The 283,673-nt window shown below is 45.6% G+C and overlaps 8 protein-coding genes and 3 long non-coding RNA genes across 32 annotated transcripts in view; 6 read left to right on the forward strand and 5 right to left on the reverse strand.

Moving 5' to 3' along the window:
• Window positions 1–8,005: 8,005 nt before the first annotated feature.
• On the reverse strand, window positions 8,006–11,987 carry C8H10orf95 (chromosome 8 C10orf95 homolog). 2 transcript variants are annotated; one of them, XM_036899025.2, is made up of 3 exons: window positions 11,888–11,987; window positions 10,884–11,618; window positions 8,006–10,639 (listed from the first exon to the last, which is right to left on the reverse strand). In XM_036899025.2, exon 2 carries the CDS (start codon window positions 11,562–11,564, stop codon window positions 10,914–10,916), a length of 651 nt encoding a protein of 216 aa, XP_036754920.2. In that variant the 5' UTR covers window positions 11,565–11,618; window positions 11,888–11,987; the 3' UTR covers window positions 8,006–10,639; window positions 10,884–10,913. The 2 variants fall into 2 exon arrangements, with proteins under 2 accessions (XP_036754920.2, XP_036754919.2); XM_036899024.2 differs by having other exon boundaries at window positions 8,006–11,618.
• Window positions 11,147–14,778, forward strand: LOC118919255 (uncharacterized). Its single transcript, XR_008998992.1, has 2 exons — window positions 11,147–12,084; window positions 13,733–14,778. It is a non-coding gene; the product is annotated as an uncharacterized LOC118919255 (long non-coding RNA).
• A 2,516-nt stretch (window positions 14,779–17,294) lies between these two features.
• MFSD13A (major facilitator superfamily domain containing 13A) lies at window positions 17,295–29,657 on the forward strand. The gene is made up of 10 exons (XM_036899021.2): window positions 17,295–17,489; window positions 24,147–24,389; window positions 24,861–24,943; window positions 25,459–25,911; window positions 26,058–26,181; window positions 26,766–26,862; window positions 27,379–27,550; window positions 27,623–27,816; window positions 28,855–29,120; window positions 29,214–29,657. The coding sequence occupies exons 2-9, from the start codon at window positions 24,222–24,224 to the stop codon at window positions 29,115–29,117; spliced, it is 1,554 nt and encodes a 517-aa protein (XP_036754916.2). The 5' UTR covers window positions 17,295–17,489; window positions 24,147–24,221; the 3' UTR covers window positions 29,118–29,120; window positions 29,214–29,657.
• Window positions 29,658–30,873: 1,216 nt separating this feature from the next.
• On the reverse strand, window positions 30,874–46,711 carry ACTR1A (actin related protein 1A). Of its 2 annotated transcripts, none has more exons than XM_036899022.2 (11): window positions 46,566–46,711; window positions 39,062–39,126; window positions 38,083–38,158; window positions 37,220–37,345; window positions 36,329–36,453; window positions 35,104–35,320; window positions 34,292–34,384; window positions 33,566–33,740; window positions 33,404–33,465; window positions 32,832–32,872; window positions 30,874–32,656 (listed from the first exon to the last, which is right to left on the reverse strand). In XM_036899022.2, the coding sequence occupies exons 1-11, from the start codon at window positions 46,611–46,613 to the stop codon at window positions 32,554–32,556; spliced, it is 1,131 nt and encodes a 376-aa protein (XP_036754917.1). In that variant the 5' UTR covers window positions 46,614–46,711; the 3' UTR covers window positions 30,874–32,553. The 2 variants fall into 2 exon arrangements, 1 of the variants encoding a protein (XP_036754917.1); XR_008998993.1 differs by having other exon boundaries at window positions 32,486–32,656; window positions 33,277–33,465.
• Window positions 46,712–48,282: 1,571 nt separating this feature from the next.
• Window positions 48,283–155,012, forward strand: SUFU (SUFU negative regulator of hedgehog signaling). 6 transcript variants are annotated; one of them, XM_036898943.2, is made up of 13 exons: window positions 48,284–48,686; window positions 52,808–52,942; window positions 85,937–86,073; window positions 118,429–118,571; window positions 119,462–119,547; window positions 119,804–119,876; window positions 122,771–122,927; window positions 124,744–124,855; window positions 138,673–138,807; window positions 140,385–140,523; window positions 149,249–149,317; window positions 151,481–151,579; window positions 151,723–155,012. In XM_036898943.2, the coding sequence occupies exons 1-12, from the start codon at window positions 48,505–48,507 to the stop codon at window positions 151,571–151,573; spliced, it is 1,461 nt and encodes a 486-aa protein (XP_036754838.1). In that variant the 5' UTR covers window positions 48,284–48,504; the 3' UTR covers window positions 151,574–151,579; window positions 151,723–155,012. The 6 variants fall into 6 exon arrangements, 5 of the variants coding, with proteins under 5 accessions (XP_036754842.1, XP_036754838.1, XP_036754840.1 ...); XM_036898945.2 differs by having other exon boundaries at window positions 122,774–122,927; XM_036898944.2 differs by lacking the exon at window positions 151,481–151,579.
• An 8,125-nt stretch (window positions 155,013–163,137) lies between these two features.
• TRIM8 (tripartite motif containing 8) lies at window positions 163,138–175,903 on the forward strand. The gene is made up of 6 exons (XM_036898941.2): window positions 163,138–163,783; window positions 172,351–172,446; window positions 172,721–172,954; window positions 173,699–173,730; window positions 173,861–173,976; window positions 174,323–175,903. Exons 1-6 carry the CDS (start codon window positions 163,214–163,216, stop codon window positions 174,928–174,930), a joined length of 1,656 nt encoding a protein of 551 aa, XP_036754836.1. The 5' UTR covers window positions 163,138–163,213; the 3' UTR covers window positions 174,931–175,903.
• A 13,077-nt stretch (window positions 175,904–188,980) lies between these two features.
• ARL3 (ADP ribosylation factor like GTPase 3) lies at window positions 188,981–220,135 on the reverse strand. 4 transcript variants are annotated; one of them, XM_036898449.2, is made up of 8 exons: window positions 219,979–220,135; window positions 213,868–214,011; window positions 210,774–210,890; window positions 199,590–199,640; window positions 197,515–197,700; window positions 191,056–191,176; window positions 189,809–189,899; window positions 189,210–189,259 (listed from the first exon to the last, which is right to left on the reverse strand). In XM_036898449.2, exons 1-7 carry the CDS (start codon window positions 219,979–219,981, stop codon window positions 189,892–189,894), a joined length of 630 nt encoding a protein of 209 aa, XP_036754344.1. In that variant the 5' UTR covers window positions 219,982–220,135; the 3' UTR covers window positions 189,210–189,259; window positions 189,809–189,891. The 4 variants fall into 4 exon arrangements, with proteins under 4 accessions (XP_057362244.1, XP_036754343.1, XP_036754345.1 ...); XM_057506261.1 differs by lacking the exon at window positions 191,056–191,176 and having other exon boundaries at window positions 188,981–189,259; XM_036898448.2 differs by lacking the exon at window positions 189,809–189,899 and having other exon boundaries at window positions 188,981–189,259.
• Window positions 220,136–220,279: 144 nt separating this feature from the next.
• SFXN2 (sideroflexin 2) lies at window positions 220,280–241,944 on the forward strand. 7 transcript variants are annotated; one of them, XM_057506259.1, is made up of 13 exons: window positions 220,341–220,410; window positions 225,364–225,424; window positions 228,987–229,171; window positions 229,342–229,512; window positions 233,779–233,877; window positions 234,638–234,713; window positions 235,022–235,107; window positions 236,368–236,428; window positions 236,813–236,879; window positions 237,527–237,576; window positions 237,906–237,955; window positions 239,879–240,082; window positions 240,735–241,944. In XM_057506259.1, the coding sequence occupies exons 3-13, from the start codon at window positions 229,002–229,004 to the stop codon at window positions 240,832–240,834; spliced, it is 1,134 nt and encodes a 377-aa protein (XP_057362242.1). In that variant the 5' UTR covers window positions 220,341–220,410; window positions 225,364–225,424; window positions 228,987–229,001; the 3' UTR covers window positions 240,835–241,944. The 7 variants fall into 7 exon arrangements, 6 of the variants coding, with proteins under 6 accessions (XP_036754339.2, XP_036754341.2, XP_057362242.1 ...); XR_008998994.1 differs by lacking the exons at window positions 225,364–225,424; window positions 240,735–241,944 and adding an exon at window positions 238,766–238,882 and having other exon boundaries at window positions 220,280–220,410; window positions 239,879–240,010; XM_036898444.2 differs by lacking the exon at window positions 225,364–225,424 and having other exon boundaries at window positions 220,280–220,410.
• Window positions 241,945–247,194: 5,250 nt separating this feature from the next.
• Window positions 247,195–283,673, forward strand: part of WBP1L (WW domain binding protein 1 like) — a 49,296-nt gene continuing 12,817 nt past the window's right edge. Inside the window, exons 1-4 of one of the 6 annotated variants that reach the window (XM_036899038.2) lie at window positions 247,239–247,379; window positions 263,282–263,441; window positions 263,792–263,970; window positions 282,110–282,212. In XM_036899038.2, the coding sequence (XP_036754933.2) occupies window positions 263,938–263,970; window positions 282,110–282,212 (136 nt within the window). In that variant the 5' untranslated portion in view covers window positions 247,239–247,379; window positions 263,282–263,441; window positions 263,792–263,937. Of the gene's footprint in view, window positions 247,380–263,281; window positions 263,442–263,791; window positions 263,971–265,238; window positions 265,429–280,076; window positions 280,743–281,306; window positions 281,370–282,109; window positions 282,213–283,673 lie in introns of those variants that run through there. The other 5 variants (XM_036899041.2, XM_036899036.2, XM_036899042.2 and 2 more) reach the window with 5 other exon arrangements.
• On the reverse strand, window positions 249,358–251,036 carry LOC130684626 (uncharacterized). The gene is made up of 2 exons (XR_008998995.1): window positions 250,616–251,036; window positions 249,358–250,584 (listed from the first exon to the last, which is right to left on the reverse strand). It is a non-coding gene; the product is annotated as an uncharacterized LOC130684626 (long non-coding RNA).
• Window positions 269,946–273,398, reverse strand: LOC118919261 (uncharacterized). Its single transcript, XR_005027429.2, has 2 exons — window positions 270,941–273,398; window positions 269,946–270,549 (listed from the first exon to the last, which is right to left on the reverse strand). It is a non-coding gene; the product is annotated as an uncharacterized LOC118919261 (long non-coding RNA).

Genomic DNA, 283,673 nt, shown 5'->3' on the forward strand with positions numbered 1-283,673 from the left:
CTCATTCAAGCACTGCAGCACTGTCCATAGGTGAACTGACCAACCCCGTAGACTATTGGTGTCCGACTTCAGGCCAGATATCAACAAACCATTGTACCTCTCTATCATGCCTGCCCCAGTAGGATTATATGGTACATGAAATTTCCACTTTATTCCTAATTGCTGCACCCATTCTTGTAATGCATGTCCAGTAAAGTGGGTGCCTTGATCGCTTTCAATTACCTGCGGCCGGCCATAGGCTGCAGAGAGACGCTCCAGGCCCCTCTTGGTGGTTTGCTGATCTGTACAATGTGCAGGAAAAGCAACCAATAGTCCAGTAACCATGTCCACACATGTCATGGCATACCGATATCCTTCTGATATGGGCAGAGGCCCAATATAGTCTATTTGCCACCTGACAAGGGGTATTGGCTCCCTTATTATTGTTCCATGTTGCTGTGGGACTTAGTGTAAGTCCCTCTTAGAGCACACAAGGCACTCCTTCTGGCCTCTGCTGACTTCTTCAAAGGTCAATGGCAAGCCCCACTTATGGGCTACAGCCCACACTGTCTTTTGCCCCACATGCAACAAACACTGGTGTAGCCATTGGGCCACATCAGAGGCAGGCTTTCCTTCCAGCCAGTGCACCTAGGCCATTATGTCTGCTTCATCATCCCTGGGGATGCCAAAGGCAAATGGCCAGTCACATGATATACAGTAACAGTCTTAGTCTGACCAGAGGCCCATAGGTCTTGCCACAGCTCTTGCACCCAAAGGGGCCAGTGAGCAACCATCCAGCTGGCATGATACCATGTCAGTAGCCACAGAGTCAAACCCCAATAGATGGCCCAGCTGTCAGTGCAGACAACTATGGGGGAAGGCTCCTGAGTGATCATGAGCCATACTGCCCGCAACTCAGCCCATTGCTCTTCCCCTCTCCATCCTCCATCCATATTGTCTCAGTCTTAGGATGGAAAGCCACAGCCCTCCACTTCAGGGGCTGCCCATGACTGGAGCCATCTTCATGTATAGGGGCTTTTCTCTTCTGATAAGGAGTCTCGGCTACCAAAGGCTGAAAAGCAAGTTCTTCCTGCTTTCTGCTGGTATAGGTCACTGGCCCCAATAAGAGTTGGAGTTGTCCACTTAAGGGGCTAGTAGAAAGGGCGCTGCAGTGCTGTAAATATGCACCCAATTTGGCAGGTGTAGGTGTCTGTGCCACGCCATTCCGTGGCCTTTGGGTCTAGTCTCGCACCTACCCCATGATGGGATAGGTGGTTATTACCTTGGTCCAAGCTGTTCCAGCAATGGCTCCGTAGCCAGCAAGGCATGACACATAGCAGCCAGTTGCTTCTCTATCAAGGTGTACCAGACCTCTGCTCCTTTCCATACTTGTGACCAGAATCTAGTAGGTTGGCATGTCCATTCAAGCCTCTGCCAAAGACCCCATTCATAACCATCTTCAGTTACATGAACATCTAGTTCACAGGGCCTTGATGATTCCATTACATTCAAGGCCTATACAGCCTTGACTGCCTGCTTGGCAGCAGTAAAAGCAGCTGCACATGTCTCATCCTAGTCCCACCTGATGCCTTTTCTTACCAACTGTTATAAGGGTTTCAGAATTTGTGCCAAGTGTGGGATAAACACTCTCCAGTAGCCCAAAAGACCCAAAAACTCTTGTAATACTGCCACAGTGGTAAGGGTGGGGAAAGCCTGGACCTTGTCTATAACTGCTTCGGGAACAACTTTAGTTTTACCCGACCAGACAACCCCCAAGAATTTCACAGACAAACCGGGTCCCTGAACCTTGGTGATGTTCACAGCCCATCCTTTTTCCTGTAGATGTTGCAACAGCCTAGGAACTGCCCCTTCTAAATCTGAAAGAGAATCAGATGTGAGCAAAGTATCATCAGTGTAGTGATACAACTGCACTGTTTGCAGTTTCTTCCATGTGGCCAAGTCCCGGGCTACAAGTCTGTGACAGATGGTGGGACTGTGGAGATATCCCTGTGGAAGGACAGTGAATGTCCACTGCCGGCCTTCCCACCTGAAGGCAAACTGATTCTGGCTTTTCTGTGTTACGTCAATAGAGAAGAAAGCATTAGCAAGGTCTACTACATAATGATACGCTCCCAGTTCATGGCTGAGGGTGACAGGTCTGCTAGAGAGGGGACAGCTGCATGCAAAGGGGGTGTGACTTTATTCAATTCCCTGTAGTCCACAGTCATACGCCAGGAGCTGTCTGGCTTTCTCACTGGCCACACTGGGGGATTAAAAGGACTATGAGTGGGCTTTATGATGCCCACCCTCTCCAACTCTTGTAGAGTTTCTCCAATTTCCTTGTGCCCCCCAGGCAATTTATATTGCTTAATATTTGTCACCCACCAAGGTACAGGCAGAGCTAAGATGGGTGCTTAGCATGTCCCCTCAGAACTGCCTTTACCACATGTACCCTTAGTCTGAACTCACCTACAGTGGTCTGTAACCACAGGCCTTGCAGGATATCTACCCCCAAAATATATTCAGGGATGGGAGAATGTACATGGTTTACTCCTTTGGGGGTAAACGCCCTATCCCCAATGGGATTTGGGCTTTCTTCACTCTAATTGCCTTACCCCCATAGCCATCTATCACAGCAGGGGTCTCAGGAAAACGCTCAGGGTTGCCATGAATAAGAGAACTTTCAGCTCCTGTATCCACCAGTGCCAGGACATGTTGTACATTCACAGGGGACCAGTGAATTGCTAATTCTACATGTGGCCTCGGTCCCCACCATGTCCCCTAAGGTGGGGACTTTGACCCCCCCCTCAGTCAAACCACGATGCCCAATAGTCCTCCCGTGGGGGTCAGGGCTCAGGCAAATCCTGAGTACTGTCTCCCATGAAGTTTTGCAGGGACACAGGCCGGGCATGAGGCCTTTGACTCTGGTTTCTGTGTCCTGGACCTCAGCAGCTGGAACTGCTGCTCTGGCTTTAATTGGTGCCATAGTTCTAACAATATTTTATTGGGCTGCCTATCGAGTTTTTCTTTCAGTACCCCAGCCTTAATAAAATCAACCCACATCTGGGTCCTCGAGACCTTCACGGGCCCTTTGCACCTCTCCTTTCAGTCATGGACCGTACTTCCCTCTGTGCCCTTATTGTTTCAACCTCCCACAGATCTGCTAAAGTATGAATAGCCTCACTTAATGGGTTGCCCTAGGTCGGGGGCAAGAGTATTCACTAGGGACCCAAAGAGAGATGTGGGAGCTGTATGCAGGACCTGGTTTCTCATTCCTATAGTGAACACCTCCTCATCAGGGCCCTGGGGGTCCATATTATAGATGATGTTTTTCATACCCAATTCCCGCAGTACCTGTTGGAGCTCTGCATGTTTTCTAACTACTGGGAAAATATGGTAGATCACCCTGATTAGGCCCAGCTATCCTGATGGCAGCTGTCAGCCATTCCAGGAGTGTCTGATTCCCTGAGGTGTGACAGGCACTTTGCAACCATTGCCAGTGGGAAGGGTGAGTGATCAGGGAAGCCATTCTATTCATCTCAGTACCCAACACAATAATGTTGTCCACCCCCATATCCCAGAGACATAAAAGCCATGTAGGCAGAGATTCCGATGGCCTCTGCCTATATCAGAGGCTCCTGTCCACCAGCTCATCCTGGGCATAGGGGCAGAGCATGGAGTGCTCCACAACCTGGGGAGGGGGCTGCTCCTCCCCCTGAGAAGCCCATGGTTGTTTCATTTTTATTTTCTTGATTACAGCTGGGTGGGCCTTTAAAACAGATCCGTCAATGGCCCCACCTCCTCCTCTTCTCCCTCGGGGTTCTCCACCATTTCCAGGGCTGAAGGCACCACTCTTTCCTCCCCCTCCCCCATGGCCTCCTGCAACGCGGCTTTTCCTGCCATCAACCCCCTCGCCACTGCTAAGCAATCTTCTAGGAGCGTGACCTGCCTTTTCAGTAACTGTCTCTCTTCTTTAACAGCATCCCATATCCTAACCCTCTCGATAATCCTCTTTCTCCTGTATAACATTTTCCACTGTCTCAATGAAAAGAGATCCTACAATGCCAGCCACTACACAGCCCCCTAAGGACTCCAAGCACACAGAGGGCTATTTCAGCAGCTTCCAGTGTTTCCACCCTTCCCCAGTTCTGGGGAAGGGCCCACTCCTCTAGGAGGTACTTTACCCTAGACCAATTCCCCACTAGGGGTTCCCAAGTTGGAAGCGCCACAGCTGGGGGGATAATAACAGGTGAAGCAGCACCCTCTGCCACTGCATCTGCTGGGGCCTCTCCACCATTCACAGGAGCAGCACTCCCAAAGGTCACACCCATTATAACAGACTGGGTTCAGAAGCACCCTGCTGACTGCCACCAGATGTAAGTCTGGGGAGAGGAAATCCTGGGGCAAAACACCTCTAAAAACCGAAATCAGTCAAAGGGAGAAATAAAGTTTAAAACGTGTTGATTGCTTACAAACTGCAGTCCAGGGCCATCTTTCGCTTCTGCTCCAGCAGAAGCAAAAACTGGCCCTCCCCCTCACCTCTCAGGTATAGATAAGCCATCCTTCACCCAGGTAATTACCCATTGATATGGAGATTAACTTCTCTCCACCCCTGAGGATATGCAAATGTACTAAAGCCAGGTGAGATACTCCAGAAATGTTACAATTTTACCCACATCATCTGACACATCTGAGAATGGGGGGAAATTCACCGAAGACAGCACGGGAGGCAGCATCAAGGCTGAGAGAACTTTGGCCATCTGGCTCTGAGAACTGAATTCCATAGGCTGTGAGCTCTAGCAAATGGCCTAGGGACTCAGTTCTGGTGCCCGGCTGACCACACCATCAATACTGTGGTGGGGAAACTTCTGGCTCAGGCTCATAGTGTCTCAGCCAGGTGTTCCTCCACTGTCCAGGTCTTTCAGTAACTTCAACGTGGGTACTCTTCTGCTCAGGCTTTGATGGCTCCCCCAAACTCCTTACCTTGCCATAGACATCTTCCATAGTATAGCCTCCACACAACTTTTAAGCCTGATGTTTCATTGCTCCCTGGCCATAGCCTGTCCTCTGATGAAACCCTGCTGCTTCCTGCTCTTGCTCTCATACTGATCCCTCTTCAATTCTTGGGATACCTCTTTCCCATCACTATCTGTTGGAATCCTATACATCCTTCAAAGACTCTCTCAGACGTCTCTTCCAAGAAGTCTCAACTCCCCAATGGTGCACCTGATCTCCTGCATATCCTTGACACTTCTTTCCAGTAGGGCTTGATTAATGAGCCCTTGATTCATGTTTAATCCAGTGTTCTGCACATAGTAACTGTTTAAAATATGTTCCTTACGTTTTATAGAATGTGTCTCATGCAGGAGGAGGCAATTTGACCAAGAGATTAAGGCTATTGTCAGATTTCTCAGGTGTATTCTCCATGTGTGACTTTGAGTAACCTTTTTAGGCCTCAGTTTCCTTATCTGTAAAGGGGAATAATAATTATATCCACATCAAGATCTTGCAAAGATTAAGAGTTGTTTTTTTACTAGGCTTTTAGCACAGTGCCTGAACGTAGTAACTTTTCAGTTAAGTGTCTGAGGTTGTTATGACTCTTATTATACTCCCTTAAGTAGAATGTGAGCTGCCCAGTTGGGAGGTAGAATACTGCTTAACACTGATCAGTAAGGGTTTACTGAACAAAGGGCTCCAGATCAGATGACAGGGTTGGGTAAGACTAGGTCAAGGCCAGGAGGAGGAGGCCATCAGGAACAGGGTTTGGGGGCCCAAGCCCTGCTGGGATCTAGGAGCTCTGGATTCCCACCTACTGTGTGACCTTAGGTGAGTCCTCTTCTCTGGCTTTGGTTTTCCAGCATAATGTAAATTGAGGGGGTTGGACCAGGTGAACAGCAAGGTCCCTGGCAGCCCAGATGTTTTGTGAGTTCTAAGCTTCCAAGGGTTAAGTTCAAACAAAAGATTAAATAAAGAAACTTTTAGGCTTCTTGGAGGACTCCCTTACATCCAGAGGGCCTGGAGCAAGCACTGGGGTTTGGAGTATATAAACTGGATGGAGCTGAATGGCAGCACCTCCTTCGAAAAGCCTGTAATCAGGAACCCTCCTCCCTCACTGGAGCTGGGGGATAGGGGTAAACTTGTGTGCAGTCTATGGACATTTCCTGGGCATAAGCAGAAACTTTGGGGAGGAATATCTATGAGTAATGCAGATTCTCAGAGGTGAGAGAAGTTGAGAGAACTTTAAGGGTCTGGCCCAGAGAGGACTGAGGGATAGGGGACACAGAACACACCTTAGTGGGTGTGACCTGTTGTAAGTCTGGGGAGAGGAAACCCCGGGAGCAAAATACCTCTAAAAACCAAAATCAGTCAAAGGGAGAAATAAAGTTTAAAACCTGTTTATTGCTTACTAATTACAGTCCAGGGCCTTCTCTCTCTCCTGCTCCAGCAGAAGCAAAACTGGCCCTCCCCCTCACCTCTCAGGTACAGACAAGCCCTCCATTGCCCAGGTAATTACCCATTGATATGGAGATGAACTTCTTTCCACCCCTGAGGAATGATGCATATGTACTAAAGCATACTTCTTTCCACCTCTGAATGCCTATTGATATGCAGATATACTAAAGCCAGATGAGATATTCTGGAAATATTACAATTTTATCCACACTTGTAAACCTGCCTTGTTTCAGAAAAGGATTTGAGGAGTCTTGCCAGCATGCAGACAATTCTCCAAGCATTAAAACATAAATTTTGTGACAGAGATATGTAGTACACTTTACATGTGTATCCTTTTGGACCCAGAGATTCAATTTACTTACTATGGTTTTTATTTTTAAAAACAAAACTTACAGAAGAGTTGCCAGAATAGTGCAAAGAACTCTTGCTTACTCTTCTACCAGATTCACCAACTGTTAACCTTTTGCCATGTTGCTTTCTCAAATTTATAGCCCTTAATCGAATCTTGCTACTTGTCCCAATAATATCCTTCATAACAACTTTCTTTCTGGTCCAAGATTCAAAACCATATCATGCATTGTATTTAGTTTTCATGTCTCTTTAGTGTCCTTTGACCTGAAATAGTTTCTGCTTTGTTTTGTTTTGTCTTTGATTTTTATGACATTGACATTTTTGAACAATAAAGATTAGTGGGATTGTCTCTCAGTTTAGATTTATCTGATGTTTTCTCATGATTATGCATTGCTGCTGAATTGATGTTGTGTTTTCTCAGTTTAATGTGAGAAAGCACATGATGCTGATTTGCCTCTGTTAAAGAAAAATTTTCAAAACACTTGTTAAAGGTGGTAAGACTTTATTCGTAAGATGGGCCATTGCAGTGGGGTTAAAGTGGTATTCATCAGTTTTCCCTACTCCATTATTAGGTTACTACTTTTTACTTTGTAATTAATAAGTATCTTATTGGAACATACTTTGAAACTATGTAAGTATCTTGTTTCTTATCCAACTTTCACCCATTAGGTTTATTATTAATGAATAATTTTCACCTGAATCAATTATTATTATGATGATTGGGACTGGTAATTTTCTGGTTTCATTATTCCTTCTACTGTAAGTAGGAGCTTTCTTTTCATATTTATTTATTTAATATTAGTTTGGACTTACGGGTCTTTATTTTATTTGGTTGGTTATATAATCTGCTACTGTGATTAATTATTTTGATCCTTAAATTGTCTCTGATTTGGCCAGTGGAAGTCCCTTCAAGCTGGCTCCTTTGTTCTTTTGACATTTTTAAGCAGTCCTTTATTTTCTGACACAAGTTGTTCCAAGCTTGTACAAATCTTGTGCCAAATCTTATGCCTTCCTCACCTTGGCCTTTGAATCAGCCATTTTCCCAGGGGCCTGGCTCCTTTTAGTGGAGAATGGAATTTTGAACCAAAGATCTAGATGGCTAGTAGCTGCACTGGTTGCTACTACAGTATCATTGCTCAGTGATTCAATTTCTAATTCTAAGACTTTTATATGTGAACATATAAAATTTTATATGTGAACGAAGATGCATATTCAAGAACATTTGTTTTCTCATCAACTTCATTACTTCCAAATAAGACCAAGCCGTCATCTTGTTTTGCCTGTTACTTCAAAAGCCTTCTAACTGGCCTCCCTATTTCCACAATGGCTCCTCTACAATCTCTTTTCCACACAGCATCAAGATTTAAGAGAAAATCTGATCACATTCTTCCCTCATTGCCCTCCAAACCCCAAAAATAAAATCCAAAATTCTTAACATGGCTTCAAGGTCCCACAGGATCTGGCTCAGTCCCTAACCTCATTAACTAACACTTTCCCTCTGGCTCATAGGGCAAGGATACTCCAGCCTCTCTCCAGGGTTTTTGTACCTGCTTTTCTCTCCCACGTATTCAAATGGCTTGTAAAGGTCTTTACTTGGTCTTCACCTTAGAGTCACCTCTTCAGAGAAGTCTTCCCTAACCAACCTATTGAAAACAGCACCCCAGCATTTATCACTACCTGACGTTGCATCGCATATTCACCCATTCACATGTTGTCCATCTCTTTCTCTACGTTACACCCCTAAAGTGTGAGGGCGGGGACTTGTTCAGTCTTCTCCTGTAGTCCCAGTGCCTAGAATACTGCCTGACATATTGTGGGCTCTCAATTGCCTGCTGAGTGAAGGAAGATAATTTTCACTCCTTAGGGATGTTGCACCCACATGGCCTCTGCCTGGCTTCTCCCTTACAGTTCTCTTGACAAAGCTAACTTCTTCACATTCTTGGCTTTAGTGTCATTTCCTCTGAGAAGCTTTCCCTGAGCACCTTATTTCAAGTTAAGTTCAGCTACCCCACTCAAATTTTCTATGTCAGCCTTATTCCTGTGGTAAAACGTATAACTTCCCTTTATCTATTTGCCTGTTGCGCCATCCCCAGATCTCCTCATTAAAATGCAAGCTCCCTAAGGGCAGAGCGTGCCAGGGCAGTCTCTTTCACTACTGAATCCCTAGGGCCTAAAACAGTTCCTGGCAAATGACAGGCACTCAAGAAACTTTTTGGATAGAGTTTAATAGCTAAAAATTGGAAAGAATCCAAATGCTGTAGAATATTGGGTGGCTGTTAAAGAAAGAGGTAGGTAGCTCTATATGCATTGCCATGGAATGATGTCTAAGATACACTGAATTTAAAATGCAACAGGCAAAACAGTGAAATTCCTGTTATACAGTTAATAACTATGTACACCGAAAAACAAAAGAAAAATAATAGACTCCAGTGATCATCTCTTAGGAGAAGGATATTAGAAAAGATTTTAACTTCCTATTTTATGTGTTTGTGTATTGCAAACTTTTTTTGTTTTTTAACAAATGCTAACATTTGAGCACTTAGTACATGCCAGGTACTGAAACATTTTGAGTGCAGGATTTTATGGCATTTTCTCAATTACCTTATAGAGACAGGTCTTAATACCACCATCTCCATTTGCATTGAGAACATTGTCTCAGGGACATTAAGTAATTCACCTAAGGTCACATAGCAGACCCATCACATCATACCATCTCCTTATTTTTTTTTAAAAGGAAAAGAAAGTAATATTAAACTGGGGGGTAGCAGTTTAGGTTCAGGCTTTACACAAAAGATGCCAAGCAAATCTGGCTGAACTCCCTAGCAACCAGGGAAAACAGAAAAATATGATCATTTATGAAGTCCTTGGTGCTTCAAAGATAAAAGCGAACCACACAACAGGAGAAACCCATTTTCCAAGTGTTAAGGTTTGAGAGAATTTCTCCAAATACTCATAAATACAGCAGTGTTCAATCAAGTGGTGTACAGCTTCAATAACACACCTGTATACTAAGGTAGCTCTTGGCCAGCTACAGATGGAAGTTCAATGAAAGCAATTCCGCAAGGAGCCAAACTTAAGACAGTCTGGGCATCAGGTCTGGTGAGCTGGCTAGACCCATAGTAGTAAACACTGGATGTGTGGCCTAACCTTCTAGCAAACCTTCTAGAATATTGCAAATTCAGTCTATTAGACACTTTTAGCAAGAATCAGGAGACAAGAAGTGACATTCCTCTTAAATTTCAATCCTTGTAAATTTTCTAGGTATAGGCTGGATTGGTTTTATACTTCCCTTACAGATAAACTGAGGCTCAGAAAACCTCCTTACATGACTAAAAAATGTCAGAGCCAGTCCTCAATTTATGTCTTAGGCATCCCTTCCTCAGCCATAATTACCACCCATGCTTCAGCATAGGAGCTTATGCTATCAGTATCTCTCTGGGGGTCGTGGGCCGCAGGAGTCAGGAGGGTGTGCTCTTGCACACTGGAGGAGCTGGTGAAGAGGGGAGCTCCACACTAGCCACCCCCGCCCCCCAACTTGTACCCCAGGCAGCGAAGTACAGCTCACATTACACAGACGATGACACCCCCACTCACAAACATAAAAGTGATCTCGCAGCATACACTTAACTTTACTCATTTATTTACCTTTGTAAGCTGGGGATAAGTGGGCCCTCAACTTGGGTAGTTCGAGGAGCTTTGCCAAGGACGAGAAGAGGAAAAAGTGAAAGGTGGGGGTCTTACTGCAGGGCATCCTTCTAAGGGGAAGAAGATGGGGAGGAGGAGGAGGAGAAAGAGGTGGGGGTGGGCGGGGAAGGGTCCGGGCCGTTCTTCCACTCCACCCCCAGGCATACCAAGCCTAAGCGGAAGGAAAAAGTAACGGGACAACTACCGAGATGCCCTTGATCCCTTCTCGCTCTGCCCCCCCGCCCCACCCCAGCAGTAACCGGAGAGAAATAGGAAGGTGCACGGGGTGGGCGGCGGGCAATTTTGGTAAAAAAGCAAATCCAGGAGAGAGGTGCACCCAGCGCCGACACACAGCCGAGGTCTCCCTCCACGCGGGCTGGCGGCAGGCGCAGGGGAGGAGGGCCGCACGTGCTCACCCGGGCCGGCCGCCGGGCCCCGCAGCGCCCTCAGCTCAGGCCTGTCCTCTTCTTCCGGCGACCGCGCGCTTCCCGGGTGGGGCTGCTGTCGCCACTGCAGCTGCTGGCGGGAGGGCGGAGCACACGCCTCTTCACGCGGTATTCGGGCTCGAGGACGCGCGGCTCTGCCTGAAGCAGGAACTCGCCGCCGCTGTAGGTGATGCGCACGTTGGTGCGCGGGTACGTGCCGTAGACGCGCCGCAGCTCCCGCAGCACGAAGTCTGGCAGCTCCAGGCGCGGGCCCCGCGCGCGCTCCACGCGGCCCCAGCACAGCTCCGCCTGCAGGCTGCAGCCCTCTAGCCAGGATTCCCAGCTCTGGGCCGCCGCCGTCCCCGCCGCGGGCGACTGCAGCGACGGCCCCAGGTAGCTGGGAGCGGGGAACGGTTGGCTCAGGGCCGTGGCGTGGGCCTGCGGGAAGGCCCACAAGGGCGGCGCGAGCGCTAGGAGCGCGCTCGGGCCGTGGAAGCTGTGATATTCCCGCGGAGCCGCCCACTCGCCCGCGCTTAGGCACAGGGGCCTGCTGCAGAAGTTGTGAGCCTGGATGGGAGGCAGCAGCAGAGGGGCGGGCAGGTAGGTGTAGGTGAGGGCCTGCAGCGGAGGCCAGACGCCCTTCTCGGGTGCCAGGCAACTGTATGAGTACATGGTCTGAAGCTCAGGCGGCGGGCATTTTTACAGGGGCCTGGTCCTGGTCCAGACCTGTGGTGGGGGTGTGTGCGATACACTTCGATCTTATCTCCACCGTCTGTCCCTGGGGCCTGATAACTCGGGGCGCTGGTTCACAGCAGGAGCCCTTACCGCGCATGCGTGCCTCATAGCTTTGGGGAACTAGTCCTAAAACATTCAGCTCCCACCTCTCTTGTCCTAGGGCTGGGCCCTAATCCCAGGCTCCCACCAGGCTTTAAGGACTCAAGGCCTTTTCAAGCCCTCAACCCAGAAATGCTCTTCCCAGGTAACTCCCCACTCACTTGTCTCCTTCAGCCCAGAGGACCTGGTTCCCGGCATTTGGTGCAGCCACAGAGGTCCAGAGCAGGACTCCTCTCTGCCACCGCTTTTTAGTCGAGCTGCTCCCCTCCATACCCTGCGTCAGCCACACCTCCTGGTTTCCAGGCAAAAGGAAACATCCTGAGCTGGCCAGGAGCCAGCCAGCCTGTGTCTACACTAGGTGAGCCTGCTGCTCACCTAGGCAGTGAGTCCTGTGCTCAGGGATGCCCTCACCACAACATCACTGAAGGCATCCCGACACCCCTTCCGATCAAGTTACCAGTTTTCCACACTCCATTTTCTTACCCCCTCCAAATGGGTTGGGTTATTCTAATACTTGAGTAAAGTGCCTGCAGACGAAGCACTAAATCAGGTTGCTTATGAGCATCTTCTGACTTCAAGTTTACATCAACCCTAGGAAGGAGGTACTAATATTTTACACACTTTACATAGCAGAAAGCTGCTTGCCTCAGATTTGGTATGCAACAAATGTATTCTACGACTGGGGCTTCTGTAGTTTAAGTATTTGCTTAAACTCACACAGCTAGTTATGGTAAGGGCAAAATTCAACCCCATGTCTGTCTCAAGCCTCATGTTCTTAGTATTAGCCATATCACCGGTCCATGCTGGGGCTTCATTCATACTATTTCACAGGCCTCCCCTTTAGAATGTTGTATGAGAAATCCTAATAGCCATGTGAAGAACATGGTGATATCATTCTCATTTAATAGATAAGGAACCAGAGGCTCAGAGAAGTTAGGCCACTTTTTTAGGTTCCTACAGTCTGTAACTGGCACAGTGGAATTTGAACCCAGTTCAACTGATGTCAAAGCTCAGAGGCTACTTGGGTGAAGCAAGAAAGATTGCTTCATCCAAATGGAGGTAAGCCCTGTCTGAACTTAAGTCATCTCCTATTCAATTAAAACTGATGGCCTCTCCCCGCTGCTGGGCTGCCTTGCTGTCACACTTTTCCCCCTTGTCTGCCGACTCATGCAGCATCACCGGTAACCCCCACAAATTCTCCTAGTTTCTCAGCATTCCTGAAAACTCAGCTACCCTCTGAGAATATCTCCTATACTCACGCTGGTGATGTCATGTTTCTTTATTCCTGACTGAGCTGCTCTCCCAAGTCTAACTTGGGCCAGTGGCCTAATGAGGACAGCTACCAGGACTGGGGTAGGGTATCTGCCTAACACTCCCTCCCCAACAACTCCCTCTGTCCCCTCTAAGCGCTGGTTCCAGGAGCCTCACCCTCTGTCCACTCTTAAGCGCTGGTTCCAGGACACAGCAGCCTTTGTTAGGGGAGGCCTCCTACCCCCAAGATGTCCACAGCCCAATCCCTGTGAACCTGTGGATATGTTATGCCACATGGCAAAGCGGAATTAAGGTTCCAGATGGTGGGAAGGTGGTTAATTAGCTGTCCTTAAAATGAGATTATCCTGGATTATCTGGTGGATCCAGTGTAATCATAGGGGTCCTTAAACATGGATGAGGAAGGCAGAAGAGTCAGAGTTGGGGAGATGTGAGTATGAGAAAGAGTCAACCAGCCTTTGCTGTCTTTGAAGATGGAAGGGAGTCATGAACCAAGGAATGCAGGCAGCCTCTGCTGGAAAAGGCAAGGAAATGGGTTCTTTCCTAGAGCTTCCAGAAAGGAATGCAGCCCTACCAACAACCTGATTTTAGTGAGACAGACTTCTAACCTCCAGAACTATAAGATAATAAGTTTGTATTGTTTTAAGCTACTAAGTTTGTGGTAATTTGTTACAGCACTAATGGGAAATTAATGTATCTCCCTACTCTTACCTAAAACTGCTGCTCTCCAATCCCAGCACCTGAGGAATGTCCAAGACTACCTACAGACTGACCTCACCTCAGCCTGGAGTTCAATGATGGGCCCTGTGAGAGTGGCCAGTTTCTCTATCTGCTCCTACGTGGAGATCTGGTCTCATCTGGTGGGAGATGGAGAGAGTGTGAGAACAAACTCACATTGGAGCCTGGGAGGGTGAGAAGTTTGTATTTTAATATTCGCCCCTACATGCTTGCTGAAAGCCTGTTGGTTCTGGGGAAGGAGTTTAGAGGCCCAATGAGAAAAATAAGGGTCAAGCTATGAGTTTCTCTGTATTCATTACACCAATTCCAGTAACAGTCAACAGACTTTTTGGGAAGAGCATTTCTGGGTCCTCATCTAAGTAAAGTGGTTCTTGGAAAGTTGGCTCTATTCCATCCTTAAATTGTGGGTGATTTAGGGCTAAGCCAATCAGCACCGACCTTCCTCTGGCCATAGTGATGGGTTTAGGGTAGCCATGTGATTTAATTTGGCCAATGGGGCCAAACCCAGACTTTGTTCACTTGTTTGGTGGAGAAGAGTGTTTTCTTTCTCTGGACAGAAATCTGAAACAATGCAGGCTGAGTGGAGAGAGAAGGCATGGAGCTACAGAAGTGGAGCCAAGGGACAGAAACTGGGTCCTGGTGACATGGTTTGAATCCTGGACTTTAAACTTATGCAAGCCAATAAATTCCTTTTTCTCTTCCAGTTTTACTCAGGTATAGTTGACATGTACCACTACACCATTGTATAAGTTTAAGGTGTACAGCATAATGATTTGTCTTATGTGTTTGTGAAATGACTACCAGAACGAGTTTAGTTAACGTCCATCATTTCAGATACAAAAAAGAAAAAATTTTTTTCCTTGTGATGAGACTTAAGATTTTCTCTTCTAACAACTGTAAAATATACCAGGCAGCATTAACTCTAGTCATTATGTCATACATTACATCCCAATACTTATTTACCTTTTAACTGGAACTTTGTGTCTTGTGGCCACCTTTATGCAAATCTCTCTCCCTTCAATAAATTCTTTTCTTGCTTAATCTAGTTTGAGTGGAGTCTTTTTTTGTTGTTATTACACAAAACCAGTTGTATGTTCTTTATATAAATTTAACTACAGAAGACATAATGAAGTGGCCATTTTCAAAATTACATTACAAAGCACCATCACCCTAAATCTTTAGAAAATTAAATGTTTGGATCATTAGACTATGGGATGGAATCTTCTGTTGCTTGCAACAATACACTCCGATTATTTTTCCTCCAGCATTTTATTATGAAAATTTTCAAAATACAGCAACCGGAGTAATTTTTGATCAGTGAATCCCATGATCAGAGGCTCTCTTGTAGGCAAAGTAGACGGTAGATTGGTGAGAGATGCTGAAAGTTAGTCTTGGAGGAGGTTCTCACATTACCCCAGGAAAACTGACAACCAAAACAGGAGCCAGGATATGGAAAAGAGGGATGGGAGCAGATTCACCTGGACTGTAACCGCCTGGATGGAGAGGGAGGGTATAGAGGTGGGTGCACATGTTTTTGGTTTGGTTACCTGGGTGGGTAGTCAAAGTAATCTTGGAGATAAAACTCATTAGTGGGTGACTGGAAGTTGAGAGAATGGTGAGTTCAGGTGGACATTTGGGGAACTGTCCAGCAGGCAGTGTTATGTTCAGGCTGGAGATGGGAGGTGGGGTAGTGTGATATTAATGAGTTATAAGAAATACATATTTGGTCGTTCATATGACCAAAAAGATATTTCCCAGGTATATTTGGTCTTCATCCATAGTTCCTGAAGACTCTGCAGAGTCTTAAAGGTGAAATGGGTGTCTTATCATGTTAATGAGAGACTTCAAGACAGGCTGGAGGTTGAATCAGCCAATGGCCAATGATTTGGTCGGTCATGACTATGCAACGAAGCCCTCACCAAAAACCACGAACAGCATTTACTCTTCTCTTGGATCCTGCTTCTCTGTCAGAGCAAGCTTCCACTCTTTCCCCAACCTCCAGGAGGATAGAAGTTCCTTTATTTGGGTCTTTGCTCTATGTATCTCTTCATCTGGTTGTTAACTTGTATCCTTTACAGTATCCTTTATTAAACTGGTAAACAGCGGGTGTTTACTTGTGTACTGTGAGTGGCTCTAGCAAATTATTTCGAACCTAAGGAGGAGGTCATGGGAAACTCCAGTATGTAGCCAGGAGGTCAGAAGCACAGGGAACTGCCTGGGGCTTGCAACGGGGGTCTGGAGTGGGGGGTGGAGGGCAGTCTTGTAGGACAGAGCCCTTAATGTGGGGAATCCAGTGCTAATTCCAAGCAGGTACGTCAGAATTGACTTGAATTCTTGGACACCCTGCTGGTGTTTGGGAACCTGGAAACCCTAAAGGAGTAATATTGTTTTACTGCTGCATAACGTGTGTGTGTGTGTGTGTGTGTGTGTGTGTGTGTGTGTATGCACATACAAAAAACGCCAGTAGTCATGAAGGGAAAGACAGTAGGTGAGTAATAGAATAGCTGCTACCCTGGCCCATATCACTATTGGCCTGTATCATCATGACTGCCAATTTGTTAGGTTCCACTTAATAACTTTTGAGGGCAGCAATGTTGTTTCTGAAGTCCCTTTTACCCCATATAGCCAATGGCCTGGCAAGTTTGAATAAATGTAAAGAGTATTGTAAATGGAAACTTGGGGGACTCTCCCCACCACCTTTAGAAAGCCCTGGGCGAAAGTGCCCCAGTGAAGGGAACAGAGGAGTTGTTAGTATAAGGAAAAATGTGGTGGTATCTAGATCAGAGAGGTTGGAAGCCAAGGGAGGGATTTCAAGGAGAGAGTGTGTATCTATCTGTCCCATGGTCCAGGGACTCTTGTTTATTGTGTGAAAGTCGTTGAATCTCTCTTAACCTCAGTTGCCTAATCTGTAAAATGGGGATAATAGCACTTACCTTGTAGGAATGATGTGAGGACTCAACAAAATAATGCATGTAGACTGTTTAACACAGAGCACATACTGAGAGCTCAGTACTCCTTATACTTTATTATTGTTAATAGGAGGTTGGGGGGCATGGTTACTGTCTCAGGACCTGGTTGCTGTGGCCTGAGCCCTGGTATCCACTGCTCAAGCTGGGCCTGTCCACTCTTGAGGGGCTCACAATCCAGCAGCAGGGAGTCCCCAGTGATGCCACCGCCATCTTATCTGCTTCAGCTGTTCATCCAGTCAGAGACTACAAGGCTTGAAGGAAGGTGCTAGCCCTCTTCATTCTCTGACTTGATACTAAGGAAGGATGAAGAAGAGGACGCTCAGAAAAACCTTGTTGATTTATACTAAATGACATTACTCCTTCGTGGAGATGAAAGAAGAGAGGGCGGGGTGAGGAGGTCAGGAATCCAGGCACTGTGCCCCCTTCCACGTGGTCTTTTTAGTCCGTAAGGGCAAGTGCCCATGACAAATATGGCGGTGGCAGCTTCGTGCACGGGCACCTGCCGGGGTGGCTGTCCCGAGAGCCGCGCGGAGCCAATTGCTGGGCGGGGGTGGAGGGAAAAGCTGGCGAAGCCCCCAGCGGCGTGCGCGCAGACGCACTGGCTTGCACCTGGCTCCCGGCGGCCGAAGGAGTAGGCTTCGTCTGCCTCAATTGCTGCGAGGTGCTGGCCCGCGGCCGGGAATCGGGACAGGAGCGGGCCTGACTGGGGGCCACTTAGACAGACTGGAGGGGGACAGGAATACTGTCCGCTCTGGACGTCCTGCGGGCTGCCTGCAGGGTCCCTAAGGTAATCAGGGTCTGGGTGGGAGAATCCTTAGGTTAGGGTGAGAGAGAGAAGCTTGGGGTCAAGGGGCGGGGGTTGAATCCTTGCAGAAGGGTTCCCTGGGGGGCTGGGGTCTGTTTCATTTACACATCAGGCCGTGATCTGTTTCATTAATTTAATGGTTCTTAACCCTCGTGGCCTAGTAGAAACACTTGGGAAGCTTTAGAAGAACTTAGATGCGCGTCCCAATCCCTAGAAATTCCGATTTAATTGGTCAGGGGTGAGGTCTGGGCCTCGGTATTATTGAGCAGCTCCTCAGGTGATTTTAATGTGAAGATGGCTGGAGAACCACTACTTGTTTCAGCGCCAGCTATTGAGTTAAGCGTTCCTGGGTTGATCCAAGACTCCTCAGTGACTTGGGAGGGGCATGGGGTCCTAGGGTAAAGTTGCTAACCCTCCAGTGCTGCGATAATAACCTGGGGAGGTAACGGGAGAAGGCCCCTCCCCCAATAAGGTGAAAGTTCATTTCCAGCCTGAGGAGGAGGATAAGCCCTAGAATTTGGGATGGAGGATGGGTCTCCCCAGGCTGCCCCTCACACCCAGCCCTGCTAGGGCTGGACGCTGTTGTGGGAAGCCGGGCAGGGGTGTGAAGCAGGAAGCAGACAATTCAGAGGTCAGTTGCTTTTTGAGAAAAAGACACACCTAAAATTTACCTATGGTATTATACCTTTCAATTTTATTTGATACTCTTGAGGGCAGACAGAATGGAATTGTTTTCTCCTGTTTCACAGATTAGGAGTAAACTCAAACAGCTAGTTAGTGATAATTCAGACTTGACCCAGGGCTCCTAACTCCAAATTATTATGCTTATTAGTAGCTTTTTCCTTCTGCACTAACTGCTTCTCATACAGTCTCTAGTCCTTCTGAAGGGAATTGGGTGCAACACCCACTCTCCTGATGCCCCTCACTCCAGGGGCCCAGTCTGGTATTCTTGGTTTCCTCCACCAAAAGCATCAGCCTCCCATCCACCAAAGGTTGGTTCAGAAACCAGGGAGTGCAATTGTTTCTGTCTTTTCTAGTTCTTTATTTCCCAGAAGGCTCATGGGGAGAGTTTTTACATGATGAGCCCCAGGGGGCTCCTTCCAAACAGATCTGATTCTGTCACCTCACCACCCCTGTGTGCCTTCCCAACATCCCACTCCTCAGGATAGTCTTGTGGGTGGTTTACAAAACTCTTCCTGATCTGGTGTCTTTCTGCCTCCCTGCTCTGAGTTCACTTCCTGCATTGTATTTGTTTTCCTTAGCACATGGTAAAAGTTTAATAAATGTTACTTTTTGTTATTATCACTATTCCTCTGTGCACCTGTTGCCTTTCTGTACAGGTTTTACTCAGCAGGGCACATCAAGGTTCCCCAGGTTGCCTCTTTCCGACTCCAAAGCCAAACAGAATGCAGAGCTAAGGGGGCACAGCAGGATCTGGTGGTAACACTCCCCCTAAGGCTGTTGCTTTTTAGGCTGGGGATGTCCATATTGGCCTTTTAGGGGCAGATCAATCCAGCAAATATTAATTGAGCACCTCCATCATGGTGAAAGAGCATGGTGGCAGCAGGAAGCAGAAATGGGGAGGTGGAGGGTGGGTTTGATCTGGCCCTGCCCTTAAGGAGCTTAGGGGCTGGAGGAGGGTAGAGAGGCCTTTGGATCCTGATACAGGAGGAGCCAAGGGATCAGAAAAGAGAATACTTGACTAGGTGTACTAGGGAAGGCTAGTGCCCCTGAACTGGGCCTTGAATCAACAAGATTGGTAAGATGGGGTGTGGGGAGTGATGTGAGAAATACTGAGATTTTTTTAGTCAAAAACACCTGTTTTGAATCTTGGATCTTGGCTGCAGCCTCTTAATAGCTATGATTTGGGGTCAGTTATTTAACCTTCAGATCCTTGGTTTCTTCATTATAAAATGACAATGGAAATAGTAACAGGAGTTGTAAAGATTCATGATGGCAGATGTAAGAGCCAGGCATATCCGATACACCTGAGAAAAGGTATGTAGTGACATTTAAGGTATTTTAGGTGGAAGGAACAGCATGAACAAAGGTGTGGAGGCGGCATTTAAAAAAGAATTTGGGCATGGCAGGGTAAACCAGGAAGTGAGAGTTATCAATGTTGGGTGCAGGCAAGACAAATTCAGTCATGGATTTGGCAGAAAGGGACACTGACTGAAACCCTTTGAAGATTACGAAACCAAACTTCAGAGACATGAAAAAGAATAATATAATGGCTACTGATTTTTGAGGGTCTTCTATGTGCCAGGCACTATGCTTGGTGCTTAAAACCCTTTTCATTTTAGTGCCACAGCGATCTAAGAGGTTGGCATTATCACCCCCACTTTGTACATGAGACAGAGGCCCAGGGAGAGGGAGTGGATGGCTCAAGGCCACATGACTGGGACCATTCCAGCAGGGGGGTGGGGACAGGCTGTGGGGGCCTCCATCAGGCTCTCCCACCAGGTGCCAAGGTGGGGGTGGAGTTGGTTGTAGGTCACAGAATATCTCACCCAGGTTATGCAACTAGGCTGGTGTGGGCTCTAAGCTGTTCCTCTCTGGGAGAGGCAGGGCTGTTCTCTGCTGGGGTGGACTAAGGGTGGGGAGGGCCAGTAGGGGAAGGCATTTCCTGGTGGAGGAGCAGAATCCAGAAAAACCACTAGAGTGACCCTGCACACTGCTTTCCCGGGCAGAGGCTTACCTGGACAGACTGCCTCTGGCTCTGCTCTGTGGGGGAGAGTTTTTCTCTGGCACTCCCAATCATGGTATGTCTTCCTGCTCCTTGCAGGCCCTCTTCTGACTTTCCCCTCTTATGCCTGACTTTTCTCTCAAATTCCCTTCCTGCAGGAAGAGGCCAGATTACCACCATATTCCCCTGCTTCTATCCAGATCTGTTATGAGTGAGCCTAAGAAAAAGCCAATTTGTGAACATCTTCCATGTGACAGTGCTCTGGGTTTCCTGGATATTAATTTAATCCTCCCTGCATACTTACAAAGATAGGCATTATTACTTCCTTTCTACAGGTGAGCAAAGTAAGGCTCAGACAGGTTAAGTGACTTGCCTAAGGCTATACCCTTAGTAGGCAGTACAGTTGGCATTTAAAACCAGGCCCTTCTGGGCATTACAATTAGCACACATAATGTAGGGGGGGCACACAGGGAAGGCAGTATAGCACAGAGAAGACAAGTAGTGACTCTATAACGTCTTACTACACTGTGGGGACTTGATAATGGGGGGAATCTAGTAATCACAGTGTTGCTCATGTAATTGTATATTAATGATACCAAAATAAAAAAAAAGAATATGCAAGTTTAAAAGAAAAAAAACAACAACCAGGCCCTTCTGATGGCAAAACTTATACCCTTTTATCTCAGCACCCTTGAGATTTTCTACTGTTGCCCCATTGTGGGGGCAGGGAGCCAGCTGGTGGAGGCTGGGGACTTTGCCCTCAGGATTCACCTACTCCAGCACCCAGAGCAGGTCACTGGACATCTGGGTAGGGGACTGGGAGGCTTTACTCCCTTTGGACAAAGGCTTTGGAGGTGAGGTAGGGTTGTTGAGAAAGGCATTGGAGAAGCAGAGGAAGTGACTTGGGTAAAGGATAGCACAGAGGCATACACTGTGCTTTACAGCCCCCAAGCACTTTTAAATTAATCCTTACCCCATCCTTGTGTGGTGGATATGGCAGGTCTGAGAGGCTCACTGGTGATAATCTTTAGGAGTGCTCACAGCACACACTGCTAGGGCTTCAGAGCCTTAGGAGGGTGGTCCCATGTTGCAGAAACAGGTGTAGAGAGGTTAAGCAAATTGCTCTAGGTCACCCAGATAGAAACAGTGGAGTCAAGACTTCAGAGAACTCCAGTTGTGGCTTCTTTCCACTATGTTACTTTAAAAATGCTGAGGAAACATTTAGGGTGAAGGGGTATGTTCATGATCCCAATTGCGAGTGTTTCACAGGTGCATACACATTCAAACTGATCAGACTGTACACCTCAATTATACCTCAATAAAACCAAAAAAAAAGAAAAGCTGTTTCCATCAAATGTTCCTTCTGGGGCTCAAGGTCCCCAGGGAGAGGCCCTGGGGGGATCACCTGGCCATTCTGCTCTGGGGCAAGATGGGATCACTGAGGCCTAGGAGAAATTCTCACAGACTTAGCCAATGGTTTCAGGTAGTTTTGGCAGCTTTTTTTCCCATTCTGCCACCACCAGGTGTAGAATGGCACCAGGTTGGCATGGGGGTAGAGGGCTGCATGCAGATCTCCTGAGTGCATTTTTCATTCAGCTCCCAATGGGCCTGAGAAAGGTTGCAGTGAGATTCCCTCCTTATTCTCCCCTCAGTGGCTCTTTCTCTACCAGTTAGTCACTCCTACAGCAAGACTGGTGAGGCTCAGTCTGTTCCCTGAGAGGGAGATAGGTGGCAGAGACACAGGCCCCACTGTGGGAAACCCCACAGTCAGGTTGGAGTGCAGGGCAGAGGCACCAGTGGGGGCCCAAGGAGTTGGAGAAGGTCTCTTGGACATAGTGCTGGCTTCTGAAGGACAGGAGGGATGGAGAGGAAGAGATGGGGGGATGCTTCTGGCAGGAGGTACCATCAAGAACAAAGGCCTGGGCAGAGGAGGGGTGGCTTGAAGATCTGAGGGAGGGCAGACTGCAGAACTCCTCGAAGTCTGGGCAGGGAGGGGAAGCCTTGGTGGGTTCTGGGGCAAAGACAAGTCCTGGAGGACACTACTGGTGGTCTGGGGCTGAAGTCAGCTTTCCAGGTCCTGACCCTGATAGGAAACAGAAGTTTTGGCTCTGTGCACACATGTAGATGAGGCTCATGGGCAGGCTTGGGTCACAAGGACTCCAAGAAGAATAGCCCCTAAAGATGTGTACAAGTTTCCTGGGGCTGCTGTAACAAATTGCCATAAACCGCATGGCTTCAAATAACCAAAATTTATTCTCCCACAGGTCTGGAGGATAGAAGTCTGAAATTAAGGCATCACTGGGGTCATGTAATCTCTGGAGGCTCCAGGGAAGAGTACTTCCTTCCTAGCTTCTGGTGGTTGCCTGCAGTCCTCAGCATTCCTTGGCTTGTAGCCGCATCATCCCAATTTCTGCCACCTTCTTCACGTGGTTGTCTTCCCTCTGTATGTCAGTCTTTGTGTTCACATTTCCCTCTCCTTATAAGGACACGAGTCATTAGACTAGGGCTCACCTACTCAGTATGATCTCATCTTAATTGGTCATATCTGCAAAGACTCTATTTCCAAATAGGTCACACTCACAGGTATTGGGGGTTAAACATATCTTTTGGGGGGATACAATTCAATTTTCAATTGGGGGTTTGAGAGAAGGTAGTCCCCATAGCTTCCCTCTGGGGGTTATTTTTCTGAAAAGAGAACAGCTGCTTTGAATCTAAAAAAAAGAGTCAGACTTACAGGGACCAGCACCAGTGTCACCTGGGAGCCTGTTAGAAATGCAGAATCTCAGATTCCTCCCCAGACCTACTGAGTCAAAATCTACATTTCAACAGACTTGAAAGCATGTTATAATTGGAGAACTGCTCTAATAAAAATCTGGCATTAATTTCCCATCTGTGGTCAGTCTAGCCTGCCAGTCTCTGTGCACAGTTTGGCCTGGTTGGAAGCCAGGTACCCACGGAGTCCTTTGTTCTCTTTCTTCATGCAACATGCTCTTGAGGTTCTCTCCCATGTGCTGAGGTCGCCCATGCACTTGCCTTTTCTAGAGAGCATCAGGCTTGCTGAGCCAGTACCTTCGTTGCATTCTTGGGTTGTGTCCAACTTTTTGCTGTTGATAAATGTTGCTGCCATGAACCTCTCTAATGTTCCTTTGGGGTTAGTTTCCTGAGGTGGGATTTCCAGAATCAAAGTGGGTGAGCAGTTGTGGATTCTTACCACATCTTACCACTCCTATACACCTATGGAGCCTGACCTGGCAGCAGGTTTTCCATTCTATGCAAGAGTGCATAGGAACCCGATTTGGGAGGTCAAGGGGAAGAAAAGGCTCTGGAGCCGGACAGGCCAGGGTTCAGATCTGCTGCTTTTTGGCTGTATGACATTGGGAAAATTACTTAACATTTCTGGGCTTGGGATTGCTTCTCCATAACATTGTAATAGTGCTATAAACTGTAGGGATTTTATAAAGGTCATTATGACACCACCATCATGCATTTATTGAGCACTTTCTGTGGAGTACCTCATTTAATCCTCACATTTCCCTGCAGAGTAGGAATGATCATCTTCCTTTTCTCTTTTACAGAGGAGGAAACTGAGGCATGGGTTAAGTAGCTGAGATTTTTATACTGAACGTACATTGTGTGCCCAAGCCCCGAGCAGTCACACCCGGACCGCTGAGGTCGGGTGATGTGAGCACACCGCCTGAGCACACGACCCACTCAACGCTTGTTGGATGTCTGCCCCCGTCCTTCCCACGCCTTTATCAGTTTCTTTGGGTTACTCCCGGGTAGTGGTATCTAGACTAGCATTGTTACAGAAGTACATCCTTGGTGATTCTCCAGCTTTGTTTCTCGTACAAACTTTCTCCCAGTGGAAATGAGTCTTTAAATGACTCAGAGGTCTGGGGTCAGGAACAGAGCTGGCTCTGATCCCTGCAGCTAACTGGCTCCTTCTTCCCCAGGGACAGAGGTGGCCAGACCGCCCATGACCATGAGCACTCCTCAGTGCTCCTGCAGCTGAGGCTGGGCAGGCAGCCATGGGGCTGGGCGGGCCCCCGGCCTGGATGCTGGGCCTGCCTATGGCTGTGGTCTATGGCTCCCTGGCCCTCTTCATCTCTGTCCTGCACAATGTGTTCCTGCTTTACTATGTGGACACCTTTGTCTCAGTGTACAAGATCAACAAGGCTGCCTTCTGGGTCGGAGAGGTAGGCCAGCACTGGGGTGGCCAGCCTGGGTGGGAGCCGGGTGGATTGCTGTGCTGGGTCCCACCCAGTCGGAAGCATGGGATAGGCCAGGCTGCCCACTGAGACTCAGTAAGAAAAGCTGAAGCTGGAGGCTTTGATGACTCTCCTAAGTGGGAATTACACCAGCTATCCTGGCCACTAGCCTATGAGCCATTTTGTTCTATGTATTCACATATGTAATAGATTATAATATATTCACATATATTAATTTATCAGCTGGATGCATTTATAAGCTGGGCCCTGGATGGGTGGGAGTTTGATGGGGGCAGTGGCTGGTGGAGTGGGTTTTAGCAGAGGGACTGGCCTGAGCAAAGGTTTGCAGGCAGGAAAGCTGTGGTCATCTCTGAGGGATGATGAGCAGGCTGGGGTAGGGAGAGCCCTGGAGAGGGGGTTGCCTGGAGCCCACCTGCCCTATCGTCCCTCTGCCCACAGACGGTGTTTCTTCTTTGGAACAGCCTCAACGACCCCCTCTTCGGCTGGCTGAGTGACCGTCAGTTCCTCAGCTCCCAGCCCCGGTTTGTGTCCTAGGGACAGCTCACCCGTGAGCCCTGCCTATGTTTGGGGTGGGGAAATGACTTCAGCTATCATTCAGGCTTCCTCCCTTCCTGAGGCCAGGCAGGCTTTGTCCAGGTTGGAGAGTGGCCCTGATAATTATTGGCTTGCTTGCCTGGAGAGAGATTTACCCCCCTTGGCCTATTGGGCCCTTAGGACTGGGCACCATAAGCAAACACTCAGCTGCTTCTGACGGATTCCATTACCCCATCCCTGCTTGGTCCCATCACTGCCCCCAGCCCTGAGATATGGGTACCCCACCACCCTTTGGTCATTATTCCTGGCATGCTGGCAAGGGAGCCAGAAGAGGGTATACCTTAAGTTGGAGGCTGAGGACTCAGGGCTCAGTGGGACCACCCTGCTGTAAGTCTACATTCTGGGCCTCATCCCTCCTCTGGGGCCTAGGGCCTGGGGCCGGGGGACCTAGAGCCTGCAAGACTGCAAAGGCATCTCCCCATAGCCCTCTTTTCCCTGGCAGGTCGGGTGCTGGGCTCTCCTCAAGGGCTGTGGTGCTGGCACGGGTGCAGGCACTGAGCTGGCATGGGCCGCTGCTGGCACTGGCGTTCCTGGCATTCTGGGTGACCTGGGCCCCAGCTGGCCTGCAATTCCTGCTGTGCCTGTGCCTCTATGATGGCTTCCTGACCCTCGTGGATTTGCACCACCACGCCTTGCTGGCTGACCTGGCCCTCTCAGCCCATGACCGCACCCACCTCAACTTCTACTGCTCCCTCTTCAGTGCGGCTGGCTCCCTCTCTGTTTTTGCCTCTTACGCCTTCTGGAACAAGGAGGACTTCTCTTCCTTCCGTGCTTTCTGTGTGGCCCTGGCCGCTGGCTCTGGGCTGGGCTTTGTGGGGGCCACACAGCTGCTGAGGCGGCAGGTTGAGGCAGTCGGCAGGGAGCCGGAGTGCCCAGCCCTGGCTGTGGATGGCGGGTGAGTGGCCAGCCCCCACCCTCTTCACTCCTGCTGTGCTCTTCCGAGGGTGATTTCAGTGTTGGTGCGGATGGGTGGCTGCCCTGGGGTTGGGAGTGGCTCCAGCTCATCCCCTAGACCATTCTTGACAACCCTCTGCCCTGTAGCATATGTGGAGAGGAGCTGCTTGTGGGTGGCAAGGAGCCAGGCAGCATCACCTTGGGTCAGTACCTGCGGCAGCTGGCACAGCACCGGAACTTCCTGTGGTTCGTGGGCATGGACCTGGTGCAGGTATGGGAGCAGTCCCTCACTCCCTACCCAGGATGGCTGGGGTATGCCTCACTCTAGGGAATAGGCCCCTCAAGCCTGGGAAGTCAGTTCTGGGCTTGTGGGAGGACTGCTGGGTGATTGGATGGCAGGAATACATGTTGTATAGTTAGGAGTCCTGGATTCTAGCACCATCTGAGCTCCTAAGCCCCCGTGTGGTTCTAGGCAGGTCTGTCTCTCAGGGCAGCAGTGTCCTCACTTACAAAGTGAGGATATAAAAAAGACATGTCTTTTTGGGGACTCTGTGACAATCTTTATATGACACCAAGTACCATAGCTAAAACATAGTATATAAGCTAGCAAAATTTAGAAACATTGTTTTTATGTCATTGAGTTTGTTTTACTAAGGTGTTTTGAATTGAAAGGAAAAACTTTCAATTGTTCCAGTGACAATTTTATCATTCCTTCTAACTCAGCAAAATTCAATAAGCAATAGAATTGGGTTTAGGTTTTGTTCTGCACGTTTCTTGTTGAGGGGCATGGGAATACAGGCCACGTGTGCTGTCTCGCTGGGCCCGCAGCTCCTCACTGCCCCTCTTGGTTTGCAGGTGTTTCACTGCCACTTCAACAGCAACTTCTTCCCCCTCTTCCTGGAGCACCTGTTGTCAGACCACATCTCCCTCTCCACAGGCTCCTTCCTGTTGGGTGAGTGGTGGCTCAGGCAGGCTGGAAGGAGAGGGACTTGCACCCCAGAACCCTTAGTCCAGTTGCAGGCACAGCCACCTCTCCAGGCCAGCTGGGTGCAGAGAGCAAAATCTGCTGGGGGGTTGCAGCTCCAGTGCCCTGTTCTGTTTTCCAGTGGAGGAGGAAGGTGGGGCTGCCCTCATGGTGGTCCTCTCAGTGATGGTACCACCCAGAAGTTGTATGGCACAGTGGCTGGGTGCCAGCGAGGATTGCAGTCTGGCAGGCCTGAGTGTGTTTTGACTCTGTGCTTATTCCCTGTGTGGCTTTGGGTGTGTTTATTTAATCTCTTTGGCCTTTTTCTCATCTACAAAGCAGGGATAATGATAATGGTAAATAAAAGGGTGTGGCAGCTCTTAGCACAGAGCCTGGCACATGTTGGTGTTCAATCAGTGTGAACTCTGATTCTGATTGCTAAAATGTGCATAATTGTGGCAACTGTGGCTGTGCCCCCTGATGAGGCCACGCCCCTCTCTCCAGGCATCTCCTATGTCGCTCCCCATCTCAACAACCTCTACTTCCTTTCCCTGTGCCGCCACTGGGGCGTCTACGCGGTGGTGCAGGGGCTGTTCCTGCTCAAGCTGGGCCTGAGCCTGCTCATGCTGTTGGCTGGGCCCGACCACCATGGCCTGCTCTGCCTCTTCATTGCCAGGTACGTCCTGTTCTGCCCCTGCCCCCACCCCTGCCCCATCCCTTCACTCCGGCCTGCTCTCTCTCTACCCAGCAACCGTGTCTTCACTGAGGGTACCTGTAAGCTGCTGACCTTGGTGGTCACTGACCTGGTGGATGAGGACATGGTACTGAACCACCGCAAGCAGGCAGCCTCAGCACTTCTGTTTGGCATGGTGGCCCTGGTGACCAAGCCAGGCCAGACATTTGCCCCCCTGCTGGGCACCTGGCTGCTGTGCTTCTACACAGGTGAGGGCCCAGGATTTGGCATGGGGCTTTCAAGGCTTCAGGGGGCACAGCTTACCCGGTGCACCAGCTGGGCTCTGGGTCCAGGGAGGGAGAGAGAATGGCAACTGGCTGACAGGCTGGGCCACCTTGGCTGCCAGTCCTCCTTTGTTTCTCCCCATGGGGGCAGGGGAGCTGGGTCTCTGGATCTTCTGTTCTTCCAAAGCTTACTCATTCATTCGATATGTGTTGAATATTTTCTCTGCCAGGCGCTGTTTTAAGCACCTCTAGGAAGACAAGAATGAATAAGACAGATAAGGTGTTTACCATCATGGTACCTGTATATTCTAGCCAGGTGGGGGGGGTGAGGTTGGCAGTAACAGCAGGTAGCGATAACTGGAATGGTAAACATAGACAGTGTGACTGAGAAGCGACTTAGTGTGGTCAGGAAGGTCTGTCTGAGGAGGTGACACCAGGCTGCAAACTGAATGTCAAGAATTTGTTCTAGAAAGATCTCAGTGAATCCCAGACAGAAGGAGTGGCAAGTGCAAAGGCCCAAGGGGTCAGGAGTGATTGGAAATTGAGGCTGGAAAAGAGGAGGTGGCTGTAGACCAGGGCAGGGTTTGGATTTTATTCTCGGTGCAAAGAGAAGCTATTGCCGTGTATGTGTGGCTTAAGCAGGGGTGTGACATGGTCTTACGCACGTTTCTTAAACGTCACTCCAACTGCTGTATGGAGGATGGACTGTAGGGAGGCTGTGGCAGAGACGATGGAGGCTTGGAGCCAGTGGTACTGGAGGGCTGGAAAGAAGTATTTCATAGTTGCAGGGAGGGGAAAGATTGGCTTTTGGGAGTGGTGAAGTTAACCCAGGAATCTAGGAGGACTTTGAAGTTATTGGATGGATGGTGGTGCCATTCACTGAGAAGGGAGGTATGGGAGAAGCAAGTTTAGGGGAGGGATCAAGAATTGTGGTTTGAACATGTGCGTGTGACATTTGAGATGTGGCATTGCAGACTTTGGGGACCAGGGCTGATGCTGTTTCTGTGCTCTCACTCGTCCTAGGTCATGATCTCTTCCAGCAGCCCCCACTGGCCCCTGTGGGGAGTGCCCAGCCCTGGCCAGAGCCCCCGGCCCCACCCCCAGCGCAGGCCCCAACACTCCGCCAGGGCTGCTTCTACCTGCTGGTGCTGGTGCCCATCATCTGTGCTCTGCTGCAGCTGTTCACCTGGTCCCAGTTCACGCTGCACGGGAGGCGCCTGCACGCGGTCAAAGCCCAGCGCCAGAACCTGTCACGGGCCCAAACCCTGGACGTTAAGACAGTGTGAAAGGTATGGAAAGGCCACCGTGCTGAGGGCACTGCTTGCTGCCCTGGGAAGAAGCCATTTTTGCCAGCTTGACATCCTGCTCCTCGCCTTCCCAAGGTGCAGTCTGGAGGACAGATGGCAGAGTGGGAGCTTCTGTGGCTGAGCCAGGAGTACCACTGAGGTCTCAGTTCCTGTTTCTCCAACCCAGCTAGGGCAAGGGCTGGGCCATACATGCTCAGGGACCTGCTTCCTCCTATGGGGCAGGAGGAAGAGGATCAGAAAGGGAGGGGTCACATGGGTTGCTGCGTGGCACAGAGGCCTATCCCACTATCTGGGTGGGGCTGGTGCTCTGTGCAGGCTTAGGAACCATTTCACCCAATCAGGGAAAGCTGTGAGTCCCACCTGCCCTCTCCCTCTATCCTTCCAGTGGTTTCTGAGTCCTCTGCTTCAGCTGTGCCTGAGGTAGCATGTCCCCGCTGCTGCAGGGCTCCCCCATCCCCACCCAGCCTCAAAAGATGTTTGTTTCATCAGACTGATTAAAGTCAGTCATTTCTACTCCCATTTCTGAGGTCTGTGTTGTGTGTGGGGTTGGTGGAACAGGAGTCTGCAATAGGAAAAGCACTGAGTTTTTTCCCAGAAATGACTGGGTCGGGAAGGCACTCGCATCAGATTCGCTGGGGTGGTGGGGAGAGCACGTGGACCTGTGGCCGTGTCGGTGCCTGGGAGCAAACTGACCTTCAGGCCTGCAGTCAGGCCGTGGTGCGTTTCCCAGATCCCACTGCTGGACGCGGTGGGCAGGGAAGAGCAGCCGCTTCTGTGCCATTGTTCCTTAGCCTTGGGAGTCCCTGGGGAGCTTTCCAAGATGCTGGTCTGAATTCTCTTCCCCAGGATTCTGAGTCCATGGGACTGGGGTCTGGCCTGGGATGGGTTTTGGAAAGCTGTGTGGTGGGTTATACTGTGCAGCTGGGACTGAGAGCGTTTCCCAGCCTCCACACCTGAGACATCTGAGGCCTGATAGTTCTTGTGGATGTTAGCAGCATCCCTGGTCTGAGCCGACTAGATGCCAGTAGCATTTCCCCTCCTCCCTCCAGTTGTGATAACCAGACGTCACCAGACATTGCCAAATGCATCCTGGGGGTACAAATTTGATCCTGATTGGGAACCTGTACTCTAGGCCAGTGGTTTTCTGAGGGTCTGCACAGTGGCCAAGAATGTAGGCTTTCAGGCTATACTGCTTGGGTTCAAATCCTAGCCAAGAAAGTGGCTCTTTATTTATCCATCTATAAAGTAGGTAACTTTAATACTCACTTTGTAGGGATGCTGGAGGATAAATGGGTTAACATTTTTAAAGTGCCTAGCAATTTTTTCCCAAGTATAAAACGGACAGAATATTAATCAGAGTATCTTGAGTGTGGGCCCCAGGAACTACATTTTAATAAGCTCCAGAGCTTTGTATCCACATGCATGATTTGAGTCTCTGAGTTAGAGGATGTGAAGAGCTGCTCTCCTCAGTTGGGGTGGCATCTCATCCATGGGTTTGAGTGTGTGCACAGGGCTGGGCCCCTCAGTTTCCAAAGCTGGGCTTTGGTCTGAACGCCATCCATCTTCCTTGTATCCACCTAACAGGTTGGGACTTGGGCTAAGCCCCGGCTATTCTGTCTGGGGCAACAGTGCCATCTAGAGGATGGACTAGGTCTAGTCACCATTTCAGATTCAGGGCCCTCAGCTCCTCCCTCTTGCCACCCAGTACCTGCTGCAGACAGAGGCCTAGCTGATGTGTCTATTGGAACAACTTTATTTAAGTACACTGGGCCCCACCAGGCAACATGGTTTGTGTGAGGCTGTGTGGGGATAGGCTTGGGCTAAGAGAAGGGAGGTGAGCTGGTTAAGCACACTGTAGTCTGAGGGTTGCCACACTGCTTTCACACACCTGCTGCTATGGCCCACACCTGGCAGGGCCTTTGGTCATTGGACAGCATGGGAGAGGATACTACCTGGAATCTGGGATTGGGGCAGGTCCTGGTATCACAGGTGAGGGTGCCGGTAAAGATTTGCTAGCCCCCGTTTCCACCATCTGGGCTGAAAAGCTTTTGGGCCACCTTTAGGCCAGCCCAATCCAGGGTAGGTACCTGGCCCCACTGGATGAGAGATGTGCCTGAGACCATCAGATCCTGGTGTTCTAGTCTGTCACCCTCCTTCCCTAACCACACAAGCCCAAAGTCAAGAATGGCAGAAAGGGGTCTTCTTTCCTCTACAACCTAGCCCCCAACCCCGTCAGCTAGAGTGTGAAAAGGCAACTTGGTTACTTGTGGCTCTTGATATCCAGTCGATGGGGGCTGAGTTCCCAACTCCCCTTCTTTGCTAGGGATCTCTGCAAAAGAGAGTCTATCTCCTGTTTCAGAAAATACAACCAGCAACCAGCCTGTTGATTCCAGAGCAGTGAGCAAGTAGAAGAGGGAGAAAGAAAGGGGCCAGTGGGAATGACTACAATAACCTCTGATCCCAGATGGTCCTGAGGCCTATGGATATGGCCAGTTCACAGCAGGGAGTGGCAGGGCCCTGGATACTACGCTAAGCTTAGGTGCTGTAAACATTAGTGTGAACGAGGTGACTGGTGGGCAGGAGACGATGAACTCCTTTCCAAGTCCCCATACTGAACAAACACTTCAATAAATAAAACTGTTTGAAGATGGCATTGTCCAAGGATGGATGAAAAGCAAGTAATAGGGCCTGGGGCCAACCGGCTCCTTAAACTCTCCCAAGACCCTCTGGAATGGAGATAGGGGTGGAGCATTAACTCTGCCACCACTTGGAAGTGGCACTACTGCCCTCCTCCGATGCCCAGTGTGGTGCTGGCCCCCAGGTGCAGCTGATGGCATCCTGCCCTCTCCTGACCCCAGACGTTTAGCAACAGCTCCTAGAGTGCTTTTCTAGCCTCCCAAACCTAAACTGCAACAAAATCAGATGGAACTCTACCCCATCCGCAGTCCTCCATCCATGATCCAGAGGCATCCATAGCAGGATGAGCAAGGGAAGCAGAGGCTGCCTTGGGCCACAGGGCACCCAGGGGGTGGGGTGGGGGTAGCCCAGCTAGGACGGGCAGCAACAAGGTCTCTTGGGGCTTGGGTTTACCTCCCTCTCTGTCTCCCTATGGTAGTAAACATAGTCCCACACGGCCAAAGGCCCAGATGAGGAAGGAGTGGGGCTCTCTGCCAGCACTTTTCCTTGGGCCAGTTAGTGGTCAACCCCAGGCCTCAGGCCTTCGCAATCGTGGGCAGTTCATCGTCCTTTCTGGGCCCTGGAATCCCTGGGTCACACGGCACTCACATATGCGCACACACTCGTCCCCACACACACACTCACACACACAGGCAGTTCCTCGCAAACACTCCGACTTAAGAAAGCGAGTTTTAAAGTGGAGTTAACTTCAGAGAGAGGTAAATATGATGTCCCAACATTAGAAGGTTTTCCTGTGGATGGATCGGGCACCATCTTCCTCGTATTCCTTCTTGGAGACCCACATCTTCTTAAAGGTGTCCAGGGAGGCAAGGATAGAACCCCTGGAGTGGAGAGAATCCAAAGGAACATTGAGAGACATGAGTGGGTATTCGTGGAGTCAGTCAGTCCCCCAGGGGGCCAAACCAGATCAGGCTTTGCTTTAAAGGGATGGGGTGGTGAGGGTAATCAATGCCATTACTTCCTGTTCTGCTCTTACCCCCCAGAAGAGCTACTCACCCAATCCATGTGGAATACAGTCTCTCCTGAGGTGCAGATATCTGCAACAGGGGGTGGAAAGAGGACTTTGAGACTTCCATCTTCCCTCTCCCGTCCAATGCTTGTGTTTATAGCCAATTCTCACCACCCAAGGCAGCGGATGCACTTCACATGACAGGCTTTAAGTTATGTCCCTGTGGGATCCTGTGGTCTCTCTGGCAGGTATTGTAGCCAGCCTGACATTCATTCATCTGGAGAAGCAGGTTTCCAGAGGCCCTATGTACCTATAGCTCTCAGGGAAGTTGGGGCTATCTGGGAGCAAGATTCAGTTCTTTTAAAGTTTTGCAGTTTTCCTTGAAGACAACACATGGGGCCCTGAGCCTAGCACCTCACCACATCTGGGTATTAGAACTTCCCCCCTTTAGTGAAGAGGGAAAGTGAGAATGGATCCTCCCTTCTGGCCGACCTCTGAGTCAGTGTGGAGGCCAGGAGCCATCTGGTGGTGTCTAAGTAGCCTTGGCTCCCGAAAAGCTTGGGTGGAGATGCAGGAGGCCCATTTCCACCCAGCCCAGCCACGACCATGCTGCTCCTACCCGGATCTTCACATCTTTTGGAGCCAGTTTCTTCACTTCACCCAGTAGTCTGTCACCAAAACCTGAATGGGCAAGAAAGGAAAGTATCATCAATTCTCTTGGTGTCTGGGCCCAGCAAGATCTGGAAACTTCCTCGAGAAGGACCCAGCAGCAAAGACCAACCTTTGAAAAGGGTGGAGCCTCCCGAGAGGACAATGTTAGAGAAGAGCGTGCGCCGCAGGTCCATGTCAGACTTCTGAATGGCAAACACCAGCACCTCGTGGATGCCCTCACTCTCCTCACCGATCAGGTCTGGCCTGAACAGCAGCTCAGGTGCCCGGAATCGGGAAGGCCCAATCTGCAGGGTAGAGGGCAAGCTTCAGAGGATGGGACGGGCTGAGATCCCTTTGGGAATGGCAATAGAAGAGACCTGTGTCCCCACCTCTTAGTAACCAGGTGGCTGTGAAGGCCAGGCTTAGGGAACAAACAGGGCCCATGGGAGAGAAGAGAGAGGAAGCTCCTATGTTTAATCCTAGTTCTGGCATTTTCTAGCCAAGAGACCTTTGGCATTAATACATGGATTCATTCACAGAAATTTCTTTCTATTAATGGAGGTCCAGGGAGAGGCAGTACTATACCGTGCCCAAGTGGTTAAGGACAGCACTAACCATCCTCCTTCTTAATCCCATCCTGACCTAGGAAAATGCCTCTGGTGCCTCCTCTCCCCCACATGGGAGAAGCAAAGTCTCTGGCACTGCCTCACTTTGCAGGAGACAGAGCTGCTCAAGAGCCCTGCTCCAGGCAGGGGGTGTAAAAGGACTGCTACATCTGACCCCAGTGTCTCCCCAGGAGTTAGTTCTATGTAGGTGCAGCTGTTGGGGTCCTGAGGGGAGAGGTCCAGCTGCCTACCTCAATGGTGCTGCCATCAGGCAGGTAGTACTGCGCCTTCTCCGTCTCTAGTGTCTCATCCTTCTGGGGGTTTATGGATAGGTAGCAGGCTCTCTGTAGAACCAAGTACAAGTCAGGCAGGCAGGAAATCTGGCACTCGCCTGGTCAAAGTCCCAGGGGAGTGATGTGTTGCTGCAGAAATCTGCCCACTGCAGTGCTTGCCCTACAGGTCAGAAGAGTGCCTGTTCTGGAGCAGAAGCAGGGAGGTCTCTGTTGGCCTTCACCAGGTGACATTTAGGACATGAAATCTCCACCTTCATGGTGGGTAAGCATGGAAACTTGGCTCTCTGGATCTGGTTCTGAGACAACTTAATTTTAGTCCAGGCTCAGGCTTCTTTCTCCTCTTACAACACATACGGTTCTGGGTCCCACCTACCCACCCCAGAGGCTTCTTTAGAGCTACAGGTGGCAGGAGGATTCAGTTTACTTAAAATAAAAATGTATTCTGATGTCTTCAAGGACTAAAAGGACAAATGTAATTTGTACATAAGGTATGAAAAACAATGAACACCAGTCTACCTGTCATCCCGCTTAAGAGATAGAAATGGCCCTCTTTCCCCCACAAGATGGCAGCACCTTGGGAAGGTGAATCTGTCTGTGTGAGGCTCAGCTGAAGACCGCACAGCGGCAGGGAGGTCTGGCTGGGGAGAACAGAGCCTGACCTGAGACCTCCCAGGACAGGAGCTTTGCCTTTCTTCACTCCAGGGCACGGAGGTCCTGGCTGCTTGCTTCCCATTCCCAGCCCATCCCTGGGCCCATGAGGCAGCACTCACTTCTTTTATGGCCTTGACAATTTCAAATTCGGAGGATGAGTGGAAATCGTAGCCCTCCTTACGCAGGTAGAGGCGAAGGAAGCGAGAGACATCTCGGCCAGCAATGTCGATGCGCATGATTGAGTGGGGCATGGCAAAGCCCTCATAAATGGGCACAGCATGGGTGACGCCATCCCCAGAATCCAGCACTACACCTGTGGTCCTGCCTGTGGCATAACTGAAGCAAAGCAGGTGAAGCATCACTAACCCCTGCCTCCTCACTCTGGGAAGAAACTTCTTTTTAGAGTTCAATGTCTGCTAAACTAAAGCTGGGGCCTGTACTTCTCCAGAGCCTTAGACTGGACTGAGTACTATATGAGCATCGAAGCAAGCCTGAAATACCTGAATGAAAGGGGCTGAGCCTCTCTAGTTCCTTCCCTGCTCCCAGAAAAGCAGACCCTCCAATCTCAGGCCATGGCCTGGCCTTCACCTGCTTCAGGGACCCAGCCTCAGGGGCAGTTTTTAACTCTGAACAAGAGGAAAAACTCAAAGATACCTACAAAGGCTAGGCAAACAAAAATAAGAATTATTTTCACTTCCACAAAAAACTAGCTTTTTCCTACATGGCCCTCTATGTCTGTCCTTAGTTTTCTCATTTGGTAGAGACAAGGGTACAGACATACATACAGTTCTGTGATATGTGGGAAAAAAACCCACAGTGCAGGCCCAGTATTACCAGATTGCCCCATTTTTTTAGAGAAGACAAATTTGAGTTTTGCTAGGAAATCTAACAATTTTTAAATGCTGGCTCACAATTTTTTAATGGGGTCAAATGCATCCCACCTGCAAGTAACCAGTGTCCAGTCTCAGCAGTAGACCTACCCTGGTGTCAGGCTGGGAACATGACAGGAATGCAGGGGTGTGAGAACAGGGACCACGGTGGTGTTTTCGTCACGTCCCTATCCCCAGCCTCGCATAGCACCTGGCACAGGTAGGCACTGATTAATATCTGAACACATGGGGGCCTTCAGGAAGAGCTGCAGCAGCATGTGGCCTTCCCCACAGGTGGAGCAGACAGCCTTGGGCACCAAACCCACTGAGAGTCACCTCAATACTCCTTTTGCTGCCATCTTAAACCTTCCCTCGCAGAGGGTGCTCAAGTTGCTCTGAGCCAACCCAAAGGAGAGGCCAAAGGACTATTTCCCCAACCTGGGGGGCCAGGCTAGCCAGCCAGGCTGCTACTCACAGGCTGAGCACAGCTTGCATGGAGATGAAAAGGGCTGGCACATTGAAGGTCTCGAAGAATACCTCAGCAGCTCGTTCCCGGTTTTTCCGCGGGTTTAAAGGTGCCTCTGTCAGGAGCACAGGATGCTGGTGGAAGATGCCCAGGCAGCAATAAGGTGAGGCCAGATTTCCACCCTGCATTAGGACTAGGGCAGAAGCCCCTGCCTGGCTGGTTAGAGAGCCCAGGGGACCTTTGTCAGCCTCCTTCAAAAAAGCAAGCTGGGCCTATCACCTACCCCTGCCCAAGTTCGTTTCTCAGCTTTCCAAATTCATTTCCCCTTTAAAGTCTCATTCTGTTCTTGCCTTCACTCCTCCCTCCCTCCTCTCATCCTCCAAGAGTCCTATGTCTACTGTATATCTCCAAATGTCAGAAGATTTTGCTAAACTCTAAATTTGGGATTATGATAAAAATAAAAAACCTTTTTTTGAAATAGAAAATTAGATTGTAATATAGAATGTACTTTTAAATATAGAAAATATCCTACAAAATAGGCCTAATAGGCCTAGGATGCACCTTCTTTTGTGTTTCTGAGTTGAGAGTTACTTCCTCAGAAGTTACAGGCTCTGAAGTCTGAAAGATGTGAGTTTGAATTCCAGTTCTACCACTTAACTCACTGGGTGAATCCTGGAAACACTACTTGCCTTCTCCCAACTCCTATTTCCTTGTCTGTAAAATGGAGATAGTACTACCTATGTCTCACGGGAATGGTGTGAGGATTACACATGAACATGCCTGAATAGCACATGGCCTGGTGCCTGGCCCACAGAAAAACTCATTCTCGATGCTCTTTGACAAACACACTGTCATCCTCATCCCTGGCTAGGGCTTCTGCCCAGCACACAGGACTCTTACCTCCTCTGAGAAAGTCTGCAGCTGGTCCTTTGAATAGACATATTGCCAAATGCGCTCCATGTCATTCCAGTCTTTAACGATGCCATGCTCCATGGGGTAACGGATGGAGAGCAGCCCTCGGTGTTCCTGGGGATAGAAAGTGGGACTTACAGCAGCGGCCGGGCTCTCAGCTGGGCTGCCCAGTGACCATTCCCCTTTCCAGGACTGGGAGTTCCAACCCTGTAGTGCTAAGAGTGGGCACCCATTCTCCAAGTCTCTAAACTATAAGCTGCAAACTGTTCCTGCTGCCCAATCTACTGGCAAAGCAGAGGGCTTCTGCATTTCCATGGCCCTTGGGTGCCCCTAGGGCAAGTGATAGGAGGCACCCTCCTCATTGCTTGGTCCCAGTACACCATCTCCTGGCTTCCACCTTTGGGCCTCAGCACTTACAGCCAAGAAGGCAACAATGATTCTGTTGTTCTGCTTCTAGAAGCTGCCTGAGGGCTTTGCCAAACTGTGCTAATTAACTCACCCCCAGGGTACCCCAGCCAGGATCTCCCCCTGAATCTCGTTTGCCAAAAAAATAACCAAGGCAGTCTATTTGATTATTGGCAAGGCAGTGACAGAACACAGAAGACAAAAGCCCTGTTTTCTAGACTGTTCTCTGTTTCTCAAAGGGGTTCAGATATTTCCTCTTCAAAACCAGAGGATGCTCCTGGGAGAAATAAACTGACTAGGCTTAGGATGAGAGAACCAAAGGGGACATTTTAAGCGTAAATTGCTCCTTTTACTCATGCGTATGTCCCATTGCCAGGACACTGCCTGTATGGGGCATAATGAAGGTCCTCTGCTGGACCGAGGCCTTCAGTAGGGCTGGGAATTACCTCAGCTTTGGGGCCAATGAAGATGTCACCTTCTAGGGCTCCTGCCATGACACGAACGTGCTTGGGTCTGCCCACACTACAAAAGAGAGAGGATCATCACTTTTCTCTGCTTTACAGAACACACGACAGAATGCAGGAAGGCCATATAAATGCACATACTTAGACACGAAGAAATATACTCAATTCTACTGTGATTATCTTTGATGAGGGAGGAGGTTACAATTGATTTTGATTTTTACTTCTTCCTACTTTTCTGCATCTCACAATCTCTACAATGAACATGTATTATTTTAAATTCTTTGTATTTATATTTTTATTATACTTATAAGATATTAAAACTAATTTTACAGGTTTCAGTACCCTAGTTCTTCTCTTTCTTCAATGTACATGCAGACCAAAAGAGGCAAAGGAACAAGAATTTCTAAATGAATGGTTAGCAAAAAACTTTAGTCTCCTTAGCCCCCTGCCCTGGATTTCTACCAAGTAGACATGTGATGCTATTGTTGTAACACAGCATTCTTCCTTTTTCTATCCCTTTGAGCCCCTTCCCAGGGTGCCCAGGCCTTTGTCCTGCCTACAGTCCCTGCCTTAGTAGGAAAGCACTTAGAAACTCATTCTCATGAAGATAGTAGTTATGTTTTGATGTTAAACCATATCCTGGGTGATGGGATCATTTTAAAAAGAGGACTCCATGAAGAGGCAGTCATCCAAAGTAGTGAGCAACCAATGATAACATTTTTGGCATCAGATAAAATCAGATTTGAAGATGAGGCCTCTTGCCTGTGCCTCTCAAATTTAACCATGTAGACAATTGTTTCATTTGCTTACTCCAAAAGCCAGCTCCTTTCCCTTGCTTGTAGTTTTGAGTACCAAGGCTGACCTGAATGAGAGACCTCTTTTCCATAAAAGCTGAAGGGCTGACACCATAACAAAGCTGACAAGCCTCTTAAGCTTCTGACTAAGCTACAGAATGACTTACTAGTTTGGAAAGCAGTATTTGGGGATCTGATCACCAGCAAAACCAGCTTTAATCACACCGGATCCCTGAGGAGATGGGAGAGAAAAAGAGAAGTCAGAAGTATCACAAAAACGAGAGGCGAAATATATCATGCAATATGTATATGGTTCCATCTTTACTTTTAAAAAGAAAGAGGGATAAAAAATGAGCAGAGGATCTGAACAGACAATTCTCCAAAGAAGAAATTCAGATGGTCAACAGGCACATGAAAAAATGCTCCACATCGCTAATTATCAGGTAAATGCAAATTAAAACCACAATCAGATATCACCTCACACCAGTAAGGACGGCCAACATCCAGAAGACAAGGAACAACAAATGCTGGTGAGGACATAGAGAAAGGGGAACCATCCTATACTGTTGGTAGGAATATAAATTAGTTCAACCATTGTAGAAAGCAATATGGAGGTTCCTCAAAAAACTAATAGAAATACCATTTGACCCAGGAATTCCACTCCTAGGAATTTACCCAAAGAGAACAAGATACCAGATTCAAAAAGACATATGCACCCCTATGTTTATTGCAGCACTGTGTACAATAGCCAAGATGGAAGCAACCTAAGCATCCATCAGTAGATGAATGGATAAAGAAGATGTGGTACATATACACAATGGAATATTATTCAGTCATAAGAAGAAAACAAATTCTACCATTTGCAACAACATGGATGGAGCTAGAAGGTATTATGCTCAGTGAAATAAGCCAGGCAGAGAAAGAAAAGTACCAAATAATTTCATTCACTTGTGGAGTATAACAACAAAGCAAAACTGAAGGAACAAAACAGCAGCCAACTCAGAGACTCCAAGAAGAGACTAGCGATTACCAAAGGGAAGGGGTTGGGGAGGGAGGGCGAAGGGGATTAAAGGGCATTATGATTAACACACATGATGTAGGTGGCCCACGGGGAAGGCAGTACAGTGCAGAGAGGACAAGAAGCGACTCTATAGCATCTTACTACGCTGATGGACAGTGAAAGTCCTCACCATCCCCAGGCCTATTTTCCCCAGTCACATTGCAATGTGATGGTTGGGGGGACTTGATAATATGCGTAAACGTGGTAACCACAATGTTGCTCATGTGAAACCTTCATAAGATTGTATATCAATGATACTTTAATTAAAAAAAAGTTAAAAGAAACAGAAAGGGATCTCATATTTGCCTTTAACATGGCCATTTTGTATAGGGAATGCGTGCCAACGTGAGGGAAATGGGACTGGGGATGGTGAGGGCTTTCACTGTACCCTCAAAGTGTTCTTTATTCTGCATTTTTGACTTTTCTACATTTAACATGTTTTACTTTTGGAATTAAAAATAGTATTAATAAAGAAAAAGAAAAAGAAAACCTGAGGAGAGAAGAAGAAAATACCTAGAAGTACCAAAGCAGCCAAATTCAGGAACATAACCAAGGTGGGAAGAGCGTGTGATTCTTCCTGTTAAACCACCAGGGATGCTTTTAACCTATTTTCCCTGCTCAGGCCTAAACTCTCCCTGCCCTCCAGGCCTCTGTGACAGACACCAGCATGAGCACTGTCTGCTTGAAGCTGACTCCATGGAACACTGTTGTCTGGTTCTCCCTGCAGATGTAGACGGTGTGCTTTGTACAGCTGTGGTGGTGTTTTTGTTTTTTTTAACTAGGCTTTGTTTAACTCATTGGTCTCCTGATGATAAAGAGCAGAGAAACCTGAAGAGCCCTGTCTGAGAAGGGAAGAGAAGAGACCTGACATTAAAATCCTGTTGCTCTGATCCTTGGTATGTTGGGTGGTTGCCCAGAAGAGAAGCTGACGCCTCCCAGCAGCATCTCTGGTACCACACAGGGCCCAACCAAAGCAAACACTGCCATTAGACACAGACACCAGCTCCGAGCAGAACAGATAACGAGGCTCATACTGCTTGCAGATATGCCTTGTTGCCTTTGTAACTCTTCTACCAGCACTACCCTTACCCTTCCACCCTACCGTGGTTTGCGGCTGCATGTGCAATTGGGCCAGGCTTTTTCCTGCTGCCTGTTGACCACTTCTCCTGGGGCGCAGTGTGATATTTCCAGAACCAGAAAGCAAGCAGTAAACACATCAGGAGATGCTTAATAGCTAAGGTTATCTTTGCGCCAGTTTTCCCAGCAACAGCCCGGCTGCCTTTTACTCCTGCTTTTCTATAGGAGGAGGAGGGGTAAGACAGGCCATCCTGGTGCCTGACCCTGGCAAGAGAGGTAGGAAGTAAAAAGTGGTTGAAGGACAGGGAAAGCAGTATGGAGGGAGAGCAGGTCAAGCCAGTTCTCCACCCCTGCCAACAGAAAATGAGAGGAAACAGGAGACAATGTGCAAATTCATTGGCCTGGGCAGAAGAGCAAGGAGCCTGGAAAAGGTGCAGCTGTAAACTAATCCAAAAGACTGGGAAGGAGGGAGAAATATCCCACTGCGAAGCCATGGGTTCTGGGACAGTGGCATGGATGGTGAGAACAGCACTGTGGAACAGAACCCTGGGAACCTGTCTGCACAGCTTCCGATAATTGCTCACTGCTTTCACCTGGGTGTGGTGATGCCAACAGACTAATTGGATCTCCTGGCAGAGGTTGAAAACAAAAAAAGATGATGAGACCTATACTTCAGACTCTGGATATTTTTAAGAGATGACTTTCTTGGATATTTGATTTTGAGTTTACTAGCAAAAGGACTAGAGTCTAACAAGGCATATTAAGATGTTAGGTTCATTTTTTCCTGTCTTTCGCAGCAAGAGTATAACAGACTTAGTTCAAGTTTCATTGCCTTCCTCCTGAAAAATACCCCCCATTAGAATTAATTATCCTTCTCTCTCTCACAAAATCACCATTACCTGTACCCTGGTAGCATGCATTTCCTTCTGTTTTCTATTTGAATTTATGGTTCCATTTTGTAGCACTGGTAGCACAAAGGCAGGGGACATGCCTTTAGTAAGTTTTGGTGCTATGTTATATTAAACAGACAGCTAGCACTTCTCACGGAGGCTTTCCAGTGCTCTCCTTTTTCCAGTTTGCATGCGTCTGATTTGTACTCTAACGTTAGTGTAGCTCTTTTCTGTCTTTGCTTTGCTCTTCACTCAAGACTGGCAGAGCTATGACTGGAAGCTCACCTTGTTCAGAAAGCAAGCCCACTGTTTGCCATTGTGGCAGCTGTTCACTGCAGCCCACACTGTAGGCACACACTCTTCAGCTGCTTGGGCACCACACACATTTTTCAGCCCAAGTTCCACAAGGTCAGAGACTTTATGTACCTGCCACACCTGGCATCTGCAGGATACTCAAACAGATGCTAGCTAATGACTGGCAGATGAAGCCTCAAGTGTGGAACCTGAATGAGCAGCTGGAATGCCAGAAGCCCCAGGCAGAGGTGGTGCAGGAAAGGGGAAGGCAGTGTTGGGAATGAGGCACAACGTGGAACTGGACCCAGCTTGTTCCTGCAGCCCCATGAGTTGGCCTTCCAGGCCAGCAAGTTGGTGAAGAATGGGTAGGGACGGGGGAGGTGGCTGCGCTGCCTCTGTTCTGCTCAAGCCAAACCATGAGAGCATACTATGCATGCTATCAGGGTTAGCATGAAAGGGTTGTATCAATTACTTAAAATAGTATTTGTAACTAGGGACTGTGTACCTGCAAGTGAGCTGCCACTCTCTTTGTTACTTACTTTGGTAAAGCCAAGTAAACAAATGCCTTGCAGAGGCTTCTTGAAATAGTAGCCTCATTAAATATTTGACTTTTGAGGACTCAAGTCTGAAGCCAGCCACCACTGACTGTTTTCTTCTGATGCAAACAAATAGCAAATCCCTCAGCAAGGCTCTCCTGGTACCTAGTACCTGCCTTGTGGCTTTATCCTAAGCACTCCCAATTATTCTTGACATGTAAGGAAGGAGGCTATTTGTTTCCCCTTTTACAAGTGGGAAAAGGATGCTGTGAAGTGGATTCTAGAACACTGGCAGCCCATTTTGGCCCAAAGATGTATTTTGTTTATTCCACAAAATACCTTTTAAAAAAGTTAACTTTATTGAGATAAAATTCACATGTCATATAATTTACCCATTTAAGGTGTATAACTCAATGGTTCTTAGTGTCTTTGCAGAGTTGTACAATTATCACCACAATCTAATTTTACTTTTTCATCATCCCAGAAACTGTACACATTAGCAGTCGCTCTTCATCCCACCCACTGTGCCCAGCCCTAGGCTTCCACTAATCTACTTTCTACCTCTATAGACCACAAACTACTTTTACATTAATTTAAAAGTTAAAAATTGGAGACAGAATATGAAATTTAGTATTTCTGATTTTTCTTGAAGATCAGAAGATACGGTAACATTAGGCCTGCATTTCTGCATGGGAACAACTGGCTGGAAATGAGAAGCAGTTGACCCTTGGGTCAGGCATGCTCACTGGACCTTCCCAATTCCTTTAAAGCTATCCTTTATTTGTAATGCTTTATTTCCTTACAAAAAATCTGAAGCAAATATGGAAAATGTCATCATTTATTAAATTGGGGTGGAAGACTATAGGGGTGCTTATAATATACTTCTCTGAACTTTTCTGTATGTTTAAGGTATCTCATTTTTTAAAAGGGGGGCTGAAGTAGCATAACATTCCTCCCAAACAGTGAAACTTAGCTTACTGATGAACTTAGAACAATCTGAAACTGTTCTTGCATTTAGGCCCACATAAGCACAAAGACAGTTTTAAGACTGACCAGCAGATTCATCTTTTTTAGATATAAGAACAGCATTTAACCTTTAGATCTCAGCAAATATTTGAGCTTCAGAATAACATTACATTCTAATCAAAGTACTGTAGTCTGCAAAATGTGGCCCAAGAACTGCCTTCCTCTAGTATTACTATCTCTAATATGCCTTTGGGAAGAATGACTTATATTTACTTTTTAAAAATACCTGTGGGCACATGTGTCCCCCCAGCCCACATTTTTCTCATTAAATTCTGAGGAATTGGTTTGGTGCCATAATAGGATGAAAGGAATGGTCAACAATTGTCTTAAGACTGGGAAAGGCTGAGAACAGGTAATTTGGTTCTTCCTTCTTTTCCTGGTTTCCTGTTCTCTTTTAATTACATTCTCCTTAGCCCAGAAATAAAATTGTAGCAATATGTTAAACTATGGAGCTGTTAAATCAGCTGGACACACATAGTTCTTATGATACAAAGTTGGCTCAAATCTTTCAAATGATTTTTCCTGTCCATCTTTCATTTTGAAACAAAACAAAATTTTCTGAATGTCGAGCAGCAAGAACTACTAGAGGCCCCCAAATCTAAATAAATGGCAGATACTCAGCAAGACCTAATGGAAAAATTACTTAAGTTTCTCCTACTTCATGTTTTGGCAGAATTATTGACATAATAAGGGAAATGTTTTCCCACAGAAAAACAAGTCAGTTCTTTAAATCTGAAAACTGAAAATGCACACTGCTTTGATGCACTTCAAATACACTACCAAGAAAGAGAAAGGAGAAACCAAAAAGCATTTTAAAGTGACATTAAAGAAAATGGCTGGAGATGGAACTCCTGCCCAACAATTCAAGAAGGAAAGAATCTGGTGGGATGGACAGACTGCTCCTTTTGCATTGCTAATGAAAACAGGAAATTGCTAATTTCAATTTTTTTTTCTTTTTGAAACTAAGAAAAAGGCAAATGAAACACATACAAACTGAGGATAGAAACACTGATCTCTGAAAATCAACATCAAGACAAGGAGTCATTCTCTGAAGTAAGTAACTAGAGGTCCCTATCATTTCTTTAGGGACACTTTTGTTACTGTGATTAATCAGTCATTCATCCACCCACTGAATCAATCCAATGAAAAAACATTTATTGAGCACATAGTGGTGCCAGGCCCCAGGCAGTGTGTGTGTGGAGAAAGGTGGGGAAGGGAGGAGTAATGAAAAATGAAGGAATATCAACTTTTTCCTAGATTTATAGAATCTAGGATTTACTAGAATAGTGAGGGAGGCCAAAAAAAATGAGATGTCTCACTGAGCACAACCTCATGGTTTTTAAGGCAGAAGTCACACCTTTTGAGAGAAATAAGGCTAACAACAACAAAAAAGTACCTTTTCTTGGAAAAAGTGAGGAACTGGGAATCCGATTTCAGTTTGAGTCTTGGCACCTCAACTCATATGCCAGGTGGTTTGAATAGCTGTTTAACATCTCCAAGCCTCACTTTCCTGCATAAACTGGGGATAGAAATTCATATCCACCTACCAGAGCTGCTTAAATTAGATGATGAGAATGAAAGGACCTTGAAACCTGCCTAAGGTCCAAGCTGATCAACAGAATGAATCTGGCAATCAGTTTAGGACAGAGAGAACTGGCAATCTGCCTCAATGGAGTGACCTATTAGGGACATAAAAGTTATCAACCAATCTCGGAGGTACCAATCTTTGAGCGAAAGAGAGAAATGCAGTTGTTTTACAACTGTCCCTCTCCTACAAAACAGGAGTACTTAGATTATTTCCATTGATCACCACTGATGCATTTGCGTGGGGTACTAGACAAGAGAAATAACAGATAAAGCACAGGATTTAGGTCACCTCTACTGTGCGACCTTGAGCTCAATTTTCCTCTTGGTGCTTCAGTTTTCTCATTTGTAAAACGAGGGTCAAATTTCTTGCCTTAACTGCTCAGTTTTTGTAAGGCTACAACTCGAATTAATCCAACTTGAAACCTCCGTAAGCATTAGAGCTCTCGGCTAGTATGTTAGCAGCTAGGCGTTCCGACGAGAACGATAGCTCCCTGCTCGCCTGGTCACTCTCCTTTCTTCGACCTTTATTAAGACTCTAAATTGTAATCGCAGAAATAACTGAAATCGGGCAATTTCTGGCTCCAGGATCTCCGGCTCCACCCAGATAGATACATAACCAAGCCGCCGGCCGACTCTGGACCGAAGGAAACTTAACCCTTTCCACCACCCAGCGGGCCCCAGCCCTTCAGGTCCCACTACCGGGAATTGGCGAAGCCAATCCCTACAGCCCTTGAGTACCAACCCGCCCCTTATAAAGGGGCAACACTATGGCGAACCGGAATAACGACAGGAGCGCGAGCCAATCACTGCAGAGGTCTGCCCTCATCCGGCAAGGCCCAGAGGCGGGGTAGTCGGTCAAAACGGACAGCTGGAACAGCCAATAGGATTATCGGAAACTGGGGAGGGGCGGGCACGGGGCGTTCAAGGAGCGGTTAAGGCCTCTCCAGGCAAGAACCCATGGACCCGGCTCGGACTACAGCCTTTCGCTTTATCCACCCCAAAGTTCTCCAGTCCCTGGTTGCTAGCCGGCCGCCTTGCCTTCGGACTACGGGTGGAGGGAGGACGGAGGCGGCGGCAGCTGCACCCGCCTGATAGGCCGAGCCAGTGACAAAGAGCCGGGCGCCCAGCTTGAAACCGGGGAAACAATCCCTTCGGGAAGAAGAGCATAAGCCCCTTTAGAGATAGAAAACACGCAACTCACATTGTCGATCACAACTGGCTGATTGGCGATCACATCGTAGGACTCCATGGCAGAGGATTCTCTCCTTCCGAGGAAGGAACTGCCAGCCGGGTGTGCTGCTAACGCCACTGACACGCATGCGCAGTCTGGCCACCTGTACTGGGCGGCCAGGGAGTGGCCCTAGTTCCCTTCCTAAGAACTACAACCCCCAGCATGCCTTGCACCGGTGTTAAAACGCTGGGAAGTCGGGAGCGCCCTCTAGTTTAAAAGACTCGGCGCTGCGTTTTGGATGCACAGTGCCCTGGGCTTTGTAGTTTCATAGATAAATAAAAGGGGGACGCAGACTGATGGTTTTATCTCATCAGTGGCTCTGCAGTCCCTTTGAAGGGATTCGCAGTGCATGCTGAAGTAAGTATGCATGAACGCTTGTCTGTAGTTTGGTTTGGATTAGTCAGTAATTCGTGGATGCTTGGATTTTACAGATAAGCTCTGCCATTCCCCATCCCTTCCCCTGGACAATATAAGGTTTGTAATGTTTTTATTTGGGTCCGTTAAACATTAACCATCACACTCTAATAAAGGAAATTTTAAAACAACCACACACATGCACGGGGAAGAACATAATCTCCGAACAAAGGAAGGGAAAAAACGAGTACATTTTTGTTGCTTTTCGCATTGTTTCCTGGCTAGGTGTAAACTTTCCAACAGGCTAGCATTGGGCCGAGGACTGGAATTTGGAATTACTGGTACAGGTGATCATTTGGTCATTAAAACATCGTTTGTGTACTAACTTCAGAAACTGCTCTAGTATCTCTCTACTTTTCACGGGGAGTTAGAATTGACTTTGATGAGTGAGAAAAGGTGAAGAGAGATTGTGTCACTGCTTTGACACAGTGACAATGAGCTTAGAGCATTTTTCTCTAGATTATTTCCTCTACCCATTTGGTTGCAGGGACCCTTTAGTCAATAGCACCGGTAGTCAGGACTCATTCCTGTCTCTTTCTCTTGGAATTTCTTCAAGATCATTCAGTGGAAGACATTACTGAATGAAAAGTTATTGTAAACAGGAAAACAATTCCCAACCTGATGTCTTAGGAATTTAAAAATTCCCCCAGGTACCGAAAGTGAAAGGCAATGCAGAAGGGCAGGCCCATAGCAGATAATAAATATTGTTGTTCCTCAAGGCAACCTGCATACACCTGCCTGAAACAGAACAAAGATTGTCATCCTTACTAAAAGCATTTATTAACCAATTATCAAGTCTTTTAAACAGATCCTAGTTTACCTAACTCTTTTACTTTCTGACAGAACTCCGAAATAGTTATTTCAACATATAACTCCTGAATTTGGCGGTGTTAGTGTTAGTCAATACGGTCAATGGACATTCAAAGACGCTGGGAAACATTCAGATTTAAAAATCTATAACTAATGCCACTCAGACGAATGAATCAGTCCATTGTCATATTTGTGTTTAAATCCTTCTTAGCAGCGTGTCAAACAGAACAGTGACAAGTCCTTTGTCGGCGTATTTCCCAGTGTCTTTGTGGGACCCTAGCACCTCCTGATGCTTCAACATCTGTTATTTAGACCTGGGTTCCTCCTAACACTAGGGGGAGGCCAAGAGCCTTTGGACACCCCAACCCCGGCAGGAGGCGGGACCTATAATAAGTCACGCCTTCCCCACCTGTGACGGACACCTATGCTGGCCAATGGATGCCAGCACAGGGCGCGCCTGCGCCCCGCCCCCTTGAGCGCCCCGCGGCCCCCGAGGAACCCTCTGGCAGTCTCTGCGGTGGCTACGGCCGGGGCCGACGATACGACGCGCGCAGGCGCGGAGCCTAGACCTCGCTGCAGCCCCCATTGCCTCAGGGAGTCGCACCCTCGGAGTACGCCCGCTGGCGCGTCAGTGCTCTCCCTCTCGTCCACCCTCGCGGATTCCCCCAGCGCCCTACGCGCCCGGATGGCGGAGCTGCGGCCTAGCGGCGCCCCCGGCCCTGCCGCGCCCCCGGCCCCTGGCCCTACTGCCCCCCCGGCCTTCGCTTCGCTCTTCCCCCCTGGACTGCACGCTATCTACGGAGAGTGCCGCCGTCTGTACCCTGAGCAGCCCAATCCTCTCCAGGTTACCGCTATCGTCAAGTACTGGTATGCCCTGGGCCGTGGGGAGACGGACAGGGGCGGGCTGGGAAGGGTTAAAGCGCCGGAGGCGAAGTAATTTGCGGAGGAGGAGGGAGAGAACGGTTAAAGCACTTGGTAGGAGGGCTTCCTGCTGCGAGGGAAGTAGTTAAGGCTCAAGTTGAGCTTGGGGACAAAGGGGTTAACGGAGCCTGGGGGTAGCGCAGGGTTAACAAGGGAGGGGAGAATGAAGAGTTAACTGGAATTAGGAGAATAGAATGAATTGTGGGGGGTGTAGGAACAGAAGGGCGAGCGAGCGGAGAGAGGGAACCGCAAACGTGGTGGAAGGAGGGGACTCCTGTTGGGGGTCATTAGTGGGCGAGGGGAAGTCAAGCGGGGGGCGGCTGAAGTGGGACGGGGGAGGCGAGGCGGGGCCTGGGGAGCATATGAGAGAGGACTCTGAAGGAGCGCGGCTGGAGCACCTCCGAGGGCACGGGTAGGGGCGGGTCTGGGGATCCGGGCTCTCCTGTCGTTAGGAGGGGAGCAAGTTGTGAGCGTCATGCTTGTGAAGGGATGAGGAGGAGGCCTTCTGTTGATAACTTCCCCCTGAGCTCAGAGATCGTTTATCAGTGCAGTGCTGTTGCGTTTGGAGTTTTCACAGAGCAACTTTTCCTGATAAATTTTCTGCTTACTGTGCACAGTCCTCTCTTCATGCAGAGCTTCCTCTGTGCGGCTGCTTTGCTTTAAGGACAGCGGTTAAAACAGAGCGTCAGGGAGATGCATGGTTTGTCTCTGGACTGAAGTGAACCACAGTAAATGATGAAGACTTGGTCTTTGTACAATGAGGAAAGAAGTGCAGTGAGATGTTAAGAGAAGCCTCTTGGCCACAACCTTTAGGATTTAGGCAGCAGTTTCTCAGGGAGGTTGAGTAACCCTCAAGGAGCTCTGTTAAGCATGAGGCCTGTTTACCAATGCGCTGCCCTTGGAGTAGGAATGGTCTTTTCTGATTTCCCATTCCTGTTTGCAGTCTGTCTCTTCCTTCAACCTCTGGACAAAACAGGTGCTATGGGGACTCTGGGAAACAACCTGTCTTCATGGTCTTCCTGGATTAAAAGTTGACTGATAAATTGGTTGTCCAGAAAGACAGTCATGCAGGCACTGTATTAGATGATTCCCTTCATTGAGTCCTGAAAGACTGTTGAAGCAGCTGCTTGGGTGTGGCCAATGGAGCGTGAGACCTGAAACGGGTAGTGAATAGAGTTGATGTTTTTACTGGTTACTTCTCCGCAACAACCTCTTTCTTCCTCTGGAGATGGCAAAAGGTAGGCTGTATAGGGCTGAGACCAGCTCCCTGTGTTGATGGGAGGATGTGAAGAGGCTGACAGCATGTAGAATCTGGGGAGCAGCCACCTGCTCCTTAGGGAGAGCCAAGGGGAGCCGCCTAGCCTGCCTCTGTCTGGTAGCTAGGAAGAGGTGTGGCCAGCCATACAGTTCTCTCTAGCAGGCAAACTGTTCTTTGGTTAAGAGGAGTTTTTGAAGAGTCTTTTCTGAGTAAAAAGCAGCTCTTGATAACTTAATCACCCATTCTAATTGTACCTCTATATTTAAATATGTATTGTGATGAACTCCACGGACTGTATTATGAGAAGAGGGGGCCTGGCTCTGCCGTGCTGTTTGTTCAGGCCTCTTTTGAGTGTTAGGGGAAATCTCCACATAGACTTGGGTAACGGATTTTATGTCACCCAAGTGGCCATGAAGGATGGAGTTGTGTGTAAAAGGTACTGAAGCACATGCAAAGGACTAAGACTGGTTCGGGCAACTTTTTTTTTCTTCCTGCTGCAAGCCTGTTAACCAGGCAGGACTTATCTTCAGAGATAGACTGACAGGTAATGACAAATAAAGAGGATTATACAGCACCTTTTGAAATTAGAAATGCTGCCTACATGCAGAAAAATATGAGAACAGCTCAGTGACTGGTTCTTTCTAAGATTTGGAGGAGTGTGCATAATTAAGATCCTGAAATTAATTCATTAATTTCCTTCACATTTAGGATCCCACAGGGCTTCTTTAGTTCTCATAGCAGGATGACTGACCAAGGCTACCTGGGTCTGGCTTTGGCCTAGAGCTCCTGGTATTCCTTTTCTTGTGATGGAAGGTTAGCTTTTTGGCTAGTGAGCCTGGTAAGCAGGGACATTCTGGCTGACAGCTGAGACTTGAGTGGAGCAGGGAGCAGAAGCTGAGAGGCAGCGCCTGTGCCCCAGGGTCACTCCAGTCCTCAACTGCCTAGTGGCGTGAAGTTGGGTGTTCAAGGAATTAAGCTGAGGGATGCTCTGGACCCTTGGATAACATCTTTTAAGTGCAAAATATGATTATTTTCTACATACTCATCTTCTTCCCATCAAGTCTCTGAGTAAGTGGAGCAGAACATTGTGCTTGGGGATGAGGTTAATTTTGTCTGACTCTTGGTCTTTCCCTACAGTTGGAGTTTTAAGTTGAAAAAGCCTCTCTCCTTGATGTAATACCTCCTGGGAGACTTGGCCAGAAAGAGGGCTGCAGTGGTGTGGCAGATGGAGCATCGAGTGGTGGATGCAGTTTTGTTACTTGTTACTGGATGGGCCTAGGCTGTAAGAGGGGCAGGACTGGGCATTTGCAGCAGGAAACTGGAGCAGTTGTGGAACCTGTAGTCACTCCCATCTTTTGGGGAGTTCTGCATCTATGATGGGATCTCCAGGGATAGCTACCCCTTTTCTTTCCTCATTCCCCAGACAAACTTTTCTAAATCCAACTGGTTGTGGAATTAATAAAATGATTTGGTGAAATCAGAGTTAAGGAAAGATGGAGATTTGTCCCTTTCTCTAATCCACTCAGTTGAGATTCTAAGCTATTTGTAGCAACTATCTTAAAAGTTCTATAAATAACTTAGCATTTCCTAGTAGAGAACAGGGATTTCTACAAAGGCAAATAATATCTTGGCAAAAGAGGATGAAACCAGTCCTACTGGTTTTAAATAGTGTTCAAATTGCATGGTACTGGAACCCTTGCTGGGATCACATGTAACTGTCTTTTGTTTGGTTGTTAGTGTTCCTTCAACATACAATCCCAGTTGCAAAGTGTGCTCCATCAGTGCCCCAGGGGCAAAGTTTTTGCAGTCTGTGGAATAGTCAGATGTCTGGGGCAGCAGCGCAAATGCAGAGTGTTCATGGGCTAAATGGAGACTTCCTTCCGCTGATGGTTCCATTTAGTCTGTTTCTCAAGTCTACCAAGTTTCTCTACCCATTCTGAAGAAAAGCAGGGTTTTTTTTTTTTAAAGAGCGCTAATTTCTCCACTAAAGGGAACCCTTACTGAATTAAATCCTGAGTGTGAGGTAATGACTGACACTCTTCCTCAACTGCCTGTCTGCTGGAATTATGGGGGAAGTTTAGTGGGGTCCTCACAGGCCCTAAATCATTTAAAGTTCCAGCTCTACATTTGAGGTGGAGTCTCCTGGGATCATCTTCCAAATGCAAGCACTCACAATGCCCAGCCTCGCTCCTGCTGCAGTTCTGTGCAGAGCTGAGGCAGCCTAAATTTGGCCTTTGTCACTTGCATGATAAAAGACCAGCTTTGGTCTGTGGAGTACCGGCTGGGGTCTGGAGGCACTGGATTTGTTTAGAACAAACTGTAATTAACATAGGGCACAATATAGTCTTTCAGGAATTAGCTGTCTAAGAGGCAGAAGTGTTGCTGAGCCTCTGCTTCCAGGAACAATGCCCATTGGGGATGCTCAGGATGGTCTTTCAATGGAGGCGAATTGATTGGCTGATGCACCTCTTGCCTTGAAGTTTGGCATGTTTACAGGCACCATGGAAGAACGATAATCCCTGCCAATCCCATTTGGAATTGGTAATTTGAAACAGGAGGTAGCAAAAGGGGCAACCACCCATACTGTTTTATTTCTAAAAGAGGTCCTTCCTGTTGGGAATAGGAGAAGGAAGCCTCTCGTGTTTGTGGAACTGGGCAGCCTCCAGCTACCCATCTCTTCATCTTATCCCAGAGAGTTCACCTGAGTTCTTCTGGGATGGAGCCTCTAGGTTTGTCATGCAGAGCTCTTTAGCTTCACATTGTTTGCTTTTAGGCTCACACTGACAATCCTGTGTTTTTTCTTTTGCAGGTTGGGTGGCCCAGACCCTTTGGACTATGTTAGCATGTACAGGAACGTGGGGAGCCCTTCTGCCAACATCCCTGAGCACTGGCATTATATCAGCTTTGGCCTGAGTGACCTCTATGGCGACAGCAGAGTCCATGAGTGAGTGTGTGCCACTTGCCCACTCTCCACCTGCCCATTCCTTGGCCTTGAGCTTTATATTTCTGAAGTTTTTCTGAGCAGGGGTGATAATGTCATATTCCTGTGAGGTTGGTACTTCTCAGGTAGAACTTCTGGGTTTCTGCCCTCTGCCTGTATCTACTTATGCTGAGGTGGTCCAGGTCAGCACTCAAGCTCTGCTTATCTGGTGCAGGACAGTGTGAATGCTGAGCAGGAGTTTCAAAACCATTAGGTTTTTCCAAGCTTACTCTGGTGTTTGAGCTCAAAGGATAGATAGCATAGCTATGATGCAGAATTTGAGTTCATGCTTCTACTTCTTTTTTCCTCTAGCTTATTATGAAAAACTTTAAATGTAAAGCAAAGTCGAAATAATTTCACAGTAAATACTAATATACTTATTGCCTAAATTCTACCTTTAGCATTTTACTCTATTTGCTTTATTATGAATGCATCCATCTCTGTCCTTTTGTTGATCTTACCTACTCCCTTTTAACCTGCAGTTGTCTGTGCTCATATTATTCCCAGTACATTTTTTTCGTCCTGGTCTGTCTCCCATTTGCTACCCTGTATAATTCTGAATCCAGCCTGCCTTCCCTAGTGCCCTCTATAAGTGGTAAATTTTAAGAAGCATTAATATTAAGTTAAACATAATCAACTTAGTATTAAATTAGCGAAAACAATAACAGTAACAGTAATAATAAAAGCTAATGTTTATTAGGCATTGATTATGAGCCAGGTATTCTTCTAGTCGCTTTATATATATACGTATATGTATTAACTAATTTTATTTTCACCATGACCATATAATACTGATAGGCACTAGTTTGCCCCATTTTATAGGTGAGAAACTAAGACACAAAGAGTTCCTATGATTTGCTTAAGGTCACACAGCTTAGAAGTGGTGTAGCCGGATTCTAATGCAGGCACTCTGGCTCCAGAGTCCATACTCTTAATGACAGTGCTCTTTTGCCTCTTAAACAATTACATCACATTTTCTGTCTGATAAACTACTATCTATATAGAAAAAATGTTTCCATCTATACTCTTTTAAAGGGGAGGGTGTTCTTCTCTTCAATTTAAATGTAGTCTTCCCTCTCCCTCATTGGCAGGTTAATCAAGAGCTGATTCTGTTTCTATTATCTATTCTCTTCTGCTTTTTGTACTGTCTTTTTGCCTCTTACATCATGTTTTTGGTATCTATGTGGTAGCTGCATAACATGTGTAGGTTGAAAGAGGAACAGGGCTTTTCCTGCTCCTGCCTTAGCATAAAAGGCTGATTCTGGAGATGATGATAATATGAAGAAAATAATAGTCTCTCTCCCTCTCTCTCTTTTTTTTTACTTTGTTTTAGGTCTTACTGCCTTCCATATCATTGTGTCAAATGCTTTAAAGTCTTATCAGGTTCTTTTGTTATCTCCATTTTATAGATGAGGAAACTGAGCCCTTTGAGGGGTTATATGAATTGCCTAAAGTCATGCATCTAGGCTATAAAAGAGCTAGGATTGAATTTAGCTGAGTCAAAACTCTAAGCTTCTAACCGTTGGGCTATACTACCTCTCTGATCACAGGTCCAGCCTAACTTCCTGTTCTCCCTTGTTAAGCTTGGAGGCTCAGGCCTCATCTTATTTATCATGTACCCATGTTGGGAGCAATGCTTGGGCCTGCCTTTACAGCCTTCCAAATGAATCCACTGCAATGTCAGCAGAAGGTTTTGGGAACAGGGAATTAATCTTGCCTGAATGGGGACCTTGCATTACAATATTAATAATGGAGATAGAATAGAAAACAGATTGATTAAAGATGGCGGTATAAGAGGTGAGACAGAGACCTCCTCCTAAAACCACATATAATATGAAAATAAAATTAATAAAACTAATCCTGAAAGAGCAATAGGAAAGAAGGCTGCACAAGACTGCATACACCTGGAGAAAAGAACAGACCTTATGGAACAGGGTAACATATCAAAGCCATGACCTGGTGGGACCCAAGCCCTTCCCCCACCCCAGCTCACCAGCAGGAGGAAGAGAAACGGATGGGGAGGGAGTGGAGACCTGGGACTGCTGAACACCTAGCCCTGGAGATCTGCTCTGGGAGCATGAACCTACATTGCATGGTGCTCTGGTGATTAGTGGGGTTGGAAAGCTAAGACAGGTGGAATACCTGGAGAGACTGAGATTCCAGCTGCTTGTGGAAAACAGAGATCCATATCCAGCTGCTCTGGGCGGGCAGTCTGAGAGACTTCCTAAAAGTGAGAGGGCTGTGAAAGGGGCAAGGACTGCACAGAGCTTACAGCTCAGGAGAAAAGACAGGTAGACAAAATTGTCTGGGTGCACTCTGCCCAGCAGGTTGGGAACTTTCAGGATCTTCAGGCGCTCCATCCCCCTGGCTGGCTACACAGCTCCAATGCCCCCCACCATGATACACAGCCTGCTGCGCCTTCCTCCCAGCCAGCCTGCACCTGACTCACAAACCGGCAAACCCTGCCCTAGTGTCAGGCCACCCAGAGGGAAGCCCTGCCTACAGCAGCTACAAATGCAAACCATAGAGGCTTACACCTGTGTGTTCAGCCCATTGGTTCTGGCAGTGGAGACAGGAATAGCAGCTGGGAAGCAGGAAGTAGCTCTTTCTGAGCCCCCCAGGCACCAGCACTGCTTCCCTGCTACACCTGACCTTGCTCCGGGGGCTGAGCAGCTCCAGAGAGTAGAGCTTCTAGGCACTCGAGAGCGCCACATACAAATATGAAATATCAAAGGAAACTGGTTCAAAGCAAAATCTCACAAAAAGCAGAAAAAGGGTCAAGTGTGACTGAACTAATCAATCTTCCTGAAAGAGATTTTAAAATAAAAATCTTAAACGTGCTCCTGGAGGTACAGAAAAATATTCAAGAACTCAGGAACGAATTTAGGATGGAGATCCAAACATTAAGGAACACAGTGGAGGGTTTTAAAAGCAGATTAGATATGGTGGAGGACACGATAAATGAAATAGAAATTAGAGAAGAGGAATACAAAGAAGCTGAGGCACAGAGAGAAAAAAGGATCTCTAGGAATGAAAGAACACTGAGAGAACTGTGTGACCAATCCAAACGGAACAGTATTCTTACTATAGAGGTATCAGAAGAAAAAGAGAAAAAAAGGGATAGAAAGTGTCTTTGAGGAAGTAATTGCTGAAAACTTCCCCAATCAGGGGAAGGAGATAGTCTCTCAGGCCATGAAGTTGCACAGATCTCCCGACACAAGGGACCCAAGGAAGACAACACCAGGACATATAATAATTAAAATGGAAAAGATCAAGGATACGGACAGACTATTAAAAGAAGCCAGAGAGAAAAAAGATCACATACAAAGGAAAACTGATCAGGCTATCATCATACTCCTAAGCAGAAACATGACAGTCCAGAAGGGAGTGACATGATATATTTAATGCAATGAAGCAGAAGGGCCTCAAACCAAGAATACTATATCTGGCAAGATTATCATTTAAATTTGAAAAGGGATTAAACAATTTCCAGATCGGCAGAAGCTGAGAGAATTTACCTCCCACAAACTGTCTCTACAGTGTATTTTGGAGGGACTGTTATAGATGGAAGTGTTCCTAAGGTTGAATAGCTGTCACCAGAGGTAATAAAACCACAGTTAAGAAAGTTGAACAGTTAATTACTAAACAAATACGTAATTAAATCAACTACCCCCAAAGTCACTCAAGGGATATAGACAAGGAGCACAGAATACGATACCTAATATATAAAGAATGGAGGAGGAAGAAAAGGAGGAGAAAAAAAAAAGAACCTTTCGACTGTGTTTGTAATAGCATACTAGATGAGTTAAGTTAGACTCTTAGATGGTAAGGAAGTTACCCTTGAACCTTTGGTAACCACAGCTCTAAAGCCTGCAATGGCAATAAGTACATAGCTATCAATAATCACCCTAAATGTAAATGGTCTGAACGCACCAATCAAAAGACATAGAGTCACTGAATGGATAAAAAAACAAGACCCAACTATATGCTGCCTACAAGAGACTCACTTCAAACCCAAAGACATACACAGACTAAAAGTGAAGGTATGGAAAAAGATGTTTCTAATATCTGCAACTAATAGGGAGAAAAAAAGCAGGAGTTGCAGATGGACCTAACAGACATCTACAAAACTGTTGGGAGCCAGGCTATGCCCCTTCCCCCACTTGCTGATGTGATGGGAATGGAGAACAAAGAACATCCTGTTCACGCATTCCAGGAGCAACTGAAGGAGCCCTGCTGTGCCTACCTTTGCCCGGCTACTGCTGACGTCAATACTGTGCTTGACTGTCTATTGGATAATGCTATTTCCTGGAATAGTGTGCCTTCTTTGCTGTATAAATACTCTGGACTCTAATAAAGCTTTGCTGGTGACGTGCAGGAGCGTCAGCCCTCCCAGTTCTTTCTTTCTTTGTTTTCTTCACCCCTCTTCCGCACTTCAGGACCTGCTCGACTTGATGCGGCCGGACCGTGTCACAAAACTCTATGCCCAAAAGCAGCAGGATACACATCCTTCTCAAGTGCACATGGAACACTTTCAAGAATAGATCATATATTAGACCACAAAAAGAGCCTTGGTAAATTCAAAAAGATTGAAATTATACCAACCAGCTTCTCAGACCACAAAGGTATGAAACTAGAAATAAATAATGCAAGGAAAATGAAAAATCCCACAAACACATGGAGGCTTAACAACATGCTCCTAAATAACCAGTGGATCAATGACCAAATAAAAACAGAGATCAAGCAATATATGGAGACAAATGACAACAATAATTCAACACCTCAAAATCTGTGGGATGCAGCAAAGGCTGTGCTAAGAGGGAAGTATATTGCAGTACAGGCCTACCTCAGGAAAGAAGAACAATCCCATATGAACAATCTAAACTCACAATTAATGAAACTAGAAAAAGAAGAACAAATGAGGGCCAAAGTCAGTAGAAGGAGGGACATAATAAAGATTAGAGCAGAAATAAATAAAATCGAGAAGAATAAAGCAATAGAAAGAATCAATGAAAACAGAAGCTGGTTCTTTGAGAAAATAAACAAAATAGATAAACCCCTAGCCAGACCCACCAATAAAAAAAGAGAGTCTACACACATAAACAGAATCAAAAATGAGAAAGGAAAAATCACTGTGGACACCACAGAAATGCAAAGAATTCTTAGAGAATACTATGAAAAATTATATGCTAACAAACTGGATAACCTAAAAGAAATAGACAAGTTTCTAGAAAAAAACCACCTTCCAAGGCAGACTGAGAAAGAAACAGAAAATCTGAACAGACCAATTACTAGCAATGAAATTGAATTGGTAATAAAAAAACTACCTAAACACAAACCCCCCGGGCCAGATGGATTTACCGCGGAATTTTATCGTACATACAGAGAAGACATAATATCCATTCTCCTTAAAGTTTTCCAAAAACTAGAAGAGGAGGGAATACTCCCCAACTCATTCTGTGAAGCCAGCATCACCCTAATACCAAAACCAGGCAATGACCTCACCAAAAAAGAAAATTACAGACCAATATCCCTGATGAACATAGATGCAAAAATACTCAACAAAATATTAGCAAACCAAATTCAAAAACACATCAAGAGGATCATACACCATGACCAAGTGGGATTCATCTCAGGGTTGCAAGGATGGTACAACATTCGAAAATCCATTAACACCATCCACCACATAAACAAAAAGAAGGACAAAAACCACATGATCATCTCAATAGACGCTGAAAAAGCATTCGACAAAATTCAACATCCATTCATGATAAAAACTCTCAACAAAATGGGTATAGAGGGCAAGTACCTCAACATAATAAAGGCCATATATGACAAACCCACATCTAACATCATACTTAACAGTGAGAAACTGAAAGTCTTTCCTTTAAGATCGGAAACAAGACAAGGATGCCCGCTCTCTCCACTTTTATTCAACATAGTTCTGGAGGTCCTAGCCATGACAGTCAGACAAGACAAAGAACTAAAAGGCATCCAGATTTGTGAAGAAGTTAAACTGTCCCTGTTTGCAGATGACATGATATTGTACCTAAAAAACCCTGAAGAATCCACTCCAAAACTACTACATCTAATATCTGAATTCAGCAAAGTTGCAGGATACAAAATTAATACGCAGAAATCTGTTGCATTCCTATACACTAATGATGAACTAGAAGAAAGAGAAATCAGGAAAACAATTCCATTCACAACTGCGTCAAAAAGAATAAAATACCTAGAAATAAACCTAATGAAAGAAGTGAAAGACCTATACTCTGAAAACTAGAAGACACTCGAGAGAAATTAAAGAAGATGCCAGTAAATGGAAGCACATTCTGTGCTCATGGGTAGGAAGAATTAATATTGTTAAAATGGCTATCCTGCCTAAAGCAATCTACAGATTCAATGCAATCCCTATGAAAATGCCAAACAGCATTTGTCAACAAACCAGAGCAAATAGTTCTAAAATTCATATGAAACCACAAAAGACCCTGAATAGCCAAAGCAATCCTGAGAAGGAAGAATAAAGCAGGGGGAATTACACTCCCCGACTTTGACCTCTACTACAAAGCCACAGTAATCAAGAGAATTTGGTACTGGCACAAGAACAGACCCATAGACCAATTGAACAGACTAGATAGCCCAGATATAAACCCAAGCATATATGGTCAATTAATATACGATAAAGGAGTCATGGGCATACAGTGGGGAAATGACAGCCTCTTCAACAACTGGTGTTGGCAAAACTGGACAGCTACATGCAAGAGAATGAAACTAGATTATTGTCTATCCCCATACACAAAAGTAAACTCAAAATGGATCAAAAACTTGAACATAAGTCATGAAACCATAAAACTCTTAGAAGACAACATAGGCAAAAATCTCCTGAATATAAACATGAGCAACTTTTTCCCAAATGCATCTCCTTGAGCAAGGGAAACAAAAGCAGAAATGAACACATGGGACTACACCAAACTAAAAAGCTTCTGTACAGCAAAGGATGCCATCAACAGAACAAAAAATCATCCTACAGTATGGGAGAATATATTTGTAAACGACATATCTGACAACGGGTTTACATCCAAAATATATACAGAACTCACATGCCTCAACACCCAAAAAGCAAGTAATCTGATTAAAAAATGGGTGGAGGATATGAACGGACAGTTCTCCAAAGAAGAATTTCAGATGGCCAACAGGCACATGAAAAGATGCGCCACATCATTAATTATCATGGAAATACAAATGGAAACCACAATGAGATATCACCTCACATCAGTTAGGATGGCCAGTATTGAAAAGACTAAGAACGATGAATGCTGGCGAAGACGCAGAGAAAGGGTAACCCTCCTACACTGCTGGTGGGAATGTAAGCTAGTTCAGCCATTGTGGAAAGCAATATGGAGGTTCCTCAAAAAACTCAAAATGGAAACACCATTTGACCCAGGAATTCCATTCCTAGGAATTTACCCAAAGAATATAATTTCTCAGATTCAAAAAGATATATGCACCCCTATGTTTATTGCAGCATTATTTACAATAGCCAAGATATGGAAGCAACCTAAGTGTCCATCAGTAGATGAATGGATAAGGAAGATGTGGTACATATACAGAATGGAATACTATTCAGCCATAAGAAAGAAACAAATCCTACCATTTGCAACAACATGGATGGAGCTGGAGGATATAATGCTCAGTGAAATAAGCCAGGCAGAGAAAGACAAGTACCAAATGATTTCCCTCATTTGTGGAGCATAACAATGAGGCAAAACTGAAGGAACAAAGCAACAGCAGACTCACAGACTCCAAGAAGGGACTAGCAATTACCAAAGGGAAGGGGTGGGGAGGGAGGGAGATGGGGATTGAGGGGTATTATGAATGGCACACATGGTATGGAGGGGATCATGTGGAAAATAGTGTAGGACAGAGAAGGCAAATAGTGGCTCTGTGGCATCTTAGAATACTAATGGGCAGTGACTGCATGGGGTATTGGGGGTACATGATAATATGGGTGAATGTAGTAACCACATTGTTTTTTCATGTGGAACCTTCATAAGAGTGTTTATCAATAATACCTTAATAAACCTAAAAAAGAACAGCAAACAGATGTGGGGAATAAAGAGACTATACTGAACTTAAAAACATTTTTATTTTTAATAAGAAACTGCCTAGAGTATTTAGAGCAGTTAGCCTGTACCTTTTTGTTGGCAGATTTATTCCAGTTAAAAGAATATCATTTCCTGTGTGGCTTAAATATTCTTATAGTCTACCTTCTTATCAGGTATGGGTCCAAGGTTCAAAATGACATGAAGAGTATAATTGAGAAAGCCCTATATTTCAGAAGGGAAAATCTCTGAATTTGAAAGAGGTCCTTCCTTATTGTTTTTCATAGTTTAACAGTACCCCCTTACATGTATACCATTTGTTTGATAAAGCACTTTGATTTTCATATGTCAGTTACAACAATAGTGAGACCTTTGGGCTTTCACCTCACCACTTGAACCTAATGTTTTCTGTATATCCTGCCACTAGAAGGTCCATGTTGCAGAAGTCAAAAGCACCTTTGTAATTGGCCTTGTGCTGGTGTGACTGGTCTCTCCTCTATCCTGGTAAGTGTCCTGAAGAAAAGTTTGCTTTTCCAAACTTTTCATGTACGAAGGCCTCTTTGAAACAGATTCATAGATTCTCATTTAATTTAGTGCTCAAAGCTGAGGTCAGGTCAAAGAGGTGAGTGTTCTGCCACCCAGCTTAAGTGCTAAGAGGTACTGAATTGGAATTATAGCAAATTAATGTCTGGCAGTGTTCTTTCACTGTCTTTTATCTTGTCCTTCAGTGAAAAGAGGGCAGAAGCATTGGTTATTTATTCAGCATACATTCATCTAGCACCTATTTTATATCACACACATGACATCTAGATATTGTGAGGATAAAATGCCAAGACAACTCCTGTTTCCAGAAGCTCATGTTCTAGAGAGGAGATAAAGAGATAGAGTACTAAGTAATAAATGCTACAATCCATTGACATAAAGCATGATATGGGAGTAGAGTGGAGAAAGTGTTGAATCAGCAGAAGCTCCAGGGAGGAGGTAAAGTTTGAGGGGAACCTTGTAGCAGGGGACTGGTGTGAGATCTGTAGCCTGACACTCTAGGACATCAGCACTTACTTTTAGGGTGGAGGAGGACTGTAAAAATCTAGCCCAGTGTTTCCAAAACTTCTGGTGCTGCCTTCATAATTTTTGCAACCTGTAGGATATAATCTACTTTATGTTCCCTTTAAATTAACCCGCCTTTTAAAAACTGATGTACACATTGAATGGATAAAGATGTGGTACATATACACAATGGAATATTATTCAGCCATAAGAAGAAAACAAATCCTACCATTTGCAACAACATGGATGGAGCTAGAGGGTATTATGCTCAGTGGAATAAGCCAGGCAGAGAAAGACAAGTACCAAATGATTTCACTCATCTGTGGAACATAAGAACAAAGAGAAAACTGAAGGAACAAAACAGCAGCAGAATCACAGAACCCAAGAATGGACTAACAGCTACCAAAGGGAGGATGGGTGGGAAGAGAGGGATAGGGTGGGGGGGAGAAAGGGGGCATTACGATTAGCATGTATAATGAGGGGGGGCATGGGGAGGGCTGTATAACACAGAGAAGACAAGTAGTGACTCTATAGCATCTTACTATGCTGATGGACAGAGACTGTAATGGGGTATGTGGGGGGACTTGGTGATGGGGGGAGTCTAGTAAACATAATGTTCCTCATGTAATTATAGATTAATGATAAAAAAAAAAACCCACAAAAAACTGATGTACACATTTTTAAAAGTTAGATCACTACCATATATGGAAACCAGTATTACTTGTCATAATTTAAAGGCAATTATGAAAATAAGCATAGTGATAACAAAGCAATGTTATTGAATTCTAACTTAATACTGTGGCCTGTCAAAAGAAGATTCTAAGCCTAAAGCCAGCTTTCTCTTTGTTCAAGAGATTAGCAATATGAGGGAAATATTAAAAGGATATGCAAACACCAAATAAAACCTGACCCTAGACATGATTAGAAAAATTGAAAAAGAATTGTAAAAAGAATTTTAAATAAAGGAACTTTGTTTTAAAAAAAATATGATTCAAGGCAGAGAAAGGCAAGAGAAAGGCAAATGATTTCACTCATCTGTGGAGTACAAGAACAAAGAAAAAACTGAAGGAACAAAACAGCAGCAGACTAACAGAACCCAAGAATGGACTAACAGTTACCAAAGAGAAAAGAATTGGGGAGGATGGGTGGGAAGGAGGGGATAAGGGGGAAAAAGGGTCATTATGATTAGCACATTTAAGTAGAAGGGGGAACATGGGGAAGGCAGTATAACAGAGAAGACAAGTAGCCGTTTTACAGCATCTTACTATACTGATGGACAGTGACTGTAATGGAGTATGTGGTGGGGACTTGATAATAGGGGGAGTCTAGTAACCACAATGTTTTTCATGTAATTGTACGTTAATGATAGCAAAATAAAAAAAAAGAAACTTTGAGAAAAAAAATATGATTCAGTACCATTTATTGCCACAGACAAACAGGAAACACTTATTTAGTCCATCTCCCTTAGTTGTATAGTTGAGGGAAGTACAGTAGCCTGCTGAAGGCTGTACAGCAAGTTAATGAGAGCAGCAGAGTCTCTTAACATGCCCCATTCAGTGCTCTCTTGGGACTGGGGAGAAAGGGCAGTGTTTGTCTTTAAGATAATAATATAAGCAATTTTTTTTTTTACTATATTCCAGGTTAGTTCTAAGTTCTTTATATAAAATTATCATTTTTATGTCATCCTCATAGTAATTTTATGACATAAGGAATTCTTATTACCTCCTGCTTATAGACACAGAAATTTAGGTTTAGAAAACTTACTGCATGGGTGATAAATTAGAAGCCAGCTCTAGTGACCCTAAAACCTGTATTCTAAGCCACTGTGCTTTACTGCCTTTCCTTCTTAATTAGTCAACAGCATTCATTAAATATCTACTGTGTACTTCCTTCCATTAAGATCATTCCTTCTCCTCACAGCATATTGTGGATAGGGATAAGCAGAAGCCCAGGGGTCCCCTGCATTTCTTCTTGCCCCTGGCAGCCTTGCTTCAGGGGCAGGAGGGGAGCCCCACCTTGGTAGCCCTAAAAGGGGTGAAGAGCAGGCTGACTGGATGAGCTCTGGGATGGCCAGTTCTGTCCAAGTTCTTTCCCTGTTTATATTCACTAAAGGAAACAGGGCAAGAGAGCACTTGTTCGGATTAAAAGGTTCTTAAGAGACTGTTTCTGAAGTTGGAGAGATGGAACAAGTTACAGCTTGGGGCAGCCACAGGGGAGAACAAAGTGCTTTTCTAGGAAACCCTAAGGCTACCCTCAAGTGGCTGCAGCAGCAGGGACTGTCCTGCTGTTCTTCTCCTGGACTTGGCTGGTGCGAGACAGCTGAGCTTCAGCTGCCAAGTGATTGTTGGAAGCCTGCATCTCTGGCCCTTCCCTTTCTGGCTGGGCAACTGTGGGCTGGAACGTGGGGTTGTATGGGCTGTGAAAGAGATGTCTTCAGCACTTCTCCATGAGGCCTCTGTACTACCAGCAGCTCTGGCCAGACCCAAACTGCAGGGGGCCTAACCAAGATGCAAGAGGCTGGCTAGTTGCAGAGCATGTGTGTGATCTCAGGCAGGCTTCCCTGGTGGGATTCCACTAGGCAGGTCATCTGCTGTACATCTCAGGCTCATTCCAAAGACAGCCTTTGTGTGGCGTTGGCCTGAAGACTGGCAGCTCCACAGGGTAGAGCCCTACTTCACGTCTACTGCCATGGACAGTCTGGGCTTTGCCACATAAATGCTGGCTTCTTGGCAGATATATCCATGGGATTTGGAGTGATTCTTGCCCCCCTTGGGGGCTGGAACTGCTGCTGACTGGCTTTCTGTGGCTTCCTCTACTGGGTTGGTGAAGAACCTCCTTTTTCTGTTCAGGTTCCTCTCAGCTGGGCTCTGCACTGAATAAGTTATTTATTAAAACACTGGACACAGATTAACTTTTCCACTTGTTGTTTTGTGTGGCCTTGGTCCCCTGCAGTTGGGAAATGCTAATTTTCCTTCCTCAAAGCTGGATTTGCAGGAACTTTTTGACTGTGCTGTTTTATCCCCTGGGGTTTCCAGTGGAAATCCTGCCTCTGCCGTAGCACAGCTGTCCTGGGAGTTTGGTCCCTCCTTTAGTTGGGCCTTTGCTTTCTTTCCAAAGCTGACAACTGGAGTGCCTCTCTAAGCCACCCAAAGATGGCAGGTCCTAGCCCTCTCCCCGGCTGGGCACAGAAGGCCGAGGAAATACTCTGGAGGCTTGTTGGAGGGCAGGCCTCCTTGAAGCTTTAACCCCTCTGCCTTTGATCTCAGAGGTGTTTAGTTTCAGGATGACTGTGTGAAATGGCGGTGCTCTCTGCTAAAGGCAGATCCGGGCTATCTAGAAAGAGTAGGGTGCCCTTGCTCTTGGCCCAGTGTGGGAGTAAGGGCCAGCAGGGCTGGAGCTCTCCCTGAAGCTGAATTGGTTGGATTTTAGGCCCCAGGTCTCTGAATTTTGGAACATTGAAATTCCTTTTCTTTTATAGCCACAGGAAGATCTAAGGCCCTGTGGGGTTCTCAGCAGATCTGTGTGGGTATGTGGCTTCATACTTTATAAAGCATTTCATTTGTGGCATGAATTTCTCTTCCTTCATGGGGTATGGATTAATTCCAAATTCTCTAATTCAGGGTCCTTCAGTGGTAAGGGACAGACAGCTGGGAAGAGATTCCTTGAGCTGGCCCAGGCATACTCACTTCAGAAAGTCCGAGGGGCCTAACTATTGGGAGAGACCACCGGGCTAGAGTGGTGCCAGGCTGGTCAGTACTAGGAGATTTCCTCTCCCTGCAGAGAGAGGCAGAGATTCAGAAGCCTTAAAGGGCTTGATATGATTAGATCTCTCCCGGGATTCTCCCCTGTTCAGCCTGCCCTTCGAGGCTCCTGTTTTCCACACTGAGGCTTTTTCCATCTTGAATGCTGGTCCTTACACCTGCCATGTCCTGGGTCTGGGTTTGCCAGCATCTCCCTTGCCTGGCATTCTGACTCAGTGGTCCAAACTCTGGACTCTGGCCTTTGACTTCTAAATTCATTCCTCCATCCTGCCTCCTAGGTATTCCATTCAGCTAAGCTATCCTTTAGATATGTGTGGAATGATCTTGTCCTCTCTGCGCTGAGCCCTGTAGGCTTTCTCACCCCTGCACATACCTTGGCAGCTCACTGACCTGTCTGCCAAGCTTTCTGACACAGAGCACGGGCTGTGCAGCACATCCCACCAGCAAATATATATTTAGTCTTGGGTACAGGCAGAACATTGGAGAAGATGGTGTTTGAGTGGGGGTAAGGGTGAGGGGACAATGAGAAGTCAGACCTAGCTCCTGTCCTTGAAAAACCCAGCATCTGCTTGGTAAGAGGTGGTGGAGTCCCTGGGAAGAAAGCAGGGATTGGGGCTGGGAGCAGCTTTGGGCTCCCATGGCTTTGAGGCTCTCTGCCCTCACCCTGTTGTCTTCAGTGCTTCAAGAAACTTAAAACATGTAATAATAATTTCAAACACTTATAGCTCTTTCTGTGTGCAAGACACTAGTCTAACTGCTTTATATAAACTCATTTAATCCTCAGAATAGCTCTTTGGGATAGGTACTAATAATCTGATTTTACAAGGAAACTGAGGCACAGAGATGTTAGGGAACTTACCACCCAGCCAGAAAATTCTGGAGCTGGGCTATAAAGCTAGGCAGATTCCCTCCAGCAGTCCTCACCATTCCCTCCCTTTCCCATGCTGGAGGTGGGTGCTGGAGACCCCTATTACAATTTGCATCTAAATTCAAAGGTGCCTTGGATTAATGGAGTGTGAATAGTTAAGCAGGAGGTGCTTTGTAGAGGAATGTTGAAGCAACTTTGTAGAGAAGAAAGTCCTGCTAGGTAATGGCACGAGGGTAAAACTGGAAAGTAGATGGCAGGATCCTGTGTCAGTAAGTTGCCAGGAAAGTCTACAACTCTTAAAAGTGCAAAAATGATGCTTTTGACTTGAATGTCAAGTTTACAAGGTCATGCTTCTTGTATGGTTGGGGATGTGCCCAGCCTTCCAACAGTCCAGAGCATGTCTTGACGAGGATGTGTAGGGTATCTGATCATTCTCTTTGGGGAAAGCGGGTATAGAAATAAGGAACATTTTAAAGGGAGTACCTACATCATCTAGCTGAGGTGTCTGCAGTGCCAGTCTGGGAAGGATTTTCATTGATACAAAGATATCTTGTCATCCTGCAGAAGATATTTTCCCCCCTCGTCCTTATATCAATGCAGATTGATTGTCATATCATTTTTTAAAAACTTTTTAATTCTTGTAATTTTAAAAAATTAATAGACTGTATTTTAGAGCAGTTTTAGGTTTATGTAAAATTGAACAGATAGTGCAAAGAATTCCCATGTACTCTTTCTCTCCTCTGCTTATGGTTTCCCTTATTATTAATATCTTGAATTAATGTAGTGTATTTGTTACAATTGAACCAGTACTGATAAATTATTAATAACTGATGTCCCCAGTTTACATTAAGGTTCACTCTTTGTTTTATACAGTTCCATGGGTTTTGAAAGTACATGTCTACTATTACGGTATCATACAGAATGGTTTCACCATCCTAAAAATTCCCTGTGCTTTGCCTATTCCTCCCTCCCTGCCTCCTTGCAAACCCCTGGCAACCACTGGCTGTTTTATTGTCTCTATAGTGTTGCCTTTTTCAAAATGTCAATAAGTTGGAATAATAAATGGGCTGCCATTTAGGGCTTGTGAGGCTTTCTGTCACAATTGTGAGGAATTAAATATTGTAATAGTAATGGATGCAGTGTGTAGCCTTTTCAGACTGACTTCTTTCACAAAGAATACACATTTAAGGTTCCTCCCTGTCTTTTTGTGGATTGACAGCTCATTTCCTTTTATCACTGAATAATATTCCATTACGTGTATGTACCATTGTTTATCCATTCATTATTGAGGAACATCCTGATTGCTTCCAGTTTTTTGGTGAATTTGAAAAAAGCTGCCATAAACATTTCTTTGTGGGTTTTAGTGTGGACATAAGTTTTCAACTCATTTGGGTAAAATTGCTGGATCATGTAGTAAGACTACATTTAGCTTTGTAAGAAACTGCCAAACTGTGGATGAACCATTTTACATTCCTGCCAACAAGGAATAAAAGTTCCTTTTATTCTGTGTCCTCAACAGCATTTGGTATTGTCACTTTTTTTTTCAATTTTAGCCATTCCGGTACGGGTGGAGTGGTATCTCATTGTGACATCATTAATTTGCAATTCCCTAATGACATATAATGTTGAATTTATCTGCTATCTCTCTTCTTTGGTGACATATCTTTGTTTTTGTTTCTTACCTCTTCCCACTGCCCATTCTACCTCTTACCACGTACATAAACACTGAGTTCTGACAGTGGGGTTAATTATGTTTTCTGGCATGTTTCCTTTTGGTCACTTCTCAAGCCATTGAGTTAGTTGCCCTGAGAAGGTGCTGGATCCATATCTGAATTCTTCCATCTCGGTTGCCTATAACTGGTGCTCACTCATGAGTTGTATGTCTTCTTTTCCCCAGTGATGGTGTCTTCAGTAAAGTCTGTAGCTGGTACTGGGGCCTGCCACCTCAATCCCATGGTTCAGCATTGATGGTGCCCTCCAGTACAGACTATAAAAAGACTGATGTGCAAACTTGTCCACTCCAGACCATTGTGAGTTTAACCTTGCCTTAGATGAGAAGTGAGTACACCAGGCTCCTCGAGGCCCCAGGCAGACCTCAGACTCTCTTGTTTTTGTTGAACCAGCATCCAGAAGACTTTCTCAAATCCCAGACTTTCCTGGCCTGCACTTTCCCTGTTTTACCCATTATTGTTAACACTTTTTAGCTATACATTTGCTTTTTTCATTTATAAAGACAGTTGAAACATTTTACCAGAAATAGTAAGGGAGAAAGGAGAAGGGAGAAAAAAATCATTCCTATGATTTTTGTAAACAACTCATTGTGAGTGATGCCATCCCAGGTATGCATAGGGCTTCTATCTTGGGTGAGTCCTCTCCGTTTGGGAGTTAACATCTTACAAGGCTTCCCCACTACCTGGCTATTTTCTAAATTCAGGTGGCCCATAGCTGCTAGGGTTTCCAAGTTCTGAAAACATTTGCTTGGGAAGACAGCTCCTATCCATTGCCATGTTACATTAACTACATCCAATTTTTTAGCTGCTTGTCTTCTCGTAGACATGAAGAGCTCTTTAGGGAGTATACATTCTGACCATGCTGGTGACCACCCCTCAGTTAGTGCTCCGATCCTTTAAACACAGATCACCATGTGCGGTGTGGTAGTCCTGATGGTGTGTGTAGTTCCTGTTGTTTTCCCCTTAGGCAGGTAGCCAGTGATTAGATCTGATGATCATTGTCACCTGGAAATGAATACCATGAGCCTCCTTATTTCCCCCTTTCTTGTGTATGTGGATATGGAAGACTGAAACCAGGCTTACAGAGTGCCCCAGGCTCCTTGTACCCAGGTCACAGTATAAGCACAAATACCAAGAGATGGATGAGATCCTTTTCAGATAATTGCCTGAAATAAATGGGCTGCCATTTAGGGCTTTTGAGGCTTTCTGCCACAATTGTGAGGAATTAAGTATTGTAATAGGAATGGATGCAGGAGAAAAAATGGTCCACTGTCCTCTCCTGGCACTGTGTACTACCAGATGATGCATGCATATACCTGGTTCTCATCTAGCATTAATCACTTTGTTTGGAGGCCAGCCATTCATTGAGTACAGAGATAGTCATTGTTGGAGCAGTTCTGGGCATAGGTATATAGTAATGAACAGCATACTCCTGGTCTGGTCTCATGGAGCCGACCATCTTTGGCTGAAGGGTCCTTGAAACAGAAAACATTGTGGGGAAGCGAGCCTGATACAGCAGTGGAACCTTAGGTCATTATGTGGAACTGCCTTGTCTCCTTTTCTGCAGTCCATGCCTTGGGACCTAATGGAGGGATCTTTATGAACAGGAGTCCTGAGACTCAAAAGAAACGTGGCCAGGCCTATGTTTGGGGCTAGGCCAGTTGCTCATTCGTTGGTGTGAATGTGGGTTCATAGCAGCTTCTCAGAGGGACGTGATTCACTGGAATCTGGGCCCTTTACTAGCATGTTAGTAAAAGATAGCAGCCTTCAAAGATTCCTTCTTTCCTCCCTACTCCCTCTATATTATTCTGGCTTCTTGAGTCCCCAGTCATCAGAACCAGCTTTGCCACAAGAAGGCCAATAAAGGAGATGTTTTTATTTTTCCAGTAATGACCTTCATGTGATGTCTGGGGGCCTTTTGGAGCCCTGCCTTTGACCACCAGTTTCCCTTACTCTGATCTCAGGCCTTTCAAAATGAGGTCAGGAGCTTAGAAGCCATGCCTATACGGAGGGGTAACTACTAGAGAATGGGGCCTGGCCCAGGCTCCCAGTCCCAGGGGGTCAAGCTGGCTGACTGTACTTTCTGTGTGTGATGGATTTGACTCCTAAGTGCTTCTGAAAAGCTTGGTTGGTTAGAGGAAAAAACAGTGAAAACAGACAGATGACACCGTGGCTTGCCCTAACCCCTTCTCCTTTCTCCTCTAGCTTTCCAATGTATTGGGTTGCAGACATGCTGGGTTCCCACCTTCCTGGAGCCAGTCTGGCAATTTTTCATTCCTGTAACCAGGGGTTTTGCACAGAGAAAAGTCTTAGAAGGAAGACAGTAGCTGAATTGGGAGTCTTTGGAATTGGAGCTTTGCAGGAGCATTGGTGATGTGGATCTCAGTTCTGTGCTAGCTCTGTGGCCAGGGGCAGTATCCATACATCTCAACCATGCCATTCCTTTGCTTAGAACCATCAGGTGGCTTCCCATTTCACTTGTGTAAAAGCCAAAGGCCATAGCCTCCATGGCCCTTCAATCCTTCTCATCCCTTTGCTGCTGTCTTCCTTCCTCACTCTGCTCCACCCCCTCTAGTCCCCTTGCTGTCTCTCCAAAGTGCCAATGATTCTCTTGCCTCAGGGCCTTTGCCCTTGCTCTCCCCCCACCTAGAAAGCTCTGCCCTCAGATAGCTCCATGCCTTACTCCCTCAACCTCCCTAGGTCTTTCCTCAAATACTACCTTTCAGTGAAGCCTTACCTGACCTCCTAATTTAAAATTGGAACTCTGTACCCCCTCCACAAAGCACTGTCTCCCTTTCCTGCCTGATTCTCCCTTAAAGCACTTATCACCATTTAACTTACTTATTTATGTATTTGGCTTGTTTATTTTTTGTTTTCCCTCCTTCCTACTAGAATGTGGGCTCCCTGAGGGTACTGATATGTATCTGTTTTGTGCATTTATGTTTCCCCAGTGAATCAGCAAATGTTTGTTGAATGAATGAATAAGGTAAAAGCAGCCCTTGCTTTGGGGTTTCTCTGGTATTGAATATTGGAAAAGCATTATCACATCAGAAACAAAGAATCCTCCTGGGCCAGCACCAAGCCTGAGCATTTAGCTCCTTCAGGGGGATTTCTTCTGTTTGGACCCTTACTTCCATAAGAGGGGAGACATTTACTCTTAGGAGGCAAAGCCTCTGTCTGGGAGAAAGTGTGTGATTTTGGTGAAAACATCTGAACCTTGCTTTATGGGGGTGGGAGTTTACCCCCAGCAACTGATACAGTGTTTGGTACGTGATGACCATGAAGTGGTATCAGTAACTGTTTGGTGTACCTTATCTAGATGTCTGTCGCTCTGTTAAATGCTGGGGGTACAACAAGAGCAAGAGAGGCAAGATTTCTGCTCTCATATATCTTACATTCTTATAAGAGACACATGTAAAAATAGAGTTTAGATAGTGCAGGCGCTATGTTGAAATAAAGCAGGGATGATGTACTGGAGAGTATCTTGGCAGAAGCAGAAGTTGAGGTGGGCATAGAGAGTGCATTTGGCAGGTAATCAATGATGGTTTCTTTGAAGATACAACAATTGAACTGAGATCTCAGTGACAAAGTGACAGCCAGGGCTGTCACAAACAACTCTAGGGGCACTGTTCATATATTTCTGTGAAACTGGTGCTCCTTGGAGTTGTACAGTGCTCTGGTCACTCGACCATGTGAATTTTGTAGGCAGTGAAAATGTCTAGTGCAAAGACACTGAGGCAGGAGAGAGTTTGAGGTATTCAAGGAACAGAACAATGCCATTATGTTTGGAGCTTGGCAAGATAGAGGAGGACAGTAGAGCAAGATGAGGTTGGAGAGTTTGAAGGCAATGTTAGGAATGTGATATTCAACAAATTATCTGTTGATTGGTGAGGGAAGCCAAGGGGTGATACATGACGCAGGGCCAGGTATGGGTTTTAGAAAACTTTACCAGTAGTGTGGGACCTCAGCAATAATATGAAGGCAGGAGAACAGAGTTGAGTGATGGTTTTATTTTCTTGAAAAGGAAACAGCAGCAAAAATTGCTCAAAGGAAATGCCATTAAGATATTTGAGTCTGACTTTGATGGTGACTGAAAGGAAGGCTCATTGCTCTTTAATATTCTCTTATCTTCTTGTTGTTGAATGTCTCAGCCTGATTATCTCTTTGGACAGCAATGGAAATATTATTACCATACAGCATTTGCTCAGCTGTGACATGATGTACCCATGTACAGAACACACACAGTCCTTGTCCTTGGGGACCTGAGGTGCCTAAGGATTTGTTTCTTCCCATTACCCTATCTTAGGTATCTTAGTCTTCTGGGGTGGCTGGCTTCCCAGAATCCTGGAGGATAGTGGGTGGACAAAAGTCCCTTGGGCAGACTGCCCTGGCTCTTTGGCTCTTCAGCTGTTCAAGAAGCCCCCAAGCTATACACCTGTATGCAGATGGCATCTTGCTTCCCAAATCAGACTCTTATCCTGCCACCACTCGCCTAGCCTCTTCTAATTAAAAAAGATCTTTGTATAGGTGTTGCTTTAAGCCAAAGCCGATAGTGGGGTCTGTCATAATGATGTCAGGAAACCCGAGCACCAGGTTATTCTCCTACCAGAATTCTATAGAGAGCCAGGCTGGCTTGGAATCCCCTGTCCTTTTGGGTTTTTGGGTGGTGATTGGGAGTAGAGGGAAGAAGGTGTAGTAGGTCTCCACCAGGGGAGGGTGAACTGTGAGCTTCCACCATCCTGATACTCTTGACTTGGTGCTTTCCTTTTTTTAAAATTATTTTATTAAAAAAATTTTCCCCAGTTTATTGAGATGTAATTGACATATGGCAACTGTATAAGTTGAAGGTGTACAGCATGATGACTTGACTTACCATATATTGTGAAATGATTACCACAATAAGTTTAGTTAGCATCCATCATCTCACACCAAAAAAAGGGAGAAAGTGGTTTTTTCTTTGTGATGATATCTTTTAGGATTTATTATCTTAGCAATTTTCGGATATACCTTATAGCAGTGTAACTGTAGTCATCATGTTGTACATCCCCAGGACTTATCTTAAAACTGGAAGCTTATACTTTTTTGGCCACATAGTGTTTTTTCTGAGATTTGATGTCTCAGTCTGGGAAGCTCTTTTCTTTGCCCACCAAAAGTCTAGGATAGAGTTAAGCCACCATAAGTATTGGAAGCCAGGTGAGTCTGGTTGGAGTCTCAACTGAATCAGTCCTGGGAGCTATTGATTTTAAACTTGAGGAATGCTGTGGATGATGGTCCTTGGCTCCCAGTGAGGGATCTCAGGAGATGTCTCCTTGACTGAGGAAAAAGCATTCCATGAATCTGGTTGGATGGCATGTAGTGGAAAGAGTACCTACTACTCACAGCTGAAACTCAAAGGCACCTGCCCAGCAGCCTCACCAGCCTCGTAGCTCAGTGTGAGGGTGGAGAATCTCGGCTGATGTTGTTTTTCTCCTTTCTTTCTTTTCTTTAGAATAGACACAAATTAATATAATCAACCTGGAAGTTAAAAAAATCTTAGCTATGTCAGAATAGTACCATATAAACATATTTCAAAAGAATTTTTGAAGTTCTACTACTTAATATAGTATTTAGTCACCAAATACATTTTAAAACAGCTAATGAAGGACCAGTAACTTGAATTGTTCAAAATAAAAATGTCACCTTTGCAAATGCTGCTTTAGTAATTGTTTACAGAATTCTGTTGTAATGGCTGTCCCTCAAAGCATGGAGGCAGGTGAGAGGAATCTTGGGCCTGGCTTGAGGGTTCTGGGAGGGATCCAAGGTCAGGAACTTGGGCAAAGCTGGAAGACCTAGGCAGCTCTTGAAGGGGGTTGCTTTTTAAGGTCCAGAGTCTAGAAGTTAGGGAAGCCAGAGGCATCTGCTGATGTTTTAAAGGAGAAATGATGAGCAGAGACTGCTTCTAGCAAGAACTAAGCAAAAGAAGTATGAATTATAGCTTCTGGGTATGGGATCTTATTGGGTCCTGAACACTGTGACATCCCATTAAAAGGCTCCCAGCCAGTGTGCGAGGTAAGCATTCTTATCCTGGTTTAACAGATGAGGAAACTGCGCATTTGGAAGTCCATTTGCCCAAGGGTCAGCTAGAGAGTGATGATGCTGGGCTTTGTGTCAGCTCAGATGATCTCTATTACCTGTTTTCTTGCCCATGTTGCTGGACTCCTCTCTAGCATCTTGTTGGGATCCTGGAGTGGTGTAATTTTTTGTAATTTCCACCCTAAGTCTACCCTGGGACCTACAAAGGGCCCAAGGAGCCCAAGACTAAGAATCTCTGAAGTCTATCTTCTTTACTTCCAAGCTCCTCTGTCACTGCTGGCAGGTTCACCACTCTGCCTAAGCCCTTCAGCCTGTAACTTTGGTCTGACATTTAATCCCCTTACCTCTTACCCATCATTATAAATCTTGGAAAACTTCGCTTCTTTTCTCCCATTTAGTCTAGCTTGTAAGTCACCCAGTATCTATTCAGCACTTGCTAGGTGCCCAGCATTGTTCTGTGGTCAGTGTCTATCACTTTGTGGGACTACAAAGAAGTAGAAGAATGGCAAGAATCCCAGCATAATGTGAGAGACCCTTGCTTATGGTGTAAGGGGACCACATAAAGTACTATATTAGAGATAAAACAGTGCTTTGAGAGAACATGCTGTGGGAAAAGTGCATAATTTCACTTACTTGGTAATCGAAAAGGGTTTTAACAAGAGGACCTGGGCAGATAAGACTGAATTAGAAGAGCCTTCTAGGCTGACAGGTCAGCAGCAGTCATGGCATGGGGTAGGGGATGTGTTTGGAGAATGGGGCTTGGTTGGGTGTCATAGCACAGGGCTCATAATGGAGTGGGTGTAGGCAGGTCATTATCAAAAATTGTCTCTGACACCTGTGGCCTGCCTCATTTACCTGACCTGCAAGTTTGGTGACACTACCCAAAAAGGTGGATGAATTTAGCCATACATGATACCATAATATAGTCTGTGTGATACACACACACACACACACACACACACACACACACACACACACACACACACACACACACACACACACACACACCCTCAGATTCTAGTGATAACATCTCCTTTCCCTAAGTGCTCAGAAACCAACTTTTAAAATCTCCTATTTGGGGACTTCTAAACCCCAGGAAATAATCCAAACATGGTTTACTTGGGGTGGGGTGGTGGGGGAGAAAAAAGTGATACACACAAAGTATAAAAGAGTGCAGCCTTGGAAACAGCTGCATGTCCAACAAGAAAACAATGGTCAGTTAAAGGACCATATATATTTTTTCCCATTTTTGTAACAGATGACATTTTTACTCCTTTCAGAATGGGGAAAATGAATTTCAGTATAAAAAGTTACCCACATTTGTGAACCGAGAAAACAGTTTCTTTGTTGTGTAAATTGATAGATCGATAAATTTTAAAGTGTTTGAGCTCCTTGACCAAGGTGTCAGGCACCCCAGTAGTCAGTGTCAGAAGCTCTAAATTGTGGCACAATTTTGGACTCATTATTCCCCCTGCCTAGCCTTTTATAGTCCCCACTGGCTTTGCCAAGCAGGTAACCCATCTCATTGAGCTGATGTCCGTTCCCTTATTTATTAAAGTCTTCACTGAGTACTCCTGTATTGGGCACTGTGCTGGGCACTAGAGGCACAAAAATGTATAAATCCAGTCCTAAGGGGGAGACCTAGAAAGGCAGTTACAATTCAGCAAGGAGGGTCCTGTGTGGAGGTTTGTACAGGAGTGAGGAAAAAATGGTAGGTGCCATATGTTGGTTAGGGTGCCAATAAGAAATATGTTGGCACTTTAAAAATAGGTTAACTGAGGAAGGGTTAGTTTTATAAAGGATAAGTGAGGTAATGTGGGGCTAAGGGTTTGCTTGTTTGCCACTATCCTATTGCTGAAGGGACCAGGGGAGGAAGTGAGATTTGAGAACCTAGGAAGAGAGAGTTGTGTAGTGTCCTTTATCAGAGTGACCTTCAATTGAGGGGCACAACCAGCTCCAGGCAATCTTATAAGGAGGGATCCATGGCCTTCCTCTTCCCTCCCACTAATTTTCTGTCCCCTGGTTGAATCCAACTGGAAGCCAGAGGATTCAGGAGCCCCACACAGGTCAGCTTTACAGGGCAGAGAGCAAGGTGGGTGTGTTGGTTTTCTATGGCTGCATAACAAATTACTACAAATTTAGTAGCTTACAACAACACACATTATCTCACATCTCCTTTAGGTTAGGAGTCCAGGTATAGCTTACTGATTGCTCTGATTGGGGTCTCACAAGGCTGCCGTCAGTGTCAGCTGGGCTGCATTCTCATCTGAGGCTCTACTGGGAAAGGATTTGCTTCTAAACCTCCTTCAGGTTGTTGGCAGAATTCCTTTCCTTGTAGCTGTAGGAGTCACAGAAGCTTCCTCAAAGGCAGCAATGGAGATAGCGACAACTAGCAAGATGGGGTCTTATATAATGTAACATAATCATGGGGGTGATGTCCCATCACCTAGCCAAGTTCTGTTGGTTATAAGTGATTTACAAGTCCTGCCCTTATTTGAGGAGAGGGGATTCTACAGAGGCATGAACACCAGGAGGCAGAGTTCATGGGGGCCACCGCAGGATCTGTCTGCCATGATAAGGATGGATCTGGAAGGGCAAACAGAAGATACTCAGCACAGGTACCCAGCTCAGAGAAGTTCATACCTGAACCTCCCTGAAGACTAGCAGAGGGCAAAGAAAAGGGGAACAACATAGGCAGAGTGTCAGAAGCAAGGAAGTCATTAATGTGTCCAGAGATCTGCCGTTCTATTCACTAGGCCTGGTGCTGGTGTGCCCAGTTCTCCATCAAATCCAGAACCAGGGGTAGAGAAGGAGGAAGAGGGAAGAAGGGACAACAGGAACCTTTGTAGGGAATGAAATGACATCACCCCTGGTTCTGGAATTGGACTGGCCTGGCTCCTATGCCACATGTTTCCTGAGGCAAATAGTCCTTTCTTCCTTTTCTTTGACACTTGCATTGAGCTTGAGACTGAGCCACGGTCCCTAGACCTGACTTCAGAGGTACCCCCTTTACAAGGTTAGCAGCAACTTTAGTTGGCCCAGCATTCCTTGCTCCAGATACCAATGCAAGTATCCAGACCACCCCAGAGAAAGAGAGTGCTGACCACCAGCCTCTCCTGTCATACCCTGTGTGTCTACATGTGCACTCAGCCAGCAGAATCTGTGAGAAGCCTGGTGAGCTAGACCTGCAGATGCAGGAGTGAGTAAGACACAGTTCTGCCCTTGTGAGGTTCATGGTCTAGACTGGAGATTATAGACAGTAGAAAATTTGGAAACTACAATGAACTTTGAAAAAGAAAAATTACATTATGGTAGCCACTATAATAATTTTATTGCATTTCCTTCCTGTCTTTTTCTCAAGTATTTTTACATTGTGTGTGTATACACATATATTTTGGATCACACTTTATATTAAATTTTGTTTCATACTTTTTCATGACCATTTGTTTGTAGTAAAATATATAACATGAAGTTTACCACTGTAACCATTTTTTAGATGGACAGTTCAGTGGAATTAAATACTTTCACATTGTTGTGCTACCATTACCACCATCCATCTCCAGAACTTTTTCATCTTTCCAAACTGAAGCTCTGTACTTATTAAACAATAATTTCTACTTCTCCCATACTTATTCCAACTACTCATATAGCTCCAATTTTTAAATGGAGATATGGCAGTCATCATTCTGTTTTCTGTGCCTATAAATTTGACTATTCTGGGTACCTCATATGAGTTGAATCATACAATGTTTGCCCTTTTGTGTCTGGCATATTTCACTTAGCATAGTGTCTTCAAGGTTCATCCATGGTGTAGCATGTGTCAGAGTTTCCTTCCTTTTTAGGGCTGAATAATTTTCCATAAGAACATACCATATTTTGTTTGTCCATTCATCTATTGATGGATATTTAGGTTGTTTTCACCTTTTGGCTGTTGTGAATAATGCTGCTATGAACATTGGTGTATAAATATCTGTTTAAGTGCCTGTTTTCATTTCTTTTGGGTACATACCCAGAAGTACAACTGCTGAATCATATGATAAATCTATGTTGAAGTTTTTGAGAAACTGCCATACTGTTTTACACAGCAGGTGCATCATTTTACATTCCTTCCAGCAGTGCACAAGGGTTACAATTTCATGACCAGTTTAAGAAGAGTTACTTATATTTTTATCCTATAGTTAACAATAGGTGAACAGCAAAGAGTAGAGGCCGTAGAATGAGGTTCTGATATGAACTTCCTATTCTTCACCAGTTTCAGGTGGGACTCTTTGCTTTTCAAAGCTCAGAGATTAGTCCTTCTGCTTTCAAAACTCTTACTTTTAATAACTGTGTAATATCTTACCACACATTGTACCAGAACTTATAATACCTCTCCTTGTAGAACATTTAGATTTTTTCTAATTTTTTTACTCTTATAAATACTACTGAATATATTTACACAAAAGGGTTTTTCCAAATACAAAATTATTCTCTTAGGATAAATTCTTAGAACTGGCAACTACAACTATAGAGAATAGCTGACCCTTAGTACCTGAATTCTAAGTGTATTATAGACATTAACTCATTTAAATAGTTACCATATGATAGCTACTTATATCCACATTTTAAAAAATAGACTTTATTTTTTAGAGCAGTTTTAGGTTCACAGCAAAATTGAGTGGAAGGTACAGAGTTCCCATATACCTGCTGCCCCCATGTATGGATAGCCAGAATGGCACATTTGTTATAATTGATGAACCTCTATTGACAGATCATCATCACCCAGACTCCCATAGTTTACCTCCCGTGGTTTGCTCTTCATATCTCCATTTTTACAGATGAAGAAACTAAGGAACAGAGAGGATAAGTAATTTGCCTGAGGTCACACAGCCAGGAAGTGCATGGCGAGGACTTGAGCATAGGCAACTTGGCTCCAGAGATTTTGCCTGCGCTGCTGACATTTTGGTGGCTACTCGATGCATATTTGGTGCTTTTTAAATGTAGCAGAAGTTTGCTTTATGTGGGTCAGATAGTGACATTTCTTTTTCAGGTGACTCTGCCAATTTTCCCAAGATATGTCTTTCTTGGCACATGGGACTTTCAAGTCTAAAGCCAGGAAAGTCCTGGGCAAACAAGGACAAGTTGATCACCTTACTTCAGCAATGGCCAGAGTCTTAGGGCCCATGATGAAGTCTTTTTAGTAACTAGGTCACTATCTGGGCAGGCTGAGGATGGCCAGGAGAAGGATGAGGGGAAGGGTCAGATCCACTTCATGTTTCCTGGCCTCTCCATGTTTGTTTCTGAGCAGACTGACCAAGGGTCCTACTTTGTGTTCTGGAATTTAAATTGCCCAGACAGAACAGTAGATCAGATTATGTGCTGACTCTTCCTGACTAATTGTCTTTTGATATTTGGTGGATGTTTGCTGCTTTTGGAGAGGGAAGTAAAAGAGCCCTGGACACTTGGGATAGTTTTAACCCTCCCCTCTCCTGAAGCACACTTTAGCTCAGAGCCCAGGTGGGTATAATTATATAATGCCAAGAGTATTCACCTTGCAGCTCAGGTATGTTGCAGCATCCCAAGCTGTGGGCTTACAGTAGGCAAACACATCTTAAAAAGATAGGTGGGTGGTCACATTCATGATGTGAGATGGGTAAGGCTTATTGCCAGCTACACTGTAGTGTTGCCAAAGCACCTCCACTGAGAGTCAGAGGAACTGGAGGCTAGCAGGGCTGCTTCCTCTAGGGTCAGGCAGGATCATGATGGAAAGGGCTGCTGCCTGAGCCTCTAAGCTTTCATTCTTTATTGGGTACCTTTCGTGCACCAGAATATATATTCAGAGAACTGTCACCCCCTGCCCCACATTCTTTTCCACATCATTCCCACCTACTACTTGTAGGTAGCCAATCTTGCTAGTTTCTGATTCATCTTCCCTGTGTTGCTTTTTGTACAAGTGAGCAGATACATGAATATTTTCCTATCTTCCCTTCTTTTTCCTCAAAAGGTACATACTATTATTGTACTTCTGATTTTTTTTACTTAACAGTAACTCTATTGGTTTGTAGAGCTCTTCCTCATTCTTTCTTAGAGCTACAGAGTATTCTTTAATGAGCGGACATTTAGGTTGTTTCCAAAATTTTGCAATTACAGATTCTTAGAAGTGGGATGGCTGGGTCAAAAGGTGAACACACATGTAATTTTGTTGGTATTGCTAACTTCCCCTCCCAAAAGGCTGTGCTAATTTGTTTTCCCTCCAGTCATGTATGAGAATGCCTCTTTCCCCAGAGCCTCACCAACAGAATGTGGCATCATACTTTTTAATTTTTGCCAATCTGATAGGTGAGAATGGTATCTCATTGTCATTTTAATTGGTATTTAAATTGCATTTCCCTTATTATGAGTGAGGCTGAACATCTTGTATGCTTAAGGTATATGTCTGTACATCTAAATCTGTGTCTGATTTTTTTACTCTTGGGTCTTTGTTTTTATCCCTCAATTTTTGAAAATAACTTGATCGAAATATAATTCATATACCATACAGTTCACCCATTTAAAGTGTATCATTTAATAGATTTTAGTATGTTCACAGGGTAATGTAACCATCACCATAATCTAGTTTTAGAACTTTTTCATCACCCTGAAAAGAAACCCCATACTCCATATTTGTCCTCAGTCTCCCATCCTTAAGCAATCACTAATCTATTTTCTGTCTCTACAGATTTTCTATTCTAGACATTTCCTGTAATAAGCATATAACTTATATATTACAAATTATTTATCATATAAATTAAATCTACAATATATGGTCTTTTGTGACTGACTTATTTTACTTAGTGTAAATTATATAATGTTTCAGTATTTTAGGCAGTTTCTAAACATTTAATCCTCATAACAACTCTGAAACAATTACTGTTACTGTTATTGTCCCCATTTTATAGATGAGGGAACTGAGGCATGTAGAGGCTAAATATCTTGCCTGACATTACACAGCAATAAGAAAATGAGCTTTGAAGTTTGGCAGACCTCAAGTCTGAGCTCCATCACTTGCTGTGAGGCTTATAGAATATTATTTAAACTTTCATGCGTCTTTTTCGTATATGTTAGTTAAATGAGGATAACAATGGCTGAGTCCTACTGAGAAGCGACTGATAGTTACCATGGGGGAGGGGTTGGGATGGGTGGGTGGGGAGGGGGAGGGTGATAAAGGGGCACAAAAAATCTCAATCATAATGTAAGGTGGTCACAGGGATAGTAGTACAGCCTGGAGAATATAGCCAGTGATTCTGTATCATCTTCCAATGTTGACAGATAGTAACTGCACTAGTGGGGATAAGGATTTAATAATGTGGGTAACTGCTGAACCACTATGTTGTGTACTTGAAACCAGTGTAAGATTGTGTATCAATGATACTTCAATAAAAAAAAGAACTAGGGAAGATCACTGGATTAAAAAAACCCAACAACTGTGGTCAAGTCCTGTTGGATAATTAAATGACATAAGGAAAGTGCTCAGTCCAAGGCTTCATGCATAGTAGGTGTTCAGTTAATCATGGTGGTTATTAATAGGTAGAGCCAGCTGAAGAACTGGCTTACTTGATGTGGTTAGCCTTGCCTCACCTAGCATTTAGGTATACCTGAGATGCCAACTTTTTTTTTGAACATAACTTTTAAAAATACAATTCACATACCATGAAATTAACCCTTTAAAGGGTACAATTCAGTGGTTTTAGTATACTCACAAGGTTGTCCAACCTTCATCACTATTTAATTCCAGAACATTTCCATCACCCCAAAAAGAAACTCTGTACCCACTAACAGTCACTCTCTAGTCTCTCCTTCCACTAAACCCCTCACAATCACTGATCTACTTTCTGTCTCTGTGGATTTGTTTATTCTGGACATTTCATGTAAATGGAATTATAAGATCTATGACCTTTTGTATCTGGCTTCATTCACTTAGCAGGTTTTCAGGGTTCATTCATATTATACTAAATGTCATTTTATCATTCCTTTTTATTCCATTCATGAATATACTACATTTTGTTTATTCATCCACTGATGACATCAGGTTTCTTTCACTTTTTTTCAACTATTATGAATAACACTACTGTGAACACTCCAAGTGTACAAGTTTTTGTGTAAACATGTTTTCAGTTCTCTCGGGTATATACCTAGGAGTGGAACTGTTGGGTCATATGGTAACTCTGTGTCTAACTTTCTGTGGAACTGTCAACTGTTCTACAAGACAGCTCTACCATTTTACATTCCCACCAGCAATGCATGAGTGTTACAATTTCTCCACATCCTCGTCAACAACTTGTTACTGTCTGTCTTTTATTTTTGCCATCCTAGAGGGTGTGAAATGGTACCTCCTTGTGATTTTGATTTTAATTTCGCTAATAATTAATAGTGTTGAACATGAGATACCAAGTTTTAGGTCGGCTCTTTCTGCCCACCCCAGCTATTGGGTTTCCTTCAGAAAATCTCTCCTGGGTTTCCTACTCATCTTCTGCCTGGAGTTAGTGGTCATTTTGGCCTCTTGGAGGCTGACTGATAGCTTATTAGGTGCTTTGGGGCAGAACTTTGGGCAGGTTCCAGTGGTCAGGCAGCTGTGTCTAGGTTTTGAGGTACATGTTCTTCCTGTTGGCAGGCTTGATGTTACTTTTGAGGCTGGCATAGCTATTCCTAGGCTTGCCAAACTACTGGGACAAAGCCAGCCTATTCCCTGGGCACCTCAGTGAGTAGGACTTGAAGTTTCTAAGCTAGTTCCTCTCAAACACCGTTTAAGAGGCCATCTACTCCATCCTTCTGCAATAAGACAATTAGAACCCCTCACCCACTCCCTATCAGACTGGCGAGAATCTGTGATACATTGCTTTAAAAATCCCTGTAGGAAGAAATTCCACTGGCCCCCATTACCAACCGCTAGCATTTTAGCAGCCTTCTGTGTTAGAAAGTTCTTTGCTCTGACCCAGATCCCACCTTCTGCAACACATACCAGTTTCCTCTCATGCTTTCCTTTCTTGGAGGATGTGAGAGACAGATGCTCCCTAGGAGGGGCTTCATCCTCTGGTCTGACCAAACCACTTTGGCTGGAGAAGCCCTCATATGAGAAAGTCCAGACCAAGTCATGCCCCTCCAGGGGACTTGAAGATTGAATGACCTTGTCACTTGGCTATATTGCCTGGGCAGTCTGCTTGAAAAAGAGACCTTCTGACAGGCTCCAGGTTGTGTGTTTATCCTGAGGCTGGGCCATTTCAAACTCATGTTTCAGCGTTTAGAGGTTGCAGTCCAGCCAGCCTGGTGGGTGGTAATCAAACACAGGTGGAGACCATTTGGCCAGGCTTGTCCCTCCCAGCCAGCCAAGTGAGGGCTGGCCTGCCCACCACAGAGCTGGCTCAGAAAGCGCCCCATGTGGAGGCAGATGGTGTACGTGTGCATGGGTGTGCATGCACATCCATACTTGTGTGTTCGTGTGTGCCCCCTCCTTAGAGAAGTGGTGCTGCTTAGATGCATGTGATTTCTCTCTCTGCATGAGGGTTCTCCCTATTGCACAGTCTGAGGAATGGGTTTCTTTTAGACTGTTTCTCAAGTTTTTGTGGTTTGAAATCATGTATTTTTCTTGGCCCAAGATGAAAGCCCTGGAGTAATGGTCTAATACACTTAACAAAGCCACCTCTAATTGGTGGCTCCTTAAAATCTTCACTTTGGCCTACTGACCCATCTCCTTTTGTAGGGTTTTGACTGAGTCAGTCTTGCATAACCCCAGGTTCTCACACTCCTTTCAAGCCTGAAGCCCCATGGAGGTGGCTCTTCCAGCCTCACCTTGCTTAGCTGTATAGAATTGCCCCCAAAACAGGGCAGTTCAGCAAGAAAAGAAAATAGTATACACTGCATCCCATCAGTCCTCTTTTTCTAGCCTGGTCTCTAGAATTATAGGTGTGTACCCTCAAAATGGATCCTGTTTCCTACATTGCTAGATACCCAGAGGAGAGGCAAACTGTGGACACCTCCTTTAAATATAACTGGGTATGACCGTGATGACTGTAAGGATGGATTCTTTTCAGTTCTTTTGAGAACTTAGCTTATTAGAGGTCATCTCCCCACTGTAGCAAACATAGGAGGGCTGAGCTCACCCAGGCATATAAGCAAGGCTAGCATTGGTGTCAGAGCTTCTGAGGCTTTGGAAAGCCTTTCTGTCCAGTTCCTGGCCTGGCCTCTTGGGGGGATGATGATGATGAAGGAAAGACGCCATGTGCAATTCCAGGGTTAGGCACTGACTGCTTCACCATTCCTTCAGAATTCTCTGCTCTGACCGCCTGTTCCCAAAGCTTGGCTAGAAAAGAGGTGTCGGCTCTCATCTTAGTTTGTGGTTTGTATTTGTGTGCTGGGGAGTTTAACATGTGTATTATCATTGTGGCTCATGTTTGTACAAGATATAATTACTGAAAATTATATCATGAACATATTTTAACTTTTAACCTCTCCCTTGCTGGCAAGCCTCCCAAGCTCTCAGGGACACCCCCCACCCCATGCTTCCCTCATGAGAAGTCACCCCCCCACCAGGCCTTTCTTTCTAATCCACATCATTTCCCTCTCTGGAAGAAGTCCATTTCAGGGACTTCCCTGGAGACTCGAGGCTCCTGAGTATTTCTTAGTAGACAAGGAGGCAGGTATTCCTTCATTGTCTCATTGTCACTGTGATGCCTGTGGCCACAGAGGCAGTAACCCTCATCATTCTGGGGCACCTGAGGATGGGAAGGGAGGGCAAACCGTGGTTCCCCAGGTTCCATGGGGTGCCAAGTTTCAGGAAGAGCATGTGCTGATTGATGAGCACATGTGAGGTGCTGGTTTTCAGGAAGAAAAAGGGCCATCCCCATATTTGAAATTTGCCTTGGGACCTGCCCCCAAATATTGAGTTTGGAGGCTGAGGATTTTCCCCTTGTGGGGCAGAGTGGAGGTGGGAGGAGAGAAAGGGTCTCATCCTCACAGAGCATACAGCAGGATGTGCATTCTTAGCAAGCTAAGTAGGTGTTTATTAACAACTGGAAGGAATAAGGAGCATGAATAAGGAAGCTTTTCAGTAATTGAGCCTGAATCACACAGAAAGGAGTGTTCCAGAGCCATAAACTGTGGAACTTGTAATCCAGAGTGCCAGCAGGGGAATTGGGTTGGCTGGACCAAGGTCATACGCGTGTGCTGGAGCTGGCAGGAGGGCAAGGTTCCTTGTAGGCTATCGTGGTCTTTCCTCTCCTCAAGGCTCATATCCTGGGAGATGCCTCTGACTAAGGGGTTTGGATGCTGAGGCCACCAAAAATAAGGGAGAACTTTAATTGGACTTTTAAAACTGTTTTTCTAAAGTAGTTGAACTAAAAACATTTGCTTTTTATTCCTTTCAGATTTACAGGAACAGATGGACCCAGTGGTTTTGGCTTTGAGTTGACATTTCGTCTGAAGAGAGAAACAGGGGAGTCTGCCCCACCAACATGGCCTGCAGAGCTAATGCAGGGCTTGGCCAGATACGTGTTCCAGTCAGGTAAGAGCCCTAACAGCTGGGGCGGTGGTTCTTTTGCCATGAGCTTGGTTGGCTCTGGAAACTAGCAGGTTTATTTTGATGTCAGTGGAGTGACTTTCCTGGGAGGACTATGCTCCATTTATACCATGAGGCTGGCTTCTTTTGCCTGGTATTCCCTGGGTGGAAAGCTACCTAGGCCATGGGAGAGAAGGATGTGTCCCTATGGCCTCCAGCAGAAAATGGGAGTCCCTGCCACTGTTCTGACACCCTGAGCCTTTGTTACAGTCTGCCAGCCGTATTTCTGATTCGCAGTGAGTCAGAGGCCAGCTCAGCATGGACCTGACCAGCTCTTTCTCTGCCTGTCTCACTTTCCATAATTATCATGGTCTTGCTCCTTGTTGCCAGTGGCTTAACTGTTTCTGTTCTGGGGTCACAAGCACACATGTTAATTGTGGATAAGGCTTGGGTTAACAATAGAGGATAGGGCAGAGAGAGAGAAAGAATTGCCAGGAGCTTGCTGGCACACAGTGTGCAGGGGAAGCTGGAATCAGGCAGGACCTTGACAGTTAGAAATAATTGATACAAATGATTCAAATGGCCTTCAGTGGTGGTCTTGTGTCCCTAGTTCCCCTCTGGAGACTGCTAACATGGCACCTGAAGTGGGGACTTGTGTTAGAAGCCTTGGTCTCCCACTCTTAGCTCAGCCTGCTTGTGGTCCTCCAGTGGGATGAAATGTTAAAGCGAAGCTTACTGTCTTTTATGGAGGGTTTCATATCATCTGAATGTTTCTGTGTGGCTAATAAATTGCTCTGAAGTATTTCCCATATGACCTCAGATTTTGTTTCTTTGGTTTGCTAGGTAGCTTTCCAATGAAAGCCAAGACACTTTTATGCAACTCTTTTGCTCTTTGACTGACAGATAAGAGTAGAGCAGCATCTAGGCCAGGATCCCTCAAAATGTGGCCCTTGGACTCCCTGCATCAGAAGCACCTGGAGGCCTCACTGTAAACATGCATTCCTGGGCCAACAGGGGACCTCTGACTCATAATCTTTGGGAGCAGTGTTCCCAGATGCTTCTGGTAGAGACTAAATTTGGAGAACCATAGATCTGATAGCTTAACTAATGAGTACTCTGATATTTTTTTCAGCCTTGAGTAGATTATAGATTGGAGTGGAATAGATCCTCTAGGTTGAACTCCTCTCTCTTCATTCCAGACCCCTGGAAGTCAGTTGCTGGCAGGGTAGCTATCAAATAATGGGACTGCTTCTTAACTACCATCTACCAATGTGTGTCCTATTCAGCATAGTCCCCTTTTGGAGCTACAGTGGGTCTTCTCTAAGCAAGGGTTCCCAAACCTGGCTGCTCATGAGATCCCTTGGGGAGCTTGTCAGCACACTGATTCCCAGACACCCTACAGGGCTATGCTTCAGTTGGTCAGAGGGGAGACTCAGGCATCTGTTTCTTTTTTTATAGAAGTATCATTGATATACAATCTTATATTTGTTTTAAGTATACAACACAGTAGTTCCACAGTGACCCATATTATTAAATCTTCACCCCCACTAGTGCAGTTATTATTTGTCAATATAGGAAGATGATACAGAATCATTGGCTATATTCTCCAAGACAGCTGTTTCTTAACCAGCTTCCCAGGAGATTCTAATGCAGCTGGTCTGGGGATGGGTGTTTGGTTTTTTAAAGGACTGTTGACCAGGAAGAGGTAAATCTCACAGGAGCAGAGGAAGCAGGCTGCCTGAAGCAGCTGGTCCACTGTCCTAGTGTGGTTTGCAAAATCTTTTAAAATTGTGCCAGTAGTCTATTGCCTAAACCCTTTGCATTCACGTTCTCCCTTCTTGGAATGCCTGCAGCAAACTCCAATATAGAACTGTCGTTGGCAAAAGAGACTTTTCTTGACATGGAATTTGATTGCCATTAGAAAGGGGGCCCTAAAGACTTGGCAACCTCTTGCTTGTGTAGACAGGTTACTTCCTGCCCACTGCTTAAGCCAGTGCATTTATATGTTTGTTGGCACTTAACATACCTGCTCAGGTGGATAAAGATCAGAGAAATCTAAAACAGGTGTTATGAATCACTGTCAGGTAGAATCAAGCAGATAGACTTCTGAAGTAATTCTGATATTATAGTTCTGAAAGTGCAAGTGAGTGGAAAATATAGGATTTGATTTGCAAGGGTTCATTTCATCTGTACAGTAAACATAATGACCATTTTGCAATAATAATGTGATCATTGGTTCAGGCAGATTATCAACTAAATGCTAAAACCATTGGACAAAAAGATTTTTTGGGAAAAAGATAGTTACAAGGATTCAAAGAATTCCTCCACAGATTACTTACTTACTACAAAGAGAAAAAGAATACCTTCATAGTGAAAAGATTTGGATAGGTATCACCATAGCCAAATGATCAAACAAAGCAACACCAATAATGGAACAAAGTATTATTATGTACCTCCTTGTGTGTTGCAATGTGAAGTAGAAAACATCAACTATGTAACACTTTTCTAGAAATGATTCACCTGAATTGATTCATGAGCAGTCAGACAGATTGTGGGACAGTTTACAAACAACTGCCTGGACTCTTAAAAAATGTCAGCACTGTGAAAGACATAAAAAGGCCAGGGGGTGGGGTGGTTGTCCTAGATTAAAGGAAACTTGACAGTTTAAATGCACTTGTGATCCTTGATTGTATCCTGAATTGGGAAAAATAGGTCCTTTTTAGGGCAATTGGAAAATATAGATTGTATATTAAATAATAGTATTGTACAACAATGGAATTCCTTGGGTGTGATATATTATATAGGATAATGTCCTTGTCATCATAGGAGATAAAAGCTGAAGTATTTATGACTAAAGGACATGATGTCTACAACTTAATTTTCAAATGATTTGGCAAAAAACTTATGTGTGGAAAGAGAAAAGAAAAAGCATATGTAGCAATATGTTTACAACTGGCAAATCTAGGTGAAGAGTATATGGGTATTCATTGTACTGTCCTTCCAACTTTTCTATGAGATTGAAAATTTTCAAAATAAAAAGTTGCAACTGTTTCTTGAGTGTATGTTGACTGGCATATGTGCTCCCTATTCCCTTCTATGTCGATGGCCCCTTTATGGTGTTGCTAATGTGACAGCTTTAGTTTGTACCTGCAGATCACTTCAGGCATTTCACAGCAGTGATAAGATGACTACACTCCTAAAAATATAATACAAATGACCCTTAAGCAACATGGGTTTGAACCGCACAGGTCCATGTATACACAGATATTTTTTCAATAAATATACTGGAAAAAGTTTTGGAGATTTGTAACAGTTTGAAAAAATCATTTTTTCTAGCTTTTTTTATTGTAAGAATACAGTATATAGTACATATAATATTCAAAATATGTGTTCTTTGACTGTTTATGTTTTTGGTAAGACTTCTGGTCAATAGTAAGCTACTAACAGTTAAGTTTTTGGGGAATCAAAAGTTATACGTGAATTTTCGACTGTGTGCAGAGGTGTCCCTAATCCCCACATTGTTCAAGAGTCTATATGTTTGATTTTTCCCAGATTTTCTATAATATAATTGTATTAATTAAATATTAAAAACAAATCTACTTTAAATTCTTTTTAGAACATGGCAGGGAATAATAAATTATTTAAATGATAGGAAAATGATAAAAAGTATATGGCAACTGATGTAAGATAAGAGACCATGGCTATGGGCCTAAGTAGTGAAGACCAGAGCTAACACTGAGTAGTGTGTTCTCTGTGCTATGCACAATTGTAAGTACTCATTTATCATGCAGTAAAGCCCTGTAAATTGGGCACTGTGTTACATAGTAGCTTTACAGTTGCAGAAAGCAAGACAATGTAGAAAGGCGAAGTAGCATGTTCAAGATACCACACATCTAGTCAGTGCAAAGGCACGATTTGAACCTAGACAGTGTAGCTTTTATTTCACTCTCTCAACCATGATGCCATGTTGCCTAATATCTGGGCTGTTGGATGTCTCAGTTGGACAGTGAAATTTCAGAATCATCCACATGGGTGATTGTACTGTTCAGCGACCTCTGAGCTCCATGATGCCTTGCTTGGGCATTTTGGAACATTTAGAAAATAGAGGGAGGTAAAAGCCATTCATAATATTACCAAAATCCTCTTAAATCCATTCTTTCATCCTTTAACTATTTGTTCATGAAAATATGTGTATAAAAAGTACAGCTTGATGAGTATTTACAAACAGAACACACCCATATAACCAGCACCCGAATCAAGGAACAGGCTAGTTCTCCAGAAACCTCTCATGCCTCCTTTTAGTCACCATCTCCTCCCCATTTTTTCCTATTTTACTGCACAGTACAGGTCTTCAGCACCATGTGCCTGAACTTGCTGGTAACAGGCTAAGCCATTCCAGTCCTCTCCCATCTGTTCAAGACGGGTGTTCTCCCATCTGTACTGTTCACCATCCAGCATGTGACTGCCAGATCAAGGGGGCAGCATAGTGTGATGGTTCAGAGCATGGCCCCTGGACTGCCTGCATTCTTATCTCACCTCTGCCCATGGGCAACATAACCCATTTACTCATCTAGAACTATAAAGCAGAGATAATAATAGTAACTGTGCATGAAGTTATTAAAAGGATGAAATGAGTTAATACCTGTAAAGCATTTAGAAGAGTGCCTGGCTGTAGTTAAAACTTTACATAGAGTGAGAAGGTGGGGTACCTTGTTCTTTTTTTGCAGGGACAACAAAGACCCCATTTAACAAAAAAACCCTGTTAGGAAGGAAATACCTTACTTGTTCCTGAATCAGATGCCTCTCTCAGCTGATATGATATTGGTGCTGTTATCAAACTAGTAATAGTGATATAAATAAAATTACGTTGTTTTTTTCATCACATTATACAATTAGAAATCAAATTCAGTTCAACCATGGCTCCTGGATTTATGTATTTAACAGTCTTACACAAATCAAATCATATTGTAAGTGCAATAGAGAGCCCATGTAGTTTACTGGGACCTTGTAGTAAATCATGCTATAATGTGAAGAATCTTTATAGTGTAAATAATTGCCTCTTATTTTAACTATTTTGTAAGACTGAGTTTAGGCTTTTCAGGTTTTTTCAGAGCAGGCCACTCTTTGCTGATGCTGCAGAGAATCTCCCTTGTGACATGTAGGCATTGCTCTGCCTCCTGAGAAGTACACTCTCTAAGGGTTACACATACGCTGTTATACAGAACATCTATTTTATGTTTGATATGTACATAGATATATCTAGATATATCTATGTATGTAACTAGCAGCATAATTTTGTTTGATGGTCATGCCTCACCTGTCCGCCTTAAACTCAGTGACTATGTGAAGCACCCTGCCTGTTTGCATGTGAGAACATGCTGAGCAGTGTCATCAAGTAAGTGGAATGCTGAGACCTACTTGTCCAGGTCTAAACAGCTTCCCAGCTCTACTAGCCAGGCTTGGATATAATAACATCAGGGCAGTGGTAGGCAAGAGGAAGAGGGGAGACGAGACTCTGGGGGGTGTGGTGGAGGGTGGTGATGTTCACGCCCAGGCTTGGGGCTGTGTGAGGCTGCCTCTGAAGCCTGATTTGGAGAATGACTTAGAGAGTCCTGTAACTTAGTCCCGAGCTGCCTGAGGACAGTTACCTTTGGTCATTTTGCTCAGTGGGAAGCTGAGCTGTAGAGAAAAGGAAGTAGAAATGAGAGAGGCCTGGGAAAGAATGTCCAGAGAAGGTGAAGGATTCAAAATTCGGAGTTGGAGCAGGTTATTTACTTGAGCTGGAACTCTTCTAGTTGTAAGAAAATGATAGAACAACCTTTAGCAATAACAGACTTTATTGGGCTCAGGTAACTGGGCTATCCAGGGTTTAAGGCATGGCTTATCTGTGTGTTCTAACAGTGTCCTCAGGGTTCTGACTCACGTGTTGGTCTTGTATTGCCAACTGACTTCTCTCCGCGTGCCAGGAAAGACGAGCACCATCAGTCAGAGTTTCTAGTTCTCTCATTTTGTAATGCCTGCACGCAAGAGGCTTTTTTTCCCTATTCCTACATCAATCCCGGGGAAGGACTAAGATTAGGTCTGCCTGGGTCATGTGACCCACACAGGTTGTTGTTGATCCAGGTGGAGCATCAGGATTTGTGTTTGAATTCTTTCCCCTCCTCACTTTCAGCTACATGGAATGGGAGAGAAGTCCTCTGAAGTAAAAGGTAACTACAGGAAAAAAAGAATACATATAGCTTTGGATAGACAAAATCACTTGCCCACAGGGCCGGAGGGGCAGCTGCTACCTCAGTAATCATGGTGTGCTCTTATGCTTTGAAATGGAATCACTGGAGAATGCATAGATGGAGCAGGCACCTTTTGTTCTGTCTTGTATCTTTGGGATGGCTTTGACTATAAGAAATAGAACACCCTGACTAAAATGGCCTAAAAATAAGGGCACTTACCTTACATAACAAGGCATCTGGAGGCAGGGTAGTTCCAGGCTTGGTAGTCATCTGTTCAGTGGTGGTGTCAAGGACCTGAGTTTGTTCTAGCTTCCTGCCCTGCCTCCCTCGGCACTTAGGCTTGTTTTTTTTAACTGGTTCCCTCATATTCCAAAGGTGGCTGCCATACTCCCTAGCATCCTGGAATCATACATGACAGAGTCTACAGGCAGTAAAAGAGACACTTCTGTCCTGTGTCTCTTTTAAAAACCAATCAAAACTCTATATAAATGCTCTCATTGACCTCCATTTGCATATCATTGGCTAGAGTTATGTCAGGAGTGTGAGACAGTCATGTTGATTTACTAATCAGTATCCATCTCCTAGGGCTGGGAATGGGCCCTGGTTATCTGGAGATCATGCCAAGGAAAGGCAGAGGAGGAAAACTGCGGTTCTGTTAGTAAGGAAGGGAATGGCTGCCAGGTGCGCAAATAGTATCTGTACTCCATCCAAGAAGCCCAGTCATGCCTGGAGTCAGAGGAACCTCACATATTGATTGAGATGCTGGGCCACTATGAAGTGTCACGTGGAAAGAGAATGTTCCAGTTATGAGGATGGGGTGGCTGTCATTGTTTCATCTGCTACAGCTGATTTAGAAACAAATCCAGCCTCCTGCATCAGTCATTTAAGTTCTGCACTAAATACAACAGTGACTTCACCAGTAGACACTTCAACTTTTTTCCTTCTTAATTTGCAGCCAGTTTCACTTACCCCATTCCCTTATAATAAGATGATCAGCTTTTCTTTCTTCTCAGACTGCCAGTGACTGCTCCCCTGTCCCCCAACATGCTGGGTTTCATTAGAAAGAAACCATTTCCTAACTTAGCAGGGCTTGACTTCTGAGCTGTGCTTTAGAATTCTGCTGGTGAGGCTGTCTGCTCTCAGTTCTGCTATTGGTAAGCTTTAACCACAAATTCCAAGGCAATTTCACTTGAGTTTTAGGAGAAACATGGCCCCCCAACCTTGTAACTGGCATAGTGGAAATTCAAGGGCCTTTGCTTGCTGCTGTTTAATGGCAACCTCGTGATATGTGCTGAGTTGGCTCAATTTATGATTTGGGCCCAAGAGGGGAGCTGAGTGGCACTGCCTGAGTATCCCAGGCCATTAGAGTTCACTGCTGACTGCAGTATTGACTCTAATGCCAAGGGAGACTTTTTTTTTTACATTTTCTTTCCTTTTCCCATTTATAAGAGAAATACTTGCTCATTATAAAAGCTGAAATATAGAAATATATAATATATAGTGAAAATCTTTCATAGTTCATTCCCGCACTGAGAAAATGTCAGTGTTTCTGGTTCCAGATTTTTTTTAATGCATATGTCTATATAGAATTATCATTAGTTTATAAAAATAGACCATGCTTTTCATGTTGTTTTCCAACCTTTTTTTTCTTTTTACACTAAAAAAAAAATTTTGGTATTGTTAACATATAATTACTTGAACAACATTATGGTTACTAGACTCCCCCTATTATCAAGTCGCCCCCACATACCCCATTACAGTCACTGTCCATCAGCGTAGTAAGATGCTTTAGAATCAGTACTTGTCTGCTCTGTGTTGTACAGCCCTCCCCGTACCCGGCCCCCCTACATTATGTCTGCTTATGTGATCTTAATATCTTTGCTTCAAGTAAAATTTTTTTTGAAAGGAGATGCTCCATCATTGCCAGTGAGATCTATTGAGTTCTCTTGTTTCCTGGTTTGGATAAGCTGCCCATTGCCCCAGTCAACTAACTGAAGCCAAATGGAGCTGCCTGGTTATGTTAGTGTTATTTTTCTTTGTCCTACTCTTTTTGATATTCCTGACATTTTCTTTCCCTCAGTCTGATTTATTCTCTTTCTGGTTGCTATGGATCTGTAAAATATTTTCCTTTTCATCTGTTAGTAATACTGACCAACTATAAAGCAGAACAATTCCTGTTTTCTCTGCACTTTCCCAAGATTTTAGATGAATAGTTGAAAGATTGTGTTCCTGCTCCAGTGAAGGAAAACAAGTCAGCCCCTCAGAAATGAGCTTATGCCCTAAAATTTGTGTTTTGTATGCAGATTATAATCTATCAAATATCTAAATCTAGTTGTTTTTAGGGAAGACTTAAACCATGAAAACAGAGGTTGGCCAAGTGCAGCCTACTGGCCAAATCCTAATGGCTGCCTGTTTTTATAAATAAAATGTTGTTGTAACAGCCATGCTCATTACATATTATCTATGCATTCTTTTGTGCTTACTATATGGCTCTCAAAGCCTAAAATATTTTATATCTGGCCTTTTGCTGAAAATGTCTCCTAACCTGACCTAGAGAGTGTTTTCCACTTCTGAATAACTACTCAGGGGGAGAGGTGGCCATCTTTAAATCTCTGTGATATATCCAGAGGCCCTGTGAAATGAGTTGCCTTAGCTGGAATCTGTGTCTTGGCCCATGATACAGGGATCACGGTACCTAGAAGTTTACTGGGGTAGGTGTGAATGCATCTCCTGCCAAGCTGCTGCATGGTTTGATGAAAATTCCTTTAGCTTCCATGGGTCTGTATCTTACTGGGAGAAGAACATGAAATGCTTTGAGCTTCTTAGTAGAACGAGGTTATTAGATGCGGGGCTGTAAGCTAGGATAATTCACCCACAGACTAGTTCTCTCATCTCTGGCCCCCTGTGGAGTCTTTATTGGTTGGCTCTCAGCGAAATGTGGCTCTTTTGTCTCTAGCACCTGCACATTAGGGATGCTTCCTGCAAGGGGCAGTGAAGGCTTCTGGCAAGTAGATCAGAGCGGTTGGAGAGTTCCTAGTTGACCCAACACCTCTGCAGGAGGTAAAGCCCTTTGGTAACCTAAGAGGGATCATTCTAGAATGTTCAGTTAGGAGGGCTTGGAGAGCAGCTCAGATGGGAGGCAAGTTGCTGCTTTGACCATGTGGGACCTGTGGGACCCTGGGTCAAAATGGAACATCTCCATGTCACTTCATCTGTGGAATGGGCTAATAGTAATATCTACTTCATAATATATTTAATGCTCACAGTCCAGTAGCTCGCATGATACTTGGAAGCAATTAATATTATTTATGTTGTCATTTGAGAAAGCATTTTGTAGAAAAAAAGGGAACAGACTTAAAAGGAAAAAAAAAGGCGTGCTATAATACTATAGAGTAGGCTCTAATCCGGTGAATAATATGTACATGTGCACATAGATGACTGGAAGAGATACATGAAGATACAGAGACTATCTTAGGGTGATAGGGTTATGAGTCCCTGACAGCTTTTCCTTCTGGAATCTTCCTGCAATTTTAGAATTTTCTGCACAGATCATGGATTTTATTATCCAAAAAGAAAAACCAAAAGGATAACCATGACTGAATTTTTCAAAGAACTTCCCAGAGGACAGGACAGTGCCTGAGAAGTAGGCCCAGGCCAATACCACAGGACAGGCCATCTGAGGGTATACTCTCTGGTGTGGTTACTAGGAAGGACAGCTTTGAGTGCTATGCGTTGATCTGCCAGTGCAGGGGATTTTGCTTTCTTACTCAGTTTTCATAGCTTTCAGTGGGAAATAAATGGCCCCCCAAAGCTAGACACAGCTCTGCTCTGGCTTATCTGGCAGTGGGGTTCCACAGCCAGTCTTCTCTTCTTGCTTGCAGGGCAGACACGGCAACAGGCCTGTTTGGCTTCTCTCCAGGACTCAGGGGCCTGCCCCTCCCTGCAGGGTTCTGACGAGATTCTTGCAGTATTTCTGACCCCTCATAGAGCCCCTTCTATAGGAAAATGACAATTGAAACTAGAACCAGAAGAGGAAAAGATAAAGGAACTTGGGTGCTTTTTAAGAGGGATTGCAGCAAGCCCAGGTGATGAGTAGTGGTTTTGCTGGCATGTAGCAGGGGGCCTCTGAAGCAGCAGTGGACTAGCCTTCCTCAGCCTTGTCCTGCTCAGCCTAGCAGAAGCTGCAGGCTAGTGCGCTGCACTGGAACAGAGGAGGCAGCTCTGGAATAGGCTGCAGCCCCATGTCTAGGCCTTCTGAAGCCCTGGGCCTAGCTCTAGTGGTCCCCTTTGGGGTTTGAAGATTTAGGGAGAACAGGATACTTATCAGCTTCTGGGGCTGGCTGGGCATGTGTGGGTCCCCAGCCATACTGGCCAGCATGGTGACCTGAACACAGGAAGCCTTTGTCCTGTGCCTCTCTTCACTGGGCTACTCAGATCATACATACATTGTGTTCTGTCCTGGCTGATGTACTTTTATTCCCCCAAACAAAAATAACTTTATTGTTTTTCCAGTTAAAAACATGATGCTAAAAAAAAAAAACAGCAATGTTGAGAATGTGAAAAAAACAAGTCCCAGAACACTGGGTAGAGTGGGGTTGCATTTTTACTTTAAAAAAATAAGAAAAAAGTATGAATTTGGTTATATATACTTAAAAGAAAATCTTGAAGAATGCATGTCAAACATTAACAGTGATTATATTTGAGAAATGGAATGTGGGAAAAGAGTTTATTTTTCACTTTGCACACTTGTCTGTTGTTTGAATTTCTTAGGATAAGCCCATATTATTTTGTAATTTAAATAAGTATGTAATTGAAAATGAAAAATAAACATTATCTAAATCTCAGCCCCTGTGACAGCTACTCTTAACATTTGGTAACCATCATTTAAAATGTGTCTGTATGCATAAAATAATTAGGCAATTTTACTAATTTAACACTGTACATATTAGCATGCCTTCTTCAGCTAGTGTCATATCATAAAAGTGTTGGTAGCTAAGTAAATAGATATCAGTAGTGATGTTCATAATGGTTGTACCATGTTCCATTGTGTGATAGTCAAGGGAAAATGCACTGTTTTCCTTTGCCACTCTATGTGACCAGATGTGTGGTTTTTTTCCACACCAAGCAAAGCCGTTATTCTTTGTGGACACCAACTGGATATCCTACAAGTCAACTCAGTTCTGACCCTATTTACCTGGAGTTAGTGTTGATCCAAAAGTTAAGAGCTTAGTCCCACAAGACTGCTTGCATTTCAGATGCCAGTCACAAGTTCCACATTGTTACCTGTACTTCTGACCAACTGGCTATAAGTCCAAGTTCTCCTGATTCCCTTCTTGGGTTTAATAATTTGCTAGAACAGCTCACAGAACTCAGGAAAACAATTTACTTACTATGTTACTGGTGTATTACAAAAGCGTACAATGCTGTGGCAGTATTATTTACAATAGCCAAGATATGGAAGCAATCTCAAGTGTCCATTGATGGATCAATGGGTAAAGAAAATGTGGTGTGTGTGTGTGTGTGTGTACACACACACACACACACACACACACACACACACACACAATGGAGTATTACTCAGCTATTAAAAAAGAAGGAAATCTTGCCATTTGTTAACAACATGGATGGACCTTGAAGGCATCATATGAATGCTAAGTGAAAAGTCAGAGAAACTCAGATACTATATGGTCTCACTTATATGTGAAACCAAAAAAAAAAAACCCAACAAAACCCTAAAACCCCAAACTCATGGGTACAGAGAGAAGATTGGTAGTTGCCAGAAGTTGGGGTTTGAAGGTGGGCAAAATGGGAGAAAAGAATCAAAAGGTATAAATTTCCAGTTATAAAATAAATAAATCACGTGGCTGTAATGTACAGCATGGTGACTATAATCAGTAATACTGTATTGTATATTTGATAGTTGCTAAGAGAGTAGATCTTAAAAGTTCTCAACACAAAAAAATTGTGACTGTGTATGGTGATAGTTGTGGACTAATTATAGTCACCATTTTGCAGTATTTATAAATGTTGAATTATGTTATACATATGAAAGTAATATGATGCTATATGTCAGTTATATCTCAATTTAAAAAAAAGAAAGAAAACAAGGGTATTAGTCAAGACAATCTGATGGAAAAGATAGTTAGGGGAAGGTCTGTGGGAAGGGGCACAGAGCTTCCTTGCCTTCTCCAGATGTGCCACCCTCTCAGCACCTCTATGGGTTCACCAACCCAGACTTGAACCATGCTTTAGGAATCTTTATGGAGGCTTCTGGTAGGCATGATTAGTTATTAACTCAAATATTCAGCCCCTCTCCTCTCCCTAGAGAATGGGGGATGGGGTAAGACTGTTCTAAGCCCCCATCCCCAAGGTATCTAGGAGTCCAAGAGTTGCCTCATTAGAACAAAAGACTCTCCTATCATCCAGGAAACTCCAAGGGATTTAGGAACTCTGCGTCAGGAACTGGGATTAAAGACTAAGAACAAAAGATGCTCCTTGCATGTTTATTGCTTAGAAAATGACAAAGATTTTAAGAGCTCTGGCCAAGAGCCAAGGACAAAGTGCAAAATATGTATTTCATATCACAATATCATAGATAGTAATACAGCAGACCCCTCAGTAAAAATAGGCCCTTCTTCGTGGACTTTCAGATAGTTTTCAGTTTCCCCACTTTAAACAACACTCTAAGGAACATCCATGTACATACATCTTGGCAATCATGTTCAATTATCTCAGAATAAATTTCTGAAGTGGAATTTCTGGGTCACAAGGGCTGTACATTTTGTAGTTTGGTACCTAGCCTCAGCTGTCCTCTGAAGGCAGCTCCACAGATCTGGGTGGTCCCTGGCCATGAATGCCACTGCACTCTTACCTGTAGTCATGGCTGGTTGGCAGCCCAGGCACTGAGGAAGCACTCTGTAGCCTCTGAAGTTCACAAAATGAGTCATAGGAGTCTTCCAGTTTTTGGTAGCTTCAAGGTTGGCATCATTCCAATGTTAAGGAAGTTCTTTGAGTCTGGGATCCTTAGGCTAAGCAGACTCCATCGCTGTCAGAAAGACCAGCTAAATGCACTTACAAGCTCACCCTAATGACTCAATTCCTATTCCATCCCTCCATTCAGGAAGAAGCATCCTGGCAAGGAGTCTGGCCTAAGCACTGAAGTATTCATGATTTGTTGCTGCCTCTTCCTATAATCAGATCACACAAAACTGGTTATCCCCAACACCTTTCTGTATGTGATTGGTAGGGAACTTAGGAAGTACATGAGCAGACACACAGACAGCTGGAGGTCTGTCTTCACATATATCCTCAGCAGTAAGTGCCTGCTTCATGTTGCATTTCCATCCCAACAGTCCCTTCTGGGTGTCACATTCTATAAGGGACATTGACAACTCAAGAGCACATCCAGAGAAGACTGGCTTTTCCACTGGCCAAAAGCTCTCTTAAACTGTGGTCTGTGAAGAATGGCTTTAAAAGTGAGGAAGTTGGGAACATTTTAGTCTGAAGAAGAAATGTCTTTGGGACGAGGTATGAGGAGTGGTGAACTATAACCCAAAACAGGTGTTTTAAAAATATTTGCAGTATTGCCATATGGAAGAGGGGTTTAACTTTGTTTTTGTTCCCGGAAGAGAGAACAAGAAAGATGTTAACTATTCTAGGAGGTGGAAGCATTTCTTAACATCCATAGGCATCAGGAGGCAGCGTACTCACCATTTCTCAAGTTGTCTTAGTCAATTCTGGGCAGTTGCTGGCCAAGGCCTTTGTAGAAGGGCTTTAACTTCTGCGTATGGGTTTGGTGATCTGGGAGCTCAGACCACTGAACCTAGAGGCTGTTTAATACATGTGTGTGTTTTTTCTAATCCAGCCTGCTAATGACTGCTTCTGTTATGTGTCCTAGTCCAGCTTCCTGCAAACAGCCCACCTCCTTCTCTTTCTTGGTCATTGCCCCAGGCCTGCCCAGCTGGGTGATCTCTGAGAACACCCATAAATACCGTAGCTGTGTTTCTTGATGTAAACTAAAGAAGAAGGGTTAGTTTCCTGAGCTAAGAATTAGAATCCTGGCTCTGAAGAAGTTGTCTGGCTGCCACAGTGGATGGACTCTGTGTCTCACTTCCTGCTGTGCCCTTCTGCCTTTGTTCTTGTTCCTGTAAACAGTGACCATGATTTCTAGTGGTACAATCTTTCAATTGAATAACAGTTGCTTAATGTGTACAGTACTGTCAGCACACAAGTCAAGTTTCACATCATTAGTCTGGTTAATTTAGGGAAAGGTGGGGCTTTCTTCAGAAACTTAAAAGCTTAGTTGTTAGAAGTGCCAGTGGTGACATTTTTGATGGCTAAGGGTGGTCCTCCTGGCCCACCCAGATCTGTACCACTGCGTTCAGAGTGAGTGTTGTGTAGCCAGTACGGTGGTTGCCAGAGTTGCTAAAGGAGTTCCCATTCTGTGTCAGAGGTATCAAGGAGTTCTTTCTAATTTTACTTCTTAAAGTATACAAATAATACATAAGTACATTTTGGAGGTCAAAAATTCAGACTCTACAGATAGAAGTCAAAGTCGTCCTTGACCACTCCACCCAGTCTCAGGCCCTTCTCTAAGGGGAACAACTTTATCCGTTTGGTGTGGCTCCTTGAAAACCTCTAGACCCTTTTCTATGTATTCACGTTCTTCTAGGTACCTATAGGAGTGGTTTGGGTTTTTTTTTTTCCCTTCTTTAATGTAAGTGAAACTCTGCCATCCTTTATGGTTGGACTTTTCAATTATAATATGTCTTGGAGATCTTTCTATGTCAATATATAAAGATTTATCTAAAAATTTTTTACTGTCGCCTATGATTTTGTGGCATGAATAAACCATAACTGAATCATTCTCTTGGTGATGCACATTTAAGTTGTTTCCATTTTTTCCACTATTGCATACAGGGCACAGATGTGAGCATTCTTGTTCCTTCCTCTTTGTGAGCATGTTATGCTCTAGGGTAGATATGTACAAAGAAGTAGAATGATTAGGTCAAAAGTAATCTCTTCAGGAAAACAATGGAAGGAGTAGAAGTATGTACTTGATTTTAAAGCTTCAGAGCAGCTCCTGGCATTTTGGGGGGTCAAAATATGTATAGGGACCATAAGCTTAAAACTCTCCTAGTTTTTTTTGGCTTTAAGAACAAAGAATCTTGAATGTAGGTGGCAGCCCTTTGTGGCAGTTAAGGAGAGAGAGAAAAGAAGGGCAAGTTTTGCCCACTTAGAAGCCTCTGGGCAGAAGACCCTTCCTGTACTGGCAGGTGCCAAAACAGATGTAACTGCTTAAAAAAAAAAAGGTGAAAGCACCTGCCAGCTTAGGACTCGGGCTCTTCAGAAATGATGAGCAAGGACCTCTATTCCCTATAGGAGGGCATGGTACAGGTGAATGAATAGGATTTGACTAGCATCAGCTACAGACCGTGGTGGGTAACCCCCTACCGAGCTCTGTGTGCAGCTGAGGTACTCAACCTCACTGCAGGAGGGTGAGTTGGTCCTGCCATGGCCCTGCATGTGCTGATACAAGGTGAGTATCAGGGATCCACAGTCTGCTTATGGGGGAACCACACCACTGCCAGTTGGTGAACTGATCTTAAAAGGTCTGCAGACCCTGAGACACACTTCTGGATGAGGCCTCCAGCAGCCCACCAGCCTCCTACCTCCTCTGTTCTAACCCCTCTTCCAGTTTGCTAAGCTTCTCTGCTTATAAAATGAATCTTCCTTACACTTCACTATTTGCCTTTATGATTGTGGCTTTCGGGGAGAGGGAGGAAGCTGGAGAGCCAGAGGTTTTTGAAAAAATACATAGGGAAATAATTTTGAGTCTCCTTTTATTGGTTTTCTAATCCTTGATGATTATTTTGATTCTGAGGAAACCTAGAAGGAATATCCTTTACATTTCCTTTTAGTTTTGTAAGAGCAAACATGTCTTCTCTCATTCTTCTTTATTTAATAAAGTGGTACAGCACATCCATTTCCCTTACAGTGTCTTGCAACCACATTTAGCCAAATTAATATCAGACAGAACTGGCTGAGGAAAGCTCTTTAGCCAAACACTCAAATTAACTTTTCAAGTCATGAAACTGCATTCAGAACTTTAAAAAGGTGGGAAGAAGGTTTACTTCTTGCTTCCACCACGTGACCATGTTGGAGAAACTTGACAGCTGTCCACTGTCCACACTGTCCAGCTGTGAAGAACTTTGCCTGAGAGCCACAAAAGCTCACTAACACATGCACGGGGATCTGTTTCTCTCCCTCTGCACATACGGTTTTGTTTTGTTGTTATTTTTTTCTTTAAAGAATGGCTTCTGTCTTGGCCCTCCTTTGGAGGAGTTTGATTTGAAACCCTGCAGTGGAGCTGTTGTGCAGTTGTGCTCCTGGAATCTTCTCTATAAGCATCTTGTGTGCTGTGCGTGTGTCTGGAGAAGGGCAGGGTGCCAAATTCTGTAGTTTTGTACCAGTTGAAGGCTCTGAGCTCCAGAATATCCCACTCATATCCTGTCCTTGTCGTGTTTAAGGGTTAAAGGGGAATTACCCAGGACATATTACTATTTGCTCCTATGTGATATGCATACGTCTTTGCTCTCACCTGCTACCCAGAGTTCCTAGGGTGGGCCTTACCTCACCACTGCTGCAAGGCTCTGAACTGAACTCTTAGTTTTGGCTTGGGGATGGAGAGTAGGGGTAGGCAGGCAGCAAAGCACTCACTCACAGGTTTATTTGGATCCCTGGAAAAGGACAGTTGCTGTTACCAGAAAAGGTGAGTGCTGATCTTCCCCAGTAAGAAGAGGGTATGTGCCCTTCCTTTGGTGGGTGCTGTCAGGTGGAAGCAGAGGAGCCACCTGGGGAAGCTCTGGGTCATTGGGTGCTAGGACAGTGAGGGTAGTGCCCTCTATACAATGCATGGGGTCACCCCTTCCCCAGCACGAGCATAGCATCTCATGGTGTATTAAAGGCTCTAGGAATGTAATCTGTGGCAGTGTTATCAAGCTGTCCTACACCCTACGGCAGCCTACAATTTTGTAGGCTCTACATCTCTGGAAATATACAAAGACAAGTAGACTAGGCATATACATTTCCCTCCCCTTTCCCCAGCTGGGTTTAGAGCAAGGAGGAAGCCCTGGGATTTACAAATTAGGATAGGATTACGTGAGTAATCCAGCACTGTCGTCAGTAGGCAGATTAAGTGGCTCCAGTTAGGAGCATCCAGGCTGGATAGAGGCCAATGGGACTGACACTGAACTTTACCTTTTTCACTGCCTCAATCAGGGCTGGTTCATTCAGCAAAAACTCTAGGTTGTCTCCTCTTCTTGCTGGGGAGTCATGAGGCTGCCTGGGCCTGTGCAGACTTGTGTTTCTGCCCCCATAAATATATTTCAGCTCATGGGCCTTCAGTTGACTTTAAAAGGCTCTCTTCCAATCTCAGAGGAAGCCTTTTCTGTTCTCCCACAGTGGCTGCAGCAGCAGCTTGGGCCTTCTCGGGAAGGAAGGTGGGGTTAGGCAGTTGCCAGATTCTCCCAATGTGTGTTGATTGCATCCTGGGACTTTCTGGAGACAGGAGGACATGTTACCTGACTTTCTGTATCAGCAGTCCATGTTATTGGGGACATATCTGGCCCATCTGGCATTTGGGGGAAGAACTGCTAAGCCCTGCTAGGAACCAGTTCTATGTCTCTGTATAGGACACGTAGGACCTGGTTGTCAAAGTGCTCTGTTAAGCACCAAAGAAGGCAAGAAGGATGGAGACTATTTCTTGAGAGAGAGTGACGAGTTTCCCATTGCTCAGAAGTTTGAACTCAAAGTTGACAGATTCCAGTCTGCCGGCCTGCTTGGGCCAATTCTCATTTTCCTGATCTCTCGAAAGCATCTCTTGCAGACCAGCCACTCATTTGACACCTGACATAATTCAGTTGTGTTTCCTGCTCTTGCCCTTTGTCCCCAGAACGCATGTAACCATCTCAGAGCACTCTAAAGGGTGTTTGACTTGGGAACTCCAAGCTTCAGCCATGAGAAACCCACTGTTTTGAGCTTGGAAAGACAACATTCTCCTCGGACCAAGCCTATTGTGACCCCTGGGATAGGATGTGGGGGGTGGGCCATTACTTTCTGAGCTATTGTATAAAACATCACTGAGACGGTACTGTCACACAGAACAGAGACGGTCATTCTCCAGAGTTGGGATGAATTAAGAACTCTTGAAGAATGTAATTGTTTCTCAGTGTTTCAAAGGCAGCACCATTTAGTTTGCAAACAATGGCCGTTTTCTTTTACAACCCATTTCCCTAGATTTTGCTAACTTCTTATATCCGACACAGTCCAACTTCAAACCACCAAGACTAAAAGCTGGATGTTTGGAAGGTGGGGTAGGGTGTTGGCCAACTTGAGGGGCCAGTTAGAATCTGTGTGCCCATACAACCTCCCAGCTTTTAAGGTCTTGCCAGGATTTATTTGTTAATGGGGAAAGACATAGAGTAATGAAATGTTTATCTCATCTAAGCAAGTGGCAAAACTGTACCTAGCAGTTTTTGGACTCTATTTGCCATCCTGCAGTGGCAAACAGGCAACAGCTGAGATAGGTTTCTCATAGTTCTTGGAGACAGAGCTCAGAGGAAGAGGGAAGGGAATGCAAAGTGAGCATCGAGACCTCACCCCAGAATGGTCTGCCTTCAGACCCCAGGCAGCCCCTCTGCTATGTGCTTTGGGTGGCAGTGCCAGAGATATGCATCCTAATGTTGTGATAAGGACACTTCGGGGAGCCAGAGAAGATGTGCTCCTCTAACCACTGGACTGAACAACTGGGCCTCTGATTATTAGCACTTGAAAACCCCTCTAAAGGGGTTGAGAGCTTCCTGGGGTGGTTGCTGGGGCCTGAGTGCTGAGACCCAGGGTGGCTCCCCACAGAATGGGGCTAAGCATCCAGGGCATAAAGACCAGACTGGACTCAAGAATGAGCCCATTGTAGCTTTGTCCCAGGCTTGAAAACTGTGAGCAAGGCCCTTTCATTGTTAAGAAAGACTGTTTCTTGGCCTTAGCAGACCTAGTAAGTCTAGTTTCCTTACCAGGCAGGGCTGGAGGGTTTGCATCGAGCTCTCTAAACCTTTCTGTGGGTGGTTAGACATTTTCCTTTCCCACCCCCTTTAGCTGATTCTTGATCACAGATATGTTGGTCCTAGAGCAGCATCTTGGTCTGTCTCCCTTCTCCGCTTTAGGGTCCCCCCTCCCTGCTGCCAAAATAGCCCCATCCCAAATTAAGTTTGTACAGAGTATCTTTTAGTTATTCTTACTTCATTTGAATAGCTTGGGTTTGCACAACATTTATTTTTAAGTAAATGTCAATTATGGTTAATAAAAGCTCATGACTCCAAAACTTTCCAGCCTTTTCGCTATTTCCAGCCTAAGTCCCTGCCAGGTTTGGGGTATATTTCTATAGACCAGACAGCAGCCAGGTGTAGGGTGCTGACAGGAACTGCTCTATTAATTTATTTTTTTTAATTAAAAAATTTGAAATATAGTTGATATACAATACTGTATAGATTTAAGGTGTACAACATAGTGATTCAACAATTATATACATTACTAAATGCCACCAGAGTATTATCGCCATACAAAGATAATATTATTGACTATATTCCCTATGCTGTACTTTCTGGCCTAGCAATTTCTTAAACCAGGAGCGATGGTGCCACCTGCTGGCACTTGCTGTTAGCTCTGTGGCTCTGTGGCCAGTCCTGTTTTCTGGTAAAGGGCCTACCTAGGACCTGCGTTGGAGTAGCTGTACTGTATGTAGTCCAGTACAGGAATATAACAACATAAAGCTGGAAGGCACACAGTAGGTACACAATTTCCCACTTACAGATGAGGAAACAGGCTTAGAAATTATGGTTGGGAAGGTTGCCTCACACTGTAGCTATTAAGGGGCAGAGGCAAAGAACAGGGCCTTCCCAACTACAAAGTTACCCACAATGCCAGGGTTCGCCAAAGTCAGCAGGAGATTTAGGTGGTAACTGGACAAGGCATTCAATAACATGAGTAGTGATATGAGTGAATGTGGTAACCACATTGGGTTTTTTTTGGTATCATTAATCTACAATTACATGGGGAACATTATGTTTACTAGACTCCCCCCTTCACCAAGTCACCCCAACAAACCCCATTACAGTCACTGTCCATCAGCGTAGTAAGATGCTGTAGAATCACTACTTGTCTTCTCTGTGTTGCGCATCCCTCCCTGTGCCCACCCCCACATTATACATGCTAATCGTAAGGCCCCCTTTCTTTTTCTCCGCCCTTATACCTCCCTTCCCACCCATCCTCCCCAGTCCCTTTCTCTTTGGTAACTGTTAGTCCATTTTTGGGTTCTGTGAGTCTGCTGCTGTTTTGTTCCTTCAGTTTTTGCTTTGTTCTTATACTCCACACATGAGTGAAATCATTTGGTACTTGTCTTTCTCCACCTGGCTTATTTCACTGAGCATAATACCCTCTAGCTCCATCCATGTTGTTGCAAATGGTAGGATTTGTTTTCTTCTTATGGCTGAATGATATTCCATTGTGTATATGTACCACATCTTCTTTATCCATTCATCTACTGATGGACACTTAGGTTGCTTCCATTTCTTGGCTATTGTAAATAGTGCTGTGATAAACATAGGGGTGTATATGTCTTTTTCAAATTGGGCTGCTGCATTCTTAGGGTAAATTCCTAAAAATAGGATTCCTGGGTCAAATGGTAATTCTATTTTGAGCATTTTGACAAACCTCCATACTGCCTTCCACAATGGTTGAACTAATTTACATTCCCACCAGCAGTGTACGAGGGTTCCCCTTTCTCCACAACCTCACCAACATTTGTTGTTGTTTGCCTTATGGATGGTGGCGATACTTACTGGTGTGAGGTGATATCTCATTGTGTATTTAATTTGCATTTCTCTGATGACTAGCGATGTGGAGCATCTTTTCATGTGTCTGTTAGCCATCTGAATTTCTTCTTTGGAGAAGTGTCTGTTCAGCTCCTCTGCCCATTTTTTAAATTGGTCTATTTGCTTTTTGTTTGTTGAGGTGTGTGAGCTCTTTATATATTTTGGGTGTCAAGCCTTTATCAGATCTGTCATTTATGAATATATTCTCCCATACTGTAGGATGCCTTTTTGTTCTATTGATGGTGTCCTTTGCTGTACAGAAGCTTTTCAGCTTGATATAGTCCCACTTGCTCATTTTTGCTTTTGTTTCCCTTGCCCGGGGAGATATGTTCATGAAGAAGTTGCTCATGTTTATGTCCAAGAGATTTTTGCCTATGTTTTTTTCTAAGAGTTTTATGGTTTCATGACTTACATTCAGGTATTTGGTCCATTTCGAATTTACTTTTGTGTACGGAGTTAGACAGTGATCCAGTTTCATTCTCTTACATGTAGCTGTCCAGCTTTGCCAACACCAGCTGTTGAAGGGGCTGTCATTTCCCCATTGTATGTCTATGGCTCCTTTATCATGTATTAATTGACCGTATGTGTTTGGGTTAATGTCTGGAGTCTCTAATCTGTTCCACTGGTCTGTGTCTCTGTTCTTGTGCCAGTACCAAATTGTCTTGATTACAGTGGCTTTGTAGTAGAGCTTGAAGTTGGGGAGCGAGATGCCCCCTACTTTATTCTTCCTTCTCGGGATTGCTTTGGCTATTCAGGGTCTTTTATGGTTCCATATGAATTTTTGAACTATTTGTTCAGTTCGTTGAATAATGCTGTTGGTATTTTGATAGGGATTGCATTGAATATGTAGATTGCTTTCGGCAAGGATGGCCATTTTGACAATATTAATTCTTCCTAGCCAAGAGCATGGGATGAGATTCCATTTGTTAGTGTCCTCTTTATAATTTATAATTTGTAATTTGTTATTTGTATATTGTATTATGTTGTTGTGGAGTTTGATTACAATGTTCCAGCTTCTTTGCACAGGGACCATTGCAGAGGACTGTTAGTGTCCTCTTTAATTTCTCTTAAGAGTGTCTTGTACTTTTCAGGATATAGGTCTTTCACTTCCTTGGTTAGGTTTATTCCTAGGTATTTTATTCTTTTTGATGCAATTGTGAATGGAATTATTTTCCTGATTTCTCTTTCTGTTAGTTCATTGTTAGTGTATAGGAAAGCAACAGATTTCTGTGTATTAATTTTGTATCCTGCAACTTTGCTGAATTCTGATATTAGTTCTAGTAGTTTTGGAGTGGAGTCTTTAAGGTTTTTTTATGTACAATATCACGTCATCTGCAAATAGTGACAGTTTGGCTGACTGTCACTGACTTTCAGCTTCTTGCTGTTAAGTATGATGTTGGCTGTGGGTTTATTATATATGGCCTTTATTATGTTGAGGTTCATGAGCAACTTCTTCATGAACATATCTCCCCGGGCAAGGGAAACAAAAGTAAAAATGAGCAAGTGGGACTATATCAAGCTGAAAAGCTACTGTACAGCAAAGGACACCATCAATAGAACAAAATAGTCACTGACAGTGACTTTACCAGTCTGGATTCCTTGTATTTCTTTGTTTTGTCTAATTGCCGTGGCTAGGACCTCCAGTACTATGTTGAATAACAGTGGGAAGAGTGGGCATCCCTGTCTTGTTCCTGATCTTAGAGGAAAACTTTCAGCTTCTCGCTGTTAAGTATGATGTTGACTGTGGGTTTATTATATATGGCCTTTATTATGTTGAGGTACTTGCCCTCTATACCCATTTTGTTGAGAGTTTTTAACATGAATGGTTGTTGAATTTTGTCGAATACTTTTTCAGTGTCTGTTGAGATGATCATGTGGTTTTTGTCCTTCTTTTTGTTTATGTGGTGGATGATGTTAATGGATTTTCGAATGTCGTACCATCCTTGCATCCCTGAGGTGTATCCCACTTGGTCATGGTGTATGATCCTCTTGATGTATTTTTGAATTCAGTTTGCTAATATATATATTTTTTAGCTGTTTAAACTGTTCTTTTATTCATTTACAATTTAATAAAATCTTTTAAAAATAACTGCCCAATCATCAGTGATACTCTTGTGCACATTCTACATCTCAGAAAAAGCTTAGCATATCTGTGGGTTTGCTAATATTTTGTTGAGTATTTTTGCATCTATGTTCATTAGGGATATTGGTCTGTAATTTTCTTTTTTGGTGGGGTCTTTGCCTGGTTTTGGTATTAGGGTGATGCTGGGTTCATATAATGAGTTGGGAGTATTCCCTCCTCTTCTCTTTTTTGGAAAACTTTAAGGACAATGGGTATTATGTCTTCTCTGTATGTCTGATAAAATTCCGTGGTAAATCCATCTGGCCCGGGGGTTTTGCTCTTGGGTAGTTTTTTGATTACCACTTCAATTTCGTTGCTGGTAATTGGTCTGTTTAGATTTTCTGTTTCTTCCTTGGTCAGTCTTGGAAGGTTGTATTTTTCTGGGAAGTTGTCCATTTCTTTTCTAGGAAGTTGTCCAAGAACCAGCTCTTGGTTTCATTGATTTTTTTCTATTGTTTTATTCTTCTCAATTTTATTTATTTTTTCTCTGATCTTTATTATGTCCCTCCTTCTGCTGACTTTAGGCCTCATTGGTTCTTCTTTTTCCAATTTCAATAATTGTGACTTTAGACTATTCATTTGGGATTGTTCTTCCTTCTTCAAATATGCCTGGATTGCTATATACTTTCCTCTTAGAACTGCTTTTGCTGCGTCCCACAGTAGTTGGGGCTTTGTATTGTTGTTGTCATTTGTCTCCATATATTGCTTGATCTCTATTTTAATTTGATTGTTGATCCATTGATTATTTAGGAGCATGTTGTTAAGCCTCCTGTGTTTGTGAGCCTTTTTGCTTTCTTTGTACAATTTATTTCTAGTTTTATCCCTTTGTGGTCCAAGAAGTTGGTTCGTAGGATTTCAATCTTTTTGAATTTACTGAGGCTCTTTTTGTGACCTAGTATGTGGTCTATTCTGGAGAATGTTCCATGTGCACTTGAGAAGAATGTGTATCTTGCTGCTTTTGGGTGTAGAGTTTTGTAGATCTCTATTAGGTCCATCTGTTCTAGTGTGTTTTTCAGTGCCTCTGTGTCCTTACTTATTTTCTGTCTGGTGGATCTGTCCTTTGGAGTGAGTGGTGTGTTGAAGTCTCCTAAAATGAATGCACTGCATTCTGTTTCCTCCTTTAATTCTGTTAGTATTTGTTTCACATATGTTTGTACTCCTGTATTGGGTGCATAGATATTTATAATGGTTATATCCTCTTGTTGGACTGACCCCTTTATCATTATGTAATATCCTTCTTTATCTCTTGTTACTTTCTTTGTTTTCAAGTCTATTTTATCTGATAGTAGTACTGCAACACCTGCTTTTTTCTCCCTGTTGTTTGCATGAAATATCTTTTTCCATCCCTTGACTTTTAGTCTGTGTATGTCTTTGGGTTTGAGTTGCGTCTCTTGTAAGCAGCATATAGATGGGTCTTGCTTTTTTATCCATTCTATTATTCTGTGTCTTTTGATTGGTGCATTCAGTCCATTTACATTTAGGGTGATTATTGAAAGATATGTACATATTCCCATTGCAGGCTTTAGATTTGTGGTTACCAAAGGTTCAAGGTTAGCTTCTTTATTATCTGTCTAACTTAACTCGCTTATTGAGCTATTTTAAACACAGTCTGATGATTCTTTATTTCTTTCCCTTCTTATTCCTTCTCCTCCATTCTTTATATGTTAGGTGTTTTATTCTGTGCTCTTTTGTGTTTCCTTTGACTGCTTTTGTGAGTAGTTGATTTTTTATTTTTTGCCTTTAGTTAGTATTTGGTTGGTCTGCTTTCTTTGTTATGATTTTATTTTCTCTGGTGACATCTATTTAGCCTTAGGAGTGCTCCCATCTAGAGCAGTCCCTCTAAAATGTCCTGTAGAGGTGGTTTTTGGGAGGCAAATTCCCTTAACTTTTGCTTGTCTGGGAATTGTTTAATCCCTCCTTCATATTTAAATGGTAATCGTGCTGGGTACAGTATCCTTGGTTCAAGACCCTTCTGTTTCATTGCATTAAATATATCATGCCATTCTCTTCTGGCCTGTAAGGTTTCTGTTGAGAAGTCTGATGATAGCCTGATGGGTTTTCCTTTATAGGTGACCTTTTTCCTCTCTCTGGCCACCTTTAATACTCTGTCCTTGTCCTTGATCTTTGCCATTTTACTCATTATGTGTCTTGGTGTTGTCCTCCTTGGGTCCCTTCTTTTGGGAGTTCTGTGGGTTTCTGTGGTCTGAGAGACTATTTCCTCCCCCAGTTTGGGGAAGTTTTCAGCAATTATTTCTTCAAATACACTTTCTCTCCCTTTTTCTCTCTCTTCTTCTTCTGGTACCCCTATAATGCACACATTGTTTTTTCATGTGAAACCTTTATAAGAGTGTATATTAATAATATCTTAATTTTAAAAAAGGAAAAAAAATAACATGAGTAGTGAGTACTCTCTTCCCTCTTCAGCTCTCTGGTTCAGTCTTGCTGATTCTGTCAGTTTGATATGACTCTTTAAGCCTCCAGTGATTCTTTAACTGATTCATTTCAGTTTTAACAATGTTAGGACAGTAACAGTGTCTGTTATAAATTAATAACATTTTATTTTAATTGAATTATTTTTAAGTTATCAAACTATATTCTACACTATGATAAGCAACACTGATTTTCTCTTTATTTAGTGTAGTGATATGAAGTTTCCTTTTAAAGTAAGTTTGTCTAGGTTTTAGAAAGTGCATCAGTTTTAGGGGGAAAAATATAGGTAGGTACACAGACATGTCAAAAATCCTGACGGGTGTTGTGGATGTCTCAAAAGTTTGGGATCAGTTGCACTGTGCCCATCATCACTGACTTGCCACATGACCTGGGGCAGTCTTGAGGATCCTCTGCTCATTTGTATAAAATGGAAATGTTGGACTAGGTGATCATTCAGGTCACGTAAACCTATAAAATGCTGTGCTGTCTGGGCATTATGAGTCAGGTTTCTCCCAGGCTGAGCTGCTTAGCCTGAGGAGGTGGTAACAAGGAATCCAGAGCCATGGCCTTGCTTTACCCACTTTACCTCTCCCCCAAGACTCCTTCCTTTGACATGCTGTGTTCTTTCTTTTTTTAAAAAAATCTTTATCGGGGTATAATTCATATGCCATGCACTTTGCAATTGTGAAACCATCACCACAGTGAACCCTCGAACATTCTCACCCCAAAAAGCAGCCCCATTCTAGTCACTCTCCACTCCTCTCTAACCATCCCAGCCCTAGGCAACCACTAATCTCTGTTTCTACAGAATTGCCTATTCTGGACATTCCATATAAATGAAATCACAAATGGCCTTTTGTGAATGACTTCTTTCACTTAGCATGCTTTTAAGATTCATGTTGTAACATGCATCAATATTTCATTTATCTTTATTGCCAAATAATACTCCATTGTGTGGATATACCATATTTTAATTATCCATTCATTAGTTGATGGACATTTAGATTGTTTCCACCTTTGAGCTATCATGAATAATGCTTCTATAAACATTCATATGCAAGATGTGTGGACATGTTTTCATTTCTCTTAAGTATATACCTAGGAGTGGAATTGCTGGATGATATGGTAACTCTATTTAACATTTTGTGGAATCCCCAAACTGTTTTCCAAAGTAGCTCCACTATTTCACATTCCCCCAGCAATGTGTGTGGGTTCCAATTTCTCCACATCCTTACCAACACTTGTTATTGTCTTTAACCATTCTAGTGGATGTGAAGTGCTGGTAATCACCATGGTCTTGACTTTCATTTCCCTAATGGCTAATCATGTTGAGAATCTTCCCATGAGCTTATTAACTATTTGCATATCTTCTTTGGCAGTATCAAATCCATTGCCTGTTCAAAAATTGGATTACTTGTCTTTTTGTTATTGAGCTGTAAATCTATTTATATTCCAAATGTGGTATACTTACCTATCAGATATATGATTTGTAAATATTTTCTCCCATTCCATAGGTTGCCTTTTTACTTTCTTTTTTAAAAAAAATTATGGCTAAATATACATAACACAAAAGTTACCTTTTTAACTATTTTTAAGTGTACAGTTCTGTGGCATTAAGTATATTCACATTGTTGTACAGCCATCACCACCATCCATCTCTAGAACTTCATCTTCCCCAGCTGAAACTCTGTGATTGTTAAATACTAACTTCCAATTTGCCACTTTCCCTACCCACTGGCAACCATCATTCTACTTTCTATCTCTATGATTTTGACTACTCTAGGTACCACATATAAGTGGAATCACACAATATATTTTTTTGTGACTAGCTTATTTCACATAGCATAATGTCTTCAAGGTTCATCCATTTTATAGCTTGTGTCAGAATGTCCTTCCTTTTTAAGGCTGAAAATAATTATCACATTTTGTTTATCCATTCATGCATCAATGGATACTTGGGTCACTTATCTTTTTTGGCTATTGTAAATAATGTTGCTGTGAACATGGGTGTACAAATACATTTTTGAGTCTTTGTTTTTAATTCTTCTGGGTATATGGCCAGAGGTATGGTAATTCTATATTTAACTTTTTGAGGAACTGCCATACTGTTTTCCACAGTGACTGTGCCATTTTACATTCTTACCAACAATACACACGGGTTCCAGTTTTTCCATCTTCAACACTTATTATTTTCTAGATTGTTTTTGTTTTTTTAATAATAGCAATCCTAATGGATATAAAGTAGTATCTCATTGTGGCTTTGATTTGCATTTCTTCCACTTTCCTGATGGTACTATTTGCAGCACAAAAGATTTTAATTTTAATGAAGTCCAATTTATCTGTCCTTTGTTGCTTGTGCTTTTGGTGTCTAACTAAGAAACCATTTCCTAATCTGAGGCTAGAAGATTTACTGCTATGTTTCTTCTGAGAGTTTTATAGTTTTAGCTATTACAGTTAGGCCTATGATCCATTTTGAATTAATTTTTGCTTGTGGTGTAAGGAAGGGATCCAACTTGATTCTTTCATATGTGGATATCCGGTTGTCCTCCTGGCCCCCATTTGCTGAAAAGACAGTTCTTTCCTACATTGAATTATCTTGGCACTCTTGTCAGAAATTAATTGACCATAAAGTGTTATTTCTGATCTCTAAATTCTTTTACATTGATCAGATGTCTATCTTTATGCCAGTACCACATTGTCTTGATAACTGTAGCTTTCTAGCAAGTTTTGAAATTGGGAAGATTAAGTTTTCCAATTTCATTTGTCTTTTTCAAGATTGTTTTGGCTATTCTGGGTCCCTTGCCTTTTCATAAGAATTTTAGGATCACTTCGTGAATTTCTGCAAAAAAGGCATTTGGCATTTGACTGGGATTGCATGGAATCTGTAGATTACTTTGAAGAATATTGCTATCTTAAATACATTAAGTCTTCTGATCCATGAACATTGGGTATCTTTCCATTCACATAGGTCTTCTCTCATTTCATTCAGCAATGTTTTGAAGTTTTCAGAGTACACGTTTTACATTTCTTTTGTTAAATTTGTTCCTAAGCATTGTGTTCTTTATTTTATTGGAAATGGAAGTTTTCTTAATTTCATTTTCAGATTGCTCATTGCCAATGTATAAAGATACAAGTGATTTTTGTACATTGTTCTTGTACCCTGCAACCTAGATTCTCTTGTTTATTCTGATAATTTTTTAGTAAATTCCTTAGGGCATTCTATATACCAGATGAGGTTATCTTCAGAAAGAGAAAGTTTTGTTTCCTTTCCAATCTACCCAGATTTTTATCTATTTTTTTTGCCTAATTGCCCTGGTTAGAACCTCTAATACAATGTTGAATAGAAGTGGTGAGAGTGGGCATCTCTGTCTTATTCCTGATCTTAGAGGAAAATAATTCAGTCTTTTACGAACAAGTATGATGTTAGCTACATATTTTTTTGTAGATTCTCCTCAACAGATTGAGGAAGTTCCTATATATTACTGGTTTGTGTGTTTTTATCATGAAAGAGTATTGGATTTTGCCAAATGCTTTTTCCGTGTCTATTGAGATGATATGTGTTTTTTTTTCACCTTTATTCCACTGATATAGTGTATTACACTGATTTTCTTATGTTAGACCAGCCTTTCATTTTTTAGATAAATCCCACTTGGTCATTTTGTATAACGCTTTTTATATGTTGCTGTGTTCAGTTTGCTATTATTTTTTGAGGATGTTTATGTTTGTATAAGGGATATTGGTCTATGGCTTTCTTTTCTTGTAATGCTATTGTCCGGTTCTGTTGTCTGGGTAATACTGGTTTCATAGAATGAATTGGGAAGTGTTACCTCTTCTTTTATTTCTTGGAAAAGTTTGTGAAGAATTGGTATTAATTATCTAAATGTTTGGTAGAAATTACCAGTGAAGCCATCTGGGTATGGAATTTTTTTTTTTTTTTTTGGTATCATCAATCTACAATTACATGAGCAACATTATGGTTACTAGACTCCCCCCATCATCAAGTCCCCACCACATACCCCATTACAGTCACTGTCCATCAGAGTAGTAAGATGCTATAGAATCAGTACGTCTTCTCTGTGTTGTACAGCCCTCCCCATGCCCCCCCACATTATGTCTGCTAATTGTAATGCCCTCCTTTCCCCCTTGTCCGTTCCCTTCCCACCCATCCTTCCCAGTCCCTTTCCCTTTGGTAACTGTTAGTCCATTCTTGGGTTCTGCGAGTCTGCTGCTGTTTTGTTCTTCAGTTTTTCTTTGTTCTTATACTCCACATATGAGTGAAATCATTTGGTATTTGTCTTTCTCCGCTTGGCTTATTTCACTCAGCATAATACCCTCTAGCTCCATCCATGTTGTTGCAAATGGTAAGATTTCTTTTCTTCTTATGGCTGAATGATATTCCATTGTGTATATGTACCACATCTTCTTTATCCATTCATCTACTGATGGACACTTACGTTGCTTCCATTTCTTGGCTATCGTAAATAGTGCTGCGATAAACATAGGAGTGCATATGTCTTTTTCAAACTGGGCTGCTGCATTCTTAGGATAAATTCCAAGGAGTGAAATTCCTGGGTCAAATGGTAAGTCTATTTTGAGCATTTTGAGGGACCTCCATACTGCTTTCCACAATGGTTGAACTAATTTACATTCCCACCAGCAGTGTAGGAGGGTTCCCCTTTCTCCACAACCTCACCAACATTTGTTGTTGTTTGTGTTTTGGATGGTAGCCATCCTTACTGGTGTGAGGTGATATCTCATTGTGGTTTTAATTTGCATTTCTCTGATGACTAGTGATGTGGAGCATCTTTTGTGTCTGTTGGCCAACTGAATTTCTTCTTTGGAGAAGTGTCTGTTCAGCTCCTCTGCCCATTTTTTAATTGGCTTATTTGCTTTTTGTTTGTTGAGGTGCGTGAGCTCTTTATATATTTTGGATGTCAACCCTTTATCAGATATGTCATTTATAAATATATTCTCCCATACTGTAGGATGTCTTTTTGTTCTACTGATGGTGTCCTTTACTGTACAGAAGCTTTTTAGTTTGATATAGTACTTTTGTGGTTCCATATGAATTTTAGAACTATTTGTTCCAGTTCGTTGAAGAATGCTTTTGGTATTTTTATAGGGATTGTATTGAATCTGTAGATTGCTTTACTGGGCCTGATCTTTTTTATTGTGGGGGAAGGTTTTAATTACCAGTTCAACCTTTTTACTTGTTGCATTTTTTTTAACTTATAAATCATGAACACTGTAGATACTTTTGTAAAAGTAGAGGGAATCTGGGAAGAGCAGGAGTTGGGAAATTTCAGGGTTTCTAATTGGTTCTACCTGGAGCTGGGCCTTCTCTCCCCTTTGTTACTCCTTTTCTCTCGAGTAAGCAGTCTTCCTTCTTCCTCCTGAATACATGCTTCTGAGGTTAGGACCAATAGCCTGAGCCTGTCTCTTGGATGGAAAAAGGGTTATTTCACTTCGCATGACACAAGAGGGTGTTAGTATTCAGAACAAGACAAGTGAGAGCAGAGGTTCTCTCGGATCTCCCTGGGAACCTTCTGGTTGGGGTGTGTGTGTGTGTGTGTGTGTGTGTGCACGCATGTGCTGCCTCGCCATAAATATTGATATAAAGGGAAGGGACCTCAGCTGTTGAGATTCCCAGATCATAAGTGAGAGACCACAGTGAACTACCATATAGCCATTTAAAGAATGACATAGCTTTCTATGTGCTCATATGAAGTGTTCTCCAAGATACATAACTAAGTGAAATTGTGCAAAATGGTGTGGTGTTATTTGTATTAGAATAAGAAAAATTGAGAGAACCTATAGATGCATATAGGCTGATAAGTGCAGAGTACCTTTGGAAGGGTACTCTAGAAGAGTTCAGGAGTGGTGGGAGACTTCATTGTGATTATGCTATCTTAAAAAAGTGTTCTTAAAGTAATGAGCCTATATGAAGTGCAGTAGTGAGGCTGTGCAGTGACTACACATTTCTCTTGGGCAGCCTGGGCACAATGTCTGTTTGCTCATGGAACCACCCACCCCTCCAGGCTGTACATCTCTGCTGAGGTGGTGAGCCACAATCCAGACCTTCATTTACTTGAAGCCTCCAGTGTTCCTCAGAAATCTCTCAATGTGTCTCCCTATGGGAAACTGGTGACACATCTCAAAGGCCCTCCAAGGTTGGCATTTCCCTTTTGAACACTGTTTCAGCAGCACAGAAATCCTGGTCTGTTTTTCCAGGGTGAGGGGCTTTCAGTGCCCTCCAGCCTCCCTGAGGACTTCTGGCCAGCTGGCCCAACAGTAAAGTACCTTATTCTTTTTTGGCAGACCTGCTCATAGCTCCTCCCCACCCCCAAATGAGTGAATGTGCTGGGGGAGTAAAGCAGATGCCAGAAGTCTTTGGAATTGCCAGGCCAAGTGAGCACCCACACTAGCAGCCTGCCCTTTCTACCAAAGCATCTGGAAATAGTGAGCAGGAACACGTTTGGTTTTGGGGAAATATCTATCTTTTCTCCCATCTGAATGAATGCTTCCTCTCCTTCATAGGAACTATCCTGGAAGGCTGGGGAATATCCCAGCCTGGGCTGTTCAGATTCCAGGTCAGGTTCCAGGCCTGGGTGCAGGGCCTCAAATACTGAGGATCCTCATGTTTCTCCCACAGAGAACACCTTCTGCAGTGGGGACCATGTGTCCTGGCACAGCCCTTTGGATAACAGTGAGTCAAGAATTCAGCATATGCTGCTGACAGAGGACCCGCAGATGCAACCTGTGCAGACACCCTTTGGGGTAGTTACCTTTCTCCAGGTGAGGCACTGGTGGGACATGGGCTTGAGCCAACTTTTCTGTGGGAAAAGTCCTGGTAGGACAGGAGGGCCTGGGTAAGGGGAGTGAGGGGAACAGGAGATTTCCCTTGGTCTTCTCCCATTTTCTATTGTCTCTGATGGTTGTCTGGTAGGTTCAGATGGTCTGATTTAACCTGCTGAGATGGAAGAAGGGGGAAGGGGAAGGGGCCATTTGGGTAGGAGAGAATGGCTGTAGCTGAGTATTTCTGTGAGCAAGTAAAGACCCAGACAGCCACAGGCACAGGACCTCCCAGTAGGAATGCAGTTTTGGGACAAACTTGCCCCAACCCAGAAAGGGTGGGCCTTTATCCCAGTTGTAGCCAGGCTTGCTTGTGATCATGATGGGGTCTATGAAGGTACAGTTGTTTCCCTGGAAATTCACACAAAACGCCCAGCCCCTGACAACCAAGGGAACTTCTCTGCAGGCTGGTGGGGCCCTTTTGTCATCATTCCAAGCTTGAGTGGTCTCAAAGTATCCTCTGTTACATTCCCTGTGATCTGAGACCTGGCAGGAACATCTCCTTAGACCTCCCCTTCCAGAGACATGGGCCTGGTAACCCATCCTGAGTTGGCAGGGCCCTGATTTTCTCATCTGCCATCTATGGCTAGACTGTCACCCAGATACCTGACCCACCACAGCGGGTCAAGGGTCAGACCTCAGTGCTTCCTAGCCAGGCAGCTCTTCCCTCCTAAGGAAACAACCCCATTTTTTTACACACCAGCCCTGAGCTCAGATCCTGCCTGTGGTCCCCCGACTTGGAGGGACCCTGAGAGAGCCTGGGTAGCTAACCTTCTGGATGGGTGGGCAGAATAGCTATTAATGTATGGTGGCATCTTGTCGCTGGGTCTCAGATTGTTGGCGTCTGCACTGAGGAACTCCACGCAGCCCAGCAGTGGAACGGGCAGGGCATCCTAGAGCTGCTGCGAACAGTACCTGTGTAAGTATAGCCATGCCCTCTGGGGTGGCCTGGTTCCTGAATCTGGGGGTGGGAGTCCCACCTTCCTCCCATGTGTGGGCTTTCCCTCACATTGCTGTTCAAGCACTGGGTTTTCACATCAGGGCTCCTGATGGCCCCTGACCACTAATTGCTTCCCTGTGTTCTGAGTCTGGGGCAGCAAACAGGGCAAGCTGTAGGCCCAGCCCATCAGTCCCAGACCTTCAGTTATCATCTTGTCCCTTTTCCTTGTCCACAGCGCTGGCGGCCCCTGGCTGATAACTGACATGCGGAGGGGAGAGACCATATTTGAGATCGATCCACACCTGCAAGTATGTCTTGAGTGAGGAAAACCTTTCTAGCACACTGTGCCTAGGCCTCTTCCAAATAACACTGGCTTTCATCCTGGGAAAACGGAGGAGCTTTATTTGTGAGTGAGTAAAATATGGTGTGATTTGGAACTTGTTTCCTGAATTCTGCAGAGTGCATAAGGGAGCAGAGATTTCAGGCCAGGAAAGCTTGTCTCAGATACATGTATTTTTGCATTTAAAGAGGATGAATTTTATTGTATGCAAATCATACATTAATAAACATGACTTTAAAAAATAGGATCACCTGCCACTAAGTAAAATTAATACAGTGGATATTGCTTGCCTAGTATTCATCCTCCTACTTCCCCCTTCTTAAAAGGACACAGACTTCCTTTCAGGAAGCCACCACACCACTGCCACGCTCTGTAACAGAAAGAATAGGTGATATTGACCCCATGGCCCAGCTGCAGGGAGGAGCCCTAATTGGTCTAATGATTCCATCTCCCTTTTAGATACATTTTCATCTTGGGCAGACAGGGAGCTCCTCCCCTGGGTAGGCTGGCATTCCCTGATGTGGAAAGGAAATATTTATATATATATATAGGTCTGCAGTTTCCCGCTCACTGTGGCCCTGCTATACAGCCTTTCAGTGCTATCTTTGGGTTTTTTAGAAGCATTCTTTCTGCATGCAGTGAATTTTGAAAGCCACACAGAACCTTGCTTCCTTTCTTGTGGGCTCCTCGTGAAGCAGGAGCAGCAGACAGCTAATGATGTGTCTGGCACATGTCTGCCTCGTTCTACTTTCTATTGCCAACTGCAGGTCATTGCCATCTCTGAACCTTTTATGCCTGTATAAAGATCTGGTGGGTCACAAGCAGCTGCCAGGAGTTATGTGTCCTCTAGGAGGGATGAGAGGTAGAGCAGGTGGACATGGAGCCAGCAGTCCCTTGGTTCTTTATTGCAGGCCTGTGAATTTTTGGGCAGAAACCCTACTCATTCACAGATGATGCTCCTCTATTTTCCTAGTGCCTTTAACACTTAGGTTTTCAGATCGCTTCCAGGATCCTCTCTTCTCTCTGCTTTAGACTTGGCTTCCTTGTAGCTTCTGCTTATACAAGAACCAGGAATTCTGAAGACCATGTTTCCCTAAGCCCTTGTTCTGCACCACACTGGGATCCAGCATGGGGCACTGTGTGCTGTTGTTTGGCCTCTGTCAAAAGTGCCAAGTACTAAGAAAGAATCTGGTCCTTTGAACTAGTAGAGCAAGCAGCTTTTTCTCTCTGCACGCCGAGAACAGTTCTCCTTCCTAGTCTTCAGGCTACCCTGAGACCAGCCAGCAGGACCCAGAGCACCTAGTGGTCTTTAAAAGCAAGCAGGAGGAACCTTGATGAGAAAGTCCAGCTTCCTTTCCTGGTGGCTGTGTGCAGCAACTGGGAACTCCTCTGTGCTTGCTTGTACTGGTCTGGGGCCTGCTTGTAGGTGGTTTAGTTAGAGCTGGCTCCAGTTCCTTTGTTCCAAGCTCTACTACTAGCCAGCTGTATGCCTAAACAAGTCCCTTAACTTCTCTGAACTCTTTCTTTTTTGCTTATAAAACAAGTGGGATGAACTGGTTGAGCCAAGAGGTATCCTCAGTTATTTGCTTAGGTGAGGGGCCTCAGGGCTGCTGGTGAAGAGGGGAAAGCTCAGATTCTACCCTGAGCAAATCAGGGCCTACATACTCCTGCCTGGAACACAGAGCTGCTCTCTGTCATCAGTCTGTCCCTGTCATTGCTCAGAATCCCCAGCTTTGCCCAGGCTTTGATGGGAAGGAGGTATTAGGGTAGGGCCATCAGTTGACTGGTTTCAAGAAATAAAGACCTTATGTAAGCTCACCCTGTGCTTCCCCAGATAGGCTCTTGGCTGAGCAGCAGGCCATTTTGGTGCCTGCAGAGCTATAGGGAGAGGGTCAGGTATACAGGGAGGTACAGACTCTCATCGAGGTGCTCACTTAGGGGCTTTATTTGGCCCACATGACTGTTTGTGACCAAGGTTGCTAGAGCCTTCCAGATGACCTTTAATCCAAAGAACAGCATTTTTGGATTAAACTGTGTTTTACCAGAAATCCAGGGATGCTTGGGTATAGCTCTTCCTTGAGGCCATTTGGAAAGTGTTTGGACTCAGCAGTGCCAAGGCCTGTGCAGAGGCTTTATGAAGACAGGGCCTCTGGCGTGGTCTGCAGATGCTCACTACCCTCCAGGTCCCCATTAAAATCTAAGAAATAGAAAAGAAACTCCATCCAAAGTCCTTTGCCAAACAAATTAGTGATACAGCTAGGCAAAGTCCTGCCCTTCTGCTCTCTGGTGGTGCTTTGCTGCATGACCACACTCTCTACTGTTAGAAGAGGGAACTGCAGGTGCAGTCAGGGAAAAGCTGGGCTGAGTCCTGGCCTTTCCTGCCTGTGGCAGGCTCCCCCCTGCCCCACCCCCCACCATTCCCTCCCCATCCTCTGTATCAGTGACTGGGGGAGTCCTTCCTGGATGATCAGGGAGGAGAGGAATGTCTCTGCCGTTCCTCAGGGAAATAGTACCTGGCTCTGCCACATCAGTTCCACAGGCCAGCATGAGAGGGTAAAGTTGGGGCTCCTGTTTCAGGTGTGAAGGTCATTTTACTGGAAGGTTGAGCTAGAGGAGAAGCTTTCCTTGAGATTTCCATGCCTCCTGTCTTCCCCTGATCCCTGGTTCCCCTGGAGGAGTCCAGTGGCTGGCAGAGACCATCATGCATCAGTAACCAGGGCAGAACAAGACCAGAGATTCCGCTCTTCCAGCGCCTGTCCCATGCTTAGCACCTACAAGGTATTTCAGAAATACTGAAAAGGTGGTAGTGATCTTGGGCCACCAGTTCGCTGAAGGAACTCTGGCTCTTTGATTCTTTCCAAGCAGGAGAGAGTTGACAAAGGCATCGAGACAGACGGCTCCAACCTGAGTGGTGTCAGTGCCAAGTGTGCCTGGGATGACCTGAGCCGGCCTCCTGAGGACGATGAGGACAGCCGGAGTATCTGTATTGGCACTCAGCCACGGAGGCTGTCAGGCAAAGGTGGGAGCCGTCACTTAACCTTCCTCTTTCCATTTTCCCAGGCTAGTTTTCAGGCTCTCTAGGATGGGTCTCTAACAAAAACAGCCATTCAATAGCTTTTTTCCTGGCAGGATTTAAACAGCAAGTGAAGTCTTCCAGCAGGGTGGAATTAAGGGAACTTTATTAGCCCATTTTTCATGTTTCCTGTGTGTATTTTAAATGTACCACCAGCAGCGACCATTGTGTTTTAGATTTGCCCCTTGCAATCTGAGCATGAAGGTAAGTGGAAGCCATAGAACAGTTACAGGAAAAGACCATAGTCCACCCAAGTGCAAGAGAACAGGCGTCGGCCACCCACAGAATTGACACAGGGCCCAGCTCTGGCCTGAAAGCCATGCCAGACCCAAGGATTGCTCTGGTCTCAGGCCCTCCCAGGCTTGAGACAAGAGAGGCCTGAGTGTGATGCTGGCTCAAAAACTTCCCTGCCCACTGTCCTGCAGATACACAGTGTAAGGGGCTTTGGGCAGGGCACCCTGTACCCATTGCCTTCTGGATGGAGCTTTGGGGAAGGAGGATATGGCGCTCCTGTTGGAAGCTCACCGTGCTGGTCTTAGCTGTAGAAACAGTCGTTCTTCTTTGCAAAGGGCATCCCTAACTAATTCTTAAAGAAAAGCATCCATTTACACATACACGTGTATACAGCTTCTTTTTCCACTTCCTTTCTCTATTCCTCCACCTTTTCTTATTTTTTGAAGAATAAGATACCTACAGTCCTGAATAAACTATTTACATTTATAAAAGATTTTCTCTTTTCATAAAGGACAACTTAAACTCCTAGTACAAATATCTGACCCCTTTCTTCCCTTCCTGCTTTTTCCGAGAAAAAGTACCCACTTATTAGAATAATTTGGTTGCTTTTGATGAAAGAAGTAATTTAAAGAGAGATTCATAGTCTTGTTCAAAATTTCAACCATTATTGGCTTTTTAAAAAAAAATTATAAAAGTAATCCATGCCACTATAATAAGTCAAGCAGTTAGAAAAGTTAATAACCACCTCCATCACCTACTTTAAGCCCACTCTTTGAGCAACCGGCATTATTTTGTTTTTTGTAGTTTGCAGAGGTAAATCTTAGACTAAAATCTCAATATAGGGGTCCAGACTAGTAAACTTCACCCCAAAGACAAGCAGAGTACCTTGCAAAAAATAATCCCACCAAGGGATTCCTCTCTCACATCCTGGCCCTTGGCAGACCCATAGAGATGCAGTGTTCCCTCAACCAAGGTGAGGAGATGACTTTGGCATCCCACTGACTGGGCCAAAGGGAAGGGCTGGCAGGGCCAGATACCAGCTGACCACTCAGAACCCAGAAACTTGTGTTAGACATCTGCCCACTCATGGCAAGCCACTTGCAGCTGTTACTGGCATCCATTTCAGTGGGCAGAATCCCTGAGTGGTTTTGGGCAGTGGCAAAGGCCTTGTCAGTCACTGTCTGGAGCTATATTAAGAGTAACACCTAGGGCCTGTGACACAGGAAGGGAAAGAACATTGGAGAAGAGGTCTGTCTTGGAGGGTGCCCTTCTGAAGCCCAGAGGCCATCTTTTGTCTTCTACAAGAATGGTGCTCTTCAGACCAGAAGTTTCTTGAGAGCATGGTGCCTCATCTTCCCTGCGTCCTCATGCTGTACTTGCTCAGATCTCATGGCTGACTGGGTGGTGTGGGCTCATGGCCATCACGGGGGCCTTTCCCCAGCATGTCTGCAGAGCCGGGTTTCAAAGCCAGGGCTGGGGGTGCTGGGAGCCCAAAGGACCATCAGGCAACTTAGTGGTGTCATTGCAGACACGGAGCAGATCCGGGAGACCCTGAGGAGAGGACTTGAGATCAACAGCAAGCCTGTCCTTCCACCAATCAATCCTCAGAGGCAGAACGGCTTCACCCACGACCGGGCCCCGTAAGTTTCTCACCCACAGAGGGGTTAGTATAGCTTCCTTGTCCTGGGGCTGGGACAAGGGGGCAGCTTTGTCCTGACAGGCCTGTCCCTGTGGCTTGATTGAGAGAAAACAGTGCCAAGAGCCCTTGTTGGATGGACCTGGGGTCTCAGGGGCACACAGTTCTGTGGGTCATAGGAAAGGGCTTCAGAAGGAACCCAGGGACCAGGAATATAAACACCAGCAAATATTTATATGAGCTGTGTGAGCAGACAGGAGGCCAAGTTGGGGCGAAATCTGACTGGGGGCCTCCCAGCCTTGTGGGAGCCCATTGTGCTGAGCACAGCTCCCCTCCTTATCTCAGCCTGGGCCAGAGTTGCCCTTCCTTCCTTCCTGGAGCCTGGTCTCAGGCTGATAGCTGCAACCCCAGGGGCCTCCCTGTCTGGCCAGCCCCGTACTGGACGCCTGCTTCTGAGGCCCTTCTTCCGGTCTCCTTTCCATGGGGCCCAGGGAGGGGAAGGGAAGGGAAGTCCCTTGCAGGCCTCTGCTGCCTGTCCAGGGGCCTCTATAGCCCTTGGGAGAGACTGTGGCCACCCCAGAGGTCAGATCCTCTTCCTGCTGATCTCTCTTCCTCTGATAGGGGACAAACAGTGGGCAGGGCTGGAGCTGAGTACATACCTCTGCCCTTAGTCCCAAGGCAACTTTAGGGAATGGCTGATAGCAGGAGACACCTGGGAGATGGCAGCATGGAGCAGAAACCTTGCCCGCTAGGGAGAAAGCTGCTGTGCCCTAGGCTATAAGGAAGGCAAACTATTCCTCCAAGACCAGGGTGATATATCCTTCTTCTAAGAAGTCTTTATTATGCACTTGTGTAGCAAGCTCAGGGCCAACAGGGCCATCTGAGAAGTAGGGTCTTTCTTTAGGGGTGCATGAACTGAATGAATTGATTAATTACTTCATGTGAGTCTGGCTGTAGATGCAATTTGTTGGAAATAGCTAATTCTTTTAAGTCTGGTTCCAGTTGCTCATCTACAATCTCCAAAAGTGGTAGTGAATTAATGTGCCACAGAAAAGTCAGCATAATCTGGAGTAGTTTGGCAGGGCTCCTTGGAGGAGGAAGAATGTGAGGTAGACCTTGGAGGAACCCTAGAATTTTATAAGCAGGGAAAGAAGTTGACAGGGATGGAACAGGGAAGGCCTGGCTAGTTAAAATTGTGGCTGCAACCTGGGAGCAGGTTGTGGAACAGGGAGTTATTCTGGCTGCTCAAGATGGCACACCTGGTGAATCTGCCACCCAGAAACCATGAGAGTTAAGTTCTTTGGCAAGAGCCTAGAAAAGCCTCTCACTACTACCTCCAGGTAGCTTTTAATTCCAGTTAGTGGGCTACTCCAGCCATCTGCTTTGAAGTAGCTGGCTTGAGGCACCATGATCTCCCCCTGGCAGCAGCAGATGGCCAGGCTGGGTCTTGGGGCATCTGGAAACTCTCCACCTATGAATCTGGACTGTGTCCTAGGGCCACACTCCTTCTCATGCCCTGAGCTTGGCCTCTCCCTCTAGGACCCATTGGCAATGGTGGGAGGCTGGGAGGTAACTGAAGGCTTAAAGGCTCAAATATATTGCCTGTAATATGTAGACAATCTCAATCTAGATGGCCCTTCCAACTCTGGAAGGTCCAGGTTTCTGGGCGGAAAGGCGGGGCCTCCTCCAGAGACACACCCCATTCATCTCTTGTGTATGTCTGAGACAGGCCTGAGACCTCACTCCCTATCTTGGGCCTATCTCCAGCTGCTGCATCCTCAGATGTTGCAAGTGGGCACAAGGCTCTGGGTTTCTGGATATGCACATACAGCCCAGTCTCAGCCTACTCTAGACTGGCAGAGAGGCACTGGATCTGGTCCAAAAGTTATCTGTAGATACAAGGTAGGGGCCACAGCCTCCAGCCCTTGGCCTGGGTTGACAGAGCTATAAGGAGATGGGTGAGAATAGCTGAGAGGTACCAACCCTCTGGGGTTGTCTCCCCTCCTGGCAGCTCAACTACCCAGCCAGGTCTCCAAAGTCAGAATCTGCAGTCTGGAGAGAATCAGAACATCTCTTCAGTTCTTGGTACTAGTTACCAATTTGTTAGCAATTGGTTGAGAAATGGTTTCTTTGCCTTTGCCAAGAACATTTTCCAACACATCCCTCAAGCCTCTCAAGACTCCAGTTCCTTGTTATCTCAAGATCAGTGATGATGGACTCAGTTCAGATTAGCAGGCAGGACTGTAATATCTGTGCTGCCCACTCTGGGATCTGACCCCATTTCAGATAAACCACATGGATTGCAACTAAGAAAGCCACCCCAAAACTGCTGGCACCAGTGTTTCCTCCTCTCCCTGTAGGGGAGCAACCAGCACAGGCTTTATTGTGTCTGCATGTCTAATTTTCCTTTAGTCAGGTTTTCTGGGCTGTGGCACTGTGACGCATGGTTCCACGTGGGTCTGGATATGGTCTGAGGAGGCTGTGGTTCAGAAGAGTTGATGGAGCCTGGGCATTAGCAGCTGGGCTTTGGCCTACATGGGGGTGTCAGGCACTTGCTCTTTTCATATCTCAGCAGCAACTAGCAATTAAATGGTGCCTCCTAGGTGCCAAGTAATGTTCCAAGTGCTTTATACCATATGAATTTAATTCATCTTCTTAGTCACTCTGTGAAGTAGGTAATCCTGTTATCCTCCTTTTACAGATGAGGAAACCAAGGTATAAATAGGCTAGTAAGTAACTTCTCCAAGGTCAGAAAAGGATGGAGCTTAGGGCAGTCTATCAGTCATTAACACAGTGTGATTTTCCTTCCCCATCCTCAGGGGCCTCGTGAGGGACACAGGAGACTGTGTTTCTGAGGTAGCAGTGACCCTCACTGGTGGACCTCATCACACTAGTCAGAGCATGAGTAGGGACTCCTCACATGACGCTGAGGACAGGGCCGAAGTCCCATGTTAGAAGCTCACTGTGAATGTTTAACTCTAAGGAGGACATGCCGTAAGCCTGGGTGCTTCCAAATCCCAGAGATAAGGAACTGTGTCATAATTGGCTCACTTATACTGGAATTACTTTTTGACACATAGCCTTGTTTTTTTCATGTTCAGAAATAAAACCAACCCTATCTCTGGTCCCTCCACCACCACAGGGCTGGGGGGTTTCTTTCTTTCTTTCTTGAGACCTCACTTCCTGCTTCCCAGCAAGTCAGGCTCTGGGTAACCTGCTTTTCTCCCATTCCCTTGGCAGCCCTCCTCCCACCACCTTCCCAGAAGGAGAGTGCCTGGCCCTCTTTGGGGCTGCTTTCAGTGTTTCACAACCCTTGCATTCCAGCCATGAAATTATTATCTGGCTTTTCCCAAGATGATCGGTTGAGAAAAGCCTCCCTGGGCTTGCTGGCGTCTCCCTTCCCACTGCCTGTCCAGGGTGAGTTTGGGAAGCACGGGAAGCAATTCCTTTGTGCCACTCAGAGACTGGCATAGGGCAGCTCCTGCCAACACTTGTAGGGACCCAAGCAGGGAAGGAGTCACTGGGCATCTTCTTTGTCTAAGGTGACTGGACTGTTCTGTAGAGTCTGGCCTTTGCTCCCCAGCCTCTCCACAGTAACTCGGAGGATGTGTGTGGGCAGGTGTATTGTGTAGGGAGGTTTACATTTCTATAAGCTAATTGCTCTGATGCCAGGAACCTGCAGCAGTGTTCTAGCACCTCCTCTTCCCTCTGCCAGGAACTCACTGACTGAGGTCGAGGGAAATTTAGGGAGCTTTCTGGGCCACATGCCCTCCCAGAGAGGGGCACGACTCATGTGTGTGTGTGCACATGTAGGGGAAGGTTCCTGTCTGTGGAGAAGCACTTTGTGGGTGAGGCACCTTTAAAAAGCAAACTAACCATCACTGATGAGCCAAGTTTCTCAGTCTTCTGGAATTGCACCAGCAACTTTTAAGGCTTTTTTTTTTTTTTTTTTTTGCCTTTTTGCCTTAGTTTCTTGGAGAATTAAGGTTTTGTAGCATGAATTTTCCTGTTGTGACACTCTAAGCTGCACCCTTCCCCAACCCTCACATAGGCACACACATATATTTATCTCCACTCTTGAGTTTCTCTGTTCCCATCCTGAGTCATTTATAACCTGGCCAGGTAGTCAACCTTTAGAGAAAACTATATTTTGTTTTACTCGACCTGAGAGGCCCATGAAGATTAATTAGAAGAAGAAAATAATCTCATTTGCATTCACTCAGTTGGGTGAAAGAAGTTGAGTTTCCATCTGGGAAAGCAGTTGGGCTGCTGCTCTCGCCACTGCACACAGGGTAGTCTTGGGTAGCCCTTCTTGAAGGGGTCCATCGTGTCAGTGCAGTGGCCAGCCCAGGGCCTGCCTCTGTCATGGTGGCTTCCCTCACCACTCCCACACTAGGAAAGTACAGCTGTTTTCACTGGAGAGAAAACATAGAAAGAAACACCCGTGCTCTCAGGGGCCCCATTCAGGCTGCAGAGGACTGGTAGGAGGAACAGCTCAGGCTTCTGTGATCCATGTTTGTCGGACTAAGTACCTGCCTTTCTCAGAAATAAACTTTTAAAAGGGCACAACAAGGGGCTCCACAGCAAATCCAGCACGGGTAAATTTCTGTTTGAACTCCATTCTCTGCTCCACTTCCCCAAAGGGATGAAGCCATGGCCATTGTACTCAACCGCAGTTCATGGCCAGCAAGCTCTCTCAGTCCAAACTGTATCCCTCTTCCTCGAGTTGCACAGTCAGTATTTTTATCCCCCATCTTTGATCCTCAGTATCACCCAACACTTCAGCAGTGAGTCAGTTCTCCAGGGAAGGGAAAAGGAAGGCTCAGTGGTGAGAGCTGGAGAGAGGAAATAACTCGGTGTCTCAGCAAATGGAAAGCCAAGGGTTCTGGCTACAGTGGGCTCTTTCAGGGAAAGCAGGGGTCCTGATCTCCTACCCAAGTCAAAGGGCAGGCCTCGAGATGGAGGGCCCTAGTGTTCAGAGTGTTAATAGTTGGGTAAGGAATCCCCTAATCTTAATACAAGTTTTACTCACTCTGTCTTCTTTGGCCACAATCTGTACCACTGTTCTGTCATGGTATTCAATCTTTGGGATATTCATATTGAAAATACTGTGTTTTATCATTTGGTTATTGGTGTTTACTGGGTAATACAGCTTTGTGCTTAATAGTAACTGTGGAGGTGAGCTGGTGCCCTTCCCCCTTCCCCACATGTATACCCAACCTTGCCACAAAGGGAGATCTGCAAGGGTTCTTTCTCTGGAAAGTTCAGAACTCTTGTCCGCAATCTAAAAGCAAAAGGAATAATCTCCCAGGCTAGAGACAGAAGCCAGAGGTTGGGCTGAGCTCAGCGGGCCCAACCCATTTCACTATTGAATTGTTGCCACCCTGATGCTCTGGTTCCCACTCTTGAGCATCCCCAAGGAGAAGGCCCCAAGTCATGTGGCTGGTCCAGACATCACCATTGTCACAGAACTGGGGCTGTGGCTGAAAGGAGTCTTGGTGGTTCAGCTCCTCTCCTTTCCGTGTCTGCTGCCATTGATAGAATATAACCGATATCCTTAGGCTAAAATGGAAAAATTCAGACTTTTCAATCTGAAGAGACCAGGGTGGAGGCTTGGATATTGTTCTGTCAGTCAGTGAAGTATGGTAGGGTGAATAGGGGCATGTACTATAGTACTAGAAATCAGAAATCTTACCCTGACACTGGAAAGAGAGGGTGTTTAAAAAGTCACTGTATGCACCAAGAAGTATAAATATAGAATGTGTTTTATAGACAGGTGGTAAGGAAAAAGAAATGGAAAGATTTAGATCAATTCCTGAATTACCAAGGTGTGCCTCTAAACCATCCCATAAACCATCCCTCAACACTCCCAATACAGGAAGAGTCCTGGGCTAGACAGGTTCTTGTGGGCAAGCAGGCAGTTTTTATTGAACAAAACCATCTTCCGGCCCTGTACTGTGGGCTACTTTTGTTGCCATTTTACAAATTAGAACACAGAAGCTTAATAGGTTATATAATTGATCTGGGGTCAATAAGCTGGGAATAAGTGTCAGAGACAAGATTTGAACTTTGGGTCATTTGACTGCAGATCTGGGCCTATTTATCCCTGGGAACTGCCTGTAAGATAGGATAAAGTAGAGGAGGTGCCTGCCAATTCACAAGGAAGTAGACCTTGGAAGTCTAAATACCAACACAGAGAGTAAAGCTCGTATCTTAGTTTGCCTGGAAACCCATGAAGGTGGCAGGTCAGCAGGCACCATTTGTCCAAGAAAACCATACTAAAAAATAAAGTGAAATTTGTTAGCAGAGATACTCCATCAAATGAGTGAGGAAGACATATGGGGTACAAGAAATGGGATCCAACATGAGAAAGAGACAAGGTGAATCAGCAGGGTAGAAGTGGGGAGTGATCCTGTGGTGACACTGTGCGGCAAGAACAAAAGGTGACCAGCTGAGACAGGAGTCGTTTGGAAGGGTCTTCTGGAGAAATGTCTTTAAGAAGATAAAATTGATAAGTGCTTGATGTATTTGAATGCCTTGGGAGAAACTGTAAACAGTTAGTTTAGGGCTGAATTAGTGATAAATACATAGAAAACCAAGACGGGCTTTAAATCCAAGGAAAATAGAAAATTACACCAGAAAAGGAAAATAATCATAGTATACTACATGGCTCAGTTGTAAATTGCATTGGCATAATATAATAATATAAACACTAATGCTGACCCACACTTACATACAGTTGTCTTGGGAAGATGGGAAGTGGGGAGAGTGGGATAGAAGAGAGCTATGAGCTCATCTTCCATCATGGGAAGTCAGCAGGCAAAGTCAGAGGGGAACACCTGGAAGTAGAAATTAAGTGTATGAAGAAATGAACTGTGGAGGAAAATACCAAAAGAATCGTCTAAAGGGATGAAAGTGGTCTTCTCTACGGAGTTTGGGGTGGGAAGACTGCTGACTATTGTAATGAACCTGATAAGATTCTGTGACTCTTTCAGTTTTAAAAAAGAACAGTAAAAAAGTCAAAGAAAAGATATTACAGTTGTTATAGCTCACTCTGCCCTGTAAAAAGGAAGGATGACAAACTTCAGGTAGAAATCATGAAACTGGCGCCAAGGCAGGCCCTGGTCATGCAGAGGAACTTGAGCTTGCCCAGCATCAGGCTATGGGCTGAAGATGAGCAGTCGTATAACCATCCAAAGGCCTACTGAGAGCATGTCTCAGGGTAAAGGAAATGAGGAGTGGCACTTGACAGTGCACCTAATTATGACCAGCAAAGGGGTTTGATGGAGTAGAAGTGACAAGGCCCTGGAGAAAGCATCTTGGGCAGAGCCGAATTCAGGAGGGAAAACCCTGCTCCCTGTCAGAGCAGTACCTGGCCACAGCCTTTTAGTAGATTTTGTTGGGTGTTACGTGAAAAGGGGTTCTATAGTTAAGGTTGGAAGATGCTGGCTTACACAAAATGAAACCAGTTTGTTTGCCCTCATAGTTCTCCTCAGAGTCCTCAAAATGCTAATGTTTTATGAGTCTCTAATTTGAGATGCAGTGTATTCCATCTAGCCCTTGCCACATATGCTTCTCTTAAATTAAAATTCCATCAAATACCCTTTGAGAAGCCCTGCCCTAGCTTCTAGAAGCAGTTCTTTTAGGAGTTCAGGGAAAAAATAGATGTGTCTTCATGGTCTTAAAACCTCAGAAGGAAAGACCACTCAAAGAGATGGGAAGCTCTTAAGGAGAAATACTGTGGTTATGTGTTAGCTGGCTTTAAGAAGACCTGGGGATTTTTGTCTCAGCCCTTTATTTGTTCATTATGTGACCTTGGGCTACTTAATTTAAGTCTCTAAGTTTCAGTTTCTTTATCTGTATGTAAAATGGGAAAAAGAATCCCTCTTTATAGGGTTGTTACAGAAATATACTTTGAAAGGAAGCAGAGTATAATTAAAGGGCTTATTAGCACAGGTACCATGGTCTGCACTGAACAAAAGGCACCTCTTAATATTTATCATTGTGAATAGTCTACTGAAAACTAAAAGAGGTATAATACTTTCAGAGACCAGTGTAGATAGGTAGAGAATCTTTTACATAACTCAGATTTTTTGAAGAATTTGAATGAAAGCTAGAAGGAGAAGTATGTTGTATTAGCACAGACTTAAAGGAACAGGGTTGAGAAAAGCTGAAACTCAAGAACTGAGTCTTGCAAAAAAATGCTATGACCAGCAAAAAGGTCTTTTTTTGTACTTCTCTTTGGAACAAGAAGAAGAAAAGTGGGCCCTATTGCTTGGACAAAATAACATTAATCAGTGACAAAGAAAAAGCGAAGTTTACTTGAGCTCTCTTATGCTTGCATCTCAAAAGGAATGGTTATCAGTCTAGGAAGGGTTACACAGACATTGGTAAGAGGATTGAAGCCATAATTTCAGATCCCCTGGTCCACGTATATTGTGCCCAGAATACCAGGTGAATTGGCAGTTGAGATTCATGAAGCTGGTCATTAATCTTTGAGGGAATGGAAAAGAGGTGTTGGCAGACTGAAAGCACTCACAAGTTTCAAAATGCAAAAATCATGTGTTCTCTAGACTAGTGAGCTTGGTATCAACTCAGGGAAAATGATGGACTAGATTATTCAGCAAGTAAGCTGTGAATACTCTTTAAGGGAAACTGAGCCCTGAGAGTCAGCATGGATTTAGAGTCAATCCTACCAGACCATCCTCACTGCCTTTTTAGAAATGGTTACTTCTTTCTATCTGGTAAGAAAGAAGGTGCTGTAGACCTTACATAGGTGGTGTTTAGCAAGGCATTTTGAGAATGTCTTCTGACATCATTGTTGGCCCCACAGAGAAGTATCCACAGAGCATCCAGGAGAGTGAAAGGCTTGGTGATGGGATGGTAGGGTGGATTTACAATTTTTAGATGAGCATATCCAAAGAGTACTGATGCCAGTCTGTCATCCTGTCTGCCTGGCCCTGTCCTGTTCACCATTTAATCAAAGCCCAGGCTGAGATGGTGAGTTTATCAGTTTTGTCAATAATGTGAAATCAGGAGGAAATGCCAATATGATGGACGCCAGAATTGGGTTTCAGAAATATCTGGACTGCTTCAAACAGTAGCCAGATAATGCAGAGTTCTGCTCTTAGCTTCAGATAATCCACAATACATACAAGACAGGGCAGAAGCCTAAGCACAGCCCATGGGAGAAAGCCTGCGTGACATTTCATTGAGAAGAAGGAGTGTGCTAAGCATTGATAATTTGATGAGGTTACAAAGAACAGACAATTTTGATGACAATTTTAATAGAAATAAAGTATCCTATACAAGAAAGCTCTTAGTCCCTCTATGATCTACATTGGTTAGGCCATATAGTGTATTTATTTCTGCACATGACACTTCATTTCCTGACTCAACACTCTGGCTATGACAAATTAGGACAAATGCAAGGGAGAGTGACTTGGATGGCTGGAAGATTTCAGAACCTTGTCTTAAGAATACAGGTGAGGAAGCAACCCAAGTGTCCGTCAGTAGATGAGTGGATAAAGAAGATGTGGTACATATACACAATGGAATATTATTCAGCTATAAGAAGAAAACAAATCCTACCATTTGCAGCAACATGGATGGAGCTAGAGGGTATTATGCTCAGAGAAATAAGCCAGGTGGAGAAAGACAAGTACCAAATGATTTCACTCATGTGGAGTATAAGAACAAAGCAAAAACTGAAGGAACAAAACAGCAGCAGACTCACAGAACCCAAGAATGGACTAACAGTTACCAAAGGGAAAGGGACTGGGGAGGATGGGTGGGAAGGGAAGGATAAGGGGAAAAGGGGGCATTATGATTAGCACACATCATGTAGGGGTGGGGGGACAGGGAAGGCAGTATAGCACAGAGAAGACAGGTAGTGATTCTATAGCATCTTACTATGCTGATGGACAGTGTCTGTCATGGGGAATGTGGTGGGGACTTGATAATGGGGGAATCTAGTAACCACAATATTGCTCATGTAATTGTATATTAATGATACCAAAGTAAACAAAAATAAGAAAAAAAGAATATAGTTGAAAGTTGGGGCCACAAATACTGGAAAGAGAAACTAGAGAAACTGTTGATGGGGCTGTGAGAGCAGCCTCAGGGATTTGAAAGGCTATCGTGGGAGTATGGATTTAACTACTTCTGGGCAACTTGAGGTCCAGCAGATGAGAATTGTGGGAAGACCAGTTGTGCTCTTTAGAAGGAAGATGGCCCTGCCAGCACCTCCCTCAGCAGAACAATGGCCTCAGGGGATTTTTTTAAATATAAAACTAAACATATTTTTTTTATTGAAGTACAATTTCATATAACACAGTGGTTCACCAGTTATATACATCATTAAATCCTCACCCCAACTAGTGCACTTACTATCTGTCAACATAGAAAGATGTTACAGAACCATTGAGTATATTCTCCATGGTGCATTTCCAGTCCCATGACCAACTTATATTATGATTGAGATTTTTCTGCCCCTTTATCCCACACACCCATAGTAACCACCAGTCATTTCTCAGTGTCTATGAGAATACTGCTGTTTTGTTCGTTTGGTTTTATTATGTTTTCATATTCCACAAATAAGTGAAATCATATGGTATTTGTCTTTCTCTGCCTGGCTTATATCACTTAGCATAATACCCTTTAGGTCCTTCCATGTTGTTGCAAAATGCAGGGTTTCTTTCTTTTTTATGGCTGAATAATATTCCATTGCAAGGACCTCTGCTCAGAAGGGGGGACTGAATTGACCAGAAAGAGTTGGATTCTGGACCCAGAGAAAAGGCAAGTAAGTCTCTATTAAGCTATCAACATGCTTACAGGAGAAGCAGGTAGACTTCCAGAGACAGCAGCTAACATCCTGTTAGTGCATTCCAGAAAGGTTTTGAGTACCTACTATATCCCAGGTGCTGTAAGATGCTTCACATGGGTCATCTCATTTAATCCTTATAAAAAAAGGATATTGTTATTTATTATTATCAAGAGGGTACTGAGTCTTAGAGAGAGGTTAAGTCATTTGCCCAAGGTCATACAGGGCTCAAACCCAGAACCTGTACTATTAGCCATTCTGCCTCCTAAAGCAATAGTTCATTCTTCATCCCCTGGCCGCACATCTCTAGCAGTCTGCTGTGGGTGTGGGCTGTGCTTTCCTGAGAACCTTCTCTCTTCCAACCCCACCCTGAAGCTCTGTCTTCCCCTCCACTGGGAACTCAGGGAGAAAACAGCCCAGCTGAAAAATTAGGCCACGCTGGCAAGCACACTACTTATTTTTTTATGACTAAGATTAAGCTGACAACCATGCAAAACATTGCAAACCTGTGTCGGCTGCAGATTTAATACCTCACCAGCCCACACAAATAATTCATGCTTCTGCATCGATGTCCAGAAAAAACAAATCAGCAAAAAGCTGGGCTCCTGTGTATGTGTGGAGCAGCCGCGTTTCCATTGAAGTAGCATGCCGGAAATACCCAAGCTCCAGGACTGCAGATCTAGCATTTTGCAATTTTTTTTCCTCTTAAAAGATTAAAGTACGTTTTCCAATGATTGAAAGTTGGTGGGAGGTGTAAATGTAGGCACTTGTCACATTAATTCTTCAGATGATTAAGTTCTTTTCCATTTCTTTAAAGCTTTTTGCAGTTGGGTTTGATGTCCTCGTTCCGGGCGAGTGTGTTGTAGCTGTTACCAAGGTGACTTTAACTGACTTTCAACAATTTATTTTTCCCTCCAGCTTGAGATGTCTCTAGCCTTGTATGCTGTTGATTCTTCTCTCCCAGCCCCCACCCCCTCCCCAGTTGCTATTCATCAGCACTTTTGGCTGTGCCAGAGAGGCGGGGATCCTCAGAGGCCCCCTGGCAGCTAGGCCTTGGCCCCTTGCCTGAGCGTAGTGGTATGTCTTGGTGCAGGACTCTTGCAGAGATGGCACAGGGAAGTGATTGTAAAAGTCAACACCCTGGCTTTTCCACCTAAACTCATTCCGTGACCTTAGGTTTATCACCTCACCTCTCTGAGCTTCAGTGTCCTCTTCTGTAAAAAAAAAAAAAAAAAAAAGGGTTAAATTAGAGTCTGCCTGGGATGCTTGCTTTGAGCATGGACTTAATACTCTGCAACAGAGTAAGGGCTCACCAGAGGGCTGTGGTCTTTCCTGAGTTCTGCTCTTATCTGGACCCTGAGGGCACCTGCTGAGAAATGGAGTTTGGGGTTACCCTCTTCGGAAGGCAGGTAGAGAAACCAGGATATAAGGAAAAGAGAGCTAGTCAGTGGTCCTAGGCTCTGTGGCCCTGGATGCATTACCGGCTCTCTTTTGTTAAGGAAAGAAGTAGATTAAACAACCTCAGAGTTTCCTTCCCGTTCTGAAATTCCCTGACCCTCTTGGCTATAGCATTTGTCTTCTTCACAGGTCTTATGAAAGGGTTTGTCAGAGGAGAAGCTAGGGTGAGGGGCAGTTACAGAATTGGCTTTGGGGAACCAGAGGAAAGGACCACTTGTGAAAGAGCAGTTACATCTGGGGCTAGATCCATCCAGCTGGTGGGAATTGGTCCCCATTACCTTAGAAGCTTTTATAAACCACTGCCCCAGCAGGGCCCTGTGCTGTTGATGTCACCCTCCATTCTTTTGCCTGCTGACCAGGGAGCTTCTTAGCCTGTTGGGGTGTCTCACTGGCCACAGGCCCCAGTACTCATCCCCCCAGTGTGTGAGGAAGTTAGGCCTGCCCTTCACTGGTTGTCCAACCTTCAAGCCTAGACATCCTGGGTGGTTTCTGTCACTTGATAAGTAATAAGAGCGTCTCACCCAGTGTTTTGATGGACACTTGGAGAATTGTTCTAAGATTCACAGCCCAAACCAGGATCCGGCCTTTTGAATGGGATCAATGCGTAACCCTTATTTCTGGCTGATGCAGATTTGAGAGGCTGTCAGTGGAAGTAGCTGAATTTCAAAGAGTGTATCTTAGTTTGCAAAGAGACCTGTGACCCAGCTGTGGAACTAGCTGTTAGGGGGGAGTAGGACAGGAGGGAATGTGAGGCAGCAGTGACAGCTCACTGTGGCCAAGGCCACAGTCAAGAAAAATCTGATATAGGGCTCCTAGAGCCATGAGGCCCAGCAGGATGATAGCCTGGCTCTGCTACCCAGCCAAGCCACACTCACTGGTCTGACTCCTGAGAGCCTGGCTTCTATCCCCTCAGTGAGGATTGTATTATTTCCTGGTTAGTTGAAGGATGTATACGTCACTGTAGCTCCTGGGCATTAGCTGGAGTGTGCATACTCAGAGCCTGCCTTGATGTCACTACCTTTTCAAGGTCAACTGGAAGGAAGCTCTCGGAGATGTACTTCCTGGGACTTTAACACTCCAGCCTTAAAGAATTTGGCATCTGAGACTCCAGGGCAGCAGAAAAAGGGTTCCCAGGAGATACTGCTGCTATCATAGGGAAGAATGAGCCGCTGTAACATAAACTTTTTTATAGTGTGTTGGCCAAAGATGAGGCTTTAGAACCAGAAAGACCTGCTACCAAATTCCAGCTCCAGGCTCCCCAGCCATGACCTGGACAAGCGACTTAACATCCCGGATCCCTGTTCCTTATCTGTAAAAGGGCTGTAATAATAGTACCCACCTCATGGGGGCGTTGTGAGGAGTAGTTCATCGGTGAGAAATGCTTTACACAGCCCCAGCAAGTACATAGTGAATAGTAGCTGTTACCCATTATCAGCAATCACTGTCATTGTCATTCAGGAGCCCAGACTGAGAGACTCTCATCTTGCTTCTCCCTGTGGTTTTTGCCTTGTGCTGAACCTATTCCTATGCTTGCTTCATAGGAGCCGCAAAGACAGTCTGGAAAGCGACAGTTCCACAGCCATTATTCCCCATGAGCTGATCCGCACGAGGCAGCTTGAGAGCGTACATCTGAAATTCAACCAGGAGTCAGGAGCCCTCATTCCTCTCTGCCTAAGGTGAGCCCCACAGCACACAACTTGGTCTCAAGGAACCACGAGGCCTATGCTTGCCATCTCCCCACAACCTAGGTGGAGTCTGGGGCCACAGGAGGAAGGAGAACCAGTTAGGCAGCTGCATCTTGGGCTTGTGGGGGAGCCTGTAGATTCTGAACCAGCCAGCAATCCCCACTGTGCTGAAGATCTCTCCTTCGTCCAGAAAAGTGGCCCTTATCCCTTCTCCCTTAGGAAGGTTCAGTGATGTAGGGTGTCTCAGATCCCCTGCCATCCCACAATCCCGCCTCAGGGTGGCAGGGTCCCCAATAGCACTGGGTCACAGGGCAGGGGCTCTTGTGGGTTAGGCTGTATTTTTTCCTGCTCACTGCTTTTCCCATGCAAAACTCAGCTCTCCAAACCCAGTGGCCAGTACAGCAGACTCCTTGAGGGACCAAGAAGCCCAGCTGTGTCCCTTCTGCTGCTGTCCACCATGCCAAAAACCCAGCCCTGTGGCCAGAATTCAGCTCTGTGCTTGGGGAGGCTGCACTGGGCTGAATCTGCAGCAGCTGGCTTCTTCCACGGTCCTCAGGGGCTCCACCCTCACTCTTGTAGCAAGAGAAGCAACAAGAATAACTCTAAACTCAGACAGCAGTGACAAGAAAGAAGAGGGTTACACTGGTCTGGATCTTCCACACTGTCTCCAAAGCCTGAGGAAGGAGCTTGGATGGTAACAAGCCTTGGCCAGCCACCCTGGACAGTAGGGCAAAAATAGCAAGTGGTCAGAGTGAGGTGGGGCTGGCAGGGCCCTCTACAAGGACCCCAGCCATTTCCTCACGAGCTGCCTCTCAGGCCCAAGCTCAGGGCCTTTAGACTGGTGAAGGGTTAATACGAGGTGACCTGAGAAAGCAGAGGGCAGGGTTTTTGCCTCCTTTGCTGACTAGCATCTCTGCCTCACTGGTTGCCCCTGCCTGCCCTTCCCCCAGGTGTATATCCAGACTGGGGATTAGCAGTAACTTCTTCTGGCTCCTTCAGAGTGACCCCACTTGGTTTCAGCCTTTTTAATGCGCTGTGGCCTCAGGGCTAGCCATTCATCTTGTGGGAGAGCCCAGAAAGAGGTTGAAGATTCTGTCCTGGACCCAGGGGTTGTGCTGTGAGGGCAGTACACCATCATCCCAGGGGCTCAGGAAATTTGTTTAGGTACTGTTGCACCTCCAAACAGTGGGGACCCTCCAAACAAAGGGGAACATGACCCCTGTCTTAGCTCTGGGCATGACCTTGGGCGCATCGCTAACTGCCCTCTCTGGGCCTCAGTTTCTTCCCCAGGACATGAAGGAGGATTCTACTACGCCTGAAGGCCCTTTGAATGCTGATCTAGTGTCTCTGCTAGCTTTGAGAACTCTGGAAGAATGGCAGTAGAGAACTTGTCAGAGGCTTCTTTTGGAAGGTGTTGAAACAAATATATTTGGTTACAGTCCCCTGTTAGTGGGCAGGTGGACAGTCAGAAGGGCATTTGCCACTACCCTCTCCTAGGAGCATAGCCCTCACAGTCCCCCAGCCATGGCCAGACCTGCTGCTCACTGTCTCCATGTTCCCACCCCCAGGGGCAGGCTCCTGCATGGACGGCACTTTACATATAAAAGTATCACAGGTGACATGGCCATCACATTCGTCTCCACGGGAGTGGAAGGTGCCTTTGCCACCGAGGAGCACCCTTACGCAGCGCATGGACCCTGGTTACAAGTGAGCAGGCTCTTTTTCTCCTCCCTGTCTTCTTTTCATGGGCTCTTCCCCCTCCTCCCCCTTGGCAGCTCTTAGTGGCTCCCTTCCTAAACGACTGGTGGTGAGAAGCCTTGTGGTGTGTGGATGCTGCTGCCTATCCCATCAGCTCCAGGACCACTCCATGGTCTCTACCCCATCACCTGATACACCAGTGATAACTCTGCAGGCCCTGAACATTGGTAGCTCTGTTTGTCATGGGAATCCAGGGTTTGAGGGATGTGAGACTTTCTTGATTTACCCTGGGTAAATCAAGGTGCAGGAAACTGAGTGAAGCAGATGGAAGGCAGTGTGGAAGCCACTCTTGAGTGCCTATATGGAATTCCCCCCGAGTTCCTAGAAAGTTGGCATGTGGACCTGGACCTGTGGCTGGGATGAGCAGGCCTCAGCCGACAGAGGCTTCCTGCTCCTCTCGTCTAATGGCTGTCCCATTCCTCCTGATGGAAAGCCAGCTTTTCTGTGCAGAAACCTACTGGCTTGTCCAGAACACTTTGTCCTTCCTTTGCTCTTCTGGCTGGAACATAGCTTCAGAGCCACTGCCAAGCCGGGTGCTGGGGCCTGAGAGCCATGGGCCTCTTTCCAGCCCCCACCCAGTCCCAGGTTTCTAATGGGTACTTGGCGTGGTCCAGCACGCTCCCAGATGTATTAGAAAAACAACATCCATTTTTGTTTGTTGGGGGTATGGGAGAAGGAGCACTCTACCTTACCTCTCTCAGGAGTATCAAGAAAGGAAATCTGACCCTAATCCAAAAGGTGACCATGCCTTGTTTGTGGTGTATGGGGTGAGGAACAGAAGGGATTATAGTAGAGGGGAAGAAAATGATGCTGGTTTTGTGAGTTTAACTCAGTCTGGGGGTTCTGTGAAGCATATATACTGTTAATGTGGGTATCCTTTTTGTCTGTGTGTGTGTGTGAGTTGTAATTGAATTTCTCCTCCTTTGGGCCAGTTTCCCCCTCTCCCTACTCACAGAAATACTAACCCTTAATTAAAACAAACATCAATCAAAGGACACCAACCACATTCTCTGGACTAAGCAGAGGTAGAAATGGAAGCTAGTGCTTTAAGAATATTGTGTTCCATAAATTATCTTGCCTTTTTCCACTGTTGTTATTACATTGTTTCATAACAAAATTACTTTGAACCATAAAGTTATAAATACATTTTAAAAGTCCCACTTGGTAACATTAGATTTCTGTCCATGTGGTGTTGGTAGTTATTGTAACAAAAGCTCTGAAGTGTAACATTTGAAATTAGCCCAGCACAAGTGGAAAGGGCCACCTCTTATCCCCATGCCCCAGGAGGCCAGGCTGCCTCTGTGAAGAGCAGGAAGGGGGCAGACATCTTGCTCAGGCAGAGCCGCCAGGGAGCAGGAGGAGGGGCCATGCAGGAGACCCCTGCTCAGGGGAGTTCACAGATCACCCTTCCCAGCAGGTGACAGTGTGCTCACAGATTAGCATGAGTGTCCTCAGATAACATTTGTGTGTATTGATGCTTCAAGCACATTTTCTTGGGAAAGAAGTGACTGGGACCCCAAATTCAAGAAGAAATTCTCCTCAGTTACATTTTACATCCTCAACTCTGAACCTGTCCTTGAAGTCCTGCTGTCCCCCCTGGAACATCTTGCCCTGAGGAGGAAGGTGGTGCGCATCTCCAGTTCTCAGCAGCCAGGGACCTTGGTTCCCACAGGACTCAGCAGATGTCATGTTGCCCCTCAGTCCCCCTGAAGTTCTGGATCCAGCCCCAGCCCTCAAGTCTCTTATCCCCTGGCTCCTGGCATTCCGCTCCCAGCTCCACTCCCCCTTGCCTTGCTGGCAACCCCTCAGTGAGCTTGAGCACACTGCTGCTCCACCACGGCTGACTCCCAGCCCATGGTCCCCTCCCATGTGCTGTTGCCCAGGGAACCAGGAGCGGTGGGAACCAGCCACTGGCCTCAGCATGTCTCACTAAAGTTGCTGTGCTGGGAGCTGCTTAATCAAAGGCCTATGTATGGGCTCATTAGTGTGGTCCACCACAAGGGCCAGCTCACAGGGGAGCTCCTAGGAAGGCTGGCTGGGGCCCCACTCCTCAAGCACACACCCTCACTCACCAAGGGGTTTCTCAGGCCCTTTCCAGGGAGCCCTGGGAACCCCTCTGCCCCTGCTCTAGAGGGTCCTCAGCTGTGGAGCCAACAAATTACCAACCCTCTGCACCCCCAAGGCAGTCAGCATTTTCTGCATCTGACTGCCAGCCCACTTTCTCCTTCAGGGTCTTGCCACTGTGGTTACAGGCAGCTCCCTAGCTTGTGGGAACCTGGGCTTGTAATTACTTGTGGGCCACTGGGGCTCCCTCTGGGGCTAGCTGTCTCCCAGGAAGTCTGCAGGACATCCTAGAGGCCTAGGGTTAGGCTCACTCCAGTGAAGGCCCACTCCACTGGGACAAGTAGGGCCCCAGGCCCCTCTGGAGGGAGATGCCAACACGGACACACCTGCCCTGACCCCCTACAGGAATCTTTTGCTCATGCTCCTAGGATTGGAGGTGTCTCCTTGGCCCCTGTATGCCTAGGCCTATTGGGAGCAGAGAAGAAGGAAGGAGCTGAATGTAGCAGACCCAGGACTCGAAAAGACTAGGTTTCTGTTTTCTTGGCTGCTTCTTGAATGCTCCTTGTTGGTCCCAGCAGAATGAGGAGGGGTGGGATGACTTTCTTGCATCAGCCTTCAACAGACTTGGAAGCCCTCACTCCCAGCCTTGGCACCTTGTTCTGGCTGCCAGCCCGGGCCTGGTATCTCTTGGGGAAAGGCATGGCATAGATGTTCTGCATGGGGGAAGAGTTGCAAAGGAGAGGCTGAGAGAGAAAGGCAGAATGTAAGAGAATCTGGGCCTTTCTGGAGCTTGTGGAGTGGCCCCAGACAGGCCTTCACACCCACTTCCTCCTGGGCCTGCATCTATCTGCCTTCCATACTCCTTGTCTCCCCCCATCTTTGCAGCCCCAGGACAGTCAAGGCCCCAGCACACAGAAAGGCAGGGCCTTCTGCAACCCCTGGGTGAGCAGAGTGGACACTCCCTGCTTCCTGGAGGAGCTGGAGAGGCAGGAATCTACTTTAATTCCCTAGTCTTCTCCATTTCGGGAGGTTGGCACCTTTAACTCCATCTGCCCTACCATCTGCTCTTTTTCATCCACATTGAGATTGCGCAGCTTATCAGCCAACTCTGGAGCTTTGCTGGAGGGTCTTCAGACCCTGGGGAAAGCCTGCCATGTCCCCTTCTGTACACCTTCCCCCAACATTCCTCATCCCAGTGGCTTTAACAAGACTCTCTCCCTTGAGTCTGTCAACACGGGGCTGTTAGGCCTCTGAGCAGGAGCCTGGCCCAGAGCTGAATCATTTATCTGTCTCAAGCCAGGGTTGATCTGAAGGGGGAAAGTTAGCTTCAGAGGTCACTTAGGGGTCATATCGCCAAATATGAGAGTATTGTTTTAAGCCCTGCAATGCTTTCTCAGCTGTGTGGTGTCTGACAGCACACCCGAGTGGCACCTTCATTCCCAGCCATTCCCTGCGAGCCCTGATGGGAGACCCAGGCTTGGGAGAAGATGCCCAGCAGCTGTTCTGAGTCAGCTTTGCTGCTCCAGGCCAGGTTTGGGGAATCACCACTGGGCTCTCCTCCTAGCCCAGTGGTTGACTCACCTCTGTCCTCTGGGCAAGCCCCCGCCTTCTGTCCCCATCCACCTGTTTGGACATTGTATGGAAGACACTTGGCAATCCTTGGCCCACACCCTAGGCAGTTCCTCTTAGAGAATGCCTCTACTATTTCTCTTTCACCAGTAAACATGGCCATAATCTGTTCTCCCTGGAGACCTTTGCTTGGGCTGTTATGGGGACCTCATTATGCAGGGGTGCACCCATTTTAGGGTTTAAATCCCAGTACTGTGCCTTTTAGGAGAGGATTGTGATGCCTGCCATGCCCTCCCCAGCCAACAGCCAGAGCCAGAGGAGTCTGAGCCTGATCCTGGCCACCAAAGCTAACCTCTCACCACTCACAGCGAGCAGGAAATGGGTGAGGTCTCACTGTGTCAGTACCTGCCACACAAACCTCTGCCCTCAAGCTGGGGGTGTTTCAGCCGTTTTCTCGCTTATATCTGGCCTGTTGGGGTTGGGGGCACACAGACTGGACTGCTTCCTCATCCCTGCCTCCTCCATTGCCATCACAGGTGCCAGAGCAGCTCCTTGGCAGGCCCTACCCTGTAAATAATGCATTTCCTCTTCCGAGAGAAGGAAAGGGAGGGAAAAAGAAAGCCAAACTTGTTGGGAAGCAAGAACAACATGTCAACACCAAGAGCAAACAAGGCCCCAGACAAAGTGTGGATTGTACCAAGGGGAAGGAGTGGGCATTGTCAGTGCTCTTTGCAGACTCAGAAATATCATTGACCACAGACTTTTAAATCAGATCTGTAGCAGCTGGGCTCCTGCCTGCAGCCCAGACCAGCCTGCCCAGGGTAGGCACTGATGAAGGTCACTTTTCAGGTTCCTTCTGGAACTTTCTGGGGCCTGGGGAATTGGGAGACTGTTAACAGTCCTCCGTCATCACAAACCAGCCAGGCTCTCTAAAAATACCTGGTATGAGCACCTTGGAGTAATCTGTTGGCTAGATTCCAAGCCCTCTCCCTGGCCAAAGGGTGGAGGTTAGAAGTGGGAGGTAGGGAGCTGCAGCCACCAACTCACCCCTGTTGGTTAGGCCTATGCCCAAAAAAACCCCCTTCACCTGCGAGCCTGAGTCTTTCCTAGCATGCCTTCACCATAGTCTTCTTGGGTGCCTTTTAAAAATGCAGATTTCTTTCCCTTGTCCAGGGTTATTCTAATTCAGAAGGTCTGAATGGGGCCTAGTGCCTCCATGTTTTCAAAAGCTTACCAGGGGAGTTTCCCATTCAGATTTGTTGGGGCTTTCCCCTCCCACTATGGAGTCTCCTCCTTCCAAACGCTATTTGTGCACAAACATAAGCATTTTATCCCTGGCTGTTAATGAGTGTAGACATCAGTGGGTGCTATTATTTTCTACTTCTGTTTTCTGGGCTAGAGTAACTGTTACTTTAACATATGTGCTCACCACACTGGTCTGGAAATTTGTCCCACTGTCCCTAGTGGGAAACCATCTTTGGGCATGGTTTGCCTTCCTTTCCAGTTGGCCAACCTGGTTTTTGAGCAGCTGTGTGTCTGTGATGCTTAAGGTTCTAGCCTTCTAGAGCTGAGTAGGTGGCTGGACATGTGTGGCTGGTTGGGGATGGGATTGCTGGTTTTCCAGGCTATGGGTAGAAACCCGATTTGGCCTCACCTCCCCCATCAGATGAGAGGAGTCAGCCCTGATTACATAGGGCTTCTAGAATTGGGGTACCTTCCCCAGATAGGAAAAGAGCATCCTCTACCACCATGAGGTCAGATCAATATTGTTCTAAAGTCCAGGAGACATGGACTGCCATAAGAATTCAGTGAAACAATGCTGATCAAGCACTTAGCCCAGCACCTGGCAAATGGAGGAGGCACTGCTCTTGCTACTGGTGGCGTTTTCATCACTACTGTCATTATCATAGCTATTCCTGTTATCATCTGTGGCAGCGCTGGGCAGCTCTGTGGGGACCCAGTGAGCTCCAAGAGCCCCAAGCCCTAGAGGTGCACAGGTTTTCCCACACTTGCATCACAGCAGGGAGTCTGTTACTCTGAGAGCACTCAGGAGGTGTTCCATCATAGCTGCCTATCTCCAGTGTCCTGTTGATAAAATCTGTTAACATTCTCAGCTCCTGGTCTGAAATATACAAAGAACAGGTCCTGTTTGTTCAATCCAAGCTTCTAAGGTTTAACTCCCAAAGGAAATTAAATTAGGTGCCTGGAGCTATGACAGTCTGCCATGTTTCTTTGCAGGGAATGTCATCCTTAATATCACGCAGATTTCATATATAGTTTTCCCCTTGTATTTCTTTTAAAATAATGTGACATTTCCTGCAGGAACCAGCATATCACCAAAAGTAAAAATGGAGGCATAACTAGGATTTGTCCCCTTTTTTTGTCTTGCAGTCCCCTCCTCCAGCTGAGTATAAAGTGAGTCTACACATAGATGGGACATGCTCAGTAGCTGCTCTGCTAAAAACCACCATAATTACCCTCTCTCCATCACCAATTCCAGACCTTTATCAGAAGAACTGGCTTAGAACTGAACTCAGGATTGGTGGGGTTACTTTTGCTGTTGTTGAAAAACAGCTCTTTGGAGTCTTACTGGGTGACCACGGTTCCTACGAACCCTCCCTGCACCCCATCTCACCCCCTATACTAGTTACTGCCCTGGACCTATCTACCTCTCTGGCAGAAGGTCCCTCCCTCCAAATTATTTGTGGGTTAGAAATCAGCCCATCCTGGCCAGACTGGAGCCATTGTAACATAATTGCATTTTAGGTATGCTTGTGTTTGTGCTAGCTAGCATTTGCAGAGATGGCAACAAGCCCCAGAAATGCTAAAAATATGAATGTGACTTTTGTACTACTCAAGCAGACTGGTGATAACTGGTAGAGAAACTCTGGACTTTTGAGGTAAAAAACCCTATGGATTAAGAAGAGGAGCAAGGGCTTAGACTGTGGGGGGATAGGGGTGTGACTGGGAAACAGTCACTGCTGTCTGTGAGAGGAGTTAGCCAGTCCCACCTTAGGGAGTATGGGGGAAGAACAGGGTGGGAGGGGGTGCCCTAAACTGACTCTGCCTGTCTAAACCTTGTCTCTCTCTTCACTTGAGGCCTGAGGCCTGGGCTCCTCAAACAGAAGCTTGGATGAGATCTGGGCCAGTAGCCAGAGTTCCCGACGGTGGGCTTGCAGCGTGGGAAGGATATGTCCTTTGGTCCCCCATCAACCCAGGGAAGGTGCATGTCCAGGTGGGGAATAGACTGCCTTCATGCCTGTGTCCCTAGGTCTCCACCCAGGGAATACTGTGGCATCGAACAGATTGATGGGCAGAGATGAGTGGAAGAATGAATAAATGAGTAAATGTCATGGGGGTAAGAGTACAGGATTTTGCAGCAGTATTTCAGATACTGACTTGAGAGTTCAGACATGACTGGGATATGGTCTTGTCTCAGCCACTCAAAGCTGTGTGACATGGGCATATTACATAATTTAACTGTGCCTCTAGTTTCCTCATCTATAAGGAGACTGGAGGAGATAAGACACATGGGCAGGTAGCACGGAGCCTGGGATGGTGGTGGTTTGCCTGTTCACTTGGGGTAGTTTTCTCATTCCTTGTTCCCACCTCTATCCCATCAACTTCCTTCCTTTGGAGTCCTCCATCCCGGGAGATCCCTAGTCATTCTGCTTGCTCTTCCCTGCTATTTCGCTTCATCTTAAAAGCTGACTATATTCCAAATGTTGAAACTTCTGTTCTTATCTGAGTGGACAACTCCCAGGGGAAACCCCATGCGTATTTTCTCAAGTTCTTGACCCCCATCCTTCTTGTAGGGGTTTCCCTCAGAGCCCTTCACCTTGGTCTTCACCCTATTGTCATTCTTCTACTGTGCCCTACCCAGAGCATTCAAAGTCTCCTGGAGGAGGCAAAGCAGAGATGGGTAGAGCCATACCCCCAGAGGGCAGAAGGGTCTGGTACAGAGCCCAGGAGGCCCCACGAGCCAGCACAGGGAGGAGAGGGGTAGAGAAAGAGGTCAGATTGGGAAGAAGAAAGCCATCCTCAGCTTGGGCCTGGTATAGTACAGGCCTGGGAAGAGCTTGGCCTGGCTCTTTGGAGCCAGCCTGAGCATGGGAGCCAGTTGGGAAAATAGCCCATCAGGTTGAGAAGGGCCTAAGTGCCCTTGGACATTCCCATTGGCCGTGAAAACGTGTTTAGGGGGTGGGGGTGGGGGTTGTGCCAGCCAAATAGTGAGGCCAGGCTGTCCTAGATATCAAAGCAGAGGTGACAAGGCATCAGACTCGAGCAACAAAGTGAAACAGCTGGGAGGTAACCTGGGGAAGAGGTTTCTCAAAGGAAGTTTTAAAGAACTCAGTGGCTGAATAGGGTGGGCAGGATGGGGGCTTAGGTGCTTCTGGCCTGAGAGAATGTGGATATCATGGGTGGAAACAGGAATCAAGAGTCCCTTTCTCATCTGTAAAATGAGACAGGTTGGTGTACAATCTCCAAATTCTCCAGCATAGACATTCTTGGATGTACCTTCTGGGGCATTTCCAGATTCCAGACAAGGCTTGTATTCCAAATGCAAACACATTCCTTTTGTCCTACCAAGTGGGGGCTGGGGGGACATGTGAGCCTGGCTGGGCAAGGAGGATGTTGGCAATCACTCTTCTCTGCCCCTCGGCTTTTCTGTTTCCCCTGTACTGTACTGCAATGTGCAGCAGGCCCAGACTGCCCAAACAGGGTATTTTCCCACCCACTTCCATGTCCCTTGTGGACTAGCACTACCACCCTTCAGTGTCCCCATGGTGCTTCCCCACTGTCCTCTGACGCCCTTCCTTCTCTGCCCCAGTCCCTCTGATACTGCAGGCAAGGGGAAGGAGAGAGGGCTGAGGCTGGAATAGGCCTCAAGCACTTCCCTCTGACCCTGGAACAGATCATCGTGGGCTCATCGCTCCTCTATGGCCAGAATGAAGAGTCAAAGCTTGGCAGTTGACAAAAATGCCATACATTTAATTAATTAATTAGTTTTTTAAAAACCTGCCTTGTGCCTTCTTTCCAGATTCTGTTGACTGAAGAGTTTGTAGAGAAAATGTTGGAGGACTTAGAAGACTTGACTTCTCCTGAGGAAGTAAGCCTGTTTGATTCTCTCTGACAACAGGTTCCAGTCTCTAGGAGCCTGTACATGTGTGTGTGTGTCTGTCTGTCTCTGAGGTGTGGGGATAGGCTGGAAAGGGGCCCCTGGAGGTGTTAAACAGCTTTATTGCTGTCTTCTCACCACCCTTGCCCTACCCCAGCCATCATTAAGGACCCCCAGAAATTGTCTGAATTGCCAGCTCCTGAGAGCCTCACTAGAGAGAGCCAGGGCCTCAGGCTAGTATGAGTTCTCCCCAGCCCCTACTGTTCTCTGGCAGGTACTGAACAGAAAGCTTATGCCTGCTGCTGGAGAACATTCCACTGGGGAGTTCTGGTGGGCAGCTCTCGCTTCAGGCCACCCAGGAGCCCCTCTGCCCCCTCACTTCTCCAGCCATAAGCTCTCCCCTCTTGGTCTGCCTCTTCCCCCACTAGTCCATAGCCAGTGGAGCTGGCAGGCCAGGTGGGAGCTTGTGCCTTCCCTAGCTACTCTGCTGGAGTACAGGAATGTAGCCCACAATCTCCTTTGTTTTTCTTCCTTGTTCCTGGCATCCTCATTTGCAGGGACTTACCTCATCCTGGAAAGTCCCTTCCTTGCCCAGCCTCCTACTAAGCAGCACCCCAGTGGGATCTGAGCCTTCCTGGCCTCAATGCCTGGTAGCTTAATGGAACATTAGAAAGCTGAGTTCTTCTAGGCTGTTTCCTGCCTGTGGCAGAGACAGACACTTCCTTTGCCCTTTGTGCCCAGAATATATTTGTGGGAGAGCTCCTTCACCTCCCAGGGGCCAGGCTTTCAAGCCAAAGGGAGGCAAGGCAGGAGCGAGCTTTCACCCAGAGCTGGAGCTTCCAGCAGCCAGGGATCCCAGGGCAAGGACATGGTGAGCCCCAATGTCTTTGGGGTGGAGGAGAGTACACAGGCAGGACTGTCCTGTCCTGGTCTCCAGGTGGACATGAACAAATCAGAGCCCAAGTCAGCCCCAATAGGATAGTGTCTTCTCTATCTACTGGGATGTGGCTTGAGAAATTAACTGATTTATATATTCAGAAGTCACCAAAGCACCCAGTCTGTGCCAGCCAATCAACCCCCACAAGTCACTAGGCCCTGAAGCCTGGCTTCCAGTCAATCAGACTAGAGCCAGCTGCCCAGAGCACTTCCGGAGGGGCCATGTCGCACTAGGGTGGCACTGTGCCAGACTGCTGCTTTGAGCTTGGGTGTTGAAGAGGTGGGAGGGGGTAGTCCAGGCAGGGGAGGGACAGGAGCCAGGGACTGCTTAGGAAAGTAGGTCACTAAAAATGACTTTTTTTTTTCTTTTTTTTTCTTTCCTGTCCAGAGGCTATCCCCACACCCTGCCCCATTCTCCACTTTGGTCCTAGCTTGGACAGTTCCCCATCAGAGGGAGGAAGAGGGGGCTAGACAGGAAGTGTCAGACCTGTCTGCTTCCAGCCCCAGCTCTAGGCAGGCTGCAATCCCGTTCTTCCTTACTTTCCAGCCTGGCCTGACTTCTTGCCTAGCCCATGGACAGTGGAAGCCATAAAAAGCAGAACCTGTTTCCAAGTCAGTGAGCATCTATAAGCACCAGCTGACTAGAATACAAAGGGAATAAGATATGTCAGCCTCTTCCCCCTACCCCTACCAGAAGCTCAAAAAACAAAACTAGACAAATCAGTGATTCCCAGGGTAGGGTAAGAAGACCCTAGGCTTTCCTTGGCCACCACTGGGATCATGCTCAGGCTGGTAACACTGGGAAGCAGATAAGAATGAACAGAGGGGAGCAGGATGGGGGTTTGCACCTCCCGCAGATACACAGGCCCAAGAAATCACTTCCAGCCACACTCCTCCACAGCTCTTACTGAGACCAAGCTAGGGCCTCCTTCCCTTTGGATCCTTTAGCAGAGGCCACAGAGGGCAGGTTCCAGGGTCCTTCTGCACCAGCCTTTGAAAGAGAAGCCATGGCAGGGACAGGACCACAGAGTTCCAGACCTCAAGCCACTTCCCTGTAGCATCTGCACCCTCCCTCTACCCCTCCACCCTGTCCACCAGCCCCAGGGCCTCAGGGAGCAGATTCCTTACATGCTTGTGGCCAGAGGCAGACCAAGGAAGTGAGCTGGAGGGAGGTCAGCACAGTGATGAAAGTTAGAAAACATGCCTCCTCCAACCCAGGTTAATTATTGGCGGTACAAGGGGAAAGAAGGGGTCACCGAACTCCAGCAACTTGACTCCAGCCACCCACCCGGGTCTAGCATTTGCGATTGAAGCCAGGTAACCAGTGGCCTGTCTTGCCTCCAGCACCTGAGGGACAGGGCCTGGGTGAGGGTCCTGATATCTCTCCAGGGAATCAGGGAAGAAAGCAAAGGGTTCTGCTAACTGTGTGCACTCTGACTCTATGCTTGCTCCCTCCACAGTTCAAACTTCCCAAAGAGTACAGCTGGCCTGAAAAGAAGCTGAAAGTCTCCATCCTACCTGATGTGGTGTTTGACAGTCCACTGCACTAGCCTGGGCTGGGCCCTGCAGGGGCCAAGGGAGAGCCCAGCTGCTCCCCGATGACTTCCAGTGTAACAACGCGTTAAAGAGATTCCCACAAATAAAAGGACAAGCGTGAGGATGACCACACAGCCACCACACCTGCAGCCCAGTGGGATACTGTGTGGAGGCCACAGGCCCCCACCTCACCGGCAGTTCAGCGGCCTCACCCCTCAGCTGACCAAGCCCATGGGCCCAGGACCAGGTCTCGCTGGGCCATGAGTGGACAAATGCAAACCTTCCTCTCCTGCTGCCACCACAGGTTCTGGTTTGAGATTTGACTCTGGACCTTTGATGTGCCCCTAGGTGGAGACAGGCCTCATTCCTACCTAACTCATCGCCAGGCAGCCCCGCAGGAGGGAGGTGGAGTGGCCATGTGGGCGCACTGCCAGCTCAACTCTGGAAAGCCTTTCCCAGTAGTCAAGCTTCCCTGACCACAGAATAATTCTTCCAATCATGTTTGATTTTCTTCCTCCTTATTTTATTTTGTAGAAACCGGATGGTATTTTATTGTCTTCAAAAATGTCCAGAAGTCATGTATATAATGTTTTTTAAACAGAACTTTATCCCCAGATGAACTTTCTCATTCTCTCAGACAGGGGCCTGGGGCCATCTCCCCCTGAACCGCTGCCAGAGAAGGAGCTAGTGTTCACCTGCCAGCCCAGGGCCCTGAGGAGCCAGCTTCAGAGAGGCTTTGCTTCTCAGCTTGGGCTAGTGGAGCCTAGGGCAGGGTGAGAGCTGAGACACTCCATCAGGCAGCCTTGAGCCCAGTTTAGCTGGGGCCAGGAAGGGGTGCCACTGGTCCCAGGGGCACTGGCCTTGACAAAGCTCAATGACCTTCAGGGTCTCAGAGACTTGGTGGCCCCAGCCTCATCTTTCAGGCCTTTTCTACCCAACCAGGCTTGACTGAGAGAGCGAGCGAGGCCCAGCACCTCAACAGACCATCCCAACCCTGCCACTTGGGGCCTGGGTCTCCAGCTCTTTGACCACTCCTGTCCCATTTCCTTATCCCTTGAGCCTCCCAGCCTCCAGGCTGCAAGACTCTGGCTTATTAAAAATGGAAAAATCAATTTATCAACATGTTTTCACTTTGATTTGCAAACGCTGCACTCTGCTGCCCTCCCGTCCTCCCTGTGTCCTTCCATTTCTCATCTTTCGTGTCCATTCCTTGCCCTGTCTCCATTCCTGCATCTTGGTCTCTTGCTGGTCTTAGTCCCTTGCCCCAAATATGGATCTCATGGTTTTCCTCCCAGAAGCAACCTATCTTTGGCCCATGGTTTTAGGGTTCCTATAGGTTTATCTCCCTCTTCTGACCTGCAATCAACAAGCCTCTTTCATACCCCCTCACCCCTGACTCTAGGGACTGCTGTTTCAAGATCCCCCTTCAGGCCTTTTCAAAGCAAAGTCCTTTTGTCTGTCAGCGACCTCACAGGACCACGCAGTGCCCCTGTCTGCACCCACGACACATATGGACACCACCCCAGTGCCACAGGGGCCCATGTGATGAGAGGTCCAGCCAAAGATCTGCCCTCAAGGATCATGAGGGCAGCAGCTGGGCTCTCCAGGGAGCAGAATTTCGACCTACAAGGGGCAATTAGGGCCTGGCCTCTTCTCTGCACACATCGCCAGGGCTACCTGGTTAACTCCATTACACACAGAGCTTCAGGGTGGATCATACAAGGAATGTAAGGAGATAAGCTCCAGGCCCCCACCAGCAAAGATGGAAGCTTCTCTCGACCTGATGTCAGCAGCAGCTGTGCCTTCTGCTCTGAGGACTTATCCAAAAGGGCATTTCCTGACCTTTGCCTACCATAGCATCCTCTGAAGTTCTTGTCTTCTGATGTTTGGTGGCCAGAGAGGTGCCATCAGCTTGCCTCCTTTCTGCCACCCTGACCTGCCCCTCCATAAATTCTTACTTTCTGGGGACCTGCCTCCACCTGTCTGGTTTGGGTGGGGCAAGAAAGGGTATTTTCTGAGCTAAGCTTTGTCATCAGTATGAGAGGCAGGAAGGAAGCAGGTGAGCTCTGAGATGATCAGCCCATGAAGCCAGTGGCCCCTTCTTGCCCCACCATGTCAGGAACCTCCAAGGTCCAGCTGGGGCCAGGCCTCCATCTCCTTTCCCTACAATTCACTGGCTCTGGGGGAGTGGCAGAGTGCCTACCATCTCTCTCCAGACCTTCTCTTGGGTGGTGGTGCCTTCAGGAGGTTTCTTGAGGAGGAGGCTCTCCAATGAGCTTTTGGCTGGTGAGAAGGACCCTCATTGAGGACCACGTGAGGCTGACTGTAGCATGCCCAGTACAGCGCACCTCACATATAGTGGTTGCTCACTAAATGTACCCCTTCTTTTCCTTCCTGCAGCTCTTTGGGAGTTGTGGCAGTGAGATGGACAGGTAAGAAGCCTCCATCCCTAAATCTGCCTGTTCCAGAGGCTTCCCTGAGGCTTGCCCAGTCCTACCCCCTCCCTCTAGGTCACTTTTAGAAGGAAGTTTCTGAGAGGAAGGGGCTCCCCCATGCTGTGTGCCTGCTACATAAGGCCGACTCCTGTGGCTTCTCCAGTCCACTGCGGGCTGCAAGAGGACCACAGATCCAGCTGCCACTCTGCGGGACTGGAGAGGCTCAGGCACGGTCTCAGGTCTGACCAGGGAGCTGGTGCCTCTTCCTGCTCTTCTCCTCCTCTTCCAAAGGCAAGACTTCAGGGCAGCGACTAAGCAATCCTGGAGAAAGTCTAAAGGGCTAGAGTGTTTTTAAAAATAAACACAGGGTCTTGGGACTGGGTTTTGAGATTGAATTGAAAGCAGGGAAAAAAACCTGAAGGTCAGTGCCCCTATGGGGCAGACCAGTAGGGAATTCCCTTAACTGTATTTTTTAATCTGGTTGTCTTTCCTCTCTGGCTTCCAGGTCTTCCATGACAGGTGAGGTACCTGGGTCCCTGTTACAAATCAGGAGCCCTGTAGAGAGAGCTTGCCTTTTGTACAAGTACATGAATGCTGCAATGAGCAGACTTTCGTAAAAATTTTATATTAGTTTCTAATGTCAATGGTGACTCGGTTCCTGGGGGCTGTAGCTAGCCTGGGACTTTTGTAAGAATTTTTGGGTGACTCACTTAGATGTCATTTCCTTCTTGCCCCCTCTTCCTCTGTATAATCTAAGTGCATTAAACATATTTGCAGAAGTGCCTGGGTCTTGTGCTCCTTTCTGGCTGCCTGGATTAGAGGAGCGGAAAGCCTGGGGCCCTTGCAAAGGGGGTGGGTTGAACTCAGCCACTTAGAAGAAGACAGGATGGGGAAAGGCCCCAAAAATTGCGTGGAAGGTGCACCAAGGAGCAGGATCGTGCTGCTGGTTACTCTTCAGTCATGCAGAAATTACTTTGCAGGGACAGACTCTCTTTCACTGGTCTTGAATTCCTCTAAGGTCAAGGGAATAGGAGCATGAAACATGGTCTTAGGGAAATGAGAGGGAGGGTAAAGACCCTCCATGCCACTTAATTCCTCTTCTACCCTCCTCTCTTCAAAAACTCCCTTTCTTTGAGAAGGTAGGCCTTCCTCACCTCCAGTTTTGGAGTCCTTGTGCCCCCTTCCAACAAAGGCCAATCCCTCACCAGACATCTAAATTCAATCTCATAACCCAGGGCCTGAAGGCAGGATGGAGGGAGAGCCTCAGAACTGTCACACCCACTGGGTGACAAAGAAGCCAGCCTACCCTTCCTATCAACTCCTCTGGGCCTGGTCTGGGTGAGGAGGTAGGGAGTCTTCCTCCCCTGGATTGCCCAGCTCCTGCCTCTGCAGGATCTGGTATGTCTCTCCAATGCCCCTGGGGCAGAAGGCAACATCCTGGTACCTTAGAGACAGGCAAAAGGGGGACTGTATCCAGATAGGGTCCCCAGGACCTGCAGGACTGCTCTGGGCCTCAAATTCTTTCCCTTGTTGCTAGGCCTGGTTGTCTGCTGTAGGGAATAGCATTACCTTTTAACCTGGTCCTCAGGATGGAGCTGTAGTGCCCAGGGGTTTCTGCTGGGGCTGGTGGCAGAAGTCGGAGGAACATCGCAAGAGGGAGGGGACAGGCAGGAGGTGTCAGCTCCTATGGAGGAACTCTTAGCTCCCCTCCTTGTCCTTTATGAAAACCAGCTGATTTTGGGGAAACTTTCCCATGCAGAAGTTAGTACTCCTCCTTCCCTGTGACCTCCTACTGAACTGTGGCTGCCCCTGCAGCAGTGGGGCAGGTCCTGTCTGGAGCCCTCAGCCCCTCTGGCAGTCACAGAAAGGGAGCTGGGAGGCTCTGGAGCCAAGCTGACAACCACAGGGTGGCCCAGGCCACACCTCTTCCCCTTCTCTTTTCTCCTTGGGGATTGGGGGTGGAGTGCTTATCTAATCCTCCTCATCTGACCAGTCTAGAAGGGCTCAGGGTCAGAGTAAAGTTCTGCCCCAGAGAGTAGAGTAGTAAGATCCTGTGTTTAGGTGGTTCTGGACTAGGCTGGGGTTGTTTCTGGGAAGAGAAGGGCTCCTGGGCCTATAGTGGAGACCCCATCCCTAGATTTAGGGAGGGGAGAAATCTGCCATGTGATCTTTAATGTCTTCTCCAAAGGGCCTGTGCATTCCTCCAGGTGTCTGGTCTGCCCCATGAGAATGGAGGATGGTGTGTCAGGGACCCTGGGGAGGGGGGCCCACAGGCTCCACAGGAGGAGCTATGGAACTAGGGAGCCTGAAGGTTTGCCAAACTGGCCAGACCAGAAGAAGAATGCAAGCTGAAAGTGACTCAGTCCATCCTGCCAGGCAGCGAGGCAGCTGCAAGCTGCAGATGGAGGAGGGGGGAGGCCAAGGGTGAAGAGAGTGATGAAGGGAGAGCTCCTGAGCAGAAGGGAGATGAGTCCCAAAACTGCAGGGACAGGTGAGGATGTGATCCGTGAGGGGCAGCCATCGCAGGCCCCTTCCATGGGGACACAGTGTGACTGACCCAGTCCCCTCCTTTCCTCCTTGGTGCCAGGAAATCTTTGGGAGAGAGTGAAGGGCTGGGTGGGGGGAGGTACAAGATACCTGCTGGGTGGGTGTCCCTGGTTTGTGTGAGTATAGCTCTCAGGGCACTTCTAATGGGCTTGTGGTGGGAGTAGGGGCCTTATTGGGGCCAAAGACCTGAGGGCAGAGGGTTCCTTTGTTTTTCCCAATTTCACCCACTGCCACCCCACACCCCATCTGAGAGCACTGAAGGGAGGAAGAATGTGGCTTCTGGGTCACAACCTTTACCAGACAGAGGAAGGCCGGCTGTGCATTTGCTGAATCTCTACAATAACACTGTGGGAACGGTAAGAACTAGAAAATATGTTCATTCACTTGTGCTTTCAAAAAACAACACCCGGCACTCTGCTATGTGCTGGGAGACTGGGCACAGGCCAGGCCTTAAGGAGCCCATAGTTCTGTGGGAGAAAACGAACAAGGAAACAATGACAAGGAAGGGCCGTAAAGAGGAAGGCAGACAGCTGCTTTCTGCCCTACCCCAGCTCCACAACTTAACTATCAGTGTGACTTTAGACAGATTTACTAACCTGTGCCTCAGTTTCTTCATCTGCAAGTAGATACTTGCTTCATAGAGATTTTGCAAGGATTGTTACCAGATAATACACACGTGATGCCTGGCACATAGTAACTGCTCAGTTAGCATTAACCCTTTACTAAGACTATGCTAGGGTATGGACCCACACAGAAAAGGTGTCCAACCCAATCTGGAGAATAAAGAAGGCCTCCTACAAGAAGTCCATCTAAGTCAAAGCCTGAAGGATGCTTAATAATGAAGGGCAAGAAAAGAGGGGCCTTTATTTTCAAAACCTCTCCAGGAAGACAGAACAAGGTCTAAAGCCCCCAACTCTTCTTGGGAACTGTAGAGTTAAAATTGCCTAGAGTAGGAGCAGTAGGGATGGAGAGAATTGATTGAACAAATACCTGTTAAGCACCTAGTATGTGCTAGCTCTCATTTTAGGCACCAGAGATACAGCATTAAAGGAAATCCTTCCTTTCAAAAATTTTAGTGATGGGAGGTAAATAATACTTTTTAAAAGTAGACTATGTAGTATGGGGAGATATGTGCTATGGAGAAAAAGCAGATGAGAGATAGGGCTGGGGGAGGGGTGCATTTTAAAATACAGAGGTCAGGGAAGGCCTCGCTGCATAACTGACATTTAAACAATAGATTTCATTGATAGAAGTGTGTAAAAGGGATATCTGAGGGAAAGATGGTCCAGGCAAAGTGAAGAGCAATTGCAAAGATCATGGGCAGAGGTGGGGAATAGCAGAGACATACCAAGAGGAATAACAGGTGATGCCAGTGTGGCTGGAGCAGAATGAGAGAAGGGAAATAATAGATTACTTACACAGAAGCCAGATTGTGTCGGAGTTTGCAGGCAATTATAAAACTTTGACTTTTATTCTAGTTGAAGTGGGAAGCCATTGGAAGATTTTTGAGCAGAAAAGGGACACAATCTGACTTACATCTTTAAAAAGTTACTCTGGCTACTCTGTTGAAAATTGACTCCAGAAGGTAAGGGCAGAAGCAGAGTAACCAGTTAGGACCTACTGAAATAATCCAGGCTAGAGATTATGGGGAAGTAATAGAGATGTTAAGAAGTAGTCAAAATTTGCTGAAGGATTGGCTGTGGGATGTTCACAGAGAAGCAGACGACTGCAGTGGAAACAGGTTTGGGGGGAGCAGAAATTAGTACAGTTTTGGACATGTTGAGTTTGAGATGGTCATTGTACCTCCAAATGAAGATGTCAAGTGAGCAACTAGTGTACAAGTGGATGATCCGAGAGAGACTTAAGAGAAGGAACTATAAGACCTGATGACTGACTGAATGAATAAGGGAGGTAAGCAATGGAGATGTCAAGGTTGCTTCCTTGATCCTTGACTTGGTAACTAAGTGGCTGACAGGTCCACTGATTGAGACAAGGGGCACAGTGAGGGGGAACAGGCTGGGATGTGAAGATGAAGAGTTTAGTTTCCAATACATTGAATTCAAGATGTCCATGGGACATTTGGGTGGAGAGCATAGTGGGCTACATGGATCTACAACCAGGAGGGTGAGGATCTCATCTGGAGATGTGGATTGGGGAACATCAGTATATAGGCCATAATAAAGCTTTAGGAATAAAGTAGATGCCCCAGGGAGCAAGTATAGATTAGAAAGAGAAAAGGGTAGAGGACAGGACTCTGCTGACACTTAATGGATGGAAACTGGAGAAGTCTGTGGTTAGGAAGATAAAACCAGAAGACTATGGTGTCTTACAAGTCAAGGAGAGCTATCCAGAAAGGCGAAAACGAGAGGAATCCTTTAGATTATCCTGGAGGTAATTGGTGAGGTGGCCATAGAAGGACCCTCCCACAGCTCCAAACTAGAGCTTGTTTCTTTGCACTGTCTTTAGAGCATGGAATTGAGGTTTAGGGCTTGGAAGCCAAGTTCTCTTTGTTTGTTCATTCAGACATACATTCACCCATTCATTTATTTACTCATTCAGCATTAGTCCTCCCGTGAGGGGATGCAAATCGCTAAAGAGACAGGCTCTGTTTTTGAAGAACCCACATTGGTTCCCCTCCCCCAACCCCAACCAGGAATAAGGTAGATGGACGTCCTGGAGCAGAAAAGCCCTCCAGTTTTATGGACGAATCAGGGACCTATGGGTCACACTGAATTTGATTTGAATCTCAGATCTACCATATATAATTGCTAATAATTCTGAAATCCATAATCTCCAACACAAACCTTCCCCCTGAATCTGTATACACAATTGTCTCCTCAACATTTCCACTGGGATATCTGTACTAACTCAAACTTAACTTAGAACTACTGAAAACCTCCCCACCCAATTTTATCCTCCTAAATTCTCTCCTTGGTAAGTGGCACCACCATCCAGCCTCTTGCTGAGGCCCAAATTCTAGGAATCATTTAAAAACTTTTGGGGGTAGGAGGATTAAAAAATGTGTGTGTGTGTCTGTGTGTATGGTAAGAATGTTTTGAAAGCTCAGAGGATATACTATATACAGTAATAAGCACATCTTGATCCCATTCCTACCCTATTACTATTATTGTGTTGATTCCTCTCCACCTCATATTTAATCCACATTTAGTCCTGTTGGCTCTACTTCCAAAATACATCCGAAATCTGACAGTTTCTCACAACCAGCTTCAAGCCCAAACTCCTTACTATTAATTACCTGCAAGGTCCTGTGTGTTCTGGCTCCTTTGTTTTTTCCTCCTTCACCACAAGGCCTTCTTTGGGGCCTGGAACTGCCTAATCTGCTTTTGCATTTGTTTTTCTTACTAATCAAAACACTCTTCCCCAGGTTGTCACTTGTCTGACTCTTAGTGTAACATTCAGGTCTCAGCTCAGATGTCACTTTTTCGGAGAGTCCTGTGTGAGCCCCTTAATATCACAGAAATTATCCTACACATTTAATTTTTTAAAAGTTTTTGTATATGTTCCCCAGGGAATCCCCAGGCCTAGAAAAATGCCTGGCACATAAAGGCTTTTGTTAAATATTTCTTAACAGACCGATTGACCTCCAGTAGATGACTTCAGTTCTTTAGGCCTCTGTTTCCTCAGTAATAGAAGAGGGATAATACGAATTTTGCTTGACAGTTAAGCGTCAGAACTCTGGGGGAAAGAATTAAGGACTTCGGGAAATTGCCCCACAGCGAACCTTTGCAACTCCCGGCTCAGTTCCATCTGACAGATGAGCGGACTAACAAACCATCCTCTTCCTCTCAGGTAAAAAGCTAGGTATGAAGAGGCTTAGGAAAAGGTGGTCCCACTACGCCAAGGTATCATTGCCCTTTTAAGAAGCGCGGACACCCCCCCACCCCAGCGTTCAATATACCAAAGTAGTGCAAGTCACGTGAGGCTCTAGCGTTTCCCCGCCCTCAGTTTGGGAACCAATAGCAGGAGCACCCTCCCGAACAGCCCCAACTAGAGACAGGGAAACGGGGAGGAGCCGGGAGCCACACAGGCTATAACAGCACTTCCGCACAATACGCCCCGCCCTCCCCCACTGCCCTCTCCCATCAGTTTATTCAGTGCCGGGTGGGCAGAACCAGCGGGTGCTGATTAAAGGAAGCGCCGTTGGGCTGCCACTTTCCCCTCGCGTCTCTTCCCCGGCTCTCCGCCCCTTTCGCGAGTAGCGGGACCGGCCTCGATGTAGGGACACCACCCTCCACCTTTCTCCGTCCTAGCTCTAGAGTCCCGCTCACAGTAGCCCCTTGCCCTCCCGCGTCCTCGCTCTGCCGGCTGCACTCTACTCCGAGTCCCCTGCTGCCCGCCGAGACTCCCAGGCCGGGCGGTGGCGGAAAGATAGGGGACCCCTGTGCGCCCCTCCAGTTGCTCCCGCGAGCCGGGGCCCTCCCCCGCCCTCGCAACAGCGCGGTAGGGACGCGGGCGTCCTTCCCCCCCAGCAGAGGCTGAGGGTCCGACCGGCGGGCAGCAGGGACGCCAGCCGCCGCCCCCCCACCTCCGCCACGCGCCCCTTTCCTGGGGGAGGGACAGTCGGAGCCTGAGCGAGCTGAGGCAGGAAAAGAGCTGCCCAGCCCGCAGATCGTTTTTATTACCGAGATTATTAAAGGAGGGCGGGGAACCTAGGATGCGAGGGAGGGGGCTTGAGACACAGCTATTTTTATTAAACGGATTATTCCTGAAATAATAATACACACGCAAGATGGCTGAAGGTGGCTGTGATAAGTGTTGGGTTTTTTTTCTTCCTCTCTTTTTTTTTTGATCTGAGGATAAAGCTCTGAGGCGACAGCCGCTGCGGAGACCCTGTCCGGAGTGCCCTCCCCTCAGTTGAGAACCTGCGGGCGGACGAACGGACGCACAGAAGAAGCGACTGGCGCGGGCCCGCCCTGGACGCGTCGCCTGGGCAGCAGCCGGGGGCCGCAGGCACTCGCCTTTCTGCCGACTTCTTCCAATTCTAATTTTTTTTTTTTTCGGGGAAGGACCGGGGTGGGAGGAGCAGAGGTGGAGAGAAATCAGGACTTGGCATTTTCTCCCATCTCTCTCTCCTAATTTGAGGGAGGCCAGCAGCCCTCCCCTTAAGGAAAAAAAAAAATCCCACCAGGAAAAAAAAAAAGATTGTGAGAGAGAAAACGCTGAGCACCCTCGAGCGAGCGCGCCCGGACCCCGAGCGCAGCGGCGGCCAGGAGCCCAAGATGGCTGGGCGCTGAGGGAGGCAGCCCGGCCCGGCTGGCTCGGCCCGGCCCCACCGCCGCAGGCTGGCTCCGACCGCAGCCCCGAGACTTCCAGGCCGGAGCAGAGGCCGAGAAGAAAAGAAAGTGGGGGGGAGGGGGGCCGGGGTGGCGTAGGGGGAGGACTGGGGCGGGGGGAGGGGAGGGCCGGGAGCCGAGCCTCCTGTTCATTAGCAGTTGAGAAAAATTCCTTTCTAGTTTGATCAATCCTTGTTTTCCTCGGCAGAGCCGAGGCGCCCGCCCAGCGCGGAGACGGAGAGCGGGGTCTCTCCGCGGCGGGGGCGCCGAGCGCCGGGCCTCCGGGGAGTGCAGAAGTAGCGACGAGGGGGTCAAGCCGGAGCACCGCCGGGGCTTCTCCTCCCTCCCTTTCTGGTTGGCTTTTTTTTTTTTTTTCCCACTTCTCTCCCTCCCCCTTCCGTTTCTATTTGTGAAGGGAGGAGGAAGGCAGAGGCGGGCTGGTGTCTCTGGACGCGGACTGGAATTTCATCTGAATGACTGCCCCTGCGCGCACGCAGCGCCCCAGAGTCGGCCCGCCCGCGCCCCGCAGCCCGCACCCGCAGACGGCCGGCCAGCCGGGGGGCGTCCGCGCCACTGCCCAGGGACCGCTGGCCCGCCTCGGCTGCCCGGTGCGGATCTAGCAAACAGCGGCGCGGCCGCACTAGGTTCGCCTGCCTCACGGACCCCGGACGAGGCGCGGGTGAGCCGGGAGGAATCCACCATTGCCGCCGCCGCCGTCGTCGCTAGAGGAAGTGTGCGGCTCCCGGCCTCTGTTCTCCGTGGGGCGCCCCCCAATGTCAGCCGTGGGGCCGAGAGCAGGCCTCAGGCCGCCGCTGCCCTAGCCGCGCGGACGGGGAACCGGCCTCTTTTATGGAATTTGGACCCCGGCGCTCCCCTCCAGGGCTGGTGCCCCGGCCGTGGCCCTGGCGCAGTCCGCCGCCTCCCGCTAAGCGCTCGGGTGGAGGAGGAGACGCAGCCGGCTGCGCGCGCGGCGTGAGGACCGAGGCTCCCTCCTCTGGGGGGCGGGCGCGCGGAAGGCGCTGGTGACTGAGCGACTGTCGGCCGGAGCTCGGGGCTTGGTGGGCCTACAGCGGCACCGGACAGACCCCCAGGGTTGCGGAGTTGGGGAGACCTTTCTGGGCCCCCTACCCGCAGCCGCCATGGCGGAGAATTGGAAGAACTGCTTCGAGGAGGAGCTCATCTGCCCCATTTGCCTGCATGTCTTCGTGGAGCCGGTGCAACTGCCGTGTAAACACAACTTCTGTCGGGGCTGCATTGGCGAGGCGTGGGCCAAGGACAGCGGCCTGGTGCGCTGCCCGGAGTGCAACCAGGCCTACAACCAGAAGCCGGGCCTGGAGAAGAACCTGAAGCTCACCAACATCGTGGAGAAGTTCAACGCCCTGCACGTGGAGAAGCCGGCGGCGGCGCTGCATTGCGTGTTCTGCCGCCGCGGCCCCCCGCTGCCCGCGCAGAAGGTCTGCCTGCGCTGCGAGGCGCCCTGCTGCCAGTCCCACGTGCAGACGCACCTGCAGCAGCCCTCCACCGCCCGCGGGCACCTCCTGGTGGAGGCGGACGACGTGCGGGCCTGGAGCTGCCCGCAGCACAACGCCTACCGCCTGTACCACTGCGAGGCCGAGCAGGTGGCTGTGTGCCAGTACTGCTGCTACTACAGCGGTGCGCATCAGGGACACTCGGTGTGCGACGTGGAGATCCGGAGGAATGAGATCCGGGCAAGTACCCTATACACACATACATACACACTCCCGATCGCCTGGGGACCACCCATCCGCACAGGCCGACTCTTGTGACATGAGACCAGTTGCCCCGTAGCAAACTCTTCTACTCCGAAAGTTTGGAGGCAAGGTTTTGGGAAGAAAGGTTTCCCATCGCTACTTGATATGTTGCCGCACCTGTGCTCATAGGGTCTATCTTGTGGGTCATTTATAGAATTGAGGTGTGGGGCTATCAGGGCTAGATTTTGGGTGTTGTTTTAATGTTTTGCAAGCAGCTCCCGCTCCAGCCTTGTTTCTGTAGGCCCTACAGGAAGTCACCAAGGCAGTGACCCAGGTCCTGCTTCTCCAGCTGCTGTTTATGTAATGAGTGTCCTGGTGCGGCTGCTGTGGCTGACATGATCCATGATGCTGGCATACCAATGAGGAAGTAAACAAAAGCAGCCATGTTAGCTTCAAGCCCTATTGGAAACACATTGGGGGGGTGACGGGGAGCTTCCGGAGGGAGAACAGAACTCCGGGTATCTATCTGGACAAGGCCTGGACAGCCAGTGGCATCATGGGACAGTGTCTCAGCCATTTGGATTATTTCCGATAGCGCACTCTCCATCTGTGAGAATCGCTGCCCTCTGTATGTGGGAGTGTTGCATGTGTCTGCATGAACAAACAAACCTTAAAGTATGTGTCTTCATCACCCTGAACCCTTTTCTCCCAGCCTAGCCTGCTATCACCACCCTCCCACATTTGGGGAGGGGAAGTGGAAGACGGAAAAAGAATCCTGTGGGTTTAAGGTTGAGCCGCCTTGCAATCTGGTTTCAGGCAGCTGGCTCCCCTGGGCTGCCGGCGGGCCGGGTGATTACAGAACCGCATCCCCTCCCATTGTATACACCCTGCAGCAGCGGCCAATGTCAAAACCGCCTTCCCCCTTTAGGCCTCTGGGCCTGGCTTTGGAACTGGACTGAGGCAATACTTCCATCCCCTTCAGTGGAGGGGGACTCCTCCTAGGTCCCACCCTGGTCCCCTGGCTTTTGGGGTTGAGTCATGCTAGAAGGAAGGGATTGGCCTGAGACTGTCTGAGCTATCTCAGAAGCTCCAGCTTGGGGCCTGATGTGATACCATGGGGCTGACGTTGGCCTTTGGTAGGACTGGGAGTGTTTTTGGGTGGGGGCCCTGGAGGCTAGTTGAGGCCAGTGGGGAGCTTGGGTATGAGGAAGCTCTGAGCAGGGGATGGGTATACACAGAGGCTGTTTCCTGTGGGGAGACCAGTCAGAATGAGTCACTGTTTAGCAATTAAAAAACATACACATACAACTAACAAAAGGCAGGAGAGCAGGGGCAGGGATAACAAATAAAATTTACTATATAATTAGTTTCCAATTGGTTGGTCTAGCGCTGGGTTTTTGTGCCAGTACGACCCTCTAGCTTCTTAAAGGAAGTATGGGGGATGGAGAGAGGAGCCATTCCGCCTCCCCTCTACAATAATTGGAAAAGGCAGAGGCCTATGGGAAGGAATGAGCCCCTGGTGTCCTCCCGCAATCCCACTTGGGGCAGGTGGAGCCCAGCCTTTCCCCAGTATTGGGAAGCTGCTGCTATTAATAAAGGCGGAAGGTCTGGTGGAGACAGCTGGAAAAGTGCAGAGGCAGGAGAAAGGAGCGCCGCTGTCCAATTCTCCTTCTTGGGATTGGCAGTGGAAAGTTAGAGAGGAAAGCTGGAGATGCAGCTGAAGGGAACAGAGGAGGGGGCAGCAGCCAGGGTGATGTGCGAATGTGTGCCTGCATCCACAGTTTTGCTCTGAGTGCTAGAGGTGTCTTTCATTTGGGTGGGGGAGAAAACAATTGTGCCTGACTTGGTAATAGGAGAGTATCTTTAGATGTGCATCTGTGTTTGCCAGTGTCTCTGAGACTGTCTGCTTTGCCCTCAAATACACCTGTATAGTTAGAGGAAGAGGGATGGGTGGCCCATGCATGCAGAGTATACCCTGGGGTTCCCACCAGTGGATCCCTGATCCCTTCAGCACAAGAAAGAAACTGGATCAAAGCAGGTGCTGAACTGTGTCAGCAGCTCTGTGTGTGTGTGTGTGTTCATTCCTGTTCCTGGTGAGTGCAGGCTCAGAAGTAGTGGGGATGCATCAGGGCCAGATGTGCAATTCTGTGCACTCAGCATCTGTGCCCCACAGCCTGAGTCTCATCCCCCTCAAGCTTCCCCCATCCCAGGCTCTCAGATTCTCTCTGGTGCCCTAGGGCACTGGAGTTGGAAACCCTGCAATAGTCCAGCACCACTTATTGAATGTGGGGGAAAGGAGGCTCCACCCTGGAGGAAAGGGTGAACCCTAGGGACCCTGAATGGAAGAACCCATTGAGTTCTCCATTCTTTGGAGGCCAGCCAGGGGGAGGAGCATTTTCAGGGCCTCTTTTCACTTGTCCGGGGAGCCTGTCTTAAAGGACCTCTGCTGGTGCTGTGGATGAGGGCAACAGAATTCTCCTGGATATAGAGCAGAAGCCTGGAGACCTGACACATGCCTTAAAATATAGCTTGGCTTTTTGTGCTTCCTCTTCTGTGTTCCGGTGGTAGGCGGGAGTGGTGGTGGGGTAGGTGGGCAGGCTGCTGAAATGCCCTATTGGCCAGAAATAGGAAACCCTGACCAACTTCTCCCTGGTGGCCCCCACTGGCATACTCAACACAGGCAGAGAGACCTAGGTGGTCAAATCCTCTTATAGACCCCCAGGTTTAGGGGTTCATCTGAGCAACAAGGGACTGGTATAATCTGGGAGCACCCCTATCTCATGATCTCCCTCAACATGGAAGGAAGACCCAAGGATAAGGCCTGGTTATGTGTGAGGGGCTATGCAGGTGTGTGTGTGTTTTCAGGTCAGAGCTGCGCCTCTCTCTCATTCCTAGGACCCAGGTCAGGGCTGGAAATGTTGCAGGACCCTGTGCCTTGCACTCTTGGAGGTTTAGAGTTGAAAAGAGATGTTCTCTGGGGAAGAGGATCCCAATGCTTGGGCCAGTTTGGGGTTGGCAGTGGTGGGGGTGAGGTTACCCTGTTCACATTGCCCCTGGTTGGAGGGGTTGCACTGGGACCCTGGCGGGGGTCCTCGATCTTCATTCCAGGTGTCTGTCTCCAGGTGGGCTGTGGGAGTGAAGGCTGCTCTACCCAGCTGTGCTGGGGCTGCAGCCCAGCCTGACCCAGGCAGCACAGACCTCACTGCTTTGCTTCCCCTGCTGGTACTCCTTAGGTCTTAGGCCTGATCTCTGCCTTGAGCATGTGAGATGTGAGGGTCATGTAGCCGCCCCTTCCTACACCATTCTTACTGAGTCTGCCCAGAGGGGGTGCTGGCTGGAACTTCCTCCCCGAGCCCCAGGCAGAGAGGAGCGTCAGGCAGAGGCCCAGCCCCCCACCTCCACCCTGGGATCCTGCTGACACAGCCAGACGCCTGTCATGCACACCCTATTGCTTGCTCTGCCTCCTGAAGCCCTGGGTGGCTGTGCCTCCACGTCTGTCTGTAGGTGTGTGTGCGCGTGTGTGTAACCAGCATGTCTGGTTGTATATCTTACATGTGACTAATTTTTTTGTATTTCATGTGTATCTCTGAGAAGGTACAATGTGAGAGGCTGACTTAATTTTGTAGTTGTCCCGTGTGTGGCTGCAGGGTCAGGAAGACGTGTGCACTTGTGTTTGTGAGAGAGGGGAGGGTGTCTGCATGCCCTGCTCACTGTGTACCAGCAGGTTGAAGCTGAGTGTGCATGCGTGACTGTCAGTGTGATGGCACTAGTGTGGGCCTGCCTGCCCAGACGGCAGTTGGTTTGAATCTTGTGGGACTTTCTCACCTGGTGGGGTGTTGGGAAGGGTAGGGGAAGATGGGATTCACCTTAAGGAAACGCTTTTTGCCTGTGACAGGTGTTGGAGGTAAATTCTGATGGATCTATCCTGGAATGCTATGTTAAGGGCAGTCTGGGTGGGCATAGGAAGGGGTCCCCAGCTTGGGCCCCTGCCCCGGACTGAGCAGGCAGACTTGGCTGGCCTCAGCTCTGGAAAAGCCTTCCTTCCTGGTTGGCTTGGCATTCAAACCCAGACAAAGGGGGGCTTTCTCTCTCGCCTCTTTGTTCTGCTGCCCCAGAGTGCTGCTCTCTGCATGGCAAAAGCTAATTCCACTGTGCAGCTGGGAAACCCTCTCTGGGGTCTGCCGGGCCTTGCCTCCGAGGTGCTGCCTCTCTGCTTGCCCAGGCTGCTGCCCTGTAGCCTCTTCTCTTTGGGTCTGTGGTTGCCCTAGCCTGGAGGTCCACAGGGTAGCCCAAGGCAGGGACTGAGACATGGAAAGGGGACTCTAGGGCAGGCAGAAGCTGCTCTGAGACGAGGGGAGAGTGTTATGGTCCAGAGAGAGAGGATGCTAACATACTCCTGGGGCAGGGCTTACGTGGGAAAGTAGGGGGGTAGGCATGGCAGTTGGGGAGAAGATTAGGATGGGGTAGCTCTGAGCAGGGGGTGCAGCCAGAGCTGGAGCTGGCATGAGAGTCATCTGGGCAGGGGCCTGAGCAGGAAGAGGTGAGTCAGCAGCCCAGCTCCCTCTTCTGCCCCGGAACTGCCCACTGCAGAGACTGCTGGACCCAGCCCTGGCCCTGTTTGAAAACCTCGGCCTGCCTTGCCCAGCCCCTGGGGCTCTGTTCTCTCCTGACCTTGCTTCTCTCCAAGGTTAACTTTAGGGTTTTATATTATTATTATTATTTATTAACTTTTATTCAGCCTAGAGTCTCCACGGCCTCACCTGTCTGCCTGGTCCAGTTTGGCATCGAAAGTGCCAGGCTTTCCCAGGTCAGGAATGTAAGGGTCTTATGATTGCCCCCTTCTCCAGGTTGGCAGGGGAATCAGGGAGTAACTCAAGACAGAGTCTAGAACACTGGGCAACAGGTATGAGAATCAGGATGTTCTGGGGCCTTGGAGGGATGGGAATGGGTGCCCCCAGGACTTCTTGATTCCTTCACAGGTCCGTACGTGACCATGGGAGGCCTTAGGTCCTAAGGGACAGGGACAAGGATAAGAGTGGGCAGGTCCCACCTGGGCCAGGGGCTGCTGAGTGGGGCTGGGCCTCACATTGCCTCTCTTCCTGCTGGAGGCCTGGGCCCTCAAGTGCTGGTAGTCCAGACTATGCTTCCCCACTCCACTCTACCACTTGGCTCCTATACACTTGAGGTGTGCCACAGTCCAGGTGACCCACTGTCAGCTGGGAGCAGCTTGTAGAGTGCCCCCCACCCCCAACCACATTGAGAGCTCTTGCTCTTAATCAAGCTGGGAAATTGTTCCTATCTCTCAGCTGTGGGTTTATCCAAGATGGGAAATGGGGCCTCAGTGCTCAACAATTCCCTCAGGGTTGGGATGGAAAGGAGGCTGCTGGTAGTGGGGAGGGATCCAGGCCTTCCTTTCTCTGCTCTCCATCTTCAGCTTCTCAGCGACCTGATTCGGTCATTTGGTAAAACTGAGATGAGTGGTAATGAAGGGACAGCAAGTGGATATATTTCTCTTCTCCCCAGTTTCCCAGTGCCCTCCAACCCCGTGATTCCCCCAGGTGTTGTCTGTGGCAGAATTAAAATCACCTGGCCCCAAGAGAAGGCAGTCACTGCAAGGGTGAGCTGGCTAGCATGGGCCCTCCTCCCAGACCTCCCTGGCTGCAACCCCTAGCCAGTGTCCTTCCCATTCCTGCCCCCTCCCTGAGCCCTGAGCAGAGACAAGAGCCCAGGGGCCTCTGAGCTGGGGACAGGGAAATGAAACCCAGCCACCTGCTAGGGAGTGTGGCCACTGCCTTTGCTAAGCCTGGGCTGGGCTCCCACCCCAGAGGGCTCTGGGCAGGTAGGAGCCAGTACTTGGACCATGAAGCTAAGGGAAGAGACCGCAGAGTACCAGGGTGAAAGTGTTGCCAGGAAGGGCTCTGGGGAAAGCCTGGAAGAGGGAAGGGGTTGAGCCTCACACCCCAGGACTGGACAGGAGCCCTTGGCTCTTCCCTGAGGGGTCAGTTATGAACTCCCTGAGGGGGTTTCAGGAAGCCAGAGGAACCTCCCACTGGTCTGGAGGGTGGGAATGGAACAGCCCCATTCCTAACCTCTGAGGGAAATTGGGCTGGGAATCTACCTGGAGCTGCCTCTCCCCTGCCCCTCATCTGGGCCGGCCCCAGATGCACCCCTAAGCTGCTGCTGATGACTGTGGTCATGAGAGGTTGGGCAGGGAGACCCTGGTGCACAGATGTGTGGGAGTCAGTGGGGTCCTGGGCTTTCGGACATCCTGGCACCAGGAATGCCAAAGTGGCCTGGGGCCTGAGATGTACCTGGGGCAGGGTAGGGGTGGGGGGGTGCTGTCCTGAGTGTGGATATGAGGCATTCAGCAAACAATTTGAGGGCACTTGTTACAGGGGAGGTAAAAGAGCCTAATGGTCCTGAAGGGGTGGCCTGGCCACCTTACCTTTATGACAGGCCTCCCTCGATTGTCTGGGGCCTTCAGGAGACACAGGCTTCACCAGGCAGAGTTGCAGTATATGAGCAGCTGTGTGCAACTGGGGCAGGAGGTGGTCCCAGGGTCTGGGAGGCAATGTGTGTGTGTGTGTGTGGTTGTGTGCACGTATCTGGGTGGTACTGCAGGCGACTGCCTGCCTTCTTCGCACACCAAGGGGCAGGTTCACAGGCTGGGAAGATACATGACTGCTTCTATTCCTGCCCTCCATCCAGCCATGTTGCTTCTCAGGCTCTGACTCCCAGGCTGGCAGCAGCTCCCTGTGCACATTGGGCTGGGGTGGGGACCTGCTGGAAGGGCAAGGTGCTAGGGGCAGGGCAGGGTCTTCTGGGGCTGGTTCTTGGAAGTCCTTTCCTGGGGTATTGAAAAGCAAGTTGTTCAAGGGTGTGCCCCAGGCTTCCCCAGCTTAGAATCTGAGAGCCTTACCCCCTACCTCCTGTTCCTAGAGTCCTGGGTTTTTGTTTCTAGAGCAGCCACCAACACAAAATGAGGTTGCTGAATTCTCTTGCTGGCCTTGGTTTCCCCCATATGTAAAATGGACTGGGGGAGGGAAGAAGAGGGAGGGTTTGGGAAGCCAGATGGGTGTGGGTGGAAGTGGGGGTCGTGGAGTCAAACTTGAGAGTCACTCTGAGCCCTACACAGATCTTTCTGTGATGGTGGTAAGGTTTTGTATCTGTAGTGCCCCTTCCATTGGCGACTAGCTACACATAGCTATTGAGCACTTAAGCTGAAAGTGGTACAACTGAAGAAATTGTTTAACTTGGTTAATTAACTTAAACTGCCACATGTGACTGGTGGCTACTGTATTTGACTGCACAGCTATCAAGGGACAGCAGAATATGACCGCCCCACTGCAGGGCCAGGGTAGAGAAGACCTGCACAAACTCCAAGCAGGGGTCATGGACAGTTTCCTAAAGCAGTGGGGCCTTAAACTGGGCCTTGAAGGCTAGACAAGGAGAGGGAGAGAGCACTGTGGACTGCAGGAAACTATCAACAGAGTGCAGGGAGTTCAAATGTTCATAGTAATAAGGACAGATACCAGCCTACCTGCTGGGAGAGTCAGGTCATAAGAGAGCCTTCACGCCATGCTAAAGTGTTTGGAGGAAGGGAATCATTGAGAGTTCTTGAGCAGGGGGAGAGACCCTGTTTGAAGAGGTATGTCTTGGGTTCTTCAAGAGGGTTCTTGAAGAGGAGGAGGTTGATGGGAATGGATGAAGCATCTGGGATGGGTAGGGCTGGGAGGAGAGGGATTGTGGAGACAGGAAATTAAGGGCTAAGAAGAGCTGCTTGGTCCAGGACCATCTACCAGACTGGCCTTGGGTCTTAAAAGAGCCAGTTTCCTTTCCACCTGGGTCCAACTAAGGGGCTGAGGGAGCTAGGGAAGACTTCAGTGGCCTAGCTGGCAGCCTCAAGTGCAGAGAGCAGGTGGCTAGTTTGCCTTACACACACACACACAAGTGTTAAGCAAGTATAGGGTGAGATCTCTGGACTGGGCCAGAGGGCCTATGTGACTTTGGAAGGTTGTCTGACCCTCTGCATCTTACAGTACGCATCTCTGAGATGGGACTCCCCAGAGAAAGGCAGCATGACTTGGATAAGAACAGACCCTACTGCCAGATCACCTAGGGTTGTATCCCAAGTCTGACACTCACTCGCTGTGTGACTTTGGATAGATTATTTAACCTCTCTGGTTTCCTCTTCTCTGAAATGAGGGTAATAATAGAACTTGTCTCATAGCTTTACTGGGATCATTAGATAAGTCTCTACAGGAAAAATTCTTAGAACAGAGGCTGGTCTGACTCTGCCCTCAGAAAGCTCATGGTTTAGATATGTGTGGGAAGCTATTCCAGGCTTTTTGTTCCTGGGAACAGGCTGGCCAGACAGCTGTCACCAGGCCTCTGGGATTGCATGGGGGCAAAAAGGTGTTAGATGGCAGAAATTTCAGGTCATCTAGGTCAAAGGAGCTATAGGATGAGTCTGTTCTCTAGATGGAAGCATGGTGCTCACCCATCTTTGGTAAGAGGTGAAGCTGCAGGCCCCTCTGATGCCCCTGCCCCAACTGTTCCTGCAGAAGATGCTGATGAAGCAGCAGGACCGGCTGGAAGAGCGAGAGCAGGACATTGAGGACCAGCTGTACAAACTCGAGTCAGACAAGCGCCTTGTGGAGGTAGCCAAGCCCAAGCCCAGGGGATGGGATAGGGGTGGCTTGAGTGCAGGTCCTTGGGCTAGTTCCTTGCTGGGCTACTACTGCATGGTTGGCTCTGTGCCAGAACCCTCAGTCAGTCATTCAATGAACTCTCAGTGGTGAGCCCCTACTGGTGCCAGGGCAGCCTGGGGGATTGGGGACCCAGATACCATCCAGGATGAGAGATAGGCAGGAGCAGCATCGAGAGGTCCCCAGTACTTACCTGCATGCCCACTCTTGCCCCCTGTGCCCACAGGAGAAGGTGAGCCAACTGAAGGAAGAAGTGCGGCTGCAGTATGAGAAGCTGCACCAGCTGCTGGATGAGGACCTGCGGCAGACGGTGGAGGTTCTGGACAAGGCCCAGGCCAAGTTCTGCAGCGAGAACGCAGCGCAGGCGCTGCACCTTGGGGAGCGCATGCAGGAGGCCAAGAAGCTGCTGGGCTCTCTGCAGCTGCTCTTTGACAAAACAGAGGATGTCAGCTTCATGAAGGTGGGCTGGGCCTGGGACCAACTGGTAGGACCCAGAAGACATTGCTAAATTGGGATCTGAAATACTCCCCAACCAATTTCCCCCATCAGCATGGCTTACAGGAGCCAGGCTTCATGGATTCAAAACCCTTCTACTCTCTTTTGAGCTTTGTGACCCTAAGCAAGTATGTTCCCTATGCCTTAGCTCTCTCACCTATAAAATGGGGTGATAATAGGGATCTACTATCCTTTATCCACAATTCCAATTTTTAAAAATCTCTGAAAACTGAAAAAAAAATTCCTGGCAACTCATTTACCGGCAAAAATTTACCTGAACAGATGTTGGCAATTTGTGGCCTTTCAAACATTTTGCTGCAGAAGTACTGATCTTCCTACTGAGGAAGATATGTAATGTATGGTACAGGCACTACATTTCCCTTCTAAAACCAAAAAAATTCTAAATTCCAAACACATCTGGCCCCAAAGGTCTTGGGTGAAGGATTGTACACCAGCAGAACCTTCCTCGTAGGGCCGTTGTGTAGATAAAGGATGGATGTAGAGACCACACTTCGTGTTGTTTGTCACATAGCAAGTGTCCCGTAAATGTTGGCTATTCTTATCTTTTAAAAAAGGAAACACCCACCTTGCCACCCTCTGGCCAGAATCGGAAGGCCAGCCCTGCCTGGGAAGGGGAGGAAGGCCAGCTTCTGTTTTCCCTTCTCCCATGCTGCCTTTCCCACTGACTAACCCTTTTCTCTCCCCCTAGAACACCAAGTCTGTGAAAATCCTAATGGACAGGTGAGCAGATGGCTGCCTGCCCTCAGGGGAATGAATCTGGGGAGCTTGGGGGGCCAAGCCCACCCAGGGAGGGAGGGCGGGCTCACTGGTGATACCTCCTCACAGCAGATGCCCCGTCCACTGCCCTCAGGACCCAGACCTGCACTGGCAGCACCCTTTCTCCCCCTAAGATCGGCCACCTGAACTCCAAGCTCTTCCTGAATGAGGTGGCCAAGAAGGAGAAGCAGCTGCGGAAGATGCTTGAAGGTGAGGGTGGGGTCCTTGGGAAGGGAGAGAGCCCTTTGGGCAGGGCTAAATGCCAGAGCTTTCCCTCTGAGAGGCAGCGTGGCCTGGTCAGGTAACCCTTTCTTCATACACTGGCTTTGCCACACTGACTGAAACTTTGGGAAAGCCTCATGAACTCCCTGATCTTCAGTGTTTTCAGCTCTAAACTGGGAATAATAACAGTGTGTATGCGCTAATGGAATAGTGAGCATGGACCAAGGTGGTGCATGATGTAATGTGCTTGGTCCTCTAGATAGCAAAGGGGCTGGGGAGGCCTGGGTTCCTTGGGATGGGAACTTTGGCGACTTTTGCCCCAAATTCTCCACAGGCCCCTTCAGCACACCGGTGCCCTTTCTGCAGAGCGTCCCCCTGTACCCTTGTGGCGTGAGCAGCTCTGGGGCAGAAAAACGCAAGCACTCAACAGCCTTCCCAGAAGCCAGTTTCCTAGAGACGTCATCGGGCCCTGTGGGCAGCCAGTATGGGGCAGCAGGCACCACCAGCAGCGAGGGCCAGTCAGGGCAGCCCCTGGGGCCCTGCAGCTCCACGCAGCACTTGGTAGCCCTGCCAGGAGGCGCCCAACCAGTACACTCAAGTCCTGTGTTCCCCCCATCACAGTATCCCAATGGCTCTGCCACCCAGCAGCCCATGCTCCCCCAGTATGGTGGCCGCAAGATTCTCGTCTGTTCTGTGGACAACTGTTACTGTTCTTCCGTGGCCAACCATGGTGGCCACCAGCCCTACCCCCGCTCCGGCCACTTCCCCTGGACAGTGCCCTCGCAGGAGTACTCACACCCACTCCCACCCACACCTTCCGTCCCTCAGTCCCTTCCTGGCCTGGCAGTCAGAGACTGGCTCGACGCCTCCCAGCAGCCTGGCCACCAGGATTTCTACAGGGTGTATGGGCAGCCGTCCACCAAACACTACGTGACGAGCTAACGCCACACGGGCGGTGGGGCGCTGGGAAATCTTTCACCCCCAGCCTCCAGTGGCTTGGGAATTATGCATTCAGAGACCTGCCCTTCTACCTTTCTGTCCTCCTTCCCTTTCTCCTTGATTCCCTCAAGTCTTTTCCTTTTGGATTTTGTTTTGTGTTGGGCTTTGTTTTTGATTTTTTTTTATATTATTATTAATCTCCTGGACATGGAGGTGACAGTGGGAGCTGGCCTGGGCTGGGCCGTGGGTGGCCCTTGAGTTGGAAAAGCGTCTACCTCAAGGCGCTGAGCTCTCTTTCTGTCTCTCCTTCTTCCTTCCACTCCTCCCCCTTCCCACTCCGGTGCTGGAAGGAGCCTCAGCTTCCCCTGAAGCCTTGGGTGGGGGGCCCAACCCTCCTCACCCAGCCCTGGAAGGAAGGACCAGTGCTCACTGGCCTGCTTCTCCTCTTGTTTTTCTTTTGGGCAGTTTGATCACTGACTGAGTAAGGAATGACCGTAGATTGTGGGCTTTGGTTTTTGTTTCTGTCTTTTTAGTTTTTTTTAAACCAAGAATGATTTCTGCTTCCTTCTCACCTTCCTCCCGGTCAGAGTTCAAAGGCCACTTCTCAAGCAGCTTTTGGCACCTTCAGCCTCAGAGTGGAATCTTAAAGACAGGAACCCCATGTCCAGGAAAGGGGAAAAGGAACTTTGCCAATGATAGTGACCACAGCAAAAGCAAATAATAATAATATTAATAATAATAAAGAGAAATAAAAGAAATAATAAAATAAAAGCATAGCACAGCCTTTGTTGAGGTCAGCAGGGAAGGAGGGGCTGCCCCGATTTGGGTCCTTGCCTGGATTTTGACACAGCAACTTCCTGTAGTGAGCACTTTGTATGAATTGTGGACTTCCTGTTCTCAAGGCGCAGGTATTTATTCTGTAATCTGTCTAGAGCACACACCGAAATCCAACCTTCTAATAAACATAATGGCGCAGTCCCACTCCCTGCCTCGCCTCTTCCCCCAACTGCCCAAGGTCTGGAGTCTTCAGGTGTTGGTGTGGGGAGGAGCCCTCTAGGGATGGAAACCCCTGCCCTCCCTGTCTTCTCTCCTGAGTCTGGCCTATTCCAGGCCTGTGAGTGTCAATTCATCAGGCACTAACTACATCTACTCTGGGCCTTGGGTTCACTTCCCAAATATATGCCGAGGGCTTACCAGGCCCAGCCCCCTGCTGCATGGGCCCTGGCATCTCTTTGAGGTTCTGCCAACATGCTCTTAGCTAGGACAGACAAGGAAGAAAATAGCTTTCTGTGAGTCTTGCACAGTTTACCTCCTTCAGTCTACAAGTATTTATTGAGCATATGCTAAGTGCCGGGTACTGCAGGGCCATGGGTCCAGATGCAGAACAGACCTTGTCTTGGAATTTAGTCTAACTGGGCCTTGGCTCCATACTTCCTTTGGTGACTTGGGTTCTGGCCCTTGCCTCTGAACATGGAGGAAAAGCAGGCAGGAAAACCTTTGGCTCTGGGAGGCATGGATATAGGACAGTAAGGTGAAAAAGACATCCTAACCCAATCCCCTTTGGTAGAGCTGCTCAAAGTCTCTAGTGTGTCTTCGAGCTTCTTAAAAGAGCTGATTCCTGAGGTTCTGCTTAGACTCATGGAAATTGCTGGAAGCTCAGGAATCTGCATTTTCAACTCATAATTGTGATTCATCCTGGGGCTTGAAAAGTGCTGCCCTGAGGGGCTGATTAGGGTCCTGCTTGTCACAGGGATGCCTGGGTGGAAGGAGGGGCTGGGGCATACCCATACACCATGTGATCTCTGGTTTATTGCCTAACATGCACAGATCTGTTTATGTCTTAAGGCAGCCTGTGCCTTTCATCTAGTAGGAAGGAGCTTCTCTACTTGTTGCCTAGTTCTCTTTCCCCTTGCCTGATGGAATCAGACCTGAATGCTTCCCACTCCAGGAAGTCTAGAGAGAGGCAGGGAGCCACGAATAAGTCCTGTGCCAGGGGTCCACGCCTCTTCACCAACCTCTCAGCACTCCTTTTCTCAGAAAAATAAGGACTCATATTGGAGGACATGGCCAGGCCATGTCCCCTATCTGGTTAGGCTGGCCAGACCAAACCCGAGCCTTGGTCCTTCCCTCCTGTGAGAGTAGAAAATGATTCAGTGTGATGTGAGTGGACCTTTGCTTCATTGCTCCTCCCTCCCCACTTTGGCCGGGAGGCAGAGCCAGGACCTGGTTGACAGCAATTGGCCCTTCCCCTTCCCTTCCCCTGCACCTGTTTGGGGTTAAAGAGGGGGTAGATGGCTGGAGCTCATTGCCCCTCCAGTCCAGGCTGGAAGGATGCCTAGGGGCAGGTGCTGGTGGACCACATCTGCCCCTGTCTCACTGTCCCTTTCTCTAGTTGTCAGGAACCCTGGGACATCTTCTGTGCCAGGAGATGGGAGCCAAGACAAAAAGCTGCCCGATTTGTTTCTCATTTGACCTAGTTTTGTTTTAGCTGATGGGAGGGGCCCTTTCTCCAGGTACATCAATCAGACTGAGATATGGAGACAAATCTGGTGGGGGTGGATTGGCTTGAACCCCACCAAGTCCCAGCTTTGAAAGCGCACCCCAGAAAATTACATATTCAGGCACACAGGCTATAGAAGTATCCAGCTGCCTGTAGTGTGGCCTGAGGGTGCTGGGGCAGCCGGGGAAGCAGGGAGATGCTAACCCCACCCAGCTGTCCCTAGCCACCCAGCTGTCCCTGGCTTTGTAGAAGCAGCTGTCACACACCTCCCAAAAGGTTCAGGAGCAGGGGAGGCCCAGAATGAGCTGGAGCGGCCGCTGGAGAAGGCGTGGGGGCAGGGTCAATGAGGTGGGGGGAAGCTTCCCCACCCTGCACTGGTTTGCACACTCAGACACCTCTTCACACCCACAGGCACACCCTGTGCCTCACTCCACCAACAGCTCAGAGAGACCGCTCTCACACCCCAGGCGGTGCCCTCCCGCCCTCCCGAGAGGCGCTCTCTCCTCCCCTTTCCGAGAAAGGCTGGGTGTCGAGAGCTCGTCTCCCCCACTCCACCGACTGGGGGCGGCGGCTCCTGTGGCCCAGATGTGCGGAGCCCGCGGAAAGGCGACTGCCGGGGGGGTTTCCTCCTCCCGCCACCCTTGCCGGCCTGAGCTCTTTTATGTCGCTGTCCTCGCGGGTCCCAGCCGCGGAACCCAGCAGCTGCGGCCCGCTCCGCGCCCCCAGCCTCTCTCCCAGCTGTCTTTGGGGCGGGACCGAGCAGCTGGGGAACAGCTGCAAGGCGGGGGGTGGGGTGGTGCCTCGGGTGCCCCCTGCAACAGCCGGAAACAGTCTTGGTGCCCAGGAGGGGTGCAGAAGGCCGGGAGAGAGCGAGGCCTGCGGGGTGGTCTGACTCCTCCCCTCCCCCAGCGCATCTGGCCGGGCCAGCTGAGAGCTGGGGGATCAAAGCCCCCTCCCGGCTTCAAAGGGCACCCTGGGGCCGGGGAGGCGGGTAGGGCAGCCGGGAACACCCTGAGCCTCTAGGCCCCTCTCTCGAAGCGAGACCCCACCTGTTAACCTCACCTCTGGGTTCTTCCAGCCCATGTTCACATCCACCCACTCGACCCTGTCTCTGTCATTATGCCTTCTCCTCAAGACACCTTCATTTTCTCCCATCTGAGGGTGGGGGAGAACCAATGAGCACTTTCAGGACCAGGGCTGGGCCGCTGGGGGATTCCCTACCCCACCTCTTCCTCCTGTAAATTCCAGGGGTAGGGGGTAAGGGGGTGGAGAGGGTCTAGAACGTGTCCTTGTGCCACCTAGGGCTCTAGGCCTACAAAGAACGGGGGATGTTGACCTTACTGGGACTGGGGGTTAAAGGGAAGTAGAGAAATGATTCATGGGTGTCCTTGGACAGACCCCACCACGTTTTAGTCCCTCTTCTAAAGTGAGGGTCTCCCTGTATAGTTTTGGAAAACGCTTCCTTGGAGGTGCTTTAGACAGTGGTCTCTAGAACCTGGGATCCTAGAACACTCTAGAGTCCTGTTTCTTCAAATTAAAGGGTCAAGAAATGAAACTGAGGGCACTCTTGGATTGCTCCTTCCCTACACTCTGTGCAAAAGCCCGGAGGCTAGGGCCTGGGATTCGCTAAGATCCCAGAAACTTCACTGGAGGCTGAGGGCAATGGGAAACAGCTCAGAGTGCAGGGCAGAGGCAGCCAGGGTGGGAGCTCATGGACCTGGACAGGGGGTGGGCCGGCCTTAAGAACAGCTTCTTCCTTCCACTTGTCTCTTTGTTTCCCCAACATTTTGCCCTTTCCACCTGCACCCCAAAGACTTTCTTCTCTTCTAGGGCAGGATGTATTCACTCTGCTTGAATTCTTCCAGTAACAGAAAAAACTTAACCTCAAGACACTCCTTCTATAGTGAAAGCTCTTATAAAAAACAAATCTGGTGTGTAGGGCTCTGGCCTCTGTCATATTCTCCATGGTGTGCGGGAATCACCCCCTGTGAGTGGGAAAGCCTTCGAGAGCCCAGGGCCTCTTCCCTCGTAGTCCCTGTCCCTGGCATTTATGATGCAGGGACTTGACAATGGATTTACCCCAGAGTTCTGGGAGTCCGAATGTTTCCTCCATGGGTGACCAGTTTTCTTTAATTGCTGTGTAGTTCTACCTCCTCTCAACTGCAGCAAAATGGGATATTTATGACTTCTCCTTGCACTCGATCTTCAATAATTGGGTCTTTCTTGAGAGAGAACCCATCTGCTCATTTCCATAGATTATTTTTCATTATTGACGTTGAGACAAGAGGCAAGAAGAACATGATAAAGTGGTTAGTGTGCTGCATAGTTTCCAACAGTCTGCAGAATGGGGTGGTTGGCGGTAGCATAGGGTAAATCTCAAAACTGCAGGTAAAAAATGGAATGAGGGAGCAGGTTTCCAGGAATTGAATATTTAGGGTGATGTAGCCACCTGGAAAAAGTGGCAGGGCAGTGATAGCCACTGTCCATGTGGATGTCCTGGCTGCCTGGTTGTGAATTGGATGTTGTCATCAGATTCTCTCCATGTCTGTGCCTGCTGTGGGGCATGGATGCAAGTGGGCAGCTCATGGCCTAGCAGGGACTCTCCGTCCACACTAAATGCTGTTCCCACCAGCTGTGGCTCCCCACCACCTATCATGTGGGGTCATCTTTGATTTTTCAGAGCCCAGCACAGTGTCTGATTCATTCATTTGTTCAACAAATAATTACTGAAGTCCTAATGCTGGGCACTGTTCCAATCAGTGAACAACACAAACTCTCTGCCCTCCTGGAGCTGATAACTTAGTGGGGAAGAGACAGATGATAATGAATCAGTATGAGTGATTTATTAGGTAAAAAATAATAGTAAGTAGTATGAAGGAAAGTAAAGCAGGGTGAGAGGGCCTGGCAATTTTTAGGTAAGGAGGTAGTCAGGGATGGCTTTACTGAACTGGGGCCACTGAGCAGAGACTCAGTGTGAGGAGGCAAGGTCTGGGGCACCTGGAGCAAGAGTGCTCCGGGCAGAGGGAACATGTGCAAAGGCCCCAGGCAGACGAGGCTTGCTTGAGAAGCAGCAAGAGGGGGGGGTGTTGCTGGAAAGAGTGAGGGGCAGAGCAGTGAGTGATGAGGTCTGAGAGCAGGAGAGAACAGGGCCACACATGAGACCTAGGAAGTGTTTTGCCTCTGCTCAAGAGATGTTTGCTGAATGAATGAATGCCAAATGCCTAGGCTGTAGGGCTCTAGGAGTTTCACAAGGCAGCCTGGTGGGCTGTATGGTACCGGGCCATCTTCCTGTGGAGGTGGAACTTGGATCATGCCCTAAAGGAGGGGTAAAAAAATCACAAAAGAGGGGACAAACACTCCAGGGAAGAGGTGGCTGTGAGCACAGGTAGGGAAATAAAACTGTGAGGGTTCAGTTGAGGGGCAGTAAGGATAGATCACCTGAAGCTCAGGGAATGTGGGAATCCATGATTAACAGGTCTATAGAAAAGGCTGGGGTCAGATCAGAGGGGCCTTAAATGACAGGGTAACCAGCTTGTATCCTATGGGGCATCTGAGCGGGGGAACTGAGTTCTAGAACAATGGCTCTGAGCCCTAAGGAGGTGAGTAGCCAGGCAGCAGAGGACAAGGTGGCCAGCTAGGAGGCAGAGGGGGTCCAAGTGAAAGAGGAGGTAGAGGGGCAGGGTGCAGGTGAGCCCCAGCCCAACGAACAGGAAGGACTGTGGCTTGGCCTCCAGGACCCACTGCTCAGGCCAAGGGATGGCAGCCCAGATCAGGCCTTCTCCTTCCCTGCCAGCCAGCCATGGACCCTGGAGTCAGCAGAAAACTCCGGCCCCAGGGAGGAGGCGGTGCAGAGCCAGAAGCTGCTGAGGGAGCACTGGCAGCAAGATGCCATTGTACGTCCGCAATCAAGATACTTCAGAGGAAATCAAAAGCACCAACTGGGGAAATGATGTGCGCGCTCTCTCTCTCTCTCTCTCTCTTTTGCTCAAACACACACACAAACTTCTGCCTCCAAAATGGGTCAAGTGAAGGCTGTGGGCGTGGGCTGGGGAGGGAGGGCTGAAAGGAGAGGAGGCCCAGGGGCCTGGGAGCAGCCTGGGTGCTCATGCCCACTCACCCTCCTGGCATAGGGGATGGCGGCAGCTGCAGAGTGGGGTGGGCCATGAGGATAAATATACACCTCCCATGCATATGGATAATGCACACAGCTGCCCTGCCTGCTTTGTGTTCATTAGGACCAACTGTTTCAGGAGCTGTGGCAGGCGGGCAGGAGGGGGTAATGTGCCCATTCACAGATCAGGGGTAGGGGGGTTGCCTGCAGCTGTGCAGACACCTCCCTCCTGCCTGGATCAGCATCCTGGTCCCTGAATGCCCCTTCCTTCCCTCCTCTTTGTCTTTCCTTCAACTCTCTGCTCTGGCAGATGTGAGGGTCTCAGGTTGGGAAAGTGGCCTGGAAAGTGAATCAGGGTGAAGTCCAGGCTGACCCCCCAGAGATGATGGGGGAATTGAAGGGAGAGTTGGGCTGGATTGCATCCCTTGGCCCTAGGATGGGCTGTATCTTACAAACAAAAGCCCCTGTTCCCTTCTGTTCAAAAGTCATCTATAGCATCCAGAAGGGAAAAAGTACTTTGGCCCCGTTGCCTGGAGGCTCCAAAGAAGCACCATTCATATTCAAAAGCCCTGGATCAGGCTTGCTCTGTGCCTCCAGACAGAATCCATGGGGCTTTGGGGTGGTGGGTGTCTTGCCAATGGGTTTCAGCCCCGGGCAAGTTCACTATGGATTCAATGTGACCAAAGAAATTACAGTAGAACGTTCTTGGGGTGAAAGGGTTATATCCAACTTTATTTATTTCCATGGTGGCAGGTCAATCACTAGAATCCCATCCACTCAGAGCGAGTCTGCATGCAGCAAGCTGGTCTCTGTCTCTGGGCCTCTCTGCTCCCACAGCTGTCTCAGTCTCTGTCCTCGGCGTTACCACCACTCCAGTCTCATCTCTGCTCTCCTGCAGCCTTGCAGCTGTGCCACCATGTCACCCAGAGTACTGGGTGGAGCTCTTTATATGGAGTCAATAATGATGTATTGTCCACACATGTGTAGTGAGTTAGCTAACCAGGGCCAGGTGAGAATCCTGGCCACAGGAACCTTCTCTTTATCCACAGTGAGCCAGCATGATTATGCATGATTCTGACCTCTTGCCAGGAAGGAAGGCTAAGGAAGAGAGGCTGTTGGCTCCAACTCCCCAGAGCAGGTCAATGGACCAGGTGAGAACTAGGCCCAGGGAGAGGTCTGGCTGGTGTAAAGGTAGGGCTACCAAGTATGCCTGAGAGTTTGTGACCTACACAAGGGCACCTGATGAGGGGAGCTCAACTAGTGCCAGGCCTTGCACACCCTGGAGTGGGACCTCCTCTCCCATATGGGTCAGCGGTGGCCCAGGTGACAGGTCTGTCTAGTTTCAGGGGCGTGCATTCTGTTAACAAGGTGAAGGAAGATTGTGGGCGGGTGGTGTGGGCATGCATCTGTTTGCAGCCAGCCCTTCTCCTTCCCCTCTAGCTGGGTCAGTGTGCTCTTGGAGCTGCTGGCCCTCTGCTTCAGCACCCTTCTCCTCCATTTTGGGCTGGGCACTGGCAGGGTGTTGCTGAGCCCTGGGTGAGAATGGCAGCAGCTAACGCCAGGCCAGGGCCGGAAGGGCAATATCCTCGCTGGCCTCTTTCCTTTGTTGTCAGGGCTAGGACCCCCTGCACCCTCTGGTGGTGGCCTACAGAGCAGCAGCCACCTCTGGGACTCTGGGAAGGGTCTTGTGGATCCTGAACATGGGGGCGATAAAGACGGAGGCAGGCCTCTTGCTCACCTCCCTGGTTCCTGGAGTGCCTGCTCCCAGCAGTTCCCAGCCCTGTGTTTAGACAAGATGGTGTCCTGGAGAAAAATGGGCTCTCCTGCTGATGGGAATCCCAGTCAAGCCATTTCCTAACTGTGTAGTTTTAGGTAAGTGACTTAATTTTTTAGAGGCTTGGTTTCCTTTCCTGGGAAGTGTGGATAGGAGTGGTTATATTGTAGGCCTACTGGAAGGATTAAGTCCAGGGAGGACTAAGGAGCAGCGGTTTGCTCAGCTGAACAGTAGTTCCACCCCCACCCCATGACCTTCAGCGTCAGGTGTTCATGCGAGTTTTCCCACAAACCCTGCCCCTCTTAGACTCAGCTTGAGCGCTGCAATTCTGTCATTAATAGTTCATTTTTTTAGCAACAGCTTTTTGTCCCTGGGACACTGCTATTCACTCTGAGAAAAGAAACCTCTCCATGTTCCGTGGTGCCGGAGGATTCCTTAACTCCTTTTTGGGGCTTAGAAGCCAAAAGGGAAAAAAGTACAGGCTCCCCAACCCGCATCTGAAAGTAGAGCATTCCTGTGGAAACTTTCCTATGCTGAAGTGGCATAAAGCAGTCTACCCCTCTTTCTGAAAGTTTGTGTTAGGCCAACCTGCTTTTATGAAAGCCCTACATTAGTACAGTAACAGCCTTTTTGGTAAAGTGAAAATCTTCACATTTCTTTCAGTGAGTGAAAATAGGTACTAGTGCAGGTCTCCTGTAAAAGCAGTGGCAAGAAAGAACTTCTGGAAAGCAGGAAATACTTGTGTCACAATGCACACTTGGGGCCCAGCAAACAGGCCCTGGTTACAAATTCTTGCTTTGCCCTGCTTTTCGGGGGGATCTTTAGCCAGTGATTCCAAATCTGTGAGCCCTACCCCAAAACAGTGACAATACCTACAGGTAATAATGTTGCAAGGACTAAATAAAATAGTAACTGTACGGTGGTACTGGTTTTTAACAATTTGCCTGGTCTGACTTTGTAAGGGCCTAGTTGTTGGCCATCTCTCTACATGCCATGTATGTAGCTGGTTCTGGACACACACACACACACATACACACACGCATGCACGCAGTAGTGCTGGACCAGCAGATTCACTGCAGGGAGCAGGAGTTCTCTCTCCCTCCTCCCATCCAGCTCCTGGTGCTGAAGCTTCTCTCTGTTCTGCAGTATTGGAAAAGGAAATTACTGAACAGATTGCAATTAAGTGGTAAGGGGGGAGAGAGAGACAGCAGCCCTAAAATGAAGCTTGACTGAGCGCTAAACTGTGTTTTTGCCTGGAGCCAATCAGGAGCCTCTGACAAGAGCCCGTTACCACTTACAAATCTAATTGCAAAAGGTGTGGCTGGGGTGGCCCTGGGAGCCCCAGGAGAGGAGGGGGCTGCCAGCGCCTCCAGGAAGACTGCTGGCCTCCTGCTTGTTGCCTCAGAAGTTATAGAGTCACGCTGGAGGAGAGGCGGGTGGGGGGCAGAAGGCTTGGCTGCTGGCGAAGGCCTGGACTTGCGAATTTCTGCAGCTATTATAATAGTTTCCAATGATTTAGTACCTACTATGCACCAGGCATCCACAATCTAATTATCTGTTAGATTATCCAGTCCTGGAGCACTCCACAGGTAGATGATTATTACCTCATTTTACAAAGGATAAACTGAGGCACAGAGTGGCCCTACTATGTGCTAGCCATTGCCCTAGTCTAGGGACTTTATTTACATGACACCTCTTTTCAATCTTCCTACCACTTTGGTCCCATTTGGTGAACGGGCAGGACTTCAAAAGAGTAAGTAACTTGCCCAAGATCACAGAGCTGAGTTACAGATAGGCAAGAATTGAACTTGGGTGTCTCTGACTCTGGGAAACACACTTTTTAACTATAACACTCCGTCCCTTTATTGAGCAAGGTTTCTTAATAGAGTTGCCAGATTTAGCAAAACAACAACAAAAACTCGGGATGGCCTGTTAAATCTGAACTTCAGATGAACAATGACTTTTTTTTTGAGTATTGTAAGTAGATCCCAAGTACTACATGGAGTATACTTGCATTAAGAACAATTTATTTATTTATTTTAAATTTTAAACTCAAGTTTAACTAAATGTCCTGCTCTTTATCTGGCAACCCTAGACCTTTTTTCTTCCCCTGCCTCAAGCTCTCCTCTGTTCTGCCAACAGCTTGCCTTTCAGGGCGGCCCTTGGGCCCCACCATGCTGGTGTGTCTCCAGGCTGCTGAAGGGGAAATCAAGCTCTTCAGCTCCAGAGGGTGGGGCCATGGACATATCCCTGCTGTGCTACCTACTGTGTGACTTTGGGCAAGTCTGTTGCTCTCTCTGAACCTTCTCCAAAAGGTAGACCCAGTAGGAGGTACTAGGTAATTAGTATATTTGCCACCCCTAACTTGCCTAATGTCTTCTCCTTTTTTCCTGTCTGCGGGAAAAATGGTACAAAATCTCTGACTGTGCTGCCATAAGGACAAGGAACCCCAGGGGAGCAGTGTGGTCAGGGCAGACCCATGGTGTGGGCTGGGAAGGCTAGGGCCCGAGGCTGCTGGGAAGGGGCTATTACTGTCTTTGTCCTACAGAGGTGGCAGCCTGCTGCAGCATTCAGATGCAGGTCCCCAGCCTCTCCCACACTGATGGATCTGTGATCTTGGGCAAATTTCTCAACTGGGGGCTGTGCCTCAGTTTCCTGAACTGTTAAGTGGGACTAATGCTGCCCTGTGGTGTACGTATAGTGCTGGTATACAGGAGGGGTCAAGTAAAGGGTTCTTTTTACCATTATTATTGGTGGTGGTGGTATAAATATCATACCCTTCTGCAGAAAGCATCTTGAGGAATGCTGACCTCTGAAAGGACACACACATCTCAGGCCCTCTCTGAGCTTCAGCAAAGAGCACAGCACATCCCAGGCTGCCTTCATTTCAGCCAAATTTTATTTGTCAGATTTTTGACAGACGTCTAAATTATACATTGAATTTTTCACATGACCAAATACCACGTCCCTTCCTTTGATTATCATTTTCAAAAGGGACTATAAAAAAAGAGCCTTTCGATGGCTCAGACCAAACCCTGAGACCACACGGAGTGCGGAGCTAAAAATAAAGGGAAGTAAGAACTGGCCCCTGAGAAGGAAAGAGAAATCAAAGCAAACTCTGACAGGAATCAAGGGACGGGTCCTGGCGAGGGTGGCCTGGTGTCACCCTCCAGGCCAGGCCGGATGAGGAGCGGCTAACAGTGAGGGTGGGGCACAGAGTGGCACAAAAATAACCACCGCTTTAGCCCAGAGGAGAATAAAGAAATTTGTCCAAAGCCAGGCGAGAGAGAAGTGGAGATGGAGTGGGGGCAGGACTGTGTCCTTCCAGCAGTTTCGGCTCTGCGGACTTCTGTAACCCTGGCACATTTCTCCCCACCGGCATAATCACTGACTTTCAGCTGTGCACCGACATGTTTCCCAGCTCAGCCCACATCAATGACACCCTTGTTTCCATAGTAACCAAGGGAGAGTGAAGGGGAAAGGGTGTGCTGCGCTGGGCCCGGGGAAGCAGCCAGAAGGAGCCCCTGGCTCAGAGCAGGTCGGAAGGGAGCCCGCATCCCGGGCCCCAGCCCTCGCCCCACACTGCACTCAGAGGCAGCCTTGTGCAGATCAAGTCTCACCCAGACTCACTGGCAGTGGGAGGAAGGCAAGACTGTATCCATCTTTCTAGCTTCAAATTCTGTCTTCTGGTCCGGGCCACAGGGGGCAGGGGTGGGGCTGGGAAGAGGAAAGGGGCTTGTAGAGCATTCTGTTTTTACAAATGGGAACTTTCAAACTCAGCATTTTTCGGTTTCTCTCATCTACTCCATGAGCCCCGGGAGGGTTCAGTAGGGCTCAAAGGGAAGGTGAAAGCTTGTGACATCTACAACGTCTCTATGTCCTTCTGCTGAAAAGTAAATCTGAACATTCAGAGGGTGTTTCCAGGGAGAGGGCGAGTGGCTTCTGCCTGCTGGCCGAGGCCTTCGGAAGGCTCCTTCAAAGTTTCCTAAGTTGGCGGTAAAAGAACGCAGATACTCTGCAGACCATCCACGGCCAGGGTCAAAGCTCCATATCGCAGTGTTCCAAAATTACAGACCTCATTTTGCCCCTCAGAGAACATCCCTTGTGCACTATTTGGAAGGAAAAACATTTTCAAGTGCTAGAGCCACTTTTCCAGCCTTACAGAAGAGGGGCTTTCTGCTTTCTTATCATTCTCTTTTGCCTCTGTTCAGAGCAAGAAAAGGAGCCTGAGAGAATGGCACCTGAGAAGGTGTTTGCAGGGGACAAGTAGCTCAGGGGTTTAGAAAACCTCACCTTCTTTTGTTTTGCAAGTCCTTACAGATCCGTCTGCACAACCCCAGGGCACCTTTTCATGTCTGGCGCTGTTAATGACTTTCACCCCAGACCGCCTTTGAAGCTGGCCATGCTTCAGCCTCACCTGCACAACTTTGTCCAGAAAAAGCCAGTACTGAGAGCCAGGGGTTGGGGGGGCCCCTTTGGCTCACATGCCTTGGTGAGTTTGGGAAGGGAAGGCGGCTGGCCTCAGGAGACCCACCAGCCCCTGGAGAGTCTCTTACTCATTCTCTGAAAACCCCCGCACTCAGGCACCAGAAGAGTTCAGTTCAGGAGCTGGGTGATGTTCTGGCCTGCTTTCCCATGCTTGAAGCCGTGGATTTCTTTAGGCTCAGGGAAACAAGTTCTCTTTGCAACATGGGGTAGAAGTCTACTGTCTAGTCGGCCCACAGAGGTCACATTTTGCTGGAGAGAGGCAGAGGCGGCCAGCAGCAGGGGGGGACTCTGGCCTCTCCGGGCGTGGCCCCTGCAATCACACACACCATGTTTTTCCCAGCAGCAAAGCCTCTCCCTGCCGCGAGCATCCCGCGCCAAGTTACCAGGACTGTAAAAATTGATCTCTTTTAAAAATCGATCTGCCTGCCTCTTCTCAGTGGAGCAGGTTCCTGGTAAAGCTGCATTTATTTTTAAAATCTGATAGCAGCAGCCTATTGTGATCATTTAAACACAGAATTCTTTGAGCTTTAGAAATCCCTTCTGTAGGACGGCCATGGAGAAGCCAGCTAATCTCAGTGTCGGCTGCTCCCTGCTCCACTGAACTGGAGAAAGCCTGTTTACGCTAGCCTGGGCCCTCAATGTGAGGGCTTCTTAAGGACCTTGTGATTTTTCTGGAATTAAACCTCCCACCTCTCCTTACATTCCACATGTCATTACAGTCAAAAGTCATATGAATTTGCTTCCCTGTGTGACAGGCTGGGGGGCTGGGGACAAGGTATGTTTCTGTGGTGACTTGTTTGCAAGGAAAGATTTTTTTCCTCTCCAAAGGGTGAGGATTACATAGTCTCCTACCTACATGACAAGACGGTTTAATCATCTGCTGTCCTTCCCTTCCCCCTGAGCAGCACCCGCCCAGGAAGACTGCAGCCCTGGCTCACTTGGTGATGGTAAAAATCACTGACCAACACCAGCAAATGCTGTGCTTTTAAAACCATGGGAGAAATGTAAGGGACAGGTCAGTAAATAAAGGAATGCGGCATAAGCTGCTTCTTCCTCTTCTTCTTCTTTTTTTTTTAAAGAAAAGCCCACTGGAATTGTCTAAACTGCAATGCAATCTCTTGCTCATTTAAAAGATCTCATTTTCTAATCATGTGCTTTGAGACATTTAATACTATTTCAATTATGCAGAGGAAATAATATAATTCCTTTATTTGAAAAATGATACGGAACCTCAGAGATCAGTTAAATCTACTGCTGGAATGGGGATTCTTTTTAAACTGTGTCGTTCCGTCTCTTCAAACAGCTGCAGCTGAACACAGATGGGAAAACATTTGGTCAGAAAGCAGCAAATTAGTGTTTTTCAGGACAGAATTCAGCTCCTGCAGCTCCTGCGTCTTCACTCATCTAGATTTTATTTCTTCTTTGCATTGACATTTTTGCAGACCCAGTTCATGCCGTCCTTTGGGGGAAATGGGCAGAGAAAGGCAGTGTTAATTGTAAGAAAGGCACACACCCAAGTCTGGGAGGGGAGGGTCCAGAGTCCTCCCTCCCCAGTCACCAGCTCCAGGGAGTTTGCTTGCTCTGGAGGCCCACCTGGGCAACCAGGTGTGACCCCCTGGGGAGGAGATGGGGGGGGCCCTCTGAGAGCACAGGAGGGAGATGGGAGCGGGAGCTCCCAGGGCCTGAATGTGAATTTCAGGAACTCCCTCTGAAAAAATAAATACATCTGCCTGGATCCAAGGCCTGACTGAGGAGCTATCAGGAAAGATTCCAGCCATTTTGGCTTTTGCTTTTTCTAAAAGCTGACCTTTGCCAGGGCATTAAATTCAATAAGCCACCCTTCTGGTGCCCCAGTGTGTTTACAGTGTGACAGTGTACACTTGGGTCAAATTAAATTTTTTTCTGGAAAAACAAACCACTTGCAGTGTGTGTTACTAGACACACACTGGGGCAATGTGCATTCATTTCTGTTCGTGCAGCCCTACAGATAGGTTTAAACAGGACTGGCCTGATTCTTGCAGCTTTAAGCACCACCAAGCAGAGAGGCTGAGAAGGTTCCCTTAAAGGCAGTGACCTTGAGAACGTCCTCTCTTAGAAGGCTGGAGAGAGACAGAGGTAAAAACCACACAATGCCTACAGCCACCTGGCAGGTGGCATGATTTCTCATGGGTGCCAGGCCTGCCAGAGTTGACCTCTTTTTCAACCCCCCTTGGAGCCATCTCTAATGCTCTCCTTCCCCAGAGTTTCTGCACGACCTTCAGGGCTGTGCAGAATCCCTTTAGAAGCCCAGAACAAAATCAGAGGAGGGTCTGCAATGAATGCCTTTTCCCTGTATCTCCAACACAAACTCACTGAGGTCCCTGTCACATTTGCACATCTCAGGGCATACATGACATGCAGAGCCCCAAATTTCCCATGACCAGGGAGCTAGTAGTTGAACCTGAACAGCTGAGACAGCTTAAGTAATAAATATCAGCTGATACCCTTGGCCATTCGGAGCATTAATCCCACAAACAATACATCACTGTGGAACAACCAGCAGGCATCCTCTCTCCCAGCTAATCTGACTATAACCTGAGTTTACAGTGATTAAAACTCTGCCAGTGGCCATCAGAGCCCTTGGGCAGGAGAACCAGATAATCTGATGGCTGTCCCAGAGCAGACCATAGGGCATTTGCCAAGATGCAGCTGGCCAAGGCTGAAAGCCCAAAGGTGGACAGCACTGGGCAGCAGTGGGCCGAGGGCGGGAGAATGCCCAGGTGGGAGAAAAGTGAACTCCAAACGCATCTCCAATTACAACTGGGTCAGCTACTTACTCTGAAAAGCTTAGGCCAACTTTAAGGCCATTTATGAAAAGGATTAATTTAAAGAGAAGCATGTTTAATTTTAGTAGCTAATTGGTTTCCAGGAAAAAAAATGATAACCAGCCAGGAGACAAAAAATATTTTACAAGTAAAAGAGGGATGAATGAGATAACCATCTTCTCTTTGCTTTCAAAACTGAATAGCTCAGCACTTTCCATCTTCAGGAGCCTGTACAAACACTATCAAAGGTGTGCATCTCAGTATTTTCTCCTCTATATAGACTTGCAATATTTTATCAAATCATTTTCTCTGAGAGATCAAGAGCTGTGTTCCCACACTCTATGAATACCGTTTTTTCCTCTTGTTTTATGGCTGATTATGGGGTGGGGGCATTCTTCTATCATATGTAACTGAACATGAATGCAGTCAGAGAGATAGGACAAATATTTACTCAGCTGCAGAAACCCAGAGCAGAACATGGAGGGTGAGGAGCAACTTTCTCCTGCGTATCTGCTATGGAGGCAGAGGGGATTTCGGGGTAGTGTCCTCCAGATGTCTGAGGGTCCACAGTCCTGCCAACAGAGGGCGCCCAGAGGTCAGTGCCACGTAGCTGGCCTGCGGCCCTGGGACCTCTGCAGGAGCCGCCTGCAACCTGAAGGGGCGTGGGAAGCACAGAGAGAATTAAGTGGGGACAAAGCCCTGTGGCTGCTCTGCCTTGGGGAGGCCGCCCTGATCTGAAGTGCTTGGAGGTTGGGGGGTTGGACCCTTCGTGTTATTACCCAGAGGAGACCTTGGGCTGGAGGGGGAAGTGTTGGGGAGGAAACCCTCAAAGGGGGGACAACACCTCTCTGGTGCAATCAGGGACAAGCTCTGCCAAGTTGTCCCTGGAAAGAAAAGACAATGGTGCCCTGCAAGATTCCTGAAGGAGGTCCACGGCAGGCTGTCTGGTGGCTGTGTTTACAGAACCTAGCGTGATGTCTGGCCTACAACAGACACTTAATTTACATGTTTTAAATTAGTCCTTGTAACAATCCTGTGAAGTAGGTACTATTAGAATTTCCACATTATGATGGGGAAATGGGGGCACCAAGTAGTGTGTGGCAGGGGTGGGCTGTGAATCTGGGCATTCCAGATTCTGCATGCAGGCTGTTTAACCATTTACTGTTTCTCAGTGAATGCCAATGAAGCTTAGAGAGAAGTTGGGAGTCACACTGAAGTTGGCGAAGGGAGCAATTCTAGCTTTTTCTTCATTATGATTTCCAGGGAATGTAGGGGAGAGAGACTGGATTAGCACCTTGTATGCAGTTCTGAAGGGGCCAGAGGTTGTTTTTGGCCTCTCAACTCTCCATATTCCCAGGTTGCCAGGTATCTATGCTTAAGGAAGCCTGCATATTTACCTTGCTGTGTGACCCCAGCATATTAACTGCCAAGACCACCACCTCCAGTGGAAACTCTACATTTAGACACATCATTGCAAGAGGAGGAGCCTTCTGCTTCTCATGTTTAAATAAGTGCACTGCATTACTCTTGCCTTAATTTGGCAAAGATTTTTTTTTTTCCAAAACAAAAAAAGGTTTTTAAAACAGATGACTGAGAAAGGTGATTGTTTACTTGAAGTAGGTTACTGCTCTGCCTTCCAAAGAAGGAAATAAACTCATAGGTTTGTTTAATGGTTGAACCTTTATTGTTAAAAACTGGTTTGACCAAATTTCTGCACATTCAATCTTTGCCATGGGGATGAGGAGGTCCTCCCCTTTCTCCTCCACCACACTTCCCCCTGAGCAACCTTGCTGAAACTGAATTTGCATTGATTAGCTTCAGTTCAATGACAGAGACTAAAGAGACACAGTGGACCTCAAATACTAAGCTTTGTCTGGTCTTATGCGGAGGGAATAAATTTTACCATGTCATGGTATTATTCCCTACTATAATCACGGGGGAGAATATAAGGCTGCCTTTAACTATAAGGGTGGAAACCTACCAATTACAGATCTCTACATTCCAGGATTAAAGGCGCAGTGCCCCTTTCTATGGAAAGAGAGGTCTGTGCAATGCTCCTTTTAATTAGATCTCTCAGTGCATCCATCATGCTCAATGGTTGGAAAGATGCAGGGGTAGCCATGGTTGGGTGAGCCTGGCTTTTAACGCCATGAGGACTCACAGTCCCATCAGGAATTACTTTAAGATGGTAAGGAGCACAGACCCTTGCTAAGCACTGCAGCATCTCCCATGGTGCCACTGGGCCCCAGGGTCAAGGAGCAGCTGGATGCAGCATACAGAAATACTGCTTGCTATTAATAATTTTCTGGTGACAAAGGGCACTGCACCAGAGAGGTAACAAAATCTTATGTCCTGAGCTTGCTTTCTTAGTCTACAGAGAGGTTTGAAAATTTAAAAATAAACTTGATGTCTGACTTGCAGATAAGCAGTTCCATGTACACTTAAGAGTCAAAAGTAACTGATGCCAGGCCTTGAAAGAGGTGGTAAATGTCATTTTAAAAAATACTGGAATTCTGTTGGCATATTAAGGGAAAATTCCCCTAGACCAAGGAAAAAGAAACAAAGCCAAGAAACTGGGCTTTCGACTGTTTTTGTTCATCGGCAAGGCACTCTGAGGTATGGCTCAGACCGCTAGTGGTCCTTTCTATGTAGGTGACTCCTGTGAGCTGGTCACTACTCTTGCTCAGAGCAGGAAGATAGAGAATGTGGGAGAGGTATGAAAAGAAAAGGTAAGCATGAGGTGGGGGCATGGAGGCAATACCCAGAAGAACTTTCTACTAGCTCCAGGTTATTGGTGTAGACAGGACTCTGTTATGACTAAGGCTACAGACCAGGCTGACACTGCTGATCACTGCTTTGAAAGGAAATTCTAATGCAGTGTCATTTTAATTACACACACACACACACACATGAGGCTTTAGAGAGGAAATGTCTTCAAACACCTGAAACTACAACAGCAAAGGAAAGATGTGGTTCGGGGTTCAAATTCAGATCTATAGGTAGAAGAGGGATTGATTTCTCTGTATCTTTCTCTGGCTCTAAGCCAGACCCCTTTGTTCATGATTTTCTAGGAGAGAAGAGAGTCCCAGGACTCAAAGTTACACACTAGGCGAGGCACTAGCAACGCTGGCCCAGCCCCAGAGGCAGAGAGGGAGGCTGCCTCCGTGTGGTGACACAATCTCACGGAGGGGCTGCAGGGTTTCCTTCCCAGACATTTCTCGGTTTCTCCTCTTTCTGCGTTCATCTACTTGACATAACTGGGTCTCTCTGATCACTCCACTGCACTACAGGTCTTGCAGCAGGACAGAGTTTCCAAGACTGATGTTCTCCTTCAGCTTCTAGCGCCCTTTACCTACACTCTGCCCTTGACAGCTTCCCATGAAAACCTGCTTTGATTACATGATGGGCTGGCGGCCTGGTCACTATCAATCAGGCAGACAGTGAACTCTCCTCTCCTGAAGCCCTCCAAAGTCAGTTTCCATAACCAGAGCAGGGACTGCTGACCACCACATGGGATTGCCTGTCCTTGTAAAGACTGCAATTTGCCTTCAGAGTATCAGGTGGAACAAGAACCTGGAATCATCCCAGGAATCACTAACTTCCACAAACTCAAATCATGTGTTTCAGGTGCTTAGCCAAGGAGAGGTGATAGACCTGCCTATTCATCCAGAGGGTGTAGCCCACCATCTGGTGGGTCTGTGGCTGTTCACTACTTGAGGGTGTTAGGTTTCAGTATAAGCCAGGTCTCTCCACCAGTGTGATTAAACACATACACACAAACATGTAAACAGAGACGCTGTCTCTAAACACCTAAAATGGTAGTGGGAATTCCAGGTCTTTCTTACATTTTCTTTCAGGGTCATTAGAGCTGTGGTGCCACATGTCACTTGACCCATTTAATATCTGGTCATTTTGGCAGCTTAGCCCACTACTGAGCAGCTTTCAGGGGATAGCGGGTGGGGAGGGTGGAGTGAGAGGATGAAATAGAAATTTAGGGAATGTTGGTAATTGTTAGGTAGTATCCACGTCTGCAAGTGATCTTACTGACATTGTTCTAGTGACTCTTTCACTTTTAGGAATAATGTAAAGCCTTAATTAATAAGAATCATCACTAACTTCTGCCCTTGAACTAAGCAATGCAGAAAAAAACTTCCACCTAAGGGACTCTTTTTAAAGTGAAAACGAAGAAACTCGCTGAGTGGGAGAAAGCTTAGGTCAGAGGCATTACCTGGGGAGGGACATGGTCAGTCAGTGCCTCACACTGAAAAACCTTTCCACAGAAAACTTCACGACCTTTCTCCAGTTCCCAAAGGTTACCATTAAAGGACAACAGACAGCAGATTCCCTTCTTAATTAACATTTTTATTAAATAACCCATCTCAAATAATGGTTAAATTCCCTAAATTTATATCATTCTATTAACCATAAGCTAATCTCATTAACCTTGAAATCCCAGTCTTAACTACCCAATTCTACACACCATGGTACTATCTACTAAACTAATTAAGTGACCTTCAAACTATGTCTCCTCCATATAAAATCATTATGTTTTTGCTCACAGTTCTGTGCTGGATCTCTCTTGATAACATTTCCTGTGAACCTGGTTGCTGAAGACCCTGATCTGAGAAGCACTGTCTTAACAAAATCAAACCATACATGACTGCCTCACTGGATTCAGAAGCTGGTTGATTTGAAAGTCCCCCACTGCCTACCCTCAACCTCTAACTTAGGGCTCACTGTCTCCTGTGACTTCAAAGGAAGAAGCCATTTCTGTGGTGGTTACACGGCCAGGGACAGAGAGTTCCATCCCTGTAATCTCTGACAGGAGCAGGGCTGGGTGGGGCCTGGGAAGGCACAACAAGCACTCCTTCCCAAATCTCCAGGCTCTCTGAGGCAGTGTCCTTGATTTGAATGCCACTGTGCTAAATACTGATTCTAGAAACCCTAGTCCTTCTTTTTACATCCCCAAGTCTGGCTGAAGAAACAAGAACCTCACTGTTAATTCCAGCTTTGCTTTTTCTTCCTTTCAACACTTTGGCCAAGGGAAAGAAGACTGTAGGACTGTCAATTCCCACTGTCTTAGACGTATGCGCACAAAATGTATTTATTTTGTTTAGGCCCTGCCTTTGGAGTCCCCAGCCTCAAGATGTTCTCTGCTTTCCATTCCTGTATTCTAAACCATTTAGAGAGGCAGAGTCTTCTTGCTGAAGTCATTTGTACAAACACAAGAAAACCACTATCTTCTCTTGGGCCTCATCCTCACCAAAATAACCTTGAGCCTCTTGAATACCACCTATGCACAACTGAGGGAAATACCTTAGGCAAAACTTGATTTCTTTTTTTAACGAGAAGCTAAATAAAATGATCAAAGTTTACCTATTTAGAAACATCCTGGGTGGCAGTTGTTGAACTAGCTTGTAAATTAAGCTGAAAAATGCAGTTATATTAACCTGACATATATATAATCACATATGTCATTGAAATTTTGTAGAGGAGACTCCAGAAGAATAAAATTGTTAATGGTAGTTAGTTCCTTTGTTGAGTGGGCTCAGTTTTTAATTTTTTTACTTTTACACGATTACAATGAACACGTATTAGTTTTGTAACCAGAATTTAGGAAGGGGGGAAGGAAATAAATAAGACTCAACATCTGCCCCCCACCCCCTCAACATAAACCTCAGAGACCCCCAGAGCTCCTGCACTCATCTGGGGGACATAGCCAATGTCCTACCTGAGATAGCTACCTGAGAGCCCACAACATGCACGCGTGCATGAAGAGCTGAGGGCGCAGGCAGCAAGGAGGCTGGAGGGGGTGCACCTGTCCTGTGCCAGCTATCGCCTTCAGACCAGGAGGCTGAGCACAGAGGCAGGTTCTGCTGCTTATGTAATGAAAAGAAAAAACCAAGCAGCAAACAGATGTGACAACTGAGATGATTCTAGGAAGTGGTTATTTGCTTGAGAGAAAAGCAGTCAGGCAGTTTCAAGACAAATCAGTGTCCAATGTCTTAGGAGAGAGGCAGGAAGAGTGTTGGAAGGGAAATGGAAAGAGGCTCCTGGACAACAATCGAGAATTAAGCCACAGGCTTGTGCCCCAACACAAGTTCAGAGAGAAGCAACCTGGCAAACTGCTCATGCCTCTGGAGACACATGACATACGGCAAAGAGGGAAGGCACCATTTCTTTGGCTGTTGCTAATCCCCCACACCACCATAGAGCAGTACTGCCTGGCTCTCAGAGCACTGTACACCAGATGAAGCATGTGCCCTGCGTGGGGGCCTCAGAGCTGACACTGTTTATCATTCATTGATGATATAGCCTCTCAGGTGCCTGGGATACAACCAGGTTCTGTCCTAAATATCAAATGAGGAGGAGACTGCTTTTATGGTATACAGTTCCTCAGTATAAAGCATGCGGGTTTCTGTCAGCAGAGCCTCTCAGTGGGAAACCAATTTAAAACCAACTCTCAGGGTAGTGGAGACAGCCATCATAGAAAACAAAACACTAGTGTGCGTGACTGTTGATGGCACTCTTACCTTGGGAGCACAAGTATTTAGCATCCATAATATTAGATGCAACACAAAGTCCCCAACCCAATCGTCAAAGAATCCTAGAGTTAGAAAGCATCTTTGAAGTCTTCTATTCTGAATAGAAGACTACCCTATGGGGTAGTTTGAGGCTTGTGTCGGTGCTCTACCTGTTTCTTTCCTGGAATACTTAATGATATCAGATTGGTTGCTCAGTAGAAAAGAACCAAACTCCTCCATGCCCTTCACATCTCAGAATGGTTCGTCTGCCAATCAAAGGCTATTTGTTTCATATTTTTTTCTATCTAGATCAGTCTAACCAATAACGCAGATTACCTTGGTTGGCTGCCATGTTGCCAAGCAACCACGCCTGTTGGTCATCTCACCTGAACGCCCTCTCCTGTGAGAGCTGAGCAAGACTGGATTTGCCAGACCCGGTCACGGATGGTGTGCAGGTTGAGTCCTTCTGCAATTTCAGAGGCAGGGGCTGCGGTGAGCAAATCTTGCTTGTTAGCAAAGATGAGCACTGGCACACAACTTAGCTTTTCTTCCTCCAGTAATTCAGCTAGTTCCTGGATCATTATGGGAACAGATGGGGTGGGAAAGATGAAGTCTATCAATCTATGATACTTAACCATGCACTTCTAATTAGAAAAAACCAAAAGAGTAAAGCTGATCAACTAGCAACTTTCAAGGGCAGTGGTTCTCAAACTTGAACCTGTGGAGGAATCCCTTTGCAGATTTCTGGGCTCACCCGAGATGCTGACTTTGGAAAGTCTGAGCCAGGGCCCAGGAATCTGCATGTTTAACATGCTCTCCAGGTGGTTTTGCTCTAGGGGATTCATAGATCATACTTGGAGAAACACTATTCAAGGGAGAAAACAAGTTGTGGTTAGAGGTTTAAAAGTTACCCAAGGTTATTATTATCTGCCATGACCTTTCAATGCACATATACACACACAAGTAAATAAATACCTATGTGTATGTGTATGTATATACATGTGTTTTATTTATGTATATATGTAAACAAACACACATTTTAAAACTTAAACTGAAAATGACAATTGTTTGGAGACTTCATCAATCTCTTCAAAATATGTATGCATGTGCATTATACTTCATTAAACCCACACTCTAAAACAACTGTTTTAGTCCATCTGGCAAGGTCTCTGATTTTTGGGTTATTGGTTGGGGTCTAAACCATATGTTGCTTCTCTCTGCAGTAAGTACAGGGAAAATGTATGCTTTCCTAAATGTCAGGACCCCTCTCTACCCTATTAAACTCACATTTTAGCTACTTAAGACACTTGGGCTGTCAAAGAGAACTGAATGGTTCAATGTCAAGATCATTATATGATACCCTGCACTTCCAAGCTCATGTTTAGTATTGGTTCATAGGAGTGATGATCCATAAACCACCATTATCTGGAAGGGAGATGGGCTGTCTCCAGGAGTCTGGAGAGTTCTCAAACTAATTTCCAGGAAAAAGGAACATAGACCTGGAGGGGCTGCTACCTTTGAAAGGCCACCTGTGGTAGTTTAGGGCACAGGCCAAGGACACTGCAATGAGATATAAGCATGTTTCTCCAGAGGTCCACTCTACCCTTTGCTTATTATTGCTGTACTCAGTCTGGGTAAAATGGTCTATGCCCACTGCTTCTCTATTTAAAACTGTGTACAAAAACTGCATTGTGTAATCATGTTGACATGTACTCTGCATTTGAAGCCATGTTTGGGTTCAAAGTATATCTATCTCATAGCTTGGAAATATGTGCAGCTTAGTCCTGGCTTGCAATTTCTTCCCATCCCTTCCAATTTGTCAAAGTCACCTTGGATCAATTAGGCTGGTGAAAAATGTACATAGAAATGATGAACTTTTCTCTGGGTTAATTTCTATGTGGCCTGGGAAGAAAACTGAAGAGTTTTGGACATGGTGGTAAGTTCCATTTGCTTATACCTTACTTATTTAATTTGATTAAAATTAAAAGGTTTTAATCAAAAAATTATTTAAAGAATTCTCAGCTAATTTCTTTTTAGGCAACTGGTATTATTATTATTTTTTTTTGAGAGGGCATCTCTCATATTTATTGATCAAATGGTTGTTAACAACAATAAAATTCTGTATAGGGGACTCAATGCACAATCATTAATCAACCCCAAGCCTAATTCTCAACAGTCTCCAATCTTCTGAAGCATAACGAACAAGTTCTTACATGGTGAACAAGTTCTTACATAGTGAATAAGTTCTTACAAGGTGAACAGTGCAAGGCCAGTCATATCACAGAAACTTTCGGTTTTGATCATGCATCAAGGCAACTGGTATTTTTGCCTGCTTGCCAGAATGACTGTCTTGTTTAAACTGCAAAGGTTAAACAAAAAATGCCTCCCTCCCTCTCACATATTCACAAGGCTGATTAATGAATACCCAGTTATTTGGAGAATTCTGAACAGAATTATTTACCTGACCCGTCTCTTCAAATCTTTTTCTGTCTGCACTGTCAATTACATATATCTGTAAAGTAAAAGAAGAAGGTCATTTCAATAAGCAGATATGGGAAAACACAGGGCAACTATAGAAGGAGCCAATGATCCCCAGCTGGCAGATGACACAGCACAGCACACAGAGGCTGAGCTGGTAACTCTCACCTCATCGATGGATGCAAAAATAAACAAGTTAATTAATTAAATGGGGATGCCCAGAAAATACCTCCAGCAAAGCTCCAAAGTAGGCAGGCAGTCAGGAGAGCAAGCATGATAAAAACAGACACATTTAGTCGGCATTCACTCAACAGTCACATTAGATTTACCCTATTAATCCTTGTGATGACTTTATGAGATAAAGATTTCATTATTTTCCCATTTTATACATAAATAAACAAAAGCCCAAAGAAGTTAAGTAATTTGCCCAAGTTACATCTGGTATTTGACAGAATTGGGATTCAAATTCAGGCACAGCTGACTCTTAAGTAGAGTCCATGGCTGCTCTTAAGCACTCTGCTATCCTGCTTTCCAAACTGTCAAGATGGGATAGTGTTTTGAGGCATTTACAAACCCTGTAGTCCTTGAACATCATCACCCCGAGATGACCTTTTGCAGTACTAACTATGTGCTGAGTTCAGGTGCTGAGGTCAGAGACCTAGTGATCTCCACCCATTCCTACCTTCACAGGCTGCAGAGGTTACAATTAAAAACTGGAAATAGAAGGACACAGGCTTGCCAAAAGGAAGAGAAGTCTTGAGATTCCCTGTAAATTATAAATCCCAAGCTTTCTTTCCCAGCACTGAAGTTTATTAATTATATAAGTAACATCCTATAACAACAATAAGGGAAATTAGGTAAGACCAAAAAAGAAAGAAAAATCACCTGGGGTTACAGAACTGAAACACATTAGTTATTGTAATCTTCTATGAAAGTTCCCTGATTTTTCTTGATGTAAATTTAAAAAGAAAATTAAGAGATACATTTTTGTAGTCCTTTTCTTAAAGGATAATTTAAATAGTTGCTAATCTTAAAATTATCAAAATTTCAAACTTTCTTTAAAGAATTTTGAGTTGTTATTAAACTAATGGTACAACAGAAACACGCTTTTAAAAGAGCATATTCTTTTGAAAACAACAAAAATAATCTTTAGCTCTCACCTTTACATGTCTTAAATTACATAAATTGATAGAAGAATGCACCTAGGCATTTCTGCATACAAGTCAAATTCTGGACTACTTGGAAAACTCATTCTCTTGGAAAGGAAAAAAAATGAAAATTCCTTTGCTTAATGCTTCCTCATTTAGAGTCACTAGTGCTAAATATTACACTAGGAACCAAGTTTAGCCTTTTCTCTGAAGAATATGTTTCTACTTAAGTTTCATGGTGAATCATTGGAGGAGGAAGGATGAATGTGTTTGGTCTTTATATATATTTTTGCAGCCTTAATAATATTGTTAATATTACTCTGACTCAATGTCAACACATGGCATAAATGGGCTCTGCACACCACAGATACCCAAAATTCAATACTGTCTGATAAGTCACTATGCAGAACACGGTGGCACCTTAGTTTTCTATCAGCAGGGCTCACATATTTTAAGTAGCAGGCAGAGTATAAACATAGATGTGGAAAGAAGGATTGCAATGGGAGAAGGAAATTCAATGTGAATGACCTAATCAGCATGATCTGCATTTGCATCTACGGTGAATTCAGACGGTCTTTGCTCCGCCAGCAGCACAAGATGTGAGGAAGGGAGGAAGGCTCATGTGAGCCCTGGGAGGGTGTCTGGGCTCCAAGGGCTGCCTGAAGGCTGTGTGCAGGCCACTGGGCAAGAAAGGGATTACAGAGCAGGAAAAACATGCTTGGGAGCAAAGGGTGTGAGCAAGAAGATTAGGGTAGAAAAGGGAGGCTGAGACAAGGCTGAAAATACAATTACAGATATAGTTAAGAAATTCATGTTTGATAGGATGAAAAACAGACAGTTGGGAGAATAATGAGGGATGGAAAGATAGTTTTAATAATAGGCAAGAAAGACAACCAGTTAAATACCAGAGAATCCAGAGGCTGAATGTCAATGGGCAGAAAGTATACTTTCTTTTACTTGTAATTACTTGCTTAAGTATTTGCTATTTATTGCTTTGACATGAAATTCACAGGAAACATTTCCATTAAAAGATTCAAAAGGAGGAGTTTCCTAAACTACACATAAATTCTTCCTGTCCTTTAGCATTTTTCTCATTGGACTTTAATAAAACTTGAAAATTACTACACAATTCCCAAGGGAAATCTATAAGACAGCTGCCCCATTTATTAACAGGTCCAAGTGAAAAAAGCCACACGCAAAGCCAGCCTCCGGTGAGTCCACAAGCATGTTTTTCTGCATGGGCTTATTCTCCTCCCTGCTCCTCCACACTGCCCAGTTTCTTCACGGAAGTATCTGGTTTCTTCTGGTCAACAGCTAAGGATAAGGACAGCTTTTTGTCTTTTTTTTTTTTCTTTTAATAACATAGCTGCTCATTACTCACATAAAGATTTTTTTTTTAATTTAACCCAAAACCAAATAATAGTTAAAAGATACTCAGAAAGCATCAGAGAAAGTTAAACATTTATAATGTTTCTGACTGTCTTAAAACACTATGGACCTTCAAAAATCAAGTTTTCTAAACTAGATAAAGTTATAATCCACGGCACTCAGAGTAATGCTTTAAGCAAAACCAATTCACACCTCCTTTGGCATTTGTTTTGAAATTCTTATTTGGTTGTGGAAGGAAGATTTTTCTTGGAAGTTCAGCCCACTCGAGATTGTCCAGGGTGTGACTGGAGGACTCTGTTTCTCTAGTTTCTAGTCCTCCTCCCTCCTACTGCCACCTTTTGGCCATTTTACTCCTCCTAAGGATTTCTCCACCAGAGGGGTGAGCATAACCGGAATAGATGACACTAAAAAGTGTGGCTTTTGATGACAGCTTGAGCAAGAGTCTAAGAGGAGGTTGAAACTGACAGGGTTTCTGGATAACTTGTGGTTTCGATTATTTGTGTTCTAGAAGGCTTGAGGCTCAAGTGTGAGTGATACTATGGAAATAATGAGACTGTTGTTGGAGATCTATCTCCCTTGATGTCCTATGCTTCAGATGTGAAAATGATGACTAAGTTACTTTATTTAAATTATGCTGCAGTTAAACACAGAACTGAAAATAATAAAGTAAGTGGAGTTTAGCAGTACTGCAAATATACCTCAAAAATTATGTATTTTTATCTATCATAAGGCTATTATTTCCTGGCCTAAGAGAAACAGAAGATTTCCTTTCTTCTATCCCACCTCAGGTTTTATTTCTTAGTCACTTCCCCCAAATTAATAAAGCTGAAGTCAGATGTTCTCAGTGTCATCTTCCCTGAGAATAATTCTGGCAACTTTTAGTTGTTACCCAGACTCTTTCAAACCTCTAGGGAACCATTTAATGCTCTATGGTCGGAGCTGGTGATCTTTTTCTGTAAGGGCTCAGACAGTTAATATTTTAGGCTTTGTGGCCCACACAATCTCTTTCACAACTACTGAACTTTGCTGTTGTAGCACAAAAGCAATCATAAAAAATACATAAAAAAATGGACATGGCTGTGTTCCAACGCAACTATATTTATGGACACAAATTTGAATTTATCATTTTTATGTGTCATGAAATTTTATCCTTCTTCTGACTTTTTTCCTCAACTATTTAAAAATTGAAAAACCATTCTTACTTGGCTCACAGGCTATACAATAACAGGAGGCAGGCTGGATCCGTTTGCCAACACCCGCTCTAAAGCAAGAACTTATTACGGGACTCTAGACATAACTGAAAAGAGTGAACCAGGCAACTAAATGTGGCAAGCCTCAATCCTGCTCTTCTAGGCAGTGTGGAGTCTAATGTAATGGGTCTTTTCAACCAACAATGGGAGACTATTAAATACAGGCAAACAAACTAATATAACCCATCACCCACTACTGCTCCACGCTGCTATGGAACTGACAGACGGGGGCAAGAGTCACAAGGCGTCAGAATCTAACCCTGGGGACTGAGCTGCTCCCCAAGCCTTGTTTAATTTCAAATGGCACTGGAAAATAATGAAAGGTGGATTCTCAATCCAAAATACTGTCTGGTACTGGCAGCCCAATGTAGCTGGATAAAGTTCCTTTAGGGTTTCTCTGAACACATTTTTACTGCTTTGTACATTAATTCCTGGAAACCCTCAGCTAAGAAGTGTGGAATCCACTGTCAGATTACAACTAACTACCTTGCAGCCTACCCTCAGGTGTCAGAGTTTAGGATATAAAATTACCCTGACCTGTAGACCAGACAGTTTCTGAGGCCTCCTATGGGGAATCTCACTGTCACTCATGTCTTTATATACTGCTCTTATTTGGATATTTCTTTCAAAGTATCTTAATCCAGCAGATGAGCAGATAGAACTGTTATTTCTCTCAGCCCCCTACTTTTTCCCAATTCCTGATTCTAAAAGCAAAAGAGAATCTACAGCTTCCCTCTCCTCACTTTACTGAGATACAATTGGCATACAGCACTGTATAAGTTTTAGGTGTAGAGCATAATGATTTGACTTGAATCCAGCTGTTTTTTTTTTTTTTTTAAGACACAAAGTTTGCTTTAAGTATTTCTTGGGTGAAGGGAACACCACACTTAACTCAATTTAAGAGAAACATTTTTACTTTTATTGCCTCTACACCTATCAAGCCATGAATTCCTAGGGAAGGGTTCCAGAAGCTCAGGCTCCTTTCCATTTGTTCTCACAAAGCGTGCTTCTCTGGGGGGAGCAGGCCGGCGCTTGAGTTGGACCCAAGTACCTTTCTCTTTGGCTTCCCTCTTTTTCTGATCATTTCCCTTCACACACCTCAGGAAGCTGTCTTGGCTCTTACGAGTGCTTAATATGCTGAACATGTACATTAATTCTCTTGGCAAGGACCTTGCCCTTGTTTGTTTACAACAATGCCAGCCGCATGCCGGGTGACATGCAGTCTCTTCCAGTTTTGCCACGGTCACATTTGGGGGCACTCCTTTTGGAGCAGTGCCCATCCCTTGATGTCTACTATAACACCTTTTCTGTAGATTCCTGTGTATGTGGCCAAAAGAACAATGCCACGTTTCCTAAAAGGTCTAGAGAACATACAGTGGTGTCTCTCCTCTTTCCCTTTGTGTTGGTCACTTTGGTGAATTACTGGAAGATGGAGGTTCCAGCAGAAAGAGTTGAATCTATAGCTTTAAAAAAAATTAATTTTCTCTAGTTTTCTTAGCAGTTTTAGATTTACAGAATAATTGGTTAGACAGCACACAGAGTTCCATATACCTACCATACCTCCACTTGTACTCTTTTTCCCCCAAAACAGTTTGCATTAGCCTAGTACATTTGTTATAATTAATTAGGGTCATACATACATTAGGGTCATTCTTTGTGTTTTAAAGTTCTGTGGGTTTTGACAAACCCATAATGATATGTATCTACAATTACAGTTTCATACAGAATAATTCTGTCACTCTAAACATTCTCTGTATGTCACCTGTTCATTCCTCCCCTTCCTCCTTCCAGAACTCTTACAGCCACTAATCTTTTTATTTATTTTTTATTTTTGATATCATTACTGTACAATTACTTGAACATTATGGATACTAGACTCGCCCTATTATCAAGTCCCCCCCATATACCTCATTACAGTCACTGTCCATCAGTGTAGTAAGATGCTATAGAATCATTACTTGTCTTCTCTGTAAATACTGCCTTTCCCGTGTCTCCCCTCTCCCCCGCTACATTATGTGTGCTAATCGTGATGCCTCTTCCCCCCTTATCCCTCCCTACCCACTCATCCTCCCAGTCCCTTTCCCTTTGGTAACTGTTAGTCCATTCTTGGGTTCTGTGAGTCTGCTGATGTTTTATTTCTTCAGTTTTTGCTTTGTTCTTATATATACCCCACAGATGAGTGAAATCATTTGATACTTGTCTTTCTCCGCCTGGCTCATTTCACTGAGCATAATACCCTCCAGCTCCATCCATGTTGTTGCAAATGGTAGGATTTGTTTTCTTCTTATGGCTGAACAATATTCCATTGTGTGTATGTACCACACCTTCTTTATCCATTCATGTACTGATGGACACTTAGGTTGTGAACTTAAGTCTTTTTATCTTTTTATTTATTTATTATTATTTTTTTTGGTATTATTAATCTACAATTACATGAAGAACATTATATTTACTAGGCTCCCCCCTTCACCAAGTCCCCCCAACAAACCCCATTACAGTCACTGTCCATCAGCGTAGTAAGATGCTGTAGAATCACTACTTGTCTTCTCTGACAACCACTAATCTTTTATAGACAGTTTTACTAATTTGTATAGTTTGTTTTTAAAAAAAATGTTACATAGTTGGACACATAGAGTATGTATCCCTTTCAGATTGACTTTCACTTAGCAACATGCATTTAATGTTCTTCCATGTCTTTTTTTTTTTTCCAAATCCACCTTTATTTATTTACTTTTCAGTAAGTTTAAATCCTTGAAGGATACAGCATCACATGGAGTCTGCTTTGGAATTTGGCATGAACCATGCCATCATGTTTCCATGAGCATGAGTTACCTTCCCGAGATTACTCTGGTTTTGTTTGGTTTGCCAGTAGGAGTCACTGTGCTGTCCTCTACTTTGGTATACATAAGCCCATCTCTTGCCTAGACAGAATTCAGTTTCATCTTGAGCATAAACACCTTGAATTTTAAGAAGAGCTATGTGCTTCCTCTGGTTCTGGAGACCCTACTTATAGCCAGCAAAAATGGCCTTGGACCACAGCCTTCCAGACATATAAGTTGGTTTAGAAGTACTGTTCCCAGCAGGCCTCCACAAACTCCAAGATGGGGGAAAGAGCTTCCATGTCTTTTTGTGGGTTCATAGCTCATTTTTTAAAATCTATCACTGACTAATATTCTACTATATGGATGTAACAGTTTATTCATTCACCTACTGAAGGACATCTTGGTTGCTTTAAATTTTTGGTAGTTATGAATAAAGCTGCTATATAAATACTTGTGTGAAGGATTTTATTTGGACATGTTTTCAACTAATTGGGTAGATACCTTGAAGAGTGATTGTTGGATCACATAGCATGTGTGTTTAACTTTGTAAGAAACTGAAAACTGTTTTCTAAAGTGGTTATGCCATTTTGCATTGCCAACAGCAATGAATAGGAATTCCTATTGCTCTATATCCTTGTCAGCATTTGGTATTGTCAGTTTTTTTGGATTTTAGCCATTCTAGTAGGTAGTATGTAGTGGCATCTCACTGTTGTTTTAACTTGCAATTTCCTGATGACATACAAAGTTGAATTTTCACATGCTTATATGTGTATCTTCTTTGGTGAGTTGTCTGTTTAGATCTTTTGCCCATTTTTAATTAGGTTGTTTGTTTTATTGTTGAGTTTTAAGAGTTCTTTGTGGCTCATCATTCTCTTAATAGGCTCTTCCTCAGAGCAGAAGTTATAAATTCTAATGAAGTCCAACTTACAATTTTTTTCTTTCATGACATGCTTTTGGTGTTTTATCTAAAGCCTCACTGTCAAACTCAAGGTCACCTAGACTTTTCTCCTATATTACCTCCTGGAAATTTTACAGTTTTAGGTTTTTACATTTAGGTCTAAGACCCATTTTGAGTTAATTTTTGTTAACAGGCTAAGAACTGTGTCCATATTATTATTATTTTTTGACATATGGATGTCCCATTGCTCTGGAACCATTTGTTGAAGACTACCCTTCCTCTGTTGAACTGTTCGGCACCTTTGTCAAAGATCAGTAGAAGCATAGCCTACTTTTGTGCTTACTATCCTGTTCCATTGATCAATTTGTCTATTGTTTCTCCAATAAATGCTGTCTTGATTACTGTAGCTTTATAGAAAGTCTTGAAGTCAGGTAGTATCAGTCCTTCAACTCTGTTCTTCTTCAGTATTGTGCTGGCTATTGTGTATCTTTTGCCTTTCCATGTGAACTTTAGAATTGGTTTGTCAATATCCACAAAAAAACTTGCTAGGATTTTGACTGGGATTACACTGAATCTATAGTTGGTCTATATAACCTATATTTCAAGTTGGGAAGAACTGACACCATTAACAATATTGAGCCTTCCAATCCATTAACAGGAAGTACCTCCCCATTTATTTCTATCTTCTTTGATTTCTTTTATTAGTTTTCTTCATATAGATTATGTACATATTTTGTTAGATTTATGCTTAAGTATTTCTTTTTTGGGGGTGCTAATATAAATGGTATTTTGCTTTTCATTTCAAATTCCAATTCTTCATTGCTGGTATATAGGAAAGCAACTGATTTTTGTATATTAGCCCGTATCCTGCAAATTCGCTATAATCACTTATTAGTTCAAGGAGCTACCTTGTTAGCTTTTGATATTTGAAAGACTTTTAATGGTCAGGTTTTCTAATATGTAGTTTCATATCACAAGTGAGAGACTGATCTTTCAAATTTACATTCCAGTTTTTTTGTGAGTGAAATAATATAATAGCTTTCTTGGATTTGCTTTAAAATACTTTTAAAAAAAGTGGTGGCAGAAGAGATGAAACAAGATTGCCAAAATTTAAGGAAGCTGGGTAATGGGTAGGTATCTGGGGTTTCATTACACTACTTTCTTGATCTTTGCATACATTTGAAAATTTCTAAAATTAAAAAATTATATTTTAAGAATGGACACATTATTTAAGATTACAAAAGAAGTTTCTTTCTATTTTAAATGGAAACATTTTTTTTCCTCTGACATTTCTCTTCTATCCTCCCAGAAAATATATAATACATTTTGGAAGAATAACTGGTTGAATAGATGGATAAACTGATGGATGCATGTGCCTCATCTTTTTATTCTCATCCATTTAAATCTTCAACCTGGCACCAGGAATATACAGGAACTTACCTTCACTGAGGGGCAGAAACAAGATAAGTCTGTGGGACACTCATCTCAGTATTTCAAATGTGTTAACTGATTTCATGACAGCACAATTTTATATTTTGGTATTCTCCATTTAAGGATTGTGGAGAGTGAATGAGTTCACTACTTTTCAAACCCCCTCCTCCACCACCGTGAAGTAATTGCTCTACCCATTTTATAGTAGGAATTAACAAGCCCTTTGGACTTGATCACAATGGTACAGAATCACAGAATCTCAGAGCTGGAAGAGAATTTAGAAGTTCTGTAACTCTAAAGATAAAAATAAAAGTATGTCTGATAGTGATAGGTCCTGACAGGTCTGATGAAAGTAGGAAAAAAAGGAAGATAAAGCAGGGTCAATCAAAGTGTCAGAAGGGTGGGGAGAGGAGTCCCAGTTCCAAATACAGTAACGAGAAAGTCTCAGTGGTAAGGGACATGTGAGCGAAGATCTGAAGGAGGTGAGGGGCTAAGCCATGAGGACATAAGGAAAAAAACTGCTGGCACTGTAAGCAGCAATGACAAGGGAGGGAGCATGCCAGAGTTCCAGGAACAGCAAGCAGGCTGGTGTGGCCGGCACTGAGTCAGAGAGAGGGGAGATGAGGCAGATGGGCAAGAAAAGCCAAAAGCGAGAAGGCCCTTTAGGTCACTAAAGAACTTTGACTTTTATTCTGAGATGGGAAGCTTATGTTTTATAAGGATCCTATGCTATAGTGTTGCAAAGAGAGCTCAGGGAAGCAGGACAGAGGTAAGGAGACTAGTCAGGATGATACTGCAACAATCAATGCACAGCAGCAGTGGACATGGAAAGAAGTGGCCTGATTCTATAAATATTTTGAAGGCAGAATTGACAGGATTTGGGTTGGATGTGGGTGTGAGAGGAAAAGGAGCCAAGGATGACTCCAGTGCTTCTGGATGAACGGAACTGCCATTTACTGAGCAGACGGTAGGAAGGGCAGGTTTGGGCAGGGAGAGATGAAGACAGGAATTTGGTTTTGGGTGTGTTGCAGTTCAGGCGACTTAACTAGCCACTGAAGTGGAGAGGTCAAATAGGCAGCAAAGTTCCAGGGAGAGTTCTCAGTTGGAGATAATAGTTTGGGATTCACCAGGATTCACCCTGGGATTGGATGAGGTCACCTAAGCAGTGACTTAGAGAAGAGAAAGCACAGGCCTGAACTGGGGCACTCCCAACATTTGTAGGTTGGGAGATTAACAACAACTAATAATAAAACATAACAATTCTAACAATATACTGTAATAAAATTATGGTCTCGCTGTCTCTCAAAATCTTATTCTTGTGATGATGAGATGATAAAAATGCCTACGTGATGAGATGAAGTGAGGTGAATGACACAGGCATTGTGATGTAGCCTTAGGCTACTACGACCTTCTGATGCTATGTCAGGAGTATCACCTGTTTCCAGGCCAGCTGACCACAGGTAAGTGAAACCATGAACATGAAACTGCAGGGAAATGGGGACCACTGTATGCAGACAGTGGACTCCCCAAGAATTCTGAAATAGTGGTCCTAGAGAATGTAACAGTGAGCTGGGCGCTGAAGTCTCAGCCTTGTCCTGAACAAATGCTGCCTGAGCCAGGGCATCCCCAGTGCATGGTGGCTTCTACTTTTGGACAGTTATAATGATAGGAAACTTCATCCTCATTCTGAGTTAAACTCTACCACCTCACACGCCCCCAACTACTCCTCACCCAGTCCTCTACAACTGTTCATGATGAAGCTAATCTCTCTGACTTAAGAAGGTTCTTGAAGCAACTGAAGATAGCTCCAAGCATTTGCTTTTCTAGGAAGAACACCATCAGGTCTTTCAACCATTCCTTATAAACCATTGTTGCCAGGACTTTCAATATCTTGGTTGCTTTCTTGGGATGCACTTGATTTATTGATTTCCTTGGGATAATGGAGTCAGTGGCATCTTCCAGCTTCCCTTCTGCTGTTCAAATCACTATGGTAATCAATAAATATTCTGCCAAAGTGGGTGTGGGCACATTGCTACTAGGCAAAAGTAAAACACCTTACCCAAGTCCTACGAAGATTTTTCTCCCTTACAATCAGTAGCCTTCTGCTAGCCCTACATTCATAGTGACTAATGTTATGGCAATGGAATTACTGACAAGAACACTACATGTTAATGTTTCTAACACATGGCAGAAAAGACTATGAGTTAGTGCATCAGGAGGAATACTTACAAGAATATCAGTATTTTCAAAGTAATTCCTCCAGTATGGTCTGATTTTCCTCTGTCCACCAATGTCCCATACATTCAGTTTAAAACCTTGTGATTGTACACTTTTGATGTTAAAACCCTGAAACAGAGGCAAAAGCACCAAGCTTTAATAAACTTTTAGGTCATAATTCTGACAAAGCTACATTTAACAGCCATCTTATTTATTAATTATGACATACTTTGCTGGATTTGACACTGGTAATGCTGAAAAGTTTGATGTACTAGGGAAGAAGGAAATGTATTTATACATGCTTACTTCATTCAGGTTGTGGAGCCAGTGTTAATAATGTCATGGCTAACACGATGCTTTCTATAATGAGTGTACACACACACACATACACACAGCTGCTGAGGACACACTGCTTTGAGAATAGCTCTGATAATCAACACAGACCACTCCCCCAGTGAGTCCTCAGGATGGTAAAATTTAATGGGACATTAGATGTAACTAATAAAAAGGAAGGAGCTGAACTCAGGACACTACAGAGGAGGTTGGTTTGTAACTGGAGTATCAGCTCAGTGAGGAAGGCAGGGCCTGTGGAAACAGCATGTTCTAGCTTTGAAGTCTAGCCCTCAGTTATAGGCACTGATGAAAACAAATAGGCATTCGAAACTGCTCTTTAATAGGCATCTCTGAAGAACTTGAAAATAAAGTATTTGTTTTCAGGATAGTGACTCAAGGTGGAACTTTGAGGAAGGTGAGCAAATCAGGGGCTGGCAGAATTGTGAGCTGGGAGTTAGTGTGCAGAGAAACAGATTAATAAGACCTTTGGGGTGCAGAGAGAAGGCATTTATTTCATCAGCAGGAATCCAAAAAACAAATCTTGCATGAATGAACAGTGAAATCAGGACTTGAAAAATCTAATCAATAGCTTGCTACCACAGAAGTGACATTTCATCCAGAAGAACTGGAGGTGAGTGAGTCGGGGAATGGATCCATAAGCACTGCCTCATCCGGCAGCTTGCCAATATGACTGCCTAGCACAGACGGATGAGGCACAGTGCGACAGTCCAGGAGCACCGCCACCTGAACTCCACTGAGGCGGCAGAACTGGGGCAAGGCTGGCTACAGCTCCTCTGAAACACCAGTGGCTGAATAAACTAGAAGGCTAAGGATTCTACAGGGAAGTGGCTTAAGCTTATTGTAAAAGGCAGCTTCACTCTGACTCACTGACAAAACCAATTTTGTGTGCTTAAAAATTCTTCACTTAACTAAAATATTAAATGTCAAACCCTGTAACATCAAATCTTTCTGAAATGAAGCAGGGAATAAGTAAGAGTAAATCCTGGAATCTGACCATATGTATCAATTGCCTTAAAATTCTGTAAGTCATCAGAGACCCTACAAATCTACCAATAAATTATTTTAGGAAATAATAATGAATGGGCACAAGCATTTAGAGATGTGCATTGCTTAAGTACTTATATATATAATAATATGGAAAGATGATCAAGATACATCATTATTCTTAAGTGAATATCAAGCAGTATATTCTCTATAAGTCATATTTATTTTTTATTTTAAATATGCTCATATATATGCATAGAAAAAAATGTGAATCGATTATTCTTAAATGTTAACAGTAAGTCCAACTGGGCATTATAGGTGGTTTCTAGTTTCTCAATTCTACTTATTTATACTTCCTAAATTTACTACAAAAAACATCTATTGCTTTTTAAAATATAAAACAAAAACATAACAAAAATCTGTTTAAAGAATATGAAACCTTGATGTAATGTAATAACAGGGTCACCAAAACACATCAGACAGAGCCTGAAAGTTAGAACTTTGGACCCGTAATGTAAGAGTTCATTCCCATGTTCACAGTGGGAAGTCCTCATTTTAGTTGTGTTCTTGAGAGATACAGCCTATGTTGCTAATACTAGAAGAAAAAAACCTAGCCCTTCTTTTTCTGGTAAAAATCTTGACACACTAATACATGTTTTCAGCCCTTCTAGGCTAGACTACTGTCATTTGCTCCTCCTTAGGCTATACATTAAATTTTTTCAGAGGCTGTAAAGTTGCTCATTTGGTAGCAGTTGAATGACTTTCCTGCAAAGAGTTGTGAATCAGTAAGACTTAAAGACCATGAAGTACACATACTAGCACAGCCATTCAAACTGCACACAAAGCTCTTATCATAGTCCAGTGACATAAAATGCCAAGTAACTCTGGTTTTGCTAAAACCTCTAATGTCCAACCACTCAAAAGTGACTAAGACCCACAGGGCTGTGCTGTCCCTAGTTAGGAAACCCAAAGACTTGGCCAAAGGTCACATTTTCTCAGGACTTCCTACAGGTCTAAAGAAGCCTACTGGGGTTGTGCCAATCAGGACTTGTCTTTCAACTTCCACACTAAGAGGAACACCGCTGCCTTATCCTTTATGTTTCACTTGTTTGTCGGCCTTAGGAAAGAGGAAAGTTAATGAGGCTGGATTTAAAAATACAGGTAATTACTTTTTTATTTAAAAAATTGATATATATTTGTATTTATTAAGTCTGAAAAATATACACTAAAATATTAACAGTAGTATTTCTCACAGTACTGTTTTTTTTCATTATACTTTCTCTGTATTTTATGTATATATTAATTTCCTAATCAGAGAAGATAAGCTGATTTTAAAAAGCAATCACTTAATCTGAGGGAACTGATACATATCACGAATATTTATTTTTAATTATATAATATACATAAAATTTACCATTTTCACCATTTTAAGTGCACAGCTCAGTGGCATTAAGTACACTGTTGTGAAGCCAGCACCACCTCCACCCATCGTCTAGCAATACGACTCTGTGCCTATTAAACAACAATCCCCCAGGCCCTGGTGATCACTATTCTACTTCCTGTCTCTGTGAATTTGATAAGTAAGTACCTCATATGAATGGATTCTCTGGGTATGTTTTTGAAATTGGAGATTATTTTAAAATTGTATAGACTTTTCTCAGAAACAAAACTTAGAAATGGACAAAACTGTATTTCCCATTTTGTCTTTCGTATTGCTATTTCCATCTTCCTGTGTCATCCAAGCGTCCACAGCTGAGGCAGTGCTCACCTGTGTGGGCGTGATGTGGCTGATGTCTTCAGAGGCGAGCTGCTTCAGGAGAGTGGTCTTGCCAGCATTGTCCAAGCCCAGGAGAAGGATTCTTACCTCCTGGTCTGGTGCACTTTTCAATTTGCGTAAAATTGAGAGTAAGCCCTTGAACAACCATGAAAGAGAGAGATTACTTTTAGAGCACTGATTTTGACATTACTGGATATATGTTCTAATGAACATCTTCTCTTCTTTGAAAAAAGTTACTGGTTGTAGAGACCTATTAGTATCATTCTCCAGTTTAATGTCACTTTTTCCACTTATTTCTTCCTTCCAAGTTTTGGCAGAAGTACTTTAGTAAACTCAACAACTTAATTAGCATGGCTTATTCCTTCTCCTCCTATTAATACAGCTTAGTAGTCACCCTAAATTTCCTGGGAGCACAAACTACTACCAAACTCAAGTTCTTAAAGCTCTTTATATATACTTAGAGTAGAGCACTCGTCATATAGGATTGCACGTAATTTATTTTTGTATTTTTCTTCTTTACTAGAGGGAAGTTTCTTGCAGGTAAGGACTATACCTTCTGTCTCCTGCAATGTCTGGCACTTATTAGACAGATACCAGATAACAGCTGTTGATTAAAGCAAATTATCCAACCAAGTTAATGAAAGAGTTCAACATACTGTACAAGAAAGTACAAAAAGATTGTGTAAAATTGTGTCTGGGTTCTCTGTTTAAGACTATTTCAGTTCACATTTAAGATCTCACTACTCAAAATACTCTATCATCATCTTTCACATGACCCTTACATGATAGGTGCACAGTACAGATTATCTATGTTTTTCAGATGAAGAATCTGATAGAGAAGTTAGGGAATTGTAAAAGTCACTCATGAAGCAAAAAGCATCAAAACGTAACCGGAGTATTTTGGATTGGTTTCTTGCTTTTATTATTTTTCTAATGTATGGAAATTAACCATGTTGTTTTTTAGCTAACATAAGAAAAATATCTTTTAAGATAGTTATTTGTTCATTTGTTCTGTCCTGCAGCTGACAGTCTTTTTCCAAAGAGGCATGGGTACAACAAGAATCAAAGAATCCCAGAGTTTAAAAAGCATATAATCTCACTTCCTAGCCCAAGCAGAAATTACTTCAAGCTGAGTCTTAGAATTATATAAAATGGTTATTTTTTAAAAATCCACATTGTACCAAGCAATAATTCAAACAAGTCTGTTCACTAACAAATAATAATTCTGTGGAATAATTCTCAACAACTGAGTCTTTGGACAATGATATGCAAATATGCCTGATTATTAAGCATTCCTTTCTGCCTCAGAGACTCTTTATCACTTTGAGTGCTGTTTTTGCCCTGACTTGCTAGGGACCACATTAACCTCTCTATGCCTCAGTTTCTTCAAGCAATAAAATGGAAGGTTTAATTTAAGAGAGAAAGACAAATTCTAAACTAAAAGATTTGGGGAAAAGTGACTGAGCAGACTTCAAATAAACAAACAAAAAATGCACAGGTCTTTTTTTTTAAGGCATGACATTTTTTCTTTTGTTTTTATCTTATCTGGCCTTGAATACTTTGACACCATTTCTTTTTAAAAGTATAACGATGAAAAGTCTCCATGGCTTCTATTAGCTGCACTGCAATCACTCATTTATAACACCACCTCTTAGAATGGTTAAAATTAGAATTCTGAAATCCTCAGGGGCTGGTGATATAAAAAGGTGAAGAACAGGGAAAACACACTGTACCACTCATTCTGAGCTCTTGATTAGATGTCCTCATTACCTCTTCCAGTAAAATCCTAAAGTAACTGGAATTTGTCACATGTAGAGTAAGTGGCAGCACAGGTAAAAATTCTCAAGCATTATTTGCTAGTGTAGAAATAATAGGTCTGCTTCCTATAAACTATTTTCAAGGTTCAAAATGAAATGTCTCAAGGTTTTCCTCATGTCTGCCCCCCCCTTTTTTTATTAAGGTATCATTGATATACAATCTTATAAAGGTTTCACATGAGCAACATTGTGGTTACAACATTCACTCATATTATCAGTTCCTCCCCCCCAACTACAGTCATTGTCCAACAGCGTAATTAGATGTTATAGATTCACTACTTGTCTTCTCTGAGCTATACTGTGACCTACCTACATTACATGTGCTAATCATATGCCCCTTAATCCCCTTCTCCCTCCCTCCCCACCTGACCTCCCCAACTCCTTCCCTTCTTGGAGTCTCTGAGTCTGCTGCTGTTTTGTTGCTTCAGTTTTGCTTTGTTGTTACTCCCTCATGTCTCTCCTCTTTAAAAAAAATAAGTTAAGTAAAAATACTGCTTTCTGCAGGCTGAGGCTTTTCACACACTCATTTTATCTGAAATTGAATAATTGAGAAAAATAATTTTTAACTGTCTTAAAAGGAGAGAAGCAAAGCACAGATGAGAAAGAAACCATTCTAACTATAGCTAAACTTTATGAATCTAATGGTATGAAAAAACAAAGCTACCACATTTGTAATGAGTAATATTACTTATCAGGAAACAGTTAACTCCACATGCTTCATCTTTAAGTGAAATTACAGAGAAATGGAAAGTCCAGCGAATATTTTCTTCCAGAAAAACGATAAATGGCATCTCAAGCATGGTTTGGGGAAGACAAATGCAAATACAATACAGCATATATTAACCCTGAGTACACGGGATCACACACAGGATTATCAAGATCTGCTAAATAGGGAAGACGATATTTATAGATATCAGGGTTCTGCCTGAAAGGTACAAAGTAAGCTGATTTAAGAGGCTGGAGGAAAGAGAAGAGAATAGGTCTAATCTATGTTTTTATCCATATATGTCTGTACTTTATTTTAAATGTCAGATGAAGGGAGATAGCCATTAGAAGTTAATTTTATTACAGGGCTGAGTTTTGCATTATAAATATAAGGAAATGACTTTTTAAAGTGTCTTTTTGGTCAAAATATACATTCATTCATTCATCATTAAATACCCATAATATTCCCCAAGTATAACAGTAAGCAAAAGAGACATGATCTTTATGTAGGATTTATAAACCAGAACTTTAGTTAATTGTATATTGTGTATTATCAGTATGTATGTATACAGGTTATCTGTACCCTGCTGGACAGAAGTGGTTGATTTAGCCACAAAACATTAAAACAAACTTCTCTACAGGCAAATTCATGAATAGACGTGCTCTGACTACAAACATTTTATTTCCCTCAAAATAAGCTTAAACTCAGCTACTGGCAGAGGCATGGTGCGCTGACCTAAAATGATATAAACTAGGTCATTCAAAGAAACAGAGGTGGTAGAGGGGGAGAGAGGAATGTGTTGGTATATGGAAAATGTATGTGGTTGTGAGGAACAGCTAAAATTTAAACATTAAAATTAGTAAGCCAACTGTCAAGTACATACACTTCCCATAACTAGCTTAAATGGAACTGACTTCAATTTATTTTTACCTCTTTAATATAACAAAAAAATTGGTGCTGCCCAGAGAGAGACCTTACTAATTTTTAGGAACTTCTATAGCTTTGATATGGAGAACCTCACCCAAACTTGTTTCTTTCTCCTCCTCTCTACCAAATAAATACATGTTTCCTGAGGAACAAAATATGAGCACCTCTTCAGGAAGCATGGGTTACCACTTCACGAGAGTCCTAACAAAAAGAACACTATGGGCTTTAGAATTTAGTAAATTTATATTCAACTTCCCTATATGTATAACCATGGGCACGGTTTCATCTAGAAAATGGGAATAATATTTATATCTCAAGAAAAATGCTATTAAAAGAGGTAATGAATGCAAAGCGTAGTGCATAGTAGATACCCAAAACATTGTTTATTTTTTTTACTTTTCACTATTTTCTTACCACAACACATAATGTTGGAAATAATCTTCAAATGTTGAACATGCTGGATAACTATCACTAGGTTCATATATGGATAAAGTGCTTCATAAATAAATCCTGAATGAAGGAGTCATCTATTAGATAACTGTGATTAGTTAGTTATGCATTAAAATTACTGTCATCTTAGTATTCCACCAAGGACTGGGTATCATAAGGCAGCGGTAAAAGAGTTGACCCTAAATGTTCAGAGAAACCAATAAAGGACTTTTGTTGCACTACCCCAAATTTTAAAAAATTTTATTAGTTACAGCTGAAGGTTTTGAAAGAAAACTAAAAACCTGGGACCTGCTCTTCAGTTGTACAGTTACCAGAGGGGCTCATGGGATACCAGAAGTGACACACTTAATCACACCACTGACCCTTTAAATTGTGTTCTACTTTCAGTTCTAAGAATAGCTCATACTTTTGGAGATAGAAAAATAAATGTATTTGGGAAGCCAGATAAAGAATCCAGAATAGTCTGTCCTAATTTCTTATTGTTCGTTTTAGGAAAAAAAAGAAACAAAAACAAAATTTATCTTGACCACTGAATACATGAGTTGTATACAACAGTGTGGTATACACTGTCAATTTGTTGCGCACAGTGTCAATTTGCACCTGGAAACATGAGCAGCGCTTTATTTATTGTGGCCTGTAATTATAAATTAAACAATCATGACATTTACAGTCCACTTAATTGATAAACAAACTGGGAAAAGTTAGCCAACTCGCATGCATTTCTCATTTATTATGACATCTCATTCCTTGCTGGTTTGGCATGCCTTTTTCAATTCTAGTTATTTTCTGTGTAAATATTTATGTTTATACTCATTTGTTGAGGAAATCTTAGCCTTTAAAGGGACAGCTCGTGTATAAATGATTAATAAGATGAAAACATGTAAAAATCTGTTTAGCCTGAGGTTAATAAAACTGCAATGCAGCCAAGTGTGAAATGTGATTGGCAACTTCAGATCAAATAATTCTACTTCCTGCAACAATGTGACAATGTAAAATCAATTTAGATTATTTTCCTATAAAAATTTACTCATTGGAAAATATCACCAAAAGTATATACACTTTTTCCTCCTGGACATCTAGCTCTTTCTTACTTTATACATCAATGTAAATGGTTCAACATTTCTAAATGTCAAAAAGGGAGTGGGGTTGGGGCGGGGACATAACTAAGTTTGAGCACTGGTACTTTGCAGTTAGTAAGCAAACCAACCTGTTCTAAATGCTTTAAAATAAATTTTGCTTTGACTAGCTTCAAAACTACTCAATTTCATTTTAATACCCTCCAACTAACTGCACAGAAATCTCTTACATCATAATTTATAATTTGGGAAATCTTTGATTAGGTCTAACAGAAAAGTCAGTTGACGGCCACTCTCCAATTTTAATCCCCCCCCCTTTTTTTAATTTGGAGACCCAAACTGAGATCTTAATCTTTGGTTCTGGTGTGGTCATATGCAAAGGAAGGTTCCAACAGGTTCTGAAGGAGATAGTAAGGACCGTGCAGCAAATCTGCCTCCATTAACATGGATTAAGCACCGAACGAGACCTTGCGTAACCCTCAGCAAATAAATAACTCGGGACTTCAGAAGCGCGGCGGTAACGCAGACTCTCAGCCGGCGTAAAATCCACCAGGTATGCCTTCCAAGCCGCTCCTCTTTGTGTCCCGGGATTTACACCCCTCTCCCAAGGGGCCCACACGTCGCGAGGAAGAGCCAGGCTACCGGCTCTCCTGGTGCCTCCAGGGCGACCTCAAAGACGGCAGCGTTGGCCCTTCCCCCGCTTCTGGTACTGCCCGGGCGGATCCCACTCTCCTGCGGTGCTGGGAGGCCGATACCCCATGAAGATGTGAGCCTGCGTGCGGAGGCTGCCCCCGGAGACTCTCGGACCCGCCCCCTCCCCTGCCCTCACAGTAATGGTGGAGCCCGGGCTCCGCGCCGGAACAGCCACTCACCCTTCCAGCCCTTTCCCCTAGCTGTGGATCAGCCGCGAGCCCCGCCTTCCTCCCCAGGCCCAGGTCTCCCTGCAGGATTCACCCTCGGGGCTCCCCGCCATCACCCGAAACGGATCCAGGACCCAGACCGCAGAATGAGCGCCATTCCATTGCCTCCTCGGCTTTAAGCGCAGTGCCCAGCCCTGGGCCTGGAAACTGGAGGGGGCTGGGGATGACCGGCCAGCTCCGGAGGGGCCGGGGCCCCCCACACTCACCATCCTCCAGCCGAGTCCCTCCTCCTCCTCCTACTCTTCCTCCGCCTCCTCCTCCTCTGGCCTCCCCCGTTACCAGGGCAACTCTGCGGCACCGCCCTCTACGTCCCTCGCACTCCCAGCGGAGGAGCAGAGCAGCCGTCTGGGGCGGGGTGCGCGCCTCTTTTCCCAAAGTGCGCAAGCGCGCCAAAATGCCCGCCTACTGCGCAGGCGGGCTGCTAGAGCGACTAGCGGCCGCCGCTGGTTAGTAGAGACCCGGGAATGGGGAAAGCTCGCCCACGTGGCTGGCGGAGGCCGCCCGGCCTGTGGTTGGTTGGAGAGAAGGAGCGTGGGGAGGGGCAGCCCCCAGGGCGAGGCAACCGGTTGGTCCAACCAGGCTTCCGACGAGCGCTGCATCTGGTGGTAGTTGTCTCGGTGCGTTTCTCCTGGGCCCAGGTAAGAGGTCTTGGGAGGAGGCAGCCCACCACATCTATCTGCAGTCCCCACATTCCGGGAGGGACCTTGGATTCTATCTTGACTCTGCCCAGCCAGGGCTGCAGCGCGGGCTAGGCTTCCATCTGCCAAAGCTGCGTGGCGCGAGTAGCGGACCTCTCTTTACGGCCCCCGGCGCCTTCGAGTGCCAGGCTGAAGGGCGGGGCGTTATGTGTGCGCACTTACCTCTACACCCCTGTGTTAGAGTCTGGGATGGAGGAAGCCCGGTGGTGGGAGGCTCCCTGTCGGAGGGCAAGAAGCAGTCTGGGACTGGCCCAGAGCGCTGAGGTGAGCTGCCAGCGGGGATGAAAGGCGTTTGGGGATGGGCGGGTTTTGTTAAGCTTAGCCGGACTGGACAGTGCACAGTCTGCAGGCCCGGAGGAGTAAAAAATAGGCCAACAAGGAAGAGCGAGAGAGATTCTGGGTGGGGGTGGGAGGCACCTCCCACCCTTCCCCACACAGAGGACAGGAAGAAGAGTTGTCACACTTACCAGGCCCTAGTCTAGACTCTGGAGACCCAGCAGGGGGACAGAAGTCAGCTCCCACGAAAATTACATCCTTCCTACACACAAGCTTTTCGCACAAGTTTTCATTTCATTCTCCCAACTCTAGGAATTGGTTATTTTAAGGGATATAGGATTGGGACTTGAACCTAGTTCTGACTCTTGAAGTGATTTTAGCACTATTGTATTGTCCAGGTAAGAGAAACAAAGTGGCTTAATATTTGTGATGTAATCCCAGAACTTTTCAAAGTTGATGAAGTGTGGGCACGATGACCTGGACATTTGCAGACGTGTGTGTGCCTCTTCACTACCTCATTCGGTTGTTGTGAGAATTATATGAATTATACAAGTCCATTGAATATTGCCTGGCGCATAGGAAGGGCTGTTTAGGGCTTAGCTATTATTAATAGTTTCATCTAAATTTTTGGGCTTTGCTCTTTCCTATACAGTCTATTTAAGATCGTTGGAATGAAGGCAGATTTTTCCATTGATTAGCTGTTTATGCAATCAATGAAAGTATTTTAAAAACATCTGCTACCTACATACCTGCTTCAGATCCTTGGAGAGAAAACTCATTACAGAACTTTGAGTAAGTAGGTTCCAGGTGAATGGTTAATTCAGAGCATATATTCCTACAATCTACCCCTCTCTAGCCTGTTGGGTCTTTTATGAAAAAGGCAAAGCAGACTTTTTTTTCTGAGTTGTCTGGTGTCTAACTAACATCACTGTTGCCTTGAGTCACATGAGTGTACTTAGGCCTGTACCTGGGCCTGCTTGTTTATTTATTAGTTCATTCTTCAACTTGCACTGGGCAGTCTGGACACCAACCCTGGCTTATCTCAGTCGTTTTTGTGTCTGAGTTTCTTGGGTCTTTGTCTGCCTTTATCTTCCTCCAGCATGAGTACTGGTGATGATGTTTTGTTTTTCTCCCTACCTGGGGATACAAACAGGGAAGTCTTGGGTGCTCTACCCTCTTGCAAGAGGATACCCCAGAGAAGGTTTGGAAACCCATTCTTTGAGCTCTGATACTGTTTGCTTGAGGAAAATCAGCTTTGCCTGAGAAGGATGAGCATTACTTCAGGAAAGGTAGTAAATTATTTCCTTCCTTCTTTTCTCTTTCTCCCTCCCTTTCCCTCTCTTTCTCTTTTTTCCTTTCTCTCTCTCTCTCTTTCTTTCTGCCTGTAGTGGGTAGAGGACCTATCTAAGTGACCCTAAGCCTTGTGACCTTGGGAAAGTAAGGCCCTAGCTATTGTCAGATCATTGGGTGGATAAAAGGACTGGATCTGTCTTCTTCGTGCTGCGCTGTGTGTGCCCAAATGCTCACCATCCTGGCTCAATCTATGTGAACCTTTCTAGGCATCAATTTCTTCTCTAAACTGAGATTTTGGATCCCAGATTGCACTGAGCTGTGACATTCTCTAAAGGAGAATCCATCCTTAAAGGAAAGGAAGTATTGGTCAATCACCTGTTTGATTTCCGTCCCCCCTCCCCTTGTTTCCAGGAGTAGAATCACATTCCTTAAGACATGTGGTCCCCCTGGACATGGTAGTGACCTTTGTAGGGAATACTAGATATGGCTCATGTGGGAAGAGGGAGAGTGACCATTGAGGAAAGCCTCCAGGCTAGATGGGGCTTCATATAGAAAAGGAGAGAATTACTCCTACTTCTGTAGCCAAGGCAGGTTCCGAGTTTGACTTAAAAGAGCTGACATCCTTGATGTCCAGAGAACCAAGAATGAGTTGGAATGCATTGCAGGCAGGCAATAAGTATTGAGAAGGCAGATGCATAAACCTTACAGTCTCTCAGGGGAGACAGACTTACCCAAGTAACTGTAAATAACAAGAGAGTGACAGTTATAAAACCCAGCATGCTGCCAAGGACAACAGGAGGCTATGGGCCTCTATAACAGAAGGACTTGAGTTTGCCCTGAAGTCATGGAACTGTACCCAGTGGGGCAGTGGGTACTGGGGGGAAATGTTCTAGACATAGAATTTAGACCTTTTTTTGGCTTTATGTTTTATATAAGACAGGGATTGGGCAGTTTCTATGCTGACCTCTATAATGAAGGCAAAGGTTCTTGAGAAATTTAGCAAATAATTTCCCCTTCATGGTAAAAGTACTTCCATATGAAAGGCAGAGGACTTTTCAATGCTGGGTTGACGGTGGAGAGAGATGTCCAGGAAGGACAAGCACGCATGTGTGCATGTGCGTGTGTGTGCATGCATGTGTGGGTGCATGTGTTGAGGGGAAGGCAGAGGATTTTGCTATCACCAAAGGGTATGAGCCTGGGGCTCTGTAAGCCAAGGCATTTTGTGATCTGCCAGCCAGGCCGACTCCTTTCAGCTTCACGTTGATTCAGGGAAGTAAACTCTTATCCCTCTCCTACTCCTGAGTTCTGCTGGGACTGGGTAAAATGCCTTTGGTCTTTGAGCCAGCCTGCAGGAGGCCAAGTTGGCCTGTCCCCGGAGAGCAGAGCCCAGAGATTTCTTGGGGGCTCCGTGATGGAGTGGGAGAGGCTGATGTCAGAGTTCTGGCAGTGGACATTTGCCTGGCTTCTGACTTCTGACTTCTCCAGGGGTTGCCACTCAGTAGCGGTGTCAGGGCCAGGCCAGGGAGCTCTGGAAACTCCATGTTGGGCCTCTCCTTCCGTCCTTGTTTATTCCTCTTAGGAAATGTCCAACCCCCAGCAGAGAGCTTGCTGAAGTCTGCCCCACCCTGATAAAATGTCTAACCATTTGACCACCTTTCCTTTTACCCCATTTGTTGGTGACTCTTGCTTCCTGCCTCTCTGGTTATTCTTTCTCATCTTTTGGAGGTTCCTTTCTTCGGCTTGTCTTTTAAATGTCATGATTTTTCAAGGTATGTCTTCAGCTCTCTGTTTTTCCCATTTGTGTATTCTCACTGGAAAACTCTTATCTTAAATTACCTCAGTGCTGCTCACACATTTTTTTTACTTCTAACTCAGACCTCTGTACTTTCTTTTAAGCCTAAATATCTGACTGCTGACAAACTGGACCTCTTACTCAGCAAATATTTGAATTCTTGTGCTATGCACTAAGGCAACAGTAGCGAGCAAAAGGGATACAACCCCTGGCTTCAGAAGCTTACGGCCTAGGGGGAAGGTAGGCATTAAGATAAACCACAAAATATTATGACAGACTGGTGTAGCTCTGAAGAAATAGTATGGCACCAAGGGAGCTTATAGCAGAGCACCTGATGTAGCTATGGGGGAAGGGACTAGGGAACCTTCAGAGGGCTCCCTGGGGAAAGGGGTTCTAAGCCAAGATCTGAAGGATGAGTAGGTACTGCTTTGCAAATAACTCTAGACTGTCCCTGGAGAGCAGAAAGCTATTTTCTTTCTTTTTTTCTTTTTTTTATTGGGGTGGAGCCAGAGGTGGTACCTTGAAATTATGTGCTAATATATCTGATTTGAAGGCTGCCATTTATTCTGAGGTGGCTTTGCTGTAACTTTCTTTGCAGCAGTAGTAACCCATGGGTCTTTATTGAGGTGGTGGCCTTGGGTAGAACTCTTTCATTTGACCATTTAATATAAAACATTTTATCTTTGACTAGGCCTGGGGCTTCCATCAGCAATGTGTTTCCTTTCCCTCATATGCAGAAATACTGGCTTTGTTTTGCTGAGTTTGTGAGTGCTTTTGGATTTTGGTGATTGTATAACTCAAGAAGGTGACTTTTAAAATCTTGCTCGAGCTGTTCCTGTGAACTTGTAATTTAATATATATGAAAAGTCCTAAGTTAAGGTGATATTTTCCAAGAAATAAGACAATGACCTAGTCGTAGAAAATAAGAGTTAAACCTGAAAATCATTCCTAAAAAAAAGTATGGGAAGGTGTTAGTCAAGAGAGGAAGGAATAGCATTCTGGGCAGGGAGTGGTATTTCTAAAGGACCTGAGACAGGTGGCAGCCTATTGCAATTAAGAAAGTCCCAGTGGCACTTGAAACTCAACACATGGAAAATCAAACTCAGTTTTCTCCTTTAGAGCCTATTTTTCTATATTCTCTGTCTCAGCACAATATTGCTAAAGTCAGAAACCCTGGGTATCACTCTAGATATTTGTGACATGTCAGCTTGGCTAGGCCAAACAAAACTCTCCAGGACTCCCTCTCTGGTATGTCTCCAGTTAGAGTGGACTGTGAGGGAGAAGCAGCCATTCCGTAGCACCCACAACTTCTCCCAGGTATGGGACGGAACACTAATTCAGCTACTGTGGTGAAGGAATTTTGCAAATGTAATTAAAGTCCTAATTGGTTAGCTTTGAGTTAATCTAAAGGGAGATTAGCCTGCGTGGCCTGACTTAATCAGATGGAATCCCTTTAAAAAAGGGCTAGGCATCCCCTGGGGTCACAGACTCCAGCCATAGCTGGAGTCCACATTGCTCTCCTTTTCCCTCAGGATCCTCCCTTCCTAACTGCCTGCCCTGCTCGTGTCAGACTTAGCCAACTCCCAAAATTATGTGAGCCAACTTGCTAATTCCTTGTACTAAATCCATTTTTATATATTTATCAATATTATGTATATATATTATGTATGTATGTATTTTTATATATATTATATGTAATATATATATAAAGGGTATATATGTATCTTCTGAATCTGCTGCTGTGGTTGAGCCCTGACTGATAAAATGTTCCTCCTATACCCAATCTCTTGGCAAACCTTTAGGGTCTGCTGCTTTAAAAGTTTCTCCTCTTTTTGGTCCCTCCTCTCTTTCTGGCATCTGGGTTCATATGATCCCCACCTCTTCTTTCCTTGATTATTGGGGTTCCCTTCTACCTGGTCTCTCTGCATCCTAAAAGGTCCTTCCAATGTGTGTAATTCTCATGTGATTGCCCAGAGTGTGTTTGTTGAACTACACATCTGATCTTGTCACTGTTACCTTTTTGTTAATGTTAACAATTAGAATAAGAAAAATAAAGATTTTATTTTACCTTAATTTATTCCTTCTGTGTCACTCTGTCTTTACGTAGGTCTGAGTTTATGACCCATGTTATTTTCTTTCTCTCTGAAGAACTTGTTTTAACGTTTGTCAGTGAGGTCTGTTGGTAACAAATTCCCTCAGTTTTATTTGTCTGAGAAAGTCTGTTTTTCTCCTCCACATCAAAAGGTAATTTTGTTGGTATAGAATTCTAGGTTGGTGGGGTTTTTTCTTTCAGTGCTTTAAATATTTCACTTTATTCTTGATGGCATGGTTTCTGAGAAGTCTAATGTGATTGTTATCTTTGCATCACTATAGGTAAAGTTGTTTTTTTTTCCCTCCCTCTGACTTCTTTGATTTCTTTTGTCTTGATTTTTCTGCAGGTTGAGTATGATGTGATTAGGTGTAGGCTTTTTTAGTAGTTACCCCGCTTGGTGTTCTGTGAGCCTCCTGAACCTGTGGGGTCTGTTGTTAATTACAGAAAATTCTGTCATCATTTAGTCAAGTATTTCTTCTGTACCTTTCTCTCTTCCTCTGATATTCCTGTTATGTGTATGTCACACCTTATGTAATTGTCCCAAGATTCTTGGATATTCTGTTCTTTTTCTTTTTCTTTATTCTTTTTTTCTCTTTATTTTTCACTTTGGGAATTTTCAACTGACACATGTTCAAACTCACTAATTCTTTCTTTGGCCATGTCCAGTCTAGTGAAGAGCCCACCAAAAGCTGTTTTCATTTCTCTTACAGTATTTTTGGTTTCTAGCTTTTCCTTTTAATTCCTTCTTAGAGGTTCCATCTCTGCTTACATTGTGTTACTGTTCTTGCAGTCTGTCCACTTACCCATTGGAGACCTATCATATTAATGATAGTTATTTAAAATTCTTGACCTGGTAATTCTTAAATCTCTTGTCTGATTCTGATGCTTGCTGTGGGTCTTCAAACTGTGATTTTTGCCTTTTAGTATGCCTTGTAATTTTTTTTGTTGAAAGCCAGATGTGTGTGAGGTTTTACATTTGTCTGTCTGGCAAGAGTTAAGCTGTGTTTACTGTTTACTAAAGCTATGGGAGTCAAAAGCTAAAATTTCCTTTGGTCTGCTTGTTTTTGTCTTTGGGTTTCTAGAGACTTCTTCAGTAAGGTTTGAGACTTGCAGTTCTTTCTGTTGTTGCTCAGTTCTCCCTGTTACTGTACAGGAGCTGATAGCCTGCAGTAGAGAGGCGAGAGTGGTATGCAGTCCCATGATTAGATTTCCATCTTTGAGGGTGCCTGCACCCCTGGGCCTTCCCAAGTGCCTCTCAGGCTTCCCCCACCCCTGTTAGGTGAGACTGGGAGGCTGGAAGGGGCTGGAGCTGGCTATTTCCCTTTCCCAAGTTGGTTAGGGTCTAGTAGAACCCAAGATGGTTAGGCTCTGGTAAAATAGGTTAGGCTCCTTTTGAGGGCAGGCCTTGTTAAGAACAGAGGGCTCTGGTTATACTTGACAAGGCTACTTTTCCCATCTCCCTGCCAGAAGCACTTGGGGATTTTTCTCTCATCTTCACCCTGAGAACTTAATGGGCTTAATGGGCTCCTGGAAGGAAAGCTCACAAAGATTGAGTCCCTTGGGACTTTTAACTCTTGAGCTTGTCCACACTGAGCTTCCAGCAATTTTTCGATTGAACGATTTTTTTCCAATGGCACATGCCCCAGTGGTGGGCTTCTGCTGCCAGTAAGCTGTGATTCTCTGGACCTGCCTGTCTCTCCAGGTTTATGGGGGTTGGTTTGCCCTGTGGCCACAGTTCTCTGATGGGTCTAAGAAAAGTTGTTGATTTTCAGTTTATTCAGCTTTTTTCTTGTTCTGACAGGAGAGAGAACTTTAAGCTCTTTGCCTTAGCTTTTCAAGTCATGGATTCCAGAACCCAGTTATAGGCAAGGGTTCTGAAGTAAATAGGGGCTGGTTCTGCCATTAGCTAAGGCTTGTATGACTTGGTGAAGTTAGTTGTACTTCCGTTTTCTCATTCATAAAATGGGGTTAAATTAAAGAGTATCTATCTTCTAGGGTTATTGTGGAGATGGATTCAGAAAATATATAGCAAGCCCCAAGCAGAGTGTCTAGCATAGAGCAGAGGCTGTGACCTCCATCACCAGGGCCCCCGTGCACTGTGTGCTTTCAGTGCTGGAGCTTCGTTTCGCCTGGGAGGCCTCCCCTCCATCTATTGAGATTTTTAAGCACCCTTCAAAACATGGTTTACCTCTTGTTCTCTCAAAGTGTATTCAGAATTCCTCATCCATTATAGATATGGTGGCCATGTAATTTATTGTCCATCTCTGGGCACTTTTGAGAGTGAAAGGGGTGCTATTAATACTTACCCAGGACAACAGTCCCAGGCAAACTGGGTGATGTGTCACCTCAGTTTTAGCTCCCTCTTCTCCAACTTTCCACTGCTCCCAGGGTCTGTCACAGCATGGTTTACACTATTACCCTTGTTAATCTACTTGTCTGTTTATCTCCCACTCTGTAATTCCTCGAGGGCCGGCATGGTGGCCCAGGATCTCTCTCAGGGCCAGCGTGCACCACACACACACACACACACACACACACACACACACGCACACGCACGCGCACGCGCACGCGCGCACTGAAATTATGAAGGCTGTCCTGCCATGTCCATTTCTGGATTTGTCTGTGATTGTTTCTACATCCAATGTGATCTCATTCCTTCTGCTGGGGCCTTACTCACAGTCCACCTCTTCTGGGAAGCCCCCTTTGATTACTGTGTTTCTGCTTCCTCTCATCTCCTGTACTTTCTGTTGCTGTACATCTTACACACTGTTCCATGGGTAGGCTCTTGTTCCTCAGTCAGACTCAGTTCCCCAAGGATAGGAGCTGTGTTGTCTTTTTCCAGTCTCTCCGACAGCATGATCAAACCCAGAGTTAGATACTAGTGGCCCATGTTGGTGCCCAATTGCTTTGTCTCAGGGTCCTTTGCTGGGGCCTTCCGAGGCTGAGTCAGATGATGCCAGTGGCTGATGAAAGCAGGCAGTCTCCAGGAGTGGTAAATGCTTAGGGTCTCTGGGGCAGGCTTTGATTTTGGGGGCAGTCCTCATTTTTCCTCTGTTCCTTAAGTCCACAGTTTTATGTATGAGCCAGATGGAGGCTAACCTGTCTGGCTTTAACATCGATGCCCCCCGTTGGGACCAGTGCACTTTCCTGGGGCGGGTGAAGCACTTCTTCAATATCACAGACCCCCGCACTCTCCTGGTACCAGAGCAGGAGCTGGACTGGGCCAAGGTGATGGTGGAGAAGTGCAGGTAAGCGGTTAGGAGAAGGGGCCGGAGGTGATACTGATAGGTCCCCTAGGGAGGAGGTGGAAACTGAAGATGAGGGCATAGGCAGAGATCTCAGGAAAGAGGTAAAAGTGAGAGCAGATGATTGGGGCCTGGGGCCTGGGAGGTAACTGCCTTTTGTCTTTGGATGGCAGGATGGGGGTTGTGCCCCCAGGCACCCAAGTGGAGCAGCTGCTCTATGCCAAGAAGCTGTATGACTCAGCCTTCCACCCTGACACTGGGGAGAAGATGAACGTCATTGGGCGGATGTCCTTCCAGGTCCCTGGTGGCATGATCATCACAGGCTTCATGCTCCAATTTTACAGGTGGGGCCCGGGAGCAAGGCAGTGGGAACATAGCTGCTTGGATCTGCTTGACAGGGAGCCATATTTTGATGATAATAATAGCCATTTTTTTAAGAGTTGAACATCAGTATATTTTATTTTACTTTTACTTTTTACTTCTTAATTAATGGCCGTCTTTATTGATTCCTTACCAGATACCAAGCACTGTGGTAAATTTCTTTGCATGTTTGAATTACTGCATTTAATCTTCTCTTCAACCCTACAGAGAGGTACTATTATCATCTGCATTTTATAGATGAAGAACCCGGGTTCTGGAGAAGTTATATAACTGTCCAAGTTCACACAGTTAAGAAATATTGGTGCCTGGATATTAACTGAGGCAGTCCTCTCTAGAACTCTCAATGAATACACTATCCTAATTCCCTTTTTAAAAGGTATTTATTCAACAACGAACTTAATGCACTTTTTAAAAATAATTATAAAGTTTCATTGATACAATCTTTTTTTTTTTTTAAATAATTATTTTTTATTGAAGGGTAGTTGACACACAGTATTACATTACATGAGTTTCAAGTGTACAACACAGTGGTAGAACATTTATATACATAATTCTAGGTTCCAGCTATCACCCTACCAGGCTGTTACAATATCTTGACTATATTCCTTATGCTATACATTACATCCCGGTTACTAATTTATTTTACCATTGGAAGTCTGTCCTTTTTTTTTTTTTTTTTTGTGAGGGCATCTCTCATATTTATTGATCAAATGGTTGTTAATGACAATAAAATTCTGTATAGGGGAGTCAATGCTCAATGCACAATCATTAATCCACCCCAAGCCTAATTTTTGTCAGTCTCCAATCTTCTGAGGCATAACAAACAAGTTTTTACATGTAGAACAAATTCTTACATAATGAATAAGTTACATAGTGAACAGTACAAGGGCAGTCATCACAGAAACTTTCGGTTTTGCTCATGCATTATGAACTCTAAACAGTCAGTTCAAATATGAATACTCATTTGGTTTTTATACTTGATTTATATGTGGATACCACTTTTCTCTCTTTATTATTATTATTTTTAATAAAATGCTGAAGTGGTAGGTAGATACAAGATAAAGGTAGAAAACATAGTTTAGTGTTGTAAGAGAGCACATGTAGATGATCAGGTGTGTGCCTGTAGACTATGTGTTAATCCAAGCTAGACAAGGGCAATAAAACATCCACGTATGCAGATTTCTCTCACAACGGGGGGGTGAGGTTCTAAGCCTCACCTCTGTTGATCCCCAATTTCTCACCTGATGGCCCCCCTGCGACTGTGCCTGTCTTAGGTTGTTCCTCCCTTGAGGAATCTTACCCGTCTCTGGCTAACCAGTCATCTTCCGGGGCCATACAGGGAAATGTGAAGTTGGTGAGTGAGAGAGAAGCCTTATTGTTTGAAAAAGTTAGCTTTTTACTTCTTTGCATATTTATGCCCTGTGGCTTCTATGCCCAGCATTTGTCTTGAGGTATCTTTACCACTTGGAAGAATTATGATACTCGGTAAATTTGATATGAGGCACGAATTCTATTTAAGGGTTGTAATTAGGAAGGAAGAAGAAAAGCTATAGAAGTAGCAGGCGGAAGAAAACATGGGAAGATTGATTATTTCTTTGATATATCTTCTTGTAGAGTAACTTCAGCATGTACAGGTTTTAAGCTACTACTTAAATTGCACACACACATTAACATAATAGGAGTATAGTTACATAACCAAAGCATATCTGTAATTACCAGCCATCTGCAGTGAAACCAAGAAAACCAGTTAGGCACCTTAGGCATTTGTGAATGATTTGTGAAATCTATGATATGGTGGATATTGTCCAACTGAACTTGAACAGTCTTAGAGAAATCAGACAAATTAAAACAACCCATTCCTGGGGATTGTTCACATGATATATGTTCTTTTAACAGTAAATAGTTTGTAGTTGTAAGACTTTGGAGCGCTACAATTTGCACTTCTCCAAATTCTTGGTTGAGTTCCAACAGTATAGATCCAGTCCAATTTTGTTGTTTTACTGTATGCACAGGCCAGCTTAGATATCTCCTTCCTCATTCCCATGGCAAGTCCAGGAACTGGTGGGATGAGTGCATCTACAGCTGTAGCAGTGCGTAGATCTTTGTTGGGGTTTTTTGATGATCATCTTCTGGCATGAGTCTTCCAGAGAGTGCAGATGTTGGAAGTTCTTTTTCATATCATATCTTAGTTCATTTTCGGGGTAGCCCAATTAGGCTTTGATCCTCTGTATAAACACAAACAGACCCTTTGCCTACACTTTTATATGCCCTTTATACCCTTGTGTAGAACTCGTTGGAGGTTACCACACAGAAACTGCCCTTTTTTTTTTTTTTCTTTTCTATCACTAATCTACACTTACATGACGAATATTATGTTTACTAGGCTCTCCCCTATAAACCCCTTTACAGTCACTGTCCATCAGCATAGCAAAATGTTGTAGAATCACTACTTGCCTTCTCTGTGTTGTACAGCCCTCCCTTTTCTCCTACCCCCCCATGCATGTTAATCTTAATACCCCCCTACTTCTCCCCCCCTTATCCCTCCCTACCCACCCATCCTCCCCAGTCCCTTTCCCTTTGGTACCTGTTAGTCCATTCTTGAGTTCTGTGATTCTGCTGCTGTTTTGTTCCTTCAGTTTTTCCTTTGTTCTTATATTCCACAGATAAGTGAAATCATTTGGTATTTCTCTTTCTCCGCTTGGCTTGTTTCACTGAGCATAATACCCTCCAGCTCCATCCATGTTGCTGCAAATGGTTGGATTTGCCCTTTTCTTATGGCTGAGTAGTATTCCATTGTGTATATGTACCACATCTTCTTTATCCATTCATCTATTGATGGACATTTAGGTTGCTTCCAATTCTTGGCTATTGTAAATAGTGCTGCAATAAACATAGGGGTGTATCTGTCTTTCTCAAACTTGATTGCTGCGTTCTTAGGGTAAATTCCTAGGAGTGGAATTCCTGGGTCAAATGGTAAGTCTGTTTTGAGCATTTTGATGTACCTCCATACTGCTTTCCACAATGGTTGAACTAACTTACATTCCCACCAGCAGTGTAGGAGGGTTCCCCTTTCTCCACAGCCTCGCCAACATTTGTTGTTGTTTGTCTTTTGGATGGCAGCCATCCTTACTGGTGTGAGGTGATACCTCATTGTAGTTTTAATTTGCATTTCTCTGATAATTAGCGATGTGGAGCATCTTTTCATGTGTCTGTTGGCCATCTGTATTTCTTTTTTGGAGAACTGTCTCTTCAGTTCCTCTGCCCATTTTTTAATTGGGTTATTTGTTTTTTGTTTGTTGAGGCGTGAGAGCTCCTTATATATTCTGGACGTCAAGCCTTTATCATTGATACAATCTTATGATGGTTTCAAATACACAGTACAGTGGTTCAACATTGACCCATATCATCAAGCCTTCACCCCCTCCGGTGCAGTCACTGTCCATCAACGCAGTAAAATGTTACAGAACCATTAACTCTATTCTCCATGCTGTACTACCATCCCCATGATCAGCCTATATTGTGATTGTGAATTATTGTGCCCCTTAATCCCCTTCTCCCCCGCCCTTTGGTAACCACTAGTCCCTTCTCAGTGTCTATGAATCTGCTGCTATTTTGTTCCTTCTATTTTGAATTTAATGCACTTTTATAATGTAATATCCCAGTCAAAAATAGGAAGACCCTTTCATCCTGGTGGGGGTAGAATCAACCTTCTCTGTAGATGCTGCCAGGATGTGTCACCCTCTCCCTTCTTTTCCCTCTTCTCCTTCCCTCCCCCATGCATCCATTTATTCAGCTTTGAGCCAGGTGTTGGGAATATAAAGACTTTGGTCCCTCCTCTCAAGGAGCTACCACTTTTGTTGAGGAGACCTAGAAGTAAAGAGTTACAGTCCAGCTTGCTAAGTGGTAGGTTGTGGGGAGAAAATGGGGTTTGGGAGCAGGAACATAGAATGACCACTTGTTTCTCAGGAAGGGGAGGGGAAGGGTTGGGAAGTTTCCAAGGAAGAAGTGGTTTCTCAACAGAGCAGGATATAGCCATGTACAGAAGAATAGGGGTGGGGGGTGTTGCTCTTCCAGGCAGAGGGGTCAGCACATGCACATGCAAAGCTCATGGGCATAAGACAGCATGGGACTGGTTTGGGGAGTGGCAGGTGATGTGGTTTGATGGTGTACACCAAGCCCTCTCCTCCAGCTGACTCTCCTCTGCCTCTCTGGGCTTCCCTTACTTGTAGGACAATGCCGGCGGTGATCTTCTGGCAGTGGGTGAACCAGTCCTTCAATGCTTTAGTCAACTACACCAACAGGAATGCAGCTTCCCCTACCTCAGTCAGGTAGGAGACCTGAATCCTAGGCTGTTCACATGGGTCTTAAGCAGATGGCTGTTCTCTTGCCTTTGGGGAAACCGCCCTTCCAAAGGGTCCCCAGGCTGTCAGTCCTCCTTGGGTGGAACTTGCACTGGGCAGGTGACCAAGTCTCCCTTTTCAGGGTCTGGAAGTATTTTCTTAGGCTGTCCAGGAGAGTAACTTCTTCCTAGATCAACTCAAAAGTTGTTCATTCATTCATTCTACAAATATTTATTGAATGTGTATTCTGTAGTAGGCATCGTTCTAGGTGCTGGGGGCACATTTAAGTAAGATGTGTGGCCCCTGTTCTTATGGCATTTAAGGTCTTTTAAGAAAACAAGCATAATTCAGATTGTGGTTGCTGCCATTAGGAAATAAAGAGGTGACAAGATAGAGAACAGCAGAGGGGTGTCTGTGTAGGTAGGCTAGGCAGGGAAGTCCTTTCTGTAAGCTGATATTTCAGCTCAGTTCTAAAGGATTAGGATTTAGCCAAGCAAGAGTCCAGAGGAAGATTCCCCAGGTAGGGAGCAGAAGCATGCAAAGTTTCTGAAGCAGGAAAGAACTTTAAAGTAATGAAAGGAGGCCTAGGGGTGGAGCATCAAGAGTTGGGGGGAGGTCACCAGATGACTGAGGAGGGATCACCTGAGTTTCTTAGGCATGAAGCTTCATTCCCAGACCTCCTCACTCAAATCACGGTCTTGCCCTTAGGCAGCAGGGCTCCCCACTCCCAAGCATCTCTCTCCACTAGGCAGATGGCCGTTTCCTACATCACAGCCACAACCACTGCTGTGGCCACTGCTGTGGGCATGAACATGTTGACAAAGGTATGCTCTGGCCCGCCGTGGGCATGATGGCCGCTAGGGGGCAGCAAAGTTCCAGGGAAAACTTTCCCCAGGCAGGGCGTTTCCGCCATCTGGATAGGTTGGATATGGCCCGAGCTTAGCCAGGTACTTGGAAATACAGCAGGGCTGTACCCGGGTTGGTCTTTCCCTGGCCTTTGAGGGAGTTTGGGTTCCCACACCGGGTGTCTGGATGTGTGGCAGTAGTGAGGTCTGATTTCTTGTCCTTAAGCCCCCTCCTCTTGCATCTTCCAGTCAATCTGAATGACTCTCATTGTCCCTACCCCCAACAGAAAGCTCCACCCCTGGTGGGCCGCTGGGTACCCTTTGCTGCAGTGGCTGCTGCTAATTGTGTCAACATCCCGATGATGAGACAGCAGTGAGTACAGGGACCCTTTTTCTACCCTATAACCCACAAGGTTAGCGGCAAAAGGGCCAGAAACCACTTCTTGGGGCCAAGGTGGGGTGGGGAGGGCTGCTGGGTTGCGCCTCTGGAAAGTCCCCAAGGATTGACTGCTTCAGTGGGGATGGCCATTGGAGTGGTGGGTGACAAGGTTTAATCTGTGATGAGTGTTGTGGAGTCGGTTTTTAGATATGGGATGGGGGAGTTGGAGGGATGTGTGGGGTTTTATAGTAGATCATGTCCTTCCAACCACAACTGCATTTCAATTGTGGACTCTGCCTACTTCTGAAGCCCTGGGGATGTCTTACAGAAGGAAATGTAGCAGAGCAAGGTGTCCAAAGGTAGAACAGAACCAAGATGCTTTGAAAGAAGCCAGAGGAGTAAGTAGGTAGATGTTTTCCAGGCACCTGGCTCTGAGCTTCACAGCAGGAAAGGTAGAAGGAGAAACCTATTGTGTCTCAAGTTCTTGTTTCTTGACTAAAGAAAACATGGATGTTCCTCTGTTGTAAAATTTAATTATGTAAGTTACATAAAGCACTCAATAGCACCTGGAGCATAACAGATACTGTAAGTGATGGCTATTATCGCTACTGTTATCATCGTGGCATCACCAGGCCACATTTTCTTGGGACAATGAGCAAATGGCAGTTTTCACAGTAGCCCTTGCAGAAAGAGCACAATACCAGAATAGTCATGTGTACACATTGCTCCTCTCCTGTTCCCCTTCCCCATCCAGTTTTTCCTTCCCAACAAGTGAATGAGTCCCAGCCACCTAACCTGGTCTTGGGTTGAGTGCTGTCAAGAACTGGCCTGAGAATAATAGAGTAACAGCTATCTGGAGTAGTCACTCTGTGTCAGGCACTGGACTAAGCCCTTTGTAGACATTATCCCATTTAATTCTGACCAAGTCTATGAAGTGAGGGCCTTGGTTATCCCCATTTTGCAGATGAGGATACCTGAGTTTTTAGAAGGACCAGGGCGCTTGCTTAGTATCAGACACTTTGCACTTTTAGGATTCAACTTAGGCAGTCTGGGCCCAGGGCTAGCTCTCCTACCCACTGCTCTGGGTCACTTTTGAGATACCACTCACTGGAGTGCAGAAGGAAGGTCAAAGGGTCAGGCTGTGGGAGGTGGCTTCCTAGATCTTGAGTGCCCTGGCCTGGTTCTCTGGGTGTCTCATTGCTGGTAGGCTTCCAACTCTCTTTCCTGAGGCCAGCAACTCCTGTCTGTGTTTAGGGAACTCATCCAGGGCATCTGCGTGAAGGACAGAAATCACAACGAGATCGGTCATTCTCGGGTGAGCAGGCTTCCCTTTGGGGTGGGAGAAGAGAATTCCTTCTCATACCCTGTCCTGTCTTTAAGTGGTCAGAGTGGGCCTGGGTGCATTATTATAGGATTTCCCTGACTCCATTCTTGTTCTCCTCAGTTATCCCTACGTTTCTCTGTTCAGAACAAGCTTCCCATGTCTTTTGTCTATAATTTCTGGTCCTGAAGACATAAAAAAGTCTGGCTGGATAGGAGAGGGCTGAGTGAGGCCGTTCAGCTCCTGGCAGGTCCATTCCTTGCCCTTTACCAGCTCAGACTTAGCCCTGACCCTGACCCCAAACCAGCCCTCTGAGGGTTGCAGCCCATGGTTACTGTATAAGGTCATTGCTGATGACTTAATCTTTTCTGTCCTCAGAGAGCTGCGGTCCTAGGCATCACCCAAGTGGTTATTTCTCGGATCACCATGGCAGCCCCTGGCATGAGTAAGATGGGGAAGCCCCCCATTCTGGGGGATCTTGGAACACATGATGGAGGCTCAGCCATGCTCAGCTTCTGGGTGGGATGTGGGACCCCAGCCACTACAGTCATGCTTCTCAAACTGGTTTGCTTGAGTATGGAAAGCCACAGGAGAGCCACTGTTATTTCCTGGAACATCAATTAATCATAGGTTTGGGGGAAAAAGTCCTTTTCATTCAACAAATATACCTTAAGTACCTTCAATGTGCTGGACACAATGTGCAGGGTGCTGAGAAGATGGGGGAGAAAATAAATCACCTGGCCTGATCTTGCTTCTAGCAGAGGCATGTTACAGAGTAGGGCACAACATTTGTTCGCATGAGCCTTCGAAGATTGGAGTTTTGAGAAGAATGCCTTGGGCATGCAGTGCATGTCCTGTCATTACAGGTGTGCAGATTGAGAAGTCTGGGAAGCACCCCAGGCTGGGACTTGGAGGACAGGTTGGGGGTGGCCCTGCCCATGCAGTCTTCTGTTCTTCTCCCAAAAGAAAAGTATTCCCTGGAACTTGTAGGGAAGGGGAGGAATCACTCAGTTCCTCATCTGACTTTGGAAAACAGAACTTGGGGAGTCTTACAGCCTTTTCTCTCCCCGACTTCTCCCTGGTCTCTTCCAGTCTTGCTGCCAATCATCATGGAAAGGCTGGAGAAACTACATTTCATGAAGGTGAGTGGGGCTGCCCCTTTCATCTTTCCTGCCCAGAGTCCTTCAACCACACCTGTGCCTGGGAGCTCCCAATTCTCCCTCTTTTCCCTCTAGCTACCAACTTTCATCCTACTAAAGCAGGGCCCTTCCAGTCCCTGTTGGCTGCCCATTTTAAACAGTGTGATTGGTCATTTGGCTTTGGCTGCAGAGAGCAAGAAGAATCCCTTGCCCCCTCTTCCAGGGCCAGGAATTTCATGCCTGTGGGTTTCTAACTGGTTGATTAGTAGCAGGGCAGGCTTGGGGTTCACCTTAAGGTATCTTGGTCTTTTCTTTTTTTTGTTTTTGTGCAGAAAGCCAAGGTCCTGCATGCCCCATTGCAAGTGCTGCTGTCTGGGTGCTTGTGAGTAACATGCTTCCTTGGTTTGGGTTCTGTGGAGTCTGGGACACCCAAGATCTGCCTTCTTGTGTTGCCTGTGGTGGAGAATATGTATTCCTTTACCTGACTTCCAAGGTGGCTGAGCTCAGAACACCTGTGGGCCGTCTGGACCACTCTTGGTCCATCTTTTTTGAGGGCATCAGGATGGCTAGGCTCTATGTTCACACTGCATGGATATGTTTGGGTACCCTCCTGTCCCAGGGTCTCTCCTCTGACCTTAGGGCTGGACAGGCGATAAAAACGATGAGACAGTCCCACCACAAGAAAGAAATGATAACTATGTGAGGGGATAGCAATGTCAGCTTGTGCTGTGTGGTAATCATATTGTAATATATAAATTACCAAATCACATTGTACACTTTACACTTACACAGCGGTATATGACAATTATACCTGGATACACACAACAAACACCTTACACTTACACAATGGCATATGTCAATTATACCTCAGTATAAACTAATGAAATAAATAAACATGATGAGACATCAAAAATGATGAGATGCTGGAGGCTGTATTTGGTCCCAGCCTTGCCCAGAAGGGAAACATCCCAAGTCATGGCACCGCACTTAGGTGTCTGCCTCTGACTAGACGTGTCCTGGGATCAACCATGCTTTGCAAGCTGTGGGACTTATGACAGTAACAATAACAATTACACGTACTGAATGTTTTCTGTGTGTCCCCACTGTGCTAATACTTCATGTCTTTAATTTCACTTAATTCCCTCAACCCTAAAGGCTAGTATACTGTCATCATCTCTTTTTACAAATGAAGGAATGGAGGCTTAGAGAGATGAGAAAACTTGCCCACAGGTGCAAAGCTAGTAATTGCTGGAGCAGAGATGGATCCTCAGCAGTCTAATATACTGTATACAGCTAATCCTTAAGCAATGTAGGTTTGAACTACGCAGGTCCACTTGCACACAGACTGTTTCTGTAAATATATTGGGAAATGTTTTGGAGGTTTGCGACAGCTTGAAAAATTTTCTCTAGCTTGTTTTATTGTCAGAATACAGTATAACATACGTAAACAAAATATTCATTAATGATCGGTTTATGTTATCAGTAAGGCTTTCAGTCAATAGTAGGCTATTATTAGTAGTTAAATTTTGGGGAAGTCAAAAGTTACATGTGAATTTTTGACTGGGGAGTTGTTTCCTCTAACCCCTGCATTGTTCAAGGGTCAATTGTACTATCTTCTGCTAATTGAGTCACTACTGAGTGAGTGGTTTCCACGGGCTGGGTGCTGTCCATGTGTTACCTCAGGTACTCCCCACAGCAGCCCTGCTGAGTAGACCCTCTTGTCCTTCTCTGCTGTCTCAGAGGTAGCTTGCCCAAGATTGCACAGCTAAGTACAGCTAAGTTGGGATACAAACCCAGGGCTGTTAGATTCCCACATCCTGACATCATCTGAGAACTTGTTAGAAATAAAAGGCTCTCAAGCCCTTCCACAGACCTACTGAATCCACACTGCATTTTAACAAAGCTCCTTGAGTTATTTGTAAGCACAAAGTGAAGTTTGAGAAGCCCTGCCTGCACTCTTCCCTAACAGCACAGGTGCTCAGTGAACACAGGAGCAGGACCTTGGGGTTCTTACCCCTCACTGCCTCCCCTCTATTGTCAGCAGGTGCTTGTGGACCTTCGGGCTGCTGCCCACATCTCTAGTGATTTCATTATCTTCATCTGTTTGAAAAAGGGTGCAGATAGGGGGTGAAGGGTGGGAGGTGGAGGGGGTCTGATTTTATCCTGGCACTGAGAGACCAGTAGATTTGGAGGGAGAGGAGCTATGGGGCCAGCTGGGAGGCAGGCCAGGTGAATTGGCTCAGGGCGGGGTATGGGCAGGCCTGTGGGGAGGTACCCCTAACGTCTGGTTTCTCCTTTCTTCCAGCCTCATCTTCATGGTGCCTGTGGCATGTGGGCTCTTCCCACAGAAATGGTATTGGCTCTTCTCGCTTTGTTTTACTGCACGTCCTGTCCCTGCTCTCGGTGACCTGGTTGCTGTCCTGAAGAGACAGGGAGGGATGGGGGGACAGACAGCATTTGTCCAAGGACAAGTGCCTATCAGCGTAAACTCTGGGCCTCTTAACCCCTGGTGAATACCAAACCAAAACAGATCTCTAAGGGGCAGAGGTATGAGTTGCTTCTCCCCAAGGGTTGTTTTAAAAAGAAGGTGGGGAAACAAGAGACTTTCCATCCCTGCTGGTTGAGTTATTAGATACATCTCCCCTGGCTGGATCCTGTACTTGAATGGAACAAGGAGATAGTATTTATTCTGGCTTTGTTTGCCAGAGGGTGGATGACTTGGACCTTTCCACCTCCCTTCATGCTGGCAGGGGATGGGGGTGAGAGGGGGTGATGTTAAAAGGAAGGGAAGTGTCAACTTGGGTTGGGGCTGAAGCGGGGGTGGTGACTGGCTCTAGGGAACCAGGTGTAGCTTGAACAGATACAGAAAGATGCCAGTCTCCCCCTCCTTAGCTCTCAGTCCAGCAGTCATCTGCTGGATGGTTCCTGTGTTCTGAGCACTGTGCTTGTAATTTTGTGGAGAAGATGAAGGTTAACCTAAGGGAGAACAAAGGCCTGAGTAGAGGTAAAAGCAATGTGTTGTGGTATCCAGAGGCCATTACTATTTGTGCTGGAGAGGTCGAGAAGGGCCTCATGGAGGTGGCATTTGGGTTGGATTTTATTGGAGGATAGTTTGCTGCTTGTGCAGGTGGCGAGCTAGTAACCCCCTTCTCTCTTCTCAGCGAATTGCCAGCTTCCTGTCTGGAACCAGAGCTCCAAGACACCATCAAGGCCAATTATGGAGAATCTGTGCCTTATATCTACTTCAATAAGGGTCTCTAAATGCCCCCCACCCCCAGGCCTCCAACAAGGACCAGTCTATACCCACACTCACCAGCTCCTCCCAGCTCTGCGCATAACTGTGCCCTCATTCCTCTTTGCCAGAAGGGCCTGAATGCCAGGGTGGGTTTGGGGCAGGAAGTGCCTCTGGCTTCCACCCAGGTACCTAGTTTACTGGACTCCAGGGGATAAAAGCTGACAGTGGGAGCAGCGACCAAGTCTTCTGTCTGCTTCCCCCCTTAGCCCCATCCCCTGGAGACCAGGAGCTGAGACCCCCTCAGGGAGAAGTTGCAGGGACCTGCGGGGACACTCAAGCAAACTGGAAAAATTAGGAAACCTATGGGATTCTGGTTTCAGCCAGGATTGGGGAAGACCTCCTGGGACCAAGAGAAGTTCTACCCCCTTTCCTCCTCCCTCCCATTCCTCTCCCAAGCTGTGGGGCCTTTTACTCAGGCAGCTCTAGCTAACACAGGAAGCGGGAGGGAAGAATTCTGTCACTCTGGGCTCTGCTCTTCCCCATTCTCCTCCCCAAAGCTCTCTCATCAGAAAGTATGTTTGGGAGTGCTGTTAAACTTTTTATCAGGAGCCCAGGAGCTCTTCATACTAAAAAGGACCTTATGTGGGGCAGCAAAGTTTCATGGTGCTTCAAACCCTGTCTGTTGACAGTGACTTGTTTTCCTGCCCTCTGATCGGGTCTGATTTTATCTTCCTGTATTTAAAAGGTAAATCCACTAACTATGAGTAAAAAGGATGCATGTAGGCATTAACTACACATTTCAGTGGGTGTAATTTCCTGAGTGCCTCCCTGCCTCATACTGGGTTAAACACCAAGGGAAGAGCAGTGTGTACAGAGTAGGACAGGGACGTTTTATTTGGACACCTCTGAGTGGAAATCAAGCGGGACCAAAGAGCCTTAAAGGACACACAGCAGAGCACAGCCGCTGCCCTTCCAGCTTGGCTGTTCTAGGTGATTTCTCAAGCTTCGGGGGTGGGGTGAGGGACTGTTGTGGCTACCTGGGGCCAATGTCTATGAGTTTTGCCCAGTAGACTTGACTGACTTTTCAAAGAATATCACTGTGAATTAAATAAATTTCTTGAAAGAGCACAATGAAACGTCTGCAGATTGAGTTGTTAAAGCCTACATGGATAGTAGGACCTGGTTTTACTTTGGCCTTGATATGGAGGAGGGTGTCAGAACTATAAGGGGGAAACTGTCTAGTGACTGCAGGCCCGTGTTCATTTTCCTTATTACAGAGGAAAAACCACCTGTCTTTGCTGGGATCTCCAGAGGTCTCCCAGAATGGGAGCTATGTTGCTCCAGAACAGGAGTTGGCAAATGATGGCTCAAGGGTCCAAATCTGCCAGCTACCTCTTTTTGTGCCTGGGAACTAAGAATGTTTTATATTTTTAAAGCATCGTACAAAAGAAAAAAAACAATATGTGAAAGACCCCATGTATGTGGCACACAAAGTCTAAAAGATTTACTCTGGCCTTTTAAATAAAAAGATCCCCCTACTCTGGAGCAATGGTTCTTAAGAACATGTATCAGTCCACTGGAGGGCTTGTTAGGACACAGGTTGTAGAGCCCCATCCCCAGAATTTCTAATTATGTAGGTCTGGGGTGGAGCCTGAGGATTTGCCTTTCTAGTAATTTCTCAGTGATGCCAATTCTGCTGGTCTGGGGATTATACTTAAAGGACCACTGTTCCAAAGAGGAAGGGCCACCTCCTCGAGCCCAAGGTACTGGCTGCAATTTTATTTACCCCTATTTTCAAAAGCAAAATATAATTGAAATAACATAAATTCATCCTTTTAAAGTGTACAATTAATGTTTTTTTTCACCATTTCAAAGTATGTAAATTCAGTGGATTTTAGTGTATTCACAAGGTTATATGCCATCACCACTAATTCCAGAACATTTTTAACACCCAAAAAGAGACTCATACCTATTAGCAGTCACTCCCTATCCTCTGTCCCTACTTCCCAAGCAACCACTAATCCACTTGTTGTCTCTGTGGACTTGCCTATTCTGGACATTTCATGTAAATTGAATCTGGCTTTCACTTAGCACAGTGTTTTCAAGGTTCATCTATGCTGTAGCAGGCATTAGTGCTTCATGGCTGAATAATATCCCACTGTGGGATGGACCACATTTTGTTATCCACTCATCAGGTGATGGACAGTCGAGTCTTTCCTTGGCTGTTACAGATAATGCTGCTAGGAACATACATGTTCAGGCTTTTTATGAACATATGTTTTCAATTATCTTGTGTAGCTACAGCCAGTTGCCATTATTTGTGGTAGTTATATTCCATAAAGTTACTGCAAATGCTGAGCTGGTGAATACTGAGTTGTTGCTCTGCAGGGAAACCCAGGATTAGGTTCCTCTTGGCCTCTGGTCATATTTTTGACAACCAATCAATACGTGACCCGTTTTGTATGTGTTTCTGTTTCAAGACACCTTGTCAGATGTATATTGTTGATTCATTACCAACAGCACTGTGACTCAGCCTAGGTGAAGCTTATCTACACAGAGGTTTCTCCGTCAGGCACCTCACAGCTTTCTGGAGCTTAGGAACAGTAGACAGCTCGCACACTACACTTTGGGGCATTTTAAACAATGAAATTGCCAACAAAAAGCACAAAAAGATGAAAATGTGGCACTAAATGGACTGTGAAAGGAACACTTGTTAGCAGTGAGAGCTGAAATAAGACAGAGCTCACCTTGTTCATCCTCACCTGGGAGTGTGTCAGAAGACTCCAGATTTTCACCACTGTGCATACACGTGTTTGAACCATGGTGAAAGCTTCAGGAGGATTATTTGGATGTTATAAAAATTTTTAGCAAGTAGGCAAATTTGCAAATACAGAATCCACAGGTAATGAGGATCAGCTGCTCTAGGAGTGAGATTGCTGTGTGTCATATGGTAACTCTGTGTTTAATATTTTGAGGGACTGCTTGACTGTTTTCCATGCTGGCTGTACCGTTTTACATTCCTACCAGCAGTGAGTGAAGGCTCCAATTTCTCCACATCCTCACCAATGTGGTCTTTTCTTTCCCTCCCTTCCCTTCCTTCCTAACTTCTTTCCTTCTTTGTTTTGATTATAGCCATGCTAGTAGATGTAAGGTGATATCTCATTGTGGTGTGTTTTTTTTTTGCTATCATTACAATTACATTAGGAACATTATGTTTACTAGACTCCCCCCATCACCAGGTTCCCCCCACATTCCCCATTTCAGTTACTGTCCATCAGCATAGTAAGATGTTGTAGAATCACTACTTGTCTTCTCTGTGTTGTACAGCCCTCCCCATGCCCTCCACCCACATTATACATGCTAATCATAAGGCTCCCTTTGTTCCCCCCATCCCTTCCTTCCCACCCGTCCTCCCCAGTCCTTTTCCCTTTGGCAACTGTTAGTCCATTCTTGGGTTCTGTGATTCTGCTGCTGTTTTGTTCCTTCAGTTTTTTCTTTATTCTTATATTCCACATATGAGTGAAATCATTTGGTACTTGTCTTTCTCCGCCTGGCTTATTTCACTGAGCATAATACCCTCTAGCTGCATCCATGTTGTTGCAAATGGTAGGATTTGTTTTCTTCTTATGGCTGAATGATATTCCATTGTGTATATGTACCACATCTTCTTTATCCATTCATCTACTGATGGACACTTAGGTTGCTTTAATTTCTTGGCTATTGTGAATAGTGCTGTGATAAACATAGGGGTGCATTTGTCTTTTTCAAACTGGGCTGCTGCGTTCTTAGGATAAATTCCTAGGAGTGGAATTCCTGGGTCAAATGATATTTCTATTTTGAGTTTTTTGAGGAACCTCCATACTGCTTTCCACAATGGTTGAACTAGTTTACATTCCCACCAGCAGTGTAAGAGGTTCCCCTTTCTCCACATCCTCGCCAACATTTGTTGTTGTCAATTAATGGTTTTTAGTAGACTCATAAATGGTAACCACAACTACTAATTCCAGAATATTTTCATTACCCATCCAAAAGTAATTTGGTACCCATTAGCAGTCACTCCACATTCCCCTCCTTCCCCACCCCTCGCAACCCCTTAATCTACTTTCTGTCTCTAGATTTGCTTATTCTGGACATTTCATATGAATGAAATCACACTGTATGTGGCCTTTGTCTGACTTGGCATAATTTCAAAGTTCATCCATGTTTTAGCTGATACCTGAGCAGAAAAGTCTGTGTCTTTGAGTTAGCTTTCTTGGGATAGGGGATTTACCTCCAGCTTTGCCCATTTCCAAAGGCAAATAGGGAAAACATTACCAGAGCTAGCCAGAGCTTGGTAGCAGTTCCACACTAACTGAAGTTTTTTCAAGAATCAAGAACCTTCCCCATTCCTTCCCAGCTGCTTAAGCTTGGCATTCCTCTTTCTTTCATAGGCAATCACTCTTTCACAAAAATATGCAGTATATAGTGGCCAAAGTTCAGAGGCACTTTTTTAAAAGTGTTCACTCAAACAGTATCTCGGCTCCATTTTGTCAGGTCTCTGCTTTGTTTGAGTTAGCACCTGAGGGATGTGGAAAGCATGGAAATTACGGTGACTCAAATGTCTTGGTGGGGATGTGATTGTCCAGACTGGCAGGGCTTCGTTTTGTCCTGTCTCATAGGTCAGTTTGAGCTCTTGGGTGAAGGCAGAAAGGGAAGTTGGGGCAAAATAATCTGTGTTTGCTAAATTGAAATCAGTGGGGTTTTCTAATGATGATGACACCTGGCCTTAATATAAGACATATATTCCTTAAGGCCAGAATTGAGTTCCTTTGCTATGAAAAGAATTTGGCCCTTGCATAGTACTCAATCTTTACTTATTGATTGTGTGATGGATGAATTTCTAAGAAATTTGAGATTGGCAAAAATAACTTGTTAACCTTTTGCAGCACTTGGGAAAAGCAGGATCAAGATAGAGGCAGAACTAGACATTCCTAAGCTGAGGCAGAACTGATTTCTTCACTCTTACGGGTTTCCCACTTCACCACCATTTAACTCAAGAACAAATTCCCTCTGGGCTCAGCTATGGGCAAGATTGGGCCAAGCTGTAAAATACTTTGGTGGGTTTTTGAAGGGAAATTGGCAGCTACAGGCAGCTGGTTTCTCTGCCCTGGGTCTTCACTTCTTTATTTTACCAACATTGATTGAGCTCATGATTGGGCCTGGTACAGGATGTTGTAGGGATTTCTTAAAAAAATTAGTAAGACCTGGTGTGCTATACAAAAAGTGCAAATCTAATGGCAGGAGTCAGCCAGGCATATATCATAGATTAGAAATACTGTGTGGTAGGTGTTATGTGAATCCAGAAGAAGCAAGGGGATGGGAATTAAAGAGTTTGTAAACAGGGAACTGTATGTATAATGCATAAATGAAGTTAAGTGTAATAACTGCTCTGTGTGAGTGGGATGTGGGAAAATGTAGATAAAGAGAAATAAGAAGGAAACAGGATACAGAGAGGACAATATTGAGAAGTTTGGGCTGTATATCCTGTATATTTTGAAATATTTTAAGAGGTAAAGCTGTGAGACAATAATGTTTGATTTTATGTGTGGTAGAACACCCTTGCTTTTGTGATGTGGAAGAAATTCTAGAGGGAAGAAGAACTGGCAAATCTCTGGGCCGCAGGACGACCTTTTGTATTTAGTCAGAAGATGAAAACATGATTGAAGCAATGAGCTTCGATTTCAGAGCTATTCTGCGGTAGAGTCAATAGTATTTTGTCCCTGGAACTTTGGACACAAGCGCTGCGCCTCAGGTTGAAGGCACTGTCTCACAGGTAATTCACAATGACCCATGCTTCTGCTTGGGCGGTTTTACTAGGAGAGGGACCCTAGTACTGTGGCTGTGCTTCAATACAAAAAACATCAAAAGATTTTTAGATTGAAGTTGTTTTCTTCTTTAGGAGAGCCAGGATGCCTTTTTTTTTTTTTTTTAAATGATTTTCTACACCCTTTAGAACCATCTTACCCCTTCTCTTTCTTTGCTAAACTGGAAATCTAGTACTTCCGCCTCACTCAAGATGGCAACATCCTAAGTAGCCACTTGAATACGCGTTCCAGGTGGCTCCGCCCCACCTTTGGATCTATTTCCGCCACTCTGGAGTGGGCGGTGTTTACCAGCCAAGCAGCACTCAAGATGGCCTGGCTTCCTCCTACTTTTCATTGGCTGGATCTCTAGTCGTCCGTCTTCATGAGGGGAGGGGGGCGGAACTCTGCGTTGATCGACAGCTATTTTGATCAATGGGCGAAGGGCAGGGGCCAGTGAAGCATTGGAACTGGAGAGCCTCCCCCATGTCTGGGAGGGTGTTTGAGGTGGGGCGTGGTGGAGCAGAGCCGGAAGCGGGAGGGGAGAGTGAAACAGGAAAAGAAAGGAAGAAGGAAGAAGAGGGAAGAGAGGGAGGAGGGAGGTGGCGGCGCCGTGGCGGAGGAGCAGGAGCAGGAGGGGGATGGAGAAGAGAAGGCTCCTGGGTGGCATGGCGCTCCTGCTCCTCCAGGCGCTGCCCAGTCCCCTGCCAGCCAGGGCTGAACCCCCGCAGGTAAGGGGGAGGAGGCGTCCGGGCCAGGCTCGGGGCCTGGGGGGGTCGTCGAGGCCTGGCCGGAGGGGGCTGAGTGTTGAACAAAGTTGAGGGGTCCCGAGAAGGAGCATCCATGCCTGGAGTGGACAGGATTTAAGGAGGCGTCGGTGTTCAGCTGAGGGACACCTGTTTTGGTGTCAGGGAGGTGGCAGAGGCATGGTGACGAGCGAGTGAGGGCCTTTGAGACGAAGTTAGGTCAGGTGGGCTGGGGGTGACTGTGACTGGATAAGTGCTGCCAAGCTGGGGCGTGTGAGGCTCATTTGTGTCCCCGCCCCTGCTCCATGTATCAGGTCTCCAAGGCAGTGATATGTATATTTCTGTGAGGTTAGGGTAGGGGTACGTGGGTTGAGCTAGCCTGAGAGCGAGGAGGGTCTAAGGATATTTCAGTTTGGAAGGAAAAGTTCTGAGGGCATCTTGGCCCCATTTTTGATGGTTGGAGGCAGGACTCTTGGAAGGCAGGTGGGATGAAGCAGACTGGGACCCTTCTGGAGGAGGGGACACTTGAGCTAAAACAAGCTCTTGCTGTTAGGCTGGCTTGCTTGCAAGAGCCAGTGACTGATGCTGATCCGGGCCAGCTCAGGGCTTTTGAGCAAAGGGTGGATGCCAATATGGGCAGCAAATGGAGCATCCCAGCTTTTCTTGCTGGGTGGCTTGCTTTTTATACAGGCAGAGAAGCTGGCTTGTGCCGATTCCAGCTCCGGCTGGCATTTTGAAACCTTAATGGGAACTCCTGGTGCCAAGTTGGGTGGGGTGCGGTAGGGGGAGTCACTCACCCCTCCTTCCCCTGCAGCTGGCAAACCTTTCCCATTCTGTTTTCTTCATTTTCTGTTCCCTTCCCTATCCTTTCAGAAAGGCATACACACACACACACACACACACACACACATCAGGATGGCTGTCTACACAGCTTAGTGCTTGAACTTTATGTTGTGATCAAGAGTAGAAGCAGAGTGCCAGTAAAAATACTTGTCTTTTCTCTAGAAGTTTACGAGCTACGAGCCGCCTTTTCACATATGCATTGTGTTTCGCTCATTTGTATCCTCATATTCGGAAAATTATTTTTTGAGTAAGACGAATTCACATAACATAAAACATTTAAAACCATTTTAAAGTGAACAATCACCAACATTTAGTACATTCACCAGGTTGTGCAACCACCATGTCTGTCTAGTTCCAAAACATTTTTATCACCCCAAAAGAAAACCCCCTACCTGTTAAGTAGTTCTTCCTGTTCTCCCTTCCCCCAGCTCCTGGCAACACCAATCTGTTTTCTGCCTCTGTGGATTTACCTATTTAAGATATTCTATATCAGTGGAATCCTACAATATGTGACCTTTTGTGTCTGACTTCTTTCACGTAGTGTAATGTTTTCTAGGTTCATCCATGTTGTAGCATGTACCAGTACTTCATTTCTTTGCATGGTTGAATAATATTCTATTGTATGGCTATACCACGATGTGTTTATTCATTTACCTGTTGAAGTGTCTTCTATTTTTCCCCCAGAATATATGTATAATTTGAAATAACATGTGAAAGGAATAGAGCTCATTTTCTGGGCCAGTGTAATCCCTTTTCTAAGGTTGGAACCCTTCTGATTTAGGCTTTGTTGGGGTGCTCTGTTTTCCCAGTGTAAAATGATGAAACTGGCAGGAGAAAGACATTTTCTTTGTCTGTTAAAAAATTGTAGTCCTCAGGATTGGTAAAGTTAAGAAGAATCAATGATGACACCACAAAATGTGTAACAAACAGTTGCTTTTTCTTTGTACTTGTCTACTTCTGTAGATATCTCTAAAGGCTGTTCCCAATAACTAATAAATAACATTGCGAGAGGGTACTTATGTAGGACCACTGGAGCGTTTGGAGGGAGTGCCCTGGGCCTGCTGCTTCACCCGAATGGAGAGCAGTGATGCAGCTCCAGGTTGAAGACGGGGGGAACAAGATCCACTTCTGTGGCAGAAAAGGATGGATAGTGGAGGTTCCTGCCAGGTCATGGAAACCCGAAAGTTGGCACCATGTGGGAGGGGATCTTCATTGTCACACCCTAATTGCAGTTTGTTCATCACAGGCCACTCACTTATCGTTTCTCTGGCACCCTCAATACTTATTTTGGGGATAGGGTGGCTTTTGTACTTTGTTCCGTTTGGGTGGATCCTAGCACTGACCATTAGCTATCACGTGGTTACAGTTCCCGCAGAGAAGGGAAAGTTTGTAAGGAACAGTCTCCCCTTCTGACCCCTCCCCACATATACTCTCCCCCGCCCCTGCCTCCCCTTGTCTCTTTCTATCTGTGCACGTATTAGATAACTATAGTGGGATGTGCGTTTGGAACCTTTGGAATGAAAGTTACTATATAATTATTAACTCTGAACCCACCACTATTTAGTCATTTTGGTTTTTGTTTTGGTTTGGTTTTTGTTGATTTTTGGCTTGTAGAAATCACTAAAGAAAATTCAGTGACCATTTGGGCATAGGATCTGCTTCAGGTACTCACTGTCCCTACTTCAACAAGTGGTTTCCAGCTCCCTCTCATTGAGGAGGACTTGCTGTTCTCATTCCACATTGAAAATGGTTTGGTTATCTCATTGCATTTTTTTTTTCCTTGAGATGGCTCTATCAAATACAGTTTTTTTTAAATGTGCATTTAATATCAGAAATATATGGTACTCGGCAGCTTGCCTTCTCTGTTCCCAGCTCTGCACTGGGACAGTCATTTCTTGCCATCCTGGCCCAGGAAGGTTCATCAGCATAGCTCACTTTTGTGATTGAGAACTTAGACTTAACTCTGCTATAGGTTACTGTGACTCAGATGGGATTCCTTGAATCCATAAAGAATTAAAGAGTAGTAGAGTCTCCACAGACAGTGAAGGTCTTGGCATTTGTTTCTTCCAGTTAAGTAATGATTGAGGTACGTAGAGTTTCTTTCTTTCTATTGTTGGTTAAATTCAACCAGAAAAATCTGCCTATGTTATTTAAAATAAAATTTTAGTAGAAATGTCCTTTTCCGTGAAGTAACTCAGCCAGTGGTCTGGGCACAAATCTCTCAAGATGCAGTCCTTACCTTTCCTCTGCCAAGCTTAAAACTTTGAGTTGGACGGGATATTTATTTTCCCACCACACCCTTCAGTAGTATACCCCTCCTCCACAATTCCATCTTTTTACTCACTTCCTTGCCCCAATTTTCAGTCCAGAAGCCCTACTCCACTCTTCTTTTTTTAAAAAGGCATTTCAGTGTGATCACTGAAATCATTGCTTCATGTACAGTAGTGGGATATGAGATGCCCAGATTCTAATCCCATTTCCCTCATTTTCTTAGACTGTTTGGTATACTAAAGTGAGCAGTTGTATAAAGTCAACACCTTGAGTTTCTGTAAATCGTTCAGTAGAATTTAGCAAACATTTACTGAAATGTCTACTCTTTGCAGCAGGCTGTTATTATTGGTAGACACTGGGAACCCTCACATGAATTACTGAATCCCTGTCCTCAGGGAGCTGATAATCTTGTAGGAAAGACAGATGACACACCATGATTTGTAACCCAGAGGGATTAATGCTGTAATGGAGGTACAGACATAGGACAGGGGAGCCATTGATTCTGCTAGGGCCAGGAGAAGGAAGGATTTAAGGAAAGCTTGTAGAGGAAGAGGCATTTGGATGGGCTTTAAAAGTTGATAAGGATAAGTAGGATACCTATAGACCAGGAAGGTGAAAAGCCTATTCTGGTGTGAAAGAGTGAAAATGAATGTATTTGGAGGTGGCACATAGTCTACAGTGGGAGCTTTCTATGTTCGTGTGTAGAGGGGTGTAAGATTAGATGAGACTTGAAAGGTAAGCTGCAGTTAAATGGTAAGGAGGTCGTCTTTCCATTCATCCAAGCAGTGCTGTCCAGTGGAACTTCATGGGATGTCGCAAATGATCTATAGTAGTGCTGTCCATTTTGGTAGCCACCTAGCCACGAATGGCTATTGAGCACTTGAAGTGTGCCTGGGGTAACTGAGCCACTGAATTTTTAATAACTTTTTAATTTTTATATCAGTTTTATTGAAATATAATTAACATGCCAAAAGATTCACCCTTTAAAAGTGTACCTAAAATGTTTTTTTACGAAGTCATAGAATTGTGTGACTGTCACAGCTCTCTAATTTTAGAACATTGTCATCACCTCAGAGAGAAACCCCATAGCCATTAGCAGGCCCTACCTTATCCATCCCCACCTCCCTCAGCCCGTGGCAATACTAACCTATTTTCCATCTCAATAGATTTGCCTATTCTGAATGTTCCAAGAAATGGCATACACTGTGTGGTCCTTTGTGACTAGCTTCTTTCACTTAGCATAATGTTTTCAGGATTCATCCATGTTCATAAATCAGGGTATCATTGCATGTATCAGTCTTTCATAATAATCCTTATTATGGCCAATTAATACTCAGTTGTATGAATGTGCCACATTTAATTGATCTCTTCATCAACTGATGGACATTTGGGCTGTTTCCACTTTCGGGCTATTATGAATAATGCTGTTATGAACATGCACGTACAAGTTTTTGTGTGGACATATGTTTTCATTTCTCTTGGGTGTATACCTAGCACTGAAATTGCTGGGTCATATGGCACCCTATGTGTAACCGTCTGAGGGACTACCAGACTGTTTTCCAAAGTGGTATGATACTTAATTTTAATTAATTTTAATTAAATAGCTACATGTGGCTACTGACTGCTTATTAGACAATGCCAATTTAACAGCTTTCCAGTGTGGGAGTAGGGGAGTATAATCACACATGGAGGTGAGGTCATGGCCCTGGGGACAGACCACCTGAGCTGCAGACCTGACTCTCCCACTTAACTCTCCCACTTAACTCTCCTTGAGCAAGTTACTTAACCTCTTTGTGCCTTCGTTTTCTCATCTATAAAATTGGGATAATAACATGTACCTTACAGGTTTATTCTGAGGAGAAAAGACACAGTATATGTAAAGTTCTTGGAATATATTTAATGGTTATTAAATATAATAATAATTATCACTACTCTTCTTACTGGTGGCCCTCAGTGCTTTAGGGTTCGTAAATTAATTTCAATTCCCAGACTAAGCTCAGGAACTGAGATTTGGGGAGTTTGAAAGTACCTTCTTTGATTTTGTTCTGTATCTGAGTTTACGTTTGTCCCTGTGATCTTTTAGCTATCTATGCTCGTAAATTTCATGGTGAACCTATGTGTTTGCCTCTCCCAGAGGACATTTGTCAGTGTCTAGAAACACTTTTGGTTGTCACAGCTCGGGAGTGGCACTGGTAGCTAGTGAGTAGAGGCCAGGGATGCTGCTAAACATCCCGCAGCAAAGGATGCCCCTCCCCCTCCAACAAAGAGTTGTCTGGTCCAAAATGTCAGTAGTGTCGCGGTGGAGAAAGCCTGGTTTAGTGGTGCCTGCTCTCTTCTTATGAGCTCGTGCTCATGGTCACAGGGTTTGAGGCCAGCCTTCCTCGAAGAGAGAACATGGCATCATGAAGTGTATGAAACCATCTCTGACAACAGATTGTAGGTGGGTCAGTATAAAACCCTAACACCCAGAATCTTGATTACTCTCTGATCTGTTGATTATTGGAATAAAGTTGATAATACAATATTATATTGGTTTCAGATGCACAATGTAGTAACTCATTGATTATATACATTACTAGATGTTCCCCAGTGCACTTAACCCGTTACCAGACCAGGATATTACAGTATTACTGTTTATATTCTATGTGTTATACCAACATTATACATTTTGAAAAAAACACATTTTTTTAGTTTGTGGTTCAGAAGCCAGTGATTCACCCAATCTTGAACTTTCTTTTCTCTTGCTTTGGGCTGCCCTTGTGGTTTCCTTTTAAGAAGGTGTTTGTTTTTGCTCCAGTGAAAGCCTGTTGGCGCTTTACTTTCTTTGCTCAGTGTCCTCTATGGTCCCATAACCAATCTGAACTGAGTCATGTTTTTAGAACGTTTTCCTTTCCCCATTCCAAGTCTTGGCTCTACTCTTCTTTTTGGCCTTGTGGATGTTTGTTTGTTTTCATACACACTCAGCCTGCAGAAATCATTAGGTGTTCTAAATCATTAGGTGTTCTCACAGTCACCACAAGGGAGGCTCACTGTCCCGGACCTCAGGGAGTCTGTGCGACTTCAGGCGAGCCCTCCCTTTCAGGCCCCCAGGATGCAGCTCCTCTGTGGGTGTTGGCACTAGTTTGCAACCCTTTATGGATACTGTGGGTACCGTAGATGGCTTTGGATTCAAGATTCCAGCTGCCTTTTGAATGCTGACCATCCATATGCCTGAGTGTCCTCTTCCTTTGCAGCCTTAAGCTGTTGGAATAATACTTGAGGACTATCAGGGTCCAGGTGGTGTAAGGACATGGGTTCATTTATTGCCCTACAACCCCAGGCATGGACACCACCTGGGCTACTGATCCTACTATAACTGGATAGACCATAAGAACAACCACTGAGTGACAGGGAGCAGTTACAGCGGGTCGTAGTCACATGTCTGCTTGGTGGCATACAGCGGAGAGGCTGAGGTCTGGCTGTGGGCACCTCCCTTTTGGACCATCCTTTGTATTTCCACTAGGTGGAGCAAAGTCTGGCCCAAAAACTGCATGCCATGTGAAAACCACAAACAAAGAAATACAAGTAAATCCAGACTGTTGCAACCTGGGAGGTAAGGATAGGAGAAGCAAATCTCATCCTATTGAATCTGCAGCTTGTTGATACAATTCTGGGCTTTCCCAGTGTGGGAATTAAAGTAGGTCATTCTCTCAGACTTAGGGATCGCCAGTCTTGCATGGACTGGGAGTTTGGAATACTTTTGCTTACTCAGCTACGTTCCCATAACTTATATTTATTTATTTTTGGTTTTCTTCTTTCCATACTTCCTTCTGTGGGAAACAGGACTCATGAGTCGTCCATTTTCTGTTCCTCGTGCCGCCATCACTCTCCTAGTGTCAAGGCTAAGTTTTGATTCACTGTCTTAGGTGGTTTTTAAAAATTTGAACTTGTTTTGAAAGAGGTGAAAGTGAATGTAAGACATTGCAAGAATATTTGTGGCTTAGAAGGGTGGGTCCTAGAGTGAAGTTATAAAAACATGTCTTTGTTGATTGTTTAATATCATGACAGATCTCATGTTATAACACTTTATTACACATTCTTGCAGGTCAGAGGCATGCATTCATGGAGAAAATACTCGTGCTTTTCAAAATTCTACATGCTGCTTTTTTGCTGCCATTTCCTAAATTATCTCACTCATCTAAAATTCCACCTGGTAGTTTCACTCCAGTTGTATTGAAAACCAACTAAACAAACAACAACAAAAACCCCACAGTTTAGTTTATTGACCAGATCTAAATATTTCTTCCCTCGTAGTGGTTTATTTGGGAGAGAAAGTTAGTATTTGGCTGTCTACACTGGGATGTAGAGCATTGTATCTCTTTGGGACTTGAACATAGAGTTGAGTGGTATGAGAGGTTCATCCTGTGTACTTCCTTCTTTTCTCTTGAGTCAGTTGTCTTTAAATATGCAGATCCCCTTGCGGCATTTGCAGAGGGTGGGGAAGCAGAAAACCTACCCCAGTCTGATTGGGCGCAAGGTCCACTATGGCTTTCTTTCCATTTTCCTTCTTTAGACTCTATTTGCTGCTTTTCCTTTGAGCTTTAAGGTACCTTTTACCTTTTCACATAAGTTTTTAATTACACAAAATCAACACATGCTCATAACAATGGTAAATAAGATAGGAACATGAAAATGCTTTAAGTAAAAAGTGAAAGTATGTGGTTTGGTGTGGTTTTGAGGGTTTTTTTTGGCTTATGCTGCATATTTATAGATATAATTCATACATCTATAAACACATTATAAACAAAGTTGTTGGTGTGCATGGGTTCTGTATTTTTCATTGGTTTTTAAAACAAATGGGATAATTTATATGTACTACTTTACAACATGTGCTTTTTTTCAACCTTTATATATGGTAGACTTCTTTCCATATCGCATATGTACCTTTGATTTTTTAAAAAGTGCCTGTATGTTATTGCTTAGACCATAATTGATTAAACCATTCCTCTGTGGATAAACATATGTCTTGCTCCATGTTTTTGCCATTTTGCACTGTGCTACTGTGAACATTATGCTTCTTTCCTTCTGTAGTTGTGCTATATTCTTAGAAGTGGAATTGGGAATTGTGGGATTATAGGAAATGGACATTTGAAATTTGGGGTAGAGAGTGGCAAGTTGCTCTCCAAAGTGGTTGTATCTCCATCAATTGGGTGTGCAAGAGCTCATTTCCCTACACATGTATGAGCAGCATTTCTTCAACTAGGCTCTCTGCTTCTTCTTGAAGCCCTGCCTTCTGACTCTTAGCCTGGGGAACATTTCAGTTTACTTCCTCAAAACACGATGGTCTTTAATTTCTTAGCTTCCAGTCTCTTCCCCATCTGCAAACCGGTTGCTCCCTTTGTTGTGGAGAATTCACCCAGGGCAGTGAGCCTGTAGCTAGAGAAGGGTGGATAGGCCTGCTCAGGTGCTGAAGGAAGTGGCTTGTGGTCCCCTGGAAGATACCAGGCAGGGGGCCTGGAGGTGTTGGCCATTTGCTGTGTGGCCCACAAGTCTAACTGTGCCCAGCCAACCCTCCCATGGTGGTCATCACAGGAGAAGGGACACTTGAAACTTGCATTGCTGACTAGCAGACTCTGGAGCCAGACTGCCTCCATGTAACCTTGGGTTGGTTTCCTCATCTGTAAAATGGGGGTAATAGCACCAGTTTATAGGGTTATTGTGACGGTTCATTAGTTAATGTTTATAAACACTTAGAACTGTGCTGCCCACATAGTAATTACTTTGTAAATGTTAGCCTTTGTTTTGTTTTCATTTTCTTAATGGTGCCCTTTGAAGCACAACTGTTTTTAATTTTGATGAAGTTCATTTTATCTGTTTTTTTCTTTTGCTGCTTGAGCCATTGGTGTTCCTTAGTTCTTTTAGGGTCTCTGTTAAAGCTTAATATTATTTTGGGTCAAGAATGGACATTATTTAGAATAGAATCCTTTAAATACTTTTATTATGGAAAGTTTTGAACATACACAAAAATAACGTGGGTGGTAAAATGAGCCTCCCCCCCGTACCTATCACCCAACTTCAGTTTATCATCATGGCCAGTCTTAATTTTGTATGCATCCACTTTTACTTTCATTCATTCCTAGTAAAATTATTTTCAAACAGACTGCATACTTCATGTCAAAAAGTTTCACTTGAATCTTTGGAAGATAAAATGATTCTGTTCCTCAATATAACCAACATACCATATCACACTCTAAAAAATTGACAGTAATTCCTTAATACTCTAGGATAGGATCTTGGATGTGAGAATTTGGATTAGATCCAGGGATAAAAATACTATTAAGAAAATTCAGCTGATTATTTTCTTCAGTTTTCTTTCTTTTTTTATTAAGGTATCATTGATATACAGTTTTCTTCAGTTTTCATAAGTAGTGAGCCCTCACTAAGTATTCCATGACTTAAAAAAAGAAGTTACTCCCCAGCAGTGCCCTTCAGTCCCCTGAGAATCAGAAATGCTCTTCCAACCACAGCCTTCTCTTATTCACTTGGATCAGCTCCAGAGGTGGAGTTTTAATTATGGCAAACTCCTTTTCCCTTCTCAGAACGTTCTTTGTCACTTTTTGGACACACATAACTATTTCCAGCCTCTGCCCAGTGTATGAAGTGAAAGATTAACTTACGACTTTTGCCCTCAATTTCTAGTGTAGGGAAAATTTTTGGAAAAATCCCATTCTTATCTGAGATTGCATAAATGTTTGGAGAAGCCTGAGAAAATGAGGAGACCCTGTCAGCGCATTTTCTCCTCTTTTAGCTCTCGAGGGGTGTAAGCTGCACTCCCCCTCCTGTGTCTGGCTGACAATGCCTGCCCTCCAGGGGCAGTATTTGGTGGTTGGGGTGGAGTGTCTCACGGCTGATGAGCAACGCTGCTGAGGGAGAACTGGAACATAGAGTTTGGAGGCTGAAAGACACCGTAGAGATAGTGATGCTGTCAACAAATGTTCAGTAAGAGAGGTGGTGCTGTTCAAAATGCGGGAGGTTTAGGGCTGAACAGGCTTCTGAACTGTGGGGCTCTTCAGAGGCTTTACTGAAAAGCACATGCCTGCTCTGCCTCCAAAAGAGACAGGCTTCTCTGACCATGTGGGCCTCTTACTGCCGAAATGGCTGCCTTGGAGTGGTCTCTGTGCAGTGCTGAGAGCCATAAGGAAGCCTCAGAGAGGTTAAGTAACTGGCCCGGGTTCACCAGAATAGGTGGTAGCATGGCAGAACACCAGAGCCCCAGTAGATTCTAGTTTACAGGAAAATCACCCCCTGGGCAGTCTCTCACAGGGGTTCCATGGGAGACCTCTGTCCCCTGAGTCAGAAACCCTAGGTCTGGTCCTAGGTCTCTTCACATTTTCAGACCTTCCATGTAGCATCTGGCAGATGGGGATAGTAACAGCTGCCTGGCCCTAAGCTGACGACAGGAACAACTAAAATGGATGTGAAAGTGGTTTATAAACCTCAAGTTCTCTGCCAGGATGATGACTTACTGTGTGTGTCTCTTGCTGTTTAGTGCCACCTTTTCAGCAATATTGAGCACACCTTGCCCAGAATGTACATCTTGAGCAGAAAGAAAGAGTTGGAATAATGGATGTAAGTGGAAAGATATTGGCAGCTGCTATTTTTTAGGGAGGGGCATGGCTTGCACTGACTTTCCTTCTTGCTTTGATGAGGGATGCTTTCCCAAAGGCCCTTCCACCTGGTTTCCCCTTAGCTTTAGGCCTATATAGTAACATCTCTCTGCTCACTTCTGCTGTCTTCATGATTAGGCCCCTGGGTCAAGGTGTTTTTGAAGTAGGTTTACCTTCCGCCATCATCCTAGGTTGCCTCACTCTCTGTGGCCTGGGAGTACCAGGTTCAGGTGTGGCCTGGGACTGGGCATATATGATGAAAGGCCCAGTGTGTCCTGTGTCCGATGGGATGCCCTCTCCAGCTTCACCACCTTTACTTATCATTTTACTCAGGATGTAAATCTGTGGGAGGGATAATTGTCTTTATATTTCCTTCTGCTGTTTTTGACTTACGCAATCTAGACCTGGAGTAGATTTGGTTACCAAATAGCCTAAGGAGGGAGGAGGTAATATTTGATTTACATAAGATCCAGGAAATGAGCGAAGGCATGGTGCCAGAAGCTGCGTTTCCAGCTAGACTTTATTATAAAGTTTCACAGTCCTTTTTAGCAAAAAAGGCAATTTCCAGGTGTTGCCTAATGGAGTTACCTGGTGAATGGGAGACAAAACCAGGCAGCTTCATCCTGTTCCCTGTAATCGGCAAACCGTTGTTGTGGGGGTTAGGTCATGTCCCAGTTTACCTTCGAGTAAGGGATTTTTGTTTTTGAGATGGCTTAAGTCCTTTAAATTCTTCAGCTGAAAAATCATAGAGGGCCTAATTGGTATAGATAATGAGACACATGGACAGCCTACTTGAGGGCCAACTTTGCATAGGTAATAGTGACACACAGAAGGTTTCCCAATCTGTGCATCAAACCCCATGAGCTCAGAGTAACAGTCACATGCTGTCCTGGACCCAGAGCTGTTTATCAGGTTTCTGTAGCCAGGAAAATGTCAGCCACCACTGTTTGGGGATTCAGCTTCATTTTTATGATCTCTTCAGTCTCTTCATACATGTAACAGTCTTCTCAAGGGCCTATTTTGTGCAAGGAGTTGCTTGGTATTATAAGGGACACAGAAGTGAAAGTTACACGTCTTTCCCTTAAGTTACCTATGCCTCAGAAGATGAGATAAGCCTGAGAATAAATAAATGCTGAGTTTATGAGTACATGAAAGAATGAATAGATCTTCCTATGTAACAGCACAACCAAGATGTTCTCTCTCTGCATAATGCAAATGATTGCTGTTGAAGACCTTACAGCAGAGGACCTAGAGCTGCTTCCAGGGACTCGGTTGAGGTGCCTTTAATAAAAATGACTTTGGTGTTAGCCCTTTCTGTGGGCCACCACTGTACCCATGTTCCTGCCGAAAGTGGATCACATATCTCTCTTTGGCTCAAAGTTCAAATTAAAAGGAAAGATGAAGTCAGATAGAGTAGAGACCTTAAAGATGCATTTTCCTGATGGACTTCTCTTTCCAGGTTTTGTCTGAGTGTGTACCATGTAGTTGATGTGACCTATGTCCCTCCTTTTGTTCTTATTCTGGTCTTTGGTTTAGGGAGCAATTCAAGAGAAGACGTGAAATGTGTTGGTGGACAGCCTGAGCTGTAGAGCTGTAGCTTGCTGATTTTCATGTAATTCTTGGCTACTTGCCATTTTGGTTGGGTTGAACTCTTTCCAGAGCAGGAAAAATGAACCTAGTATTTTGGTACAAAAACAAACAAGGCTGCTGTTGTCTTGATAAAGCTAAAGTTGCAAATCCAGTAACAGCCCATCAGCCACCAGTGACAGCCTTCTGTCAGTGGTAAGTTTCAGAGACGCCTGGACTCTCGAGCGGGCGGTAAATGTCTATCCATGAAATGATATATATTTATGGAGTGATTCATTGTCAACACATAAGGATTTTCTTGTTAGAGGGTTGAGAAGCAAGAGGTAGAAACCTTAGGAAGCTGTTGTAAACTGGTTTCAGCTTCTGCTAGTTTTATTTCTATTGAAAGGACTGGATCTGTACCATGGATATAGATATCTTCCCTCTACATTCCCCACCCGACAGAGTGGAACAAAATCAACTCTGAGATTTAATCGTATTTTAGTAGGGAACACAATTAAACAAGCAAAAAGAGAGCCTAAGTTACTTAGTGAAATAGAAATTCTTGTCCACGATATTCATGGTGCTGCTGTAGTCATCAGAAAGAAAAATGTGTGCGTCAGTTGTACTCGTAAAGGCACGTTTGTAAGGCCTCTGTGTCTATCTAAAAGTGATCCTGCCCCATCTTTTGCCTTTCTCCAATGCCCTCTGTGTCCTTGTTTCCCTACTCCTGGCCAGGCTTGGCCTGCCTCATGTGCTCATCTTCCCACTCAAGCCCTCTGTGTTATTTTGGTATCCATCTCTTGAAGCAGCTTCTTTGGCCATCATGTCCCTCAACAGCCTCCCTTCCTCGAGCACTTCTTGCACTTGTGTCTCTGCCTCTCCCTGCACAATTATTACAGAGTGCCTGTGTTTGTTTCTGCATTGCTGTCCTTTCTCCCCACCTGGGTAGTGAATAAATAAGTCCTCCAGGGCAAGGCTAATTCATCCAGTAGTGCATCCTTCTCATTCCTTGATATATCCTGGGTGGCCCCGTCATATGTAGATTTCAGGTTACATATGATGGGGAAGGGTCAAAATAATATCAACATACTATCTCCTTGCGTGTTGAAGCCATTTTGGAGCCGCACAGGTCTGGTTGAAATGGTGGCTCCATTGCCTACTAGATATGTCTCGAATGAGTTACCTAACCTCACCTAAGATCATGTTTTTCCTCTGTAAAAAGTGAGATACCAACATACATTAGAGTCCTCCCTCCCTGAAATACATCATCTGACATTTAGCAAGTGATTACAAACTTTAGTTAAAGGCTGTTGGCGGGGCCATCTTCCCAGGAAGTCTCAGCAGTAGGAAGCATCAACAGGTTTTTATGGACGTCTTGTGGAAGAACCAAGCCCTGTGACTTGGAGAACTCCTCGTCCTGCTCAGAAACCAGAAGCAGAATGTTTTCGTGCCTCGGTAGGCTTGCTGCTAGTCTGCCCTTGTCCGGCCCCAGAACGCAGATAAGCTAGTGTTCTTGTTTCTGGCAGCCAGGCAGTCCTTAGCATTTCTTCTTGGCAAGGTTTTGCAAATCTGGGTTTGGAATTCTTCCCATGGCATTCCCCAAAATAATTACCACAGGCTTCTCTCATTGATGCCCAGCCTCCTATTCATGACGTGAAGATGTCTTGGTTTGATTTCTTTTGTGGCACTTGTTTTGGTTTGAGGGTTGAGGTAGTGTTCAGTTTGGATTTTTTGAGTCAGAACTCTAAGGCATTTAAATATGCCTGGGCCCAAGCTGAGAAAGATAAGAAAGGTCACTTAATCTGAGATGTTCTGTGTCGGCATAGCAGCCACTACAAAGCTAGTGGAAATAAAATGGCCTTAGGTCTGGAGATTATTTCCTACCCTAGAAGCCTGGAAGTTGCTGATCTGTTCTTTTTATTCAGATTCCTTGATTTTGAAATTAGAAACCCCCGGCCGTCAGGCCTAGTTTCCTTCAGCCTCAGCGGTCTGAAGGTGGGCGTATACAAATAGGTCCCCAAGTTACCTGAGCTCCAAAGCATGGGAGATCTGCTCCAGTGTGCTCCTTGTGTGGGGCCCAACTGTGTGCTGGGGATGGGTGAGAACTTCAGGAGTTGCCCAGTCATTTACATCACAGAACTCTGGCCTCAAAGTGGGTCAGAATGAGAGTCTTGGGGCTCTGGTCTCTGACACCACACTCCGGAACACCTCTGTCAGATCCAGTGTAAGTGGCACTTACAGGTAGGGTTCTGGGGCACTGACCATGGATGTGCATACCCATCTACTTAATGTTCAGCTGACCCTCAATTCTGGCTTTTTCCCTGTTGGTAACTTCTGGTCTAATAACAGGACTCCTGTATTACTGTAAAGGAAGGAGGCTTTGGAACCAGAGACTTTATTCAAATCCTTGCCCTCCTATTGCTAGCTGTGTGACCTTGGGCAAGGTTTCATATGCCTCAGTTTCTCAATTCCACAGTAGGGATTATTCCTACGTCATTAAGTTGTGGCTTTAGTGAGATGTTGGTTGAATGGAGTTCCTAGCACAGAGTCTGGCTCATTGTCAGTACTGAACAAATAACCATCTCTCTGTGCCTCCATCCCAGAACTGAAAGACTATAAATGCATAGGCTCCCTTGGAAAATGTTGTCAAAAAATTCTTAAATCAGCTACAGCGAAAGATTGAATTCCACCAGCTGTGAACATATATGCTGTTGTAGTAAGTCTTCTTAAATAGTTAATCAGAATGCAGAAGGTTTCAATATCACTATCTTTGGGGCTTCTCTGAAGTGGGGAGGAGGGGGCTGGGTCAAGAAGAAGGATGCCTCAGACACTACTTAGGGCCATAAATAGTTGTTAAACAGTTGACAAATAATCCTGCTTAATTCTGGTTTGCAGAAACTTTCTTTTAATTTCTGCATTATTAGGCAGATGATTAAAATTGTTTGACTTACCTTTGGCCCGCCATGTATGAGCCTGCATCAGTTACATAAAAGGACCCTTGTTTTTCAGACTAGCAGAAATTACTAATGATAATCTTGCCTCTTAAATTCCCAAGCTTACTAGTTTGTCACTGGGTTGTAATATTTGTAGGATGTGCAAAAAAGTGAACTCACCTTCCTGGGATGCTTGCATTTGCCAGATCAACCTATTTTTCTCCTTATCCCCCAAAATCTCAGTGCACAGTGAGAGTTAGCAAGGGGTTGGGGGTAAGGAGGAGCAGCTTAGTGAGAAACAAGTCATTATTAGCAATTGTTTTGATAGAGTTTATGTGGTACTGGGCTAGGTGTATTGCTTTGGGTGTAACGTTGCCTTGCACACAGGAATTTATAATCTTGTAAGAAGGTACAGGTAGACAATGCTGATTAGAAACACTGCCTTGAGTAGCATCCATGAAGGGATGATTCATTAGGGGCAAAGTAGGAAGCCTATTATGTGATTCTGATAATTTAGGTTGAACTTCTACAAAATTATTTTTGGATTGGTAATTTTGTTGCAATGCCACTGATTCGGAGGTCACCGCTGATGACTATTATTTAGAAGTGTGGAATGTTTCTGTAGCCATCAGAGCAGGGCTTCTTGAATGCTGTGCTCGTGGTGGTCTCCCCAGCACCTGGAACAGTGCCTGGCACACTGCGCGTTCCTTAGGCGTGGAACGAGTGAATAAGAACACCGATGCCATGGTACTCCTTCCAGAGAACTCCTTCCAGTGTCCTGTGAGGTAGGTATACAGGCAGAGTTGCCCGTGAAGGGCTGAGGGTGCCCTTTTCCTCTGGTTTGGCTGACAGTGTTAATAATGCTGCATGTGTTTTGTGGTAGTCAGAGGTTGCCAGGGAACTGAAGAAATGAAAGGAGGGCATTGAAAGTGGTTTCTTTGCTCTTCCCTGCATGGCTGTACCTCGATGTCTGGGCCTGCCTGTCTGGCAGTTTGGCCTGTATGTGAGGGTGGTAGCAGGGCATGAGATGTGTCTTGAGAATACATATTTACTGAAGAATGGCTTCCTAGTTCCCAGACACCTGTAGCAGCAGAAGCCACTTCTCTCCACACATCACCCTCTTTCTTTTCCATAGCAGTGAGGCTGCAAGTCATTTTCATAAGCCTCGAGGAAGTGGCTCAGCTGGGTTGGCTCATTCATTTCCTTGTCAGGAAAGTTGCGACCTTGACTGTCGGTGGGAGACCTGCAGCACGCACATTGTGTGTCTGGCTGGATTCACTAATGATTGAAGAGTACTTTTGGCAACTCACCATGGTAAGTTGTGTTTGCTGCTAATTTACTGGCCTAGGTTGGGGTGATTGGTAACCTGATTTGCAAGAATCATTTCTGATTTTCCTGGGTCATGCCCAGCAAGGGCCACTCCCGTGGAGGCCTTTGGTAAATGTCCCTGGAAGAAAATTGTTGTACAAAATAAAAAGAAAGATGAGATATACTTGTTTTGAGTGATTGAAAATAGAAGAAATTTGCAACTTAAGTTTTATTAGAAAATAACTTTGGATTTATAAAGTTCCTTTGAAGATTGTTCTCCTTAAGAGTCATTTCTGCAATAACAAAATTCAAACAAGGACCTTTTGTTCTTTCCTAGTGTTACCTTTGGTAGAGGATTCAGGGCAGAGAGAGCGGTTGTGACCTGCTGTTGGGGAAGGCTAGCCAAGTGAGAGCTGGCTTACACCACCACTGGCTAGGAAAATGCAGCTCAGGATGCCAACCCCAGGGCCTTTGCTTCTTGTGCAAAGCTTTGCTGTTAGCCATTTTCTGCATAAACTGAGTTCAGAGAAGAAAGCATGATAAACTTAAGTTGGTGAGCTTTCCAGAAGCAAGAGTATGGTTTAAATATAGATGATCTGCTTTACTGGCAACTTGGAGGCTGCGGTGGGACTTGCTGTACCTTTTGTAAGACAAGTGAGGAAAGATGTTGGCACCTGTACATGCCCACTTTGTTTATGAAATATAAACTCTCCTGTAGAAGTGAGGACTTGAGAGGTCAGTGTCCAAGGTAGCACATCCTACCTTAGCTGGGGAAAAGGTGCCTCTCCAAGCCCTCTCTGCGAATTGCCTCAGTCTGTAGAGAAAGTTGGGACAGACAAGCTTAATTGGCTATTATTTAGTACCCACTCTGGCAGAGGTGGGGGAAGAAAAGTTTCTGTGAAACTGAGAGTCACTGGGCTTGATTTTCTTTCCCAAAGAGGAGAAACAATACCTTGGGAGCTCTACAGCCAGTCCTTATTCAGAGAAATGCAGCCCTTTCCAGCTTTAGAGACTTGATTTACGTATACCCGGAGCAGCTCAGAGGCGAGGGGAGCAGAGGGGAGCTGGTAGATGGGCCCAGGGCTGGCTGCCCTGGATTTACAGCACATTCTCCTCAGTATTCCACAGCAGCTGTCTGGAGTTCTTTCTGCTGTGCCTGAACTGATGTCATTTCCCGCTTGGCAGACAGCTTGGGCTTTGCTGCGTCTGAGCTAGGTCACGAGAAGGTGGGGGTGGGTTGGAGCCAGGCGAGAGGAGAGCAGGAGGGAGAGTGCCTGCTTGGTCCCAGGACTCTGTTTACTTTTCTTCTTTGCTAAGGAAGGCCAGTTCACTGGGACCGCTGAGCACACAGGCCCACCAGGGGAAATGCTCATTCCAAGACCTTAACTTCTAAAAGCCCTTTGTTCCAAACGTTAGTGTGGACGATGCTCTTGCAGGATGCCTTTCCTTTTGGGTCTTAGACAGGTAATTGAACTGTTACACGTGGATTGGGTTTGGGAAGGGATAAAGGGTGGGAGCTTGTTCACTGTATTACTGCTTTGGGTGGAGGGAACCTTTTAGAAAATGTTTCGCAGTTACAGCAGGCCAGCTCCCTTACAGAAATCCCCAGTCTTCCCTCTGTGTTTGCTAGTTGCTCCTTACATCCAGAGCCACGGTACTCCTAACCCCCAACATCTCTGAGGTTTCCCTCGGGGCTGTTTGGTCTGATTTTCAACTAAACATCATAAAGCCATTTCCAAAGCTTTATGAGGGGTGAGGCTGGTGAGGGAGAGAGACAGTGGGGTTCTCAGTCAGACCCCCTTTTATTCCTTCTTCATTTTGATTTGGCTAGTTAGAGATTTCTTCACAGTTCTCTCATTCTGAAGAGATTCTGGGGGCCTGGGGAATCTTCTAAAGGGAAGGGCTCCCAGAGGCTTTTTCCTTTAAAGCATGTGGTCAGGGCTGTGTGGCTGTGGGACATCCTGGATACCTCAGAGGGATGGAGTGGGATTGACCACACTTTGGCCCTCCTGACTGGTTTTCAGAGCCAACAGACCCCTGTGGCAGAGACTTGATTGCCTTGCAGGCTGCTATTTGAAGTAGGGACACTAAACTATAGCCAGTAACCTAGTGTGGAATGAGAAAACAGTAGCGAGCAACCAACTGCTGTCTGTTGAGAACACAGCTGTTGCCAACTATTTGTTCCAGGGCTTCTCAAAGTTGGCCACCCCCACCCCGTTTGGTCTGAGAGGCATGTCTGTGTCAGAATGTGTAGCTGTTACTAGTGGCGGCTCTAAGAGGGGGTGGGGATGGACACACACCCTTGGCTGCCTGTTCCTGGTGAGGAAAAGCCACAGCTGAGATCAAACCAGAACCCTTATAGAGAGTCGCTGCTAGGACTGGTTTCATCTTGCTCTCAGAAAAGTGCTATGCTAGGTGAGCCAATTTCCCTTGGGTTGCCTGAAATTCTTTTCAAAGTAAGCTTCTCTGAAAAGCTCCATATAGTCTATTACTGCCTTTGTTAATCTTCAGTGTTCTTTTGATGCAGCTGATAGGCAAAAAATGGGGGCCGCATTTAAGCACCTCCTCTGTCCCCCAAGAAATGCTGTCCTTTTAATTAACCTATGGGCAGAGCGAGCCCTGGCAAGGATTTTGAGCAGCGTTAGAAATAGGATGGATGAAGCATCCTATCTTGCTATGTCAGCAGGTTGGAGGGAGCGGGTGGAAACTGCCTGTTCCAGTGGAAAGAACAGGGCTGGAGAGCCAGAAAGACCTGCATCCATATCCTGGCTCCTGACTGCCCTGAACTTCATCTTTGAAGTGGAAATAATAAAACCTATGCAAAGAGTTATTGGGGGATTTCACCAAAGAATCTATTTAAAACATGAGTACCTTGGCTGGCTGAGAGTAGACATTTAGTAAAATGGTAACTGATTTTTATCTGCTTGGTCCTAGAGGATGCAGGACCACAGGGGTACTGGAAACCAAAAGCTGGAGGACCGATTCCTTTACAGAGGTGGAGGGTGTAGTGGGCAGCAGCCCTGACACTTGGCATCTGGTGATTACCGGTTTGCATTGACTAAGAGTTGGGAGGCTGTTGCTATATTGTACTGATACTCTGTTAATCTTATCTTTTGAGGGGGCGGTGGGGGCAGGGCTAATGTACACTAACCTCCGCTCAGCTAAGTGAGAAGATGCAGTTGTGAGTAGAGTGAAAGGCTGGTTGGTTGGCTTGGGGAGCATGTCAGAGGGTCAACAGCAGGTGAATCTTTAGCTCTTGTTTCTGAAAGGGTGCGTGACAGAAGGCAGGCCTAGAGGACTGCTTGCAGGCCCTCTCTGCCCTAGGCTTCTGTGATTCAAACTTTGCCTATAAAAACCTTGAATATTTTTGGTTACATAATTTTGTATATATTCCTAGCATTTCTGTGTGTGACAGTGTAACTATGTTCTTTATTGGAGCTATGGAAAAAAGCCAGCCTTCTAAAGATTACTTGATGATAATTCAGTTTTTAAAAAATGACGCAAAGCTGTCTATGCTATTAGTCTTTATCTTACACAGCATGTATGTACTTCGTATGTTCACCCCCCTTCATCAACATAACAACCCGTTTCTACAGAAGTGCATGCTGAGGCTTATAGAAGTTAAACCACTTGCTCAGAGTTTCCCATCTAGCTAGAGAAATGGTAATTGAGGTTTTTTTTTTTTACCCAGGTCTTTTGATTCTAAAGCCTGGAATTTTTCTTCACTACCTAGACTGCTTTAACCAGTATCTGTGAGAGTGGAGTAGGATTAATGCATTGTTCTAGTTGGGAAGTATTTTCTTAAGGTTGCTTCTAAGTACCAGGTACCAGATAAGACATTGCCTGTCTCTGCCCAGGTACCAGATAAGACATTGCCTGTCTCTGTGTGCCTGTTTGCATTTTACTCTGGCAGACTCATGTGTGCAGCATCTCCTGAATGCCACTGCTCAGAGATTTTGAACACATAATGAATGTTCTTCCATGCAAGGCACAAAGGATGCAAAGATAAATAAAGCACAATCCTTATTTCCAAGGAACTCACACACTAATGCAGTAATTCTCAAAATGTGTAAAAATCACCAGTGAGTAGGGCTTATTAAACTGTAGATTCTATAGGTCTGGGTCTAGGGCCCAGGAATATGCATTTCTGTTAAGTTCTCCCAGTGGTCTGGCACAGGTAGTTTCTGGCCACACTTTGAGAGGTGACCTGCCTCACCCCTGCCTTTAGTAGAAGGGAAATCATTACAGGACAGTTTGCTGTGACTATAACAGAGGAATGCCCAGTGTCTAGGATAACAGAGGATGAGAAAGCATCTAAGTCAGACGGTGCATTGGGGAGGTGAGGGGGGTGTGCAGGTGTGTCTGGAAGGATTTCCTGAAAAGTGGTATCTGATGTGAGTCTTGAAGAATGAGTAGTTTACCAGATATATGAGCTGGGGAAAGAGCAGTCCAGAGAGATCAGGTTGGGAGTATTGTCTTCTCTTGCAGATGAGAAGGGAAACTGTTATCTCTGAGTCTTGGTATTAATAAGTATATCTGAGGCAAGACAAGGACCTTGGCTCACCAGATATTGGTGTCCTTTATGACACAGAGAATGAGGAAAGTGTTAGGGCCTTCAGTCTTATAATGAGTGTGGCATGAATTCAGTGTCTGTGAAGAGCAGATAGGCTGTGGGCTGTATTAGTTCTTCCATGCAAGGGACAGCAGCTCACTGGAAGCTACAGTGTTGATTAAAGAATATTCCTTTTCTCCGTAACATCTTACTACATTGATAGACAGTGACTGCAGTGGAGGGGTAAGGACTTGAGAATGTGGGTGGATGTTGAACCACTGTGTTGTGTATTTGAAACCATCATATGATTGTATATCACTGATACTTTAATTTTAAAAAATGAGGGCGCGGTAAGAAATAACTAATAAGATAAGGTAATTATAATAATACACTGTAATAAAAGTTATATGAATGTGGAAAAAAAGAACAGTCTTTTTGTCCTTAGAGGACTCAAGTTCAGAAGACAGTCATGTGCTGATCTTCCTGGGCGTGGCACCTTGTACCAAATTTTAGATACAACACGCAATTGAGTATACTATCCTCTTCTCTTATTCACTGGTATAATCAGAAAATGAGCTTTCAGGTTAAGAAAATTCATCAGGTATACCTAACAGATGGATTACTGAGTTTCAGAGAACAAGATTGCAACAGAATGTTCCTTGTGTTCTGGTTTGAATGAATCCTATTTCATGTTTGATTCCGAAGGCATTGATTTTGTAATGCTGGAGGATTCTTAGGACCAACATTCTATATCTGAAAAGTATTGTGCATCTGTTCAGTTCAGAGTATGTTGTGGATACAAAGAGTTTTAAACTCCGTCCCTCCTGTGAAGGGGTGTACAGTCAGGTAGGGGAAGTAACAGGTACACAGATGACGGGAACATTCTCTTCAGGTGGTGGCAAGTGACATTAGAGAGGCACAGAGTGCTACAGGAGTTGAGAAGCGTGAAGAGATGATTTCCTGTCTGTGGCCCTTCCTGCAGTCCAGCTGTCTCAGTTGTTGCCTTGCTCTGTGGGAGGGGTCACTGTCCCCCAACTTGTCCTCACCAGTGAAGTGAGGTAATCTGTGATACTAGGAATGGGTAGTTGCCATCAAAACCTGGGGTGAGTCTGGAACCCCTTAGGCATTGTGCTCTTGCCCAGGAAGTGTGTCACAGATAGAGGCACACAGGACCAACTCCTGGCCCCAGGGGCTGCTGGCATTCTTAAAAAGGGGAGCTGGTACCCACAGGTCCTTGATTGGCTTGATGCTGAATGTGATGGGCACCAGTGTTTAGCCCTGGTTACCCCCTGGGTGTATGAGATCTTAGGGTCTTACGGGGGCGCACTGACAATGCTATGGTGTAAACAAGCCCAGAGCTGCAAGGTGGAGCCAGTAAGAGGGAGCTTGCAAACTTCTAATTTAAATGCCTAAACTGATGAATATTAGCCAATATTTATATAATACATTTATTATTTCATCGTGAAAGCCACCCACAAGGCAGGAGACTTATCTCCTGTATTTTATTTCCTTTTTGGAGGAAACTGATAATCAAGAATTTAGCTACTTAAGATCACATAGCTAATGTATGGCCGCGGTGGCCCTGGTGGCCCTGGAGGCCACATCTTCTCATTGTCCTGCTTTTGCATGTTGCTCTAGTATGGTACCTGTACCAAAGTCTGCTGCCAGACCTGCTTCCTACATGCCCGGTGTTCTGCAAAGGATTGAGTGTGCCCCAGTCACCATTACCCTCCTGTGTGTGCTTAGCCTCTCTCTACCAGGTTCAGGACAAATTAAGCAAGACCCTGCTTAGAAGGGAACTGGCTGTATATAATGCAGCAAAAACCAAGGTGACACTTGTTTATACTACCAGAGGTTGAAGCCAAAATCCTTATCGGAACTGACTTATAAAAATCCTGTAAGTGACAGCATCACAGAGCACCTCAGTTCCCTGCTTAAAGGTGGGAAGGGGTGGTTCTTATGCAAGCCCTTTCCGGCGAATTTTTAAGTTCCAACCATCTCTGTTGCAAGAAGCTGCTTTTTTCATCGCATTCCTGTTATCAAAGCAAAGAGAAACCAGTAACTTAGTGGAAAAAAAGACTATCTGCTGATTTTGAAACTTTTATCTAGGATGGAGCCAAAGAAAACATTCACTTCCTCCAGTGATATCCCATGAGTTTGATCCACCCCCTCCCACCCCTTTTCCTTGAAGAGGTAAATTCTAGTCTAGGAAAACAGAGTAATTTGGGGCTGCTTTAGAAACTGTGCTATAAAATTCCTTCTGGCCTAAGTCCCTAGCAGCCAGATACTAGTTTCTTAACTCTCCCTGCCTAGCACTCCTTGGCTCTGTTTGTTGCTAATTTGTAGCAGCAGTGAGCTGAAACAGCCCTTCATGTGGACCTGCTTTGGCCATTTCTGTGTCCCTCTGTAGCCAGCTTGACTTACCCTGGACCTTATAAGAGGCATCTGTTGCTCCTTGCTGGATATGGGGATTCAACTGTGGGAGTTGACTTGCTTGACCCATCTTGTTCTTTTAAAGAGAGAGGAGGGGCAGTGGCAGAAAGCTGTGTGCCTTTCAGGAGAGACACATGCTTTGAGAACAGCTGGAGTGTGACACAGTGACTTCTTTTCCTGAAAGTGCCTTAGGGTTTGCTGGGATTATATTGCACATAAGACATCGGTTCCCTTGGGCATAGTATCAAGGAGGCTAGAATATTTATTATTTGGTTCTCTTGCTTAACACACATGCTCTCAGGAGCCTTCACTGAACTATGACACATGGTCTCATTCTTGGTTTCAAATACTGCCCAACTGATCATGTGGTTTTCATTAAGGGTTTGGAAATCCCTGGTTATGCACCAGGCAGTGGTGTGAGTACCCACCCTCTGGGTGTGGCTCTGGAGTGTGGTGGGAGGCCCAGGAGAGGCTGGGACAGGTTGCCAACAAAAAGAGAATGTGCAGTCCCTCCCTCATCTGCGGGCGAGGTTCTGGAACTATGAGCCAAGCTCAGATTGTGCTGGTATACTGTAAATCTGTCATGGCCAGAGAGCCTTGGGAAGGTATCTCAACTGTTGTGTGAAATCACATCACTACAGCGTTGGCCTTACTTGTGGAGGACCCCTTCCTGCCAGTTCTTGTGCCATTGTAGCTAAGAGGCACAGGACAGGCCTCTGGGCTTATTTAGCCAGCAGGATCACACTTTCAGAAGAGTTGTACATATCTGATTATTTGCTAGGGTAGGTATACTTGTAAGATTAATAGTCTTGCTTTTGGGGAATTTATAGAGTGGTTGGGGAACCCATAAGGCAATTAGGCAACAAGACTGGATTGTGGCATAATTGTGTGGTACAATTTGGCAGGAATAGTGGTTCTAAACTAGGGGCAATTTTGCTGCCTTCCCCCTTCCCCCCAGACACAGGACAGTTGGCAATATTGGACACTGTTGTTTGTCACAACTAGGGGAATATAGGGTGTTGCTACTGGCATTTAGTGACTAGAGGCCAGGGGGCCACTAAAGCTCGTGCAGCACACAGTAGTCCCCACAGCGAAGGTTATCTGGCTTCCTGGGGCAGCAGGGCCAAGGTGAGGAAACTGGGCTAGAAACCACCCATGCACAGTGTAGTCCACTCTGCTTAGAAAGCAGTCACATAAGTCATGGGCCTCAGGGAAAGTGGACTGAGATGTTTTAATAAAGGGAACATGGGTGTACTTTTTTCTGAATTGTATGCAATATGTATTAACTATCTTCCCAGAGATTTAGAGTCTCGACCACTTGGTCGCCCCAGTGGGCAGGTACTACGTCTTGTCAAGAGCAGGTAGCATTCAATTTTATGGCCAGTAGGTAAGATCAAGCCTTTCTGGAACTGACATTTTATCTCTCACTTTGAATAATCTGGATAACCACCCCCGGAAGGATAGGATCTCGGTAGTGCCTAAATTGGTTTACACAGCTTAAAGAACAATTAGGCTACAGTTATTTTAGTAACAGGCCTTATTTCAAGCCAGGTGCCTATTGCTGTAGCTTGGGATTATTGTAACCTATCTCTGATGATATACTAAATCGTCATGGTTTAGAAGAGTTCAGAAAGTTCTTTATTCAGTCTTTTGGAAACATAACCTCTGGATTCTGAAGATTTTTTTTGTTATCTTGTATCTGTTTGCATGGAGACCATTTTTAACGTGACCCTTTGTCCAAGTAGAAGTAAATAGTTACCTTGAATGGTGTTGAACTTTTATTGGCGATAAATTTCTGGTGCTGGTCTCCAGACAAGACAGGCACACGAGACGAGTCCTATTATTTTGCTCTCAACAAAAGCCTGTTGCAGTGGCATGAAACTACAGAGAAAAAATGGAGTTAAATTTAGAATTTTGCTTAAAGTGAGAAATGTCTCTGGGCATATGAGAAAAATATATGCCTTTCACAGTCAAATGAAACCATGATGAATCTCTTTTAAAGTATGTCAGCAAAAGTTAACTTGTACCTCATGTATTTCTGATCCCTTTGAAAACTCTACTGCTTTCTGGGCAAAGAAGTATTTTCTTTGATCAAGAGCCATTGTCTAGATATAGCAAAGACTTTGACAAGCTAGAATGTAGTCACAGAAAGAATACTGAATCAAAAGTCAGAAAAACAGGGTTTTGACAATCCTGATTCTGTCATTTGTAGCCTCAGGCTGTGTCACTTCCATATTCATAACATGAGGGTGTAGCCCTTCTGACTTCTTACAGGGTGCTGGTTGGCAGGCTCAAATCTGAGGCTGCCCGTTAAAAAAGCTTAAAAAGCTTAAGAGTCCTATATTAAGTGTGTATTAACATTATTATATGTATGTGTGTTGTGTATATAACCGTCATTGCAGGATTTCATGACCCTGAAGCTTTGCCACATTTATGAAAAAAAGGAATGAATTCTGTTGATTAGATTGTACTTAGTTAAGGCACAAGATGAACCAGAATATTTCAGAAAAGTTTTCAGCAAAAAGAACTGAAGCATAGACTTTTTTTTTAACCTAACAGTTTAGGTGCTATAGAGTTCTTCAATGGCAAAGTCTGTCTCTCATTGTTGTGCCGGTCAGCATCTAGCATGAAAGTTTAGGAGAGCCCCCAAGTATTATGTTATTTCCATTAAAATGGGCTTTTAATCCAGAAAACTCTGTGTGGCCGCTCTGAATCTCAGACTCCTGGTTTTCTATTAAAAGAGGAATATACAACAAAGGTAGAAATGCCTAGCCACCTGCTTGATAAACACAATCACTGAGAGGAACTTGGTTCTCTTGCATCTCTTGAGTGTTGTGGCAGGAAGTTTTCCTGATTCTCCAGAGATAGTCGCCTCTTGCAGTGAAGAGGGGCCCTCTTTATTCAGGTATATCTGTTTCACATGTTACGTGTAAGGTTGGCTTGAACCTCAGTGTAGAGAATTCAGATGTCTGCTGTACCTCTGGACTGTGTCTTAAGGTGAGGGACTGAACTTGAGAGCAAGAGGAGCTAATCAGACGCCCCCAGGGGCCAGGAAAAATGCCATACTTGAGTCAAGAAGATGGGGTTATTAGATAGTAGGGATTGTGGGGGGAAGTATGGTGGAATTAGAGCCCGTGTACACCTGGGACTAGCCTAATAATACAGCCCCTATGGGAAGTGGGCCCTGAGTTTTCAAGAGAAGTTGAAAATATAAATTTCTGTATGAATCCTTCTCATTTTAAAACATTAACAGTTAATTCCTTTTCTTGAAAAGCTGAAAAAAAAAACAGTGCCACATGGAAAAAGAACTCATTGGTGGACCCTGAGGGCCACTAGTTTGCAAGCCCTACTTTGAAGCAGGAGAGGCAATGATTCAACATGGGAAGAGAAGGACCTGCTTTCGTGGGACCAGCTGTGGGTACACCATAGTCAACTGAATTGCCCTCCTGCTCTGTGGAATGCTACCTGCTTTTGTGCCCTTCAGTTGTCTGCCCCAACCCTTGCTAAAGATGCCATACTTCTCGTGCGTTTATTCTGTGGTAGAAGAGGCCAGTGATGCGGGGGTATTGGAGGTAACTCGAAGCAGGACTGTTTTCCTTCTAAGTGTCCAGAGGTACAAGAGTGGCACATTAACCCACTGTCCTGAGCTAATACGGGCCTGCATAATCAAGGACAGGGACAAGTAGTCTTTAATAAATCCTTGGGCTGTGTTGCAACTTTGGATCTTTGCTCTGGGATTTTCCTATGAGGGTCAAGTGACTTTCTCTGGGCTTGTTATTAAGGTTCTTAATAGCAGCACAGGAAATGGATTTTAATTTCTTTGCTGGCTGCTCTGTTTGGGGGCTGTTTAATGAGGATCCAGTTATAAGGCAGCTTTAGCAGTAGAAGTACTGGTGTGGATTGGAGTGAACTTAATATTATTGTTTAATAAAAAATCATGTTTATGATCTATTATATATATTTTTAATGTAGTAAAGCAGAGAGAGTAAAAATAATTTTATGTGCCTTGACTCTAAGTGGCTACTCTTGGTGGAGGTAATTGTGTTGGGATGTTTTTGGGATTCTAGAATAATAATCAAGACTATTCCACTTTTACAGGGCAAGAACTGTGTATATTGTACATTTATTATAAATCAGGTATAGTTCTCAAACTTGAATATATGTGAATATAATCAGGGGAGTATGTTTTAAAAGATAAATCTTCAGTCTCTGCCACCAGAGGTTCTTAGTCTACATTCTTAATAAATAACCCCAGGTGATTTGGGGCCCATGGACCACACTTTGGGATGCACATCTCTATTTTGTTGCATTTGTTATTGAAGTGTGTTTATTGCTACTTTGGGGCAGATTCACTTACTTGTGAGTCATCCCGATTTGTGAGGCCTTTTCTGAGTCACTGTGTTACCCTTCTTCAGATTCTTGGAGAGTACAGTCTTGCGGAGTCCCCAGACAGACCTGTTCTAGGAGACCCTCCCAGGATGAAGTAAATAGGCTCCATGGGACTCTTCAGTCGTCCACACTGCAACCAGATCTGGAAGCAGTAGCTGCCCCGGTTCATTCTGAATTTTTCTCATGTGTGTCACTGGCTCCAGTCTTTGGCTTTACCCTTTAAGGTACTTTATGTAGGATATGAGACTGGGTGCTTTTAATCCCAGGGAACTGGAGTTGAGAACCCTTAAGGGGTAAAGCGCTATCAAATCTGATGGGTCAGGATGAATCTTACTGCATTAGATTTATTGGCTTGGTTTGAGGAGCCTGCCCAGGTTATTTTTCCTTTTGGAAAATTACTGAACTCAACCAAATAGCATAAAAATTCATTCTTAGTCCCAGAGCATACAAAACAGTCTTGGTTAACTTCTTGACAATGGCTTGTCCTTTATTAAGAAAGGGTGAAACTGAGTTCCCTTAGGTAGTAAAGCTTAAAGGGATATTTGTCAAGTATAGTGTATGTTGTGAAGAATACAAAAGTAGTATGTGACAGTCCGCATTGGAAGATAGACTAACACAGAGGAAATAATAGGCCAGGACTCCTGCTGAATCATTCCTCTTCCAGAACTTTCTTTCCTTCATCCCTAACTCACTGTAACCTCCTTCCACCCAGTGCAAAATGGAGGCCTTCAGACAGCCTTAAAGCCAGTAGTATTAGGGGAAAAGTAATCTTAATTTTCCTATTGTAAAAATACAGGTAAATCCACAGAATTTTTAAGAGTATTTTTTATGACCAGCTGCAAGTCTTTTTCTCAGAATCCAGACCTGAAAGTACTATATTTTCAGAATTTGAAGATTTGTGTTCTGTCTAGGATAGAACACAACTGATTCTTATTTAATGTTGCTTGCTGTGTTTTCTCATTTAATCATCTTGTATCTGTCTTGTTTACCTAGAGTCTGTTATCCTGTGGATACAGAGCGTTACCAAAATGAGATAGAACTTCACTCCAGTAAATGTGCAGTGCTAGAATTTGGTCTGATTTCTGGAAAGCCATTCCTGGTTCAAGAATGAAAGAAAAGTTGATTTTGTTATTCTGCTGTAGCAGCGACAACCTGAGGTGGACAATAAAAAGGGGCAAGGGGAGAAAGGCCTGAGTTGAAGAGTAAATAGGAGAGTTGCAAAAATAGCGTGTATTACTCAAATCCCTACCAGTTAGGGAGAAACTAGCCCTTATAGCCAACAATGAATTTACGAGGTCTGGTACTATTTGAACTATCGTACAAGGGGTACAAGGCCTATCCTCTTTCTGAATTTTCACCTCTTCCTTTCTGACTACTGTCCCTGAGGTTCGCTGTACTCAGCCACACTAGCCTTCTTTCTTTGCCTTTAGCACAGCAAGCTCATTCCTGCTTTGGTGTCTCTGCAGGCACTTGATGTACCCTCTGCCTGGAATACTTTCTGCAGGTCTGCCTGAGCTGACTCTTTCTCATCATTCAGGGCTCAACTCAGATGTCACTTTCTCAACGAGGCTTTTCTGGACTGCCCCATCTAATTAAAGCCTTTTGTCCTGTTATCCTGCTTTATTATCCTCATGGAACTTATTACTATCTTAAATTCTAATTTCATTTGTCAGTTTTCAGTCTTTCTCACTAGAATGTATTTAAGATCTTTTCGTCTTTGTTCTGTAGTTTCAAACAGTGTGCCCAGGTATGCATTTATTGTTGTCTGGAAATTTCAATCAGTTCTGGACATTTTCAGTTATCTCTTTAAATATTGCCTCTCCTCTGTTCACTTCCTTCTCAAGCTTCTTCTTTGCTAATTTCATTTCCATGTATAACCCTTTGCTGCACAATTTTCTCAGATCTGTGCTCCATCCAGTTCACTAATTCTCTCTTTAATTTGATCTAATCTCTATATAACCTATCTGTTAAGTTTTTAGTTTAATAAGTTTTTTTCTGCAAGTTTTCTTTTTTTCCTCAAACCTCACTGTCTTTTTCAGTATGTTTTTTCCTTTTTTTGTTGTTTGTTCTTTCTTTTTGGTTTTGCCATTTGAAACATATATTACAGTTTATCTGATCATTCTGTTACCTTAAGTTTTTTGGGAGGAGTCTTATCGTGCTATTTGTTGAATTTCCCAAGCCTTGTTTGTGATGGATTATTTCTGCATAAATTTTTTATTTTTATTGTGAGCTAATTGTCAGCAGAGCTTTACTTGTGGGAATCCTCCATGCCCTGATTGCAGGTCTCCTCAAAGTTTTACATTTCTTCAGCCACATGTCAGGGTTATTGCTGACCTGGTACCACTTTTTGTGTTAAACTTTGGCTTGGGGTTTCTCAGACCACGTAGGGGTACAATTAAAATATCAAATAAGCTTACAGAAAGGCCTGTGATTGCAGGTTATTACAGGAGATATTTTTTTTCCTCTCAATTCATAGCTTTCTCATTGTCATTGTGTGTCAACAAGCTAATTTTTTGTAGTCTGCTCTCTCTGAAGGTCATTACTTTATGTTGGGGCTCAGTTCCAATTACCTGATTTAGGTGGGCCCAAGAACAGTAAACAACAGTCTTCTGGGCAACTGGAAAGGCCTGATCTCATTTACCACTCTGGTTTCTAGGTCCCCCAACATTTTTGGCCCCAGTGGATCTTGTTTTCTTGTAAGCTCAGCTATGTGATTAAAAGACTATTGTTGTATAGCCAGACATAGAAGAACTTCTGAAGTTATCTACCTAGTTATACTGCCAGAAGCAAGATCTCTTCCCCCAGAATCCTTTGCTCATTGCTATAGCTATAGCATCTAGCATAGTGCCTGGTACATTGGGAGGGGGTGTCACTACATACTTGCTGTTTGATTTGTGGAATTGGATGTTTCCATTTCCCTATAGGGAAATTGTTCCTTTTCCCTGTCGAGAAAGCCAGAGATGGTGCTCCAAATTCTTTTATATCCAGCAGCCAAGATAGTTAGCATCCTGTGAAGTATTTCAGTTTTCTTATTTTTTATGTTTAAACTTTAAAACGTCACTACTTTCCTAAGGACATGAAGATACTATTGCCAGTTGGTAGTAGGGTTTTCCAGCCTCATAAATTGGCAAATTAAAACCATCCCCCCAGGAACATTACTGCCCATTGTCTTTTTTTATGCTGGCACTTAGGAAGTTCTTATGCTGATTAAATTGACCTTTATAGCGGTTCAACTAAGAATAGCAACCATAAGACATGGAAACTGTTAAGGCCAATGTTATTAGCCCCACAGTTCACGCTGCCACCAAAGAGATGAGATAAATTTTTGCATATGTGCAAAACGCATACTGTTCATCATTTTCCATTGTAAAAATTGTTCTTTCAACTCAGGGTTGGTTTTGCTCGCTTTGTCCTTGTGCTTTTTGTCTGGGGACCTTACGTGCCCTGTGTCTTGGAGCTGGTCACCGTGGGATCAGGGCTGAAGGCACATACCTATAATGAATGAGGATCCTAGTGGTCATGGCCACAGGCATTCCTCTCTGCATGAGAGCGCATGTTATCACACAAAGTTTCTTTATGACAAGTTTTCCATTTCTAGCATTTTTATTCTCCTCAGCTCACCTACCTTCAGGGAGGTTGCATAGCCACTGTTTCATGAAGCAAACCTTTATGTGGCAAGCACTGTGCTCATACTGGGGGTGGGGGCCGAGGATAAGGAGACAGAACCTCCTGCCCATAGGGAGAGCACAATTTATTCTCTGGTTCACTCTAGAGAAAGGGGGTGGAAGGGATTTTTTCCTGCACACTCCTCAAGACTTGGCCTGAACAACATAATATGTGTAAAGTGCTTGAAAAGGCTTGGAAGAAAAGCCAGTAATAATCATAAAGGGTGCTGAAAATTTTTTGTATTTGAGCTTCCAATTGTATTCTCTCCATTTCCTTTTTCTAGTCTTTGTGTGTCTGGAGCAGCCTATATTGCTAGTGTACTCTGTCATTCTGAAATAGTCCTACGTGAATGCAAAGTGCTGTCTGGATGGTCTTTCACGCCCAGTAATAATAGTTCACAGAATAACATTGATATTAAGAGCTCAGAAAAGTTAAGTAACTTACTCAAGCTCATACAGTTGATTAATAAACATAGCATATTAAGAGCTGGGCTTTGAACCCAGGTCTGACCAATTCTTAACCACTAATGCTTTGCAATGGATCTTGAGCACCTGGAGGTCTGTAAGAATCCTCTGGGTAATCCACACTTGATCAGGCTTCTGGTACAGGAAAGGGTGGAAGAGCATTAAGCAGCATTTGCACAGCACTGTGCTTTGCTGTCTCTTGAATGAGGGGAGATGGGGATTTCTTGTGTCCTGTGTTGACTCAAGCCTGCTGCATCAGAAGGGATGGGAGGTGGGTAGGCTAATAAAGGTTGAAGGAGGCATGAGAAGGCATCTTAGCTAGTCCTAGGGCCACTGTGAGCCTACTCCAAGTCCCATCCTCTGCAGTGAGGACCAAACCCAAGAGCCAGGACCAAGCCCAAGGCTCTTAAGGTTTTCCTCTCATACCAGCAGGTTTCTCTGAGGAGCTCACCTGGACACTCACACTGGACTACCTTCCTAATCCTTTTGTTTCTTGCTAAAGGTCAGGAGCCCACTTCCTGTCTTCTGTAATTGCCTTCCTGCTTTCCTTCTTCCTGCAGCAGGAAGTGACAGTTCCCATAACCAAGACTATCTCAGGCAGCTTGGGCACTCTATCTGGGGTCAGAGGGAGGAGAACACAGGATGGGATACACAGAATAAAAAGCATCTGAAAAACACTGTATTAAATGGTACTATTGCAGCTCTGCCCTCCCTGGGAAAGAGACAGTAGGGAAAGAGTGGGGTCCTGTTTATACCAGGCTTCCTGCCTTGGGGGATGGAAAAGCCAAAAGAAAAGCTGACACCACTAGGATGCTGCTTGTTTAGATTTCAAATGCGTTCCATTCCACGCCTCTCTTAAGACCAGTTGGCTGCCCTGTGTTCAGAGGACCTCATCTTCTAAATTTTCTGGAGGCAGAAATGTTGCTGGATTCTTTCATGTGTTGGGGTGTAGGCAGCACAGCCTCTTTTAGAAAGTCTGTGGACACTTTGAACTGTGCTTTTGTGAGCCAGTGCCAGAGGAATGGCATTTCTGGGGCTGGTAAACTTGGGAGAAACTTTTTGATGTCCTTATGAAAGCAGCATTTTACTCTGAAGTCAGAGAGGGTGTGCTCTAGTAAAAGCAGTGAGCACAGAACTGCTTTGACCACATGCACCAGACCTCGAGGAGACATCCACCAGCCAGTCACCCGCTAGGCGTTCTGTTTTGCTTATGGTGGACCCGAGAAGGTGAAGAGAGGGAAGAACTCTGTTGGCAATACTGCAAAACCCTCATTGTCAGAGTTTACGATACCTTTCCCGTGTATCCTTCCTGAACCCCTTTACACCAGGGTGTAAGGCTTTCAGAGACCAGGAGACACCAGGGGATGTGGGGGGGAAACCTGCACGGTGCCGAGGAGCTGGTTTTTAGCTGTGTCCTTCCTCTTGTCCTTTTCCTCTGGCTTCAGGTGCCTGAACTGTTGCTGCCTGGCCTCAGCCCTGTAGACAGTCACTGGAGTGCTTTGTTTATACTGTGGCCAAGTAGGCAGCATAGTAGACATCAAGGCCCAGCGAGGAGGAGCCGACCACGTGACTGAAGTTTCCAATGGCAGGCGTCTGCCCGGATGGACCCTGTGGGCAGGGCCAGCCTGAGGAGCAGCAAACACAATACTGTGGTTTTAGTTTCTTTGCTGAACGGGGTTTTTTCCCTTATTAACTCCAAGCTTCTTGAGGAGAGGGAGGTCTACATGTTTGCATCCCTTGTACCCAACATGGTGCTTGGCACAAAGACAGTGGCCAGTAAATTCATGTTTTTCCCTTCAGAATAAACAAATGTTGAAAGTCAGGTACAACAGATGACTTAGAGGTCTCATCGTATGCATTGTGGTCCAGAGTACATTTGGGGCTCAAGTTCAGGTTGGCAGGTGGGTTATTTTAGGCTTCAGTGTGAAATACAAAACCACTTTTTCACCTCTATCCCCATTCCGGTGCTGTGAATAGAATTTGGCAAACTGCTGGATGACTACTCAGCAGTGCCCTATCCTTAGCTGTCCCTGATAAGGGGCAGTGTGAGTCCTAGGTCCAGTCAAGATTAGTAAGAGATCACTTAATAAGCAAAAAATAATCTAGCAAGTTGAAATTGGACTAGGTTGCCTGAGCAGGTCACCCCTTTTCTTAAGAGCTAAGAATTTTAGTAGCAGGTTTTTTTTTAGCCTTCTTTTGAATCATGCTAATTAACCTTGGCGTTCATGTGTTTTGAAGGATGGTCTGGTGCAAATCCTGGAATACTGACTGCATAAATTATTCCAGGGACTTTCACAGAAATTCCGGTTTTATTTAATGCACACTACTAATTATAGGAGAAACATCATCTCCTTACTGGCTGAGTTTAACACCTGAATATGAGGTGCTTCTGTGTGGACATAAAAAAAATGAGGCACCCCTCTCCTCTCTTTATAGTCAGCTTTGTGTGCTGAAGCCTCTTCCCGCTTAATAAGCCTTTTTTTTTCTCTTAAAATCTGATGTTCTATGGTTCTTTAAATTTTTTTTTTTCTTAATGGTACAAACTTTGGGAGGATGGGCAGACAACCAGGAAGAGGAGGATGAGAAGTCATATTTGAAAGCTATAATTGAATCTGCTATAATGGTTTTTGATTTTTTTTAGGATAAGGAAACCTGTGTGGGTACCAACAATCAAAGCTACATCTGTGACACAGGACACTGCTGTGGACAGTCTCAGTGCTGCAACTACTACTATGAACTCTGGTGTAAGTCCTTGCCCAGGGGTGTCTCGGCATCCCAGGTCCTGATTACTGCCTCTGCTTGTTGGGAAACCACAGGCCGGTCAGCCTTTTTCTCATTCTCTTGGGGGCAGTGCTAATGAGTAGATTCTGTGTCCAGGCTCCAGAGCAATTCCTCTGTAGAATCTCTTCCTGGTTTCCAGAAATAATCCTTTGCAAAAGAGCAGTGTTCATGGCTAAAGACTAGAGAATATGCCCCTGAGCCTTTAGAGCTGTGGTTACCAGGTCTGCTGCAGAGGCTCTTGTCTGCAGCTCTCTTTGGTGTCTTCTGTAGTGTGTGCCGAGCAGTGACAACAACTTAGCTCCTTCCCTGGGCCAGCACAGACACCCAGGCTTGCCATTTTTGCAAAGAGAGGTTACAGCAGCCAAGCTGCCATGAATGCCAGGCTGGGCTCCATGGATGGTTGTAATGCCACTTTCTTGTAAGAACCACAGGGCTTCCAGAATTCCCTGTAGAGCATCAAGGAGCTACTTCTGTTTCTGAGGCTCCCACTCGAAGGGATAATCTTTCCCTAGGTCCTTGCCTGGTAGCCCTCCTGGAAAGAGGGTATCTGGAGGTTCAACCCCCTTTGTTTTTTCCCCAGTTCTCAAACTGAAGTATCTGGAGGCATCACCAGTGTACTTAACCTATTATATTAGCTAATTGCCACATGGAGACAATCCTTGTCTTGCCACTGGTTTGGTTGAGGCTGTGACCACTTATACTTTCCTTGTACCTACCTTGCACAAGAGTGGTAACATTGCCACGGTCTTCAGGGAGTGACCCAGGCTTAAAGAATTCACTAACACATTTTGGACTCTGATCTTCTTAGAACTTGGATGACGTATTATAGGATGCTAGACAAAGAATGGGAGGATGGGTGGGAGAGACCTTAGGGCAGAGGGTTCCCAGGGGACCAGCATTCTCACAACTGTCTGTGGAGAGAGGAAATGGTAGACTGTTTCCCCAGATAGTTCTAAGCCTCCATCACTCTAAACACACTTTGGGCCAGATTGACAAGCCATGTCTTTATTTGCCACCCCCACCCTTTTTTCCCTTCTCCTTTCTGATCTCCCTATTTCCCCCACATTGGTGATATGGTCAGAAAGCAGCTAGAAGGGCTATGATTTGGTATGGAAAGGAAATTGGACTCTTGGCTGAACCGCCTCTCCCTCTCAATGCGAATGTATCTTGTGCCCGGTGGGAGTGGTTCCTCTAAACAGGACCTCTCCTCACCCTCGCCCTTCCCTTTCGAGGACTGGCTCAATCTGCCTTTCTGAGGAATCCTGGCAGACTCCGCCCCAAAGGAGAGGCCAGGGCTCAGGATGTCCCCACCAGCCCTCTGTGTATATATAAGCAGCAGCAAAGGAGAGCCCAGAATTTTTGCTATTTTAGAAAGGGTGGAACCAAGGGACTTAGAGACACAAAGTGCCAAGCAGGTGGACAGA

This window comes from Manis pentadactyla, chromosome 8 (assembly GCF_030020395.1).
Source record: "Manis pentadactyla isolate mManPen7 chromosome 8, mManPen7.hap1, whole genome shotgun sequence".
NCBI lineage: Eukaryota > Metazoa > Chordata > Mammalia > Pholidota > Manidae > Manis > Manis pentadactyla.

What these genes read in the sequence shown, in the direction of transcription:
- C8H10orf95 (XM_036899025.2), bottom strand. Translation starts at nt 11,564, where the DNA reads ATGTACTCATACAGTTGCCTGGCACCCGAGAAGGGCGTCTGGCCTCCG.
- MFSD13A (XM_036899021.2), top strand. Translation starts at nt 24,222, where the DNA reads ATGGGGCTGGGCGGGCCCCCGGCCTGGATGCTGGGCCTGCCTATGGCT. An exon ending in TGGGCATGGACCTGGTGCAG is followed by an intron (nt 26,182 to 26,765) that starts GTATGGGAGCAG and finishes CTTGGTTTGCAG; the next exon opens with GTGTTTCACTGCCACTTCAA. An exon ending in CTCTGCCTCTTCATTGCCAG is followed by an intron (nt 27,551 to 27,622) that starts GTACGTCCTGTT and finishes CTCTCTACCCAG; the next exon opens with CAACCGTGTCTTCACTGAGG.
- ACTR1A (XM_036899022.2), bottom strand. Translation starts at nt 46,613, where the DNA reads ATGGAGTCCTACGATGTGATCGCCAATCAGCCAGTTGTGATCGACAAT. An exon ending in TGCAGACTTTCTCAGAGGAG is followed by an intron (nt 36,454 to 37,219) that starts GTAAGAGTCCTG and finishes ATCTTCCACCAG; the next exon opens with CATCCTGTGCTCCTGACAGA. An exon ending in CTGTATTCCACATGGATTGG is followed by an intron (nt 32,657 to 32,831) that starts GTGAGTAGCTCT and finishes TCTCCACTCCAG; the next exon opens with GGGTTCTATCCTTGCCTCCC.
- SUFU (XM_036898943.2), top strand. Translation starts at nt 48,505, where the DNA reads ATGGCGGAGCTGCGGCCTAGCGGCGCCCCCGGCCCTGCCGCGCCCCCG. An exon ending in ACGGAGGCTGTCAGGCAAAG is followed by an intron (nt 122,928 to 124,743) that starts GTGGGAGCCGTC and finishes GTGTCATTGCAG; the next exon opens with ACACGGAGCAGATCCGGGAG. An exon ending in ACTTGACTTCTCCTGAGGAA is followed by an intron (nt 149,318 to 151,480) that starts GTAAGCCTGTTT and finishes CCTCCAACCCAG; the next exon opens with GTTAATTATTGGCGGTACAA.
- TRIM8 (XM_036898941.2), top strand. Translation starts at nt 163,214, where the DNA reads ATGGCGGAGAATTGGAAGAACTGCTTCGAGGAGGAGCTCATCTGCCCC. An exon ending in CAGACAAGCGCCTTGTGGAG is followed by an intron (nt 172,447 to 172,720) that starts GTAGCCAAGCCC and finishes CTGTGCCCACAG; the next exon opens with GAGAAGGTGAGCCAACTGAA. An exon ending in GCTGCGGAAGATGCTTGAAG is followed by an intron (nt 173,977 to 174,322) that starts GTGAGGGTGGGG and finishes AATTCTCCACAG; the next exon opens with GCCCCTTCAGCACACCGGTG.
- ARL3 (XM_036898448.2), bottom strand. An exon ending in TTGAAAATACTGATATTCTT is followed by an intron (nt 199,641 to 210,773) that starts GTAAGTATTCCT and finishes TTTACTTTACAG; the next exon opens with ATATATGTAATTGACAGTGC. An exon ending in GATTTGAAGAGACGGGTCAG is followed by an intron (nt 197,701 to 199,589) that starts GTAAATAATTCT and finishes ATAATGATCCAG; the next exon opens with GAACTAGCTGAATTACTGGA.
- SFXN2 (XM_057506258.1), top strand. Translation starts at nt 222,015, where the DNA reads ATGAGCATTACTTCAGGAAAG. An exon ending in ATCCCGATGATGAGACAGCA is followed by an intron (nt 235,108 to 236,367) that starts GTGAGTACAGGG and finishes GTCTGTGTTTAG; the next exon opens with GGAACTCATCCAGGGCATCT. An exon ending in ACGAGATCGGTCATTCTCGG is followed by an intron (nt 236,429 to 236,812) that starts GTGAGCAGGCTT and finishes TTCTGTCCTCAG; the next exon opens with AGAGCTGCGGTCCTAGGCAT.